This window comes from Pagrus major, chromosome 8 (assembly GCF_040436345.1).
Source record: "Pagrus major chromosome 8, Pma_NU_1.0".
Lineage (NCBI taxonomy): Eukaryota > Metazoa > Chordata > Actinopteri > Spariformes > Sparidae > Pagrus > Pagrus major.
The window spans coordinates 14,062,432-14,298,273 of record NC_133222.1 but is presented as its reverse complement, the minus strand read 5'-3'; the positions used below and the strand labels follow the sequence as shown (position 1 = coordinate 14,298,273).

At 42.6% G+C, this 235,842-nt stretch overlaps 5 protein-coding genes and 1 pseudogene across 6 annotated transcripts; 4 read left to right on the top strand and 2 right to left on the bottom strand.

Annotated features, from left to right (window-relative positions):
- The first annotated feature begins 21,107 nt into the window (after positions 1–21,107).
- LOC141001038 (1-phosphatidylinositol 4,5-bisphosphate phosphodiesterase zeta-1-like) lies at positions 21,108–39,192 on the top strand. The gene is made up of 12 exons (XM_073471968.1): positions 21,108–21,185; positions 21,547–21,742; positions 23,507–23,708; positions 26,151–26,295; positions 26,611–26,763; positions 28,890–29,057; positions 29,249–29,381; positions 30,902–31,018; positions 33,142–33,314; positions 35,769–35,895; positions 38,730–38,879; positions 39,110–39,192. Exons 2-12 carry the CDS (start codon positions 21,553–21,555, stop codon positions 39,190–39,192), a joined length of 1,641 nt encoding a protein of 546 aa, XP_073328069.1. The 5' UTR covers positions 21,108–21,185; positions 21,547–21,552.
- A 139-nt stretch (positions 39,193–39,331) lies between these two features.
- Positions 39,332–56,005, bottom strand: pik3c2g (phosphatidylinositol-4-phosphate 3-kinase catalytic subunit type 2 gamma). 2 transcript variants are annotated; one of them, XM_073471967.1, is made up of 33 exons: positions 55,925–56,005; positions 52,705–53,192; positions 52,524–52,603; positions 52,038–52,195; positions 51,373–51,487; positions 51,153–51,264; positions 50,737–50,807; positions 50,481–50,544; positions 50,217–50,342; positions 49,999–50,029; positions 48,859–49,042; positions 48,599–48,721; positions 48,213–48,341; positions 47,243–47,357; positions 47,015–47,148; positions 46,736–46,924; positions 46,102–46,195; positions 45,899–45,993; positions 45,544–45,724; positions 45,311–45,418; positions 44,672–44,764; positions 44,340–44,469; positions 44,105–44,241; positions 43,840–44,009; positions 43,533–43,689; positions 43,341–43,450; positions 43,063–43,231; positions 42,479–42,597; positions 42,303–42,399; positions 42,157–42,217; positions 41,925–42,004; positions 41,657–41,782; positions 39,332–40,921 (listed from the first exon to the last, which is right to left on the bottom strand). In XM_073471967.1, exons 2-33 carry the CDS (start codon positions 53,131–53,133, stop codon positions 40,772–40,774), a joined length of 4,137 nt encoding a protein of 1,378 aa, XP_073328068.1. In that variant the 5' UTR covers positions 53,134–53,192; positions 55,925–56,005; the 3' UTR covers positions 39,332–40,771. The 2 variants fall into 2 exon arrangements, with proteins under 2 accessions (XP_073328068.1, XP_073328066.1); XM_073471965.1 differs by lacking the exon at positions 55,925–56,005 and adding an exon at positions 54,086–54,175.
- Positions 56,006–58,381: 2,376 nt separating this feature from the next.
- Positions 58,382–58,771, top strand: bncr (bouncer). The gene has a single exon (XM_073471828.1). The coding sequence runs from the start codon at positions 58,382–58,384 to the stop codon at positions 58,769–58,771; it is 390 nt and encodes a 129-aa protein (XP_073327929.1).
- Positions 58,772–60,325: 1,554 nt separating this feature from the next.
- reln (reelin) lies at positions 60,326–154,883 on the bottom strand. Its single transcript, XM_073472238.1, has 64 exons — positions 154,397–154,883; positions 132,325–132,432; positions 116,165–116,303; positions 103,826–103,896; positions 96,720–96,752; positions 96,501–96,579; positions 96,284–96,380; positions 94,584–94,635; positions 93,339–93,447; positions 92,658–92,898; positions 92,184–92,329; positions 89,848–89,999; positions 89,647–89,762; positions 88,740–88,948; positions 88,135–88,263; positions 87,930–88,039; positions 87,711–87,777; positions 87,175–87,408; positions 85,991–86,152; positions 85,108–85,344; positions 84,593–84,785; positions 83,715–83,827; positions 81,950–82,087; positions 81,605–81,791; positions 80,579–80,784; positions 80,275–80,446; positions 79,819–80,025; positions 79,480–79,715; positions 79,225–79,382; positions 78,922–79,129; positions 78,762–78,838; positions 78,127–78,285; positions 77,808–78,002; positions 76,225–76,498; positions 75,975–76,115; positions 75,704–75,881; positions 75,493–75,577; positions 75,213–75,395; positions 74,927–75,095; positions 74,692–74,797; positions 74,347–74,573; positions 74,002–74,225; positions 73,439–73,589; positions 73,064–73,322; positions 72,628–72,877; positions 72,094–72,262; positions 71,747–71,887; positions 71,417–71,594; positions 70,192–70,385; positions 69,846–70,096; positions 69,595–69,749; positions 69,290–69,504; positions 68,939–69,116; positions 68,681–68,856; positions 68,483–68,589; positions 68,121–68,363; positions 67,845–68,020; positions 67,684–67,757; positions 67,321–67,482; positions 67,021–67,178; positions 66,549–66,774; positions 66,195–66,392; positions 65,616–65,714; positions 60,326–61,768 (listed from the first exon to the last, which is right to left on the bottom strand). Exons 1-64 carry the CDS (start codon positions 154,647–154,649, stop codon positions 61,672–61,674), a joined length of 10,437 nt encoding a protein of 3,478 aa, XP_073328339.1. The 5' UTR covers positions 154,650–154,883; the 3' UTR covers positions 60,326–61,671.
- A 30,183-nt stretch (positions 154,884–185,066) lies between these two features.
- Positions 185,067–207,669, top strand: LOC141000941 (LHFPL tetraspan subfamily member 3 protein-like; annotated as a pseudogene).
- Positions 207,670–215,342: 7,673 nt separating this feature from the next.
- Positions 215,343–221,840, top strand: LOC141000995 (tripartite motif-containing protein 14). Its single transcript, XM_073471907.1, has 7 exons — positions 215,343–215,621; positions 216,936–217,882; positions 218,006–218,101; positions 218,859–219,107; positions 219,224–219,246; positions 219,886–220,040; positions 220,212–221,840. Exons 1-7 carry the CDS (start codon positions 215,369–215,371, stop codon positions 220,754–220,756), a joined length of 2,268 nt encoding a protein of 755 aa, XP_073328008.1. The 5' UTR covers positions 215,343–215,368; the 3' UTR covers positions 220,757–221,840.
- Positions 221,841–235,842: the final 14,002 nt, after the last annotated feature.

The window sequence follows — 235,842 nt, the reverse complement described above, 5'->3', positions numbered from 1 at the left end:
ATTGTGTTGCATTGTGTTCTGGACACATGGTAAGCCACTGCTTTTGAGGCAGCTAGTGGTGGTGGTGGTGGTGGTGGTGGTGGTGATGGTGGTGGGAAGAGGACATATCTGCCAACTGCCAGGTCATCCACTTTGGAGAATAGCACTAGAGAGAGGGGAAACAGTTAGGCAGTTAGGCACTGTTGCCTCTCCCAGACAGATGTCAAACACAGAGTCCTTTGTTTTACTCACCTGGGGAAAAAGCAGCACAGTGTTGTAGTTATATGGCGTACAAAAGAACTGCTTGTTTTTCCCCAGGTAGTCAAGACAATGGTCCATGAGATGAAAGAACATAATATTAAAAAAAGCTGAGCGTCATGACTGAGTGAGTGCAGTGGCTTTTTTGCATAACGCACAGCTAAATGCATTCCATCCTCTAAATTTTTTATCTAATCCGTATAGATTTGATTCTGACGTTCAGACTTTTTTGCACAGTTTAAGTATTCTTTCAAGGAGATACCTTACTTGCCCAATTCCCACCTTCTCCATCTCTGTTGAATCTCTTTCAGAATATCTATGAATAAGATCCATTAGGTGGAAATAATTGGATTAGAGCCTGATACCTGCCTGCATGTGCTGGTATACTCGTGGGACCTGAAAGTGAGGTAGTGTCTGAAAGCCTGAGTTCCTGCATCTCGGTTTTCCAGTGGGCAAATCTTCTCTAAGTCCTGCCGTTTTTAGCATTCAGTAAGGAGAAATGAAACATGATGCAAGCACTAGCTCCTTTTCCTGACTCTCTAAATTATAGGCTAACCTGATGACACACAAAGCTTAGCATCAGTAGGCATATTAGTCACAAGTATTACTATGAAAGTATTTCTCGAGAAAGCTAAGAAACTTATTTAAAATTCAGTTTCATTTAAATCTGCTTTTCTTCACAGGTGCCGTGGTCAGTATGCAAGTTTCCATGGACTTGTATTTCCAAGGTCTGACAGTACTGACATAACAGAAAGTCCAGCACCGCAGGTCAGCTCATGTAATTCTTCTTTTGGCAGGAGTAGACATTTCTCAACTCTAGCCCACAGTTGCCAGGGTGAATGATAAATGCTTCTCTGCACTGTAGCTTATCATCAGCACTCAAGCAATCCAATACCATTTAGTTTAAGTGGGAGCCTAAATGAGAGTGACAAAGTATGTTTGTCTTCCTGCAAAAAGGTAGGGCTTGAAGTGCAGGACATGCATATGGGGGCTGTGTGTAAACCTTTCTCAACAGCGCAGAGTTGAGTAATAGAAAATGGAATTATACGAAGAACAAGCCAAACAGATCTGCAGCCATTAAGTCCTTGACCTCCGTGGATTTGCTTATTCATTTTGTCATGCACTGATTTCTCTGGGATCCACTAAATGTCACATTATACTTAACTGAGCCTCCGGTCATAATGTGATGCAAATCCAAAATTGACTCCGCAGAGAATTTCGAAGATCAGAAAGAAAAAAAACTTTCCTGTTGCTCGCATACACAAGGCTACTTTGCAGCCTTGTTTTAGACCGAATAAAGGAAACAAACTTAGCTGAATAAAACAATACCTCCATCTTCTCAAAGACTCAATTCAGCTCCAAAATATTAATTCATGTCCTGAAGGAGACTGCGGGTCTGAATACATAAATGCAAGAGAGTCATTGTTAAGCACATACAGTGTTGTGTCTGGTTAACATTGTGCAACGTATTCTTACATAATCCCTCCATGCTCTGCAAGGCGAGGGGTTCTCTGCTCAGCGACACGGGCCAGGCTGGAGGCATCAGAATGTAATTAATGGTTGCACATTATCAAGCAGCTGTTGGAGGGCTTTGTTCTGGTGCCAGCTCAGCAGTAGCCTCGTGCCTGTCTGTGCTAGGTAAGAGGGAGGACTCTCCTCTTTAGACTGGAGCCACTCGGCATCTGTGCAGACCTCTCATCTGCTGGCATCAAAAGCCTTTACAGATAGAGCCATCTTTCAGCCTGAATACAGCACTTTGAAATGAGTGGAATGGAAATGAAGGACATTTTATTGCATTGCCACTTAACTGCTACTAAGAGAAAACTGCTCAGTCTTTGATTAGATGAAAATAACAGTTCCTAATATAGCCCCAGGAGGTAATATTCAGCCCAGAAGTACAGTGTACATTTAACTGACTGGGCACAATAACTTCCTATGGAACTGTATTTAGATATTGCTCAATGATGTGAACATGATGTCATCTTTGCTGCTCTGATTGCAACACACGGTATCATTTGACTGGCATGCATAACCCACAAACCAGTACAGTTACGCCCGCCAGTCAAGTCAGCAGCAGAGGATAATAGGAAACACTGGAAAAGTGGTAAAGCACTTAATTCCGTTGTAGATGCAGGGTTATGCAGTAGTAGCAATAGTATGAATATGGGTCACTAGGCTTTGGAAGTTTGTGGAAAAAAGAAGGTGTAGTTCTCACAACTGAATCATTAAACACGCTTCCCTGAATCACGGTTAGTCACAGCCCGACAAACTCCCATCCCACAAACAGCTCTATGTTCACCACAGTGATGACCTCACTCGATCTATAGCCTCTTTGGATGCAGTCCAAATGTTTTTCTTTCCAGGTTTTATGAGATTTCCACTCGTGATATGTGTCATTAAGACTGAATCAGTGGGTACTCTATTTTGTAATTAGAGGATGCTGTAAGTGGTCGGAGTGGGTTTTAACTGTGAGAGGAAATGCTTTGCAGCTCTGCCGTGGCAAAAACAAATTCGAGAAAAGTTATTTTCCCCCATTCCTACTGGGTTCTATTTTGCTATGTAAAGTTAAAACAGAGCTGGACTTGTGTCCGATTTGATAGTTTATTCATGCTCAAGTAGTGAAAAGGTTGATTGTGTTACTTCCTGCAGAGATCCAGACTGAGATTAGGAGTCCTGGCCATAAAGTAGGGCTGCTTCAAACAATTATTTTCATTGTCTGTTAATCTGTTGATGATTTTCTCAATAAATGGATTCACTGTTAGGCCTTTAAAATGTCAGAAAACAGTGAAAAATGTCGACCAAAGCCCAAGATGACATCCTCAAATGTCTTGTTTTGTCCACAACCCAAAGATATTCACTTTACTGTCATAGAGGAGTGAAGAAACCAGAAAATATTCACATTTTAGAAGCTGAAATCTTGACTATCTTTTTCTTGAAAAATTCGTCAAACCAATTAATCGATTATCAAAATTAGAGCCTGACCAATGCTGAAATGGCCGAAAGATATATCGGTCAGGCTCTAATCAAAATTGTTGCAGATTAATTTAATATTTGACAACTAATCAATAATCATTGCAGCTCTACCATACAGTAAAACAGGCAGCAGAACCAGACAGGACTAAAGTATCATATATCTTGTATGAATGGGCCAGGGCTCAACCTCTTAAGATTAATGTGTCTGTTAAATATCTAAACAAACATAATGATCATAACCTGCATGTTGTCTTTAGGGATCATTTAGACAAGGCCCTCTGTGTAAACATAATGAAATCAACCTGCCTTCCTCTATCTCTCTCTGCATCATGAAATGCTATCTATTAATTGCTATCTGTGCTTAGTAAGCACCACAAAATGCACAGGACTTTAAATCATCCACATACAGTAACATCAGAGGGTTCCCTATTGATTGCAGCTGGCACCATTAGTCAGAAGATCCCACTGTGTCATTTAAGTAATGGAGTAGATTATTAATTAAGATGAAGGACTACTTAACATTGATCAGGGTCTTAAGCTCCACTTTAATATAATGCATAAATAACCTGACAGGGGTGTGATTCCCCAATATACAGTGCTCATTAATGCTCAACACACGTGCTGACATCACAAATCCTGACACACAGAGCCTCCTGGTTTCATCTTCATGAGTGCAAGACTGTGACTTCACCCTGCAGCGTATTTATGCTTAAGTAGCAGATTGTAGATCAGTTCTTAGAGCATTAATTCAGGCCTAGTGCTGTGTGATGTGAAAGTGCTGTTTCAAAGGCAGGATTATGTGGTGGGAGGGGACGAGGCCACATTCCACTGCAGACATCTTAAATGTCTGAGGTGATGTACGGTGTTCATTAATGTGTGGATGTGAACCCAACCAAGAAACTTAATCTTTAAAAGAAAAAGGAAAAAAAGGCAATAGACACGTTTCTGCCTCAATTTATAATTCTGAATTAAAAACTGTTTGCACAGTGTAATGGCTGTGAAAAAAGGGCACCATGAGCGCAAGGATTGGTTCTCTATAAGCTTTGTTTTCGGCCATTCGGCCAGCGCACCGGGCTCGGTTTTACCCACAAAAATGTAGGTTGCATTATGGCACAAATGAAGCACTACTGCCATTTTGTAACCAAAACAGGAAGAGGCAGGGAGAGTAGGCCTGGGCAATATGGCTGAAAAGTCTGTCACGATAGTGAAGTTTCATATTGGTTGGTATCGATAGGTGGTGAAAAAAGGTTGAATTTACCATCATTTTAATTTAACTAATTTATTAAGGGACAATGAAATTTTGTTAACACAGAAATAAAAAAAACACAAATAAATAGAAATACATAAAGATAAAGGAATGATCTCACCTTGATAAACTTTAAATAAAGACAGCAAGTAAAACCAACTTTCACCAACTAGCAAAACTTCTCCGCAAAAAGTTTTGCCATTTTTAAAACTTCCTCTTGTCCTGTGGTTGTGTCTCACTTGAACTGTTGGCTACACTGCATGAATGCAGAGTACCGACAGAACGTATCTGAAATTGAGCATAAATTAGCCTTTACAAATGTTTTTTTGCTTTGGGCAGTAGCCATGTTGCTAACGCTGTCTTTGCGAAAGTCGCACTAACAGTAATACCACAGGGGAACGCTAGGAGGTGGTTTCAAAAGTTTCAAAAGTTGTCTGTTTCTGCTTGAACAAAAAACTGATGACATGGACTGTATAACAGTGCAACCACAACATCTGTTTGGCTCTGCAATATTCAGAATGTCTCAGCATGCAGTCCTCCCATGTTGACACACATATCCTGTATCGGATGGGAAAGCAGAGCAGTGTGACAAACAGGTCATGAGCATCTTCTCAGGGCAGCGAGGGTCATGTGAGCGACAGTGAGAGAGGCTCCAGTCCGGGAATAATTCTTTCAGGCGGATGGCAAGAAATCCTAAAGGACAGCACTGATATTCCCAAATGATTTAAAAGTTTGAGACAATAAACTAAACTTTTTTGATTATGAGCATCCCTTCCATGCTATCCACTGTCAAATTCAAAGAGAGCCGTCTTATACAGTAATAATGTTCGCTAATGAATGAAATAAAACAATTTCATTTTAATGGGGTGCACTCACTGCAGTACAGCTTTTTCATGGCTGAGAAAAAAAGCCCTGTATACAGAATATTTTGTTCACATGTGGAAGAAAAAAACATATGGCACACAAAGTAGTTTTTCATGTTGAATCAGCAGAAAGAACAAACGCTTACCAGAACCGTTACTTCTCTGTCAACTAGTGGCCTTGAGAGAATATACAAACAAAGCCCAGTATATACCCACTGTCCAGATGAAGCCGAGTAACCTCCAAAGTAATTAATTATGCAAAAAGGTTCAAATTAGATCTTCCATAAAAAGAAGGGAAACATATGACCCGGTCTTTGACATCACAGTTCACATATTTATGTATGAACAGCTGCTCTGCTTGAGGCTATTTTGAGCCTGGAGTTTTTCAAATTCAAGGTCATGCAAAACTGCGTGATCTGCACAACATTTTGCATGATCAAAGTATAGTTACTGCTTTAGTCACTTCTTTATTGACATTACGTGAGCAGTTGTTTAGTTGCGCCCCTTTTGCCTTGAGGGGGATGTGTCTATTTTGGCATTGTTTTTAGGGCCTACAACTCAGACACAGGAAGTTATTGTGAAATCCTGGTTTCTCAATAAATGACTCCAGACTATATTCATGAGAATTAGTCTGTGTGCTTAATCATGATCTTCAGAAGCTGTGTACAGTCAGTTCAAAACTGAAAGAAAATGAGACACTACTAAAACAAAATCTGTCAAGGAAGTGTCTGTTTTCTCCTAAATTATTGTTTTCTTCACAACCTGACCCACATCCTTCAGCGCTGAGTGAGTGAGCTCTCTAATAAAAATACAGAGAGACAACTGAGGGGAAGATGCCTTGCCTTATTTATTTGTTTATACAATGATGCCGCACATTGTAGTAACGTCCTCAAAGATAGATGGATCTGCCTGTGATTGATGAAGTATGCAGTTAGAAGCCACACAGCTTTATACTGCCACAACTTCTACTTCACCCTGTCATGTTATGTAGACGTGGTGCACAAAAATGTAATGTTCTGCCACAAATGATCTCTCCTTAGAGACCTCATAAGGCAGGTTACAGCATGTTAATAAAACAACCCAAGAAAAACAGTGACTTTCAGTCATTCGGCATTGGAAGCCACCCATGAAACTCCTACACAGCGTGTTAATTTCCTGGAATACAAAAATAAATGCATAACAGGATCAGATGGGGAAATCCAAGAATTTGAAATAGTAGGATGTGTCATCATTGAGGAAATGTTTTCCTGTCATTGCAGCCACAGTTCTACTCAAACAGATAAAACGTCAGACATGAGACTCAAGTCAAGTAGTCTCAAGTCCGAAGTCACCTTTCTTGAGCAAATCAAGTCAAGTCACAGGTCGTGTCGAGTCCTTAGTTAAGGTAATTCAATTCAAGTTCAAGTCAGTCCCCATCTCAAGAAACTTCATAAATCTTTTATCTAACCTGTTTAGAAAGTATGACTTTTGAATTGAAGTTGTTTACTGAGATTCAGTGAAATAAATGTGTTTAAACAAAAAACTTTATAAAAGCTTTTTTTAATTTAAAGTGGAGTCCAAGTCACAATGATTTGAATCCATATCTCTGGTCATCTCTGTTTTATTTTTTAATGATGTTAATTTTACATTAACACAGAACCAGACAGCACAGATGTTGCCAAATTACAAATGACTAATCAACGCACAAATGAAGACAAGAGGCAGGCGTTCTTTCTGCGATAGATCAACAAGATCAATGGGAAGACAATCAAGGAGGGGCTGCCAAATATTATTGCCTACGTTCCATCGGAAAAACCTTAAATATTTCTCTGTACCATTGTGTAATTGATGGAGACTTCTACTGAATCCACTGGAACAGAATACACGGCCTCGCTAGAAGCAGAAGTTTGGTTAATGTTTTTTTATAAATAGTTTTAATGAAACCCAAGAACATCCTGTGTCCCTGTTATTTGTCACTTTTAATGATATGTGTGAAACAAGCACGTTTCCTCTTTCTGGATCTCATGTCAGACGAAGCTATCAATAGACGAAGAATAAGAACAAGAATAAAATTAAAGTCTTTTTGAGCATCTTTCTCTTCCTGACGCACATGATGACCGTTCTTTATTTATTCTGCTTATGCAGCAGATTGCAAGTTGTGCTGAGTCATTGACTCAGCTTTTGGTATTTTTTACCTCCCTTACACATGACCAGGTGTAGGGAGTTAATGCTTCCCGTGGAATATCACATAAAGAGCTCCTAACTACACCACAAACTGAAAAGAAAGATGTACACATACAGATGAGCTGTGTGGCAAGATGACCCGTGTCAGCATCAGTAAAAAGGCTGCAATGTCAGTAAATTGGCTCTGAATCGACCAGTGGGAGTGAAGGGTTGTGGGAAATCTCAGTTCATTTCCTCCCCTGTCGAGGTCCAGTAAGCATAAGGTTAGTACAGTACATCAACATCCAGGCATTTACTGCACATCACACAGATGATTCACAGGCACTCACAGTGATTAAAATCTTTTCTGAGGAGGGAAAATAGTAAAAATACAAATTATCATCTCAATCAGACACCCTTAGATTAAACTGCATTTCATAATAATCCTCACAAGATTTCATTTTTCCTTGACATCTCTTTCTGTGTGTCTCAGTATGTGTGTGTCTAAATTTGTCAGTCTGTTGGAGAGGCAGTAGGACACAGCTGAGTCCTGTGGAGAGGTTGTGTCTGGGCCACTAAACATGTCCCGTGTGCTGAGCACCGTTGGGTAAGCAGGGCCATCTGCTTTCTATACCTGAGCCAGAGCAGGCGTGGTAAGGGAACAGTCTCTTGTGGTAGCTCCCCTAATCAATAAGTATCGATTCCTCACTTATCTCAGGTACAGCCTGGCTGATGAGATGTCACACATGTGACCTCCTGCAGGGAGAGGAGAGCGCGGGTGGCAGCGTCAGCGCTGTGCTGCGGAACAAAGACACAGCATCACATGTACACAAGCAAAGAAAGCTTTCATACCTGTGGTTTAGAGGGAGCGTATAGGCAAACACTGACTGACAGAAAGACAGATATACACGAGGAAAGGTATGCACAGATTTGGATTTGCGTAATAGAAATGTATACACACACAATAGGAGGCACACAATGATACTCCTTTTTCACGTTTGACTTGTCAAAGCTTGCATGGACCAGTTATCCTACTGCTATCCTCTTTACCGTCCATCCTCTAAACCTCTTCCCTCTGCTGCTGTCACTCTCTCTTGTTGCAGGCAGACAATTAATCAGTGCTTTGTCGGCTGGATGGCTCACGTTCACTGCAGTCGCTGTGCTCAGCAGAAAGGTAAAATAAATAAAGAGCAAGCAAGCCCTCTAAACTGACTGTCACATGGATCGGCAGATGGATGGACAGGCTGCGATATGACAGAGGTGACTTTTAAGACAATATCCATTATAAAGCTTTCTTTTTATATCACACTGTTACGACGCCTCCCCTTCTGCCTGCGTTAGGAATGCATTAGAGGCTGAAGTTGAACAATCTTTTTTGCATAGGAAGGTGACCTAACAAAGAACTGGTGAAATTCTCTTGATGCTAAGGGAAGGTGCGTCAATGCTTCAATAACAAAGAAAGGAGCTAATGCTGTCTCACAAATCCTTGCACCCTTAAGCGTAAGCACAGTCGGATTCTCAAAGCACAGCGGTTGTCTTTTCTTATATCCTTACGAATTCTGAAAGAAATGGGATGTAGTTTTTTGATTATTCGACTGCAGCCTAACCTGTCCTCTCCTGCAGGAGAGGTGGGGAAGGATCATTACCCTAATTTGGTGGCATATATTTAGGCCTCCACCAAGGCTGTAGGATCCACAACTCCAGGTTTTGGTTTAGTTCAACATTAGTTCAGCTTCATATACTGTACACTGATAATATATGTCCAATAAGTATGTGCAAGTTGAAGTCTGGCTACTTTATGCAAATCAGGGATGTCCAGCGCGATGAGCCACCTCTGTAAACTCCTGAAAAACTACTAAAACCAACCATTTTAAAGTTAAAATGAAGACGGATTTAGCAACTGAGACTGTAAGGAAGGGTTAAAGGTGCAGTAGGCAATTTTGGAGAGAGATGGTTGATTGCTGAGTCTCATTCCCAGTTCACCTGATACAGATGCTTTTGGATGGTGTTCAGACCGAACACTAAAGCGTCTGTATTTGACGACCTGGTTCTTCAGAATCGCCAACTGCACCTTTAATGTAACACAGGAGACAGGATAGTATCACTGATGAAAGCATGATAAACTTCTCTGACAAGTGACAATAAAGGAGAGGTTACAGGAGGCACAGAGAAACATGCAAATGTGTATACAGATCAAAGCACTCGCTGAAAAGAAACTTTACAGGGCACAGGAAGGTGGTGGAGTTGTACCAAAGAAAACTTCCTGAATGTGCCTTTGTGCTGTGAATGTTAAACATTTAGCAATATTTCACCTGGCTGTCCCCTCTCCTTAGCTCACATTTACATATGCATTAAATCATAACTCCTTGGACTGAAAACGTCTTTTGATTCTCTGTCTAATCCTTTCTATATGGAGAGTTGGATAGTGAAGGCACACAAAGGGATGCCATAAACAGTGGATTCCAGAGGAAAGCTGGGACCACACTGAGCAGTCACGATGAAGAAATGTGTATTTGAATTCATTTGGGCAGACATGTTTTGGCTGTCCTTGTCCTCAACTATACTCTATAATAATGAAGTGTTCATGAACAATACAACCGAAGGTGTCCACAGTATTGTTTTTACACCATATACATTTTGTCCCTTGTAAATTTTTTTCTGAAATAAAACCTGGCACCTGTAGGACTTTCTCACTGTGAAAAAATCCACTTTTAAAGATCAGACACCGTCAGGTTTCACAGGAATGTCACTATTTTGGCTTGTGGAGTGTTGGACATCCCCATTTTTTAGGAATCCTCAACATCTCTGTGCATGACAGGACAGAAACGATTTTCTCTGCAGTGGGGGAAATGCCCAAACTCAAAATAAGACTGCCTCCACAGTATGGCATATAAGTTTTTCCTGGAGTCACAAGATGTTATCAGCCTCTGATAGCAAGAAAAAATAGGAACAGAACTATTTTCAGTAGCTGCTCAATGAGTAGTGCTAGTAAATATTTATTAAATGACACTGTTATTCTCCTTATGAATGTAAGGAATGAACTGTGGGTGGTGTGAAAATAAATAAAACACCTTTTTAGATGTATAGCACATTGAGGAATTTACAGAAGAAGAGCAAAAACTGGCAAAGAATCAGAGCAGCAAGGGTTGGAATAATTGCATTTGTGACTACCATGCAATTACAGTAGCGTACACAAAATGAGCTCCTTGATTCCTAATTTGCAGATCATGACTGCTGTGAAATGCAATTAATGGATTCCTGATTTATTTAGTGAGCAGTGATGAACGAGTTCCTCTGTGCTCACTGAGGCAGATCGTAGCGTACAATGCTCCATCCTGGCTAAGCATAAACGAGGATGTAAAAGGAGACAGAAAAAAAGGAAGGCGCTTTCAAAGAAATGTAAATTTAGAAGTAAGTGAGAGAATAAAATGCCCTAAATTTACTGCTAACATCTAGTTTAATATAAAAGCAGGAAACAAAAAAAAGGGATCACCTGACAGATCAACAATGTGTCGCTCTGAGGTCTCTATTAGGTGACAGGGGGTGTCAAAACAGCAACCTCTTGTTTGGAGTCAGGTTGAGTGCCATGCAGAGGGCACATACAATCTTTCTGTTTTCCAAACAGACAGATGCCAGGGGAACTGTCTGCAAAATGTGAGACAACACGATTCCCTGGATGACTGCCACGTCCCTGCAGGTACACGCAAAGTACTTGAACATTTTTTGGGGGGGGAAACAGGACACGGCTTGGAAATAATTGGAGTTACCCTCTGGAAATCTCTGCTTTGTTGTTTAGCTTTGTTTGAATATGATGCGAGGGATTAATGAGAATGCGAGGGAACCATTTATGAAGCCACAAAGCTTTTATTTATCTTAGCTGTGCTAGCGTAAATGTTTTGCATGCTTTTGATTTAACCACGGTGTGATCAGATGAAGTGATGCCAGTGAAAAAAATTAAAAATAAGACTTGAGTTGAAAACATCCTCAAGGCTATTGTGTTCGTTTACAATAGAAACTCAATCGGCTGCTCAAATCCAGAGCAAGGGAGGCCTAAATATGTAAATGTCCCTGTCACACTCCATTCTGCTGCCAGATATTTACACAGTGTGAGAGGGCCTGATTGGCTGCACAATAACTCAACTTGCACCCAGTCCTGTCTCAGCATAACAGGTGTTTAGACTGTTTGCCATAAATTATATCCCGACCAGATGTTGCCAAGCAACTGATTAATTAGGCGAGCCTCCAGAGTGGGCAACATGGACCAAAGGGACAGCTCGTTTCACTCCCAGTGGTCCGATGAGTCCACCAGCTCTCACACTTTGGTTTAAGAGAGACACAGAGAAAACATTTGTGTATCTATAAGAAAAATTAGATATCACAGAATGTTCACCGCAACCTAAAGCAACAATAGACAGCAGCAGATGAAAGCACCTCCATCCCCGTAAACACTTGTCAACCTCGTGTTAGGGAAATGTTTTTACTTTTACAATTAAAATAATCAGTTCTTTTCCAAAACTTCAAACCCCATGTGAACATAGCAGATGCTCACAATTTCATCCTTTTTCAATGATCGATCGCTCTATCTGTGGGTGGGACAGCACAGGTGGTCGGAAATGTTCTGTTTACTGGTTGATTGATGGCAACAGGACGATAGAGTCATGGGGAATTTAAGATTCATGTAAATAGATTCTGCCTGAGGACTGTGTATGGTCAGTAGTTTCTTCTAAGTAATCAATTTAAGTGTTAGTGAGAAAGGAATTTTAAAGAAAGTAATCTCTACAAAACATTGTAATGGGTCTAACAGTAGCATTTTAATGGACTACAATTAACACAGACAATAGTATAATTAACAGGGTTACAGAGTACAGCTAACGCAGAACATATAACGCGCAATGTCATCTTAACCTTCATTTTCCTGTTTTGTGTCATACATACAGATAATCTCGCTCATGTGTACTCAAATGCAAATGCGCCTATAACAGCGTGAATTTTGCCCAGCTATCTATCAATTCACTGGCAGAGAGGCACGTCTTGTTTCCTCCTATTATGGAGTTTTCTGACAGCCTGTCAGAAAGCATAAATGCAAAGTGTCTGCGTGTGACACCTTTTCACTCTGGTGTCAACACATTTTTCTTTTTTTTATGAGAGCTCCAATGATGTCAGGCCAAGCTTAACAAAACTAAGGGCACAGTATCTGTGAACAGAGATGAGATGATAACTGATTTAATCGTATATCATGATGAATAATTCAATTGGCTGTGGAATAGCCCTTATAAAAACACAAGTAGTAGTAAGAGTAATGCAATTTAAATAATGATTTAAATTATATTATATGAAATTAGATTTTCACACTATGAAATTGGTATGTAGCCTTGTGCCTTTGAAATGATGCTCTGACTGATTAACTTTCAAGTGGGGGTTATGATTCTCAGTTGGATCAGCAGTACTAGCTAAAAAAACCTTCTTACATCACATTAAATACATACTGTGCTATGCCTCTGTCAACTGAAGTGGCAAAACCCAAGCTATGTTGTGTTGACTCATTAATAGTTGGGCTGTGGATGGCACAAATCATAGTAATAAACACCAAAATTGTGGTTTTCCACTGGACTGCCAGATCCCTGCTGTGCTTGTCCTGGAATAGAATAAATATACTAAAACATACCAAACTGCAGCGTGAAGGACAGACATGATTGTGCCTCAAGAAACTGTCATTTCATAAACCCATGCATTGCAAGGTGTCCTTGCACAAAAATACAGCGTGTCCTCACCACTATATTTACCTTTCCTTTTGTTGCAACCTCTAGTGACTGATGTAATTGATAAGGGAGCAAAGGAGGAATTGAGGTGAGGTGGTGTGAAGAACACCAAAGCTCAAAAATATGGTGGATGTGGGGTAGATGGATGGGTCAAACAGATGGACATATAATGAGACCTGGATACAGTAATGAAGGCAGAGCCCCGTTTATTCCTATAAAAGCTGCTCAGTAGAGTTCCCGGGTATGAAAATAAGTGAATCTTCTGTGTAGTGTTGCCCATAGAGCGTGGGTTTTAGAGACTTCCACTAACCGAGCTGGCTATCTTCCAGTTTAGCACCCAGCTAACTTGAATAGGGATTAAATGATTTAATCGTGCGGCTCTTCTAGACTCTGCAAATTGTATTGGACTGAATGGATAAAATTATGACATTTATGTCATTTCGCGGTGGTTGTGATGCTCAAAAAAGTGTATCCATGGTTTTACAGCTGCTTCTTTCACAATGTAAGCTCATGGGAAAAGTCTTTTGGGCCGCAGTACATCACATAACGATGCATTTACACAGTTCGGCCACTACAAAAAAGGGCTTCAAAGCCTGGTGCTCTTCCTTGGGGCTTGGTCAAACACACCCAAAACTTTTGGGCCACAAGACCACTGTACATGTTCCCTGCAAAAACTAGAAGTCAATGTTGAGTTATTTTAACTTTGGTCACATACATAAGGTAACTCAAGCTGCTTAATGTACTTAATTTCACCCAAACTATGATCTTTTTCTCAACCTAACCTTGTAGTTTTGGTGCCTAATCCCAACAAACTGCAATTGTTTCACAAAGTTAACCACATGGCAACTAAAGTCCTGCAGCTGGTACTGTCCAATGGTCATATACAGTAGGCTATGTCATTTTGGGAGTCAGTGGTAATCTACACATTCAGTTGTTTACATATAAGCATGTGTTGCATGCAAATATCCAGCCTGTGACTCAAAACTCCCCATTACTGTCCCCTTGAGGCTGTGCACAACTTTACAGTTATTCATGCCAAAGCTGCACTTTCAGAGCTTAGGCAGTTTGTTGCCACTGTGAGAGGTTGAGGAAGCTCTCCGTCTTTTTATAATATCATGATGGCTGGCTTGCCTGGTAAACGGTGTCCAGTTCTTTTCTTTGCCAGAAATGGCCTGCATCCACAGGGCAGTGGACCATAAACACACACCAACCCACCCACACACACACATAAACAGATGCTTAATTAACTTAACCCCAGACACTATCAGTTCTTCCATCCTGTACTGGAGTCCAAGCATAGAGAATGGAAGTGCCATTTTGATGCCTAACTCTATTTAGGTTAATATCAGTGTATGAATTAGTCGGGAGGATGGAGAAGCCTTGTGAACCATGAGAGAAAGCTAAATGGTTCAATTTTCCCTGTCAGGTGGTACGCACTACCCTCACATCACTCTTGGCAGTCAGTGAGGCTTAAAGACACCAATTAATCTCCCATGGCTATTATGGGGCAGGATGGTACAGAAAATGGATGGGCAAAGCACAGCGAGACAGAAAGAGGATATGTAATTTGCTGGGGACTGCCGCGCATTGGCTGGAGCCAGCTATAATTAAAACAGCAGTCAGCAAAAGTTTGACAATTATACTATAATTTGTAAAACGGTAATTAAATTAGCACTCTTCATAGTAGTGCTTTCTAATTATAGTTAAACTCTGTATAAGCCGTACAAAGTGTCAGCCCATTCATTTTATCAGCTCAATTTGGGCGGCTTAAGAGTCTTTTGACAAATTGTAACGTGACATGATGAGAGAAAAGCATGACAGCTACTCAGAAAGTTTGCTAGCTTTAAAACATTTCTCCACGTCTCTCTGCCAGAAGATGTTTAAAGTGATAGGAACAGGCATAAATGAGAGACTGGTAGCGTTTCTTGAGATGTACAGTAATAATGCCCCGGCAATCTGTCTCCATTGTATCCACAGAACTCAAGATTTCTGTTATTTATGTCAAACTCTGTACGTGGAACATTTGTCTTTACGGGTGAGCAGGATGTGGAGGACCTGTCACAACATGTAGGCTCTTGCACACAGCGTGCCGTGCATGTATCATCAGTGTTACACATTCCTTACGATGGATCGAGATCTGAATCATTGTCTCCATCCTGAGCTGAATAACAAATGAACACCTCTGCCTGCTGCTTTGACTCACTGATTTCCCTTGGCTTGGATCTCTGCTAATAACCAACTGCCTGCCTGTCTCTCTCTCCACACACCGGCACTGTCAGAGAACATGACTCTGATGCCTCGACAACATGCATGCTGCTGGATGGTGTTTTTCTCCAACAGATGGCCGCTTGCTCAGGGCTGTAGCAATATCTCTGTAATGGAACAGCAAGAATATTAAGCAGCCATGAACTTAGATTCATCCTCTGTAAACAGCAGATTTCATAGCTGTCTAATTTATTACCCATATTTTTAAATTCAAGACAGTTGGACATCTTTTTTCCCCTTTTCCCTGGTTTTGTTTTCAGCAGTTTCCCCAAACTGTTTGGGATTTCCTGATGACAAAGTTGAGCTAGAACCCTGAGGAAGAGTGAAGTGGAGGCATCCAAACAAAACAATTGTTCATAATAATGAGCCCATCAGTATTATCTTACTCAACCAGCTGGCAGCAAACTCTGCCAGCATGCAGTTTCTCTGTGTGTGACAGAGAAATGCTGGTGACAGTGTGCGTTTCTGTGGTGTTTGTGTGGGTTATACGGGAATAAATGAAACTTTATGGCAACCACACTACTTTAAACATGACTATGTTAAAGGTGATTTTGGATTGCCCATACCAGCATACAATACAATAACACGGGAAACTCTCATTAAAAACATTTGTAAAATAGAGTAAGGATTTTATTATCAATGTTAAAAAGTTACATTTTCTAAGAAACTAAATGCGCCGTGGGCCTTGTTATAAATAGAATCAGAACATTGGTCCCAGGAGGGTTTGTGAGGAGTACATGTTGCCTTATTAATATTTAACCAGAAGCACAATCTTTTACTCATCGTAAGTGTTTTAGTTGCTTAAACAACAAATTGGAAACAGAATGTCTCAGGTTTCAAAGTGCAGTGATTTAGATGTGTGTAACTACAGCTCTGTCAAAGTATAGTCACCAGTAAATTAATATATTTTGTAGGACACAGGATTGCTAGATGATATGCTACAAGTGCATAAAGTATGTGCACATACTGTATGCCAGAGCTCACAGCTCCTCACCTCTCTAGTTATCCCCTGACATCAGGCATTACCACTGGCACTCTGCTGTCTGACTCAAAGCTCCAACGGGCCAATGAATACCAAATGAGCCGGTGGAAATCCAGCTGGGAATACATTGTCAAAAGGAAACATGGTCTGCCCCACACCCTCCTTTTTCAAGTGCAGAGTCACATTTCAAAAAGGTGCATAAGTCTCAGCTCTTCTCATCTTAAGCATGGGGACAGGTGGGGTCTTGACTTTGCCTCGCCACAGTATTAAACTTGAGCCCTGGGTTAAGATAAAACCATCATCTCTGCACATCAAAATGTGATACAAAGCAAAGTGATGTGATTTTCCCACACTGAGCAGCACGGACGGTGCCCCAGCCTGCGGGTGCATCTGAGCTCCACATGTGTTACGCTGCATTCTCACACACACTCACAAACACACGTACAGATCTTTTATTCACCATCGACCCCCAATATGCACAGATACACACGAGCTCAGAAGCAAAAACTAACAGCTCCGTACACAACAACACTGCTCGCTCCCAAATGAATCCACCTAACCGACCGTGGAGAGGGAGGTGCAGTGAGGCAGAGACAGGGGCCATATACAGGGCCTCATGTTCACTGCCTGGGAATTATCACATCAAACTTGTGTGCTCAATGGTTCTGACAGGCCCAAGGCCGAGCCATTACAGCCTGGTGTAGACAGGAATGACTCTGCTGGACTATGACTAGGCAATGACTATTGTTGTGCACCAGTGATTCACACCACACCAATAACATTCAGATTTACACAGACAACCAGGGAGGAAGTTCTTGTCAAACTTGCTAAAACAACCAACACAGAATCAGTGGAGATGTTCTCTGAGCTTCACTGCCTATTGCATAGATGCATTTTCATGATGTTGTGACACTTTCATCCACTGAGGCTTTGACATTTTTGAGGATATGGACTTTATTCCATGAAATTATTATCACTAAAGTCAATCTCCACTGCTCCATGGACTATCAGCATTTATTTGCATGATGTATTCAGACAGCATTGCACCCTGTAGCACACATCCGGGATGCCAGGGCTTCAATTTAACATGCTGTTGCAGGAATTCACAAGCAATGAGTCATTTTGAACCGGATCAATTGATGAAATACAGAGCACTCAAAGAGTACACGCTGTGCATCTAGATTGATTATTATAATATTTTTTAAAAAAGTTTGTATCTGCATGTGGAGCTACAGCCAATTTAGTCATAGTGATGCTGATTGGAGAAAACCTTCATCCTGTTCTGAAATATTTAGGACAAAGATGCCTTATGTCATATTTTCATGTGACTTGACACATCTCGTCTACAGCCCGCAGTCTCAGTCCATTCTGGGCTACTGTAGAAACATGGTGGTGCAACATTGTGGATTCTGTGGAAGAGGCCTAACCCTCTGTAGATGTAATGAATGAAATAAAAACAACAATTCTGATACAATTCTGCAAGTTGAAATGGTTCCTGTGCCTCTGAGCAGGACACATACTCTATTCTGTCTGTCTCTGTTCTGACCGTCCTCTACCGACAAGTCTTAGTTATTGATTGGACTCTGCAGCGGATCAGACTGACCTGACACATCACAACATCGCTGCCGTTTCATACCTGAGACAGATAACAGATTAAACTCTCCCATCAAGTTTTATATTTTGTTTGTTTTATGATTCACCACTGAGTTCCCCTACAATCCGGCAGAACGAAAGAACCACAAACAACTTTCTTCATTTATTGGAAACATTTCCAATACCTTGTGAGGCAGCTGGATTCACAAGATCATGTGGTCATGTCATCTTGTAGATCCATCATGTCAGGCTTCAAGCTATATCCGCCTCTGGCTGAGCACAACAGCGTCGAACCAGTCAGCATCTTTTGAGGAACTACTGGCACCACCAGCGAGAGAAGCGTCTGGAAGCGACAAATGGCTGCTCCTCAAGAGTTTGGTGAAGATGCTGCTGACATCAGTTATGTCTGGAGAGTTTATTTCGTTGTGAGAAAAAAGCAGAGAACAATGAACAATTTCTCTTGATAGAGAGATGTTTTTGATTTAACAACAAGTGTGTCTACAACCACCAAAATAACAGAAATATTCTGTGTGATCTGAATATTATATGTACTAAGTTTGGTAAAGATAAGATAATTGGACGTCAGGGGTACACTATGTAGTTTTGGAAAAACAATTCAGACAATCAGAAAGTCATATTTACAATACTGACAAGGTAATGTAAATATGTTTTTTCAGTCATTAAAACAAAGAGAGTTGAGTATGAAAATCAGTCAAAGAAGATTTTTCTCTTCTGATTAAAATGTCTTCCCCAAAACTACATAGTGCACCTTTAAAACACAAAAAACTGTTTCCTAAAAAATTCAAAATATCTTCCAAATTCATAATTTTGCTTTTGTGCATTGCAGTACTCAGCCCTGGGATCAGGATGTCAGCTGGAATTGGCTACAGCCTCTGCAGCCCTGCAAATGATAAGGGGTTACAGATAATGAATGAAAGTTCAGGAGGTATGAGGCACATGTGGAAATGAATAAAGATAAAAGGAAATCCTGATCTCTGTGAAGTCCAAACATGACTGAAAACACAACCTCGATGGTGAAAACGACCAGTGTATGTTGACTTAGCTCGGCCTAAACTGTGTATATTTCATCACTGTGTTGTGATGTAGGTGTGAGATACAGTAACTTTGTCAAAAAAATATGAAAGGGAAAGACTTTTCACTCACCCCAGACAGTTTTTCACCAGGCAGAAACATGAAGGCAGACTTTCTTTCTTCACATACTCTGTTCTGTCTGTCTCTGTTCTGACTGTCTTCTAACAGAAAGTCCACCAGTCATGTCTGAAAAGAGGAGACAGACACGGGCTGAGTTTTAATCTTCCTCTGCTATACCTCAGTGAGAGCTGAATGCAACGCACTCGTGATCCTCAGTGTTTTTCTAACACAACATGTGCATAGAATCAGAATGTTTTGTCACCATGGCAACAACTTCCTGTACTTCCCCAGAAACCTTCAGAGAAAGACAGATTATTTTTGAGCACTTTTATACCCTGCTGATTTCCTGTTTACTAAATATCTACAATACCAAGGCTCAAAGAACGCCAACATCTAAGGTAGGCTGTTGTTTACGTGATGTTTTATTGAGTACACTGAACATTTCAGCCCACTAGAGTTGCATCCAGCTAACTTTCTCCACAGGAACAGTGGGTAACTGTTTGTAATACTAGCAAGTATTAAAGTGAGAAAAAGCTTGATCCACATCTTACAAGATCAGTAACTTTTCTTGGGTCAATGAGTTGTTAGCTATTTTACACACAATTAACCACCTCAGGGTTGTTCCTTTTTCAAGAAAGAGTCAGGATTCAAGAGATTTTGTCTGTCACATATACATACAAGTAAATATAGTGGACAAGATGTTGTGTCAAACTCACAGGCAGAGCATGATGCAAGTACAAGACATTATTAAAGCTAAGTTATAAATAAAATACAAGATAAAAATATATCAGAACAAGCTAAATATGCAAAAAAACTTTGCAAAATAATAAACAACAAACCACCAAATAGTAAAAAGTTAGAGAAGTTAAAAGAGCAACTCAAAATTAAGGTGAATGAAGTGTGAGCAGTAGAAAAAGGAGATGACTGCTTGCTCTGTGGATTACAATGTAGATAAAAATTGTGATAGGTGCTTTTGAACAATGGGAAAAAGAGTCTGAGGCAAACCTGAGGCAATCCTGGCGCTCCAAATATAAGAGAGTGTATCAAACAAAGGAGCCTTTATTATGGTGGCTAAATCATTAATGTATGATTTGACGTGAAACATCATGTAACAAAAGGTTACATGATGTCAACTTTTATGTCATCTCTGTCATGGTTTTTGGTGTAGTCGTTATTTCCTGTTTTATTTTGTAAGGTTCACCCTCATGTGTCATGTTGTGTTGCTTCCTGCCCTGTGTCTTGTTTTCCCTCCCCTGTGATCGTCCTGATTAGTTCCACCTGTCCCTGATTAGCCTCCTGTGTATTTAGTCCATGTGTTTTCCTCCTATCTGCCTGTTTTTCCACCGTTTCCCTGTTGGCTTTTCTAATGACTAGCGTTTGATTTTATAATGATAATGAATTTTAATAATGAATTAGAATGATAATTTAGCAATATTTTCCTCTTTGTTTGATACATTTTCTTATATTTGGAGTGCCTGGATTGTCTCTGTATAGTGTACAGTATAACATATATGTACTGGTACATGTTCTGGTTGAGATGTAGTTGCTGCAACTTCATAAAAGGTTAATGAGGATGATAAGAGAGCTGGTGGTGTTGCTCATGCTGAAGCGACAGATGCAGCGGGAGGCCGGCCCACTGTAGGGTACCCAGTGACAGCACTGGCTTAGGCATACGTCTCAACTGTCAAGGGCTGCAGAACAGAGAGATGAAAGGTACGGAGGGCGAGAGACACTCATAAAGGCAGGGAAAGTCACAGGCGCTTTTGTCACACTGACGGAGAGAACAACAAGGAGAGTAGAGGGACTAAAATGAGAGTCACACAGACGTTGCCTTAGTATTTGATGGAAGTAAAAGGCGCAGAGTGGAGAGGGAGGGTGGGAGAAGAAGGGAGAACCTTGTGCAGAGTGAAGACCCTGACTTCTCTCGGATTCTCTCTAATGCTGAGTTTGAAGAAGATCAGCAGTGAGCTCAGGTAAAAGCTGGGATGCATCTCCGAGTTGACATTTCTACTCACTATTTCCTGTGTATTTTTAGAAAACAAATGAAGTGCTGTGTCTTTGAAATACTTACGAGTGTTTAAAATATCTACAAGATGGCACTGTAAAGGAAAAAATCTAGAGTACTGTTCTTTAAATGGACCTACATTCAACATTCTCTTCTGTCTAACGCTATCATGACCGATATTCAGTGTTGCAGAACAGCACGAGCCTTAACTAAATTAGTAGTAGGCACATACTGTTCTCAGATATGCATTTTGATTTCATGTACATTGGAAATAATAACTTAATGGAATTGACGACAGGGGATTAAGAGGCTGTAATGATTGTTTGCAGGGCAAGATGAGGAAAAGCAAGGCTCCCTCCTCCAGGAGAGCTGAAATCCAACATCTGTACCAATGCTACGCCTCAGGCCAGACGACTTTGCCCGCCTGCGCCCTCCTCAGGTTCCTCCACAAGGAGCAGATGGAGCTCACAGCAAATGAGGAGACGGCAGAGAGTCTGATTGATAGATATGAGATTGAAGAGACAGGTAGGTGAAGGTGAAGTGTGAGCTGTCTACCATGTCAGGCTGCTTGCTGCTCATTACTATGGGTAAAAAAAAAAAAAGTCTGTTCTTTGAGGACTGTCACGTAATGATGCTAATTTAGTTATAACAGAAGTTAGGGCCCGAGCTCCAGTGGTGCCTGGCTGACAGAGTGATTGCTGTAAGTCCAGAGGCAGTGGGTTGAATTGACAGAAGGAAAATGGAAGAGTCAGGCACATCAATGAACTAGTAGACCAGATGTTGTCTAGGGCTCAGTGTACTGCTGGCTAACTCACAGCATCAGAAAGAGGAAAAACAACACAATTAAGGCCCAACATTTTTTGTAGCTCTTCTGGCACGTGTACCATAATTACACTGCATGCTGTATATTTGTTTCAGCAAATCTATTACTTGTATATAGAGGAGGTGTGGAATATAAATGCAGGTCCACCGGGTGCAATATTTAGGTTTAGCCAACAAAACAAACCTTTTTCACCGCAGACATTAGGGACTTGTAATAGTAGAAAATGCTTAAAGTAATTTTTGTTAACGATAGCTCCGTTCCATCAAGTGCCCCATAAGCATGCATGAGACCCTGGAACTAGTTCACCTACATGGGACGTAGTTGTTTCTAATGTTATCAGTTACTCTTGTGCTAAAATGTCTGCTGTGAAAATGGTCAATTTGTAGTTGGATGTTTCTTTACAGTGTACGTTGGGAGTTGTAATTGACTGGCCTCTTCTAGTTTGTACAGTGTAAGTTCCAGACTGAAATATCTCATCATTTATTGGATGGCTTGCCATGAAATTCTTTTACAGGTCAGTCATGGTGCCCAAAGGATTAAATTAGATAACTTTAGATCATGATCCAAACCCTGAGAAACTAACTAGCTTCAACTGTGCTTTGTGTTTAGAAGATATTAGCGTGCTAACTAGAGAACATCTTGCTTTGGGATCACATCAGTCGTGACACCCGTCAACATGTTCACCTTCTGACCAGTGTTCCCGGACTGGATTGATGCTTTCCAGCCCAATTCTTGCTCAACATTTGCCCAAACTGATAGAAACCCTCTCAAACATGATCTGTAATAAACAATGCAAATTAATTCATAAACAATGGCAACAGTGTTGTGGTTCATCACAGTTCAACATGACATGTTTAAACAACAATTCAGTTCACACATGCACTTGAACGCAGAGAAGGCTACATCATGGCTACAATACAGCTATGAAAATATTGCATATGTTTATTTTACTACATTATAACATTAGTACTCGATAAAGTATTATGCTGCCAGACCATGCCGTCGTCATGACTATATATTTCACGGTTGCAAAAAACTACATTTTGCTATAATGACACACACACAGACCCACAAGGTGAATACATTACCAGCCGACACTGTGATGGCTGGTAACAAGATAAACTAAGATAGTATTATGCCTGCAGTTGTGCTTGCTAAACACAGTATGTCAGTGTTGTAATTGTGTGACATTTAGCATAGTCGGCTACAGCATGGCTTCATGCACCACTGGGCAACTTTCATAGGAACGGACTTGGCCCTGCCTCTGACGCTGTATCCAATTTGTCCTTAATACATCCATGGCTACAACTTCCCAGAGTCACTTTCATGCCTGTGACCTCTTATATGTTATTATTTTTGATTCGTTTAAAATTTTAAACACTAGAGACTGAAAGTTTGCTTGAGCCATCTAGTGTAGTCCTCTTTCTTTTTGTGCGCTGACAGTCTTACTCTGCTCCTTCCTCCAGCCAGAGAAAGCAAGTCCATGACGTTTGAAGGCTTCCTCAGGTACATGGAGTCCAAAGACTGCTGCGTGTTTGACCAGGCCCACACGTCAGTGTACCAAGACATGGACCAGCCTCTCACCAGTTACTTCATCTCCTCATCACACAACACCTACCTGACTGGAGATCAGCTAGTGGGAAAGAGCCACCTGGATGCCTATGTGTGGTAGGGAAGTACAGAATACAGTACAGCTCGTGTCTTTCCAAAATTCTGTTTTAACATCTGTAAACCTGTATTTGAAATATACAGCATGTAAAAATGTGGGTTACATATATGCAAAAAAAAAAGTTAATTCTACCTGGAATTAGCCAACATCAACTAATCGTAGTTTAAAACAAGTGATAAGGCCAATTTAAACCCCATTTTGATCTGATACAGATCTAAAACGCCTCTTAATACACTCTTGTCTTCTCTCTGAAGTATCTCCTTCAGACCTACATGTGTTTTATCTGGGTATTCTCTTTTCCTCTCATTTCATTGACCCACTCATGTGCTGAGGCAGACGGTAAAATTGCTGTGGGCCCTTTATGAGGTAATGGAGGTGATTACAAAAGGGGCTGATGGCAGCAGAAGTGCTGTATTTATGGTCCCTGTGAAAGTGCTGAGTGCCTGGGCCGTCTGGTGGAGTGGAACCCTCCAAACCAGTGGCCTGGAAGCTCTGGTTTACTTAGATAATGAAATAATCATCGAGAGAGGAGAGCAGGGTGGCACGAGTAGAAGGTGGCTTTTCAGATACCCACAGGTGGGTGAGTGAAGACATACAAGAGTATCAAGAGCCTGTAAATTGTGAAACAAGGAAATGGCAGAGGAGGCTTTTAGTTGTATATGCTCAAAATGTTTTGGTTTTGAAAATACTTACAGGGAATTTAACTGTGTCTTTTTTGGAAATAATGAACAGCTCCAACATTTCACACTTGTAGTGCCCACTTGAGTGCTGGTGGCATAGAGGCGGTAAAGGAATAGTTAAGATAAGATTTTGGCAAAAATTGTCATGGTTTGGGTTTTTGGTCAGTTATTTCCTGCTTTATTTTGTCGTTATATCCTCTTGTGTTCCTCAGTGTTCTGTTTCCCTCCTGTGTTCCTGTGCAGGCTTGTTTCCTTTTCAATCTGCCTGCCTCCGTATCTGCATTCGGGTCCTCACCACTTTGCTAATGTGACAGTTACACTCATTTGCTTTTTATTATTTTATCAAGAGCTGGATGAAAAAGATCAATACTACTCTCACGTCTGTGGATAAAGCTGGAGTCAGGCCATTGTCAGCATAAAGACTAGAAGTAGCTGGAGATGGATAGCCTAGTTCTGTCAGAAATATAAAAAAAATACACATACAGCACATTTAATGGTCATAAAACACATTACATATGCGTTTAAACCGCATACAAAAAGTACACCCACGAAAAGTCTTTCTGCTAAACAAAGCTCATCGCTTCCAAGCTCTAGTTCTGTCCTTGAATTATGTTTATTTTCTATGTTGTGACAATGCTGTGCTTATGATCTGGTTTCAGCACAAAAAACACTTAGGATTAAGGAAAAGATCATGCTCAGGCTAAAAATACCTGTTTTTCGTTGCCACAAACACAGCAGGAGATGTCCCAACTTCTCCTCAAATGCTGGAAATCATCCCAAGGTCTCCGTAAGAATATCCAGTGGTGTCACGCTTACGAAAAACATGTAATGCGAACGGGATATGACACGTTTTGTAAAAAAAAACAAAAAACATTCTATCCTGTTGACTGGGCTGTGTCATTAAACACAAAAATATAATAATAAAGAAGGAGAAAAGATAACAGCACAGCCAAAATACAAAAATGAGAAGAAAAACCAGATGAAAATGTGTGTTCCAGTTGAAGTGCTGTCCAGTTATCCATTCTCTAAAATGCAGGAGGCAGTTACAGTCTGAGTTGCAAGATGATACTACACTTCTCAGAATTGCAGTGGGGTTACAAAGCAACTCGGCAATGCACAACTTTAAAGCTAGACAATCATGGCATTTCTGTGACCGTAAAGAGATACACAGCTGAGGAATGAAGTGAAAGAACAAAATACATGGACTCCAGTTAACTGCTAGAAATGTCTGATTTCCAAAAAAGCAGAACCACTCCAGAGTCACACTGTGTGGAGAAAAAGGGTGATATCACTTTGCATCAGGGTTGCAAGAAAATGTATCATTGCCACAGTGATTTTTTGCAACACACTCCTGCTGTGAAAGTGATGTCATTTTTCTCCACTACCAACAGAAAACAATATATTATATAAAGAAGACACATTCTGTCCTGTGTAAACCATAGTTTTGTTATAGAGACAGCACAGAAATGGAAACGTAACATCAGCCTTTTCTGGTAGAGGAAGCTGTTGTGATAAATGATTTGATTGCATTGTTTGCCACACATTACAGCACACATATACGTGACATGTATGTTGGCTTGACTTGTGAGAACTTGTGCTTTGTGAGGAAATACCTCAGTTTGTGCCTCAACTCTTCTTCTAACGTCTGACACGGTACATTATAAGTGCTTATCATAGCCTTGCCACAGCTTAATGTGTGTACATGTGTCTCCATGTGTATTCATGCGCTTGTGTGTGTGTGTGTGTTTGTGTGTGGGACAGTGCTCTGAGGAAAGGCTGCCGCTGTCTGGAGATTGACTGCTGGGATGGGCCAGATATGGAGCCTGTAGTCTACCATGGCTACACCCTGACCACCAAGATACTCTTTAAGGATGTCATCACCACTGTGGAGCAACACGCCTTTGAGGTGTGCAGTATGTTACATGACATGTATATCCTGGAGTCGTGCCCCAGGCATCTAACTCAGCGTTCACAGCTGCCTCTGAAGGCCCCAGGAGCCCCTGCTCAGCTGCATTTGCTCTAATTAATAGCATCTCTGATAGCAACGCTTTGCTTGCGAGTTGTCTTTGATTCAGGCGGTTCAGACCATTCTCTGTGATGTATCTGGAGTATTTAGAGCCTGCAGAGAGAGCTGCAGATCTAGGCTGATGCTAATTGTTAAAAATGAGGGTTGAATCATGATTTTTGTGTGTGTGTGTGTTATGTGATTATCTCTTGACAGGTGTCTGCTTACCCCGTGATCCTGTCATTGGAAAACCATTGCTCCCAGGAGCAGCAGGAGGTCATGGCCCACTACCTCGTCTCTGTCCTCGGGGACAAGCTGCTGAGGACTCCCTTGGCTCACTCAACCACTGGAGACCTCCCAAGCCCGAATGTAAGACTCAGAGCGCTCGACCATCTGAGCTGCAAATCGGAAGCAGAATCTGTTTTTAATGTCAGAGCTGCTGGTGCAGGCAGAGGGATGATTTGATGAGGAGCATTTGTATGGCTAAATCCTCATCGTCTGTCATAGCAAAGCAAAACAAGGAGAAAATGAGACCCTTTCGTCGTCACAGAGGGCCTCATTAGTCTCTTTCCAAGGCTTCCTTCGCCTCTCTCCTCCACAGGGACCAGACGGGTAGATGGACGTCTGCATTTGCAAGCCTCTTTAATCTCCAGGGTTCACGAAATCTAATGTGATTTGGTTGATCCTGAGAAGTGTCCATCATTTTAAGCATGCTGACGCACTTGAGCCGATTGTTCATTTAGATTACCCCGTCTGAGTTGCAACTTCTCCACTGGAAGCGTCTGCCTGAACCCATGACTGAGAGGCTGGCCTGGTGCAGTCACTCCAGTCTATTGAATATGACAAGAAGGATGAAGGGGTTTTCTCTCAGGGTGGATGAATGCACGCTGTCTCGCCGGAGCTTCTTTGCTGCCTCCGACTTCTGCTGCTTCAGAATTGACTGCAAAAAAAATGAGTTTTTATAAGATTTTCTTCCTTTTATTGTTTTTTTTTTTTATCTTTATGACTCGGGAAGTGGAGGCTTACAGAGGAGCATGTGCGGTTTCATCTTGACTTTTAACCCCCAGCAACTTGAACACTGAATCTGGGTTCTTGTGTCACACTCATGCAACTTCACACATCCAATTACGAAGTCGGTTATACTCAGAACCGTTCATTATCTTATACGCCACTCTGGCTACTTAAAATGAGAGGTTTTAAATCTGTTTACCAAATTGTCAAAGACACACGAATGACGGAATTTTATTTTCTTTATGTTTCCATTACACCTTGTTATTGTATGATTATATATAAGCTATAGTTAATTAACAAGTTATTACTCTACTTTATTGTATTTTAACCATAAACATGGGCATAATTCTCCACAAGAACCCCCATATAATATCCTCAATTACATCAACATAAGCAAAGCCTCCGTTGCAGCTCTCCAGACTGTATCATTTTGTGCAGCAGCAATGAAAAATGAAAGAGTGCCGTGCCAGAGGAAGCTTATAATTTTCATACTATATGGACTCTTACAGGTTGTTAATGTTGGCAGATCTGTAATTATTTTGGCATATTTTGCCTGTGCAAACAGTATGTGAAGCTGAGAGGCTGACTTCCTGTCGTGTGGCTTACCGCAGAGCTGCTTCCAAGTCCAGACCGTAATGTTTGTTACTTTTAGCATATTGCTTGCTCATCTGCATAAAGAGCCCTATAGAGTGATGACAGATTTGGAGACAGGATGGTGAGATGCAGCAGCAGATGTGTGATTGAGTGATTCGGTACACCTGCTTCTTTATCCTAAACATACTGTTGTTATGCGTCGATGTGGCCACCGAGTGACTCTTTGGGGAATTGCATGTTTTTTTGCATTTAAAAAAAAAAAAAAAAAAAAAAGACTATAAAAGTAAATAGTAACCCTCTGAAGGACATTTCTGTATTAATATAATTCTAGACTATTAATCTTCAAAGTAGAATCAGTAGGATTTGTCCGAGCTGTTCGTAAACACACCAGAAAGATAGTTGATTGTTGAGTCTCATTATCAGGACGTCAAATACCAACTTTTTGGGTTATTAAGTGTCCCAAGCACAGCAACAAACTGAGAAAATAAGAAAATACGGGCAGAGGGTGCAGGGTCTCTGCAGATTCAAAACACTAACACACCTCTGCTCCCCACTCGAGTCTCCCTCTATGTCTGTTTCCGTCTTTTACTTCCTTTTGTCTCGCTACATCTGCTGTGATGTACACTGATGGATTGAAATCAAATCAAATGGCATTAAAACTAAAGTAACGAGCCTGTTTTGAAAATGTAAGGAGAAGAAAGTACAGAAATTTGTGTTAAAATTTAGGAAGTAAAAGTAAAAAGTAGTCTAAAAAATAATAAATACTAAGTAAATAAGTACAGATATCTTAAAAATCTACTTAAGTACAGTCACGAAGTATTTGTACTTCCCACTTTTGCATTTGTTCATGTGTGAATTCATACTGCCTGTGCTTTTCGTGGGGGTGCCAGGACCTGAAGTATAAGATCCTCATCAAGAATAAAAAGCTAAAGCCAAAGACAGAGGCAGAGGAGAGTGTAGATGAGGGCGAGGATGAGGAGGAGGACGATGAGGAGGAAGAAGATCAGCAACCTAAAGCAAAGTTCTGGTCTCCAAGAAAGGCAGGGTCAAAGATGAAAGTAAGTTAGATTCAAGAAGAGAAACAGAGAGACAGATATAGACTGTTTGTACAGGAGATACAGTACAGATAGTTAGATGATAAGACGATCTTTAATGATTCGTTGCAATTTGGTGAAGACTCTCTTTGGTTTGTCTTTCTCTCTGCCCTAAATCTAACGAGTAGAAGGAGAAGAAAGTGGTGGTGGCCGAGGCTTTATCTGACCTGGTCGCATACACCAGGTCCGTCAAGTTCGTCAGCTTCAGTCATTCTAAGGACAATCAGAACTTCAATGAAAACACATCTATGGCAGAGAAGAAAGCTCGGAAGCTGGCCAAAGCCTCAGGTACAATGTTATTTAAGGAGTATAAGGAGATTTCAACCTGTCCTTCTTCCTGGTAATGTATGTAAAATGATCTTAAAATGCCTATGCCAGTCTAGCCCAAAGTAAAGTCAAAGCTGTTGTTGAACCATTTAGAGTACAGGCATCGTTTTGAAAGGTTATGAGCTGAATTCTTTACCCAAGCTGTCAGAGGCACTCTGTAAGCGCTTCTAGCATTAATCTACAGGAATTTGAACACAGTGAATCATTTATTTTTCTCACCTACATTTTTTAAAAGCAAAAAATAAGCCTGTAACTAAGAGGTGCAAAAACTCATCATAATTCTTTGTCTTTATTTACACTTTATGCATATAAAATAGTCAAAAACAAGTGCTTTGGTGAAAAGAAGGCCTATTCAAAGAGCATAAAACTACATAAACTTGCATCATTTCCAAGTTTATGGCTTTAAAAACTGATATAAACTATATATTACTGGATTTGAAATCTCATTGGCAACATGATGCATCAATCATCCGGAGACTGGAGTGTAAGTGGCTCAGGATGAGAGGAGAAAGAAGCTCATCTCATTTTTGAGAGATGAAGCATTACTTGCAGTTTTTTGCCATTCGTCACCATTTAATCCCGGAATAATGTGTTTTGGATTACATATATTGATGAAATGGAGCTAGTGGAAACAAGAGAAGACGGAGTTTGATCCGATACTGAAACAGTGAGTTGGCAAAACTTTGTACGTGATAGTTTGTAAGCTTGTTTGTTTGTTTGTTGATTGTACCTTGCTGATGTGGTTTTATCTCGAAATGCTTTGCATGAATAGAATCACAATAATATAAGGTTTCTAATGATGTTTGTAAAGTTAAGCGAACCATACCTGACATATACAACAAAGGGAAGCACTTTATAGGGAGTAAAGCACAACAGCAAAAGCCCAGAAATGTGGAAAGAGCCCACAGAGGTTCGAAACAACTGATAATCAGTTTAACTGTCATTGTGCTGCTGTGCTGCAGTCTATTAGAGAAACAGGGTGATGTGGAGAGATGAAATCTGCTCCTGCTGAGGAGGAATGACACTTTCCAAACAAACAGCTACATTATGAGACTGTTGGCTTGGTTGGCAGCGACCATGAAGAGTCTGTAAAAACTTTGTGGTCTCCGCGGGGAATCTACACAGCAATCGCACGCCGACTGAAGCCGTGTGCCAGTTTCTTTTTAGTCGATCCAGAATGGGGATAATTATACAGGCATCAAAGCCCCATCAGGACAAACGGTTTCCATCTTTTTCACATATTCTCTGAAAGTTTCCATTCGACATGAAGTACAACAACAATTAAATTGGTGTAATGAAGAATTAAATAGGAGCCTATTCCAACCAGTGACCATGTGACTGTAGGTAAACCTGCTTTCCCGTATCGGATAGTTTGACTGAAATGTACTGCACAGGATCATAAGGATGACATGTGAAGTTGCGTCATTCATGAGGACACATTTGACCTTTGAGTGTGGGGGCCCTCTCTCTCTGTCTCTCAGGTGCAGATTTTGTTCTGCATAACCAGAGGTTCCTCAGCAGGATTTACCCAGCAGGCTCGAGGACGTCTTCATCCAACTACAACCCTCAGGAGTTTTGGAACGTCGGCTCACAGCTTGGTGAGTCCGAGAGAGAGTGAATGTAAGCCTGTCTAAAATAGGAGCAGAATCACGGTATAAGGTATACAGTAAAAGGTCACATGCATTTATACACATATGCATTTATTTAGGTGCATGAATCTGGAATGAACTATTCAAACAGTGCTGACTTTCCCACATTTTGTTGAACATTTTCCAAACTTAAAGGCACAGTTCACTCTAAAACCTAAATGCATATGTTTCCTCTTACCTGTACTGCTATTTATCCATCTAGTTTGTTTTGGTGTGAGCTGCCAAGTTTTGGAGATATGGTCGTGCTCGTGACAGCACGGTAAATATTTTTTGTTATTCTCCTCGGCTTAGCAGTAACATCAGCTAGCTAAATTAGCTTAGTAAGCTAGCCTCTCGTCCATGATACGGTTGGTGGGTGTGGTTCGGTAGAAAGAAAATACCTTGAGTTAGCAGATATATTTATTTTTGGGCCACAAGACGAGTGCCCTCTGGATCCATTATATTCAAGAGAAGGCAGACTTCTCTTTTGCCGATATCTCCAAAATTCTGGTGCTCATGCCAGAATAATCTAGATGGATTAATAGCAACAGGGACTTAAGTCTAATTGATCAATACATACACGAAGCAATGAAACGTTTTACAAGCTAATAAATTAACCCATCAGGGAATTGATTAAGTTACTTAGTTCTTCTTATTTATTTGTATTTAGATTGGAAGATATGTTAGTCGATAATGAATATGTCAAAGTATAAAGTGGAAATGAAATGTCCCTGAAGTTATTCGCACTTTGATGTCAACTCTGTTTCTGTTTTGGTTGAAATATCCATTCAAAACGGATACGAAAAGAGAATTTCTTCAATTCCTTTGAGTCAGCAGTTTGAACAGGAATAAAAAAACTTCTCGACACAAACGGAACAAAAACCAATCCATTTTTTACCTTTCCTTTCTTTCTTTCTTTCTTTCTTTTTTTTTTTTTATACAAATGGAGATAACTACTTTTGTCAAACTTCAAAGGGAACAACGTGGCCAAGTGTCCTCTCGATTAGCAAAAACCTAGAGAAAAGAACATTTCTCTCCAGTCCACAGCCTGACACCTTCATTTGTGTTTTTCCCCAGAGCATGTCCTCTCCTGGCCCTTATCACACCTTTCTGCTTATTTTCGTTCACTTATCATTTCTATAGTATCAAGCACCACATACCTGTACTCCTGATAGTAACTCTGCTTCTCAAAATAAGTGACATACATTACATCATCTAGGCTTTTTGCGATGCGTGATTACTCATGCACTTAAAGTCACAACCCTGATTTGTCTGGCAGTGTCTTGGCGAGTGTTCCTGTCACCTCACCTGTCTTCACACATCCTCCTCATCTGTCTCAATCACTCAATCAGGCAGCCACATATTCTGACACGCAGCCCCGCTGATCGCTGAGCGGACTGTCAACGTGCTTCGTTGGCAGCTGTGCAGATGGTGATCGGCACCTTTCACAGTTGCAGGAGACTGCGGTACAAAGCAGCAGCCTGGGTGGATCAATTACAGTTGGATGAGCAGGGACCCTGTGACACACACACACAGGAAAAGATGGATGAAAATGTGTTGGTTAGGACAAAATTAAAGGTGTTTTTTTTCTCCATATTTCTCATAAATGTATCACGTATTTATCTTTGTTTTTGTAAACAAAAAAGTGTTTACAATCCAACCCTGCAGAGACCAAGCTCAAACCTGTCAGCAGGATTACATCTGCTGCTTTCTTTATCTCACAGCCTATTCACATGGAGACACAGTGTATGCAGCACACACGCCAACACAGAGCTTTGCCGTGCAGAAAAACCCACCACAGATGCACTTATCAGACAGTTGGTTGATTGTGAAAGTGTCCCTGATGCAATGTACGCTATTGTTACGGAAACATTTCAAGTCATTGTATAATTTAGCTCCCTCCTGCAGAATGAGAACAAGAGCCTTAAAAAAAAAAAAAAGAAGCACAAGGTGTGCAGGAGATCATCTCAAGCTGCTCATTTTATTTCAGCAAGCTTTAGGCATTCTCGATTTTTGTTCCCATAATTGTCTCTGCCGCTGCTCTGTGGCTGCTCGTTTTCATTGTTCTGAGATTGTCCCGTGGTGTTTTGCAGTGGCTCTCAATTTCCAGTCCCTTGGCTTTCCTATGGACCTTAATGATGGCCGTTTCCAGGACAACGGGGGCTGTGGATACGTCCTGAAGCCGGCGGTGCTCATGTCCGGTCAGAGGAGCTTTGATCCCACCTGCAGCCAGCGTGGTCTCAGACCCACACACCTGCTGCTCAAGGTACAGCTACGGAGAGTTGAGTGCTGAATAATCCACTAGGGAGGCTTTATGGATTAAGGTGTAATGTTACAGGACCGTGTGTGTGTGTGTGCTTTACTTGCATCTACAGTATGTGTGTCTATACCTCACAATCTCGGGATTGTGTGGCATCTTGCTCTTTGCCTCCAGATAAATACTTTCCTGCCGGATGCTGGCAACCAACAATGATGTAAAACTCCCTGAGAGTGCCTTCGTTTAATTAGATTATCTCCCTCTGCAAATAAAGGGAAGGAGAGAGGGGTGATGTAACGCAATTAGACCCGGGGTCCAATTAATAAATCATCCTTTTTCCATTATTTTAAGCATCTTAGGGGACACTAATAGCAGCACTTGTAATGTTCTGTATCCAAGCCACATGACAAAGAGGAAATGAAGCAGTGGAGAACAGTCACATCAAGTCGCATCTCTTTAGAGTGCCATGAGGACAATGTTCACACAATAACTCTTCTAAGTCCAATTAGACAGATGCAACAGTTTGTTACAGAACCTAATGGTGCGACTCAGAGACATACGAGGCTTTGTACTGTAAAGGAAATATGTGGAACTGACTGGAATCACATGGGACGTAGTGCAGGAGACTTAGAGGAGGGTGTGCTGGGACCAGTCTTATAAACAGCATGAATCATCCCTCTGAAAGCTTGTGTATTTTAAGAGCATGTTTGTTGTATTTGTTGAAATTCTCTTTACATCCCGGCAGCAATCAATAGATAGATAGTCAATAGATATGGTATGTGAGCCATAGCCATATTTGTTTTTTTTGTTCATTAAGATAATGTTAGATGTTTTCTTACATGTGAATGAGACATAAGTTAGCAACGACAATGATGCGATGCACTCATCTTGGGTCGGTGGCACTGGAGGGAGGCCTAATGTGAGGGGGTGGGATTGTCTCTGTTAAGAGTCTTTCAGTGTTTAGCTTACTTTTGATACTCTCGCCAATGTTACCGACCGCAACTTTAAAGGATCTGTTCACCTAAATTACAATAGAGTTGTGGAGAGTGAATTTGCCGTTCATTCACTCCACTGACATTTCATAAAATACTAATATGAAAAGTTTTAAGCCTGGAAGGAGCAACCGCAAGATGAAGAGCGAATATAAAATGTTTGATTCAGAGTCGAGAAAGAAAAATTGGAAAATGGAAAAAATATCCCATAAACCTTTGCGAATGATTCCTTTCCAATGACTTCCAACTCACAAACACTTGTACATTGCCTGGCGCGTTGGACATTTTTCCTGGCGAGGTAGATATGTGGACTTGTGGCTTCTATGGGAGCGTATGCCATAGTTTCACAATCTCATGACTCGTGGTATGTCTACTTTGGATGGTTACAAGATTATGACTAACAATCAACATACATGATACAGAATATAAATGGGATTTTCACTTCTGAAGACTCATTGTTGAACTCAATAACTGAGTGAGTTCAGTTGAGAAAAACTGTAAACGCAGACTCATTTGCACTCAGTCAGTGTAGTAGCTGTTCTAAATGTAACCAGATAAAGAATTCACGTCATGCAATCTGTTGCTTTGAAGTCCTAAATCATACAGTACTTCTCCTTATGTTTTTGGTTTTGCTGTTGTCTGATGAAGAGACTAAATCTTGATCAGACAACACATGTCAAACAAAAGCACGTCAGACATCGTCCTCTAATGGAGTATGCACACAAACACATTGTACATCTTCCCCAGCACAGTGCATGAAATATAAATGTGGTGTGCTCTGTTTGGATGCCCCTGGGGAAAACCTCACCTTTATTTATTCACATCACCACTCTGTATTATTTGATCACTTGAGGGAAAACCCTGCAATCTTGACTCAGCGCTAAACTCAGAGGGAATCGGAGGCATGAGCCACATTCAGCGTTGAAACTTAGGTAGGGTCGAGCTTTCAAGCTTTAAACAGTGAATTATTCATCTGTTCAGGAAAACAATATTTCCCCTTGAGCTTCCTGAGACTATTTAGCATAAAACTGTCAACTATAAGCAGTGGTCTGTTTTTCAATTCAAACCTTCATGGAAAGATGACTCCGAGCTGATATCTATACACTCAAAGGAATGGACCATTGTGACTGTGAATGAGCACAATGCAGGGTGCTGTGTAGCATGACTTCAGCAGAGGAAAAGCACTGTAATTTTAGGCCGGACACTGTAAAGCTCCATCAGTGCCAAGCGGGGCATGTCGTGATAAGTACATGCAGGTTTGTCTTTGATCAGAGTCTGGGAAGAGAAGGCTCAGTGTGAGAGGACTGCAGATAAGCCTGCCTCTCTCCAGACTGGTATAATTACAGCCCTCTCCCCGCCGCTTCTTTTCTCTTCTCTTAGTGGCCCCCTGTTTTCTCTTTAGAATTTCTGTTTAGCCCTGATTTCATACTCCCCCTGTGTGATCATCCATACTGCGTCTGTGTATCCACAGGTGATCAGCGGGTCCAACCTACCTGTCCCCAGGAGTGGCAAAGCACTGGACCCCTTCGTCAGAGTGGAGCTTCATGGGATTCAATCTGACTCGTGCCGAAAAAACACACATACAGTCAAAAACAACTGTAAGTACAATGAGACGAACTGTACACGGCCTGTACTGACACAGTTTGATGTGAGATCTCTAGGAAACTTTTTGCTTTAAGTTTAATTCTGAAGTAAATACTGATTGCGCAGTGAAGGGCTGTAGATTGGCTACAGTATAAACCTCATGTTTACTTTGCTGTGGATTTTTTGTGGAAAAACGGGGGTTGCATTACGGCACAAAGGAATCTCGTCTGCCAGTAACCATAAAAGGAAGAGGGAATGTTTCGGTCACCCTTCCCAGGTAACGGTGGAACAACTGGAATAACTGGAAACTCTGCACTGCAAAAGAAAAAAACACTGCTGATGTTGGCTGTTTCTGCTTTTACTTTCAGTTTTTTTTCTAGAAATTTAGAATGATGGAAAAGATTAATTCTTTCTGAAGTTGGACATTTTGACTTTGAAAATTGCTAATTTAAATTGTTGCTCTACAGCGGGAACATAATAAGTGCAAGAATCTGTCAGACGGAAATACATTTTTCGGACTATTCCGACACCACGTGAACGCACTATTAAACAGGTATAATGTTTACCAGGTTAACCATCTTAGTTTAGCATGTTAGTATACAGCTTATGATGATGGTAATGTCATTAGATTGGCAGGTATTCCTCACAAACAAAATATTGGATGAATTAAAAAAAATAATAATCTCACTGTTGTTGAGACACTGCACTCAAAACCACAAACTTCAAGGTACAAGAAGCATGACCATCCACCCTTTAGGTGAAACCTCCTAAACTGGATTCTAGGGAGTTTTCAATGACATCAGCCTTTCTTTTGGTTTCTGTTGGCATTTTTGATCTTCCTTTTAAATCTATTTTCCCAGAAATCTGCTGTTGGGCTTCTGAAGATAAATGTGCTGAATAGTTTCTTTAAAATGTACAAGTGGATTTCCTTTGAAGAGAAGTCTGTCGTACACTGTCACTATGACAAGAAACATGGAGCTGACAGTCACTACACAAAGGATTATGTGCTACAGTCTCAGCTGGAGATTCAGAAGTATGACAGTACCATATCACTTACATACATAATAACTAGGCCTAGTTTATTACTGTTTATAATGATGAATATGAAGATGAGTGTTTTGGTCTTACATACTGCTTGTAACTGTCATCAGACTCTCAGGTGTGGAAGTTAATCCTTCAGCCGTCGAGGTTTCTGACGGACTACTTTTCTTTCCCCATAGAACAAACAGCACGTCACATTTGATTTGGAGCTTTCATTTTTAAAAAAAGATGGCAACATGAAAATTAACTTAATATCCAAACATGATATTGATGAGAAACAACACTGTTGGTGCTGCTGAGACGAGACAGAGAGGGAGGGAGAGAGGGCTTGGTAGAGACAGTTAAGAGTCCTGGAGGGCGCAGAGCACTTATGCATGGGCATAAATCATAAAATCGTTTCACACTATGAAACAGATAAGGTCACTGGTGAATACAAATGAATGTGGATTGAGATTAAAACTGAGGAGGGGTTACAGAGGAAAATTGTTTTAAATCAGAAATGGATTCAGAACTGCAGCAGAGATGACTCATTAGTTATCTATGTGTGCTCTGCTCATTTGTCACTGTAACATTGCACCAAATAACACTTGTCATATATCGCCACACTGTGGGTCTGTTAATTTTTTATTTGCTCTATAGAAGTCAATGTCAGTATGACCGTGAGCATTTTGTTTTATTTTTGTATGACCATATTTAGACGAGAGGGTGGAAACGAGTTGGATATCCTGATTGGATCTGATTGAGAACCCGAGGACACGCTGTGGTACTTGTTACAGACTTGTCAATCACAAGCTATCAAGAGTCTATTTGAATCTAAAGGGCACCATAATCTACAAAATGAACATTATGCTGTATTGAAGAAGACTTGAAACTAGCAATTGAGACCATAAACTCATTACTGTTAACTGTTTGAGTTAATAAATAAGATCAGAAGTGGGTTCATTTTCTCATAAGCTTACGTAGAATCTGACTTCTTTTTGAAACCAGTGGAGGTTTAAGGACCTTCCAGATTGGCTTCACTTTGCAGACTGGAAAGCTCTGCCTATATTTTATCAAGTCAATAGTCCAGACCAAATATCTCATCTGTGAGGGTCCTTTAGCTTCAGACCACTGTGAATAAACAAGACCTAATCTTGAACATCACTTGTCAAAACAAGTTCTTCCAGAAAGGCTTTCATTCAAAGTGCTTCTACAGTTTTGGCTTTATAATAATGTAACTTTGTATAATATTTTAAACGTGCAATAAAATATTTGGCCACTTGGGGGCAGCAGAAACAAGCTGCAAAAATAAAACTAACATATTATCGCCATACAAATAGTCTAAATAACTGGATGTTTAAATTGTGTAAATTGCTACATGAAACAACAACCTCCGAAATAGCAGACTTCACGCTGAGACTGGCAAGTTACTCTGACACTAACCTGTTCGCTAATGGCACAAACATAATCAAGCTAGCAGCTGTTACCTTTTATAGGGACTTAGCCATTTTCCCCCGATGTTATTTTGCAGGGGCACCATTGCTGCATCCTGGGTTAAACACTGCCCAAGACGATTGTGATTGGTTTAAAGACATGCAAACAAGCCAGAGAGTCCATTGTTTAGCAGCTAAATGCTCCACTATGTTCATTAGCTAGTTGCTAATTTATCTTTGGAGCTGAGCTGGTAGCGTAGAGTGCCCTCAGTGGCCAAAAACGACGCTATGAGAGCTGTGAGTGAATCAAAACGGTGAAGTTGTGGTCTGCTTTAAGTAAACCTACTAATGCTTATTGATTCTAATGAACTGGTTCACTCTGATTACCATTACAGCTCTGAGTCCTCACTGGGACGCTGACATGAACTTCAACATCAGCGTCCCCGAGCTCTGCCTAATCCGCTTCTGTGCGCGAGACCAGACCGGCCTTCTGAGCAGTGAATTTGTGGGCCAGTACACCCTGCCCTTCACCAGCCTGAAGAGAGGTGAGCTGCACAGGCAGAAAGAGCAAGAGGGGGTAGTGGGGGTTGGGAGTCGGATGAAGAGCTAAATTACATCAGGTGACATTGTGTGACCATCATTGTATTTCATTTCGTTCGCAGTGTCAGCATTATTGAAGGTTGCTCTCTGGAGTTTTTTTAGAAATGCTTCCACAGACTGTATCTATGTGATGCATACATTTCTTTTCATGTCCCCCTTCCTCCGCCACCTCCAGGCTACCGCTGGGTTCCTCTGCGGTCCCGAGACGGATGCAGCCTGGATCCAGCCTCCCTCTTCGTCTTTGTTTGGTATTCCTAAAAACAGCTCTCCATATCAGACTGACACACACACTCACAGTCACGCACAGACACACGCACACACCTCGCCAACAGATAGAAAAGCGTGGCTGATGCAGCAACAACAACAACAAAAATATATAAATAAATCAAAAGCACCATTTCCTCAGATATAAATACCGGTTTTATTGTCAGAAAATAGACGTGCCTTTTCTCTGCTGCCTGCACTCTGTGCTGCAGAGGAAAAGACCAGAAGGTTCCAGTAGGGCTGCAAAGACAGAATAACTCTCTGCTGGAGGAATCCCTGGAGTGGGATATTAGATTCTTATCATAGGATTAATATTTGATGCAAGTGCAATTATTGTGGTAGAGCTAACACACATAAGAAGATCTCACCCGACCACGAGACACAGTGTTGTTTTTGGATTAATCATCTATTCCAAAACAATAGATGCCCCCCCCCATTAGGTCTGAAACTGGTGAGTGATGCCAGGATATATTAATACTCCATGAATACTACTATGAAAGAGTAGCAGCCAGCATTTTCTTCCAAGCCTACATCACTGTGATCCCAGCAGGGAATAATATAAATAGCATTCACAGAGGTATACATTATTGAACCAAATCCGGTGCAGGGAGGTCTATTTCTATCCTCCTTCATCACTAAATCCTATGAATGAGGCAGAGGAGAGTTACGGGTCAGCAGGCCTGTCAGGAGGAGGATGGCATTAAGATAACATAAAGACCTGCCTTAGCCTAGAAAGTGTGTGTGTGTGTGTGTGTGAGTGTGTGAGTGAGGAGGTGGTTTTTCAGGGGTATATGTGTGGGCATGTGAGCGTCTGCCATTGCTTGTTTGTGCATGCATGTGCATAACTGTGTTTGAATGCCACTGATGGATGAGACAAAGGATGGAGCGAGGTGGAGAGTTTTAACTCGGCCCCCCTCAGGCCAGAGAGGCTTGAGAGAGAGAGTTGTCATCCTGCTCACACACTCGCCTCACCCCTCTCCCCCTGCCTCCCGCCTCCGATTCTACTGGTCAAGGACATCCACTTGACACAGCCCAAAGGGTATAAACACACTCAGCCTGGGCAGGTATCAACAGCGCTGCATCACCTGCTCTTTAATCTGTCACATGGACGCTCACGACCACACACATTTACAAGGACGGTTCTGACTCGCGGAGAAGTTAAAGTTAAAGTATAAACAAAAGTGCAAGTCTGATAATAAAAGTTATCGTTTCTTCCTGTCAGCCATCGTCAAGGCCACATCCAGGAATCAAAATAATTAACAAATATCCTTCACTTGATCAACATTTAAAAATAAACGTATCAGGGGAAGTGTTGCTTCACACAGTAAACAGTCTTCTTGTCTGAGTTTTACTCAGCCTTGTAACATCCTCCACATACATCCTCCACTGCCGGCAAAATTCAGCTCTGGAGTGATGTTACATCCGATAAATAGGTATAAATGAGAGCGCACAGTTCCTTCGCTCAGGTGCATTTGTCTCACTCATGCAATCAGAAATCTTTGGATTGATTCTTTCCCTCGGTGTGGCTACACCCCCTGCTGGCAGCAGGCCCACAGCGCAGCTCTCTATCAAGTCAGATTGCACAGTTCCCGAGAGGAAACCACGTCTCCTTGTCAAGCAGCTCCTCCTCAAGTTTAATGTTGGTTGCAGCCACAAACGTCTTCTTGCTCTTCACTGTCACTTCCAGCACCATCCCATACAGCAACACATTATTGTACTCCAGCTGTGAAGAAGGGACAGATATTTTAGTTATCAAACAGCTCTTCATTCAGAACACACAGTAATTTGAGGGTATGTCTTTTATACAGTTTGGCTTTTATCTGAAATTTCTGTCAGAAGTGTAGAACAGGGGCTTTATTCTTTTATTTCCTTCCGTGCGGCTTTGTCAAGGCGTAACGGTTTGCAACATAAAAGGTGGTAAGAGGCTGTTAAGTGTGTGGGAAGCTGCTGGTCAGAGTCTGCAGGGTTCAACAATCAAAGATCACATCAGACTCACAGTGAAGAGAGCGGCGCCGCATGCAGAGCATACATTAGAAAGTAATATTAAACACAGTTAGATAAATGTTCAAAGCTCTGAGTGACAGCAATTAATCTCAAGAGGGACTGGATGTACACACTGGAAAAAAAAAAATCTTTACCCAGATTTACGAGCTGGACGTGGTATTTTATCTGCCTCAGACAATCCCTATTGTATAGCCCTGATTACTTTACCCCACTTATTTTTCCACAGCATACAATGTTTCTCATTAAATTGACTAAATGCTTCAGTTTGTAACTTACTGTTTGTGCTTAACAGCTTACCTGGAAGGTACACGGACTTACAGTATTAAGCACCGGCCCTTCATCAAAGGATTAACGCATTACTTTCTTAAACCTGCCCAGTAATCTCATGAAAAACCAAAGGATGCTGAGACTGTGCTAATTCATTAATAAAAGATGGATAGGATGAAAGTTGTACCAGTTCATTGAAGGTGGGGTTGTCATTATTGCGGACCACCTTTGTCTTCTTCTTTGAGCGCTGCTGAGGGTCCGGTCTGAGGCGCGTGACCACATAGGCATCAGGGTTAGAGCCGTTTGCCTGCTTCTGTCGAAAAGGGAAAAAAACCATGCTCTTGAGTATACAGTACACCACAAAGTATTTCTAAGAGAAAACACATTCACTATGTGTGTTTTTCCTCTTGTTAAATGCTACAAACAATGCAATAATAAGAACGAAGGAAACTTACAATGTTCTTCAGGTGTTTTACTAAGACTGAGAGCTTAGAGTCAGAGTAAGAAATGTAGAGCTGGATCTGAGGTTTGGATCCTGCAACAGATCAACACATCAGTGCCAGTAAATCACAGCAAAAAACCTCCTATACTGTATAAGGTCTATCAACTAAATTTCCTCAAGACAGAATTAGTCCTCACATTCTAAATGTTAACTTTAGCATGATGTTTTTCCCTTTAAAATCTTACCGGTCACACTTTCTTGGACTATGTTGGGGCCATCCAGGAACAAGCTGCACACAATTTCATTCTGCAGAGCGAGGCAGGTTACAAGTTAGAGCAAGAAACAACAAGACAACACTGAGAGAAACCAACCAGGGACAAGAGGAACTTACTCCCTTGCATGGTCCCTCAAAAAGCTGTTTTAGGTACTTATTCAGCAGAGACATCCTCTTGCTTGGGCTGAATGACATCTTATACCAGCTAGGAAACCTTTATGAGAGAAGGAGTGAAGAGTTAAGATCAAATTATGTCTTTACTGTGAAAGAAAAAGCCTCTTTTTTTCACTCACTGAGGCAGCCTAGACTCAATGAAGTGTTTCTGCAGCTGCTTATGGATCAGCTCAAACTGCCCGTATGTCTTCTCACTGTTCAGAAAACCATCATCAATGCTCACTCTCAGGTCATAGATCTGCAAATCAGACAAAATACAGTTTTCCATAAGGCTGCAAGCTGAGAAAATGAGGAGAGACCGTAGAAAAGTCACGTACGTTAAGTAACTTCTTTAACAAAGTAAGTGACAGCAGACCCAACCGGGCAGAGCCTGTGGTTAATCCTCCCAGAATGTATGTGTGAACCTGCAAGAGGCCGACCAATACTGGATTTTTAAGGGCCGATGCCAATAGTGATGCGACAACGATGTACTTAAACAGTAAACTTCACAGGGAATTTAATAAATATAATCTACCAAGGCCAATATCAGTCAATAATATCGGCTGACTGATGTATCAAGCTCTAGAACCTGCTGTCAGTTCCAGACGTAAGATGTAGGATTGTAGGATTATTAGGATGTAATAACACAAATCTCTGTGATGCATCAGGCAAAGTTTCGCAGCGACTAAATTACCACAGCATAAAGAGCAACATGCAGCCTCACCACATCTTTTGACCTGACGGTGTATCCCTGGATGACAGCTTCTTGGATGTTGTTGCTGGGAGCTGGGCTGCCGTTCCGGGTTTGTGAATCCTGTTTCTTCACTTGAGCCAAGCTGTGCGTCAGGAAGTTAAACTTAACTGCAAAACAGCCCATGCTTTCCTTGATCTTCCTGCATCAGGAGGGATACAAACTGTCACTTTCAGAAACAGATTTATACATGAATAAAATATGGGTTACTTTAAAGACTGCGTGTATTCATGTGCTGTGGATTAAGCTACTTTGTGAAGTAGGATGTGGCCTCCAGGTCTGTGTCATGAGGTCTGAGGTTGTTCTGGACGTACTGCAGGTCATTAGTGTCCTTCAGTTCAGGCATTCCTGCATGTAGCATCTAGAAACCACATGCACACCACGAATGAAACAGTGTTTCATGTAATATTAGTTATTCTCAGATATCGCTATTAAGATCTTACCAGCTCCAGCAGGCTGAGTATCAGTGCAGAGCGCTGCCTGATTATGTTGTAAGCTTCACAGCACAGCTCCACAAAGCGATGCAAGCGCTGAGGCTTCAGCCCCCCGCCTGTGATGAAGTGCTGCATCTCAGATGAAAAGATGAATGGTGATCGGTCCCTACCATGACAAAAAAAGAGTGGGGGAAGATTCTTGTGAATTCACATCGTTGTCTTTGACTTGATCCTCTTCTGAGTTTTTTTTTGCCGTTTAAACAAAAACACCACTCTTTTCACTTCCAAACTGCTGCTCGTATTTTCATCGACTTGCCTTTTAAAGCTTCCAAACTTCTGTGCGTTGCCCATAATTTTGCCAAAGTCGATGTGAAACATGTGTCCACTGTGTTTCAACATGATGTTGTCATTGTGGCGGTCACAGATCCCGAGGATGAAGGTGGCCACGCACCACCCTGCACACGAGTGGATGAAGTTCATCACAGCCTGCACATAGATACACAGCAGGAGCAAAAGTGAACACTCAAGTTTAAAATCAAGCATAATGGTAAAGTTATCACAGAGTTTGTGTTGGTCTTCACCCTCTCATAGTCCTCCTTAGTTTTGTTCCAATTGTTGAACCATTTCTCTAGTGTGTCTTCTCGTAGGGAGCCACCCAGACCCCACTCCTGGTGAATCTTCCCCAGGGTCACCGCCTCTGGAACCACTTCCACCAGGCCTGACAACCACATAATATATAAAGAAAAACATGACTTCACAACCACAGAGAAATAAGACGAGGGAAAAATTCATGTGCATTCAAAAACACAAACTGACCCTGAGCTCTGCCCGTAGAAAGACATCTGAAGGTGATCATTCGCAGGTCGAGTCCCTCCTGAAGCCAAACCCTGTCCATCACACGGACTATCTGAAGTACCAGCATGTCCTGACGCAGGTTATCTCCTGTCTGAAACAATATTTAACCGAGTTATGACGACATTTGGAAAAAGGTTGCTTTTTGACTCGACGAGTGCCATTTCACAGGTATTTGTGTTGAAATGAGCAGACTATGAGCGTTAATTTCCCTTTGAAGGAGGCAAGAATAAAGGCAATGGGCCAATATTAAAATTTTCATGAGGAGATCAATAAAATAACATATTATTACCAACCTTGCAGATGACACTGATGTTCTTAGCCAGAGGGTCAGAGCAGATGAATGAGATCCCCAGAGGAGCAGCATTGGAGTTGTAGAACTTACAGGCCTGTAGGCGACACATCGACGGAAACAAGTAAACACTCCTGCTATAGAGCTGTGTTAGACGTGTTAGACTTTAGTATTGTTATATAAATGGTGTAATGTGCTGTGTGACATTCCTTTCCTTTTAAAAATGTATGTAATGCAGGCAAAATTGACAAATACCTGAATATAATGACACACAATACGTATAGCCTCACAAAAGGACAGCTGGACTTTACAAAACTGAAAAATCTCCTTGACAGCTGTAGAGCATATTTCATTTTTATATACTCCTACTCTTTACTAGAGCCCATTTTTTTAATCGTGTTGTGTTACTTTGTAAAGGTTTGTAGTAATTATCTTTCCAAAAGAAATTGGATTTGCAATAGATTTTTTTTTAAAAAAAACAAAAACAAGCCATATTGAAATTGGTTCTGGATCTTGCCTTAAATATAAATGATGTACCAAACAGAATAATTGTAAATTAATATCTGGGGAAGGCCTCCGCTATGTAAAATGAAATTAGAAATTGTTTTATGCATCTTTTCTGGTATCTGTGTGACGTTCTTACTTCAACGTCCAATGCTTTTACACGAACAGCAGGATCCAGTGCCAGACAACAGCTGATCCCACCTTTGAAGAAGTCAGTAATCTTAGCTTTCTCTTTCTTCAAAACATTCTGCAGAGAAATGCACAAAAATCAAACAACTAAGTTAGTCAAGTTAATTAGTCATCATAACAATGATGGATTACGTTGCTGTGACTGAGTAAATTAATAAATGAGAAGATGAGAGAGCTGGATACCTTACGGCGAGCCTTGTCAGCAGCTCGAACCTTCTCCGCCACCTGTACGAGCACAGACACGAGGCGGCTTTCACGCTCCAGCTCCTCCCTCAGTGCCTGGCCGCAGCAGTGCCGCAGGGCAGCCTGAACCTTACTGAACCAGCTCTGGTAGTAGGGTTCACTGTTGGCGTCCTCCAGCAGCCTGCCAGCATGTAAAACTTTAATAAAACTTTTGTGCTGCAGAGAAAATTACTGAGCATGAAAACACTCAAAACACATTTTTCCTAGAGCAGTTTTAACTTTCACTCTGTCATTTTGCTACATTACTAATCCAAATTTACGTTCCCTCAGTCTGATGTCTAACTCTTTGGCTCACCAGTAGAGTTGCTGGGCAATCTGTATGCTCTTCAATGATCTCTCCAGCAGCAGCATCACCAGAGGTCCATCTAACTCCCACTCACTCTTCAGAGCCTGCAGGACAGGATGACTGATGAAACCAACATCAAACTGATGAGGAAAATACAGAGTGTGCAGTCACCTTATCTCATAGGTGTGTTGAACACTTGTTTGTGTGCTTACCTGGACCAACTGTGGCAGAAACAACTCCAGCTCTCCATCTGGTATCTGCTCAAAGTAGTGAACTGCAGCCCTTCGCACAGTCTGATCATGAAAACTGAAAAATATGTTCGACATCACCAAACAGACTAATGCAAACCCGAATCATGGTTGTGATCGTAGCTTTTGGGTTACTAGTCTGCTTGTCTACAAAACTATATTCCATCACAAGCCAGAAAAGCACCACTGATTCAGACATATTGGAGACAACATCACACAGTGTTTAAATTATTTGAGAACTGTTTTCAACATCTAGCTAACGTGGTGTCTGAACAGAGAAAGACTACACCTTCTTTTCAGTGAGCTTGGTTATTGTTAATGTTTTTAGCCTTTTTTCAACAGCCTTACGAGTACTATTTTTAGTGCTTTAAGTATATTTTGATGCTAATACTTATGTACTTTTACATAAATGATACTCTAAATGCAGGACTTTTACTTGTAACGGAGCATTTTTCATTACTTCTTTTCCACGACAGGACATACTGTAGCTATGAACCAAAACACTTTCTCAAACAAGCAACAACAAACAAACTTGGTCTTTGCAGCGCTGCATAGGGACTGTGTCCATATTTCTGTATGTGAAACAAATGTAACCCACTTCTCACTGAGCAGGAAGAGGGCCTCCTCAGGTAGATGAATCGGCCAGTTCTCTACAACAGTATAGATTTCTGTCAAGTCTTCAGACTGCCACCGGGGGGCCCCACCCAGCAGCAGGTGGAGGAAAGTGCTTCCTTTGTCACTACAGTAACGTTTACTCCAGAGGAAGGCTTTCTCATTTTCTGTCAGACTGAGGGGGGGAGAGAACATTTCAAGGATTTGTTAAGGGAAAGGGAGGGATTACAAATCTCTATAATGTGTGTCGTTTTCTTCTACTCACAAGCAGAGGCAGTGCTTCTTAGAGGCGTTCAACATTTTCTTTTGCAGTGCCTCACAAGGCTGAGTAAACAGGGCTGAACCTGGGAGTGCGATGGGCCTCTGATACTTCCACTCAAAATGATCTTGAAACTCGAGCTGGAGGATTATGGGGAGATGAATGATTGAGCAGGTAATGTGGTGTAGTTTGTGTTTAGGTCAACAGGGGGCAGAGTTGTCCAGTGATACTGACCTGCAGTATGACCCCGACGGCTTGTCTGTGGCTGTCAAACAGGGCGGGAGAGGGAGAAGCTGGAGGCTCAGCCAGCGTGGACATACTGAGCAGAACGGTCCCCATCACCAGAGTCCTAGACACACACAGAGTACAAATACTATGTCAGTGTCGGTAAAGAGCTCAGGAATGAGTTTATAAAATGTACATCAAGCACTGTATGATAGTAGAAATATTTGGTAACGCTTTTGAAGTGTTAATTATAGCATTATAAACACATTTACTGTCAGATAATGCACTGGTAACAGTTTAAAGGTGCAGTATGTATGAATTTTAGTTCAATCGTTCAAAAATTAACTAACATTATAAACAGACTGTGAAAAAAAATGTATTAAATGTTTGACTATTATATCAAAAATGTCTATATATTGTGTTGCACTGATATCTTTTGGGAATTGGAATGCCAACAGCTAGCTCCCAGCCACTTTGTACCTCACGAGATGATAGTCCGATAGTAAACAACACCAACGCTCCGAGTGCTCCGAGCTCCCAGTCCAGGCAGAGTCTGCATGGTTAACTGAGCTTTCTCGCTAACAGCAGCTACAGTTAGCAGCAGTTAATTGTTACTATGGTGATTTGATATATTGCCACCTATTTGTATAGAGTTGGCCTATGAATTCAACAGTTTTAAATAAACTCTCTTCCATTGAACCTCACTTTTCATAAAGAGGCATTCCGCTGATTTTACAAACTGATCTTCGCGGTAGTTTCAACAGGCACGGGAGTCATTTTATATTCACGTGTTTGTTTCATACACCCTTCAATTATTTATGTCGACGACCTTTCTCTTAAAACAGAAAGTCCATAAAAACATCTGCTGCTCATTAAACTGTGAGCTCACGTGAACTCCCTCCACCTTCCCAGCCTCCTCCTGTGTTAGCATTCAGTCAAAACCTTTATGAGGTGGTGTGAACGTTGTGTAAACACCTACCTGTCGCTGTAAAGAGGTAGTACAGCCCAGCCTAAAAGCTCAGGGTTCTTGCCTCGCTTGGAGCCCTTGAGGCGAAATGTCAACATGCACTCATACGGCAGCTGAATGACTGGAACAGGGAACACCATCCTGAAAACCAACAACATGCACATGCAGTCAAAAAAACATGTTTATTTCTTCTCCATCTATTTATTCTAGCTCATAAATATTTTTCCTTGTTTTTTCTTAACTAGAATTTGAGGATCAGTGTATTAAAATGAGCTATAGATAATTTCTCTCATAAACTCTGTTATATCAACTTTCACTTCCTCATCAGTGGCGAAGGAATTCTTATGAGAATAAGGAGGAAGTAGAATATGATAGTGTGTACACTAAGAGGCTCTTACATGCGGTTACACTGGATCTTGTTTCCGTATGACAAGGCAGTGCTGATATTTTCAGAAATGCCTGTGTCACAGATCTTTGTTGCTCCGTAGGTCAAATCACAGGAAACAGAGAAGCACTCATAACTGAAAACAAAGGAGAGGAAAGAGAAAGCAAAACAAACCCTGGTCAGGATGCGGTTCATTCGTATGTGTTCGCTTGCATTTCTGCACATGCATCATAACGTGTGCATGTCTGCGTGTGACTATAAATGCACACATACTTGATCATCCAGGCGGGTTGTAGTTGGTAGAGAGCAGCGATGTTGAATTGTAAGATTTCAGCGTTGTTCTCCACGTCAAGTATTTGCAGTTTGTTGGTGAACTCCTGACCTCTGAAGTCTGAATGGAAGTTGTCAAAAAAGACCTGCAGCACTTTATGCAGCTCCTTGTGAAGCATGATCATGGCTGGAAAACGGAGTCATAACATTAGTTTTGACAGGAAACACATAAGCCCCCCCATTATGTATTTATAAACAATATGAAAACAATTGATACTTTGTTTATAAAACACTACAATGTAGTTATAAGCAGATATGTGAATATTTATTTATATGTGTTAATGTGCAGTAACATATTTTACTACAACTGTGCTTTTCTGTATTATCATTGAGCCTCAACCAATTAGTGCCCACAAATACATCAGTGAACACGTATATCTGTTTACAACTACATCATGGTGTTTAATAAACTATTTATTGAATCCTCCATGTGTAGATACAAGCTTCCTTCTGCACGGTGATGGTGAAGGAAAACTGTTCCTACATGAAACTGCTCACAACAAGGTCAGTGGATTATCTTGAGTAGGTCGTGATTTCTGGAAAGAAACTTTGCTGCTGACTTATTCAGATGTAATGTTTTTGCACTTTGAGAACCACAAGCTGAGTGCCATCTAGTCACATTATACCTCCAGCCGATATCTCCAAAACTCAACAACTGACTTTAAACCATCTAGATGGACAAATTGCACTTCAGGCAAGAGGAAAAATATGTGTTTTTGAATTTGGGGACGAATTGTCCCTTTGAAAATAAAAACCTTGGCTACGTTCAAAACCTCTTCTTCATTCACCGCTCCCTGTACAATAGACATTAAATTGCACTTAATTGAGATTTTGGACAATTTTAAATTTTAAGGTGATAGACGAGATAATATTGCTAAGAATGGTCTTATAGCACTTTCATGCCTGCTGTGTCTTGCAGAATTGCATATATTTAGACTGTCAAAACAGTGTGACACAACTAAAAGGAAGTTAATATGGTGATCAGGGGTTTTCTAGTGGTTAAGAGTCATACCATAAAACCTTAACATACTAACACACCCACGCGCACAACAATGGCTTTACTGTTGAGTAACAGATACCCACCTGTTTCACACTCAACCATCTCCTCATGACTCTAAAAAAGAAAAAAAACAAAGCTTTGTATTGTTGATTGGAGGAATGAGGAGGTATTTTACATTTCTTTGGTGCACTGCAGTGTCACAATACTTTGGCAGATATGAAAGGTGAAAGGATTACACTGCTTGAATGAGGAGCCCTTCACCACAGGAAAAGATTCACAAATGAACGTTGTGATATTATACCAGGGGTATGGGGTTGATTCGGTTGAGCCTGCCTATAGTCTCCTCGAGCTCCTGACAGGAGAGCCCACACAGAAGATTGCTGATGGTGCGAACACAGTCCACGATCACATTAACGTTCATCCCAGACTGCAGACACAAAGAGAAACATCAGGAAGTCAACTTTTCATGCATGACTCCCACAGATATATCTGAATTACCCTTAGATGATAATGAGGGCTTCAAACACTGTGTGAGTTAAATAAATATTACCCTCTCTTTACTAACCTTAAATCTCATCAGCTGTGTCACCTCTCTGTTGTAGCTATTGAGCACTTCCTGCAGACTCAACCTGACAGACGAGGAAAGGTTAAACACACACACAGGTGTCACAGTGGTAGGAAACCACAAAGCAATGCTCCCTTTCCTAATGTTTTCTACAAACAGACGCCGGTTGACACATGACCCACTGAACACCTGTCATTGTTATTGAAACCATTTCATAAAAACGGATTAGGGATGCAGGACCATCTAGAGATCTTACTTGCAGGCGTTGAAGACAGAGACAGGACGCAGGACCTCGCACAGCTTGAATGAGGTTACGTCGTCCTCAACCTCAGAGGAGAAACATAGGTTAACATCCATCTATATATAGAATTTTAATCAAGCATTTGGGATCATTAAATGGCATTAATTGGCTTTTTGTGGCTATAACTCTAACTCCACATTAGCTTCACCTTTATTCCATTTCATTCTTCCTGCTAAATGCCACCCGCTGTGACGTGATGTGTAAACAGAACAAGTCGAGAAGTCAGGGTGGAGGCTTTTACAGCCCTGATGATAACACGCTGGCTAGGGGCCAGACACAAACAGCATTTCAAGACTGAAGACAGGCCGGCCTCTCTTAGTAAATGATCAACACTGTGGGTGGGAACACTGAAGGAGTTTGAACTGACTTACATCCCTGGTCAGACGGTGTTTGAGGTTGTTCATGTTGAGCAGTCGGAGGGGCACTTCTTGCTCAGACTTGTAGTAAATCTGAATAGTCTCGTGCAGTCCCAGCAGCTCTTCACTAGGGAGAGATATGAAAGATTGCATTTGGTGCATGAAGTTAAACACACCATGTTTGAAGAGAGCATCATATACTTACTAGTTAATCGTTTCTGGATTTGTGACTTACTTTCGGAGGTACTCGTCAGAGTTGCACAGTTTTAAAACATAATGCCCATCTGTGCTGCGAGGGAGGTCCAGCAGCTGGAAGACTTCATCGATCAGACTCTTCACTGTCCTGTTCACTGGATAAAAGATTAGAGTTAATATTGTGTTTTCAGTTCCACTACATTTATCTAGCAGCTGCAATTATGATTATCATAGAATAAAGGCCCTACACACCCACGCAGGCATTAACACTTACAGTCTGTGGTTGATTAAACATGCTCAGGTTGGATTTTCACAAAACCTTTGATGGGATTTACATGAAGTGACCATGTACGAATAAAATGTACCCACACATTTTACAGGGTAGCTCCTCAAGTCCCAAAAAATTATATGTTTTTATGTGTTATGTGTTACGATCTGTTTCTTCATCTTTGTGCACACAAGATTAGGGAAAACCTCAGGAACCATTTGTTCAAATAAGCACTTTTACTTTTTGATGCTTTTGACTACTTTGTGATCAAGCAGAATTTTGAATGCAAGATCTTTTAAGTCAGTTAAAGTATTTTATGAGTATCAAGCTACATGGCATCATGGGAGTTTTGTCTTAATTGTTAAACAAGCCACCATTTCTGATGAAAATCTATCTTCCTAAATGAGTGACTGTGGTTCTCTGATGGTTGATCTTACCTGTGGTGGGGAGGGGGACCTGGTTATCATCCCACTCAGTGGCCACACTGACAGTCACCTCCACCTGCTGCAGCAGTGCAGGGTGGATATGTAACATGCGACCCCACACCACACCTGAGTTATGAACGCTGTCTGCGTGCTTGTAGTGTGACATAAGACTGCCAGAGACAGAAAAGAAAAACAGGTTGCCAGTATGAAACTGAAAGAATGATGGCAAACATGTTCCACGCTTCAACTTCATAACATGATTCAACAGCATGATTCATATCTGCTCACTAAAGGTTCAAAACAAGGCTGAGCTGAAAGACCAAAAAGCAGATATAGACAATCTGTCAACAATGAAAGTTTTTTGTTTGTTTTATCCCAACAGAGCACTTCAAATTCATTTTAATACAGTACGATACATTTATCTCATTCACATTACAAAATAGATTATGTTGAAAAATTAAATTGTATAAAGATGTAGGAACTAATTCTCTCTCCTACTTTGAAGTTGCAGCACAAAAAGAAACCAGACTCTTGGTGCTGCCCTGTGGGGTGTCTATCAGACTGATGGTGAACGGGTCCTGATGTGTGGGGGAAAAAAATGATTAATTTGGGTTGTTGTATTGAATCATAAAAGGAGCTCTTTGTCTTTGCTGAGGGAGAAACTACAAGAGATACTCACATGTCTGGCTATTTCTGTCCTGGAACGGTTCAGTTTGTGAGCGGGCTCAGGGAGGTCACAGGAAAACTGCTTTTTGCTCATGCTGAGGGATACTCGCGTCCTGGGGGGAACAGGCGGGGGTGCATTGCCTTGTCCTTCTGGCAAACGTGCACTAGGAAGTCTGTTTCTGGGTGGGGGTGGAGGGGGACGAACAGGCTTAGGCCTATTCGTGCTTTCTGTATTCCCTGGAGGTTTGGGTTGGGGTTCAGCTGGGGCAATGAGCCCAGACAAGGTGGTCTCATATATATGTGCGTCATTATCTTCAGGAAAGTTTTCAAGGTGCTCATAAATGTGTGCTCCATATTGATCCTCATTTAGGGGCATGGGGAGGTCAGAGTTGCTTGCATCTTGCCTCTGGATTGACCCATTTCGCCTCTGAGGAGGATCCATCACATGTTAGGAAGATGTGCAAGCGCTCCCGGGTGATGCTTTATCTCAGCACGTGCTCACTTCATTTCATGGCAGAATTACGTGGTAAAGAAAAAAAAACAAAAAACAGAATTAGGCATTAATTACAATGGAGACTAGGGGGAGACTACACTCAGAGATGGGCACAAATACATCAAATAAATATATTTTCTTATCAAATATATCAAAATAAAAGACAAAAAGACATCCTATATAAACTGACATTGTTAGCCTACATTTATCCATTTAATAGCCTCAAGATGGGATGGATTTTGTTGGGCTGGTTCATCATTTTGTGTTATTTAGTTTATCATTCAAGTAACCCGTTGTTTACTTTACTTGCTCTTTTAACTTCTAATGTAACCTACTCGGATTTTGCATCAAACATAGATCATGTCAGTGGTTAAAACTGTTTTCAAATAGGAAAAAAAAAGTCCAAAACATTCCATATATTATAAATGATTAATCGATAATCGATTTTAAAGGCAGCCGACTAACAGTTAAAGAAATTGCTTAAAACTTCTAATCCCTTATGCAGACTTACTGTCAGGTCAAGAAAGGTGTTTTATGGCTCGAGTCTAGCTCAACCTGAGGATTAACGTTGGTCTAATCATTAACAAGCTTTCAAATCTTAACAGGAAATCCACCGGTGCATGCCTCTTCATCTAAGGAACACTTGTGTAAAGTGAAACAAGTCTTCACCACTACTACAATTACTTTATACATCGAAACTTTCACTTCACATGCTGAACATGACTTAACTGAAATGACAAATTCAGTCAAAACTGTAATCCATGCAAACAGACTGATATGTTTCAGTTAAGTCAGCATACTCACAGTTAGATAAGCTTCAAATACAGTACAGTACAGTACAAATACCTAACTTTAATCTCAATACAAGTATTTTTGAACTTATATTTTGTGTGTAACTTACCCTCAAAGCTCTCACCCTGTCTCGACCAAATGAATGCCTGACATGAAGCCATGCTCGGCGAGTTAGACCTGTAAAAGGTTTAGGGACCTTCCCATCTGTGTTTCCTCAGCCCTGTCTGCTGCCTCTGTCCCTCCCCTCCTCTCCCTCCTGCAGCCCACAACAACTCTCCCTCTGCTGGAGGAAAGAGAACATTTCATGTGTGTAATATATAATAACTCCATTTAAATAGCAGCTTTAAAACAGATATTATGAAGTGGTTTGACGGACGAAGCAGAGGGACAGTATAACAGCAGACAACCAAACAGCAAGACCAGATTTAGGAAAAGTTAAAGCCAGAAGACAAAAAAACCCAAAACGCATTACCTTTAATGCTTTAACCATTTCAATGTGTTTCCGATAAATGTAAAGGTGCGAACTTCCTTTTCATGTAACAAACACATCTATCCAGTTGAACCATACTGACCGACTACATCACATCCACTCCTCACTCAGGAATGTCATTGAGCAGGTTAAGGTTTGGGAGCAGTGAGCTTCTCCTAGGAAGTGAAATTAAAGCAGCAGAGAGAAATGTTTATCCACACACTCAACGCATGACACATAAGGTAAGACTGAATCACTCAAGGGTTTTCTTTAAGCTGAGGAACGTTTTGGACGTTACAGGAAGCTTCCTTTGTACGATCATCAACTTCCTGGTCAGTTTCTTTGAAAGCCTTTTTTAAATTCTTCTTCTCTCTACAGCAATACTCATGAGTCCTCCTGTGGTTGAGAAACGTGGCCTCTCAGTGGGAATGACAGCAGCGGCGCTCCACTGAATGTGTCACAAAGGTGTCAGCTGAGGTGCATGGAGCAGAGGGGCGTATGATGGAGGAGATTGGGACTAAAGAAATGCGCTCCAACCTCACAACTCCACACATTTTCCCCACAAAACCCAAACCTGGATTTGCTGGTTACTATTTACTCATCCCCCTTGTACTGCTCACACTGATTGGAAGTGTAGTGGCAGCGGTAAGATACGTTCTGCATAGTTAACTTTACGTGACTGCATTACACTGTAGTGTTATCTTCAAGTTTTTATTGTTGTGCTTCTCTTAGGTTCTTTATATCAGGAGGAGAGCAAGGTAAGGTGGTCTCTGCAAAGCATCTCTTTTAAATCAAATTGTTCAAGTTGTTGTTCTTGTATTCAGTCCTAATTTGGTTTCTCTTGTATGTTTTGCTTCAGATTGGACGAGCTGCGCCACAGGCTGATCCCTCTGTACAACTACGACCCCACAGAGGAGCAAGAAGACTGGGGGGATGCAGGCAAGGAGGAAGAAGAGGAGCTGACTGTAAGCAAACCACCAAAACTTTACTAATGATATAAAATAATCCTCCATTCTCTATCACATATTCAGGGTTGTGGTTAACTTAGTTTGTTTTTCTTTACAGGAACCTTTGTACAAAGAGGGGAAGCTCGCCTTCTCATCTGCCTATGGAACATGAAAATCAAAAAAGAAAAGGAGGAATATGTCCTCTTTTTAGATTTTGTATTGCTGGTGCTATACAAAAAAACAGACAGGCCTTCTTCATGAGGTTTTAAAACATCAAAATCATTTATTTTCTTCCCTCATGACAACTCCCATTTGGCACACCTGACAGCAGATGGCACCGTAATCCTGTCTTTTGCCTCAGTTGAGAACTATCCTTTTTTAAAGACTGTATACTAAATGTTTTCAAGGATAAAGGTGTTATTTTTGGGCAATAAACTGAAAGATAAACTCCAATTTCAAAGCTCTTTGTTTTGTGTATGTGTCACTGTAAAATTATTCACAAATTAAGCTCAAAAGGGACTTAAGGACACACCTGTTTCTGCTTGGCAATCAGAGGGTTTGCTGGTGTTTGGACGTTCCTCAGGTTGATACATCTTCACATGTTCAGGGGGCTTTACAGGAAGATGGGATCACAAAGAAAGAGCAGGTGAACTGATGAACTGGACTAATTATATGAACGTATGTTTTCAGTCTGCATCATTCCTACTTAACTGTGTGTGTGTGGATCTACTTAGTCTGGGATCACGCTGTTTCCTGACCTCCATCCTGCTGACCACAGCTGCTCTGCTCCTCCCTGCTCTGAGCCTGGACAGCTTGCTCTGTTACTACTGTCCCCTGCAGCACAAAGGCAAGTCCTGCCCCAACATCACGAGCCAGTGTCTGCCTCATCAGCACTGTTCCAGCTCCAGGGGCCGCTACGGCCCAATCCACATCCTGTCTGCTCAGGGCTGCGTGGACTCTGAACTCTGTGGCTCCCATGAAATCCTCTCTCATCGTGGGGTCAAGTACAATGTCAGCCACACCTGCTGCTGCAAAGACAAATGTAACGTCTCGCCAAAGTCTGACACCAACCTGAAGATGCTACTCAGGATGATCGCAGGCAGAATAGATCACACTGGCATCACTAATGTTACTTACGAGGAGCTTTGGGGTTCATGTGCAAATTACACATCATCAAGGAACTCAACATTGCCTGTCACCGCATCATAAAGGTGCTTATAGAAGGCTGAGGAGAGGCCTGTTAGCCATCAGTACTCACTCAAGTCTCTACACGGTCACTAACATTTGGTAAAATGGCCAAATGTTTTGTGATTAGTATTTTTGCTAAATTATTTTTTATTCCAGAGAGAAAAAGGTGGACTTGTCAGCCATCCTCCAGGTATACTTGAGTAATTGTTGACATTATACATGTGTGAAATGATGAATACAGCAAATAAAAGCACTGTGATTAAGCTCCCACTTGTAGTTAGTCTGTGTAGATTTATATTTTACAAGCAGGTGTGTTGTGGGAGGAGTGGCCTGTGCAAGGAGATCTGGAGTCAGTGGTGAAACTTGAGTTCATCAGGAGAAGCTCTGAAAAGTTGTATCTGTTTGATTGGAGTTGTAATCTTTAAAATGAGCAGGTGAGTCCTCATGATAATTTTTATATTAAACTGCACACTGAAATTGTTTCAGCCATCAATTTGTCCGCTTTGAGCCCTTTAATTGTGACAATCAGTACAGATCATTGGCACCTGTATGTAAGAATCAAAGCATTTGTCAGTTTTCTGAATATCTTTGGTTCACTGAAGTACGTATAAAGAAGAAAAACAAACGGAAAAAGACAAGCGATAAAAGAAGACTGATTTTACTTGCCAAAGTCAATATATTAGAGTTAATGAAAACTGAAGCTGAATTACATTTTTTGTGACTCTGGAGGAGTTTTGTGAAGTCAGAGATAATTACTCAAGTGATGTGACTTCATCTCTGAGAGCACAAACGTTTAACAGAACGTCTGTGTTGCAAACTGTGGAAGTGGAATTTGAGAAGTGGGATATTTTGATGTTTGAATATGGGCATTTCCAAGACAGAGTCTCTAGATACCATTAAGTTGCATTATGGGAAGTGTAGGATGCAATGTTTTTGGAACTGGACCCATACTGGTTTATTTAAATCTCTCTCAAGTGCTCTAAATTTATGGAAGTGCAGCACCAACCCAAATGCCAGAATAAATGTTAGCATTGTATGTCTATGCAAACCATGTTCATTCTACAACTGCCGTACCGCACAAAAAGACTTTGTCATGGTTTGTAAAAGATCATGTTTTGTCTTAAAATACCTGGTTGTGTTGCCAAAAACACAGCTAGAAAGTGTCACAGCTTTTTGTTAAAATAACAGTTTTGTTGGTCGACTCGGCAGCTGTCTTGCCTGGCTGTCACTCCACCATTCATATACAGGTAATCTGACGGCAAACAAGTTGTAATCGAGTAAAAGTAAGTAAAGATATCGTGTTAAAATATTACTTTCATAAAGGTAAAAGTCTCCCATACAAATAATATTTGAGTAAAAGTCTTAAAGTATCTGATATTAAATGTACTCAAGTATCAAAAATAAAATTAAAAGTAAATTAAAAATGTATATGTATATACTGTACACTGTGGGTAGGCCAATTATTGGATTTGATATTCAGCTTTTTTCTGATTACAATTTAAAAATGCTCTACTTTGGCTCTGATGCAGCATGCAATCTGCAAAGTAACCTGTAACTTACGTTATCAAATAAATGTAGTTGAGTAAAAAATACATTATTTGCTTAGTAAAGTATCTCAAATTTGGACTTCAGTGGAGTACTTCTGCTTACTTACATTCCATCACTGCAGTTATATGATACATACTGTAGAAATGTTTATTGTACATATAAAACATACATATTTAACATTTGCAGAAAAGTAGAATGACAACATTTCATTCTGGTGACTGGACTGATGAGGTCTCTCTCTTCGACTTGCAGGATGAACATGTTGCAGCTGCTGCGTGTTGCTGTGCTGTTGGTTTACCTTCTCCTCCCCTCACTGCTCTGTGACAACCTGCTTTGCTACTACAGCCCCATCCTGGAGCATGAGATTACGTTCGAGCTCATTGTGACAGAATGCCCTCCTGACGAGCTGTGCTTCAAAGCAGATGGTCGCTATGGGAACCACAGCGCCCTGTCGGCCAGGGGCTGCGTGCCGAAGAAGGTCTGCGGCCAGGTGAAGAGCCTCAGACTCAAAGGAACCGTCTACACCATGACCTTCAACTGCTGTGATTCGCCGTACTGTAACTCCTGCCCAGGCCTCGACGCCAAATCCCTCCTCATCACTGTAACACTTGTGACTGTATCTGTGATGACTGGCAGCTTGTGACTAAAGGCTCCTGTTGTGCTAGTTTATGAGCATCTTTAGGGGTTCATGTCAAGGGGGAAGGGTTGGGTCAACACCAAGTGAACAGTGCTCTGCATGGAGTAATGCAGAGAGCCTGCAGAAGTGTGTGGTGAATGCCCAGTCTAAAGACACTGAGGTGTGCACCAAGGTGATGGCACAGGCTTCAACATTTAAAAAAAATGTTTTTTACAATATTTTAGTATTTAGTACAATATTTAGTGAACGTTTTTATGTTTTAATGTCTACAAATAAAAAAATTATTAAGAAATTACATTATGTGCTCTTTTGAATATTTTCAGGCATTTTTCTTTGACACACACACACACACACACACACACACACACACACACACACACACACACACACACACACACACACACCAGACAGGGCTGGTGATATTCATAATTTTTCTTAATATTGACAAATCCCACGAAAAGACCAAAGACCCCTCAAAGCTCCATTGTTGTCAGAAAACAACAAATACAAAAAAATGAATGAGCCACACCATTGAACATGGTGACATGTTTCTTCATCACAATGACTACTTTATTATGAGTTGATCCAACGTGCACCATCCTGTTTCTGTAAATACTTGGAGAAGCATTAAATGTGTTTTAAATAATAGTTCCCAACAAATGCAGTTTATTTTGTACATTTAAACCTGCAGTGCTTTTGACTCCCCCTCCTAGCAGTGAGAGTAATTGGATGAGTAATTACAAACACTGTCGAGACATGCTTATGACGTATGCTCTTCCCCATCTCTCAAACCCCAGGAGCACTTTCTTCTAATCTGCCTCTGAAAAGCTACAAGAATTTCCATCAGTTAATTTGAATAGCTCTGTTCAGAGAAGAGTCAATCATTAGACTGAGTGACTGGGGTGATTTTGTAGAGTGCATTTTATCAAACAACCAAAGTAGGTCCTGCTTTGTTTGAAAAACTGATCAAGAGTGATTGAGATTGGTGCCACTCACAATCCACAGACGTCCATGTATTCAAGAACCCTTAAATTGGATAGAATTAGTCAGACCTCTCTTGTAGATTAGTCATGGAGAATGAGCACCTTGCAAGTTTTGCTTTGTATCAAGCAGCAAAAAAGTTGTAAGTTAGCCTTGCTTGACACACACACATTGTAATGTTGATGCTGAAACTACATATTGTGCAGCCCTGCTCTGAATGCAGAGTTTCTTTTTTTTATCTTGAGCATCAGAAACTTTGAAAAGTTTCATATTCCATACTCCTGTAGCCTGCAGTGTCACTGCGGTCGCTTGCCCCTTAAGCTCTGGCAAACGTTCATCGCCACTAAAAACTCCAATATATTGCAAAACACATAGATTTTCCCTGGCAGCGGGGTTAACCATTATTGTGTGAACTCATTTGGTGTGCAACAGACGGGAGGGAGTCAGAAAGCATTGAGAGGTGACGGAAGGACAAACACATCGTTGAGATTAGTTGACATTAAGAAAAGTGTAAACAAATGAAAGGCTAAACAAGTCTTGAGAGAATGAAAAAGAGCAGCTCAAGCAAAGTGTACAGTATGAGGTTTGGACAGTTCTTTATTTCCCTTTTATAAGGCTGCTGGGTCTCCCCATAGTGGATATACATATATATACAGGAGATTGCTATACTGGAGTTACACTGAGGGCAGAGGGTCCATATTACACAGACTTCAAAAAACAACACTAATAGAGCCTCACCTCCAGGTTTCAGAAATCAGCAGAGAGAGAGAGGGAGAGGGAGAGAGAGAGAGAGAGAGAGAGAAGGGGGGAGAGAGATGGGAAGATGGGAAACAGCACAAGAGAAGAGGGAAGAGAAGGAAGAGGGGAGATGATGCAGTCTGAGAGCCTGACTCGACTGCCTAATAACTTAACACTAGAAAATAACATACAGATTCCACGCACAGTGCATCTTAAATAGGTTACGTGAAGAACCATTTACCATAAATATCTGTATTTTCGGGAACCAACATATATAAAAAAAATGATTAAAAAAAAAACAAAATTATTCAGTCTTTAATTTTTTTTCTTATTTTCTCCTTTTCCCGTCGTGCAAATCGTTCTTTTCGTTCCTTCTTCCCGTGGCGGCCGGGCTCTTCCCGCCCTGCACAGATCCGTCCCGGATAAACGAGGAAAAAGGAAACAGAACCCAGCAACCCCCTCCCCTCCCCCCCTTAAAAGCATATGAATTAGTAGAAAACGAACAAACAAATGAACAGAACACCACAGTCAACTCATCACAAAAAGAATCCACAGACACACAGAACAGCAAGAACACAGTACTCTTTTTTTTTTTTTCTTTTTTGAGCTTCTTCATCACCGTTATTCCTCCTTATGGTCAGTATCATCGTCGTGGTCTTTCTCCTGGCGTACTGGTTGGCGGCAGTGGAGTGGTCCTCCCCCCCGGCGGCTCAGTGGAACTGGGAGGCAGCTCTCCAATCGGCTGGTCAGTTCAGCAGTGATATATTATCTCTCAATTTCACAGTGTGGTAGGAAAAAGGAGGATGAGGAGAGGGAAGGGGGAGGTAAACCAGAGGGAGGGGTTATCGGAGGAGGGAGCAGGAATCAGAGGAACCACAGCAACGATTAGAAAACAACTAGAAACCCCAACCGTCCATGATAAAAAGTAAACAAAATGGCCGCTTCACTCCTTTCTTCTAAGTTTCATTCCCGCCGACCCGTGTGGTTGGGAAGGCCTTGATTGGCTGGCGTAAACTGATTGGATGTGGCAGAGGGTAGGGAGAGGTGGGTGAGGGAAGTCTAAGGCTGACTGGAATCCACTGGTGGACGGGACTCGACTGGGCGATATGTCGTCAGGAGGAAAAGGATAAGCGTGGCGGGTCGATGTGTGATTGGCAGGTCAGAGGGCGAATCCCTTCTCGGTTGGTTCAGGCACGCTGTCGCAGTGCCCGCCTCTTGCGGCTGTAGTAGTGACGCGCGCCGGTCTGTCTGGCAAAGTTCATCATGTAGTTTTGTTTACGGGTGCTGCAGGGATACAAAGACAGTGAAGGAGGGAGGGAAAGAGGAGGATTGTGAACATTAATGACCGCGTAAAGGGTGCTTCAAATCCACACATCCCCATGCACGCACTCTCATCCATGCACGCAAACACACGAATGGGTGAATGCAGCTTTCGCGCTCACTCACACCCTGGTTCATGCTGGCATTTTTAATCATGTTTCAGCCGTAACCTCAAACACTCAACAGCAGTATGGATCTCATGGCTCGGACAATGGGTGGCACTACTCTACGCGACTGGATTCGTTTACGTTCTGCACAAAAATGAGCAGCTACAAGGTGAACATGGCGGTAGAACTAGCTATATGTATCCAAGACCAAATGTCACAAGACAAGACATGGGACACAGAGTCTACAAACATACTACCACAGAATACTACAGGGGATCTCTGACTCTGAGTGTTTGAGGTCAGAGTCGACAGCCATCACTGGGAAGAAATGAAAAATAACTAAACCAAGGTCATAAAAAAGTGCAGGGACTGGGGTGGTTTGTGAAACTAAGAGACACGGAGAAAAGCTGCGGAGGATCGCTTTTGCTTAGCCTGTTCATTGCCTCTTCCATCCAGCAGGGCGGTGCCAGTGAGCCAGGAGTGCAGCCAGGGCAGGCAGGGGCCTCTGCGAAGCGGGGTGGGGGGTCAGGAGGGGTGGGGAAGGGTGGAGGATGGTGCGTGTGTGTGTGCGTGTGATGGGTGATGCTGTGGAGGTGTCAGATGGGAGGGATGGCTGGTGAACTGCATGTTTCTGAGTGCGTGTGTGAGTTTCTGATTTTTTAAACAAAAACCAGACGGTAGTGAGGAGGGAGCTCCTGGTTCATCCTGGAGTCATGTTGTTGTTGTCCGCAGACAGACAGACAGCCATGAGTGAGAAAAGGGTGATGGAGAGCTGTTGCAACAGTCGATCCGTAAAGCCATGCAAGGAGCTGGATGGAGGAGGTTAGTCGGATGAAACTCTCCTGCCAAATGGGCCTTCACTTGAAATTAATGATGCAAGATGCCCTGTTATGTCGTCATATGAATGAAAAAAGACTTTGGGTGCTTGGGCTGGAGTGAGATAAATTCTGGATCCACAAGAAGGATCACTGAACTGGGCGTGTTAGCTTAGTAAATTAGCCGCTAGGTCAAAAACACTTTTCAGTCGAGGTAGTAGCAAGAACAAAACAAACAGATATAGGTATAGTGATGGATTACATCACACATATACACACAAACACAGTACCATTGACATTTTAATATGTAAAATATTACATTAAAAATGCCTCAAGGAAACATTCAAAATCACGGCCATTTAACAGGAATTTGTTTTCATCTGGTGACATTATGTTGAACCCTTGTTGGGGATGTAATGTTATTTTCAAAAATGTAAAATTTGCCCTTTTATATCTGTATTTGTTGTTGTGAATATTGTTTTGCTTTTCTGTGCTGAGAGCTGTCTCGTCAGATCTGTCTGTTGGATCATTTTGTCAGCAAGCCTCCACCTGGACGCTGTGAGCATCTGGCCCGCTTGTCGACCTGCCTGGGGCTCGTGTTAAAGCGAGGGCATGAATATGACCGTGGTGATAATGAGGAGGGCCGGGTGTGTCGGTGAATGTGACGGAGGGTGTGCACAGCGTAACGTGGGGGGAGAGAAGAAAAGGGTCGGGAGGAGGGTGAGGGAGGGGGCTGCATTCAGGAAGAGGCGGAGAACTTACCTGACACTACAGCCATGCCACAGGGAGCAGAATACAGAAGAGAGCAGAGGTTAGAGCGCGAGAGGGGAGAAGCAGAAGGAGGGGACTGCTGTCTCGCAGAAAAGTCTGGGGGGGTAGGAGCCCCGGCCTGGGGAGGCAGGGGGTCCAAAGCGGGGGAGAAGGGAGGAGAGAGGAGAGGCATAAAGATAGTCAGAGGTTCAAAGAAGAAGAAGTGGTAGTGAGCCGGACAGACAGAGAGAATGAGGAAGAAAGAATATGAAGGAAGAATGTGAAAGAGATCGAGTGAGGAGCAGAGAAATGTAACAAAGACGAGGAGAGAAAGTGAGAGACAACAACAGGTAGAGGTGGAGACAGAGAGCAAGATATACAGAAGTAATCCATCCGTTGTATGCAAGAATGGGAAGAGAAAAAGAGAAAAGGGGAAAGAGCGAGTTTTGAGGAAGGAGAGAAGGAAGAGGAGAAGGAGGAGGAGGAGGAGGAGGAGGAGGAGGAGGAGGAGGAAGGTGAAGTAAGGTTGGATACGATGCGGCACGAGCAGAGGAGTGAGCATGACCACATGATCAAACACGTTTTAAGCAGCAGGGAGGAAAGGCGTGTGGAGCAAAAGAAAAGATTGAGCAAGGAGTAGGAGTGAGAGGAAGGATGTGTGAAGGAGTGGAGGAGTGGCGAACAGAGAGAAATAAACAACAGAGCAAAGTGTGAGGATCACGGTCACTCTTTTCAGCAGACACTGTTGAAAACCGTGCGAGTGCGAGGGAGGGAGTGGGACAGGTCACGACCACTTAGACCAGGGACAGCTCAGGTTAGGCATAAGTGTGTGTGTGTGTGTGTGTGTGTGTGTGTGTGTGTGTGTGTGTGTTTGTGTGCATGTACAACTCTCTCTCTCAACTGTACATGAGAGCCTTATGTGACTGTGGTATGCAGCATTTGAAATGCATTGGGTACACATCTGAATGACCAATCAGCACCCAGGTCAGAGGGAACATTGCTCCGATACCCACAGCAACATGCAGAAAATGCATTCAAAATGCTTCATGATACTGCCATGTTAACAATATGCTCGCTGAAAAGACCATGTTCATGATATCTTCAGTGCCCTGCAGAATCTCCAGTCTGCCAGTTTTATTTGAAAAGAATTTTCCTGCATGTAGGGAAAATGTTTACTGGTGCTGGTAACAATATACATACATGTAAAGAGAGAAACAAAGAAAGAGAGTGTAAGTTGGGTGTCTGATCAAATCAAATTTAAGGATTTGTTAGATTTCTTTTAATCCAAGTAGAATTAAATACCATCTGTGCACATGAAATGAATGTGAAAATGAAAACAAAAAGTCAGATTATGGGCCAGTAAGACAATACTGACTTCACAGCAGGACAAAGACTCACTCTCATTGCACACAGTGGGATCTTGGTTCAGCATTTTGTTTCACGCCTTACATCTGCCACTAGGGGGCAGATGGGCTAACTGTTAATACGGATGCAGGATACCTACCATGGGACATTTACAATATCGGTTATTTATCTATAAAATTGCAGCCTGATATGGATGGCGGTATGCACCTTTAAAGTTGGTTTGTGATCTGCCAATAAACAAGAAGCATAAAAAAAAATGCATATTGTGCATCCCAAACTGTAAATAAGTGAATCCTGTAAGTAATGAACGGATATGTGAATAGGTCTGCGACCTTTCAAGGTTTGGAAGACTTCCTTGACATTTCAGTGGAAAAACTTCTTGACAAGTTGTTGCTCTGGGAGATGCATGGCTTCTAAAGGACACTGAAAATATTTTGATCCGACAGCAGGAGTTGATCTGTCGTACACAGAACAGCCATCCACAAACAGCAAAGCACACTGCAGTCATTTTTCTACTCTGCTTGCCTGACACCAGAAGCCGTGATGAGCATTTCAAACAACTGCTGAGAGGTTGCTTGTATGTGGTAAGCAGCACAAGTGCAGATATTACATTATATATGTGTGTAGACTGTATCCCTGTGTTTGTGTGGAGCAGAGGGGACCGTTTCTACAGGTGAGGCTGAGGCAGAGGCAGAGGTAGAGACAGGGGCAGATCGGGGCTCTTTTGGGGGCCAGTCTGGGGGGCCGTGGGCCAGCTGGGAATTGGGTACTCACAGAACTACTTCCACATGGTCCAACGCCCACTGGTCGTGTCCTGCACCATCGTGGCGTGGCTGCCACCATCGCAGCATCACCCCTTTAACCCTCGCCTCTCTGGAGAGACCATGGGAAACATCGTACGGTCAGTGAGGGTTATAGTAGCTTCAAACCAGCCTGATGAAGTTTACCACACTTGTGTACTTAGTACTACTGTCTAATAAGGCACCATTATAGGTTTAAAAGTGGCAACTAATGGATGTATTAATGATTAATAATTAATGATTCGCAAATGATTTATAGATCAGTTATAAACTATTACAAAGATTTCCTGGTGATAAATCTCTTTATCAGGAAGGCTCCTGCTCTTATCTTCTGGAAAACAGCTGCAGACCATCTGGACCAAAATTGGTTCAAGTTTATCTGCAGATTACATACTGGCTGACAGGGGTTTTTTTTTCTTTAAAAAAAGACTTGCCAACATGTCTGAAGCTTAAGATTGATTATCATCAATACAGCCATTAGTTACATCTCCGAAAATCTTTATAAATGCTGCCTTATTAGAAAATGTTAAGATTTACACTGATGGTCACTCACAATGGGATGTTGTAGGAGACTCTCTGGGCCTTTATGAAGTCTTTGGGCTGGTGCTGGGCGATTACGTGCCAGCTGACGCCATTGTTGACGCTGTATTGCAGCAGCACGGCCCGGTCGACTGTGTCGGCCTGATCCAGAGCTATGTTACAGCTTTCTGTCTGTGCCACGCTGCCGATCTGCAGCACAAACATGATCTTACTGTGTGGAGACAGAGAAGGAAGGAAAAAGGGAGAAAGAGACATTACAGATTGATAATACAGATCCTACTGAGGAGAATCAGTAATCAGTTGTAGTTGTGAGGCAGGTAGGTGTGATTAGTATAATTAGTTGATGTACAGTATGTTTTGATAGTACCTGTACCTAGCTCTAGTGAGGTCCAGCGGTTTGGTAACTGCCTGCCTCATCTTACAGCCATTGAAGTAGAGTGAGTCTCCGTGTGCATGTGGTGAGAGCTGCCCACAGCCGCTGCCCACTCCACCACCCTGGATCAGCTGCCAGCTCTCCTCAGACACAGTGCCGGACTCAAAGTTGTCCTTGATGGAGCTGGGCAGGTCACTGCTGGATAAGGAGCAGTCGTCACCTGGTGAGGTAAGAGGAACCAGAGGGGGAGGGATGAAATTGGCAGAATAAAGGGTTGAAAAACGTAAACAATGCAAGGCCAGATTTTCAGCGAGCGTGACGCAATACTGTGTTCAAGATGTTTCTTCAGAAAAGTTTGCTCAGTCTTGCTGCAAATGTTTACTTTTCTCCTAACAGTAAAAATGAGAAACAACTGCGTGTTTATCTACTGTAGTAGTCTGAACATAATAAGCTGTTTGTGGCCCACCATGGTGTCCCTCATCACAGATGCAGACCACTCCACTTGTACAGTAGCCGTGGCCGCTGCACATCCCCGGGCAGGCCTCGCCGATATAAACATGGTCCACTCCCCAGCTCTGCCGGTCTCCTGTCCCCTCCTTTTGAATCCAGCGGAACTGGGTAGCCCTGGAAATATACAACAAATCACAGAAAGCTTACATGACTGCAGCAGAGATAATTATTGTCTCTAATTATGCTTATAAGTATAAAAATATGACTTGTCAAAACAAGGCTAAAGTCAGTAAATAAAATATTTGTGAGCTCCTACCCTGACGAGACGTGATCTGGCAGCTGGACAGTGACCCTGGTCCATGTCGAGCTGTTGACTGGACTGTAGATCGTGGACTCGTGGAACTGGAAGGGTGAGCAGCCTACGTTGTTGACCGAGGAGGGGAGGCACTCTGACTGTACCAGCTGCCACGAGTCAGACCTACAGGGAGCGCGTGAGAGCTGACAGTTAACAGTTTATAAAAACAATTACTGTATAGTAGTTGCACATGTCTGTCAAAAATATCAATTAAATAAGGAATAGGAAAGCACCATCAAATAATAAAATGAGTCCCAACGAGCAGTGTTGTATAACTTTATGACTATATTTCACTTTTAGGGGTGCAGTTCTTGTCTTTCTTACCTTGCATCCTTCCTGTACTGCAGCAGGACAGAATGATGGTCTTCACAGGTGTCTGCCTCACAGCCAACAACAATCTGCATCAACAACAGAGATGTACAGTTAAGGACTAAAGGCTCCATGTTTTAACACAGCAGGTTTGTGGCTCTCTGGCAGTACTCTACCTTAAACTGTAGAATATATCCAGGCTGCACTATGAGTTCCCGGGTGGCCAGGATGTTGTGTGTCCTGTCTTGGTTCTTGTTTGGCCAGTACAGGTGGAATGAGGGGTTTCCACAGAAGCCAGCTGTGCGTACAGCATTAGGGTAGAAACTCCAGCTCTCCTCATGAGAAACACCCTCTGGTGAAAGGTAAAGAGATGAGGTGGAAGAGTCAAGGTGATTTCCAAACCATTTTTTGTGGTGGTAAAGATACGGCTACATTACCTCAAACAAACTCACCATCATCAAAAGTGTCAAGCAGAGTAGATGGGTTGATGTCTGACCCCCCCACCAAGATGTTGTCTATGGCCCACTGGGCTCTCTCCAGGCTGGGGGTGGCAAGTCCTGAGGAAATGGTAAATGGTTGCCACCAGCGCAGACGAGTAGCATTGGTCAGAGATCCCTCTGGGAGGACGATATAATCTCTCCTCACTGACACATACTTCAGATAGTCCATCTCATGGAGCAGTGTCCAGGACACACCTGAGGAACAGATGTGGACATAGAAAGAAAAAAGATAGGAAGAGAGGAAAAAATTAAGTGATGATGATGCAGAAGGAAAAATACACATTGCGTTGTATGCACGTATGGTATTAGTGCACCTCCGTCAGTAGAGTAGTCCAGCAGTACTCCCTCTTTACGACAAGTTGGACGGTGGCACATGGTCATGTTATCTTCACTTCCAATCCTGGCCCAGTACTCCACAAACCTATCCACAAAACCACGGTTCAAAATGCGCTTACAGAAGAACAATAATTAAAGATAAACAGAAAACACCTGAGGATCACTTGAGTACTAACTTTGCTCCGCGGAGGTCCAGATCAGAAGTCACAGCCTGTCTGGCATCAGCCCCTCCAAAGTACAGGGCTGTTCCCTCTACCAACACACCGCAGTCTGTACATGGCCGTCCACCTTCAAGCACCTGCCACTGAGGGCCTGCAGCCCCATCCCAGTCAAAACGCTCCTTCAGCGATGCCTACAGACAAAAGACACACATCTAAATGACGGACGAGTTCTACTTGTCTATTTCTCATCTGTGAATGAGAGCCACACTCCACCTTTAGAGCCGTGCTGGCGTAGCAGTTTGGTCCGGTGAATCCTGGGTCACAGAGGCAGCGCTGATCCAGGCAATCTCCGTGTCCTCCACAGTGGCCATCACACGCTGGCCCAATGTAAAAGTTCTCCACACCCCACTGAATGTCTGAGTGCTGCTGGTAAAACCTGAACCGCACCGCGCTGAGGAAAAGACAGGATAGGTTATTCAAACAACATGCATACCATCTTCATGATTTATATGACAATGGTTTTAATCATTTATATGAGTACAATAATTGGATCTATCAATAATTTAGATAAAGCATGCCATGATGGTGCCATTAAATATGAAGCAGAAGTGTATGATGACTCACGTGTCAGCCAGGCTGTCAGGGAGGGGATAGACTGCCCTCTTCCAGCCATCAGCAGGGAAGAAGACAGAAGGCTGCGAGACCTGGCCTCCACAGCGGGGGTCAGCTGGCAGGCACTGGGGCACCAGGTACTTCCAGGTCACTCCAAAGTCCACTGAATACTGAACGTGAATTTGTCTATCTGCATGACGCTCTAGCACATTGCAGCCTACTGCGATCTAAATCAACACACAGGGATTATTAGCAACACCACAAATCAGAAATAAATGTTTCTGTTGGCTGTGTGCCACTTAAGGCTCGTTAGTTACCTTGAACTGCATGACCCAGCCCTTGCCAGGAACAATATCATGTGTGACAGCATACACCTCCCTCCCATCAGCATTGCCACACACCATAACTCCATCAGGAGAGCTGCAGAAACGCTGCACTGAGCAGTCCTCGGAAAACAGCCAATGATCGCTCACTGAGACCAAAAAAAGAAGCAAAAATTAGATACTTGATATAAGACCAAAAAGCTTTTTTTAGTGATAAAATCAATTGGGCACTGATTCAGAAATACCAATGGGTGTTTCCTCCTGCTCGCTCGGTTGCCCTATCCTCCCTGTGGTCCCATCAGCAGGAGCTCTCTCATGATTGGGCAGCGCCACCCCTCCGAATGTGTCGGATATCTGCGCTCGTGGGTCTGAGCCTGCGATGAGGACGTTATCCAGAGCCCAGTCGCTGTGGTCTGCTCCCTCGTGCTGTGGCTGCCACCACCGTACACGCACTCCTTCCTGACGGGCAGCAGGGGGCAGCAGCACATTCACAAACCTAGGTGCCAGACAAAAAAGAAAAAAAGTCACAGACATCCTTCTTCACTCTTCACTCAGTTGTTACATCTGTGTGTCGTTGGTGAAAAAACCCACCCGGGCTTGGTGTACAGATCATAGAAGATCTCTGTGAGTAGGTGCCAGTTGATTCCTCCGTTCAGACTGTACTCAAGAAGAACACCCTGGTTGCGGTTGCTTGGTGGGATCATGCAGCCGTACATGAAGTAGAACTGGATGAACTCTGCATTGGTCAGGTTCAGGTCAACTGTCACCAGCTGACGGCTACAACTCTGAGCAAAGACACAGAGAAATACAGTCAGTCAGGGCCTGTGATGGATGGATGCCTGTCTGTCTCTCCATTATCCTCCTAAAAACATATGCAAAGGTCTCAAACATGATCTGTCATGTTGTCTTTACTGCAGGGGACATTACCCAAACATAAACAGAATAATAAAACTGACTTAGGAATAAATGTATTGGGTGAACCAGAGTAGTAATTTATCTTCATACAGCTTAATGCGAGACATTAACGGCCGCTCTTAAGAGGTTTCTCTGGCAGTGTGTCTGTCCAAGATCAGCCTGTCAATAGGTATCCATTTACAAGACTGCGGTAAGTGCCTCGGGAAAACTACATAAAAGCTGACAGCTACTTACTTTGTGGTCGTTTATTCAACAGATTAATATGTGATGGAGCATCTTTCCGATAATGTTAAATGTCTCTCTTTTCTAACTCTCTCTGTATCGTCTGTTTGCCCTATTGAATCAGCATATTTGTCAGATTTTTGTCCTTTCAGTCCCCAGCTTGAATGAGTGGAAGGTGGGTGAACGCATACCTCCTGTTTACAAAAAGATATCAGGATTCAGTGGAGAACAAAATGACTGGAGAACCTCAACAGTCCCCAAAAGTAAACCACTTGTCAAAGCCAGAAACTGTAAAATCAGGAATTATGGGTGGATTTAGAATTTTCCGTCAGTCCTTCAACTAACCTTGTAATATAAACGCCTCCGTTTACGTAACCAAATCTACGCTCAAAACAGTGCGTCAACACTTAATAAAAATGTTACAGGAGCAGAAAACGCCAGGAAACTGCTTCCGAGAAGAGGGGGAAACTGGATTGGAGATTTCAATCTGTACACATCTGTGAATATACTGCATGCCCCAGATGACATGTGAAAACTTATTTCAAAATATGAAGGCTACAAATTGCATTTTTCCTCCGGCAAACCACTGGTTGGATAGAATTTCATGATAGAAAATGTTATAAGAAACGGAAAGAAGTATGAAAAAAGACTCAAACAATGAGGGTAGATGTATATTTACCCCACTGAAGTGCAGAGCAGCTCCAGAGGCCACAGCTCCACACACAGTGCTGAGCTTCCCACCGGTGAGTATGTGCCAGTGGCTGAGTGATGGAGCTCGACTGAAGCTGTCCTTCAGCTGGGAGGGCAGAGGTACCACAGGCTCGTCACAGTACTCTCCACCCCACTCTGGGTCACACCTGGGGGACGACAGTGTAGTCGGATACAAGTAATCAGAGTCTAAAGTCTTCACTTCACTTTCACACCTTATTGCTCATTACTAGCTGCTGACATTCCAGACGAAAACAGTAAAATCTTTGGTGTATGCTTGCATGAGGCTGCCATTACTTACACACAGGAGCTCTGTTGGCAGCGTCCATGTCCAGAGCACATATCTGGGCAGCCATCTCCAATGTAGAGATTATCCAGAGCCCAAGTCTGCTGTTTGTCAAACGGTGCCTGCTGGAACCAACGGAACCTTGTGGCTGGAGACCTAAAGACATAAATCAAAGTCACAGACACAGTAAAGTTAAAATAAATGACATAGCAAGGAATTAAACTGTAAATCCTGGCATGGCACTGTATGATTTGCGTCAGACTGTAACTGTTTTTGCAAAGGGGCATACTTCAGTGTCAGGATATGTTATAAGCTACACAAGTTTGTCCATGTGTCTGAGCGGAGCTGAAGGCAGTGCTGACCTGGCATATGACGGGATAGGCAGGGTGACACGGCCCCACTTGTTGTAAGTGTCAGAAACCAGCAGCCTCTGCAGGGTGTACGAGGAGCAGTCGGGGCTTGTAGGCAGACAGTCTCTGACCACGGGCTGCCAGCTCAGACCCAGATCCAGAGAGTACTCCAACTCTACGGCTGCAGAGAAAGAAGAGAAACACAACTGTCAGGATGAGTTTGTTAGTTTTAATTTTATCTACTGGCATGATTCTTTTTTGGGGTTGTATCTTCATGGTTGAATGCAATTGTAATGTCACTTTTGATGAAAGAATCAGTTAAATGAACGTAATGTAATGTGATGCAAATTAATGCTCATTAATCAATGCATTACTGGTGTATCGCATTTCTTTTCAATGCAGACAAAGCTGCAATGATTAATTGATCTGTTGACAATAAGGCAAATATTTTAATAATGTATTAATAATTTAAATATGGCTCCAGCTTCTCAAATGTGAGACTTTCATTGTCATATATAAAAGTAAGTGAGTATGTTGTATGCTTACAGTAGCAGGAGTTGGTGACAGAGCAGGATGCAGAAAAGTCAAACTGGATGAAGGCATCTGGACCCAAACTGATGTCAGTGGTAACAGCGTAGCGAGTGTTGGATTTCTCTATGAATGCGAAAGCAGGCCCATCAGAGCCACAAACAGGCATTCGGGTTCCTCCAGGGTGGAGGAGCCATGAGCGCCCGTCGATTGAGGAGAAATCATCTTCCAAAGGTCCCCAGCCACTGGCACTGCCACCTACTACCACCTAGGGAAAGATACATGCATCGTTAATGTGAAAGAAAGTGTAACTAAATTTACATGAGATATATCAGAGGGATGAAAAAAAATAGTTTGGATGGATAACAGCCATGATGTTTGAATGTTTGAATAAAAAAAATATTAAAAGACTTATAGATGGATGGATGGTTGGATGGATCCTCACTTACTGTACCTGGTCAATGACCCATGGGCTGTAAAAGTGTCCGTTCTCAGAGGGCTGCCACCAGCGGAGGCGAGTGGATTGCGTGCGGGCACGCAGCGGGATCTCCAGGGCCACAAGGCGAGCCTGATTACTGCTGTTGCTGAAGAGAAATTCCTGGAGGAGGCCCCAAGTGAGACCTCCGTCCACAGAGAACTGCAGCAGAACTGGCTGGGAGCGAGGGTCTGGAGCTGCCTTACCACAGCCGAGACGGAGGAAGAACTGAACAAACCTGCAGAGTACAGCCATTGATTCATGAGACTGTTACTGAATAATAATGACAAAAACATTCTGATGTGTGTGTTGGTAAGTGCTTTTCTTGTTATGTTTGTGTGGCTGCAGCTTTACCTGGCGTTTGACAGGTCCATGTCGTTGGTGACCAACATGCGCAAGCCGTCCTCACTGAAAAACAGGTGGTTCCCGCTTGACATGATACCACACTTCCTGGATGGTTTACCGCCGCTCAGTAGTCTGAACCGTTCTGCATCCACAGATCCTCCTGGAGACACACATACGTACACAAACACAAATATAGTAAGCACACAGGCATAAATCCATCATAGACTGTATTAAAAAAACAGAAAAACTGGAGCCCTAATAGGACCACTTATCAAAATAATGTTTAAAAATGCTTCAAAAGTACAAATAAAAACATAAGCATTAAATTAAGAACAACAGTTTGCCCTGAAGGAGTTCCTTGTCTTAATTCTTGCAAAATACCAAACAACAAAGATAGTTCAAGGGCATAATACATAAGTAAAAATCTAGCCTGAAACTGCAAGCCTGCATCACATTTAATTTCAGTAAAAATAAGCTGAATCGAAGTTATTGTAAATTTGCGGTGACCACAGGAACAGGAGCAATATCTGATATCCTGAGGGAGTACTGTGTGTATTTGTATGTTGGTGTACCTTCAAAGTCCTCCTTGAGGAAGTCAGGGTTGGGGGTGTCGGGCACAGAGCAGTCAGATCCAGAGTAGCCGGGGTCACACACACAGTGCGTTCCACCCACACAAGCCCCGTGACCATTACACATGTCCTGACACTGTGGGCCAATGTAGATGTTGTCCAACGCCCATGTTGGAGGAGCAGAACCAGTTGAAAAGAAACCCTGATACCAACGGAACCTCACCGAACTGTAGAGAGGTCACAATTCAAGGATTAGAGAGAAATAGAGACACACATGAACAGTTTCCCAAAATGGTTGCCCTTGCGCTCTTTTCTGCCTATGCTGTACATGATGTATCCAGTCCTTACCCACAGAGGCGAAGCTTGCCAAAATGAATGACTTCCCTCCTCCAGCCCTGAGTTGTACCAGGGAAATAGATGCTGGCAGGGTGCAGCTCTGTGGAGCACAGTGAGGAGGGCTGGGGTGCACCGGCACACAGGGGCACCAACAGGTGCCACGTGGCACCGAAGTCCCGTGAGAACTCGAGTCGCACTGGGTTGGCAGAGGAGCTCTCAGCTGTGCAGCCAACATTAATCTGAAGATACATAAATAAACACAACATCAGCGAAGATGATGAAAGATTTAAGTCATGAATGAGTAAGTATTATGATTGTTGCTGTGGAAAAGAAGTCATCAAGGCGGTGTTTTTGTACCTCGAACTGGATGATAGTGTTCTCATTTACGTCAATGTCCCTGGTGGTAATGGAGTGCTCACCAAGCTCGCTGGAGACAAACACCATGGCTGACTCATCCTCCTCCCTGCACCAATCCCACACGCAATAACAAAGATTAGTCAAGGTTGAAAACATCTTTTTGTAAGTTTCATCAAAACAAGGACACTGTGAAGATGTCGTAATTGTCAACATTCAAAACTAATTTTTCTCTTACAGTCCGGTCTTCTGATAGGGGCAGTAGAGGCCAGTGTTTCCACCAGGGAAGAACAGCCAGTTGGACTCATTAGGGCCCTCCTCAAAGCTGTCTACTACCACGGGTGGGTTGTGTAAGGAGCTGCCATCAATGATGAGATCATCTATTACCCACACCTCCTCCTTCTTACCTGTGGAGATTATTACACATGGATATTTTACAGGTTCAGGAGGCACGAAGAAAGTGAATGTGAAGAAAAAAGATTTAATTTTATTTTAGTGTGCAACCACACAATGTGTCCACGCACCACCGTTGTACGGCTGCCAGAGTCTGAAGCGGGTGGCGTTGGTCTGAGCACTGGCTGGCAGCGGCAGGTGGAGGAACAGAGTGTCAGTGGAAGCTGGGAAGTAAAACTCATCCAGCATCAACCAGCTGATTCCTCCGTTCACAGAGTACTGCAGCAGCACTGAATGAGAGCGCTCTGGAACACCTGGGAAAACCCATAAGATAGAGTATTATCACTACATCCTGACTAAAGTTGAATCAAAATACAGCTACAACGAGAGGATCACTGAGTTATGTTCGACCTTTAGTGATGAATTTGAAGGAGAACTGGATGTAGAGAGTGTTGGTGCAGTCCAGATCCCGTGATACTATCATTCGCATACCATCCTGCAAACAAACAGACAAGGATGGTCTTGTTGGTAAATGATTTAAAGATATCAACTGTGTATTTGTGATTTAACTATATTATTATTGCTCTGGATTTTCACTGCTTTGGTGTTTGGGACCCCCTACCCCTTTGAAGATGAGGGCAGCGCCAGATTTAAGAGGCTCGCCGCTTAGAGTTCCCCTCTCGGCGCCGTACACCTCAGGCCATGTCTCCTGCTGCAGGTTCTCATTAAAGTCCTCTCTGAGTACAGATGGAAGGGGAGCCAAAGGTACACAATGTGCCCCTCCATAACCCTTGTCACACCTGTGAAAAGCAAAGGTAAGTAATGTGTTCATGTAGGCAGAAAACAAGTGTAAAAATGACTAAATATTAAGTTCATCAGCCAGTTTTACTTACACACAGCGTCCGTTGTCACACAGACCATGACCAGAGCACATCCAGGGGCATCCAGGGGCAAGTAACACGTTATCTAGAGCCCATCCTTCTGCCCCTGGGGTAAAGTGAGTCTGGATCCAACGGAACCGAGTTCTGGGGGAACTGAGGGATTCAAAAGCAAGTTTTAAAGAAGAGTAGCCTCAGGAGTTCATGTACTTTCAGAAAAAATACTGTAGACTAATTTTGGGGATAAAAGTAGGAAAACACGTACTTAGCAGCACTTGGCAGGTAGACAGTGATTCTCCTCCAGTGTTTGTACTGGGTCGAGGTATAGACGGAGCTCTGAGTATAACCAGCGCAGCCGATGGCGGGAGGTACGCACTCTGGGGTGATGAGAGCCCAGTGATGGCCGCAGTCTGTGGAGTACTCCAGTCGCACACCATGGGAGAAGGAAGTGGACTTACTACAGCCCATACTCAGCTCAAACTGCAGGAATGATGAGCCTGAAACCTCAAAGTCCCAGCTCTCTGCATATCTTGGCTTCTCTGTAGACACAGTGCAAAAGTAGCGTCGCAATTTTTGGTATTTACTTTACCCTGATTCTTTTATTTAGCCTGGTCACAGTGATTTAACATTACTTTCTTCACACAAATGTTTACAAATCAACATGATCCAGCTGTTGGGAATCACAACTTTATACTACATGGAACAGGTTGACATACTGTTTTTAAAATAGAAGAAAGAATTAGCTTATATGTATCTGCTTGGACCTGGACTTGGACTTTTTTAGGCTGTATTCTCTGGCACCTCCTTAACCATGACAAAACAGGCAAGACTCCGAGGACTATCACTTACTTATGTTGACCCTGAAAGACCCCCTCCTTTTGAAAATATGAATTTGAGGGTGTAGTTACCCTTTAAGCTAAACAGCAACATTTGACGTTACAAAACAGTTTCCTAACAAACATGAGGTCAAGCAGGGACCAGCCTTAAGTGCAGTGTGTCTGCCCAGGCAAAGCCCTTCACCCTCCAAATTTCCCTGTCAATGCCACATGAAATGTGTCCACCCAAAACACAAAGTCAATACAAGTCCAAATGCAAATGCGACAATAGCCTTGAAAATAATAGGTACTGCTAAGTTATGTCTCAAATGTGTGCATGTTTCACATGAGAACAGCCATGGAGTCTGGAAATCAGTGCTTTATGTGTCCACACAGTGAAGTTTTATGTTTATAGATGTGTTGCCAAATTGCTCTTGCTGTGCATGCTTAATGAATGGGCCCAGTTGTAATGTGATATTTGCACAAAGTAAATCCGCTCACAGCTTGATGCAAGCATAAATAACAAGCAGGATGTTCATTCAGGTTTGCTCACATTAATAATTCAGGACCCGCGGCGCCACAGTAAATGGCTGATTCAATTTCAGCCCGTTGTGTGGGTAATACTGTGATGTCACCATACTGCCATGTATGTGGTTTGTTGTGGATGCTTGTATATGAATATTTGTGTCAGTGGAGGTTCAAATGCACGTATGTGTACATTGTTTTGTCTTTTACTTTTTTTTTAGATGCAAAGTTAGCCGAGTGGTCCAGCTGTTTTGCCGTAACTTCCTGCTTTACATTCATTCACTTCGACACATTCACACCGGGCTGCTCACTCCAAACACGTCGGCTTAACTGAAGCAGTTCAAAGTCAAGTGTCTTACTCGGGAGCCACTTGACAGTGATTGTTGAGGGAACAGTAAGTTACTCCTTCCCTTTCCGTGCACACAATTACAGCTGACAAGCCTGTAGTCATAAGCCCTCTTCTGTAAATGTATGTGCTCATGAAGATTAATGTGTTTGTGTGACTCACTGTCGATGGCCTCAGAGTTGAACGTAAGTGCTGTGTCCAGAGACAAACAGTCCACAGTCACCTCCCCACCCTGGATGCGGTACCAGTTGTGCCTCAGAGGGGTCGTGCCGTCAAACTTGTCATGGAAACCTGTTCTGGAGCTGTCGTTCATACCGATCAAGACATCATCCAAAGCCCACTGGGCAGAGTGTTTCCCTACAAGGATGAAGAGAAGGAAGTTAAAATGAAAGCTGTGATAAATAAAAGATATTTTAACGCAGTAGCTTTATTATTTTTATGTACTTTTCTGTAGTGTTGTGCACCCTAATCATGCACTAACCTTGCTGCGGTTGCCACCACCGGAATACAGTGTAGGGAGTTTTGGCTGCAGGCGGCAGCTCGATGGTCACCACTTGGGGCTCCAGGAAAGAACTAAAGTCCAGCTCTCTGAGGAACTGCCACTGGACACCATTGTTGGTAGAAAACTGCACAATGACACCTAGAATCACAGGAAAAACAACAGAGTGGATATCACTTTTAGATGGCAAATAATTTAAAAAGAAATAAACATAAACAATAGAACAAAATGCAATATAATGTAGAAACAGTCCAGAGGGCCTGATTATTACGGACACGCTGTTTAGGAGGCTGGCAGTGTTTTATCTGATGCTGCGGAAATGATCGGACTGAGCCTTCAGCACTGCTGCAGGCTAGAGATCTACGATCTGCTGACCGACGAACAGAACAGAACAAAACAACAACTGACAACAGAATTAGATCCTGCATTAGAAAAAATACTGGACCAGATCTGTACCCAAGCGGCCTCGGCTGGATTGAAAGGTTGATAGTAGATAAATAGTGAGAGGGGGCAGATGGAGACTAGCCAGTGGTGATCAGATCAGAGGTGGAGCTGCACTGTTAAGGAACAGCCACATGAATGCAGCAGAGGGCCTCAATACAGGATGTGATGATTACCTTCGTTGCGGGAGCGAGGCCTGGTACAAGTGGGCCCCAAACTCTTGCTGCCAATTCGGATGTAGAATTGGACCAACCTGTATGTAAACAGTAATATTTACATTTCAGTTCACAGTAAAAACAAACACACGAGAGATTTACAGGTGTGAATTAAACTCACCGTGTGTTGGTGGTATCTAGGGGCACTGTGCGTGCTTCTCTCCTCCCAGGGCTGCTGAAGTAAAGAGCTTTGCCCTCACCAATGATGCCACAACCGCCTCCGATTTGTCCCCCACTTAGGCTCTGCCAGAGAGGGCTCAGCTTCCCCTCAAAGCCCTCAGTCAGCTCAGGTGGACTGGCTACAGCTGGGACACAACTATCCTGCTCCACTATGGGGAAAAAACAGGCAATTATACAGTTTAAAACCTAAATATACAAGACCAATATGATCTTTACCTTCTTTTATTTCAGTTCAGGTTCTTACCTGTGTATCCCATATCACAGAAGCAGACTCCAGAGATGCAATCTCCATGTCCGCCACAGTGGTTTGGACAGGGCTCAGAGATGTAGACCCCATCCAGGGCGAAAGGTGGAGCATCTCTGTAAATGCTGCTTTCCTGGAACCAACGGAACCTGGTTTTACTGGGAAAATGAGGGGAGAGGGAGTTAAGTAGACATTTAAACTACGCTAGTCAACTGTGTCTCGCAAATCCAACTGCATGCCTGTTAGCACACCTACCTGGCTGCAACATTGCGTGGCGTTACCACAGTGACCCTGGTCCACTGTTCATAGTCTCCAGTGTTGTAGACAGTGGGCTCTCTAAGCTCACGACCACTTCCCTCACAGATACCTGCCCCAGGGGTTCCTGGGTAACAGCCCTCTCTCACCAGGGCCCAGGTACGACCTGCATCATGGGAGTACTGCAGCAGGACTGGGGCTGACGCGCTGAACTCTGACTCACAGCCTATGTTCAACTGGTAGAGGAAATAGTAAATGGTTGATTAAAGAACAGTTCAAGCAATATTGTGTGTCTGTGTCTTCTGTTATTTTTAGTTTTTACCCATTCAATGTGGGTACCTTAAACTGAAGTGTGTAGCCATTGCGCAGGGCCAGGTCCCTCGTGACGGCCACTCTATCTCCATCGGAGCGCCCAAACACCATGGCAGAGGGCGTCGGAGCACAGAAGCTGTTGTTACTTTCCCTCTCCATGCCTTCATTTCCTAGCATCAGCCACACACTCATTTGGTTCAGAGGGTAGTCAAACGCTGGCTTCTCGTAAAAGTTCTGTGGAGACAGAAGAGAGCTTAGAGTTTATTGTAGTGTTTTGTGTTAACAGGTACCAGTGTCTGCAGCAGTACATATTTCTCACAAGATAAATGGATACACTCCCGGAAAGATTCAAGATTTTATGGCTGTTTTATCTCAGTGTGGCTGACACTTTCCATTACAACAAAAGAAGCAGTATCTCAAGATGAAGAGGAAGCTGCTGTACGAGGTCAGAGCACAAAAGATTTTCTCAGGCTGATTCCTCACCTGTGGTAGAGTTGGATTGGCCATAGGGATGATGTGCTTCTCCCTCTCGGACAGAATTATCACATCATCAATTGCCCACTGGTCGTAACCCTCCCCAGAATGAAGAGGTTGCCACCAGCGAAACCGTGTGGAGGGTGTTTTAGAGGCCAAGGGAAGCTCATAGTGGACAAAGCTGAGAATGGAAGAAGAGGCGGGTTATTGACATTTCTCTTCCTAAATAAACAATCATCACAACCACACCTGAAACTGTTTTCCCAAATCAGTCTTATTCACTGGTAAAAATTAGACATATTAACTTTCTCACCGAGGCTTGGTGAAGTCGGTGAAGTACATCTCAGCGATGAGGCCCCAGCTGATGCCACCATCGTTGCTGTACTGCAGCAGCACCCCCTCCTCCCTGCTGTCTGCCTGGTTACACTCCGCCCAGTCTCCGCCCACCCGCAGGTAGAACTGCACAAACTCCGCCCATTCAGTGTCCAGGTCCCAGCTCACCAGCTGTCTCAGCCCAGCCTAGCAACAACACACACGTAGAGTATATTTTTACTTATTAAGGAAGGGGAAATCAACTAAGACCTGCACAACAAACTGCAAAGGTTATTTTTTAAATGCATGGATAAGGAAAGATGTCTCAGTTACACTGTATCTTAACCACTTTCCAGTAATCAAGTTCTGAATATTGGTTGTTTTGCCAATAAAAAGAGAAGCTTTATCCTGGGAACAGCTGCAACAATTAGATTTCCATCTATAAGTACTAATTTAGAAAAGCAATGAGGTTGTTCCAATACGTAAGAGGTGTGCAGCTGACTGAAAATTGTACACACCCTCCATCCAATCAGAATTAAGTATTCTACAGAGCCATGGTATGATTTTAAAAAAGAAGTCCATTTTCAGAGTAATTCAGAGGTCAAAGGTCAGCAGCTTTGGCAGTCAAAACTAGAAAGTAATCAGAGATTGCATACTGTAACTCTGCCAAGTTAGAACAATCCTTTTAAATTAGTTATTTTAATAACTCAAAATATTTTTACATTCCAGATTTGGATCTGGATTTACACCAAAACAAACATGGATAATGATGATTTTCATCATCCATGTGGCTTTCCATTTCTGTCTTAGAAGAAAGTGCCGTACTTTACGTAAAAATGGGAAAATGATGAAAAATGCTGTTGAGAAAATTGTTTTCAAAGTTCCTGTATCTGCACCTGGATCTTCACCCAAACATTAAGCATTTATTTCCATCAAAACTTTACTTAATCTTACTTTACCTGATCCTGATAACTGATGCAAAAACCAATAACATTACATTCTTGAGGCAATTTCATAGTTGTTTTACCTTGCTGAAGTACAAGGATGATCCAGAAGAGACCACCCCACAGCCCATGTCAGGGGTGACCACCTCTCCACCAATCACCTCCTGCCATGTGGCCAGCAGTGCATCCTGGGACTCAAAGTCAGAGAGCACACTGGAGGAGAGCGGGGAGGAAGGCTGGCAGTCGGTTCCAGTGAAACCATCATCACACCTACGAGAGAAGACATCGACTGAACATCTTGATTTTGCTCTGGCTTCATGTTATGAATCCTTCCAAAAAATATCTAAGGGCCTCCATGTTGAGTTAAAAAGTATTAAAGAACAACCTTGAGAAGTTTAATGTGTGTTTCTGTGTGTGTGAGAGCTGACCTGCAGTGTCCGTGGTCACACCAGCCATGTCCGTGGCACATGTTTGGACACTGCTGTCCGATGTAGATGTCATCCAGGGCCCACTCATCCTGCTCGCCATAATAGTTCTGTATCCAGCGGAACCTTGTGGCACTGGACCTGAACACAGAAGGTACACACACACCCAGAAAGTTGAACTAGATTCAGACTATAGAGGCTCAACAAACTGTACATAAATTGACTAAAAACTGCAATATGGTAACTGAATGTAAAGGTAAAAACACATTACATGACCTCAGACATCACCAGTTATCGCTGCATGTTCACCACGTTGTTATGTTAAACTCACTAATCTACTTTTCTACCAGTGATAGAGATTTGTGGGTTTAGTGTTCTGGCAGGTAAAGATTAACCTTATCACATGTGTGCATGTCTATTTTCATGTGTGTGTGGATTCTGCTGCTGTGTGAAATGAATGTCAGAGAGAGGGCAATATCAACATCACACCGCCTTCGCTAAAGGCAGGCTGTGCTGTGAATGTGTGTGCAGTGTGGGAACATGTCTGTGCTGTTGGGTGCATGCACAGCAATGACAAATGGCTGTAAAAGCGTAGATAGTCAGGTATATTGGGGATTATAAAGCAGGGAGGTTTCTTGGTCCGCTGCTTCGGTGACCCATATCAACTCAGACCACCTCCTGATCATGCAGAGCTAGCCACGACTGTTTTATTATCATTTACTGTCGTGACCCTGTGACCTCTCATCACACCCTGCAGGAGATTAGACAGCCGTTATTTAGGAGCCGGCTCGTAGAATGAAATGGAGGTGGAGGTGGGCAGTGAGGAAGGTTTATGTGATTATTCCAGTTGATATATGTGTGAGCTAAATCTGTTAACAGCACATGTATTCCTCAAGAACTGGTCAGTACAGGAAGGCTGGTTCAGCATGGGCCTTGTTTCAGTTCTCCAGAGCTGGAGGAATGTCCCATATTGTTTGGATTACATGTTTAAGGGAGCCATGTTTTTAATACAAATCCTATATACCTATATATATCCAGGCTGTCTGTTGAGCTGATGTTATATCCAGGCTGTCTGCTGGCGCTCCATTGTGTATGTGGGTGCAGTTTGCTGACTTCTGTGTATTGCTATGTACAGTATATACTGCTTTTTTTTATTTTATGTTTTTATTGTATTTTTGTATAGAATCTCTGGTATTTGTGTGCTATGGGCCTTTTGTGTGTCCATAATAAAGTCATCTTATCTTAGTTTGTTTTTAATTATATCATATTCTTATAGATTTTTCCAGACAAGGATTAGTGAACCACACAAAACGTGTGTGCACCTCATTTCTGCTGGAATCATTCAATTTCCCAAACCTTTCTCTTCACAACATGAGTGTTTATGATTAAGAATATTTCACAATAATCAGTTTATTGAAAATGTCTTTTTTTTTTCAAATGTGCACAGTTTTGTAAATGAGCTGGAACCGTCGTTTGTGTTCTTTTTAGATGACCAGATTATCCAGATATAGAAAGCCAAAGAGTCATTTTCTTTTAGTATTGATGTTTATTCAAAATAGAGGGAAATGCTATCTCTTGTTTTTCAATCTGAACCAAAACATACCAAACCAAGACTCCGAAACTATAAATATTTGAGAGGATATCTGTGTGGATATTTGTGCGTGTGTGTGTTGGGGGGGGGCTTCTACAAAACTGTAGAACATATCATCCCAGTGGGCACTATGTGACTCTTTTCTTTCTGTCTATTGTACAGATTGGTGTTATTTACCATGTCTTCTGAGGCAGAGACAGAGTAATGCGTCTCCAGTCTTTGAACTCTGATGGGTGGTAGACACTGGGAGCTGTAAACTCAGAGCAGCTTGGCATGCCGGGCAGACAGGCCTAGGTGAAAGACACAATTGGATTAATTACAATACACTATTAATTAGATGCTCATTGGTTTTGCTTAATGTTGAAGATGCAGAATTCATATGCATTGTTTTTCATTCATCATTGTGGATTTTCTTTAGTAGCATGACATACTGCAGACACGCCCAAACTGCATCAGCCCCACAGTATACGCTCATAAAAGGCTAACGTAGGATTAAAGTATCTCTGACCTTGAACACTGGAAGACAGGCAAGGATTAACAGTACAGGACATTCAGTGAGATACATTCTGCACTTGCCAGATGACTGCATTTTCATGCACATGGGAGAATTAGAGAAAATTCACTGATGGAGGACTCATTACGCCCTATTCAATTCCAAAGGCAATAAAAATCTTGGCAGATACTTTGCTTCCTTATGAATATTTATGAGCCAGTTGTGATCACAGAAAATCTTTGTTGAATCATGGGAAGATAATCTGCTTGCTGATTCAAGTATTGCCATGTATTTGCTAATAGTAGGATGATAAAAAAGTAATTACGATAATTTCTCATCTGAAACAAAGTGCCAAATTTAAAGACTCTCATTATTTACACATTATTACGGAGGCTGTAATGAGTAAATCAATATTCATGATCATGAATAAATGATATGTTTCCTCGTCTCTCTCCAGGATGACTTCTACAAGTTTTAGTTGTAAACAAAGGCGTGAGTCAGGCTGTGCAAACAAAGGGGATCGGGTAGGGAAGGAAAGTTGAACACGTTTCAGGCTTCTTACCTCTTTGACCAGGTGCCAGGTGAGGCCGTGATTGGTGGAGAACTCCAAGCGGACCTGAGTGTCAATGTGAGGGGAGGGCTCTCGGCCGCAGCCCATGACCAAAGAGAACTGCAGACTGTAGGAGGCTCCGATCTGCATTGACTGAGTTTCCACGTAACGGATACTGGAGCCAGGGCTTGGCTCCCCTGAGAAACTAGAGTACAAGATGAAGGAAAAGATAATATATGTCATATGGCTGTGGGATATGATCTTTAAGCCACTTTGTGTCAAACCTTTATGTGGTTGTAGCACCTTTCAAATTAGTCTGATGGAGTCATTTATTCTTTGGAGAAACAAAGACAATCCCGGTGAAATAAGGTGGAGTCTACGTGTAGCTCTTATTACATGGACTGTGGGTTTTAAATAAAACTGGAAGGCACCACACTTGGAAGTTTTCAATATGTGTATGAGTTGCAAATTCAAATGCCATTGCTGTATAATGACCAACATTTGCATCAGAGCATCAAGCCTCCTACCTGAGGGTCCAGTCATGCTGGCAGTAGGGCTGAACGTGGCCGAGATAGAAACCGAGACTCTGGGTGACGTCAAGCACGTTGCTGAAGTCGAGACTGATGGTGTTGAACAGCACAGATGTCATGCTGATTTCATCCAGCGCCCACACGTCGTGACCACGGCCTGAGTGGTACGGCTGCCACCAGCGGAACTGCACGCCAAACTTACGAGCGCCGGACGGGAGTTCAACTGACACAATCCTTGTTAGGGAGAGGGAGAGATTATTGAACTAATCTTTGGAAAGTTTGCTTGACATAAATATTGCACGCGCCACAGTCCTAAATGTAAGAATAATGAGATGGTCATGGAATTAATCACACAAGCTGACTCACACTCTGACTTGGACCTAAAGCCCACATAATCACAGTCTGCTGTTTGTAAATAATGTACACTTGGACAGTCTTCAATAGATTCTGACATAATGCAGATGGTCAATATAACCAAGCATTATGAATACAGCATCTTATGTCGCTTTTATGTTTGTTATATCCCACTCTTTGCCTTTTTCTCTTCATCATGTTGTTTTGTACACAACTTGCACTTGCCCCTGCAGGTCAGATTGTTGTGTAGCTTGTCCCTGACTCACTGGCCCCCGCTGACCTCTCTAGTGCTGATGAAGAGCTCTGAGACCCGGCCTGAGCAGCTGGAACCCAGCCCACTTTATCTTCATTACACACATAGATGGCACTAACTGACTCAATGGGTCCCAGTGGCTTACACCTCCAGCATGCCATTAGCGGGCACAAATGTGTGTGTTAATGGAGTTATAGTGTCTCTGTGGAATTAAACGCTACAAGGGTGTGCAGGCGGACACACATCGCATCCACACACACTCTCTGAACATACCTTGGCTCGTGGAAGCCTTGGTAAGCGTAGTGCTGCAGCAGTGTCCAGGTGATGCCGTTGTCTGAGGAGTAATGCAGCAGTACACCCTCACCTGGCTGGTCTGGGGCAGGGCATGAGCTCAGGGTGCTACGGCTGCCCAGACGAAGAGTAAACTGAAGGTACCTGTAAGGAATGAAAGCGAGAAGGGGGAAACGAAGTGTAAAAAGAGGATATGACACAGAAAGAGAAAAAAAAAGGACAGGTTGATAAATGGGAAGAACAAAAAGTAAGGTGGCCAACAGTGTGTTCAGGAGGGAGTGGTGAGAGAGAGGGGGGTAAAGAGGTAGATAAACAGACAGTCATGCAGAGCAGAGAGGTGGGAGGGAGGTGGCAGGATGATGGATGAGATGATTAAATGAATGAGGACAAAATTAGATGAGAGAAGGTGGAGGGAAAGAGAGTAAGACAGAGTCAGAGTTCATATCCATGTACCCAGGTTAACTTTCCATTGTTCTATTGTAGCATTCGTTTTTGTCCTCTTATGTGTTCATCTTTATTTTGGCGGACATTATTATCATCTGTACTAATGTAATATTCATTCAAATTTCCATCATCTGTCTCTGGCTGCCAGTCCCCCTCCCTCCCCAGCTCTCTCCGTCCTTGGCTGAGCTGTGTTTTCAATAGCGCTGCAGTTTCCCCTTTCAGGCAGCTGTTCACTCAATCAGCCAGGAAACTGGCATTAAATATGGCCATCAGGTGGCACACAGAGAGGCGCAACAGGCATAATCAATCTAACACAGATGCCATATCTAACTTCATCGCTCCCTCTCTATCTTTCTCTCTCACATTTTCATTCCCCCCCTTTCATCTCTCCCCTCATCTGCAGTCCTCCCCATGATCACAATCCATCTCCCAGCATAGGAGCACAAAGTATGAGGGAAAGAGGGATTGACAAAGTAGGAGAGTGGATAGCTGACTGGCTGGAACATTTGGAGTATAAATCAGAAGTAAAGACGCCTGATGAAGACAAGACACCGTTTTACAAAGTAATCTGCTGTTGGCAAAATCAGCAGAATCTTAATCTGCTTGTGTGCATGCTGATGTGCACGTAAACGTTTGTACAAGAAAAATCCCTAATGTTTGAAAAATAAGTTCCTTTTTGTTTTTACATTCATGATCCTGTTCTGTATCAGCAGTTTCATTACCTGGCCTGGGAACTGTCAAGCGGAGCGGTGACCAAGTGTCTCCTGCTGTCCCTGTTGAATACCAAGGCCTTGCCGCTGGCCAGCACCCCACAGCCAAAGCTGACTTCAGCCCCACGAAGTGAGGAGAAGCTGTGGTAGGAGGAAAGGCGTGGGCTGGAGAAACCCTCTGACAGGAAGGCCGGGAAGGTCTGCGAGGCAAGCTCACAGGCTGGACCACTGAAGCCTGGGTCACATCTGATAGATGGAGAGGAGAGGAGGAGAGGAGAGGAGAGGAGAGGAGAGGAGAGGAGAGGAGAGGAGAGGAGAGGAGGGAAACACAGGGAGGGGAAGGCATGAGACAATAAAAAGAGTGAAGGATATGAACGAGAAAAAAAAGACAAAGATAATGAAAATCCATTAATAAATCATAACCATAATACAATTGGATTAATTTTGAATGGTGATTGGTGCTGTGAGGCATTAGGTGGATAATGAGCAGACTCATTTTGAAGGAGAGACATTGGATTTATTTGGTTTAATAAAACGCTGATCCTTACTTGCAGCCGGTGCGAGAACAATGTCCTCTCCCAGAGCAGAATCGAAGGCAGGCAGGACCAATATACACTACGGCAAAACACAGGCAGGAAATTAAATTTTCTTTTACTGCAAAAGGAATCTTTTTTTTGTATATTTATCTGTATTTTATCGGTTGAAACCTGAGACCTAACATTTCATGAGACTGAGTGTAAGATATGACCTGTATATATAACACTAACCATTATCTATGGCCCACATGTTCCCCACTCCAGTGCCGGACTGTTTCCAGCGGAACCGTGTCGTCTCTGTCAGAGCAGAGTTGGGCAGAGGGATCGAGATTCTGGTCCACCTGGAGACATGAAATACAATGTAAATGTACTGTACAATGTATAAGATACACACAAGGACAGTCGCACACGTACAGAAGTGTAGACTCATTCATACCCGCTGTAGTTGTCAGAGGAGTAGATGGTGCTGTGAGGTAGATGGGGTCCGGCACAGAGCTCCGGCAGACACTCAGTGTGGAGCAGAGACCAGGAGCGACCGTGGTTGGTGGAAAACTCCAAAGTCACGCTAAAGAAAGAACATTTTCATTTTCAACCTAACATGTTGTACAATGACTGAATCGCTTTGAGCTTACATTAGGTGAAAATGAGAAAATGCTGATGATCATTTACCCCCTCTACCTTAATTAAAACTGCACTTTGCAATCGAATACCTTCGCAGCTTCAAATGACAGCACCAGTTTGAACTTTGAGGATTTAAATGCCCGGAAGAAATGTAACATGATCTGAACAAACTCCTTGAACTCACATTTCTTATTCGTAGAGGCTAAGTGAGTTCAGCTTTCTCTAGATGCTGCTGTTTAGAAGCATTATGACATTATGCACTTACGTTTCCTCAGTACAGCAGTTACCATTACCTGACCAAAATAACTTGGAGTGTTGAGGGTTTCTTTGTTGCAGCCCAATTTCATGATTTTGACCACAAAAGTGGTCAAATTAAAAACATAAAAGCACTGTCGAACCTAGTTTAAAAATGTGTCACACCTGTTGGCTGGCTGGTAGGAGCCACAGCCGAGGTTGATGGAGAACTGAGCGACATGCGTGTGAGTGCCAGGCAGCACGGGGAGCAGCTGCATGAAGTCCACGGCCCAAACATGGCGGCTGGCACCTCCGTGTGAGCGCTGCTCCAGGCAGAACTGAGTGACTGGTGTTTGTAGCTCAGTGGGCAGTGCCAGAGATACCACTGCAGGAGTCTGAGATAGGAGAAATGAATAGATCAGACCAGAGGGATTGTACTAATTAGAAAATAGTGAAAAGTCATCAATTCTTTACAATCACAGTTTGCCCTAAAGCTCAAGATTATGACCGCAAATTGCTTGATTTGTTTTCCAAAGATATTCAGTTTACTATCACATAAGACAAAGGAAAGCCGCAAATCCTCACAGATGAAAGCGGGAACAAGTAAACATTCTGCATTTCTGCTTGAAGAATTACTAAAATGATCAATCGGTTATGAAAATACCTGCCGATTATCTATTTGTCTGTTGACAAACTTATAGTTTCAGCCGTCATACAACTGTATCAAATCAAATCAAATCAAGTCTGGGAATGGGAATAAGCATGTCTCTCTCAGAAACAGAATGATGGAGGGATGGTTCAAAGGTTCAAACATACTTTACACATACGTTCAAAGCTATTCCAAAGTTTTCATTTATACTTATTATTTAAGTCTGAACAACATGTTTTGATCAAGAGCATGCGATCAAAAAACAGGACTTTAAAGTCAAACACCAGTAATACTGATAACATGCTGCCACTTCACTGAAAGTTTGAAAAATGTTGGTGGTGGGACAGGGAATTAAACATAACTGCGATGTAATAATAAGAAATGAAATATAATCAATTATGAGGTTGTGATGGAGTACATATATTTTTTGTCAATATGTCTCACCCTGTAAGAAAAGTATGGAAGAGTGTCGAGCACCACGCGCTCCCTCCTGCCCTCGGACCTTCCAAACACAATCACATCGTTCTCATGGGACTCTCCTGGATTGCAGTCGCCACCACCTAAACACAAACATACCTCACCGTGACGATGTGTTAAGTAGTGACGATGTACTGTTCAAGTATGATGGACGGAGGATTTTCATACCCATTGTGAAGTGGAAGCGAAGGTTTCCATAAGACGTGGTGTCGAGGTAGGGGGTGCACACTCTCCTCCGGCCCTCCCTGTCAAACACGAGAGCTGAGCCCGACTCGATCTCTCCACACTGGGTGCCGTAGACAGCTCCTTCTATGTCCCAGCTGAGTGGAAAAAAACACAGACAGGGACGTGAACTTCAACTGGTACGTGGAATTTGAGAGGCAATATTCCAACAACATGAATAACACAAGCGAAAACAAAACAAGCAATTCAAGCAAGCATGCCACATGATAAATTCCTCTTACAAAACTCTCTTTTGTAACTCAGTGTTAGCCAGATGGTTGATGGCTTGGTTCTGGTTTAAAAGTAACAACAAATTAAATCTTGAGAGTGATTTACAGTCAAGAAAAGGAAACCTTTAAACACTTCGCCCAGGTATTAACCCCTAATGTGACTTTACTAACATAACAGCACAGACACAGACAGATAAATTATAGGATGCAAACACTTGTGTTTATAGATTGCCTCTTTTACACACCATCTCTCTCTGGAGCATTACTGAAGTCAGTAAACAGTTGCCATAATTCACACCTCGCCAGTTAACAAACACACAATGCCAGCATAAATCACCTGGAAGAGGATTTACACATACAGGAGACGCACACACACACACACACGTGCAGACACATATTTCTGCACAGTGGAGAGAGGATCCTCATTAGCACTGACAGAAGTTAACTCAGTGTGTCAGCCCTCTCCTGTGTTCCTCTATCCTCCCCTTCCTTTCCCCCCTGTTCCTCTCTATTTTCTGCCATGCGGTCTGTACGCTGGTGTGTCTCTGTCACAGCCGGCATTGGGTTAAATGACACTTCCTGGATTGTAGCATAAAAAAAACCTCTCCCTTCCTACCTCACACATGTGTCAACCCATGATGCCTGATGGGTGAGAGCTAGCATGCAGTGCAGCATGTTGGCACGCTGCAGGAAGGTGTGAGGGTGTGGGGCGGCCGTAGAAACACACTCCTGTTTGAGGTCCTTCTCATTAATGGAAAAATGTCCTGACAGAGCTGGTGCATGAGGCCTGTTAATTACTCTCTGGCAGTAACACTATCTATCATCTCTCCTCTTTTATCTCTCTACCTCTTGCGGTGTCTCTGACAGTGTTTCCTTGCTGTCTGCTGTCCGGTGTGTGTCTGCGTGCATGTGTTTATGTGTATGTGTCCCACTCTGAACAGATGGACTGCTGTCTCTGTAGCAGTGAGAGGCATGGCATTCACCTGTGTCAGCCCCTAAGCCTGACTTAAACTTGTGCAATACGCTGCATGTTGCATCACTTGACATATGACAAGTGACAGGTGTCAAAGCACGTCCATGTATACACACACAGAGAAATGCCAAAATCCTCCCCCTCTATTAACCATCTCCTTCCTGGTGCTGAAGTCAAATTTATCATCCAGGACTGATCCTACCTTCATTAAGTAATGTTTTCTTGGGTCATTTTGTTTTTTAAACAAAACCTTAATATATTTTGATCTTTTAAAACCCTAAGTTTTAAAGACTATCGCCTTAGGTCTGACCATCAAATTTCTTACACTATATTAGCTTCATTGCTGTGAACCCAAGTCCCCCTCACAAATGCAAAATGGGAAAATAGGTTGTTGACTACCGTCCCATTGACAGTAGACAAGTTTCTTGTCTTTTTATTCCTGGTTTGTCAACTTTCACATCACGAACATGCCAGAAAACAGGCGACAGTAGAAAGCATCATGGTAGTTACTTTATTATTTATCTAACTTCAGTCTCTCTTTCTATCTGAACACAGACTGAACAGTGTTCGAGTACTGCTTCAAATGAGATGGTCGGAAAACTATCTGCACGCTGGGACGGGGGCGAAGATTAGCGTGTCCACCCGGTTGTCATGTCTCCATCACTGCCACTCAGACGTGGAGCCATTAGATACACGTGAAGACTGCAGAGTCCTTTGACCTGGGAATGAATGCCAATCGTACTCCTTTTCACTGCAGACAGATGTTAGTGGTTGTGGAAAGGGTATCAGCATCAGGTCAGCTGAGTCAGTGCCACATTTTAAAAAGCTTTTAAAAACCTGTAAACCTGTAATGATTGACATTTTAATGATGTATTACTCCAGTGCTAGTTTTAATTGTTTACTTGGACTTTTTTGTTGTATTTTATGGTTCTTATGTGCACCTGTGAGGCATTTTTTAACTGTGGGTTTGAGAGGTGTAATAGAAAGAAGGATTACTTACTGACTTATTTAGGTTACATTTAGATAAAATGATCCAGTAAAGCAGATGGGGAAGAAATGAGACAAGTGTCTTGACTTACTTTGCGGGTGAACTTTCAAAGTCTTCCTCCCAGTAGCTCCTTCCCTCCTCACGATGCAGGTCGACGTCTCTGGTGGACGTAAAGCTCTGGCCAACCCCCTCACCACCGTGGAAATACAGGGCGTTGCCCTCGGACTGACAGGCGTGCTGGCCAAGTGGAACACAGGTGTTAAAACATGCAATCAGTAACCACTGTTGCAAAGCAGCGTCTTTGGAAATTGTAACAAATTTCATGTGGAAAGTGTTTCTTCCCCTTCTCTAAGGTTGAAATTAACTCTTGATTATGGTAATTATTTGCAACGGAGGATAAAATATAATTTGGTCTCTTTCTAGTTACACTGAGTTTCTTTATTAATTTGAATGTTCATTAGGCTTTCTCAGATAACCACATAACCAGAGGGCTTTGACCATTTGTGAATAAAATCCACGTGTAAAGTAGGGATCTATGTAAATGTCCAATGGTTTATCAGTGTACCTTGACTGTAGCTCCAGGGAAAAAGAGCCAGTTTGCAGTGTCTGGAGGGTCCAAGTTGTCCTCCATGAGTGGGGCTCTGTGGGCGGCATTGACCAGCAGCATGTTGTCCAGACCCCAGCAGGACTCATAACCTTCAGGGCCTTGGGGGGCCTCCTGAGTCCATCGGAGACGAACGGCTTCAGCCTTGGAGTGATGTGGCAGGGGGAGCAGGTGGATGACGGTGCTGCTGTTGGTCGGGGCTCTGGAGGGGAGGAAAACATACAGCTCAGTGAGGGTCTTGGTGACTGTGTGTGTGGTGGTATTTATCTATGTTACATGTTTATGCATTAAAATAAGGCTGAAATAGTCAGATATGGAGAGACACTGCATGCCCCTATGCTGTAGTGAAGCTGAATGATTAGTGGTTGATCTATGAGTTGGTGTCTGTGTCGACAACAAAGCGTCACATGCACTAAGACAGTCTCATTACATTATCCCTGTTTGAGAGCTGACTAAACAGGGGGAGGCAGGGATAGAGGGATGAAAAACAGGGGGATCAAAAAAAAAAAAACAGGAGAGGAATGACAAATTGAGAGGGGGAGGTGTGAATGAGGGAAAAAAGAGAGGGCGGTTGTTCATAACAGATGGAAGGACTGTGGGATGGATGAGGAAGAAGGAAGAAGAGGAGAGAGAGAGAGAGACCTGATCTTCTCCAGTGTGATCCAGTCATCTGAGGTGTTGGCGTTACCACTTAGGCTGTATGACACAGTGATGCTGGGGTCTGAGTAACTGAAGCGACAGGAGCCTGAGCCTGGGGAATACAAACACACACAGAGGACACACATATACGACCGTTAACTCCTGTTGAAGGGAACAGCTGAGGAAAGTGTTAGCCAGTTTCCTTTTTTCAACAATTGAATTTTATCAGCAGGGCAATGATCCTTTGTATGCCCTGAGGGGCAGCCAGGCACGGCGGGGTGGCCTCTTCTGACTGATTGCTCCCACATTCTCCCTCTCAGCCAAGTGGAAAATTATGTCTAAATGGTGTCATGGTGGAACTAAGTGATCAGCAGCTTAACAGGGCTGAGAGAAGTTAGGAGGCGGTATGAAGGGGTTGGACAGAGGTGATCGGAGGAGAAGTGCTGATGTAGGACCGAAGACTCTTGTGCATTTCTATTTGAAGATTTTGTGTGGGATCCGACTATTTTTCAGCTTTAAAACGCAGGTTTGTGATGGTGCTGTGGGAGCTGGCAGGGAGGGTCAAAGGTTGCTAATGGAGGAAGCGGGCTAAACTTAAACCCCACCTTTCCTCTCCCCCACCCATGCTCTCCCCCTCCTCCCACACTGTCTGATGGTGTGCAGCGTCCATGTTAGGTCAGTGTCCTGCCGTGCCACTCCATCCCCACTGAACACAGATGTGCATTAACCTGCCAGCACTTCATTGCCACTGCATCACACACTCATATTAATGACCTGCAAACGAGAGCGCAGCCAGACAGAAGGAAAGATGGGCATAAAGAGAGAGAAATACAGGAGAGGAGGTGAGGGTGAGACGGGGTTGTGGCTACGGTGTGTACTCTTATTTCCTCCCAGTTACGCTCCCATGAGAACTGGTGGATGCATGTAATGGACATGAAAAATACAACACCTCTAAAACCTCTGCCATGGCCTTCTGGGTGTCTTTCCAGAATACTGTAAATCATTCATTATTGTGATAGGAGAGGCAGAGCAGAGAGAGAGAGACACACGGAAATACAGCGTGTACCACTACTGACATGTAACAGGGCTATTTCTTGAGGATGACAAAGACATCTATTGTCCTGGATGGAAAAGACTGTTGCACGCAGGGTAAAGATATTTGAACAGGGTTAAAAAGGTCTCATACAAAAGCCTGTTTCACAAAATCTGCCTTAATGTTTGTGATGCGTGTGCTGGGTTATTACTCACCCAGGGCAAACTGCAGGACCGAGGCTGTGCTCGTGTTGAGGGGTACAGTGGTCTGGGGAAGACACACAAGGCAGTTCAGAATATCACCCATAAATAATCAAATAAAATAATATCTAACTATTTTCATTTCCAATATGATTTGTTGCACTAAAGTAGGAAAGTGTTTTTAAATTTACACCTCGCTAAAAAATCTTAGTTTCACTGATGTATTTTGGGGTTCTCAGTATGAAGCCTGTTGCGGCCGAAACCACATTTAACAAGTGTTTTAAGCCCTTTCCGAAGACATTCGAAGACACCGCAGAGAAGTGACACTGGAGGTGAGAAAAACAACATCGCATGGCGTGAAATTATTCTTTAGATGGCAAGTTGGTCGAGCATTTTTCTCGACGTGAACATGAATGTATGTTCCCATTGTTGATGATGTTGTATTTGTGACTATCCGTGTGTAAATGTGTCAGTATTTCTGGATGTGCACGCTTGTTGCACTTGATAGAAGAGCTGCCAGGCAGCGGCATCAAACATTTGGAACAGTGACAGACAAAGCAAATGCTTATCAGAGAAGTACATAGAAGCATGAGGCACTAAACACTTCGCTGCTGCTGACTGGCTTTCATCTCTTACAGCAGAACAAACAGTCGCAAATCAACTTCATAAAGATAGAAAGAGGGCATGAAAAGGTTTGATAAGCAATTATGAGAGGATGTGTTTGTGTTTTGGCATGATGTGTGTGTGTGTGTGTGTGTGTGTGTGTGCCACGTTGCATGTCAGGCAGTACACTGATACTACTGTACTTTACTGTATAATATGAATTGTATAATATTCAGTCCTTTGTCCTCCTTCTAGCCTCATTTTTATTTTCAAATTCTTAAACTTCTGTGCTACAGTTGTACAGGAAGTTAGTTTTGTCAAAAACATATCTGAAGCAAGAACTCAATGATGCTAAACAGGTGCAGCAACGTTTTCAGTTAAAGTTGGCAGATGACTAAAGAAAGCTGTCCGGCACAAGTTACATAAAAAAAATGTAACCTGTCCACACAAAGAATGAAAATAGAACAAACACATCACAAGATGCATAAAGCGACTCGTGTAAATGTGCAAGAAGCGATATCTGCTCTGCTATTTCAACACATCTTGAGTCAGACAACGTTAGCTTTTTGTTTTTACCACGAACATGGGGCAAGTATTAAACTGTTTCGTGATACTGGCGCCATGTTTACTTTTATTTGTTTTTGGTTTGAGGCAGGCCAGATATATTTGGGCATGCTTAGTCATGCCAAGCCTAACACATGCAAACAGAGTAAACGCATGTCTGATTTTGTTTAATTTAAGCTGGCTTTTGCTGACTAGATGCGCATAAATGTTTTAGCTCCCACTATAAATAGAACACTTGATAGTAAACTGCAAAATGTTTTATCGTTTTTTTGCTAAATGCAAGTTTTTATTTTCATTCCCATCCAGGCAAATGTCCAGCTCTTTACATCAGACATTATCAGACATGCCTTCTTTGTTAGAGTGGCACAATAATGTACAAGTTTCTGCAGAGATGCAGATGTTTAAACATGAGAACCTAATGTGGTAACAGCTTGTACGCTGTAATGTACTGCAGTTGTGGTTGTGGCTACAGAGTGGCTGGTTCGAATGTATGGTCAATGGGCCGTAAAGTGTACGGCGGTCGCAGTGTGGTCAAACATGGCAGTTACCAGCTCTCGCTCTCCGAAGGGCTCACAGAAAGTCACCGCTCTGCCATGCATCAGTACACCACACTGCTCTCCCACTTCACAGTTACTGCACTCAGACCTGCGAGGAGAGGAGAGTGGAATGAGTTATAACAAAAGCAAAAGGTATCACGGGAGAGCACCGAAGATGTAGTGATTTCGCCCTATGATTACAAGAGGAGTCGTGAACCTTTTCACCTACCAGATGCTCGGGTCCAGCTCTCCTTGGAGGTTGGAGTCAAAATCGTCACGCAGCACAGCGTGTTTGCCGTGGAGTTCCACTACACAAGCACATACACCATATGCTCACAGTTAGACACAATCTGTACATCACCTTGTCTTCTCATGTTGTAATTACCTGTGTGATGATAATATCAAATGAAAAAGAAAAAAAACAGCACATATTGAAATGCAGACTCACCAAGACTGGGTCTCAATGGGGACTCGGTTGGAGCTGAAACAGACGGAGAAGAGGAGAGTAAATATTTTGAATTGAACATAGCAACATCTTGAATGTACAGTCTTGGGCCTAAGTAGCAGGCAGTTGGTTTTCGTGGGCAGATTGAGATCCGGAGAAGTAGCTGTATTGTATCTGTGCACTTTTGCACTGGATGAAGTGCGTATTCGTCAGCATGCAGGGAAATGGGCCCGTTCTTACATCATCTTTGAGTGAAACAAACTTTCTCTGTGTCCTGGCCGGCCACGGCTGCAGTCTCCTGGCTGCTGCTGTTGCTAATTCCTTTCAGTAATGAAAGGCCGGGCGGCCATGATTAACGGTTCAATGCCAATTAACCGCCATCCTCCCCAGAGGCGCCTGTGTGCTGTAATCTGTGGCCACTGCCGAGCTAACACACTCTACCATCAATCTCTCCCAGGGGATGCACAGCTCTGAGAGGAGGAGGGAGGTGAATGGAGTGTTAAGACTTAATGAATCAAACATGGGTTTTTAAAAAGCACACGGCCTCTAACTCAATTAATACAGTCCACTTTTTATCAACATATCATAAGGTTGCAGAGCATGGGGTTGACCTTTGGCTAGAAAAGATGGAGGAAGTACTGCATAGTGAGTTTTTGATAGATTAGATTGGTAGAAAAGTGAAAAAAAAGTGGTAGAAAGTGTTTCATTAGCCGGTGCACATAGAAAAAAGTGACAGGAAAAGTATGACAAATAACACAGTCTGGTGGATGCAAATCAGACTTGCACAAAAAAAGGGTGCACCAGCTGATAATCGAGCTCAAAAACTTTCCTGTTGTACATTTACGACTCAGCCGTTGAGAAAATGAAGTAAAACTCAATTAACACACATTTGTTTCATCTTGTCAAGCAAATATCCAGAGTTTATGCTGCATGCCCGTATTAAAGAATTTGAGTTTAACCTTGTTTCATGATCAGTCACTGTTGAGCGGCACAGTGGTTTTAACCTCAGTGAACATGTCACCCTTCAATCCCTTTGAGCTTCTTTACTCTCCTCTGGTATTTTCTTAAGGCTGCCTTACTCCAGACTGAAGAGAAGGATAATCTCTCTCCTGTTCTCCATCCAGGATGAGCCTGCCCACCTGATAAAAAGCACTGAGATAACACAGTGAGGACTCACTCCAAAGTTTAATTTCAAGTTACTTAAGACTTTCTTTCAAACCTTACTACAGTTCTAAAATGTCCTCTAATAGATGGGCTTACATTTGAGAAAGCCCACCTAAAACCCCTCATAAACAACAGAACCTGAACCAAAAGAGGAGGGATTATCAAAAAAAAAAAAAAAAAAGTTTCTTGCTATCGTAATGGCTCTGCAAATGTCTTTACTTTGAGCTCAAGCCTCTCTTTCGTTAGCTGCCCTCATTTCTCCCAATTGGATCCAAATGCCGGACGCTTAGAAATGGATTTGCTATTCACAGAGCGCTGCTGAAGTTTCATGCTGACTGTAGAAGTTGGAGTCTTAGTGGCCTGTGTGACAGAGCTGGGCGCTTCACTGGCTGCGATTGCTGCTGCTGCTGCTGCTGCTCTGGTGGGCCCTGACGCTCAGCTCTGTGGCTGGAGCTCGCCTCGACGATGAAGCCCATTAAAAGCAGATCAAAGGGCCTTCTTCCTCCCTCTCCGTCTCTCCCTTCCTCACCCCTCTAATCCTCCGATGTCTGCTGATTCAAAACATGTTTAGAGGAGCTATCAATCCCAGCATGTGCAACTCCCTCATTAACATTTTTGCTCAACTACAATAACAGTGAAATACGCAGCTGTGTGCTCAGTTTACATGAGCATATATTCATCTTACAAACTGAACCTGAAAAGAGCATGTACTAAAACCCAATTCCTGGTAATCCACCCTCTTAAACTGACATACTGTAATAAATGCTTGGTTGGTATTCTGCTCTCTACAGTCTCCCGTCTCTTAAACAAACTCTTCTAAATCGCTCTCAGTCTTTCTAGTGAGGCCATTTGGCTGGAGAAAGGCCCAAAGATTTTTTTTTTCCTTTTTTTTGGGTGGATAATCCCTTCAAGCTTCCAAAAAGGCCTCATTTACAGTTTTCTTTCTCCATGCTTCATCACGCTCTCCTGCTGTCTCTCTCACTTGCCTTCTATCACAATCTCTCCCTCCTGCCCACCCCTCCATCCGCACCCATTCTGTCTCTCTCTGCCTAACCCTCTGCGCGTCGGGAGCAGACAGTGGCGCTCATTTCACTTGGATTAATCCCCTCTCACTTTCTTAAAGACTTCAATTACTGCCTCCTCTATTTGCGGCTCATCTCTGCTAATGCCTGTATCTCCCTGGCCAGGGCTTATACTCACAAGCACGCAGAGGGGCGCGCACACACACACACACACACACACACACACACACACACACACATAACACACACACGTCTTTGCCTTCCACAGCTGACCCAACTCTCTGCTATTTTGCACATGCACACATATCTGCACATATAAACAGGAGGAGGTTCTCAATAAACTGCATCGGGACTAAAATCGCATGGGTGCTGATGAACAGGGTTGGGGTGATACTAGGGGGGACTAAATGAGCATAAGCTTTGGCAGACTCAGACATCTCGGCACAAAGAGCGCAGGGCACAAGTCATGTTAAATCTTCTCCCCCTCTTCTCTCCATCTACCAGCTCTAATCTCCTCCCTCTCTCTCTCTCTCACTCTCCTCTTTTTCTCCCCACCCTGAAAACTGCACCCACTCTTCCCAATCTCCGTTGTTCTCTTCTCGTTTGCTCTTTTCCCCCTTCGTCTGGCTCACATCCTCGACGACGTGAACCGCGTTTGAAGTCGAGCCGCTCCCCTCTAACTGGCGGTTGCAATTACTGACTCACCAGGACGCAGGATGCTGTTGTTTTCCTTCTACAATGACTAGAAAGAATCAGTTCTCCGAGGTCAGACCGCAGCCACTTCACTCCACTCAACGAAAGCCAGGGCCTTTGTGTGGGCTTCAATTGGCATCATTACAATAATCATAGGTGAGTGGAGAGGAGAGCAAAGAAGTTAGACTCACTACTATTTTCCAATTTCCAAATTACCTTTTCTAGCCATGCTTTTAAGTAAAGGTGGAAAAAGTAAAGGTAAAAGTGAGACATATTTTTCTTCACAATAGTGAGAATTAAGCAGTTTGGCCGTGTTTCAAAACATGAGGACGGGCTTCTTTAGCATGCAATTTTGGGCTTTTTATGTTTATCTCTTGGCAAACATCTCCTGGCTGTCAATGTGTTAGAGATGGAGGGGAAATAACAAAGAACATTCTTACACATATCATCCCACCTTTCTTGTGGGAGTTGAGTAATTCAGGTAGTTCCAACGAAAATTGCACAAAAAGTGGCAAAAGAGGAACTATCTTAATGGCAGAAGAACACAAAAGAGAAAATGAAAAACAGGACAAAAGAGGGCTCGAGGAGACAGTCAGGATGCAAGAGGGGAATATAGACGAGATAGCGAGGTCTCAAGGTTTCTCGCTGGTGAGCGATGAGGGATGGCAGGCGCGCCGGCGTTCAGCCAGGCAAGCAGGCTGGCTGGCAGACTGGGTGGGTGGCGAGGAGGTGGGAGAGTGGAGGCCACCCGTCCCTCCTCTGTTGCGCTGTGATCAGGCGTCCCTCAGGGAGCAGTGGCCCCGTTGAGTTATATGTCCCTTTAATAATCCATCTGGGGTGCAGTGCACTCGGCCAGGCCCATAAAGACCTGATTTATTCCCTCGCTGGAAATGAGAGGACCTGGCGACGCTGGGCAGGAGGCAGGGACCGCTGGCCCTGCTGTCAGGAGATAGAGCTGATGGACGGCCTGCAGCACCATTCAACACCCACAACCACTCCACCCTTACCTTGCCCAGCCCTGCCTCTCCTCATCTCCCGCCTTGGCTCTTCTCATCTAGGCTTAATAAGTCTTTTTATGGTCTCTCAGTAGGAGCAGAAATGTACTTTTGTTTCATCCTCCTGCCTGTCTGTTCGTATACTTGCAGTCGTTTAAAACGGTGGCGGTAATTTGCATTTTGCCGCGTCATGCTCGAAAGAATCTCTAGGAGCCTGTCCAAACAATTTGGCAATGTGCTGATTGGTGCCAAGAACTACTCCGTTGTGCTCTGCATTTCATTTGGTTGCAGCAGTATCTGTCATACTTCTATTAGTTTTGTCTTCTGAATCCATGAATAAAAACAAAAATATGGGCATTTTTTTCTGTGCTGGTTGTTGAGTACAGTAATGGGGTGTAGATCAAAGCAAACCAGAAGGGAAGTCAGAGGGATGGATTGGACGTTGAATGAAGGAATGGGGTGAAGAATGGTGCTGGCACAGCAGAAAGGAGCTCTGTGAGCCCAGGAGAGAGCAGTGTGTCTGGGACCAGGCATCCCCCTACACTGCTAGACGGATTATCTTACACACATGTACACACACACACACACACACAAATCCATCCTTTGCTTATGTCTCTCTAGGCGTTTCGGTGCACCGGAGTGGAAACATTAACACAAACACCTGTCTCCGTGAACTTTCAGGGAGGCTTTCTGTTACTGGGAAGCGAAGTGCTGCATGTCAGACGTTCCACAGCGAGTTAAAGGCTTATACCTCTCCACTTCTTTCTTTATCCTTAAATCTCTTATTTACACTAGAGTTTATTCCTCCATCTCTTTATCACGGCAAGCTCAAATTCACACTCCAAAGTAACCTTCTTTTTCCAGCTCCCTGGCTAATCTGCTCATTTGTTCTTAAAGTCCTCACCCCGGCTGATCACCCCTGATTGCCTTCTTATTCGAGCAGCCTGCCCTTAGATTCTCTCCCTGCCTCCATCCCTTCCTTTCTCTCACTCTCCCTCCTTCCCTCTCTCTCCTCCATGGATCATAACCCTGCTTTAGATAGCTTTCATTTCTCCAGCTCTTCAAAGCTTGAGTCTTAAGCATATGAACTTCTGAAGTGGCTTGAGCTGGCCCCGTATCTTTTATTCCACTTTGAATGCTAATGCCTAGATTTGAAGTAACTTTGCTCACAGCGGTCTGCACTCTCTTTGCCACTCTGCAGCTGAATTTGGGACGGTAGCCTATTTGATCCCGCTGGAAGGGAAACGTCTACAGGCCTCTGCTTCACCTACCAGCTTGAGTCTGACTTTGCCGAGGGAACGAAGACAATAAACATAAATTATGCATAGTTTTTCACTTTAGCTGTTTAATCTGTGTCCTGCACACTTCTCTGCTACACAGTAATACAGTTTTGGCTGCACCACAGATCAGTTTGTTTAATGTCAAGGAAGTTCTTGAGTTTCATTTTTATGAAAGGGCCTTGCACATTCCAGTTTTTTTTTAATCTGCGCAGCTCTTTTGAAGTCGCAGGTTTTGGTTTGGAAAAAGGAAGAGGAACTGACTACGGTGAGTTAGATCAGTGGAGCGGAGAAAAATGATGCTTGTCTCTATTTGGGCAATCCACAAGAGACCAAAAAATGATCAGACCCATTTCTGTTTCTGTTTCCTCCTCTCTCTCATCTCTCCTCTGTCTCCTTTTGCCCTCTGTTGCCTACGGCATGTTCCTTTCTCATTTGTAATTCAGATTTTCTGGCGTAGTTTGGCGACAGAAAGAGCGATGCAGTATTGGCCATCAAGGGAATTAGCCTACAACAAGGTCATCCACCCGCTCACATCTACTCTTTCCCCACTTTTCTTTTGTTAATAATGTTAAATCACCGCGCCAGCTCCAACAAACACTCAAATCACCTGTAATTTATGACCTTCATCATTCTCATTACTACTATCTCTTCATCCCGCCATCTTTGTCCTTATGTCCTCCCGTCTCTCGTTTACCAATTAGACAGACTGTCATTACTGACACAAGTAATTCATAGCTTGACAACCTTCAGCTCCTGTGTACCCCTTATCACTCTCACCACCTCACATCCCTCTGTGCCTCTCATACCTGTACATGTTCTCTCTCTTTTTAAATACCTCACTGCTACTTTCTCTCCCTCTGTTCCCATTCACAACTTTGCCTCCTCCAAGGCCTTGTAAGGTCTAAATCTCTTATTTCCAGCTTGTCTGCTGCGACTAGCTGTGTGTTAGTGTGATACTGCAGGGCCTTGGCACTAAACAACTAAGTGACTGTTGTTGGCTGCAGATATATTATTTGCAGAGGGGGGAAGACTGGGGCAGTGTGTCAGCGGTGGTGAGCGGATGAGCTCTCGGGCAAGGAGACAGAGGAGAAGAGCCTCGCCACTTTCTCTCTGTCACTCTTCCAGGCCTGACTGAGGGCTCTGCTGTGCCACATCTTTTCCAAGTGGGCATGGTGCCATGAAGTTGAGCACTCTCTTCCTGGCATGTGCTACAATCATCAGTAGTTTCTCCAATGACCTGCTGAGGGCCACACTTGTCTTGAAGAGTCCTCAGAGACTCGCCACAGAGATGATCTTTTTCCAATGAAGACTCGATATATGTTTTAAAGCTGAAATTGAGTTGTTTTCTTCCCCGAAACAGTTAGCAAAAAAAACCCAGCAGCAGTTAGTGTACTTCACTTTAAGCATTTAAGTCAAATTTGATCTACAAGGAGGAGTTCTTGACTGAGGAGGAGGCTTCTTTCCTGTAAACAAGCAATTATACACACTCAGCATGCAGAGTGGGACTGCACTGTCTGTCAATAGCTACTTAAGACTGTCACAGAAAGTGGATGTAAGAAGTGTCGGCCATAAAGCGTAAATCTCCGGCTGAGAGAGAGAGAGAGGGGGGAAAAGAAGCTGAGTTTAGCATAAGCTGAAATTAAGCTGGCAATATAGGACATCCAAATATCTCTGGCTCCGGCTGCATCATTAGGCAGAAAGAGAGCCAGGAAGTGCTGCAATGCCACTGTCATGAAGAAGCAGCATATCAACCATATTGTGTCATCTATATTCTGACAATCTGTGCATGTGATTGACAGTAATGGGAAGTGAGGAAGGGGGTATGGTATGGTATGGTATGTATATGTGTCGGTGCACATGTGTGCTTCAACATAGGTGTCTCTTCATGTATGAATATATATATGCTTCTTGTCATAGAGGGTGATATTTGTCTTGTCCCTGCTACTGCTACTCACCTCCCTGCTCACAGAGCTGCTGGGCCAGAGCATCCTTGAAAAGGATCTGTCCTCGGTGTGTTGCTGTGGCTCTGAGAGAAAGAAGAGAGAGAGAGAGAGTTAACCACACTGTCCTTTTTATATGATGATCAATCGTGCACAGATGGCATCATTTCCCTCTCAAACAAAGTGAGTTACATAAAGGGGGACATTTTTCTGAAGTTCATTACAATGTGAGTTTGAGGTAAAAACGACAACAAAAGCTTTACTGAGGCTAAATTTACACATAATAGTAGGATAAAAATGACTAAATACATAGCTTTAAGTAAGTCAGTTAACGGTGAGCAAAGTTGGAGTTCTTGTTACTGTAGCCTCCTTTCACACATGCATTGCTTCACTGAAACTGTCTCCACATTGCCCCGAGGAGCTGCATGTGTAAACGCAAATGTCCAAATCACTTGGCACAGACATTAAATGGACCTTACACTGCCAGCTACCCACTACAACTTCTATGTAATATTGATTGAGCCCATGTGTGAACAGAGCATGTCCAGAGAATTCACAGCAAGCGAGTGGGCGTGTTGATGACGTTGTGTGCAGACACATCCGAACACATGAAGTATTGACATAAACACAAAAGCAGTCATTATTACAGGTGGGACGGGCTCTGAATAACCAGTAGCCCTCGCCCAAACCAATTTTCCAATCCCTTGTTGTACACTACATGTGTGAAGGGGCGACCCTGGATTATATCTAGATCTGATTCTCTGGACATTGTCCAGAGTATGTATGTGAAAACTGCATATGACTGCATATCCTCTGACTATCCTCTGACCAGGAGGAAATTTGTCCAGGGTGAGGATTCACATTATTGTATAATGCAACTTGTCTGTGCCTGTACAGTATGAAATAGAGTGTGTGTTATCAAATATCTACCAATATCCTCTGCACTACTCTACTGCACTACTCGCGTGGCAGTGTAAAACTACCTATATGTTGCGTGCTATATGTACCGAATCTAATATGAATTTCCTTCCGGTGACCATGAAATGCATTATTCATTTGAAAATGGAGAGAGCTTTAAAAAGGGTGAAATGGCTCATGGTGCGGTGGGATCTTTTACACAGACACTGAGACATGTAGAGAGAGATCCACTCCCGTTCTCAATAGCAGAGTGATGATAGATACTGCCGAGTACAGAACTGTCATCTCTCCGATGAAAAAACCCCCCACCACAATACTACTATGAATAATATTAATAACAATAATAATAATACTACAGTTGTTAGATGATAGTAATACAATAAATAGTGAACGACAGAAATATAAAAGCCCATAACTGGGACAAAAAGGTGGAGAGAGTGTGAATGAAGCTGCAATTTTCAGAGTCCTTGAAATTAGTCATTGGAAAAAGATTGTAAAGTTTTGAGACCTCGAGCATTTTGTAGCTCATTCTAGTCAGCTGCAGCAGCAAACTGGGATCTACTGTATAGTGGCCCAATGAAGGAAAGTCCTGTGCAAGCGGAGACAGCTGCTCATTTTTAAATGGCTAGTAAAAGCTGTATTACACCACTTCGACCTGCGTTTTCCCCACATAATACACAGGGGAGAAATAGCTGGAATGGTATTGAGGTCAAAAACATAAAGAGGATAAATATCACAGCCGTGACGTGTTTCCTAACACTGCTTGTCCATCAAGGAGAGCAGGGCAGATGAAGTCTCATCTGTCTGGCACTTATGTCTCATGTTGTTATTTGGCTTTGCTGTTAATCATACACATCATTTGTGTTACAAACCACAAATGATCTGAGCAAACCACTAAAACACACACTTACATAGAACTATGTGAGCCGCCCACATACAGTGAGAAAGTCCCTTCAAGGAGCCACTTGTGGAAATAAGAGGTCTCTTTTGTTGGTCTGTGCCATGTAAGGACACACTGTTGTCTCTGTGTTCAGGATATTCCCACGATCCAGAGACATTACACAACATTTCTTTTATCTTAGTCAAACTAATAAAGTGGGGCTCTGAGTAACCTCGCTGTGATTTCAAAATCACTATACGTCAAACTCTATGGAAGCAGTCCAGACAGTTGTGTGTGTTTGTGTGTGTGTGTGTGTGTGTGTGTGTGTGTGTGCTCTGTGCCACACCCCGGTCAGCAGTAGACACACTGTCCATTACGGTGCAGACTAAAAGGAGGACGAGAGGATTAAAAATCAGCGATACTTTATGGGGTGTGCACAATATGGCGGGCGGCTGAGTCAGTGAGCCCCACATCCATTTTTCAGACTCTCTCCTTCCCCTGCTTCATTCGTCTTTCCCTCTCTACAGTCCCGTGTGGATTTTGCCTTGCACCTCCCAAACTCTCCCCCAGCCCGGCCCACTGTGCAGACTCAGGCCTTTTATGGGTGCCAAGGCATTTACTCGTTCATCTCAGCTCATGAATAATGAACCGGCCCCTCATTAATTAGTAAAGAGCTCCTGTGCCCGCGCAGAGCTGTGGAGAAAACATACTTAATTACACTCATATTTCAGAATTGGGTGAAAACTAATTTGAGTTTGGTATTTATGAATAAAAGATGGCGCGTAACGAACAGCGGGTGGGGATGTAGGAACAAGGCCCTTAAATATTTACTAAACACAGCCTCAGCTCAAGTTCACTAAACAGATTCTGTTAAGTGCCACGGGACGTTGGGCTCCATCAAAGGGCACATTTGACCTCACACACATCTTTTACACTCACTGAACACATTTGTGACTGTAACCCTTACCAAGCCAGGTAGAAGAAAAATGCACGGCAAAGCTGACAGCAGTGAATCAGTCTATGGAATCTGCAGTGGATCACGGATTGGTTACGTCAGTGCGATATCCTACAAGTGAACTATGTCAGTATCAGCACCTCTACCGATATTGGATTGGGTCGGTCCTGGCTCTGACAACAATGTAAAAAATACTCCACAGTAAAAAGTCCTGAATTCAAGTGCAAAAGTATGACAAAATGTACTATATCAAAAGTAAAAGTAGTTATTATGCAACAGAATGGCCCCTGTCAAAGTAGTGTCATTATATATTTATATATTGAGGTCACATACCGGATTCATAAGTATGTAAGAAGCATAGTTATGCTTTTAACAATTTTATATACTGTTGGATGTTTATCTATAACAATGCATCAATATTGTAAAACCGTCTTAATCTGTAAATCAACTGTCTGATAAATGCAGTGGCATAGAAGGTAAAGCAGAGTATAAACTATAAAGTAACTCAAAAATGTGTAAAGTAAAGTCATTTTGAAGGAAAGCTCATTAAAATGCAATTATGCAGAGGAGAGGAGTGTTTGAAAAGTCCAGACGCACTTGTCTGTTTCTAATGACGTTGTTGTCTTTCCCTCCGATAAATACAAAAGCATCTATCAAGCAGAGGCGGAAAAGATATTCAGCGGGAAAGAGTGTGTGTTCCTTTGAAAGTGTGTGAAGGCTGTGTTCTGGTGGTCCAACTATGTGTGACTTAATAACGTGTCATGTCATTAAAACAGTAGCCAGGAGAGGGCATTTAGTCTGAGCCGGGGAGTGTGTGATCGGCGCAGCGCGACGCCAGCGTCTGTCCTGCCGTCACACTCCAGCGGCTCCTCAGCGTGTGTCTCTCATTACCGCCTCCACTCTGGGAGACACACACACACATACATGCACACACAGAGAACAGCACTGATACACACAAAACATTTATTGAACATCTAAATGTTAATTTGACTTTCTTCGGGGGGGGGGGGGAGGGGGGGGAAGGCAATTAAGGTCCTAAACGTGTTGCTGTGTTTTTTCCTCCTCCGATTCAAACGAGGGATCGTTCATCTTGTGAAAATAAGTGTCACCTTTTCCCCTCTCATTAGTCAAGAGGAGCAAATCTGAGAGATGGGAAACAGAAAGAGGGATTGAGTAAAAAGGTTGAGTGAGAGAAATGGAAAAATGTAGGAGGAAGGGAGAGGATGGGGGGATGTGGTCAGAGGAAATAGTGATGGGAGTTAGATGGCCTTGTCTTTCAAAGTCCACAATCTGCTGTCAAATAGCGAGGCATGTGAGTAAGGGCAGAGATCCAGTCCACACACACACACACACACACACGTACACACACTCCAAGCCACATATGAGCTTTAACATGTATGCAGATGGACAGGCTGTCACTCAAAGAGCTCCCAAAAGGGCCTGGAGTGGGTAATTACCAAGCATGTCTTCCATGTTAGATTACATGTTGCTGTCGGCCATAAGTATCCCCCAGGAGCCAGCTTGACAGCTCCCTGCTAACCACACTTACACACACACTACCACACACACATACAGCGGGGAGCACAGCGGCTGATTTACCCTAAAGCCATATACATGCAGTTAAATATAGCTGCTGCTACCTTAAAGAAAGGAATATGCACTGAAACTGACCACACAAACAAACTTTTGAAACGTTTTTTACGCTCCACCAGTGAGAAAATGATTTTCTCTTTCCACAATAACTATCACATCTTCGGGGTGGAGAACACACGCGTTGCCTCGTTAGACTCTTCCATCCCGTTCTCCTGAAAATCCCAATTAAAAGCTCATTTTCTCTCCCAGCTCACTAGGCCTGTTGGTAATCATGATTAATACGAAGAGTTTCGGTGGGGTGCAGCTCCAGTCGCCAGCACTGATTTGGTGCATTTGGACCAAGCCCTTAAAATAATACACCCTAATTGGTTGATTTATCTTCCACGTTGAGGACCAGCTGCGGTTATGGCACCACAATCAGGGACAACGAGTAAAAGACGGGAGAGGAAGGAGGATGGAAAAGCAAAGACAGGACAATGAGAGACGCAGACTAAAAGGAAAACAAGAATCTCCAGAAAACCACAGATGAAGCTTTGTTTCTTTGTTTCTTTATTTTATTTATTTCAACCGAGCCTTGATATTGTCATACCCGTCAGGGCCTGAGAAGTTGTAACTGGCTTCGAAGAATCACATTACTCCCCCACGCTCCATTCCCTCCACGCCTAAATTAATTAATTGAAAAAGGCTCTCGGAGAACATGCAAATTTAATGAAGCTCCACAGAGGAGGGATTTGGGAGTTGTTTGGCAAATTACCTGCTTGTTAGCACAGGGTCACAGAGAGTTATGACTCCAAATACAGCCAGAAGACGCACAGTTACTGCTCAGTATACAGCCAGGAGAAGAGCAATTGACCTTGACTACTGTTAGCGAGTAATAATTAGGGGAGATTAGGAAAACAACAGCGGTAAGGAGTAAATATGTGAGGAGAAAAGAAAGAGTTGAGTCTAAAAAGACTGCTTATTTTCTGTTGTTGATTTCATCTTAAAAAATCTGCCTTTTAAAAACCTTTGTCTCCCTTCCTTGCTTCCTCGGTGAGGGTCAGACTAGGACAAGATGGGGAGAAAGAGAAGAATCTACAGTACTGACCCAGAGTCAACGACCCAAAGATGAATCCCCACAACAAGTCATGTCTGTAATTCATCTTGTCAGTCACATTTGCAGGAACAGACAGCACAGAATGTGAAGCAATCATTTCTCACAAAATGTGAGTGGACCCGTCTCCCCTGAGCATGGTTCATTCTGCTGCATTTAAAATCATGTTTTATCTTTTTTTTTTTCAGTCTCCACGCTGTATTTCATCTAGAATTTATAAGGAGGTCAGCGTCCCAGCAGGTGGGACGGTGACCTGCTGATGAGAGTGTGTGATGTTGGTGCAACACAGATGTGATGTGGACAATTTGTGACAGTATCGATCAGTGCACTATGCATGTATCTGTGTGCACATGTGTGTCTCTGTGTACACGGGTGTATGTATATAATTTCAGGGGTCGTGGCCCATCCCTTGGGAAATAAGACCACATCATGGATGCAGAGACCTTTAGGGTAAACAGCAACAGGAGTCCAGGCTTTGATCTGTTGAGGAGCACGGGAATGACTCTGCCTCTAAAAGTTGAAGATGTAGTGCCAAATTCTGAAAAACTGGCACGTCTTAAAAGTTTAAGAAAGGTTAAACACATGAATATGAGAGATATAAGAGTTGCTGTCTTGTATGTGAATGTGTGATATATGAAAATTGGAATTATATGGGTAGACTCTGTCAGATTTGCAGCTCTGGTCGGCCTGTGGAGGAAAAAGTGGTTCAGATTTATGTGCTCTGTCATGCTTCACATTTCTACCCCGTATTTCTAAATCTACAATGCCAGAATGGGATTACCTTGAACCAATCTTTCATTTTCACTGGCCCAATGTCTACAGTGAATCTGTCACACAGCCACAGGCTTCTATGGAGCTTTAGTGATGAGAGGAGCTCATTAACCAGTGATTTTATGTTAAACTGACTGAAAGATTGACTTGAATAACAGGAAATCAATAGAGAAGACTAATACCAGGAGAAATTAGGTGCTGGGTGAGATAGATCAGCTGCCAGCCTGATGTCTGAACTCTGACCTTTGACCTCTGATTAATACAACAAGCTGTCAATCACCAGACTGGATGAGCTCAAGGACACATTCTTGTAATAAACTGGAAAAAGGTCAACCCAAATTTTTAGCACCACGCGTGAAAGCAGAAATAAATCTACTGTATGTTACCGGTCTAAAATTACGTCTACCTGCTGCAGCTGTTGTTAGCGCTCAGATGGGCTTTATCACACCTGTTCTGCTGACTGGCTCTTGCTACATGTTCAACAAGCTCGGACTGAACTTGGAAAGACTGCTTTTAATTTCAGTGCACCTGACTCCTGGAACAAAATACACCACCTGCTTTAAGTCAACACACGTATACCTTTTGGCCATTTCAGAAAAATTGTCTCAAATCTTTTTGTATATAATTGTCTTATATTGTTATTTTACCTTATAATTATCTTAATCTAGATGTTTTTAATGGCTTTTTATCAGCCAATTGTGGACCTACCTTCTCGTCAGTATATCTCTTTCTTATTGTTTTTATCATCCCAACTAGAATGGCACTCAGTAGAATGCACACCTCCGCCAAGGCCCTTAAGCCCCCTTTTTTACCTACTAATAGATACCAGCCACCAAAATATGCCTGATTTTATTCATTAAGATCCACAAATTATTTCCTGAGAAATATACAAAAAAATTGAAAAAAGCCCCGTCTCGCAATGTAACAGAAAGTGAGAAAACAATCTCTGGATCTGTCCCTTTATCCAGATCTGCAACAAACGTTAATGAGGTCCATTCTGGGCCGAGACTCATCCTCCATCGAAGTTTCATGGAATTCCATTCAGTCGTTTTTGTGTGATCCTGCTGACAAAACGGACACGGCTGAAAACATAACCTCCTTAGCAAAGGTAATTAGGGTCGCCCCTTAATGATGTCTTGAATACTGATAGTGGATGAATGAAATGAAGGCACAAAGACTTTTCTTCAACAAAAGCAGCCAAACGAGGCTGTTTTCACATGCACCAGTGGACTGTAGTCTGCACCGACATACGATGCAACACCTTGTTTCACAAACTTCGTCCTCACACAGGCCTGCCTGCTTTGAACAGATGGCAGTATCAACAACACAACAACACCCGGAATAATTACAACACAGGAACCGCTCCTTTTCAATTACAGATAACAAGACAAGAGAGCGTTTAAGCGCCCACCTGCCCTATTTCTATTTCTCCTCCTAATTGCTCCTACAAGTGGCTTCAATCAGTCTCCACAGAGGAACCGCAGGTAGCAGAGAAGTAGAAAAAGAGCAAACATGCAAGTGTTTGCAAATAAATACATATAAACACATGTATACACAGCGTGCCGTGACATAGAGATCCGGTGTGCCATTAGATCTGCAGACATCCGTCTCCTCGGGGAAACACTTTGGGATGAAGGCTCACGTGCAGTAATTAAAGCAATCTCTAGCCAGGCAGCTGTCTGAGACCCACAGGGAGACAGTACACAACACTGCAGCTCAAACACATACATACACACACTACCAACTACCAACACACAAGGAACTGTCAGTGTGGGGCTGCATGTGTGCATACAGCACTCAGATACGGCCACATGAGCAAGAAAGAGTAACAAAGTTAGGAGTTACGTTTGAATATGTTTCTCTGAACGTAGCTGTTGTTACATTTAAAACCCCCATGCACACACACACACACACTAACACACACACACACACATACACATAGCACTGACTGCCTGGAGGCTGTAAGTGAAGCAGAATAAAGGAAAAGAAAGGAAGAGACACAGCAGTGCATCTTTGCATTCACCAGAGGAGGCTTTTAACCATTCTCACCTCTGTTAAGTGCAGCAAAGCATTCAGTACATTATGTCGCGGTGTGGACTGTCATGTCTGAGCAAGAAGAATAAAAAGTGGGGCACAACTGTGTTTTCTGCAATCATTAAAGCGTGAGTTGGTTTGCATTTTGTGTGTAAGAAAAGGTTTGCTCCCGGCCTACAGTGTAGCTTCACTATAATATTTGCAGGAATAATTGCAGAGAGTGAGTTCATATAAGGGCAGCAGCTAATGATCACTTTAATTACACATGAATCTATTATTTATTCTTTTAATGAATTAATTGAAAGTTATGTCTGTTAAATGCCTGAAAATATAAAAAACAATTTCCCAGATCCAAAGGCAACATATTCATATTAAGGATACAAAGAGATTTGATCACATTGCTCCAGTTTTAGCCTCACTTACTGGTTACATTTATAATTGATCTTAACATTTTATTGTAAACTTGTACAGCTTTTCATGGTCTGGCACCTTGCTACCTCACTGAGTTTCTATTCCCATACAGCATGTGCCAAGTTGTAACCTAAGGGTCCTTTAATACAGCTCTACTGGTTGTCCCCAAGTCTGAGTTGGTGACTGGACCGGGCCTTCGCTGTAAATGTCCCTAGATTCTGGAACAGCCTATGTGAGGGATTCAGGTTGGTTAACCCAGTAACCACTTTTAAATTTGCTTTTAAAGACTCACTCTTATAAGAAGGCATTTTTAAGTTCTAAAGGCAGCAGGTTGGTCGGGGTAAATTTCTGGATTTTGTTTTAGGCTTATTGCTTGTTTGTAAATGTTTTCTCTCATTGTTTTGACCTGGTTTTATCTATTTGTTATCTATTTGTTTGTTTGTTGTTGTGTACTTGCATTATGACATTTGAAAAGCCCTTTTACTTATCTTTAGAGTATTTTATTTTATTTCACTGTCCACTGTCCAACTTGTTAAGAAATGTGCTACAAAGATTATTATTGTCATTAAATTATTTAATTTACAGTGATATTAAACAGAAAAACAGACACCAGCAAATGTTTGTTGGCATTTTGGCTAAAATGTTCAATTGAATTAAATTCAATGTCATTACACCAATGAAGTTTAACAACAAGTCATGTATGCCAGTCTCTGTGGTGCAACATAAAAACAACCTAGTGCAGACACTAAAACAGTTAGAGACATCAATACAGATTTAGACACAAAAAGACAAAAACAAAGTCAAATAAGAATAAGGATAAGAATAGAAAGAGTAAAAACATAAAGCTATGTTGATGATATTGTGCTAAAATATGTACTTTTGTGCTCTGATTATTGAAATGAGAGTTTTTTTTACACAATTGGGGAGAAAATAAATGAATTTAAAAATGTAATCTGCAAAGAAACTTGCAACCGAAGTTATTCAATATATCTAGTGGAGTAAAAGTACAATATTTGCCTCCAAAAAGTATTGGAGAGAAATACTTGTGTCAAGTACAAGTACCTCAAAACTGTACTTCAGTACAGTACTTGAGTAAAGGTACTTAGTTACATTTCATCACTGTGGACGTGTGTGTGTGTGTGTGTGTGTGTGTGTGTGTGTGTGTGTGTGTGTGTGTCTCCTCTCCTCTCTTATTCCTCTCCAAGGCCTCTCCTTCTCTTTAGATGGCAATTTACAGCCACCCAGAAAATGAGTTCTTCTGAATGCCCACCGTCACTGCACTCTATCACACTCCTGCTAGTGATGTGTTACCAGGAACACTCCCACAATATTGCCCATAAAACTGCTCACAGGCCTCATATTGATGCAGCAGCGGACCTGCTCCAGCCCAGTGAAGGACGTCGGATGTCTGTGCCTTTAATTTAAACACTCATGGACACTGCCTGTGGAAAATGGACCTTGTATCAATCAGGGCAGGAGCGCTATGGACAAGGGCAGGAAATTGCATTATCTACATTTTGTATGGCCAAGACAAACATCTCTTAACCCATATTTTATTACTTTGTTTGACTTTCAAATTGATTGGAAGATTTGACATTAATCTGCACTTCCTGAGTGAGTTCATTTCTAAAATCCAACGCTAGAAGAGAATATGACAAAAGTGACAGTCGTCTGATCACATCTAAAAGGAAGGGCGACCTAAAGGAAAAATGTCAGGTAACCCACCAAGGTAACTCTAGATTATGGTCACAAGGGCCTCGCCTGTTGAATTTCTCCCAGAGTCACGTCACTGAACCCAGGGAGGGCAGCTCTGGAGGTGAGGATACACTCGTGGAGATGGGGGCTGTGAACTGGAACAGGGTGTGTGTGTGTGTGTGTGTGTGTGTGTGTGTGTGTGTGTGTGTGTGTGTGTGTGTGTGTGTGTGTGTGTAAGGAGCAGTCTCCAGCCAGCTGGAGTGTGACTGGCTGACTTTGATAAGGTCAGCCGCAGGGGCCCCTATTGTCATACAGTCGTGGACCCCTGCCAGCCCCACTGTCATCAGCACTGGCACACTGCTGCTCCATGGTTTACACTCAGACGCAAACACACAGCGCACGCATGGGCACCCACTACACACACGCAAACGCTGAGGAAACACACAATCCTCGTAAGCTGACACACGCTCAACAGTAAATGTGTTTGCTGGCAGACAAAAAAGCCAGTAAATCTGTTTGGCTCTGTGGATATTGTCTAAATGGCAGCTCCACTTCAGCAAATTCCCCAACTGAATCCTTTTTCTGTCAGTCTGTCCATAAAAGTCTGACAGTCTATCGTGTCCCTCCAGGAATTCATTGAGGGATTTTTGTGAGTACTGCCAAAATGTTTAATTTAGTTGTGTTTTTTTCTTTTTTTTATGAAGCACTGATGTGCAATTCGCAGTGTCTTTCAAGTCTGGAGAGAGGATGACTGGTAATAAAAAAGGAAAAAAAAAATTAGAGATTAGTTGGCAGTTTGATTTGACTATACAAGGATTAAAATCATGTGATGATAATGATGTTTTCTTTTTGAGATTTAATTTTAAAAAACACGCTGTTCTTGATGTAGAAATGTGAGAGCGACTCTAGTCAAATGTGTCAATATTACAATATTGTATGGGTTAATTTCTAATAGATCTTTGAAGTGTGGTGCCGTGCTGCTGTGACTTTGCATGGGGCAGAGTTACTGGAGTCCTCCCTTTTCCTCTATGCTTCTCCAGTAACAGCTGCTAATTGCATTTTGACTGATTATCAGCATGAGGCTGTAAATCACCAGCCAAGAGAACTACAGGGAAAGAGAGTTAGAGGATGTTTCCAACAGACAGAGATGGAGAAAATGATGAAGAGCAAGAGCAGACAGAGGGGGAAGGGGGGGGGGGGGGGGGGATGAAAATGAGAAAAAGGAAAAAAGACCATGGCTTTTCTCTGGCGTATTAAGATAGATCTTGTTCGTCTTGAGCCAATCAAACAACATGTAAGCTTCAGGGAAACACAGTCAGTAACATGTACACAAACAGACCTGTGCACAATCCCCACAGATTGTTGCAAATGGGCTGAAAATCCAAATTGAGCCTCTAATTTGTACTAGTACGGCTGGATAACTGCTCCTTATTAATGCTCTTATGTAACGTCAGTTTTTCTATCTCAAAAAGTGTTTTGTGAATGTCTGTTTCACACCCATCCTCTGGGAATGGGTGTATCTGTTCAGCCTCTCAGACATTTTCCAATGGGAAGAGGGACCAAGGCCGCTGAATGAGAGGATAGGAATTCATATTTCCGCTTATTCTCAGCAGGGCAAACACACATTCAAACCTGTTAATGCACAGGCCCTGTCAAGCAAGGTATTGAGGATGTAACCACACAGACACACACGCTATCTGTGTCCTTAATATAACCTCTTTCCAGTCATCATGAATGCTCTCTCTGACAGGATGGCCTTTAAACATCCTTTCTCTGAAAATGAAAATAAAAACACAGCCTATGATGTCAGCTGATAATCCTCACTCAGGCTCACTGGGTCAATATGCAGCCACAAAACATTAACGGATATTATTGTTAAGAGTTTTACGACTTCCGTGTCTGGGGTTGGACGCGTGGCAGCTGTAAAGGTCATCTGCAGTGTCTCTGTTTGGTCCTCTTTTAGTGGCTCTCTTTTACACACACAGACGCTCAGGCGTGACTTACAGGAAGTTGACACAGCCAGTGCCAGGCGGCGGGGCGATCCAGACGAAGCTGAAGCTGGAGGAGGGCTGGTGGCTGACGTGGGAAGCGACCACACTGCAAACGAACTGGGTTCCACCAAACTGCCGCTCTGGCATCACACCTGGAGGAGAAGAGAGAAGAGTATGAGTGAGAGGCCAAAGAGGACAGTTCACAGTGTTTTGTGTCATCCCATCATTTGATTATTACAAAACATTTTCCAAAGCTGACCTTAGTCCTTTAGATGTTTTCCCTGACTTGTAGGTAGCAGCTGGTTTTCATTCATTTTACTATGGTATTAAAGTCAACTTTGCCTTTATTGTATGTTGTTATTGTTAACGTTACATTACCATTGTGGTAAGTCCTTTTTTACGATACGGATTTTTATAGTCTGCCGGTAGAAGTGTTGTTAAAAGTACCCAAAAGTCATGCTTGAGTAAAACTAAAGATATTGTGTTAAAATAAACTAAATGCTTGAATAAACTCACGTTTTGTCCTGTGTTGTCGTTATTTTTGACTCTGAGGACAACAGTCTAGTTGTCTTTACAACAGCAGCATCAACAATGATACCATTTGGAAATGCTGGGGGGGGGGGGGGGTTGTCTGTTGCCACTTTAACAGTTCTATATATGAGATTATGAACATGAATATAGCAGCAAACAGCTACTGTATTTGCTATATAAATATATAGTGGAGTAATGGCATCCTGACCAGAGAATAAAGTCACACGTTGCATGTGTGTGTTGTGATTCAAGCTTCTTTGTTCTTTGTTTCAGTAGCTCCAAATCGACTAGGAGCTGTTTTTCTTTCCGAATTTCAACGTGTAAGTAACTTAATGCGTACATAACTTTACAGGCTAGAGTAGATGTGATAGTTAATTATATTAATTAATTTGTTTTGTAAATGTCGGAATCACTAGATGCTGCTGAATTTTGTATAAAGCACCTTTAAGTACAAATACCTCAAGATTGTTTCATTCTGTCAGTGGCCAGTGGTGTGCGTTCATAGGCCTCCTGATCATTATTGCCTTTATAAAGAGTCATAAAATCAACACCCAAAGACAAACAATTACTAAAACATACTGTAGTTGTGGTGTAAAGCTTTATATTTAAGTTATGGTCTCTTTTTGGTCACCACCTCCTCTCACCAGTTTCCACACAGCATTCTTAATTAATCCACATCCTCATAGAGTCACTTTCACACAAAAAAACACACACAAATAATGATATTCACTGTGATGGATTACCAACTGCATTTTCAAACACAGTAATGAAATGGAAATCACATTAAAATAAAAAATGGTATTGTGCATTTGCAGCAAAGTCAAACAGAAAGACTTCAGTTCAAATGCTGCAGTGATATTTGGTAAGAGAATAAAACTAACTTCTTAACTTATTACTTTAAAAACAAATCAGCATAAGTCTGAAACAGATGCATAAAGAGTACTGACATCTACAGTACCTTGTCTCTAAGTTTGCACATACACACAATACACCTTATCCCCTCCTTCCCTCTTTTCATTTGCTTTTTATTACTCCTCTCTGATCTCATGCCATACTACTGTTATTATTTCCATCCACTGGCATCCCACAGTTTCCTTTTTCTTCTTCATTGCTTCCTGCCTCACATCCACTCCTCATACACCTTCTCTCCTTTCATCATTATTTTTTTATCCCGACCCTCTCCTTCTTTTCTCCGTCCCTGTGAGCTGACACTACATAACGGTGCTCTTATTAATGAGGGTCTGTGTCCGGCTATGATTGCACCGATGGGATGACATCATGTCACACAATCTTTCCTTCACATCGCAGAGGGCAAGGGCAGGACGCCGCCTGACTCATCAATCACTGTGCAGACATACAGAAGAGTTCAATAATTTACTGCAACTACACGGCTTTGTAGCGGAGAGACGCGCAAACTCAACTAGAGTATGGTGTGCGCAGGCAGATAATCTGGGAGTTTGTCATAATTCTGCAACACTAAGTCAACATAGCTTGGTCCAGTGCACACAGAGCAAACACATTCAGGCGGTTTAAAAATGTATGTGATGTCCCATCTGCGTATGAAAATGTGCAGCGGTGTGGTGGCTGCCCTCTGCTCTGTACAACCTGCAAACACAATCCGCTCCTCCATCATAACTCAGCTCACTGAAAACATAATCAGCAATGATTAATAACATCAGAGCTTTAATATCCCCTGAATCAATGTGCAAATCAATATGCAAAGATTGTGTGTGCGTGTGTGTGTCTGTGTGTGTGTGGTGCAAAACTAATTATTTGAAGAGAAATAATTCCGCCCATTTCTGACAGTAATAAATTTGACCTCACAGATTGCACCCATAAATACACGCAATGTCGACAGCTCCATAAATGTTTTCGGCCAGCTGTGTGTGCGTGCGTGAGTTCATTTGTATCGTTGCGTGAAATTTATGTTGGTGTGCGCGCGCGTGTGTGTGTGGGCCGTGGTACAAACAAACCCAGTTATCATTGCTGTCGGATGAAAAACTAAGAAAAACAAGCTTGTTTTTTAATTGAGCACCGTGCATGTATTTGTTTAGCCTGTGGGGTCTGCATAGTGCATTTTCTCATCAAGGAGAGAAACATCGAACTCCTTACTTAACTGGAGTTCAATCTGAATAATCATCAAAGCTGCATGATTTAAGAGCTCTCACATGACAACAGCATATTGTGTCATTATGTGTGAGTGCAAGCAGCGTGTGGCCCTAGTGTGTCAGATTTACGAGTTGTCGAGCAACGCAGCCTTTTACATTGCGAAGGAGCTGCTGGTGTGTAATAACAGACTGAGATGTAATCACCCACTAATAGTACTGCTGTTCTCTAATCACCTCAGCTACAACCTCCCCGCGTAATGGCCACGATTTACTCCTTAGCAAACACATACACTCGTACAGAGATACACACATAAACACACATTACTGTCTAGGGTTATTGCGATTTGTTTTGTTTGTCTGGGCGAGACCTCGTCAGCAGCCTATCTTTACCGCCAACATACGGTACTGAAGAAAATAGCATGCAATGACATACCCATACATCTTTCTCTCTTTTTAACCCCCTCTGACACAAAAGAGTGTCATTTCCAGAACAATTTCCTTGCTGTTACGTGTCACGTATTTACCGTCGCAACCAAGGCAGTCAGGACAACAGTTTTGGCCCTGATTGTCCAATTTTGTGGCAACAGAAGAGAGGGAGAAGTGCTGTGAATCTTTTCTCGCCACATTGCCATGGCGCAATGTGAGAATCCCTGCAGATGTGCATAATACAAGCTTAGCTCTTGTGGTGGCAATGGAAACACTAGCTGGAAAGCTGCAAAGACAAACAGAAAGAGAGAAGTGTGGTGTTGGAGTTGAGGAGCAGACTGAGCAGAGGAGATAGCAGAAGGAGAAAGTAGACGGGCTGTGGCCAGTGGGGACAGACGGACAGAAACATTGAATCACTCATTGAAAGGAGTATTCTCATTTACACTGCTGTCACTCATCATTGAGGAAAACAAAGAGGAGGGCACTGTCAATAAGAGCGCCTCTTTCATTTGGAGTGATGACAAACTCCTGCAATACAACCCTGATTCCTTTACCAAAGGCTACTGTAACTCTTGCTTTAATAGGAAAATGAGTTAATATTGGATGAAGTGAAAACAAGCACAGAATTCAGTGCTTGAAACAAAAATTGAGCATGACATTGTGATAAAACAAAGACGACAGCGGCAGACAGAGAGATGCACAGAGAGGGAGGAACTGTTGGTGTGGCTAAAGAAAAGCAGAGAGCAGTTAGAGCAGGGTGAAGATGAAAAGGCAGACTGATGCACTCCAGGACACAGCAGCGCTGGGACTCGACACTGCTCACAGAATTTCTATTCCCACTTGAAAAATACACTCAGGCGTAAAAATGCAAATAACGAAACTAGTCCCTTTCATGTCCGGGTGTAGAGAGAGTGAGTGAGAGAGAGAAAAAAATCACTATTATTCAATGAGATCCAAATCCCAAAGGTTCCAGTAAAGCAACAAGCTGTAGTGAACCTGGACAGAAAAAAAGCAAAGCTCTGGTATTCCTGTTTATTTCTGTGGAGATGAGCAGAAAAATAGAAATAGAAAGAAATGTGAAATGAAAATATACAACAAAGCCTCTCCTGTGTCCTCATATGTGGGGTCACACCAACCGCAAAGACTGTTAATTAATTTACTCTCCCCTCAGTTGGCCTCTGAGCTCTGATTTTACCTTATCTGGTACCTGCGGATGTGATAGATGTTAACTTTGCTTCCCGTGCTTTTTTTCTGTCATCAGTATTTTGGTCTTTCATCCTCTCCCCATTCTCACTGTTGAGAAAGGGGAGATTCCAATTCTCCTCCTCTAATGAAAGCACTTGATGCAGTTGTGTTTATCAAAACCGACAGTTATTGAACTCGTCGCTAAAATGAAGGAAACATTTTATGCTCCATCAGCTGTGACTGTTTGTTCTCCACTGGTTATTACAGCCACATGCAGCCCTCATGGACAATGACACAAGTTGTAGCTGCAGCGCAAATGCCACTGGTGCATGTCAGACAAGTATCAGCAGAGGCCACGTCTAATTAAATAAGCAGCCACGGGGGGGATCTTGGAGGACTGTTGCAACCACACAGCCACAGTCAAATGCACACATGCAAATTCGCGCACGCTCGCGCACACACATGCACTTCTTTCACATGCAGATTGGGCACTTATAAGCTGTCTGCAGTGATTAATGGCAAAGGAAGATGACCTGCTAACTCCCACGGTATGACTGGGCAGAGCGTGTTTCATAAATATAAACCCACACACACATATATACACGCACACACAAATGCCTATACATGCACCCTCGGGCATGCCCACACACAAACTCGCTCAGATACACAGAAACACAGGAAATGGGTGTGTCAGGATTTTAAGGGTCATATGTTGGTTGTAGGAGTGTCACCCTGACATCAATCTCTGCTGGTAATTGTGGTGAATTTTCTAAGCGCCCCACAAAAAGGAAGTGGGAAGTTGAGCGCCTCATATGTATTCATATTCAATCCGCCCATGTCTACAATAACAAAGACTTATCCACAGTTTTTCCTTCCGTCTGGTCTTGCTTCTTTTAAATATGTAAACACTTTCATTCACATCTGTCTGTGTCCTCTTAACATCTCTGTGTTTGGAGACAGCATTTTTTATCTGTCTTTATATCTCACTTTGCAAAGCTAATGAGCTTTTCCACAGCCAAGCTCAAAACAAGTCAAATAGATGGAGTGAGAATTCTCCCCGATGGAGCAGATGGGCAATCGGTGGCTCAGCCTGGCAGCGACTTCACACTGTAGGACCAGCAGGAGCCGGTCTAACTGGCACTAGAACTGATAGTTAGGCTTTGTGGCAGAGTGGCGAGAATTCGAGAGGCACCATTCAAATTGATGTGCACATTTACCAGAATCATTCGGACTTTATACACACCATTTGACATCTGGCCGGTACCAAATAGCTGCTGGATTTTGCACTCATTTCACAAGTGTCCTTCAGCAATGTCTGGCGTGTGGAGCAACAGAAAGCTATTAGTTTGAGTGATGTGTCTGTGTTTGATTTGACTGTATCCAGTCCTGATTAAACGGTTGCTGAGATGATATCAACATGTTTTTCCTGCTATATTTCTGATTGACAGGAAGGCGGTGGGAAAATGCACTCGAGTCCGAAAGGTGAGAGGAATCTGGATGCTTGTTGTTTCCTCTCCTCCAACAGTATATCGACTAGTCAGGTTGGACTTTCTCTTTACTAGAGCAATTGTTTTCAATAAATTCAGGGACACCTTTTAATTTTAGAGCACACACACACACACACACACACACACACACACACACACACACACACACCATTCACAATCATAACACGCACTTTCCTCACCCTGGATGCCTGCACATGCACATATAACAGCAACCACAGACAGAATATTAAAATGCATGTGTATGCGCGGCAGTTTGCTCGGAGCGTTAATGAAAGCGCTATGAAGTAGCTTAATGTGCTGTAAGCAGATTAGCTTATTTGATTTTTGTCTTAGGAATTCATTTTTGTCACCACTCACTACATGCTTTATGATTAAACACAGAAAAGTGGGTCTCATTTAAAAAGCACAGATTAATGTTTACGATGCACATCTTTTGTCCTCCAGGCCTGTGTGTGTGTGTGTGTGTGTGTGTGTGTGTGTGTGTGTGTGTGTGTGTGTGTGTGTGTGTGTGTGTGTGTGTGTGTGTGCGAGCACTCAGACTGATAACAAGTGGTGATCATTCTCCCTCTTGCTCAGACTTAGAAATTCAATGTATACCACCCCAGATCATTTGGAGAGCGGGCCCATTAAAGGTCCATATTTCATGTGGTAATTCTTAAAACCTGTCATAAGCCTATTGGAGCATTAACATGTGTTATTAAAAGCCTGTGAATGTATGGGAATCTGTCAAAAGCCAGAATAATGCCTCTGTCAACATGTTTAAAGAGAAGGCCACACAATGGCGACATAAATGATACATCACAACGGTACTGACAGCCTGAGTAGGGACCCCATACGCTTTGTGCTGCTGAATGATCCATTGCTATGTGCGTCGGTGTGTGTTTGTGCGCGCCTGTTGCGTCGCATTCACCCCTTATTCCAAACGCCATCCTCAGCTGGTCAGCCAGACCACTGCAAGGTCGGCGCATGACAACCCAGCTCTTATCTGCCATTGGATGAAACGGGCATCCATCTCAGCATCTGCCAATCACACTACCATGGAGACGGGTTGGCAGCGCTGAGGTGATGGCAGGGGTCCGGCACAGCGTTGCCAGGAGGAAGCTGTGTGTTAATATGGGTGGTGAAAGATGCCAGTGGCCAGGGGGAGAGGGGGTAAGAGACTCTGTGGGAAAATGTGAGGGGGAGACGTTGGCCACATGAATGAAAGAGAGTTTAACTGGCAGTAAAGGACACCTGGAGGTCTGCAGAGCTGTATGTGTGTGTAGGTGAGCATGCACACGAGACTGTGCATGTGTATATGTTTACATTATTATGTTTTTCCATGTGTGCACAGTCATTCAGTTGAATGCTCTGTGAAAGAACCCATTTGTGTGTGTAGATAAAATGTATGTTTTCATGGACGGGCTCTAAGCACCAAACCAATTTTTGCCCATATGCCTGCATTCACAGAACAATTGCTCTTTCATTTAGGCCTCCATTGTATCTCACAGCATCCATCATCCATAAACTCCTGAAGGCAAGGCCACACACACCCACACACACACACAAACATACACAGCGAGGGCTTATTGTAGGAGCTGCCAGTATGGCTCTAACCAGCTGAAAGTACACAATCGCATATGGTCACACATGAACAATTATTTACTACAAATACTCTGCTAATTAAATAAGCGCTTATTCTTCTGTAACATGCACCACATATACAAAATATGAAGAAAATAAACATTTAGCTCATTGCTTGAGGCTGGGTACTGCTCCCATTCAATGATCAGGAGCTACAAGCCATACAAGCATGAATGATAAATGGAATACAGGAACACTACGGGAGCATTAATATACCCCCCTGAACTAATGTGTCATAATTGAAATGAATGTTGTTCTGAATCAAACAAGTGTTGTGTGTTTCGGAGCCCCACCCTGCATGATAGATGAGACTTCTACATCTCTGCACAGCCCTGCAATCCATCTAAAAGGCACACACTCACACACTTGCAAACACACATAATGCAAGTATGCATGTTGCTTATATAGCTGAACATATTGTAGTAGTGAAATGAAACTCCAGTTTGTTACAAATTGGGTCTCATTTTCATTGTTTTAGCCATCATGGATGAAATGGTACAATTTTATACAATGAAGTAACCGCTGAGAATAACACAACATCACTTCGACGAAGTTGGGCAAGAAACAGTCAAGGATCAGCCAGACAGTCACACATGTTGAGAACAAGCCAACAGTATGTAAGCCGATTTATTTGGAGGTAGAACCAAAAAGGAGCACACCCCCAAAAAAACCCTCATTGCACAGGAAAACTAACCCAGAGACAGTCTCCAAACTGTGATGGATGTTTACAACAGATGATTTGGCCAATAACTTTACCATTCCACCTTCATTTTCTCTTCAAAAGTGAGTCCAAAAACTCTTTGATCTTCAGGCTTTTCATGCTTTTGAGTGACATTGCCACGTTTTCAGATCCTTGCCGAGCACAATGTTATTATTACTGAGTGGAAGGATGGCCAAAACTTTGAAAATGAGTACTGTATTAAAAGGGAATTTCCCTTTCCCGGTTTCCCTGTTTTTGATGGACTCAAGCTGCAGTACAGGGGCCTGTTTAAATCTGGGTTCAGTCCCAGGCTCAAGATGTGTGTGCATTATGTAAACCATCAGGGTGAAATGTTGCTGAAAGGCCTGTTTGGAGTGACATAGCTGAGACTACTGAGTGCTAGTGTGAGGCCTGTGGAGCAGCACCCAGTGGAGGACAGCCAGCTCCGTGCCCCAGGAGAGGCTTACCACACTGGGTGGCAAAGTCACTAAACTCCCCTTCCCCCGCCCCTCTAGTCCTTGAGCACCCATTTCTTCTTCCACCCTTCCATCCCATCCATCCATCCATACGTCCATCCATCAGTGAAGCCCATGAGCGGCTGCCTTCTGTGGGTGTGTGTCATTGTAGCTTGGCAGGCACACACCACAGCTTCAGCGGCAGGCGCCAGGGCTAATTTGATTTTTAATTCAACACGACTCCTCGGCTAATAGTTTGAGCTGGGGATTAATTAATCTGATTTGACTTGTGCTAATTTCTTGCACCCACGTCCCTGCTCCCCACCCGTCAATGCAGCAAACAAACAAACTGGTGAGGCCGTGGTGGTCTCGCAGGCTCTGTCCTGACACACATGTTGAGTGTGAGGGATAGGGACCTGGGGCGACAGGTGAGGAGCCAATGGAAAGCCTAGGGAAAGCAAGGCATGGTGCCTGTGCTGCATTTGCATGTGTGTGTATACAGTATGTGTGTGTACCTAAATGTGTTTATGGCGAGCAGGGGCTGGAGCTGAGCCTGGTCTGACAGAGGAGTGCTGGGAGGCAGTGAACTAATCACGGCAACAGCCCGGCTCTTGTAAGGAGGGCGAAACACAGAGAAGGTCACCAACTATTTTTGCTGCCAAAATATGGGTCAGATTGGATCTGGGTGAGTTGCTCACACATAACACACATGCTCTCACACATAACATAACTAACATAAAAAAATGGGCCAGGCAACGGAGCATTCCCGTTCTTCTCTGAGGCTTTTAGAGGGAGGAGAGCCAGATCAAGTCAGGGTCCTAAAGGGAGAGACCAGGAGAACCACTAAGCTTCCTCTTCTCACAGAGCCACACAGAGCACTTCCACTTCTTCTAATACTCTCTGCAAGGGAACTTTAAAAATGAATAGACCTCAGAGTGCAGCCCGGATGGCATGCACTTTGTGGAGAAGACTTTGTGAAATCACATTCTCTCAGTTTGCACACCAAACCCACAGATGCCCACACACTTGCAAGGTGCATATGGAGGTATAGAGGATAAGTTTTACATCACAACACAACAAAGATGCATTTCAAAGTCAGCTTGCCGCTTTGCTGAAATGATGCAAACCCACTAGTGTTCACAGAAATGTGTCAAACTGAGCAGTCTTTGAGTCAAAGCTCTCTCTGTCTTTATTCTATCTTTATTTCTCTCTCATTCTCTCTGGCATGTAACCAACCTCTCTGCATGGCAGAAAATAACATTGCTCCGCTCAAGAGAGACCACACATGGGAGAAACAGCCTACGCCTGCTGCTCTCTCCTGCAGGATACAAAAAATAAAAATAACAAAAAACCGGCCAACATCTAACGCACCACTTTGAAATCTCTATCACAGTCAGTCCAGCTCCTGCTCTCCCCTATTTCTGCTTTCCCAGTCACCCTGGACCTTTTTTACCATACATTTGGATGCAAAAAATACAGTGAGGGAAGGAAAAAGCACTCAAATGCTCAGCATGTGCACACAAATACATGTGTGCTCTCTGAAAAAAAAGTGAATATAAACACACACGCATCCACAGCCTCACTCACATATGCATGAACATAAGACATGCTGTAAACCGCATACACATAGAGAAGTAAGCACACCTAGTGAAGCCGTGGGAGTTCAAAGAAGGGACCATGTTTTCCAAGAGAGCTAGTGTACACTAAGTAAAACAGCAAATTCCCAGCTGCAGTGCTCCAGCAGTTCTACTGTACCATCACACCTGAGAGGCCAGACCTATGCTGCTGGGATGTATGGCCAACACTAATGGACTAGTCCAGAGTCTGCTGTGCCTGAACCTTAAATTAATAATGGATTATGTTATATTCTGTTTGAATTCTTTGAAGGTGGGTTTGCTCTTTGCTTCTAAGGAGGCTTTGCACATAGAAAGCAGCTACAGCTACATGACTTGTGATGCATAATCACCCGAGCATTCCTCTGGACTCTGAGAGCACCCAAATGTTTAGCCACCTGTTAGCAGCTTCCAGGCATTGTGAGATTGGTGGGGGAGGACGTGCTGGGCGACGGGAGGGACAGAAGAGAGGCTCATTCTGGGCACGAAGGGTTGGGAAAGTCCTGTGCCAGCAAAGCAGGCAGATTTACAGCGAGCCGACCCAGCCGATCTCGAGTCTGATCTAACACTTTGCCGCAGAGAACACAAATCACCTCCCATACATAACCCTGCCCCTGACAACTCATTTCATCTTCCGCACTAATGAATTCATCATCAGGAGGGATCTGCCTTCGGGTGCCTCAGCCCTGAGCAGAGAAGGAGTAATGGCTCAGATAAGTCATCATCGTCATTATCATCAGCAACACCAGCACCACCTCGCCTCATAGTTCAGGAGCAACAGTTTGGGACTGTGTGGTGTCCTTGACAGAGTTGCAACAGGGGTACTTCAGCAGTATTCAAGGTTATGATAAGGATGGATGTCAGAGCAAATGTGTCACAGATGCGCATCCTAAGTGTGAGAATCAGCATGAGTGTGCGTATGTCAATGGAATTTGAATGTGTTGTGGTATGAGTGGATAAATCACAGAGTGGGAGAGCTCTTATGGTAGCAAGCAAGAGTGTGTGTGTGTGTGTGTGTGTGTGTGTGTGTGTGTGTGTGTGTGTGTGTGAAGGAGTCTAAGCGGCGCAGTCAGGGAGCTGTCAGCAGAGAGCCAGGGAGCAGGCTGATCACAGGGCTGCAGTGCGTTTGAAGTCTCCCAGGGACTGACAGCTTCTCTCCCCATGGGAACCCCCTTCCCTCGCCCCTTCTCTCCTCCCTGCACCACCCTTTCTCTATATCATTCCTCTTTATCCTCCATCTCTCCCTACACAGTATCTCCATCCCTGTTTGTCTCCTCATCCCATTGATGGAGGGGGTATGCAGAAGCACACTTGTGCTCCCCTGGGACTGTTAGCACTTTCCAAACAAGGCTTTGTTCAGTGGGAAACACACCTGCGAGTGTGTCTCTGTAAATACTGACATGATGAGCTGCCATCTCTCATAGTCTGACATTCTGGCTGACATTCAATCTGGCTTGGTGGCGAGAGGGCACAGACAGCCGACCTTCAGCCTCGAGATGGATGAGTGTGTAGACGTCAGGATTTGAATGCATAATTGTGCATAATAAGAAGCATAGACCATTCATTATTGTGTAATTCCATATGTTTTTATTTCAGCATTAAAATTAGTCTGTGGCATGATTACACTTTTGGCTGCACACCCCCTCCGGCCCCTCCTCCACAGGTCAAGGTGCAGCAGGATTTCATCTCTGATCGCGCTGTGTGTTAGCATGAGCCCATCCGTCATGGGGACAGAGTGTCGGCTGGATGTCCCTGTCACTAAGCTGTCCATTTTGTCAGACAGCCAGATTCATCATATTGAGATGGGGACTGATCCTTGCTAGCAGAAGCCAACCGCCCCGCAAATACATACAAATATGCAAATTAACGACAAAATAAACATCACCCTGCAAACGAGCCATCCATCAATGACCGGTTTCTCAGCAGCTCAGCATTGGCACGGCAACACCAATCAGCCACTCCGTCAGAGGGAGTGATGGAACGCCCATCCTCTCATCTTCACCCCCCTCCTTATATCATTCACATACTGTCTTCCCTTCATTGGTCCCTCTTTGCCATTTTTCATGCACACTTTCTCCAATTTTCTCCTCTCACACTCATTCCCTTAATCTCAAACACTTTGTCAGCCCCATGTTGGCATTTTCGCCTATCCATTTCCTCCTCCTGTCTATTTTCAAAGCTCTCTCCTCCATTTCAAGTGCCTTTTGTTCGTCATCGTAATTATAAATCTGGAGACGTTTAGAATGAATACTTGTACTGTCTTTGTGTTTGAGTGGATAATGATGTGATGGGAAAAATCCTGCCATTAGGGGAGCAATGCAAATCAGACCACATGTGACATTTTATTTCCATCCAGGCCCTGGCCTGTAGGGTCCAATAAGTCACCTCATCACTGCTGTGAGACACTGTTCTTATGTTAACCCGAATGAAATAAATAGGAATGTACATAAGTTATTGTTTTCGTCGTTTAATCTATGGCGAAGCCAACTTGAAAGCTGTGTGAGTTCCTTTCAGAAAGCCAAGAGGCTGGAATGGAAAGAAAGAGCTCTTAATGGAATAAAAGTCAAAGGAGGGAAAAACACGGAGCTGTTGGAATTCTCCAGCAGCTGAGTCAGTCCAGACTCATGTTGCTTTTCTGGCAGTGTGTGTAGACATCCCCTCCGCGCATGTTACACACACACACACACACACATTCACACACACACACACACACATTCACACACACACAGCATCTAAAAGTTTTACTGTAAAACATGCTGCAAAGGTCTCTAATGTGCAATTAGCTTGTCAAACTATACTACGCAATATAATGAAATGAATCACTTTACACACTACCTCGTCCATTAACTGGATATTGTGACTAAATTAATCCCTCACTGACACCTTGAGTCTTTCCTGCCAGCCCTGCGTACCTTTAAATAGAAACATAGCTGCGGCTGTGCCTCAGCCAGACTAGTTTATCAGGCCCCTGATGGGCACATTTAAAAAAACCACAGTCGATTTAAACTCCTCTATCAACATTGTTTTTAGCTCGAGTTTGTATGATTCTGCACCAGCCATAGCAAAGCAATTACAGCATCATAAAGGTTTGTGGTTAGCCACCCAGCGGCTAGTGGGGGGGATCTCCTGCCTTGAGGCAGTGGAGGAACGAGCCGCAGCTCAGCCCAGAAGGCATTCCTCAGACTGCCCTGATTGCCACCCCAATTGCTCCATCACATTTGGGCTAATTTGACAATGAGGGGGTGTTAAGTTCTGACGACGCAGTAAAAAGTCAGTCCCTTAAAGCTTCATTACAAATGTAGCGTGAAGTGTATTGTTATTCAGAGGGAGTGGAAGCTCATAAAACGTCCTTGTCTCTGTGTCCACGTCCCGGTGTCTGTGTGTGTACAGTAATCCACGTGGTAACCCCCCCCCCCCAAAAAAAAGAGAAAAACACTGAGAAAGAGGACTGGTGATAGAGCTTTCGTATTTCCATGCAGTGTGGTCATGCATATATACATGCAGTGGTTTTATGAGCTCTCCGTAAAAAGCAGCGGAGGGTGACACGGAAGGGGAATTCTCTCTGTCGAGGCCGGCGTGCAGTCATCCTGTCTACTCGCTGCAACAGCTCTGACCACACAAACCACGAGACATCCCCACACAGAAAACACTAACCACTCTGTCTCCACAGATCACTGCCTTTATCTGTTTATTCCGGCTATCTCTGTCTTGTTTTTGCTTACCGTCTTTCTCTCCACTGACTCCTACCAAGAGAAACTAAAAGACCGACTACCCTAATAGTCTTCGTCTCCCTTCTTACTGAGCATGATCTTATGATTTCCAATCTCAAACACATTCAGCGATCTTAATTTACCACTGATCTTCACTCCCTGTGTGTGCCATCCTGTGGTGGCCGTTCATTGAGGTTTCATTCTTCCCATGCTGAGGTTCAAGTTGGTTCCAGCACTGATACATCTGTCAGCCACATGTTCCCCCAGCCAGCCGCGGCGTTAACAGCTGTACACAGCTGGAGTGTGTATGTGCCTTTGAGTGAGAGTGGGTGGTTATTTCTTTATTGAATTCTATGCGTGTGTGTGTACATGTTGCTGTCCATGTGTCTCTGTGTCCCCTACATGCCTCCAATGGGATTAGAGCCGCACCCTGTCTTAGACGCTCTACACTCAACACCAGGCTCGTAAAACTCCCTTGTGGAGTTGTGTGACCCTTTCGTCCTCACAGATCCCTTTATATTTGTCACAACAACAATGAACATCAAGTGCTGTCTCATTCGGTTATTGTTCCACTGCATTATCTTCAAAGCATTTTGCGCAAACACTGGCTCTCTTATGCACAGCGATGTCACCGGGTTTTTATGAGCTCATTGATGAAGCTCTCCTTCTCTCTCTGGGAGCATCTCTTTTCAGCCCTCCCAAGGCTGAAGAGCTGTCGCTCCACAGATGTGACACCCTCTCTGTAGACCAGCCAGGCCGCTGCCACTTAGGGTATGGAGGGTGTCTCATAAAATTCCCATTTACTAAATAATTGTGCAGACAAATGGAGTAAAGGAAAAATGTGCCTGTAGACAGCAGTGCCACCATGGGAACCAAAAAGAGGACTATGGTCGCACTAATAAATCAAGCCTCTATTTCGCCTTTATGAAGGCTCCATTGAGTCCAGAAGTCTACACTGAGAGGATGCAGGAGAATCAGCGGTGCAGAGATCCTATCTGCTGAGGACAGATTCAGTGACTGGCGCTGTGAAACCTGTATGGCATCACTGCTTAGCATTTTACACATACTGTAACGGAAAGCTTTACAGACTTATTTAAACACACACCATGCAGAAACTCACAGTCCCACAAGCTGCTGCCTATCAGTCTGTGCAGCCCTTTCTTAAAACTTTTTCAAATTAATGAGAGTGAAGCAAAGGTGACGCAATCCTTGCTTGGATGCCTCCCCAGTAAACAGTGCTGCCAAGAGCGAAGAGCTGCCCTGGCCGGGGTGAAGTCAGCGTCTGAAGAACAGTGGAGTTAGTCAGGATAAGTGAGCCCGCTGGGCAGCAATTCTGGGCCAGTAGCCCTGTTCTCTAAGGAGTTCTTTATGGCCAGTCCATCACCCCGAGAGAGCCCCCACCCCTGCACACAGGGGCTCCATCCGCACACACTTCATCTGAGTCTAAAAATCCTCATTGTGTGTCCAGAAATGGGTCACACTTAACTTTATTTTCAGTTGCCTCTTTACTGTGTAATTAGACTGCACTTGTCAAAACAACTGTGAGTCTAATTTTAACTTCATGTTTTGCAGTATTTGGAATAAAAACAAAGCACATTGTAAATTCAGAGACAGGAGTAAATTTAGATACAACACACAGATACACATGTTGAAAACGAAAAACAAAATAATTCTGATGACAACTTAAGACAGAGGAGTTGGCAGTTTTTACAGCAACCCAACAACAAAATGAAGTAGTGCCCATTTCCTAAACTGTTTTCCAAAACCCTTAACCACTTCTTAGTGTAATGATCAATATGACCTTGTATTTTAATGAACCAAATGCAATTCATTCAGACAGCTGCACCTTTTCTCCGACTCAACATTTGTCCAGCTGACCTGATGACCATTATTCTTCTTTCATACTCGAAGTTTGGTTTTGTCTCTCAGAGGCCTCATTTGTTTTCTGCTTCATTCCTCAATTTCCTTTCCTCATCTCATATTCAGTTTTCTGTTTTTCTTCTCTCGAGCATCAATGAAAACGCATCTGGCCGAACCCGATGGTCACATCATTCATCACGGGCCTGTCACAACCGGAGTGGGGAAGTGGTCTTATGCTCTCTCTGGGAACGGATGTGGATCACTGAGCTGGGTCGTGCTCGCTGTGATACTCCATAGTTCCAGGACTGACACACAATCTAAAGTATCTGAGAGTCTGTTTGTGTTAAAAGGCGAAGCTAAGTTGAGCATTTGATGAGAGGCTTGTACTGGCATGAGGAGCATGGCTCAAGAAGCCTCTCTAAACAGATTACAGTGGTATCTTATGAGAACTTACCAAAGCCGAAGGCGGCTGGAGCAGGGATGGGCGCCGACTGGACTGGTGTGGAGGTGTAGAGGCCTGTCACCAGCAGACCATCAAAGGATACACTGGTGGAGATGGTTACTGAAGAGACAGAAAAAGGAAGATGGTGAATGTTACTGCAGTTCTACATTCAGCTGGTTATTATGTCACAAAGCACCAAAGCAAAACAGGACTTAGTTAAGAAATGTAAGTTATGAAATAAAGTACATTCTTCTCTAATGTTTTAGCGACCCTTTATTGTTAACTCACTGGAAGATAAACTGTAAATTAACCACTGATAAGGTGTCAGAGATCACAAGTACTAAGATGTGCTCAAGCTTTGTTTGCAAGCTACACTGATAATTAGCCTGGGTGATGTACACGCATGTGGACAGGAAGTCTGGAAGCGTATACACACAACAGCGCCCCAACATCGTGCTGCTAATGAGCACCGAGCTCAGGTGTTAACAAATGTTAATGTAAAGTGACCATTAGCTGTGAGGCAGATGAGACCGAACGCCCTGCAGGAGGTGAGGAGAGCACACAGATGTGCAAGCAGGTGTTATTTATTTTATTTATATATTAATTTTTTCTATTCAACCCTTGTGCCCACAATGCAGGTATTGTGATTTAAATTAGTGTAATAATAGGGTGCTTAAGGCAAATATGTTAAATATGGCACCTGTGTTTATGTGTATGATAGTGAAGAAAAAAGCTAATAAACTATTTATTGAACAATAAATAAATAAATATGGATGTACGGATACGGATATACAAAGAAACACACACAGGAGCCTGCTAAATGGCGGTTCGAGTCACTTTTAAAGTAGTTGAACAAAAGAACAACACGGTATCATCACCTCACAGCAAACAGCTCAAGAGTGTAATCTAACTCACCCTGAACAAATCACTGTGTTTTAATCAAAGCCTGTTGCTATTGACAACCATATTAGAAGAGACTGATGAGCTAATTGGCTGTAACCCTGATAGCCTAGCTAAGCCCCTATTCATCACAGGTCACCACAAACAGTGGTGCAGAGCAAAAAACTGCCAGAGGTCTGTTATCCAGCTGTACAGATCTACAGCTTAGTGTACCCAGCAGCAAGTTAACTATCGATCCACCCGGTAAACAAAGGCCCTGAGTGACGGGACCACAGAGCCGGCTACATCACTGGAGGGAAAGAGCTCAGCCACTGGACTGCTTCCAGCCAGACAGATCAGAGCACAGGGGAACAGTCTGCGGCTCAAAGGAGCCGACGCAACCAAAATATACACTTTTTACACACTGAGGAATAAAACCCTTTGCAGTTGGGAAAGATTGAGGCATTGTTATTTCCTGACCCTGGAATCCCCCTGCTTTTGGGGGAAACGTGAATGGGAAAAGGAGGAGACACCCGCGGCGTCGGCGTAGAAAGAATAGAAACATGTCAGTTTGGTCTCGGGGGCGTTTATTCTTCTGGGCTTGGTGTGTTTTCGATGTGGGAATCTGGGCAGACTCCTGTGTGGCCCAGTCTCCTTGCCTGTCTGTCTGGGTGACTGCATTAACACGTCCTCACACAAGGCGCCCAGCAATTGTGTGTGTGTCTGAATGTGTGTGTTCTGCATGTGTATGTGTATGCTGGATGTGCTACACCCTGTCTTAAGAGCACAGTTCAGCCCATCTCTTCCCTCCATATCAAAGCCTCAATAATTCATCCTACAACTCTCTTTTATTATATCCAGACATTTCCTCCTCTCATCTCCTGTCGCGGTTTTTACACACAAATACAGCTACAGTATTAATGCTGTATTTAAGATGCTCTCTGCTCTACTATACAGTATACAGCAGTAAATTACATACTTGTTAAGGCTGCTGGGCCTAAGTTTCTAAATCTCACTCGCAAATTTTAAAAGTGCCCATTCAAGCGGTTTAACACAAGCATATAGCTGACACTTGCTGCAACTATGTAGTCTACGTTTATTGTTTTAATCCTCTGCTGAAAACTTGCAAACGTCCAAAACTATTAATGAAAGTCCTTTTCCAAATATGTGAGGATTCACATTTCCATTACAACACGGCTTCTTTCGCACTGTTTACGACTGCACTGTGCAACGGCTGTTGGTAGCCAGCTCCTTGTCATCATGCAGTTTCAGGCTGTTTCGGTTTTTTTGGCAGTTACCGCCTATTTCTTGAAAAACGGAGATGGGATGACAAAATGGATCTGAAAGAGGAAGAGGAAGCTATCGATCATCCCCGACTGAGCTGCAACAACTAGTCAAAGTCGAAAGAAAATCAATCGCCAACTATTTTGATAACTGATTCATCGTTTCAGTCATTTATCAAGCAACGACGTCACACATTTGTTGGATCCAGCTCCTTAAATGTGAGGATTTGCTGCTTCTCTCTGTCATTTATGTTGGTAAATGAAGAATCTTTGGTTTTTGGACTGTCGGTTGGACAGAAGAGGCTCTGGCTTACTTTAGACTCTGGGAAATTGTGATGGACATTTTAAAGACTTATTGAGTAATTGTGAGAAAAGAAAACTGGCAGAATAATCAATATTGAAGTAACTGCTAGTTGCACCCTTACACCATGCCGAGCTTTGACCTGACTCCAAAGATAGTCCATTACCGGGACAACTCAGCCTGTTTAAACTGGTGTTTAAAACACAAATCAATGCAGCATGGTTCAACTCAGAGCAGCCAAAAGTGCCAATGGAGAAGCACTAATGGCAACATGCATCAAATACAGTACATGCTTGGCACACTAACATTAGTCAAAGATGGCGTCACCCTAACTGACTAACAAACATAAGTTCTGAATATTTCTCTGCTGTATGAATGGCTCCAATAACACTGTGCGAGCCACAAGTAATATCTCTGTATTCCTTCTTCTTGTCAGCTGTGCGAGCACTGCCAAATTATATCAGCATGTACAGCGTGTACAAGAAGCCGTATTGTGAGAAAGGCAGATATTTTGCTTGGCAACAGAAGAATTATCATATTCAATCCATGTTGCTCAGTGCACCTCTAACACTGCAGTATCAACAGAATGCAGGGAAAAGGCCGCCTCATTCAAGCAAGCAATTATCATGTTCATGCTGAGCATACATGTGCTCCTCTTTTATGCTATTTTTGCTCCCAAAGAATACATTACCTATTCAACAAATCCATTCCAGAGTGTGGTGAGACAGGTTATGAGTGTTTACATTATGTTGTATTGATCCAAGGCCGTGGCATGATGCAGTATTTAATGGAGTAATGGACTGGGTTTAAAGCACTGACTGGGCTTCATCAGCCTCCGTTCACACAATATGCTCATTTCTGCTTTTCCACTGACCTGCATCACCAAGGTTACACATACTCCATTACTCTCCACAGACACTTGCATATGGGCTACACACACACACAGAAAAGATTTTTTCTGCCTCCGCCATGCTATTTCTTTCTTTATCCACCGCTTACACCTTTCTTCCAGCCTCTCTCCCTCAGCCTCGCTCCTATTTGAGGAATCATGGTAAAAAAAAAAAAAAAAAACGCTCTCTCTTGCACTTTCCCCATCTACTCCCTTCTCATGCATTTTCTGCTCCCTCGCAGCAGTGTGCCTGCTCTACGTTTGATGTGGAGGTTGGGGGGGGGAGAAAGAGCGGAGGGGAGGCAAAGCTGGGGGCACAAGGTTACAATCGAAAAACAAGAGCAGGGGCGAAGAGGGATGGAGAGGATAGGTAGTAGTGGAGTGGCCCACGGAGAGCAGCGCTACCTGATCAATACAAATGCAAGATCTAAATTATTTAGACGGGCCTCTAACACTCGACTCTCACTCGCCTGTGGAACGCTACAGACGGATGAGCCAATCAGATGAGATGAGATGAGATGAGATCCAATCACCTGTGGGGGTACTTTACACACACACTCTCTCTCTCTGTCTCTGTCTCTCTCTCTCTCACACACACACACACACATACACACACACACAGATCTAAAGGAGGAGGCTGGCGGCCTTTGATGGTAGCCTTTAAAATTCTTGTCCATACTTCATTTCTGAGTACTGTTCACTTGGCCGAGGGGGATGAGAAGCCATGAGGCGGGAATGGGGGTGAACTTTATTAGCACTCTCGTCTAACACATAAGAAGGTTCTGTTTGTGTGTGAGGATGTGTGTGTGCATATTTGTGCTCTTGTGTGGATTTTGATAACGTGTAAACAAAGCAGGTGTTTGGCTGGCACAGTTTATCCAAACATCTGGACTGAATTCTAGGTAGGGATGCACAATAGTATTGGCACTTTGTCAGTATTGGCTGTTGAGGCTTTCAATAAAATGTCGCTGACTGAGTAGTTTCCTTATTTTTCCCAGTGACTGTGTTCATTTTGAAAAGCATTATTTGCCAGTGGGCCATCACAATAAAAATAGGCATAAATATAAGTTAATTTCACTACAAATAATATGTCTTTAAATAATATGTCTATATATCAGCCAACATGAGTTAGGAAATATCAGCATATCGGATACTGGCAAAAAGCTCATTTCATGCAACCCTAATTTTTGGCTAAAGGCTAAAGAGAGAGACTAAAGGCTTCACTATGAAACATGTAATGTAGGGTGGAAACAGATTTTCAATAAAGACATACATAAAGCTGCATTAAAGGCCATTTTAAATCACAGGAGGCTTTTTTAATACAATCTGAAATATAAACTTTAATACTAAGAGAAAATATAGTACTTCTTTGTCAGCTCTGAATGCCTGGTTATTATTCAGGGTTGGGTTTGGTGTTGGCAGAGTAACATGTGGATGTTACAGCTGTTCCCTCTCTGTAGCAGTCAGGTGCACCTTGGCTCCTGACCTACAGGCGCCCTTTGCTCCTGATCCCTCCCTCCCACTTGAACTCCACATCGGGACTTCTAAACGGTCACAAACAAGTCTGGAGTCGGCAGTTGCAAGTGCACCTGACATAGGTCTTACAAAACACTCATCACACTGTATGCATAGCACTCGCATCAACATGCACACACTCATACTTTATACTTGAACACACCACAGAGCACATCCCTTGGCCCTAAGCCAGCATGTAATATTGATGATGCGATGTGGTATGCCTCATTACAGACACACACAACCGTGCTCCTACTCAACTATTGATGGGCCCGGGGCTTTCCTCACCTCTCTGGATCCACCAGGAGTAATGTTAAGGCACAAAGTACCAGCACACACACAAATTCACAAGCACAATACTGGCTTTGCTGACAAGTCCCTCAGAGCTCATACACACAGTGACGACTAATCTGTAATGGAAAATTAATCTCTGCAAAACTCCATTCAGCCAAAATAAGATCACAAATAATTGCCAGTAAATCTAAAACCCTATTTTCCATCTAGGTTCATCCATGTGCAGAACATTATAGTACTTGTTTCATCTCACCGATTCTTGGTTTAAAATTGTTTGATTAATTCATCAGCTAGGATTTTACCTTGCGATCAAGAACACCAGGACTGCATTTACTCCTGGTATTACCTGGCTGCGTCATCTTAACCTTAATGCTGTAAAAAAAATCCCCAACGTGGGACAGACAAGGTACTGGAAGAGGACAGTGAACAGATGTTTAAAATGTGATAAGATACTAGAGTACGGTTTTACACCAGTCCCAAAGCAGTGTGTGGTTGCCTTTGGAAACGAATGCATCTGAGGCGGACAGAGAATCAATTTTTCTGGTTGTTTCTTTATTTATAGTACAAGCAGTGAGGGGGCAGCCATGATTGATATGTGGTTTTGGTCGATTCCTTGAACAAGACGCAGGTCTGTTAAATAGTGGAAAACCAAGACCAAAGTGCAGCTCACTGTATGCTGGGTCAGCAATCATAGGGACATGAAAAATCAGGCCCAGTGGCACCCTTAAAGCAATAGTAAAGTCTCCTTTAGGTGAAGAAAAGCATGGACGGCACTGTTGTTGGCAACAATTGGTGGCATGAGCTCATTCTTAGAAAACAGCATGGTGAGGGATTAGGTCGGACCTGGACAAAAGTCTAGGAGCTCCAAGAGAAGACAAGATTTATGTCGCTGCCTGGTCCACTTGTACTAAAGTCCCCGTGTGTTGGCATGGACTGAACAGCTCCTTTCTGCTCTTTGTGTACAAACACACCCACCACCCGACACCACACCTACATACCTAACCTTTACTTTACTTAAACAAGTCTTGGAAAAAATAATGAGAAATGACCCAAGACTGAAAAGGCACAGCTACACGATGTGGTTTTATGATTTGATTTGGTAAAACCAACCTACACCACAGACAGAAAATATTATAGTCTGTACTGTTGCATGATTATATCATAAGGTAGTAAATGCCACATAGCGAGGCAAGTAATTTGAAACGCAAAACACTACAAATGAGAGGCTGCAGCAAGAAGTATCATCAATGAAATCCCCAATTTTTTTTGTTTTTTCCAAGTGAACCAGGAGGACGCCCTTTTTGTTTCCAAATGGATGGAGGTTTTCCTGGCAACAATCTGGATAAAGATAGGCGACCATCTGACCCATATCCCACTGGCAGACACACACGTGCCCCAGAGAGGACCAGGAAATGGAGGCCAGACCATGGGGAAGCTATAGTTCCATCTGTTTCCATGGCCATGCCAATGTCGGGGTGCCACTTCACTCTGAGCTTCCTGAAATGGTTCAAACTGTCAGTCACCTGAACGTGACACCATGAAGGATATATCGCTATTTCCTCTGACAAGGAAGGAAAAGTGTGGTCCTTTCAACTGACCACAAGTTCAAGAATGCAGACAAACTAAATCTTGTAAGTATGAACGTCTGTACAGTTTGAGAAAATTGTGTGGGAAGTGTGTTTCTGCACATATATGTGTCATGCGGTGTTCTAGTCAGGTCTTAGAGGCATCATTCCATTGCGTAACCTTCTGGCACCATCCTGGCCTGCCGGCACTGCCATCTGCCGCTGTGAAGCGCTAGATCAGACACAACCTATCAGCCACTGAGCTTCTACAGGTCTGTTTAACCACAACATCCCCGACATGTTTTGCAAAAGGCTGAATGAAAGCAATTAATCTCTTGGGTCCAGTTTACAGGTCCTTTCATGATCAGATTATATCACACAGACTACTCTTGTTCTCGGTCCAAATCGCTCTGTCGAGGTTCTACTCTGTTTACCAAGGAGGGGAGTTGAAGCCTTCCTGCCTGCTCAACTTGGCTTCACCCCTGCAACAGCCGTGGAGAAAAACAGGAGTGAAGAGGCAGTTCTGTCACACACATCCTGTTCCTCACACATAATCTGCTTCAGAATCACACTTCATTGTGCTGCTCTCATACGATGCGATGTATGCGTGTGTCTGTTTACATTCATATGAGCCTGTGTGTCACATGCTTGAACACGAGCAAGCACAGGTGCACAGGTGCGCAAGTTATTCAACACAAAAAGGAGGATCATTTCATTCTCTTCCTAAGAATTTTCCTTTTAAGAAGTCTCCAGAGTATAAGAATTGAGTTTTTATGCTCCTTACTTCTTTTATGAATTCTGGGGTAGCAGTATTTACATATAATCTACAAGTCATATTATTCTGCAAACAATGTACAATGCTTTTCATTCTTAGTGATGTGTGAAAGGGTTGACATTTGACTTACAAGGAAGATACAGCCCCACTGGGAAGGCATGTCCATGGATCAACACGGCCAGATCAGTTATGACACAACTTTTCTTCTTAGTTTCTAACTGAACACTGCATGTTCAGAAGGAGCACATCACATTGTGACAACTCAAAGGCTATTCTCTTTACCTGAGACTGGCTTTGACAGCGAATCATCTCTCTGGGCTTTGGACATTATTCATTGCTTCATCGTACAGAGGCCTCAAACAGCACACAGATCTCATCTCAGTACCGATCTCTGCTATGAGACTCTTAATGGGTTTTGATAAGCTACAGTTCTGTTATGTGGATCTGGTCTTTATCAATCTTGATGAAATCTTGATAGAATGAGAAGAGAATGGACAAAGCAGCATTGTAAGTGTAAGAACAAGATACAACTGGATGAGAAAACATCAGAAAATCCTAACCCTGAAGCAATGAGCAACAACAGTCTGCATAATTACTCATCTTAAAAAGCAAGACATTTACTAAAGATTCAGTACAAAGGGAATGTCATTCAGAATGAGATGCATAATCGGTGGTTGCTGTAAAGGGTTATATTGTAATCAGGTTCAGGAACACCATGATTCTTTCCCTCTGTCACTTAGTGACTGCCAGGACTGGAGAGCGAGCTGTCCTTATGATCAACACCATGTGTTCTGCAGACAGAGAAAAGGCTTCAGCCATCCAGTCCTGACAAGCAAAGCATCCTCCTTTACCTACCAGAGTCATACTGAACACGCTAACACACAACTAAAAGCCAAGGTGTTTAACATGGGAACCATGAAACAGAAAATATAAACATTTTCGATGTAAACAAACGCAGGTTACAGAGGAAAGTTGCCACTGCACACAGCTTAGCCTTCCCCAGAGAATATCCCAGGAATGTGGGAGAACATTCAAAGCCCAGTCAGCCTTAAAAGACTGGGGTAAAACCCAAACCACAACTCCTTACCCAAACACGCAGTGTAACGTTAAATATATATATATATATATATGTATATATATATATATATATATATATATATATATATATATATATATATATATATATATATATATATATATATATATATATAAAAGTCTACAGCAGGCTCAACACATCCACTAAACACATCCATCAGTACGTGTCAAGAGACATCTCATCATCACACGCTAACCTCTTTGCAAAGAAACCTACAAACACTCAACAAAACACAGACAAACACTCAGAAACAACCATCAAGCCAGCTGTGAAAGTACACACAGACAAAATGCAGACGTTGGACAAAGACCAACACTGTTACATAACTCCCTTTCCATCTCACCTGCTCCATCAGGAGCTGCCCTGATAGGAAACAGGAAGGAGGTAATGAGGGCCAAGCTGTCAACCACAGCCAATAACCTCATTGCCTGCCATGTCCCTCTGAGGGACACCAGGCTACTTAGCCTAAGTGACCTCCGTCCCCTTCCCACAGCTAGTCTGTCCCCCACCTCACAGAATCCCCAACAGACCATCACAAACTGCTTCACAACTAAGCGAGCCATGACCGGAAGGTGTCTGTCAAAACAAGACCTTGAGACAAAGACGAGCAAGGATTTACACAGACATTTAGGGACAGAAGCTCATGTCAATAATAGTGACATCCTTTCAGTCCAGTTTGACTGATCTAACCACATAAGTCATGTCATTTGAGCAACCACTCCATACCCAGATCATTCTGAACTGAAGAAAGGAGTTCTTTATCATGACAAGCAGAAAGACACAACTGCAAAACAGTGCTCTTATCCGGAAACACACCACTTAATTGGCCAATGTCAGCAATAAGCTGATCGCTAGGGGTCTGGAGAACAATGACCAAGGCACAGAGAATTTAAAATCTCTCTGCACTGACGTTTCAGAAATTTGTCCCACAGGCCATCATATCCAATATCTCATATGAGAGTGAACACTGAATCACCTCTGTTATTAGACCTCTGTTCTGTTGGGTGTGCATGCTAATACAGCAATAAAAGAGGCAATGTGATAGATCCAAGGTAGGAAGAGAGAACTTTTGGTAATTCAAAGTTGCTCTTCATCATTTAATGGCCATAAAAGACTATTTCAAATCAGAAGCACAACCAAATCTGGCTGGCTTTAATCAATTCCTGTGTAAAAGAGCCCTGAAAGTCTCATGAAGACACATTAAAGGTGTCTTCTTCAGTGTGTCTTTTCTACCACTCTCTACAATTCTCCTAAAAACAGATTCTATTAGAATTAGCTAACCATCCCATCAAATGGTATTCATTTTAGCATAGTGCTAATTGGCTTTTTAACAGAATTTAGCCATGTGTTATATGCAGGAATCTAATACATACCATTTATACAAATATGCTGCATCTAACAGCAGACACCTCATGATCAAAACAGACCATCCTCACTAGAAAAATGGCCGTAGAGGTCATTCGTTCAAGCAGTAGTACGACCCACATTTAGGTTTATTGTTAGCTGGCAACCTCTAGTGGCTGCAGTAATTATGACGGAGGCAAAGGAGGAGATCAGGTGACATAGTATAAGAGCAACAAAGTCCCCAGAGGGCGGTGAATGGGACAAACAAGTACAGGACTTTCACTCAGGCGACTGCTGTTCATGTCCCATGCGAAACAAGCCATCGGTGAGTTCTTTTAACTTACGTAACATACTAAAACAAAAACTCATATACATATCATATCTTTTACATTGCTGATGCAGTTTAGTCATTTTAACCCAAGAACTTTTCCAAAAACCTAATCAAGTAGTTTTTTGCCTAAACCTAACCAAACTGAGACCACTTCACAACGTTAACCATGAGACGATATATGTCCCGTTCGCCTGTCTCTGGTACTCTCCAACATCATCTGTCATAGTTTTTATGTTGTGGTTGGAACAGTCATATATGTTGGGTCAAAACCAGAGATACATTTGCAGCAACGGCAGAGATGGTAATAAACAGCCTGAAACCCTGCCCACATGCACTGTAGGCAAACTATAGAGAACTATAGCTTCTCGTCCATCATTGTGTTAGCTGAGAGATGTGCTGTTTTTGTGACACACAACGTACACCTCTCCTCACATACAAGGAGACAAGCAGACCAAACTTATTAAATGTCAATGTCTTGGAGCCACTGAGTCATGTTTTATTAAAATGACTCACGGTGCTTGCATTGAATATTTTCCAAGATGAAATAGCCTTAAAAGTAAATGCTTTATTTTCATATCATACTTAAAAATATTTCGAAAAAAACAGTCCTGCCTGTTTGTGATTTATGCTGAAGTTCCACCCCTATATTTTCAACATTGCATATTCCAGGCTCATGAAGGCTTATATGATGAAAGAGAATAAGTAAGTGAGTTAGCACCAGGTGAACCTGCCCTCTTCTTAGCCATCCTCATGGGCTGACTTCAAACTGCAGTTTTTATCACAGTATCAACCTGGACTTTTGAACTGTTTGAGCTTCATGAAAAGTAAAAGAGATGGTGCTCATTTTATGCTGGACAGCAACGTTGTGTTTTGCAGCGTTCGAAAAACAAGTAGTCTTACATACAGTAGTGTGTGAGTTTTTAGGGAACACAGACTTCAAGGGGCCGCACTTGACAGAAGAGAAGCAACAATGAAGTGGTAGTGTTGTTGTTTCATTCGATGCCATTATCACAAAAGGAAAGGAAATAAAATATCAACATGTTTTTAAGCTGACACACAAAATCTGTCTGTCCACAAATGAGTCCGTCTTCTTGTAACATCTGTTCCAAGTTTTGAATACCAACTGCCCAGAAACATCTGGACACATCTCCCTTTTGCAAAACCAGACAGCTGCTCGGCCTATTAGCACCAACTACTCCATGCACATGCATGCATATGTGAGCACATACATACACAGAGCTCTCAGCACAAGCTCGAGCTGCCTGCAGGTCCTGCTATCACAGATATAATAGCTCTAATATGAATAATGGAAGTGTCACTTTACACAGAGTTCACTTTACATCCCCACTCTGTCAGTCCTATTAAGCATCTCCTCGACACCCTTTCCCCTTCGCCTGCATGCTTACACAATATTTTCTTCATTGCAGCACTTGTTTTTATAAACCACAATGTGACCCATCATAAGAAAACTGGTGCAATTTAGAACGAAACAGTGTTTTTACAGACGTGGCTTCTTTCTCTCTGCACAGTGATACTTCACAAAATCATACAGTATAATGTGTATCGATAGAAGGACTTAACCAAATGATTTAGGGAGGGATTCGAAGCAATTCTTCTGATGTAACGAGGGATAAATGAGACACAGACTGTGCTATTTGGTCTCATTTCGTTTTCCACAGAATTTATCAGCAGGTCCCTCATAGATCCTAAAAATACACAATTGCACACAGATGTAGCAGAAGGACAACATGATAATAGTTATTCAACTCGTCAATTTGAATTCAGTTCTCAATCCTGAAGCAATCCTGAAGTTTGGCAGTTCTTTTAAGACCTCAAAGACGTCCTGGGAGCTTGGAAAGGAAGCCAGGATATTGTGCCTCACTATTTTGCTCTCCGCTCCCTGCTCTTTCTTGGCGTGAAAATTACAGATTATGGCCAACTAAGTGAAAAAGCACTGACATTAGTCAAAGCCTGACATGTCTCCATAGCTTTTGGGTATGAATGTTTGGGTGGAAGGAGAGTGGCACAGTGGTGTGGGGGGGGCGGGGTTCATAGAGCAGGGGAAAGATTGATTTCTAATTAACAAGCTGGTTGCAGTAATGAAAGACTAGATGGTCTGTACTGGCAGTGGATCAATGGGGAGCGTTTCCCTTGACATCCAGTCTTAATCACACCGGCTCAGCTTGGTAAGAATGCACTCATTGCTGTAATTAACGCTGTCACGCTCCCTCCATCTCCCCTCTCTCATCCCCACCTCTTTTCTGTCTTAACCTCTACCTCAGACCTCTGCTTGCACTCGATAGCAGGGATCACTCAATTACTCTCCAGTATCCTCTGCTGTCGGGACACAGTGACGTGTGCACATAGACAAATGTGTTGAGTCACTGACAAAGACAATGTGATGCTTTTGTACTGCACTAAACTCACGTTCACCACAACACTTACATCTGTGGTTCAGTAGTCGACTACTTTAAACTTCAGCCAGGCCTCATTCACAGAGTCTGCAGTTGTCCCTGAAATTCCTCTGTAAGTATGCTAGTCTTAGGGTTTCTTAATTACTTTTAGTTATGTCTGAGTCATGTCTGCTGCAATTGTGACTCCAAACCAGTTTCATCTAAATTAAAGGTTGAGAATACAGGTATTCTCCTGATATTTACTCCATCCAGCCATCCCTTGTCTGCAACCACTTATCCTTTACAGGGTCACGGCGGGACTGGAGCTGATCTCAACCGACAGTGGGCAAGCGGCGGGGTACACCCTGGACCAGTCGCCAGCTCATCACCGGGCTGATATTTACTCGCAGGATCAAAAAGCATTAAATAAATAAACATTTGTCATTATTGACTGCCATCTCCAGAAGGGGCTGTGTGTGATTAAGAGTTGGTCTCATTTCATATTCTTGCTTCCGACAGACAGTTAGCACTGAGCGCTGGGTGACAGACACATGTTCCCAGCTCCAACAGAAGAAATCAGCCAAAGAGAGAAGTATACTGTCCTTTAGGTCGACTGGACAAAAAAATGACAACTTCCACATAAGGAAAAGGTTGTAGTGGATGAATGGGTCAAACACGACTTCAGCACAGGGGAATGGAGTTGGTGTCCTGTCTGGAACTAATTTTTGCCTTATTAAATTCAGTTTGTTTGTTTTTTTTAAATTTTCACTCTTCTCTCACAGTTTGGTGAGGTTTAGGCAGCAGAGCAACTATGTTAGGTTTGGAAAAAGATCATGGTTTGTGTTGAAATAAATCTTTTCAAAATGTCAACCACATGTTAGAAATACTTCTCCCATGCAAATGTGTTTATGGTCATTTTCCCAAGTTGCAAAGCTACAACATCACAAAGACGTGATTGGTCAGTCTCACGGGTGGTCCTGGAGCAACATTAATTATGATATTGTAGGAACAACACCAACCCAGTTATATCAGGTTGTCCGGATGGCATCAGACTCCCTAGAGTACTGTGAGACAAGACAGTGAGATTGCTCTGAATTTCAGTTGCCAATCACAGACGAGACAAAATCAAACACCTGATCCACTGAGGTGTAAGACATGCTGCTCCTTTGGGTACTCCTTGGTAGAGAGAGATATTTCTTATCTAAAAGAGAATGAATCATTGATAGCCTGTTTCTACAAGCTTGTTATCTTTGAGGACTGATTTTGAAGAGATTTTTTTTCAATGATCGCTGACTACATTACACAAATACTTTTAATAAAATATGGAAGGCAAAGGTTAGCATGCATTTCAGAAATCTTCCTGAGAAACCCCTACAGCAATAGAAATGTATGAATCTTTATTGTCTTCTACTGGGAGCATCTCTGTGGATGTTCTAATCCTGAGTCAGAGCTCACTGATGACACATAGACCTGTGGGGGCTGGTGGGTATGAGGTTTGATATGTGGGATTTCACAACAGAGCATTAGGGGAATGAAGTATTTTCAGGGGCCCTGTAAACACTAACCCCCTCACCCATGCTGTCACTTTCAGCTGGAGTGTGTGTGAGCTTGTGCATGTGCGCAGATGTGTAATCTGCCTCGGCCAGCCTGCCGTGTCTCTGTGGGCAGAGAGGGCCTGCTTGTTTGAAGGAGGCTGGCGCTGAATGGGGGGTAGCGCCGGGGCTAATCCGCCTGTGCCACGCGCCATGTGCCCAGCACCCAGCCAGTTGCACCACGCCGCCTCCTCTGTAGTGGGTCCATTGGAGCGCTACAAGGCCCTCTGAATGCTATCAGCACAGACGACACACTGCCCCCCAAGCAGGGATTACAGCTCTCACTCAATGAAGCCGCCAGGAGGAGGATCCAGAGCAAGAGGAGGAGAAGAAGGAGGAGGAGGTACACAATCCTCCAACAGGAGCTCCATTCTCTAAAAGGAAGAGGCCATCGGCAAAGCTGACACGCTAATCAACAGCGGCTGGGAAACCACCCCATGAGAAAAAGGCGTCCAGCACGAAGGACGGGGAGGAGGGAAGAAAGGTTTAAAAGGATCCATCACTTTTTAAAATCCGGCTTAGGGCCACTTGGTACTCCTTAAGGAGAATGAACACTGGTCCATTGTTGTGAGGTAGATTGGGATGGGGACATTAGCATGAGTTTGCATAGACGCACAGAGCTCTTAATGTCATAGGCAGACCGGTATTTAGGCTTTCTGAATGAAAAAAAATACCCTATAATTATGTTTACAACCTGTCTGTAAGTTGAAAGTAAACATCAAAGAGGCAGAAGCAAGGGGGGGAACTGTAATGTGCCAATAAAAAATAATTTAAATAGACTGTAGAGGGGTGCGTCCCCTGTGTTTTCAATTGGAAAACTTAAAAAACTTAAATACAGTGTGGTTGAGATTCATCCTCACACCCTCAGGGTCCAGAGGATGTTGTGTGGGCTCTGTGAGCCTATGTTCTGTTTCTCACTAAGGGTTTACCATAGGGAATGATGTATATACAATGACTGAAATTCAGCATTCCTCGTCAAAGTTAATCTCCAGCAACAACAGGAATGTGAGTAAGCAACGAACGGGAATCCTACCAAATGCTTCAGGCGTGGAAAAACTCATAATGTCACCATATTTTGGGTTGTTCCAGGAGTGGAATCTCTGTTGCTTCTTCTGCCGCCTGAAACTTAAACCTCCAGACACCAGAAAGAGACTCAAGCGAAACACAACGAGCAAGTACACACTGGGACAGCGGGAGCCGAGCATCTGCACACCCCAGCTTGTATTATCAACAGAGAGGCACTCCAAAATCAGGCAAACCCCCAAAAGGCAAGCACACACTCCAACATCCTGAAAATACTTACGCCCACTCGTCTGCCCACTCGTTAAAGTTATCGAAAACACAACTCGCATTTGCTTGTTAAGAGCTTTCTTGTTTTGGCTGGAAAATGAATCCGTTGAGGAAATTGAAAATAAAAAATGGAAGAGCTCCTCGCCGCTTGCCCAGATAAGACTGGCGCAGGCACACACCTCTGCCTGGCAGGGATCCACTCACTACCTTCAGTTTTAGCTCTCTCTACCACACCTGGCACCATGCTGGCATCATTCTGCCACCAGCCTGGCAAAGGCTAACAATGTCACTGTTATCTGAGGCGATTCTCCGTGCTCTGATGCAGTAAATCAATTTTCCAGAAATGTAGCATATAGGTGGCATCTGGGCCGTCTCAAATTCTCCAGAGCTGCTGCAGCTCACTGCCTCCTTATGAGAAAATACAAAGCAGAGGCAGAGCAAGTTTGCACTGTCATAGGATTGTACAGTATATTCTAATAGCTAGAGCATGTTCCTGTGAAAACAACTTGACACAGCCATTTAGCACCTGACAGGAGGAAAATAGTAACCTCCTGTTCATATTATCATGTTGTGTCCTGTTGTAATGTCCGCACAAAGAATTGTAATAGCCCGCTGATCAGGACGTTTGTGTTTAGCAAGTGGAACATCTGACCTGTCTCTATGTCATGATGGATCACCCACTAAGAGCTGAGTGCTGCGTGCACGGCCAAGCGTGCACGTGTGACAAAGGGAAGATTCCCAATGAATATCCATTCTCATTTCTCGCCCATCTGCTCCTTCATATAAAGGAAACTGGCATATCTCAGTGAATACAATGCTCTTTAAATGGATCATCATTCAATGTCCTCAAAGACAGAACACCCAAACACACCCAGCAAGCCTGGACAAACAGTAATACACTTGACACACTTCTCTCTACTCAGTGAAGTGACCTATTCAGACAAAGCAGCAGGAGGCAGAGAGGCTGAAGAGCCGGGGAGCTAATGAATGCACGGGTTTGGACCACTTGAAAGTGCGAGTGCTATCTGCATGTTGCTTTTGCTTTGCTCACAAGAGAGCCCTATTAAACCATTACCCCCCTTTTCCTCCATCGTATACCTTCTTTTTCAGCATCCCTGTTCCTCTGCATGAAAACTAGGCCAGCCTTTTGATGGTTCACTGACCAATGCTTGATGCACCGTAGGAAATACTTAAGTGTTTTCCCGGTCTTTTAAATAGATAAACAGAAAATGTTACAGTTAAGATGAACAGAGACATAAGGAGGGAGAGCAGGGACACCAGCCAAATCTAATCACGCTGCAGGAACAGAGCTCCAAGCAATGCAGCACTGACAAGAAGTGGTCAGAGGTCAGAAAACAGGCCCTTAACAGTCGCCTCAGAGGTTAAGAGCTGTAGAAGGCGATGATGACATCCGACGGGCGGCTGACGTCACTGCAAATTGATGCCATTTCGGTGAAAAGCCTCAAACATGGGCCCTGTGTTTCCATGATGTCCAGCTGTGGCTTTACTGATACGACCTGGTATATGGTAAGATAGTATCTGCTTTTCTAGAGCCTTGCCGGTGCCTGTGACCTTCATTTCAACACGACTGACTTGTTGTTCAACAGACATCAGTCACGGAAAAAACTCCCCCAACCACGACGAGTAATCAACTTTGCAGATAGATAATGGCCTCCTTCCCATTGCAAAACCCACTGAGTTGTTTCTGCTGGTTGGCAGGAGAGCTGCTGAAGTAATTCACAATGTCTAATCTGATAGGTTATCATGGGAAGAGCTGATGGCATTTTGTGGGGATGAATTTATCTCCAAGTTCCCATTAAGAATGTCATTTAGTGGCAACATCCAAATCTCCTTGAAATGTTGATTGTTTCTCGGGCCTCTTCAATCATTTGCACATGAAAAGCTCTGTGGACCAGGGACTTCTGTAGAGACCATTGACAGATTAGCAATGGCCATTTCAGCCTGTACTGTCAACTAGTTCTCTAAGCAGCCTCTCTTGTTTTGCCCTCTGTCACTCTCCCTCGCACCACTGCTTCTCCTCCTGTTTTTCTATTGTGGCACTGTGCTAGAGACAGCCCTGCCGAATCCCATTGAATATTGTTTGGCTTTCAATAGTGTGTAGGAACAATGAATATAGTGAGAGGGAGAGCCACACTGCCTACCTGAACACGCATGCCTCACCAGGGGCTCGTATGAGTGGCTCATTCAGTGCTCTACACTGACTTCAACAGCCCTGCATATAGAAACACACACAAAAACTCTACACTGTATATGCAAATACACGTACAGGGATACAAGCACTCACTTAAAGGGACAGTTCACCCAAAAATACAAAAATACACATTACTTCTCTCAACTGCTATTTATCCGTCTAGATTGTTTTGGTGTGAGTTGCAAAGTTTGGCAGATTTCAGCCGCCTCCTCTCGAATATAATAGAAGTAGATGGCACTCTAGTGATAAACTCAACTGCAAAGTCTCTTTTCAGAAATTGTGACCCAGTTACTCAAGATAATCTTGTTGTGAGCATTTTCATGTCGGAACTTTTTTCTCTCTATCGAGCTACAGAACACCCGCCAACCGAATCACCACGCAGAAGGAAACGTGCATCTACTCATGGTTGAGAGGCAAGCTAAATATGCTAACTTAGCTAGCCACTGTTACAGCTTAGCCAGAGGAGGACGTCAATAATGTTCACAACCTGTGCTGTCAAGAGCACGAGCCTCTCGTCCATGAGAGATGCATGCTACCTTCTGTGCAGTGATTGGTTGTGCGATAGGAGGTTTGCAGGTGTAGCTCGGCAGAGGGGCAAAAGTTCCGACACAACAAAGTCGGTGAGTATTCTTGAGTCACCAGGTCATGATTTGTTGGAGGAGGTTTTCAGATTTGTTTTGGGCGCTTTGAGAAGCACAAGGCACGTGCCATCTAGTTCCACTGAAGGCAGACGTCTCTTCGTCGACTCGCACCAGATTGATAACACTAGAGGTAAGAGGAAAATATGTAAGCCATGAAATTGACAGACTATTTGACACCAGACATAACAGTGTATTCTTGACAAACAAACATGCACTGTGCTTCAAACCACTGGCATGATAAACACAACTGTAGCTTTAACCACAAGTGCACACGCATCCATTACTAACTAGAATGAAATCAACAGAGAAATGGTACAAATTCCTCGACACACAAAGGCACTCAATCAATCTCACTGGCCCCGTTTCTGCTCATGCACCTCCATTTTTCCAGCTATTCTCTACTGACTTGCAGAGGACACCGCATTGCCACATAATTCCCTCACCAATCTTTTCCATTGTGCTTTCTAATCACACTGCGTAACACAGTAGAATCATGTCCCCTCTACTCATGATTTGAATCCAATGTGCTTTACTGGAAAGGTTATGTTTTCTGATACTAAAACAGTCTGTTTGGAGGAATTTTGCCTCTTCCTGTTCTCCCTCCGCTCTGTCACCATCCCTTCTTGTTGTTCATCTGTGAAAGTGAACATGTAACGTTTCCAGAGCAGGCGGGCAAGAACCAACAAGAATGAAAAACAGCACTCTCTGATTGTGTTTAGAAACAGGGTTCTGGGTTTCGTATTGTGATGTTGCTTCCTATAAACATGCGGTTGCTGAACGAAGAACATCTCGCATTCCCACAGCAGTGTTAAAGAAGGTCAGAGACAACATTTTCAAAAGATGCTTGAGAGAAATAAAGATTTGCTTCCTGAGTGTTACTTTAAAAGTGGTTCAAAAGGGTCGTTTGATTATTTAGAGGACGGGCTCAAATCCCAGCGTGACCTTACTTTTCTTTGCTTCATTCTCTGTTCTGAAAGATAAGGCTATATGTGGGCAGTATGAGAGTGTGTGTGTGAGTGACACTCTGTCTCCATTTGTCTTGTACAAGGATTGACCCGAGAGTCTGAATGCAGGCACATAAATCTCCACACATCTTTTCATTTCTCCTCCTTCTGTTTCCCAGCAGTTCAGAGTGTCTCTACAGTATTTCTGTTTTCATTCTGTCCACTATGACCCTGCCAATACACCCACCCTCTCAAACATTTCACACAGAGAGTAACGCAACCTCTCTTGGTCATTTCATTCTGATAGCTAAACACAGTAATCTCGTCTACAACGCACACACACACTGAGTACACTGCCCACACATGGTCTTATCACTCGAAAGCAACAGAGAGGCAGAAGGTCAGAAACCCAATTACTGTACGATAAATCGGCCACACAGAATCTTCCTATTGCTCGCCGCAGAATACAGAGGTGGTGCTTTGAGACACTCACCTCCTGTCTCTTTTCATAGGGGGTCATCCGTCTCTTTTCTTTTTCTAACTTTCTCTCCCTCCACTGACAACCTCTCTCCTTTGCGCTCTTTCTTCAGCTTTCTTTTCTCCAGCCCTTCAACAACCACACGGCCAGCATTTCTAATGCCTTCCGCCCACCATTTCCACACGCAGCTCTCTCAGTGGTTAGATCACACGTTGCTTTTAGAAGATTAAACCAAATGTAATCCAAAACTAAAGCCCAGAGAGCGCATAAAAAGCAGTGACAGAAAACAATCGAAAACAAATAAAAGAAGCATGCTGAAACACCCATTCTCTGAAAAGAGCAAAGAATGGTACCAACACTTCTCTTTACCAGAAGATGTGATTACTCTTATTCCCTTTCTTTCCATTTCTCTCATTCTGCATTCCGCATCGCCTGCCCTCCATCCAACACCTGTATATTTAGCACTCAAACCACCTGATTCCTGCCAGTGACTGTGGTAAGAACATCTATGGATCAAGGTTTGCAAAGATGAGAGCCAGATGAGAGAGAGAGAGACACAGAGACAGGGATTGCTCCTGATTGCACAACTAAGCACACAGCCAGCCACGTTGCACTTGCTCACTTGCCATTTATCCTTCCCTTCCCCATGCAAACTGAGTCAAAACCCCAGAAATGTAACAATGAGCTGCCATCATGTGCCAAAACATGGGACGGAGAAAGAAAAGTGAGCAGCTTGGAACCCTGTCATTTTTTTCCGTGCAAGCCCCGCCGCTGGTATCTTATCTGCTCAATCCTCTCATCGTCATTTAAATCTCCCCCTACTCCATCCGATCCCAGCCGTGGCCCTATTTAAATCTCTCCCTCCTCCCAGTCCACCACATTTCTAATGCTAATTATTTAAACCTCTCCGTGCGCTCTATCCCTCCCATCCACCAGCTAGTTATTCAAATCTCTCCCCACCCGCTCTCCCCTACATGCCCGGCCCCAGTTAAAAGGTGCTTGACTGAAGGGTTGATCCGGGCTGTTATTTTCAGACAGAGGATAATACAGCTTCTTCCAGACTCCTCTCCCTTCCTGCTCTGTTTTCATATCCTTTTCTTTCTGTATACAATTACACAAACTCGGCGGCACATATCCTTTTTGAAATGAAGAGGTTTATTTGCCATGATAATGGAACGCATCTGTTAACAGCACAAGAACAGTGTAATGAATCCGCTGTTTGCCATATCAAATTTGGCGGAAGACAACAAAGACAGGGTTAGGAAAAGATATGGGTACGTAAATGTACACAAAATGTGTGTGTAGTCAGGAAGTTAGATATGATCAGTCATATACATAAAATGTGTATACATCCAACTCTTAGAGAAGAGGATATCTGCATGGGAATGTGACCTTAGTCGGTCCATGGTGGCCTGTGCGGGTCACTGTCCCCAGTGTTAGGAGAGTGGTGAGAGTGAGTGACTGAGCAATGATGAGACAGTTTGGGAGGTCAAAGAGAATCTTTTTTCCAGAACCAGGTGCCAGCACATCAGTGTGGGAAAGGGGTCGTTAATCTCCGTCTCCTCATGCACTGTACGCCTGGTTTACCAATTTCCAAATCTTTATTTCTATCAGTCACAGCATCTCTTTCTGTGCTGCTCCGTTTGTCCATTCTCACTCGCAGTTTTTTCCACTCTCTCCCTCTCTCTCTCTCATTCAGTTGGAGGTTTCTCGCTGTTAGTCCTGTGGAGAAGCCACCTACACATGGAGCATCAGGATCACAGCTCAGTAAAACACCAAAGCTGCTCACGGCACTGAACAGGAGTCCCACTCAGCATCACTACTTATTACAGTTACATAAATGCCGGTTTCCAACAGCAGCCACCCCACACAAACTGCACACTCCCATATGCACACGCCACAGCAGAACCTCATGTTTGAAGCGAAAACATCTGCAAGAAAATGTGTTCGCTGCACACACGTGCGTGCAGATTTCTTGACCATGAAGTTGTTTTTTAATATCTTTAATGTAAATTGGCTCTTGTGCATTTTGCAACAATTTTAGCACAATTCAGGAATGAAACCTCCACAATTTCAAAGTGACAGTCTTTCCCAAGAGGAAACTATCTGAAAATAATACAAAACGCATTTATTTTGCACAACAACTGAAATTTACAATCAGATCAATTCAGCGCATTTCTTTTTTATGTGATTCAATACTCTTAACGATAAAATCATGCAGCAAAAAAAAAAGAACGCGGACACCGTAGGGGGTGTGCTCACCTTGGTACTCCTGTCCAGGGGTGTAGGCGGTGGGGTTGCCCGTAATTTGGAGGGTGAGTAGCACCTCTCCCCCACCCTCTGTCACCCCGGCTCCCTCCAGCTCCCCGTGGTGGGTGCACAGGAAGAAGAAGGGGTTGAAACGGGGGTAGAAGCTTGCAGGGGGTGCCCCGAAATCCATGCTGCTGCTCCCCAAGACTAGGGCCAGCAGGGCACAGCCTAAGGCACCCCCGAGAGAGGCCCGCGCCATGGCCATCTGCCCTCACCAAGCGAGGGGCTGTGAGGTTGCAGGTGGGTGGAGAGGTGAGGAGAGTGATGAGTGAGAGAGCGAGGAAGGCACAGGTAGAGTTCCAGAGGACCGCTTTTGGAGTCCACAGATGAGCCGAAAGTCCAAAAGTGGGTGCGTGAGAGTGAGTGTGTGTGTTTGTATGTGCAGTATTTATGTCTGTGAGTGTGTGGGCTTGGCCGTCAGGAAAACTGTAAAGCTCTGTTCTCCTGCTTCCTCTCCCTGTCCTACCTTCACTCTCTGGGAGTTCAGAGCTTCGCTTGTGCTGTCCTGCTCCGGCGTTTAAATACCTCACCCCCTCCCTCTGTTTCCCTCTCTCCTCCCACCCTCCCTCCCTCCCTCGCTCTGTCTCTCTTTCGCTCTAACACCAGCTTCACGCGTGCTGTATGCGCTCTACGAGACGGCCTCCCTCCTCTCTCTCATCCAGCTCTTCTCTCCTCCCTCTTCTCTGCCAGTCTATCACTCTGCCTTTTTCCTTAATCTCTTCCTTCCCCCCTCTCTTCTCTCCTTCTCTTTACCTCTCACTAACCCACTGTGTTACTCCACATTGCTCTCTTGTATCCCCCTCCTGAGACCTTGACTGTCTTATCTTCATGCATCTGTTAGTTTCTTCATCCCTAACCAGCCCACTGTCATATCCTTTTCACTCTCCTCTCTTTCCTTTGTCTTTTTGCCCATCCACCAGACTGTCTCCTCCTCTCCCACCCACTATCACACCTCCTTTCTCCCTCCCTCTTCCGCTCTCTTCACCTCCCTCTCCTTCCCTGTGTCTCTCTGCTGCTCTCCCACTTAGTCCCCCTCCCCTCTTTCGATCTCCCTCTTTTTCCAACCCCGTACCTCTCTGTCTCTCCTCTCGTCCTCGGCAGCGCTCAAATTTGTTTTTCTTCTTCTCTGCCGTTGCTTTTTTCATGGGTTTTCCATCAGAATCTCCTTTTCCACAGGATTCTCCAACTTTTTTCTCCCTGTCAGAGCAGCGTGCGCCGCCTCTCTGCTCCAGATTAACCCACCACTACCGTGCAGGCACAAGCCATAATGCTGCTTTCTCTCCTGCTCCACCTCACCAAATGATGGATAAGTATATCTCCAACACCCTGTACACACCCCTCATCTCACACTCTCTTTTTTCATACAAAAGATAAATGCAAACGACATGAATCTGCACCTCTTACACTTTTCATCCATGCACTCCCTCCATGTCTCTCACTGTCTGCTCATCCATCTCTTGCTTTATGTGTAAGTGATACACTATTCCTCCCCCCTTTCTCCCACATTAAACAAATTATCACAAAGGAGGAAACTTAAAGAACTTGCTGTTAACACCGCTGAGCGTCTCCTCTGGCGTTTCTCTTTAGCTGCCTGCTGGGTTTGTGTGGTTAAGTGCCTATTACAGACATAAACACTCCTGAGCCAGCGAGCTGCACACACACTCAGAGCCGCTTCATGTCCAAACAGCCTGACTGACCCACAGCAGGAGCACACAGCCAGGCCGGCATGGCCAGATGCTTTCACAGTCTAAACCCTCGATCTCATACGCACACACACGCACACAAACACACACACAGATATCCCTGCACACATCCATATACACAATCATGGACACAAAGCACACATGCATGTGTACCATACTGTATATCTGCCGATTTCTTGTTTCTCTGCTTTGGTACTTAGAAAGAATACATTTTTGCTCGGATGAAGTAATTCACCTGCCAGGCCAGCTGCTGCACCCAGGCCTGCTCCAGTCAGCATGTTTATCCACATACCAGTCCAGACTTCCAAGAAGGCTGGACATAAAGGCAAATATTATGCAACATTAAGGGGGAGCTTAACTCACTTTTTGGAATTCTATTACAGTGACCAGTCTGATTAACTTACAAGTAACTGTCAAAAATACCATAAAGTAGAGAAAAACGACACTGCCTATAAATGCTTCAAATACATTCTCCATTATGTCACATCTGAAACAACAAAAAGCACATTATTCTCCATTAAAATGCCTGCTCAGTGCTCTCTTCGTCACAGACTTTTGCAATGTATTCCCCCCAGAGTACACTTTATGCCCGATGAGGTCATGTGTTGGAGTTTGAGTTATTTTTTTGCTTTTTTCATCCATGGACGTTACACGCAGCAATATCTCTTTCCTAAAACTTTAAATACCTTAAAGAGCAAAGTCATCACAGTTGCTCAAAAGAGAAAGCAATTATTTGTTCTCAGAGTGGGTGTTAATACTGTGACCAAACCCATGCCAGTGCTGTTGCCCATGGGACAACACAACATCAGAAGGCTAAATAAAGTGATGTGGAAAGCGTGACAGCAGCTTCACAAGGGCCAGGTGTGTTGTAGTGTTCGTTTAATATGCCAATTGAAGATAATGTAAAGCGTGTAAGCTGTAACACTGTGAGAACACCAATAGAAAAGAAAGTACAGTAAGAAACAGTCTGGTCCAACTAAAGGCTTTAACTTTTCAGACACAGTGTGTGTCCTCCCCAGTGGCTCCACGAGGTCGGCTAGGTGGACCACTCTGCTGAGACTGGAGAGTGGGGTCGGAGGTTATCTCACTCCTCTGCTGTTCCTCTCAACCAGTCCACAGCCACCCTCCAGCTCCTCATTGCCTTAATTAAGCACTTTTAATTAATCTAACTGCATTAACTCACCAGTGAGACTTCTTAAAGAGCTTAAGTCCTTAAGACCAGGACGTGCAGCTTCGATAGCCTTCCTCACGGTAAATGTTGCTATACTGTAGTCACAGCCTTGAGCCCGCACTGAAGAAATACCTCTCGTCTTTCAAGTTATGACTTGGATTCAGCATTAAAGTTGTGTTTTTTTACAACAAGTGAACAAGAACTTCCCTTTGGGTCCAACAAAAGCCATACAGCCTCAAGAGACATTTACATTTTTATCCAAAGCGAGTAACATTGTGTGCGTTCAACCATGAAAATACAACCCAAAAACTGCAAGAATCATGCAAGCACATCAAACTTCATCAAAAATGCTGAACTGCTCCAAGTGCTGCATTTAGAAACAGAGGCAGAGAAAGAGTTTGTATTTTTGTGGCAGAGGTGTAGTCCGAACAGATGAGCAGAGTAGATATGTAGAGTTTCTGCTGTCCTGATGTCAACGGAGAGCTTGTTCCACCATTGTGGAGCCAGGACAGCAAACAGTCAGGATTTTGTTTAGCAGCAGCTGGGCCCCACTCGTAGAGACTGACTGGCAAGTCGATTGGCAGTGGCAGAGTGTAGCTGATGGGCTGGAAGTAGTTCTGGGGGTAGGATGGACCAGAGCCATTCACATCACGGTAGGCAAGCATCATTGTTTTCAGTGGGATTCGAGCATCCACCGGTGGGTAGTACAGGGTGCAGAAGAGCTGTGTAGTGTAGGAGACCTTGGGTAGGTTGAAGACCAGCCAGGCTGCTGCATTCTGGATGAGCTGCCAAGGTTGGATAGACACGTGTAGGCACACCGGCCAGGAGTGAGCTGCAGTGGTCTAGGCGTGAGATGACAAGAGCCTGAACCAGAACCCATGCCACCTCTTGGGCAAGGAAAAGACATATCCTCCTGATGTTGTGGAGAATTGGCCGGAGCGGGATGTCGTGGCAATGTTGGCACCAAAGGACAGCTGGTCATCCAGTGTCACACCTAGTTGCCTTGCAGTCCAAGCTGACGACACCAAAGAGTTCTCAATGGTAACAGAATCTGTTTCTACTGCACTTTTTCATATTTGCTTTCATTGATAAACCAACATTTACACCTCAGCCAAGAATACACATTTTTGGGGGATATTTTTCTTTTGTCTTTGTTTGTTTTTTCTCGAATTTTCTGCGTTTCCACTCAGGGTTTTTTTATGCACAATTTCAAAATGCACATAAAAACAGTTGAGAAACTGTTTCTCAACTGCTGTTGAGAAACAGTTCTGTCATTCTATGACATGTTTAAGAGGAGAAAGTGAGGCTGAGAAATGTGATACCCCAATAATCAGAGCCACTGTTGTAGAAACCACAATCCATTTCAGTCAGTCAGTGGCAAAACTGACGGGGCGTGGCACCCAAAACAGTCCAACAATGTTTTAACATTGTTCAGCTTTCAACATTTCAAGGTGACACTCCGCTTGAGGGCCCTTTCAACAGAAAGTTTTCCTCAAGTCCAGCCCACCGAAGGTGTGTCAGTCAGATGTTTGTTAGTGTTCCTTCTGCTGTCTGACAATATCCTGACTTGAGGTCAGCAGTTCTCCATTGATAACAATTAGGTCCAACAGTTCAGCTTCAGCTCCCTGCTGAGCTCAACTCTGTTGGAGTTTTGCCCTGAGAGAGAGGCCTGCCTTTACAAGACTGCGTGGGAGTCCTGTGAGGATTTGTCCCACGGGGAGGTTGGGAACATGGAATCTGCGTTCAAAGCCTTTGCTTCTATGAAGGCTACTCAGAGCAGTGACCAGGAGGCCTTTTGGTGGCTGTCAGAGTGTCAACTGAAGAACCTGCTGGGAAACATCAGCAGTTGACGAAGAAAAAGGCTTTTCAGGCTTTGATCGCCCAGAGACCTCCCTCATCAGCAGAAAGGTATCACCAAGCTGGAAAGACTGAGAAAGACTGAGATTGCAAAAACAAAAAATTGATTCAAAGGAGCCAAGAAAAAGCACTTTTGTTTGGCTCAAAAGAGGTTTTGGTAATTCATCGATGGGGTAAAAAGGGGAGCAGGCCTCACCCAAAAAACTAAGTATCACTGGAAACTGTCTGAAATCTGACAACACTTTTCAATAACATGTACACACAACCCAGTCTAATTTTTGCCTGTAATATACCAATTGAACTAGCAAAGTCCAAAGTTCACCAAATATAACTTCTTTAGTTCATATAAAACACGTTTCTGTCCTGGATTGACAATGTAACACAAATAAACATGTGGATAGCCGCTATTTGCACAGGATAGTTTACATTGCTGATACACTGACAACCCACGCAACTCATTATTTTTAATTATCCCCACTTATTTAGAAAAAAGTGCTGTGACAAAGCTTCCTCATTCATTTTACTGAAAACACTGGATTGACACAACAGGTTTGCAGATTAATAGAACTCGGCCAAGAACTCAGGGTTTCTGGCAAGAAGTCGATCCTGGCCCCGGGGCAAACACATATTTCAGAATACCTTGTGACATGTTTTTTTGGGGGGGTTTTCTACTAAGGGATATTGTCAATTGAACATAGCATTAGCCTTTATGCAACACATCAACAGCAGCACTACTAATAGAATTTTAGGCTACCACTATCACACCAGAGGCCTACATCTGAACACAGCCATGAGGAGTAAACAGACTAGTAAGATTGTAAGTCTTATGATGGCAAGAACTCTGTTATCTATAGGTCACCAAATAAGGTAATTGTGTCACAGGTCATCGATATAAAATGTGTGTGTGTGTCCATATGAGCATGCACATATGAGTGTTTGTGTGTGACCTTCTGCAGCCTTCTCTGACCGGAGCTGCTAGCAGAGATCGGTCACAGCACAGTGTTCACCGTCTGTTCCACACACCCCTGCTGAATACACGTGCTCTCAGTGCTCAAACACACACACACACACACACACACACACACACACACACACAAAAAAAACAATCACCCAAAATGGGGAACCATGACAAGATCCCAGCACTGTAATACTGAACGAAAATCAGCACAAGTGTTTCTGATGCAAGAGAGGCAGTAAGAGAGAGGAGCAGCGTGTGCCAGAGAGCCATCTGTTTTACCTGTAGCAGTCTTTATTAACAGCAACACACAGCCCTGTACCTGATGGCCTCTGTGTTTTCTTCATGTAGGTCCTGTCCTACATCTATCCCTACTACACCACGGTCATTCTGCAGCCCCTTCCCCTATGTGCACACACACAGACAGTAATACACACTTAAACACACACACATAGTGTGAGACTTGGGGCTATCGTTCTCCATTATGAAAACTAGGTCGGGGAGGCGTGGGCGAGGGGAGTGGGGCAGTAATTATTTTTATCATTATTAATTTCCACCTCAAGGTTGCGCCAGGGCTTTTTTGTCCGCTTCAATCTTCATTTCAGACCCCCTGCATCCACACACACACACACACACTCACCACCATCACTACCACTGTCTTTGAAAAGGCTTCGTGCCAAACAAGGAAGAACAGAGGGTGGGGGCACAAAAGAGGAAAGAGCTCAAAGGGATGGAAAGAGTGTGACGGCAAGGGAGAGAAGGGAAAGCAGAGGCAGGGGAGGCAGGAGGGGTTGCATGTGTCGCTTCATCACTCACTGGACCCTAATTTACACTAACAGGTTGTTTACTCGATATGGCAAATGATAATAAAAGGCTGGGTGTTGGAGGAGGGGAGAAGGCAAGAAAAGAGAAGGAGAGAAAGAGAGGCCCTGCGGGAGCACTTCAGCTATGATGGCTTGCACACTCCAATTAGTCCCATGAAAAGCTTGTCCCCCCTGAGAGGAGTAAAAGGAGGGGTGCATTGGTCGATGTGTAAATAAAACCAGCCAGGATCACCCCAAAAACTCAATGCCCTATCACAGAGGGAGGGCCGCAGCCGCAAACATCTAGGCTCTCGCTGGGCCAGTACACAAGGAACAAACTCTGCTGATAGTCGGGTCTCAGCAGAGGGCACATGCAGTGAAAACACAAAGACACTTGAGTGTCTTGAGACCATCAGTGACACAAGCATGTGTTATATTGTGCTGGTTTAGTTACTGACAATGAATGCATTTCTTTTTACAGTACAGATTACAAACAGTACTAACCCACAAGTTTTTACAAAACTTTCTTCACACAATATAAGATTTGACTGTGCACAGCAGGACCCACGAGAAGTAAGATATAGTTATTATGACTGATTTTGCTGACACACATATCCGCGTCTGTGTTTTTCCATTGTAACCTAGCCCAAGTTTAAGTCACTACACATAGGAGAGCTCTTTTTCCATGTGCACTGCTGCCACAGAAAAAAAAGAAGAGAAAAAAAGGCAGTATTCCAGAAGACAAACACTTGATTTTGTCTACTGAAATACAGAAACAGAGTGGGTATTTAATATGCTGAATGGCAAGTTATCTGTCTGTTACCAGATTGTCCCAATAATGATTTCAAGTTAAATACAGTGAAGATAAACGACTCCATCACAAGTTTTCTACAGGGATTTACACAAATGCAAATTTTAATCCACTTGTGCTTTATACATTAAAAAACTGTTAATCTTAGCCTGTTTTTTACCATTGTGCTAAACTCGTTCTGGACCATGACTTCTGTTACACCCTTGAACGATGATTATTTCTTATACGGATAGATTCGTCCTCATTTTGTCCGGTTACAGTAGAAGATGTGGACCTGTGATGAAGTCCTGCCCAAACCACCTGATGTTTTGAAAGTGTTCCACTTCATTTTGCATTCAGGCTTGTTTGTCGTTGGTGCAACTGCTGAAATAATTACAACAGTTAATCATGTGATGTATTATAATTGCTCAGTAACTGAGTGACTGATTTATGATTGCAGTTTGAACAAGCCGCCTAATTAAACATACCAGTTCCTACAAATAGAGAAATGTTTACATGACAAAGTGATCACAGAACAGTGTTGTACTGTGCTGTTTGTTGTACTCTCTCAGTCGGCAGCAGGTCAATTCTGCGAGTTTTGAGTTTCAACTCCTTGCCTCTTGAAATACAGAGCTGCTAAACGTGAGTCCCCCCCTGGGTGATAAGAGGCCCCTGTCCTGCCTCTCATACCTTGAGGATTAAGCCGAGAGCCTCTGGAAGTGGCTCCACTGACACTTTGACAAATGAAGCTGTCGTGTAGACCAAGTGGAGTATCATCTTTTGAAAAACAGTAGGATCAACATTCCTCCTCTCTCACATAAACCACTGACCACCAAATCCAAATCTGTTATTTGGACAAGGCAATATAAACTGTCTGAGTGCTAAATTGATGGGCTGTAACTTGTCTTAGTGCAACCGTCGCTTCTGGAAATCTTGGCAGACATAATTAGATAACAATCAAACAACATGTTGTACGGTCTGACTGTGTGTCTGAGAATTTAGCCACACAGAATTAACCTTGATAAGTCAGTTGTTTTTGCTTTCCAGTTTAAGGCTACATTAAACTCCTGACCACCTTTGAAAAGCTGCAGATGTTATCTAAATGTAAACCAAGCAAAGCCCTGTTAAAGAAAACCAAAATAGTTACGATGTTATGTCATTTCTCAGCATAGAAACTGTAATTTCTTTCAAAAAACTGAAAACATGTTAACAACGTTAAAATTTAAAAAAAAATTTAAAAATTCAGGATAAGCAAACTACTACATGTGTTTCCCCTTATAATAATGTCTTCAAATAAATATTTCGGATTGAATTGACACCAGTCTAGAATATTGTTTAGCTATCAGCCTAGCCAGTAAGACTGCTTCGTGCCAGCTGCTTGGCACGGAGCATATCTCTTTTCTTTGCATGACCAAAAAGATGTTGATAAAACACACAGACATTGTTTTGAAGTAGAGGAACATGTGCTGGCTAATGGTCCTGTCTCTAACATGCCGTTCAGCACCTTTACTACCCAAGACTTTGAGGGAACAACACACCTGTCATGGCCATTCAGAATTGACCACTGACCTCAGGAACCCCTAGCCCACCTTTCGGTTTAGGCTTGGTATTATTTTATAATTATAAGAATTATAACACTCACTTTTTTAAAACCTTCATTTATTCAGGAAGGGTTCACTGAGAAAAATGCTACCTTTTTCAGGAACACCCTGATCACATTCACACCTGCTCAGTACAACCACAGTCTGATCTGCTGGCAGCCCCTGAGCAGCACCTTGGTTTTGGCACCTCCACCAGTAGTCTGCCAATCAGATATCCGGCCTGTCCTCTCTCTTTAGCCCAGAGACACTCCGGCAGTAGAAAGCAGCTCTGGAAGAATAGTATAACTCAAGAAGAGCAGCAGCTGGTCATTCAGGAGGGATTGCAACAGCCGAAGAGGTTGGTGTGTTTACTGGGGAAACTACAGGTCACAAACCCCCGTATTAGTGACGCAGTAGAAGCTGGAAACCACAATGCTACCAAGTGGACCAATCACAGTCTTAGTGGACTATGTTGCTGTGATGTGCAGTTATGTTTCTGGGAAAGTTCACAGCTTAGCCTACGCAGTGCCTAAGATGTAGGTACAGCATAGATTCAACACAAAAGCATAACTCAAGCTCTACTTTAGTGCAATATTTTTTCCTCTTTCAAAAATGACAAGATACAGTGATATCATTACTGGTTCACTGTATCTCAGGTTCGCTAGGAGGAGGATTAGTTGGCGCATGTCTTTGATAATTTCCTAGCAGTAAAAATAGTGAAATACACCAATTTCTGTTCTGAACTGGGACACAGCTACAGTGTGTTATGTATACTACACACGTTAATAGTTAATAAACAAAGATCGCTCCCCTGCTGTCTTCCTTGTCAGACAGAGGTAAGTGCAGCAGCATACACTGCAGGGGCCCCACACACAAAAAAAAGTAGAGGTTAAACTAGTGCAGGTGCACATTTGTTGTCCTTGTGGACTAGTTTTAGCTCTGACACTTTATTCAACAATAGTGAACCTATTTTTTTTTTCTTTAGAAATACACTAAGCAGTGAAATACTTGGGTTCAGACATCATTGCCTGCGCTGGCTACAGCAGATGTGTGTCTGTATCTGCAAGTTTAAATGGTGGAGGCACATGGCCTGGCACAATTTAAGTGTGATACATTTTTCAATAGCTGTGAGTCATAGTAGTTCTTTCTGAGTTCTTTTCAGCATGGCAAAGTGCGTCGCTCAGGGCTGTCTGCGTCCGCAGACTGCTGGCCTCATACTTCTTTTGCATTTGCTAGACATGAAATCTGTTCTCCAAACTCCACGTTTTCGGTTCAGCTCCCAGTTCACCGTCATCTCAGCGAACCCCCCCTCCCATCCTGCAGTCATGGTAACAGAGCTGTGAAAGAACAAGCTGAGGAATATGAGACATGGGAGATGACAGACACATGGCCACATTGTGACAGAGACAGACGGAGTGGGTGCTGAGTGGTTTGACACCACAGACAGCCATTTCCCCATCCAAACATCCAGCACGCAAGCAATTAGAAAGGACAGGAGGCAGAAGTTATGTGGGACACAGAAGGGTCAAAAACAGGAACAGCAACAGGAATGCTGGTGTTTGGGTGGCATTCAGGAGCAGAGTGAGTGGAGGTAATCACTGAAAAAGTGTTATAGTTTAGAGGTACATCCATGTGTTTTTGGTATCATTCATCAGCTGACACAAGAAAACAAAAGAGATCAATGAGCTGACCTCCTGACATGAACTTTTCAATATTCTTGCACAAAATCCCTTTTGTTACCATTTTGGCATCCGAGAGAATATAAGCTATGAGTGTGGCTGAAAATCAATGAGATAAATGATAGAGAAATGTTCTAACATCTGAAATCCTACACGCACACGCACAAAAAGACCTCCTGCTATCACAAAAACTCTTATAGCCTAATAGATACAATATTGATTTTAGTGTGGTTGATGCAAATGTCCATAAACTTGTAAAAAAAAAAAAAAAAAAAAGTAAGACAAAACAGCTCTTGTTCTCACTCTGCTGTGTCCTGCATAATCCGAGCTGTTTTCAGGCATTGTGCTCAGCAACAGCCTGGGAGAGGTTGCTTTTTTGTGTGTGTGTGCAATAGATGCACAGCATGTCTGGCACACACATAATAAAACAGATTTATCCCAAAAGATACCATTCATCCCCAGACACCAGCTCAGGCTCTCACTTCATACAAGATAGAAGGTGCATAAACACACATGTAGTGATAGCGGTGATAAAAATGCTCATAAACACTGTTAACATACACGCATACAAGTCTCACTCACACAGTGCTAACACATAGACACACTCGTAAAAACGCGCGCAGTAGTGGTAGAGGTGTAAATGAGCATGCACACACACACATATTTGCACTTGCAGATACACTTGCATTACAAACACAGAGGGGGGAGGGAGGAGGGGGAAGGGGGCACTGAGGCCACAGAACATACAACAAAAAGCAAGCAGACAGCCTTGAGCTATGAGCTCAGCTAAATAAATAAATAAGTGAAAATCTCATTTTAAACCAGTAGCTTCACACCCCCTCTTGGAGCCCGCTCCTCCTCCCTGCTCTCCTCCTCCTCCTCCCCATATCCCTGATCAAGGTTTCATTCTGGAGAAGCACAAAGACTGGCTACCCAGCATCCATCTCTTCAACTCCATCCATCCCACCTATCGTGGGCCTCCAGAGACCCATACGAGGAGCATTGCACTGGCTGTGTTTTCTGCTTTCTTTTATTCCCACGGTGAATTCCAGTTGTATCAGACCGCAGCAGAATATGACACCTGACAATCAACCTGCAGAGGGGGCAGGGTCCACATTGTATGTGCTTGAATCTACTGTAACAAATTCAATTGGCTCCATTTCATATTCCATGTTTTATTATATTGAAGTTTGCGGCTGGTAGGATGATGCCAATTAGAGAAACACATGGATGTCATGGGAGCTTATAAATTCCAGACCAAAGACCCCAGTCGGCACACTACCGTCTTATTTACCATCTAGGTTTAGTCCGCTGTAGCTCCACAGGCTAAACGCTGAGTTCCACCACCTCATTTAAGCTGAGCCGTAGCCGAATCCATATTGTGCTGCATTGTGTAAACAAGTAGAGATAAGTAGTGGCTGTAGGCATGTGGATTCTGTGGGTGTGGATGCTGGTGAAACCAACGGATCACGGCTGTTTTGGCATGTAAACCCCTCACAGATGGATGAACATCCTGCCCTGACTGATTAGGATTTGGTTAGACATGACATGATATCGCCTAAACAGAGCAAACACTCGAACCCGGAAAAAAACACAAACAATCTGACAGTTTCATAACTAAAATCTACTTTTCAGGCAAATCGTAGAGATCACGGTAGGCTTGACACGGTAGTCGGTGTTAATGGTGTTGCACGCTGTTTGTGCAAACACCAATGACATTACCTACCCACTACCCCCACCGTCGGTTTACCTTTATTTAACTGGACGAAGGACTTTACAATTGTAAACTGAAGGTGTCTGCTCCGTGCAGCAGTAGCGCCAGCAGCAGAGTCATAGCAGCAGAGTAGCAGGAGTCAATTTTCACTTATCACCTGACGAGAGTAAGAAGAGTTGACTGACAGGATGATGGCGGAAAAGCACCTCTTTGGCAAAATCTTGAATTTCAACCCAATGCTAACAGGGAATCTGATAACGTCCTTAGGGAAAAGGAGTTGGTTACCTCACTGAGAAGTTGGAGGTGTGCAGCCTGTCACCTGCAGTGCCTCAACTAACAGCTCCTTCTTGTTCCATTACTCCCACAGACTGTATAAAAAACACTCCCTGAAATATTTCAAGCTGATCTGCTGTCAAAAAAACTTTATATAACCTCATCGATTAGTGGATCTGCACTACTTGAACAAACTAAAAGAGTGATACAGCCAGCTACATGACTCTGCTGATTGGACAAATACCTTCACAAGGCTCTTCCTTTGGTGACATATTGTAAATAATGTAATATGAGTTATAGCTACTAGCATGGCGGATGAGAAACCTGTGCCAAATAAGAACTATTTTTAATGCAATATTGTGTTTTAATGGTGCAAAGAATAGGCTATTTCTACAGGGCATTTCAAAATTGAGAATTGTGGATTGTGATCAAAATTAAATAGATCATGATATTAGTTTTTTGGCCAGATCGCCCACTTTAACCACCAACAACAGAGGAAGAAGAGGTACAGACAAGGAATGGGGGGGCTTCATTGGGGACCAAGTGAGACAGATGATACAAATGATAATGTGCCCTTCATCTTTGTGGATACGAATAGAAGGATAGAGGCCTTTGCCCTTAATTATATGGGTCAGTGGACCAGGAGCTGGTGGTCCCACATGGAGGGGATCAACAAGTCAAACAAATGCAAAGACACACACAGACAGCTAGTTGATTTCAGGGGAGTCAATCAATGATGAGGCCCTGCTTAATGAAGTCAAACCTACCAAAATGAAAAGCACACAGAGGCATATTCAGTGATATAATTTTATCAGTCAGACACGAAAAGGAGATCATGACAGAGTAAAAGAGAACATCTCTGTGGAATTTGTTTCCTGACTTTATATTCAGTCATCAATGAAAAGGACGCTGTGCACTTGTTCAATCATAAAAACCAAGGACAATAGCTGTTCCACTACAGTGTACCAATGACAAAGAGAACAGAGCCTCATGCACACCTGCTCCACCATCATCATGATGGCTAGAGACTGTAATTAACAGCGAGGTGCAGATACACATCACGGCGAACACATGCAACACAGCCACACCTTTACACAAAATAAAATTAATCCTCCACTGTAGGTCCTTCAGCACGGTGCTCCACACACTCACTGATCCAATTACAGGTCAGAGGTCACAAGACAGTCCCATCCTACCACAATATACAATAGGACCTCCCCCCACTCACTTCTCCCCATCCTCCCAGCATTTCCCTCATTCATTCATTCATCGTCCTCTCTTCACACCCTTTCTGCTCAGCTGTCATCTCTCACTTCGTCTCCTCTAAATGGCTATTGACTGTGCTCACACAGCATTCGCTCTTTGTCCGTCTCTATCACAAATGTGTCTGCCAATCACAGGCTTATGTTCTTTGTATGTTCACCTCTCTGTTCTTACCAACCCTATATCTAAGACAAAAAGCCAAGTGATGCTTTTTGAATCTTTTTTTATCATTTATTAAAGTCTAAAACCGCCTCCCATTAATTTCGTCTACTCTTCAGGCATTCCATACGGTTCCAAGTGTTGTTGCTGCGGATTCTCGACTAATCTATTTTCTCTGTGGTTGCCCTTTTCTCAATCATTGCCCTCTCTCCAAGCCCTCTCTCCTACGCTCATCCACTGTTACTCACTCAGTCTCTCTCCTACTCTCTCCCTTATTCTTCCCTTATTCCCTCTCCCCTTCACATGGTGAGTCTCTTGCCCTGAGGGAAGCTCTCTCTTTCAACTTGCTGGACCTGGAGAGAAGAAAAATCTCTTTCTCTCCCTCTGTGTCACGGCACTGTGTTTGTTTCTGGTTAACTAGCCGGGGAAGTCGATCCTGTGTGTGGCAGTCACTGTGTTACTGTGTCACTGTGTCAACATATGGCTGCCTTCGTAATGCAGAGCACGGTAACATTACTGATCTTCACTCGAGTATTTGTTGGTCATTCGCTGGTGTTTTGTTTATAATGGTATGAGGCCAAGTATTTAGTATACTTGAGCTCACACGAAATCTTTTCTACTACATACATAAAACGGAACTGGTAGAGTGACCACAGAGACAGGAAGGAGGGGAGACATGGGTGCCAAAGGAAGGATACATGTACATATATATACCCCCCATACAGACAACCACACACCCCGCACAGACAAGGCCATGCCTCATTAATCTATCACTCCAACATGCAGCCCCCCCACACCCTCAATCCTGTCCTCCACTATGCATTTGCTACTTGTCCTGCACGAGCGCCCCCAGATTTACTACCTCTCTGCTCACCGGCAGAGGTTAGGTTGATATACAGTGAGCAGTGAAAGAGAGAAAAAAAGAAAAAGAAAAAGAGGTAGAGATGAGAGCTGAGAATTTAGCACTCTGTGCCCTCAGCACCTCTGCTGATGAGTTTTGCTCTCCTGGCATCAGTCTGGCATCTACTCGAAGAGCGCGGAAACTCATCACCTCTCTGGGCAACAGCAAAGGTAATTATGACTAATGAAGTGCAGACTTTTATGGCAAAACATGGGCCTAACTGCATTTGGTGCTCATAATGGCATACAGAGAGAGACACACTCTGCTGCACTGCATAAACATTACCCAGACGCAGAATCAAGGTCACCTCAGCAGATTAGCACAGCCTGTAAATGAGTTCAATTAAACAAGTTGCTAATGACTGCCAGCTAATGACCAAGTCCTACACTGGCAGCTCGGTGACAGCTCATACAGAGCAAAGCCTTTGTATAACCTATACTGTGTGACAATCAGACCATCTACAGGTACATCTATGGATTGTTAGTATTGCTAAAAATAAATGATAAATGACTATCTGCGCCTAGATTTTATCCTTTAAAATATATTGAACTAATCATTTAGTTGACATGCTTTGCAGTGCTCAACTAGTCCTCGGGGATTAATGAGAAGATTTTTGTAAAAGAAAATAATATTCAGCTAAAGTGAAATCAATCATTGAACTGGTAAAGCACACAATGGAGTAATTCCACTCCACACAATGAAAAGAAGAGGACACATTTTGATCAGCTAAAAATCTAGTTGCAATAATTAAACATGAGTAATGAGCTCCTCCATAATTAACCTGCTCCCCAAGCTACGCTCTTCTCTATTAGAGAGAAGATCAAGAGAGAGCGCCACAGACAGAGAGATAAGGGTGGGATATGAAATGTTCACACAACAGTGAGTGAGATCAAACCCATTTGCTTGGACCATGGTGGAAACTTTCCATGCAATTAAATGGCAATTCCAATCATGAATTGGGAGAGGGGATCTCATCATCAGCAGAAGCTGATGGATTATGGTCATGAGCCTGAGCCGTTCTGTCACAGGGCCAGGCTAGGCTCATTCACCCCCACCACCCCTCTGCTCGCCATAATTTACGCCAAGCTATTTAGCAAGCCATTATGCCATCTCATTACATTTGACGTCACAGTAGGATGTTTGACCTGGAGCAGCACATGGGCAGTGAGGTCAGGGGGAGCCCAGCAGCAATTAAAGAATCGCCATCATCTTCGGCCTCTGAAGCAAAACACAAACAGATTATAAAAGCACTCAAGGAGAGAGAGTATTTTGTTTAAGGAAAGATAAGAAAGTAAGAATATGTTCACATATTAATCAGCCAGGCCCTCCACAACCAGAAATAAAACCTCACATAGGAAACAACCTTATAATGAGGAGCTAAAGGTCAATCCAGACCCTAAAACAGAGGAGGGCAAATCACAGCTTGTGGGCCAAATCTGCTCCTCTGCCAGGAGTATTTGGCCCCAAAATGAAATCTAATTTTTTCCCTTGATGGGCCACATTAAAAATGTTAGGCATGTTTAAAAAATCCTCTCTCGAAATTACAAAATACATACTTAGTAAAGAGCTAACCTGACGAGCCAGATGGTTTATTACACAGAACCATCTGGGAAGTCGTCCTTGGAAAATGCTTCTTATGTGATTGGACGAACCATTTGTTCATCACCATCTACAACAGGCTAACTTCAACCAATCAGAACAACAGTAGGAGAGCGCTACCAGAGGAGCCCGTTGTTAAATTAAACTCTTGCTGAAGCCAGTGAAGATGACCGAAAACAACTGCAACCAACAACCAACTGTAGCTGCCATTAGTTCCTCATAGGATGCTGATTGGTCCATACCACTGCAGTTCAGACACAAGTGCATAATCCATCTGCGTTGCAAGGTAAGTAAAAACCTAAAGTCTCAATGAATTGAAGGGACTGCAGGCCCGAGCTCAGCTAATGCACGGACTTCAAACAGAAGAATTCAAACCCAGACATTTAGTTTCCAAACTAATTTCAAAAGCATTAGTAAATAATCTAATAATTCAAGACACAGACGCCTGCTTCTTGACAACACCTGCGTTGGCCCCCCAATGAACAGAGCCAAAAAATAAATAAAAAAAGAGGCTCTTTGCCAAATCTACAGCACCTGCTGACCCTTGTCCTAGAAAATCATGGTGGTGCTTGGCAACTTTTCCTCCTAGTCAATGCATCGTGGTAGACAGCAGACAAATTTATCCACACAGTTTAGGTTTCATGACTGTGGTGGTGCCAGGTTTCAATAATATACCCCTTCAGGGAGATAAAAAGTAGTCCAGTGGCTCAGTGAGGAGGCTCTATCTGTGGACTTCTGGGTCTGAGCCAACACGATACCACTACTGGAGGTCTTAACACTAAGCTATCCTCCTTCCCTCAGCAGACAAACCACCAACATCTCAAAATGTTAAGTGGTAATATGAATGAAGACCACAAGTCCAACGTATTGTATCTGTTTTAGACATTTAAATAGTGTTATAGCTGCTAGATGCAGAGACGATGAAAATAGGTACAGTTTTTTAAGTGAACTTTCAAAATGGACTGCACTTGGAGGAACAGGAAGAGTCACCCTGTGCTCTTGTCCTCTATGTTTCCTTCCTTGGTTGCTTATTGAGGCCAAGGCTGTTTTGCTGTACACTGGCTCAGCGGCGAGCCTCTCTGAAGGAGCAGTAAAACTAACCACCAGTGGGAGGTTAAACTACTCCAGTGTCACTCTGACAACCCACAGTGATGCCGACACACTTCCTTTGCCAAGTTTGGCGGCTGGATCCTGACAAGGACAAAAATGTTTCCCAACTCATCCACTGGGGTCCGAGTCTCACGCCATGGATGAACAAGCTGAATAAATCATACAAGTATGACTGAGAGTGAAGAGCCAGAAAGCCTGAAGGAACAACAGAGTGGATTCTGAGCTTCTTTCATATTAGCAGACTGCCCGCCGCATGGCTGGGGGAAGCTGAGCCCTTCGAAGCGCAGGCTGTTGTGAGAGAAACACTGAATTATGCATCTGAGAAGGGAGGGGAGATTGGCTGCTGGCTCCAATAGCACCCCCTCCTCCTTTACCTCCTTTCCTATTCACTGACAGATAGATGAGGGCATCTAGATGAAGTTTCACAGGAGGTCAGCGCTGCAGACTCACGATTGATAGACACTGTGGGGCGTGTCCCTCTTTCTCCTGTTTTCTGCACCATTTCACAGAATTGGGGGAAATGCCACTCTCCGCCCTCTCATCCGACAGAGGGGGGGCAGGTGGGGGTGCGTCCTGTCGCCTCTGGCGAAGACGTATGCTCGATGACACATTGATGACACATTTGGGCCTCTGAAATCGGCCGAGGGTGGTTATGAGGACTGGTGCATCGATTCTCAGAGATGAGGACCATCTCCTGCCACACCTACAATGAGCAATGGGGTCAGAAGGTCACTCCTCTAACCGCCTTCCCTCTCCCTAAAAAAATCAATTCCTTATTAGAACTTCATCGCCATCAGACAAGGAATGGAACGGCGTTAAAATGAAGACAGAAGACATTCACCTTTGTCATATATGATTATAGATGTTCTCTGGTTTCCCTCCTGTTGTTATGGAGGAATTTCAGTGGTTGAGTCCGTCTTTCATTAGCCGGGCCCGTACAGTTCCTCCTCCTCATTTGAACCTCTTGCTCCTTGTCTCTTGACAGTTCATTGCCAGGCTGTTGGTTCTATTTCTGTCCATTGCCGCAGGCTATACATTCTGCATATTGTGCATGTACAGATGAAACCTACATATGAAACACCTGCTTGTAACACACTGTAAAATATTACATTCAGCATGAGGGCTTTTTCCACAGCAGGTTACTATGTGGTTTCATGGCAATGCAAAGAAGAAATCCCCTCTAAAGCCTTGTGAATTATTGAGAGGGTAAAATAACCCACTGGTGTAGCTCAAAGAAATCAGTGATTGCTTATTCTGTCTTAATTCATCATTGTTTATCCACCGAGATGCCTTGTGAACCACAATGTAAACCACACTCCTGCTGTCCTTCAAAGCTGCTGCTGTTAGTGAGAACAGTACCTCTGGCTAAATGGGGTTCACCGAGAGACGGTGTTATAGATGAGGGCAGGTCCCTTAATGGATCCTCCTGACTGTCATAACCAGCCAAGGCCTGTGGCAGAAACATCCTCCTGCCGTCAATTTGAAACTGGAGCAGTGGGCCCCTCCCTGTCCCTGTCCTCCAGACTACCTCGCTCCCCCCTGACGGATGACTGGCGGTCTGCGATAAGCTTTCCAAGGCTACTAGAGACTGTAAACATGCAATAAAAGCAACCACATTAATAACATAAGTATAATCAACTCCAACCAATATATTTTCCGGACATATAAAAATTATGAAAAGATGCACAAATCAAGGCAGTTTACACTTTTATCAAGACAATTCCCGATTCCCTCCTACTGTATTAAAATGCATATCAATATGGAAATAGTGACTGATTACACATTTATTCATTCCTACACTGATCCCTCCATTCGTCCATTTGTATATGTGTATGTAGGCATTAACCTCCCATTTGAGATTATGCAAGTCAAAGGAGGGGCATCAGGGTACCATATATTACATCAATTTGTCCACAGAGTATTTATGAGCTACTACAAGCTGTGGCCAATCTGCAGACACAAACAACTAAATGAGCGCATAAATATAGATGACATGCTCCAGGCTTATGGCAGAAATATACGACCCCCTCAGGCTATAGGTCCGTTTCTGCTTCTTCCCCCCACCTTGAGCTCTGAGATGCGTGTATGTATGGAACAGAGGTGGAGGGGAAAGGCACTGAAGCTTCTTCTTTCAGAGTCAGATTTATGATCTGGATAACTAGATAAGGGCATATCAGCCTGTCGCGTCCACAGTGGTACGGTATATTTTTCTGCAAAGCTTACTGCACTATAGCCGTAAAATGCATTACCTGGATTCTACCTTCCTTGCCTCATGTAGCTCGTTTCTTGTCTGACGTGCAATAGCGCCAGCTGATGCATGGCATGCAGTCATCACGAAAATATGCTCCATAATTTTCCACATCTTTCTGGGGCATAAATCATCTCCTATAGCTGCTGGCATGAAGCATGAAGAAAAGATGTAAAAGAAGAACATGATAACATACAAAGCCTCTACTTTTCCCTCTTTTTCCTGCTCACTGCATTCTCACTCTCCAACTGCTTTATCCTGTCCCCCCTTCACAGTACATGTCTTGCTGGTTGCTGTAGCCCTGATAAATCCCATCATATGTGGGGATATATGGTCCAGACATGTGTGGCAGCGAGTCTTTACCATTTCACAAAACTGACCTTGACCTGGCTGCTGTTTGAAGAGCTGTGGAGCACGCTCTGTGGCTCAGGTGAGAGGGGAGGGGAGAGTGGGTGGTGGGTTACATGACTTGAGGGGGTTCTAACAGGTTTTTCTGATGCATAACAAACTCCCAGAAGGATAGAGACTGTAGAGTAAAACCTCTGGGATTTAAATCGTTCCAGGTATTCACTGAATATGATTTTCTCCTCTCCAGTAAACATCTGTATCAACCTGACTCGCTCAGTCTGTCCACCTTCTTTGTGCTCTTTTATTTCTATTCAGGTTTTGTCAAAGGTATGGATGCATGTTTTTTCCTGTCGCCTTTCAATATTGTATTTCTACATCTCCTTTTCGTCCTCCACCCATGCCTTTCTCCACCTCCCCATATCAGACGCCACGGGGCTTCTCTCCCCTTTTCCACTCCTTGTCTCGCATCATCTCGTGACTTGGGGTGTTGTGTCCTGCTAAAAGTTTACCAGTTCGTATCGCTGAGAAATGACTGATGCTACATTTTTCATGCGGGGCATTAAAAATTCAAAAGATCCGTTCCCCTTCTTCATTCTGAGACTCAAGGAAAAAAAACAAGTCTCAATAATGGATGAGAGAAAGGTTTGCTAAGAAAAGAGAGCCGGTGTGTTGCGATTGAGCTGAGGGGAGACAGAGAGGGAGAGAGAAAAAGGGGGATTGGAGGGGGTGATGTATGGATGGACAGAAAGATGGAGACGGATTGAGGGAAAAAGCAGTTGCTGACCGGTGCTCTTGATAGACTGGGAGAGGAATAAGGAGAGTCTATGTATGTTGAAGGTGATCTGACCTGGTGTGGTGAAACATTTCTCTTCCACGTGCAGCCTTTGTCCATGGGTATACACAGCTGGCTGCTCCTGGTGCTCTGCTCTTAGTCAGTCACGCACAGCAAACGCTGCCTGTTCTGTCTCACAATGCCAAACATTCAATACACACATTTGTACACACACACACACACACAGAAACACACAGCTCTCGTCACCTCATTGCCATGGGGCGTATATTTGTCACTATAAAAGAACATTCACTGCTCGAGAGCTTGTTTGTCCCAGAAAAATGTTAAATTAGTTGGAAATTCCTTCATTTTTAGGATTCCTGAAGGCTCAAAGCAGCTATTGTGAGAGCCCTGTTGGACAGTAGTAACAAGGCGAGGATGGAGACACGTGAGTACACACAATGTGAAGGACTGACAGACTACAAAAGTTGTTTCACAGGATTTCATTTCTGTGGAGGCACAGATTATCACAGGCAATAACATTTCTCGTTAAATAAAATATAAAACATCTACTGTAAATGTTTCAAATGTCATCTCCAATTCTCTCTCAGAAAGTCACATGCGGGCTTCATTGGCCGGCATTTGAACAGCCATAGTCTGTACAAAACACATTCCTAGACGTTATCATGGTTGCATCTACGGCAAAAGAATAATTCCCAATTGTTCTGTGTATCAACAGGCAAAAAATGCTGCACAGCTGCAGAAGAAAAGAGATACAATATTAGAGTCATATGTTAAACTGTCACAAAAAAGGCCTAAAGTGCATCAAATTTATTGGGACACTTTTAAGCACAAATAAAATGAATGCCAATGAGGATTAGCATTATTTCTTAATGCCCCTCTTGTGCTCAGAAAACAAAACAATGCCGCTGGGGTGACAAGGCCTCTCTCAGGATGCCATCTAGTGGTACGTCACAACACATACACATTTTGCACTTTGTGATTCATAAATACATTCGGAGAATTGCACTATCCAAGATATTAAACAAGGTTCAATGAACGGAAAGTGTGTTAAAAACAGAAGGTATTTAGATTCCGGCAACAACGTACACTCATAGAGGACGGAAGCTGTCACATTAGCTGATTTTCTGCACCACTTGAAGCCTCTCACCCTGTGATAAATGACATCAAAGTCCTGAGGGTAGAGCAATTAAAAACCAGGTCAGTGTGCATACTCTAATGTATGTCCTATACAAAGACGTGTCCTTGTGTAAGAATGGATTCATAATGATCACCTAGGACCAGCAAAGACATTCTCCCTTTTTCAACACATAAAAAGGCATGTTTTAAATCACTGTCAGCACACACACACACACAGAGATGTTACAGACTCATTAGTCCAGTGCAGGGCTTTATCGGTCTAATGAGAGCAATGTAAACATGTCGATCAGAGGGAGACAGAAGAGCGTCAGAATTGGGAATGCAGAGACAGAACGGACTTCTAATCCTGCCAAAAGAATCCCAGAAGACAGTGTAGAAGATTGCAGACCCATCAACACATTGCGCATTGCTACGTGCCATGATATGAACATAGTGGATCTACTAAAGGGCCATATACTAGATATTTCTTATTGCTGACAAATCCCATGTGAAGACCGAAACCAACAATGTGTTAGTTTGTCTCTCAGACTAACTTCTTCGACTGGTTGCACTCATTTTTCCAATTTAGAGCACCAGCATAAAATTTAGGCGCACCCAATAATACATTTTAACTTAATTTCTTACAGAAATAGGAACAAAGGTGCAAATACAAGATTTTCTTCATTTAAAGGTCATATTTGTGAGAAATGTTGCGTCAGTATTTGACAAGTTGGAAATGAGACTCAAAGATTTTCATAATTTTCTTACAATCAGGACTTTTAAATATAAGAAACAAGAAATGGCGATAGCCTCAATTGTCTAAAAAAAAAAATTAAACTGCTAAGTTGTTGGTGCACTTGACAGATTTTTGGGTGCATGGGCAGCCAAAATAGTGGCACCCTGGAGCCCTGTCTGGGACTACTTTCAGTGTCGGATTTGGGGCGCTAGTGTGCATTAATGCCAGCAGGTTGATGTGTGGGATCGATTCAAAATAAACCGCATTGCCTGCATTGATCAATTCATCGTTGGATTTGGTCTTTAAGTGGAATTTCTTGACAATAAGAACAATATAGAATTCCACACGCTTCACATACTATTACAATGATATCTATTGTTTTAAACATTTTTGAGTCAACTCCACTGGTTTATTCACTTTCCCGAACAAATGCCAAGAATTTACCAGGAGCTATTTTTCTAAAAGCGATGCTAACTAGACTATTTGTTGATGCAGGCTTTCAAAACGTTGCAGATAATTCCACTAAACCGTAGATGGCCTAAACACACAGAGACATTGAGAAACACATTCCCCCTCTATAATCAACAAATTCCGACACCAGCCAGCATCAGGCAACACACACACTCCCGTCACTATTCAACAACCCCTCTCATTGTGTTGATTTTGCTCCCTCTCCAGCTTTCATTTGGGTGTTTTATCTTTTGTTTACTGGTGGGTTTTATTCTCAGTGGCTCGGGGAAGCAAAGTGTTGGCAGTAGCTCAGTTTGATCTGCGGTCGTGGATGAAAAGCGCCAGTGGGGGAAAACAAGGGCATTTTGGAAATATAAAAACACTGCCATGTAATTACAATGAAAATACATAAATATGAGTCCTCCTGACAGCGAGGGAAAGTGCCAGTGTCAGCATTGTGATGGTAAACAGTCTGCGAGGGAGTGTTTGTGTGACTCAGTGGGGGTCACCTCTACAATAGACAAGCGTGAGTTTCAACTGGGAAATAAAAAGTCCGGAAACTTCCTCACGATCCAACCAGCCCTTTCAGGCGTCGAGGCAGCGAGTCGGCACACAGCAGGCTGGTGGTGATTTAGCATCAACAACACCACAAGACCATTTTGATGTTGAGGGGTAAAAAGACAGACAAAGCACAGACGACAAGGATTTGCCAAAGAATATCAATGAATGGTTTTACTATGAATAGAGCAGATAAAAGCAAGGCTGATTTGTTTACTGTAAGCATACACGTTGTATGTTTGCCAGATTTGACAATTTTTTGTCTTTGGCTCTTTAAGTCACAAATGATGATGAATGAACACTTAATTTTGAATTAGAGCCTGATGATAAATATTAATTTGTCTCAATAACAATGAATGTAGGGATATGTTTTTATGTTATTTTGATTGGGAGCTGACTGGTTGGATGTTTAGCACATCGTCAAATAATGATTAGTCAGTCGACAGAAAATTAACTATGGTAATTGATTCAATGTTTCAGTAATTTAATCAAGTAAAAATGTCATAAATATGCCGGTAATAGAAGACAGTGGAGTGGAAGTGCTGTTGGGTCTTTATTGTGATCACATAAAGGTGCTCTTTGGATACTTTAGGTGTCTCATCTTGCAAAGCACTCATTGCAAGGGGTGGATTACAGTCTTGATTAAAGAAATTTACTCTACTTCAAAAACAATCCAATGCACACAGTAGGATTTGTGCAAAATTACATTTCTTGTCACGATTATCCTGAGCAACACAACTGCAATTTACGATATCATCCCCGTATTCATCAAAATATGCTTAAAAATTGCACAGGGCTGATAATATTGTCAACAAACAGGGCAGGTCAGACGGATTTCCAATGATACGATTGCTATCGCACCGCGAACAGGATCCTTTCTTGCACAAAGTCGCAGAATGAACAATGTGTCGATTAAAAAAATCAGTCGTTAACCTCTCTGAAGTGTGTCCTTTCATTTTCTGGAGGCGTGTCTTACTGTAGATATGTTGGGTTTTAGTGTGTTTATCCATGCATCTCCCATTCACTTCAATACAGCTGTCAGCAGTCTAGCCCCAAAGCAAGAATCGGTGATGTAATGACCCTTCTCTCCTTTTTAAGTTCCTTGTCCATAACAAGAAAGTGATATCTTAGCCATGTAACGTAAAGGCATTTCAATTTTGCACAAACCCTACACTGTGTGACTGCTTTTGAATGAGACTTGCATTTTATATTTTTCATCAAGACTATATCTCACCCGTGCAATGAGCTCTTCACAAGAAAGAATATGCTGGTAATCGCTTCTTAAATATGATGATTTGCTGCATTTTTGTCTTTCATAGGATTTAAATTTGAAAATGTTTAGGTTTTGGTCATCTGAAGACGTCACCTTATGTTCTTAGATCAGGCATTTTTCAGATACTGCACAATTACCAGAAACACAAACAATTAATAATTGATAATAGAAATATGGGTGGCGCTAATGGGATGGACTTCTGGTTTAATGTGTGTTGTTTTAACTGTTCCCAGATGAATTACTGTACATGAGATTTCAACAATTTATTGAACATTTTGGTATAGGTAAATTAGGTTGCCGATTAAAAAAGATTGAATGTCTGTCCAGATACTAAAATTCTGGACAACAACATAGCAAAGTAGATTTGATGTCCTCCTTGTGAATTAAATACAAATCAACAGATGGTCAAACCCACATAGTTCTGCCATCCACCATCCCAGAACACAAATTTAGTCACTGCACGGAGATTATGCGGTGGTGTGAACCTCTGAGTAGTGATTGCATGGCAGCAAGACATCATAAACAGGCGCCATTCCCAGCATGAAGAAGATAAGAGACACTTTGGCCACATTAAAAAAAAGTAACGAGCAAACAACAGCGGAGAAAGTTGGAAACACGTAATCGCTCAATTCTGACAGAAAAAAAGAGCATCTGGGAAAAAGAGAAAGAGTAGCAGACTGAGGGAGAGAGAGGGGAGGGGAGATGCTTATCGAGAGTGGCGCCATTTAAGGACAACATTTTAAACAAACTACATGCAGCCCCCAAAATCACTAGTCAACAACTAGTCACAACCGCTATGTGCACACATAAAGACAATCATTTACGCAAGCACAGACACGTACACACCACAGTGTGCCCAGAAAACAACAACCTCACAACGACCCATGCTTATCTCAACACACCCAGGCTTTCTCGCTTTGGCATTCACTCCCTCTCTCCCTCTTAAACATACAAACATGCACACAGGGAGACACACACACTACACACACACAAGCCTATCTTTCATCCCAAAATTCATGGAGGCAAATCTCTCTCATCCTCTACCAACCATTCTTTTTCTTCAACTCTCGCAGGCACAGTTCCCGCTTCTGTCCCAGCATTGCCTCTGAAATCTCCCTGTTTTTCTGGCAAATATTGACCAATTCACTGCCACACACACACACACACACACACACACACGCTCCATGCTTTCTTTTCTCTGGCCTCGTCACAGTCCAAGAAAGCTTTCTTTTCCACCTTGTTCAACTGAGGAAGCCCCAAGAAAGTGTGGCAATACTTTCCTACTTGCAAAAACCAGGCGAGTCTAATTTAGTAGGCATCCTGTGTCACAGGTATGGAGGTTACCAAAGGACCAAAAACATAGTGACTCAGTAACAACTGGAAGTTTTTACACTGTCACTATCTGCCCTGTGTCACTGGTCATCGTAATGCAATACAAGAGAAAAGCTAAAGCTGGTTCCCAAATAATTTCTTTATTCTGTTCTGATATCGCTGTGCACAGCACCAGGCTTAGTGAGGGTTATGGTCCAGAGGGCACAGAGCGTGAGAGGCATGGCCTTTATATCTGGGCCTTGATTCTCACAGGGATCAGACAACAGATTACAAGAGATTAGTGACATCATAAATCATCTTCCAGAGCCTTTTTTTGTACAACAACGAGCCAGAATTAAATGCATTATAACTTAATATGACACAGTCGTACATTTCTTTTACAATAAATGTATCAAGATAAGTCAAATGATGTCAGACGAGTGTTGTGAGTTATCTCTGGTGCAGTGCTACACATTTCATGGAGGAGAGTGAGTCATCCTGAGATCCTCTCCTCGAGCCTGCCTGTACCCCAGTCTAATGCTAGGCTATACTGACCCTTGGTGGTCAGATGAGGTACTACAGATTTGGTAAGTCAAGCTGGGTTGTTTGTGTAAAACATGAAGGGTCTTTGGCAGTGTTTACGAGAAAAGCCAGATTGAAAGAATAACTCAAAATGTTAAATGCGTAAATAAAAAAATCACCAAAAAATTCTAAATTCTGAAAATTTAAGTTGCCACCACCACAAGAAGTAGAAGTAGATCTGGATATGGATTTTTGATATTGATGCTGATAACCAATAATTGTCTGGTCCTTGTGGCTGAAACAGAGAAGATAACTGATCATTTCACATGTTTGTATTGTAAAATATGTTTATAACCTGTACTTTATGCACAGCTGAGAGTAAGAAAGGCTAATAATGTAATATTCCATAGCTCTGATAAGATTTGATGCATTAAAATTTGGCTTTGTATTATCATCTTTATCAATCAACCAGAATTTCACAGATGCTGATAAATAGACAATAAAATGTTCTCCCAATATCAGGCCGATAATTTATATCGTGTATCTCTAGAAATCACAAATAATTTTGGGCCATAGAATGAAAGGAAAACTTACACATATTTGGTGCCAATTAGTCATTAGACATGTATTATGGCTATTTATTAACAGATGTTTATTAAAAATAGTTGTTGCATGCTATTTTAGAGGTTACCTGGCTGGATCCAACCCAGATTCACCTTGAAATTGTCATGTCAGAATTATTACTATACTATTTAATATACTATATTAATATTATATCATACTAATTTTGCTGCATTTTATCTCAAACATTGATACAGGGTAACATAATCTCTCATGTGCTATTTATTTTACTATTAAATCTGATATTTGCTAAAACATCTCTCCATCAAAATGATTAAATTGTTATTAAATGACTCCACACATCCACAAAAAGATCTGGATTAAGCTCATACATCTGTGTGGTGCGACTGATGGATAAAAGCATGTTGATTGTTCATTGTTCACCTGATTTCACCTCCATGTTCAGCAGTTTAACAAGTAAACCAACTTCTGAGACTATCAATTATTCAATTGCAGTGTCGACACTGACGTCACGAATCTCCTGCCTCGTCTCTCTCTGACGAAAAGACTCAAATCCATCCGTGTTTTAAACAATCTGCATTGAACTCTTACAGTAAATCCTCCGAGCACTAATCCACGAGCAACTGCCATCGTGCAGAGTAGCCATCAAGGGAGCAAAATAAGGACAGACCAAAATAAGGGCACAGAAATAAGCCCATAGAATGATTTAAAGTGCATCATGCATTGGTCTTAGCTGGGAGCAGTCATGTTACACCAGTAATCTGGTGGGAAATAATAAGGATTACATACATTTAACCCAGGATAAGTCAGTAAAGTCCACTGATGTAAGTAACCAAATGTCATACTTGAGTAAAATTAAAGACATCCTGTTAAACTATTACTTAGAGAAATATTTATTCTTCCATACCTGAATAAACAAGCTGTTCTCAGAGGAAAATAAGGCCCCCAGAACACTGTTTGAAGCTAGAAAGGTGGCAGGGTCCGCCAAATATAAGCAAAGTAAAACAGTATGAAATGATGTTGTCCTTTAAGGTCAGTTTGTTTATTCAGTTTATTCAGTCAAGAGAAAAAAATAAAGTTTGTTTATTGAGTTTGTTTAGGCATGAAACAATAATCTGTCCGCAGACATATAAACACCAGGCAAAATACTCTAAATCTCAATAGATGTCACCAGGAACGCATTTTGCGATGATGACACGCTGTTGTGGCTGGTGTTAAATGTTTTTATGTATCAGAAGAAATGTTCAGGCAGAAAATGTATTCAAGTATCAAAAATACTGGTAAAAAACATTTATTTACTTGGATGTATAAACTGTATACTATGGGTGGACCAATCATCTGCCTGACAGATTATTGGATCTGATAATTAGCATTTTTCTGATTATCAGAATCATGTTTTCTAAAAATGTGCTACTTTGGCTCTGGTGCAGCATGCAATAAGCAAAGCAACTAGTAACTATATTATGTTGGAAATACAACATAATATAGTTCAGATCACAACATATTTATGCCAAACTCAGGACTCTGACACTCTCACTCACATCGTACTGCACTATGCCACTATTATGAAGATTAATGTTTCATATCATACCATACATACTGCACCATGACAATATCTGCTGCTACCAATCACACCATGACACTTTATATCATCACTTGTCACTTTAACTTGCCATTTACGGCATATAACGTCTTCAATTGTCCTGCAGAGACACTTTACTCTTCATTTAACAATTGGAGTTACCTCCTATTTCAATCTTTATTTGCGTTTGTTTATTTGTCTTTGTGCTCCTGCAACACTTGAATTTCCCCTCTGGAGATCAATAACGGATTATCTTGTGCCTTATCACTGTGATGTTCCTAACACACTGGTAATAGAGACAGGTAAGAGGAGGACAGGCTGTGATTTAGCTGAGCCCAAATGAAGCCCAGTTCATGTGTTCTGCTCATTATACGATGAGTAGAATGGGATATTTTGGACTGAAATATTCATAATCTCTGCTGGTTTCTTCTGTCCTCTCTGCGTAACGCTAACATTTGTATTTTTAGTTGCCTTTTTTGTGTCTGAACGTAATTGTAGAGCTTGGGAACAGAGACAGTGTTTTACGTAAGAACTTGCTTCACCACTCCAACAATAGCTGGTGTCTTTCACCCGAGTGTGACACAAACACACAACAAAAAGCCACTACAGCTAGGAAGGTGGGAGGAGATCATGATCTTTTGTGATCATTGAGTGATCGTCTTTGAGTGATCATCACTCAGCTGAAACCTGGGGTGTAGAAAGGGCCTGAGCGCACACAGTATGTCTTTTTGGTTGTTTTCAGGCTGCATGTGCAGTCTCATGAAGTGTTACATAACATGGTGGCAGCAGAGCAGCGCCTGATGAGAGCCGAGCAGAGCTGGCTGCGTCTTAAAATGAACGCAGGCGCGGACTGTTGATTTAACAGCATCCTGAGAGCTGATATTTCAGTGGATGTTGACGCAGCGTTGTCCAGAAGGTGTTTTGCGCGTATCGCCTGTGCCCCTCCCTCCCTCCCTGCCTCCTCCGACTCCCAGCATCACTGGCAGCTCCGGTGATGCTGTCATAAACCGGAGAATAAATTCACGGTTAACGATCTGGCAGGGGGCGTCGTGTTTTCTGAATGGTTTATCACGGTTAGGCTGCGCTCATCTGTAAGTACAGGCCCGTAACGCGTCGCAGACATAAGACAAGCTGCTTCTCGTGGGCTGCTGCTATTTAGATAAATAGGTGCGTTATCATATGCTGTGATAATACATTTCCTTCGTGTTTTTCGAGGCTTTCCAAGGGCATCAGTGAGCGCCACAGTGCGGCAGCGGCGGCGGCGATGAGCACGTCTGATGGCTGCGCCGAGCAAGTGGGAGGGAACCTGTTTCTGCTACTGTAGTCAGTGAGTTTTCAGAGTTATCGGCCATATCCAGGGTTCAAGCACTCCTCACGCTGTAGCTCCTCGCTCGGTTCACCGCTTGGCTTTAGGATGCGACGTCATGACTTGATCGCGCCTGGCAGATGTTGCTGCGCTGCAGACGCACGGGTATAGACAGATCCTCCGCCCGTTCTCGTCGCTCCGGGGATGCTTCTGTGAAAAAAACGCTTCGTGTGATAGATGTTCAGTCCTCGCTGTGCGCTCGGGCAGATCGCGACATTCATTTAGTCTTCGGGATTGCGTAAAATGATACCTGGATCTGCCGCATCAATGCTACCGTCTGCAGAAGCTGCGAAATTGTACCAGACCAATTACGTCCGCAACTCCCGTGTCATCGGACTTTTATGGGCCATCTTCACTATCCTGTTCGGTATCGTTAACGTGACCATCTTCTCACAGCCCTATTGGATCGGGGATGGCGTGGATACGCCGCAGGCCGGCTACTTCGGCCTTTTTCACTATTGCGTCGGAGACGGACTCTCCAGAGAGCTGGCCTGCCAGGGCAGCTTCACCGAGTTCGCCGCTATCCCCTCCGGTGCGTTCAAGGCCGCCTCCTTCTTCATTGGAATGTCCATGATGCTGGTTGTCACCTGCATCGGCTGCTTCAGTCTCTTCTTCCTGCTGAGCACCTCAACCGTGTACAAGATCTGTGGCTGGATGCAAGCAGCATCAGGTAAGTGCCTGTTAGTGGCTCCTGATGTGGGGCGCGGGGGGCTGGAAGGGACCTTGAAAGGGGGCTTAGATGATATGTGTTCACAAAATGCAAGCAGGGCAACTTTGATGATCCTCCCAGCTTCTCTAAACACAGTTACAGTTTACATAAATGTCTCTGTAAATGAAAAAAATACATGACGGATTTGATCCAGTGTCTCTGAGGTCTAATGTCTCTCTGATTGGGGTCCTTGGCCCTGACACTTAATCTCCTAAACACTGGGATGGACTTGATTTTGATTGATCAGTTGATTAGATAAATTAATCGTCAGTGGGAGAGGCCAAAGTGAAGTAAAGCAGACAGTGTGCAAGACCTGTCCATGGTGCTGAAGTGTTGCTGAGGATATAATGGACCGCAATATTTAATTCACAGTCAACTACTATATTTTTGACTGTTTAAACTACAGGTGCAGCCACATGTGAGGCATTTCTCAGCTTATCATATTGTGTTTCAAAATATCTGGAAAAAATATTATGGATATAAACAAACAATCAGCAACCATCCTTCCTTTCAGAAAACCTGTCAATCAGTTTAGGAGTGAAAGGCTCCAATTAGGGATGCACCCATCTGATACGATGGTTATTGGCCTAGTACTGAGCCTAATAAGCCGCTCAGGTGTAGGCCATGAAGTGACCAAACCAACACCAGTGCCATTATTGAATTCAAATTGATTCCTCTGTCATTTTCACAGTTTTCAGTGACCACACAACCCCTGGTCTGTTGTCATTAAAATGATCCCATGTGAGTTCCACACAGCGAGGTGTTGGAGAGCACTGATATTTGATTCTTGGCAGACACCCTGGGTTGAGGCATTTCTAGTTCCAGTCATTTTGAATGTTGGTGGGTAGCAGCACATTTGTTTTTAACACGAGGACCTGGTTTTGTACTTTAAATATCGCAATTAAAGGAAAAACAACTTGTCTGTCAATATGCTAGAAGCAAGAGCGAGAAAGCACAGCCTGCACCAGCGCATCAATACTGCAGAAAATGAGTATTGAAACTCTTTTGAATATTCAGAATCAATATGTATTGATACATCGATACTTTTCACAACACTATTAGGAACATGATATTGTGCCTTTGGAATTAAACCAGTCTTTGCTTTAGAGACATCAGCGCCTTGGTGTTCATGTTCGTCATCATAATGCATCACCACAACCTGGGTGCACATGCATGTAACTTCAATTAATGAAAAGCACATATTTCTGCTTATTGCTGGTCAAAAATGATGGTCCATAAAAATACAATGCAGGAGCCTCATTTATAACATGTAATAAATTTTTTATCTAAAGTATGATTAAAGCAGGAAACCGTGTTTAAGTAGTTATTAATAAAACCTTACTGTGACGTGGAAAGGATCTTATCGCGAAGCAAAGTGTAGACTTTTGAATTTCCTGCTGGCCATGTAGAGGTATTGCAGTTTGGGAAACATGCGTCCAAGCCTGTGGTCAACTTTGCATGAGCTTCATGAACAATGTGCAGCAGCGTCTCACTCCCACGCGGCTTGTTGGGCTTTGTTGGTCGACCCAGTATTTAGTCCACTGAATAATACTTCAATCTCCTCTACCATCGCTGTGATCTCATCTTCCAAAAAGGTAGATTGTGTCTTTCAGTCCATCATTATTCCTGACTAAACACTCATTTGTGCAGGAATCATATAAGTGTAAAGTACAAGGCAGGTGTCAAATCAAAGTTGATTTGAGTTTTATAGATCACAGGTGCGTGTATTATAAATGGGAATCTTAGAAAACTGTTTTTTATGCTCAGCAGTGTTTATGAATCGAATGTAAGCACGCCGTCAGACATGATCTGAAGACTAAGTTTGATGTATAAATGGAGACACATTTTTATAAATGAGCTCTATAGTAATACTTTTATATTTATATCAAAAGCCTGATTCAGACCAGTAACAGATGATCAGTTTACAAATGCAACTTTTTTTCTCAGAGACTGAGACCACATGAACTATGTTCTTCATTTCATGAAAATGCTGGTGTAACAGCACCTAAAACATATCGCTACAATGCAGCCAAATATACAGCGATCTGCAGACAACTGGTTTGTGTGTGTGTGTGTTTGTGTGGTAGAGTGGGTGTTAAAATGTTATAGAGGTCAGTGGTTCAGCTGCTGACAGCATTTGTCACTGTAACTGTGTGCTTATGTCATCTAGTGTGAGCGGAGGCCTCCGTCCTCTGAAAGGAGTCCAAGCGTTGCCAAACACAGGTCCGCTCAGCTGCACCAGTGGTCGAAGCAGCCGGCTCCCTGTACGCAAACAAACACGAATGATGGGGGTTATTTGGACCAGCTCCAGCGCTGTGTGTTACATTCGGGCTGAATTAATGCAATAGGCCTGTCTAATGAGGAGACCGCCGGGCTTTGTGCTTCTGCAGCTAAGAGATGAAAGAGAAAGCCAAGAGGAGAGACCCTGACCATGGCAAGCTGGCACAGGGATGCCTAATGAGCAAGCCCGGCTGCTTAGCACTGTCAAACTTCATTACACTTAGCTGAAGGTTAAACTCACGCTGCCTTCACTTGCTAGCCCTGCGGAGGACAGGTGGCACACTGGCATCTGTAATGGGTCCCTTACTGTCTGCTGATGTTTTGATAGGGAGTAAACCCTCAATATAATGGTGATAAATGACGGGAAAGAAAGTGTGTAGGTGTTTGTGTGTGTGTGTGCGTGTGCATGTGTGTGTGTGTGTGTGTGTGTGTGTGTGTGTGTGTGTGTGTGTGTGTGTGTTTGTGTGTGTATGTGTGTGTGTCTTTAGCTGCTGTTTTCCTCCTTCAAACATGTTGGTTGCACAAATGTACGCCACATTTCATGCCAATTACGCAAACTGAAATTAAAATCGACACAGTTGGTCAGCCTGAGCTTCAGTCTGTTATATTTTCTCATTGTAAGGCTCTCCATTTGGTGCAGATTTATATATTTATATATGGTACTAGTGCGGTGCTTGTTCAAAACATGCTGTGCTAAAATATAACATATGATGCACTACTTTCCATCAAACTATTCGGCATTACATCAGAATTGAAGCTCCACCTTGAACAAATATTTGCCAGGGGCCAACACTTCAACAACCCAGGCCTGGGAGCACCCAAAGCAGTCGTCTGGTCATAAACATTCTGTTTTTACATCTTGAAAGTAGACTCAAATATCAATCAAAAACATTTGAAGAGACAAATGCAGCATAGCGAGGCTTTGCAGTAACAAAATCTTGATTCATATTCGATCAGCATTGCTGAAGTTAGTTTTTTCCTCTCATGTGCCGACCAATTTCTGCAAGAACACCAGCGTTTTTCTCGACTTTGATAGTATAAAGACAGTCCTCGAGCACACCACTACCTCTTTTTAACAAGTTTGTCGTATATTTAACCATAATTAATCATCTGTAGTTTTGTTGAAGTCGACTGCATACAGTTAGCAAAGTTATTCATTTCAAAATAGCTGTATAGTCGTCTGCCTTGACGTAACCACCATGGATTTAGTAGAGCATGGATTTAACATTATTAGTGTTATAAGATAGTGTTGCAAATGTACATCATTTCAGTTCCAATGGCTCTGTTCCTGTAGGCTGTCCAATTGTTGCTGTTCATCAGATTATCTAGTAATGTGAGGGGTTTACAGATCCAGTCTTAAGCCTCCTGAACTGCTCACAGACTCATGGGGCCTGCTCCAATTATATCAAACAATTTAAAATCTGGATGATTACATCAGCACTTCCGCTGTTTATTCAAAAGTTTTATTAATATTAAATGTGTCTGGTGTCCACATTCGACACTGCACTTCCTTGGGTCCTCGGCAACAAACCTGCCAAGTGTGAAGTAGATCGGATGAAAGATTCTCAAGATATGCCACTAACGTACGAGGTTTCTTGCTTTATAGTTAGTAACAACAGCATATAACTGAGTAGGAGGGCTATTTAGGTACACTTCTCAATATCAAGGTCATACTACGATTGTCAGCCACGTATGGTTTGACACTATAAGACACTCTTGCAGCCGCTTTCACAGTTCCCCCTGGGCAAAGGTTAGAAGGTTGTGGATAAACACTTAACAACATATAACAAATTCCCGCCACCACACAAAGCTCCTCTCAGTCTGTGAGAGCACGCACACATCTCCGGCCATCTCCAGGAGGAGAGCTTTCTGTGAAGCCCAGGTAAAAAAGGCTGAATGTTTGATGAGAAAGCAAACCACCAGGACACATTAGATCTCTCAAAATGTCTACCTCAGCCAAACACAGTTGAGTGCAGAAATGCTCCTGCGTCCATCCTGCCCTAGATGGACTTCCATCCCTCTCTTACTTTCCTCACCAGAGCTATTTCCGTGCGTGCATCTGCTCAAGTCCATGGCATGCAGATGTAAGCGTGTGTTTTTTCCGCTGAGCTGAGCACAGCGAGGTACATGATGCACAGGCTCCTTTACCTTATCTCTTTCTGCTACCTTCACACAATTTCACCCTTCTGTGCATCTCGACTCGTTTCACTTGCTCATTCTGACCTCGCCGTATCTCACTTTCCCCTCTCTTTTCATACCTTCTCTTTTCTTTAACCCCACTCTTCTATTTCCCCATCTCTTCTCCTCATAAACTTGCTTCAGTGAGCACAGTATACGTGCTGTCCGTTTCTCTCTTTCTGTCCTGTGACTGCAGTTCTTCAGGGGTCTGCATGCCAATTAACTAAGAGGACTTTGAGGTCAATGGTAATTACTTCACCGTTTTATACCCTGTCGACTTTCTCTGTTATTTCAGCTGCCAGACTTTTCTCTATATTTGATGGGATTGTTTCTTCTCAAAAACATATGAGTCATACGCTTACAGTCGTAAGCTTTAAGAGAAAGTCAGCAGAACAATTGTGCAGACTGAGGGTGGCCTATTTGGAAAGATACAGACTGGACTGTTTTCAAAGGACTGTATTTACTTACAGCTCAGCTTTCTGTTTTTCCCTTTTTTTTTGCTTATTTTATTATTTGGTCTGTTGTGTTTGTGCGGGCTTGGTGGTTGTTTTTCCTGAACTAATTAAGAGAGAAAATATTTGCCTTAGAATTCATAGCAAAAATGACAAAATTGCATCCTGGAACATCCTCTGCTTCGTCTTTGAAGTCTTTGGTGGTTAATACTTTGGGGATGATACTTCAGATTGTGCGCAAGCCTGTGCTTTCTGCAGCACTTGCATGGCTTCCTCTGATGATAAGTGGAAGTATAGTTTAATATTATAAACTTGTATCTAATGAGCTGCTGTATTTCAGATGGCTTTTTAATTTAAAACGTTCTGCGCTGATGTCGCACACACACAGAGTTGTAAAATAGACATACTTCTGTGATTGTTTAATGGTGTGAGGGATTCACTCTTTAGTTCATTTTATGATGATATAAGCGTCATTAGGTTGGTTGAGGATGGCATGCTTCATATTGAGGTAACCATAATCTTTGAGAGGACTAGCTAAACTTCTGATGAACAAGCCTTGGAGCCACTGTTATTGTTAATAGTAACACCTGAGCTTTGTCCTACTATGACAAGACTAAAAATCCTCTGTGAAAATACTATTAGTGACTCATGGATGACATTTTCTTCTGGAGGCAGTTTGAAGACATAAAAACCTTCAAGATTAGTTCAATTTAGCTCACGGACTGAATGCAAGCATGCCGGGTTTATTACATTGTAATTTTTTAGCCAGTTGTGAACAGTTTTGTCAGTTCAAAACCCAAACATATTCTGTCACCAATCACATAAGACAATGTCAAGAAAAAATCAAATCCTCACAATTAAAAATCTGTAACCAGCAACACCTCATAGGTGAACAACTGAATAGACCGATTGCCAGTGATTCCCTTAACTACACAGGGCTACATGCAGTGTTTGAGTAAAGGTAAAGATTAAAGTATCTGATGGTAAATGTACTTCCTGGTAATAAATATACTTGAGTATCCACAGTACAAGTAAAAGTACTAATACATATATTTAGTCGGTCGACCAATTATTGGCCTATCCAGATCCAATATTCAGCATTTTTCAGATTATCAGAATCAGTGGGGTTTTGATCAAATGAATTACTTTGGCTCTGATGCGGCATGAAATCTGCACTGTAACTAGTGACTTAAGTTGTCAAATACATGTAGTGGAGTAAAAAGTACAATATTAGCCCCCAAAATGTAGTGGAGTAGAAGTATAGAGTAGCAGAAAATGGAAATACATAAAATACTAGTACAGTACTTGAGTAAATGTACTTAGATAAAGGAGTAACTTCAGGTAAGTAATGTACGTAACCTTCACTTAACTATGTTAGTAAGTTTAAAATAACTCACTGTGGACACGAACAGCAGTCTCCTTGGTCAGTGTCCTGGTTTTGTTTTTTTTATCTGACCATCCGTCCCTGACCTCTTCATACTACTTCGTCTGACTTCCCCATTTGCTGCCGTAATACACTGACACTGAATGTATAGGCAGAAAAGTAAGGAGGGCTCTTGTGGCTGAAATCAGTCAAAATTTGGTTTTAGATAATGATAGATCAACACTTTGAAACCTTAAACCTGTACTGCCCGACAATGGTGAGAAAGGAAAGTGAGAAGATCAAGAGAAGACAATAAAGAGACAAAATAACTGTTTGAGAGAGAAGCATGAGGGCCGCGAGACAGAGAAGACAGAGAGACGAGACAGAAAGCAAATCAGATAACACATCTCAGGGAAGACGTAACAGATCCTTTGGGTCTTCTAGTTCTCTCTCTCTGTGTATCATTATCTGTGTTTCTTTGTGACTGACTCTCACTCCCATGGTCCATTAGCTCCATTGAGAGGTTTGTTCTGAAAGGAGAATTGAGGTCCAGTTTAATGCAGAGGTGGAAAGCGGTGGATTTCGGCCTGAGAGCAGCTGTCATAGAGCTACGCTTTTCGCTGCAGCGGGACCAGACTTGTGTGCTCCAGTTCTCCAGAGTTAATGCGGTTAATGAGCACTTTTGTCTGAATATCAGGCCTTTAAAAGCAGATCAGAGCTCGACTGAGGAAAAGGCTGATTCTGTTACCTTGGACTTCCTGTGTTTGTGTGTGTACGTGTCACGTTGCTTCACAGCAACATTTGTTGTTCATACGGCAGTCACAACAGTCCATCCCTGCCCAGGGCTTAATTAACTTTTTTGTCCACATGCACCTTTGTTGAAAAGCAACTTGAGCTGCCAATCCCAAACAACTTAATGCCATAGCAAAAATTAGCATATAAATTAACAACATTTCTATTAAAATGCACGAAAACAGTTGCCTTGAATTTGATGAAGTGCTGTTAAGCTTTGTCCATAATTGCCTTCATCCCAAAGTTGTAAACAAAACAAACAAGCACATTAGAAGTTTGTCATGTTTGACTGACTTTTGCAGCTTTTCTTTTTCTTTTTTTTTTTATCGCACATCCTTGAATGACCTTTTGGATCTTAACTGAATGTCGCACTGAGCGAATGAACCTGACCAATTTCACACAGCTCTGTGTTTACCCTAAAGATTTAAGTTAATATACCGCTCTATCAATGCCAGTGAATTATTATTTATCCATAGTTCAGTTAACTTCAATTTCGTTTGACTTTGACTGAAGTTCTTTGAAAGACAAAGTTAATGCCGTGAAGGAAAGTTCTTGTCTTTCGAGTTTTTAGAAAACGCAGACACAGCTCCTTTTACTTACACCGGCAATAGATTTGCTTTAACTTAAGATAAGAAGTAAATACTGACTTCACAGTGTAGAAAACTGACATGTCTACTTATTTTACAACCCGCTGTTTTACCCTGCCTTTTCATAACACTGAGATCGCATTTTCTAGGTCAAATTGGGATTCTTACGGTAGTTTTTTGCTCCGGCCAGCTAGCAGTGGCTAAGTTGCTAACGCTGTCTGTGCTACAGTGGCACAGTGCGACCACAGTGAAAGGGGAGAAGTTGAGAAGGTCATCTTCAAAGCTGCTGAATGAACCTTTTTTCAATGAACAATCAATCCCTGACCATTATCTGACTCTGCATTTCCTCTCAGCGCAAAGGAGTTTTATTGTTGTTTTAGCTCACTGTTTTGAGTTTTTGCGTCGCACAGCTTTATTGTTGTGTATTATTTTTATATCAAGAAACCTTTTCTTGAATAGGTCTTTGTAACACCTTTCTGTTTGATTGAATGATTGATGCACACGGTCAAATGGAATGATCTATTTTTCTCTGAATTTACTCTTTCAGGGCCTACGAATACCCCGATTACACCCCTGATCCGATCAATAACTAACCTGTGGCATGTTATTACTGTAACTGTGCACCTCCTGCTCCTCCTCTGTCCAGTCTTCGCAGTGTGAATCTGGGAGATTATATGAATGTGAAGTAAACTAACCTGAAACCATCATAAATGCTACACTGGAACATCTAAGCTGCAGCCTGTGACGAAGGTTAATCTTACTTTGGACCTTTTTGTTATTTTACAGCCATCTGTGACAGTTTGGGGCTGCCGGTTATCATCATCATGTTAGAAACAGTCTGATGTGTCCAGTCAGTCGTGCTGCGGCAGCAGCGTACAGAGCAAGGAGTAATGTCTCTCCACAGCACATCAAGTCGGGTACCCAGTGGGGCAGATTTGGTTTAACAAAGATAGAGAAACAACATGGGAGTGGACTGTCTGCTTCTGCATTTGTGCTTTTAACTATGAAACACTAGTAGAAAGTGGGCTCATATTGATGTTAACATAACAAACAAGACCGACCCGAGAGATTTTGCAGCATCAGAAATATTAATCCTCTTCAGAGTTGCTCTCAAATCCTAAATACGCTCCAGAAATGTTTTGGCTCAAATCCACAACAGTTGTCTGGGGTGCATGACAGTGGCAGTCAGGTGGTAAAGAGAAGTGATGACAGGCTGGTTCCGGATAATTGCAGAGCCGATCTGTATTCTCACTCAGTCTTTTTCAGAGCAGCGCTGAAACTAAATGTGCTGACCCGCAACCTTTTTGGAATCAAATCAACTGGCTGCACAGCACTGCCTTGTGCACTATCCACACATGGCACCTTCGCAGCAGGTGGCTCAACATTTAAAGGTGAGATGGGGGTGATCTCTAGAGAACAGACAGATCATTTCGGTGTGTTTGTCTTCTAACCTGTCTCTCCTATTTCCCCTCTTTTCATATGCAATCAGACAAACAATCTTGGTTGTTTTTTTTACCCATTTTCCCCCACGACTGCACAGGTAATCTGTTTTCAAATCAACACCCTTCCACTCCTGCGTGCATTTTTGTAATTAAGAAACACATACAGCCAGTTGAACCACCTAATTATAGCCAGCGGGAGGCTTTGGGGAACCATCATCCATGCAGCTCACACTCCTGCTGATCGTGGACAGCAGGAGAGGATGAATGGTGGACAACTACACACACACCATCACACATATTGCACACACACACACGCATAATTTACATGCAGATACTGTATCTTCTGTCCGTAATTAAATACCGTCCTTCCAGCGCAGTAAGAGATCTGCAGGAATGTCCGTGTGCTGCTATTTTTGTAATGCATATTTGCTATCATTGAAGAACATCTCATGTTTTTTTTACTTTAAATCAAACATATCAATGCTGATTAATTAGCCCACACCTTGTGAGTTTGCGTGTAGAGCTGTGGAATACAAACTCTAAATGCCAGCCAAGTCATCAGCATGACTCCCCCTGTGTTTTGTGTCCCTGCAGCCCTGCACGGTGTGGACTATAGATTTGCCTGAGTTAATCCCTGTGATCTCAGATGTGGCCTGGCTCGGGCTGGAGCTCAGGCTGCTGATTTATTCCACGGAGGGAGGGATGAGGTGGGACAGCAAGGACACTGTGACCCATGACAAAACTTTCCATGCTGTTGTGACAATAATGGTCGGAGTGCACGTGTCCCTTTATGACAGTGCTAGAAAGTAACTAAGTACATTTTCTCAAGTGCTGTCTTCAGGTCAGCTATGATGTACTTTAATATTTCCATTTTATGCTAATTATATTTCTACTTAGTTCAGGGGGCAACGTACAGTAGGCCTACTGTTTGCATGTTAATACATCAGTAACTGGAACAGCACTCCACCAAGGCCAAACAGTCCCTTTTAACTTAAAGCCTGATCCATTATCAAACTCGACTCTAAATTTTAAACCATCCGCAACTGCTTAACCATAATTTAAGCTCACCATATTTTTATAACATACTGCATCAAATTGTAGTCACTCATAGATACCAGCCAACTAAATACACCTGAGAAAAAAAAACAATAAAGAAAGGTGAGAAAAACTTGCCGGATCCATCCCTTTAACCCGATCCACACTAAAGTTAATGGGGTCAATTCCTGGTCGAGACCCATCGTCCATCCAAGTTTTGTGGAAATCTGTCCAGTAGTTTTTGTGTAATCCTGCTGATAAACCAACCAACCAACAAACAAACAAACAAACATGTAAATATGTCAGTGACGGGGGCCATTCTGCATGATAAGCACCGACTTTTACTGAAATAATTGCATACTTCTTCCAACACTACATATGCAAAAAATACTGAAATACAATAAAATGAATTTCTTTCAGCTGCAGTAGCCTGAATCAATCTAGTCCTGGAGCACTATTGCTCGAAAGTGGTGGCTGGAGGGTGCATTTATGCAATCTTGTACTTTTAATTTCATTTCATTTTTAACTTTGCTACTTCCACATAAAATGCCGTTGTAACTCTCAGTCTGTCCTGTTGAAAATGTTAACTGTTGACTTGGAGAGCACATTCCAACCAAAGCCGTGGCTTTTTGCCTTCCTCACTCCTGAACTGGTGGTCTCGTCAGTATTTTTCGCAGAGAATTCAGGTCTCTTTTGATCAGCCTTGCCCTTGCCAATCTTTATCCTCTGTGGAGGTACAGGCTGCATCTGAACCTGTTACATAAGCCCTCCACCCCAGCCTGACTCCCTCCTGCTTTGCTCACTGCGGTTTACGCTGCACTCATCCCTCAACTCCTCTCCCCCTCCCTCCAGCCTCCAGCTCCGCATCCCCACTTCTGCTTTAACCTGAAGTGCTACATTTATTATAGAGGCACATGTCTCACCCCTGTGTCAACCTTCACTTGAGTGTAGTCACTCGATAATTTCACCGTGAGTACACCGTGTCCCTCTCTCATGTCCAGCTTCATCTGTAGGCGGCCTGCTCTCCTTTGTAATACCAACTTCAATCAATGTGTAATAATGAGGCGCCGTCTCACCGGATGGTTTGTGTGGAAATTAGGAGTCAGAGCACACACGCCACCTGAATATACAGCAACTGGCCAAAGTTGGAAGGATTAAAGAAAAGCTTTGAAAGATGAGAAGTCACTGATCATTAACTCCAAGGAGACAATGAGATAGATAGATAGATAGATAGATAGATAGATAGATAGATAGATAGATAGATAGATAGATAGATTAATAGATTAATAGATAGATAGATAGATAGATAGATAGATAGATAGATAGATAGATAGATAGATAGATAGATAGATAGATATTTTTGGGAGGTTAAAGGCTACTGCTGCTAATGCTATAGCCACGTCCTGTTTACACCATTGATTACTTTCACCTGCAACCTGTAGTAGGCTAAATCACTAGTTTGAAACTAGTTACTAAGAAATTAGGAAGAACTTTACACAGAAACTTAGGCCAACGGATTGACAAAGAGCTGGTGCAACCCACTCGAGTTTCTTGTTTAACTGATTAACTGTGTGGGTGGTGATTGAGACATTTCATCCTTTTCATCCTCTCCTGTTGGATACAGAAGTGTCTTTTTCAGTCTCTTTTGGGTTCGTACATCAGGTTTGTTCTGATGCTGTACTCGAAATGATACTTAGATCTCCTTCTAGTTGAGTTTTATTCCCTGTTGTAAAAGTCAGAGCGCTTCCTGCAGCCTACAGGTGCACTATAATATGCAATACACACATGTGGGAAGCTTATTTGCAGCATAGCAAGGCAGTTAAAAAGTTTTTTTAAGTCTTGTACCGGCACAGAACAGAGATGATTTGATGAAATAAGCCATTTCTTCCTCCTTCTAATCTTTTGAATTGAATCGGTAGGTAAGCTTTGGGCATTATGTGCTCATTGTGCAGAAAATTGCTGAAGATGTTGACGGAGCGGGATCCAGAGGATGCCTGCAGCTCCTTGCTCACCCTCTAGCAACCAGCGAGTTTTGCCAGCAACTCAAGCAGAAATAGATTTGGACTGTAGACAGCTCATCTCAAGAAGCATGTTCCTCATCTTCCAGGGGAGATAGCTGGAGTCAGTTTTCAAAAGTTTGTCTTGCTCCACTTTCCACTGTATCGTTGAAACTTTGGAAGTATTTCTTTTGGAGAACTGTTTAAAATGTGTGTCCAGCCAGCTGTCAAAACAAATGTTCATCTCCTGTCCATGCTGTGTGAAACTATGAAACTCTAACTTCTATAGGCTTTTTTTCTCAATCTTTTTTCTCTAACACAATAAACAGTTTCAATCATAGCATCTCCGCATTCATAACTCTCTATCTCCACTCCATAAACCTGGACCATGAAGCGGACTTAAGTGGTGACACATTTTCACACTCCATTAAGTCCCACTATATAGATCATGCACCCTTAATATAATGGCCCATTGCTCTGGATGCAATTATGGCATATCATTGTCATAGTCCTAGGCTATCTTGTTTCGGTAGTCATTCACTCATCTTTGGAGCCAGAGAGAATTCCTGAAGAGGGGGTTGATGCTGCCCACAATCTGTTAAGAGTCTGGAATGGCCTTCGGAAAGATTAGATTAATCAGTCTTATTGTACACCCTCATCATTTGACTACATAATGCTCACAGAAAGCCTTGTAGCTAATGAGGGAACCATATTTTGCTTAGTATTGAGTTATGAGAGTTATATGAGGAAGACTAATCACAGGAATCTGGAAAGTAAATTGGACAAATGCAGTCAGGAACCATGGATTAAACCCTGCAAAATGCAAATGGAAGAATACCCGCAAAAAACCTGGGAGCTTATAGAGGGAAGCATGTGGAGTAGAGCATCAAACGGACAGCATCCCTTGGTGGCAGAGTTAGATGAAAGAATTCAGACTTTCACAGGCTCAAAATGTGAACTGAAATCCTTTTGGATTGTGGCAGACATTACTTATTCAGTCCCAGAAAATACTGCATATAATATCTAAGCCGACAGTATACCAGAGAGCAGCCTTTCAAGGAAAAGCAACACATAACTAACCTTTAAATACAGGGTAGAGCTCCACCACCACCAGAATTCAAAACACACATATAGAACAAGCAATCACTCCTAAATGGATTAGAGTCAAACCAATACTGGATTTTCGGGCCTGATGCTGATATGATATTAGGGACTATAGAAATTCCGGTATCAATATATTGGTTGATGCTCTTATAAATACTGAATACATACATAAACACACCTCGCTCAAATGTAGCTACCAAACGGTTGTGACAGAGATATGTACGTAATGGATACAGGTTATTTTATTAACTTATATTATATTATTGTCCAAAATGGCGTCAGTGCGCCAAAATAGTAAACCTAACCCAGAATTTGATAATTAATATTCATCTCCAGCATCTTTTTTCTGCTAAATGTATTGTAAAAAAAGAGAAAAAATCTCATACCTGCTATGAAACACAAAAGCAAAACTAGTGATTTTGAATTAAGCACAAAAAAATCTGATTTTACATCTTTGAAAGGGAGAATTTTTAACTTAATACGGTGTGTGAATACTCCCGCATAAGATCAAACAATCCCAACAGTGGCTTGTCGGAGCATTACAGGAGAAATATCACTATCAATATCAAAATAACAACAACAACAATCTCTCAGGACAAATACTGAGCAGCTTGCTAGAGAGACTTGACTTCAACAGAGCTCTTCAACAGAAGCTGTTTACAGATTAAGTTAAGGAGGATTTTCTCTTCCTCTTAGATAAAAATGAATACTGGTCTCCTCCGAAGTTAAGACTGCTTCCATTCTTAGGCTGACTTTCCATTAAACCATAAGTTCACCCAAAAGTGAAGATTAAGTCAAAATCTACTCACCGTCAAGCACATGGATAGTCCACAAAAAAATATCGGCATGATGGCTACTAGATAATGACTGAATTTTCATTTCATTTCAACTCATGCCACAATCAACCTGTAGAGAGAATAAAAAGGTAGACTGCTTTATTTTTACCCCCAGTCATTGTATGATCCTACAATCAAATCACGAGCAGGCATTGTTTTGGCAATATCTTATTTGTTGGTGCATTTAAGTGCTAACAGGAAACAGGAAGTTATAAAAAAAAAGGCCTGCGGAAATGTAAAACACATGCAGTCTGACGTCAAACCATTACAACATGCAGAAGTAACCATTTGGTCCTTGAAACTTTAGGCTATTGCTACCGCTCCCACCTCTCTCCCACAACGTGGTGTTTGGGCTGCTTGTCTCCAGTCTCAGCAGCGTGAGTCATTCGAGCACCGAGCCACACTGTCACGCTGTGCCTCAGCACTGGCAGGAATCTCACTCTGCCTGAGGCTTAATTCTGAGAACGGTTACACAGACAACAGCATCAGGGATGAGCAATGCTTTTTAGGGGTTGTAGATCACATTACTGGCCAATGAATAACAATCACAAGCTGTTATTTTGTTCTTTTTGGATGTGAGTAATAACGTTACTGTCTTTTCGTATCTCCTCCTGTGGAGCTTCCTGTCCGCTGCTTTCTGCAAGAACGAGCACAAAAGAAGGAACCCTTTGAACTAGTGAGATTTTGTCCACATTCAGGTCACCGTTTCACCCGTGGGAGTGTAACATGAACTGTAACATTGAAGCAAACCCACCTATGCATATTCATGGGGAGCCCCACTGGGATAAACACTCAGAGCTGTTTCTCAGAGCGGCTGTGCCGCTTTTTGACTTTTAGTCTTTACCTTAAATGCCACTTTGCCAGCCACTGGCTCATTCACCAGTTCAGTAAACACACACTCTCTTATTCATCAGCACCGAGATGTGTCACTGTGAGAAGAAGCGACAAAATGATCTTCAGCGCTGAGCCACTGTGTACAATTTACAGAGAGAGTGAGCAATGTAAAGGTTCACTTATGTTCAACACTAGATACGGATAAGGACAGAGCCTTTTGTCTATGCTGTGTTCATTTTTCTCTGTATTTCTGCACGTTCTCTGAAAGCTTACAGATACGGACCAACGAAGCAGTACCTCTGGTAGTTGTGGGGGGCAGTGTAGCAAATAATTAACAAGACACAACCACAGGACAAGAGGAAGAAGTTTTAAAAATGGCTGAACTTTTTGAGGAGAGGTTATGCGAGTTGGTGAGAAGTTTTAAACATTTGCATGCTGTTATGAACAGCTAGAAGGAGATTGGACTTCGTTGAAGGAAAAGTAGAGGTCCGTGTGAGACCGATTTGACTCTGAGCAGCGCCCTCTAGTGGTTGCAGTACACAGTATGTGTGTGTGTGGAAGAACTGGATCCATATGAAGTGTGAGATAGAGCAGGTCGGGATGTGTGTGTGCATAATTTAGTTTGTCACAGCTATTTAAATGAGGTGAGGAGAAAAAAGACTGTGGGAGTTAAAAAATGTGAATCGCGTTTCATGGCTGCTTAGATGTGCTGCAGATGTGTAAATGATGTTGATTTAGAGAGAGCAGGAATTACAAATCACTGTGTATTCCCATCTGCCACGCGGTGCAATCGATGACACGCCGAAACACTGAAAACATGAGTCAGATTAAACCCTATAGTCTTTCGAAGGCAGTCGACAGTATAAGTGCTTTATTTTTTTCTTTGTCTGCAAACCAGGAACAAAAATCCAATCAAGCTGCTGCCTTGGAGGTCACATAGGACCTCCAGTCACCTACACTGCTCGCAAGTGACACACAGAGATTATATGAGGCAATGGGATTCTTTCAGTATCGATGGGATTTAGTCGTCTTTTTGGCGGAAGATGAGCCAGCGTGCTTCTGACAAATCTACCGCCATCATACCGTTCTGCACCGACTGCTCACACCTAATCTGCCCTACCTACAGTCTCTTACATAAGCAGCCAACAACCATTTCTTAGTCCAGTTTTTCCACTCTGCATGATCCCGCTGTTCCCAGGGAGAGAAAAGAGACAAACACAGAGAGGTGTACGTGTGAGGTGGAGACAAAAAGGAGTAAACGCTGAGAATAGCTGCGCCGAGGGGGGCTCCAGCATATGGTAGCCAGTGCTCATGACGTTGGCGTGGTGCTGGGTACTTGCTGGCGGCCACACACGGGGCACCCTACACGGGCTCTGTCTCTCACCACCTCTGTTTTTTTTCTCCCCGCCTCGCCCTACCTCATAATCCGTCTCTCCCTCTCTGCGCCTGTCTGCCGCTCCTCTCCTCCCGCCGTCTCTGGAGAGCACGGAGAAGGGCAAAGCTGAAAGGAGAAGGATAATGGCGTCGGTTAATATCTCGTCTCCACTCTGACTGACAGCTGTGTTCTGTCAGGTGTGCTGTTATTTCTGTTGCCAGGGTTTGAAGCACGCCGCTTATTACCGCAGCAGGAAGTTCTGCTCCAATGTAGAGCGAGCGGGTGAAGCCAACAGATACCAGACGATAATTAGATCATGTTTTTTGGACTTTACTTTTAGTTACCCTACAGTATGATAGTTGTAAGTAGCTATAAATCTTTAACTTCTCATTTGAAGATATATTTTGTTATTACAGCTGTTTTGTACAACAGCTTTCACTTATTATCGCCCACAGGAGGAGTTTTTATTCGTTAACAAGTACATTAATAAACACATATTTGCATACATCTACATTATGACGTGTTATAAACCAGTTGTTAAGCGTTTATACACTGATTATACACAACACACTGTTTTGCCGCGAAGCTCCAGGAACATGGGGGTGAGGAGATAATGGCTGAATTTTCATTTTCGGGTGAACTTATCCTTTAATAATAAGCCTGAGGACTGCCACTAACAATTTCTTTCATTATCAATTCTTTGTTGGTTAATTTTGTTGTTTTCCTATAATTCAAGTCAGTCCGATTATAATGGGGAATTATATTTTCTGGAACAGAGGAACTAAATAAATATAAAAAACATGATGTCTGGTTGTGGTTTTTTTTGTTGTTGTTGTTGCTGTTTAACTCAAATTTAATTTAAAATTGACATGATGATGCTTTGTTATGTTCTGCCTGTTATCTGTGGTAAAAAAAAAAAAAAACAGAAAAAAAAAACACAATGCAAAAAAATTGGCCGTCAGTGCTGCTAACAATAGTCTCTCTCATCAATCTCGATATCTCTAACTCTATTTAGTATTGATTTGGATATTGCATCTGTGTTACTTTGTCTCAATACATCCCTAATGGCATTTGAATTAATGCACCGTATCACATTTAACATATTTATTTAAAATCACTTCCTTCGGTAATATTAAAATGAGTGCACTGTAAGGTATTTTATCTTTCCTCTGTGAATTTTGATTAAGCTCCTCATTATGTAAGTGGTGTTATGGATTAGTTGACTCCAGGCTTACTGTTACAGTGTATGGAGGGGACATGTGCTCCTCCTATAACCACAAGCTGTTTCTGGGAACAGGAGCGGCATATGTGGCACCCTCTGTTGGTATGATCCTCGCCAGTGCATCCCTCAGAGATGTTCATCTGCAGAGGCAGGCTTTGGAGGAGATATTTTACAGTGTTAAGTAGCGACCGTGACAGATATTTTACTGCTCGTGTATCGCTTGTTCTCTTCTCCCTCCCCTGATGCTATCAGTATTTGTCAGTGTACTCCTCTTTTGTTCGTCTTCTTCCTGGACCCTCTTTCTCTCTCACCTGCTCCACAGCTCTGTGCGCCTCTTCTCTCCCTCCTGAGACTCAATGTAATATTTATGACGGCGCTGAATCGAGCCAAATGTGTGCAGGAGACACCCAGAAGGATCTAGAAAAGCTTTTGTTACCTTTGTAGTAAATGCATCATGAGGTGGAGAGAGAATAGTGATGTGTATCGACTCGTAGAATTTCAAATGGTTTTTGATCCTCCGTGGCACGCCTTCTGTTAAGTGAAACCTGTTAAATAAACCCCCATGATATACATAGCAGTCATGCAGTTCATTCACTCATATCAATGCACCACAGTTTTGTGATCGCCCTTTCTCCAAACCACAAATGGAGGAGCACCCAGAGAATGTGTAGACAGCTTTCCCCTCACTGTTGCCACATGACAGCTGACTGATGAGTTCAGCTTTCCAGCATCGTCTCAGGATGGACAGCTCCCTTCAACGGAGCAAATGTGATGTTATATTTGTAGTAGCCTTTACATTTTTTTACTTCAGTTCAAGTCATACTATTTCTCTTTTTCATGTTTTATAAGCAGCATGAATAAATAAAGCAATAAGCCCTTCTCACCACAACAAGTCTGAACATGCAAGTGTGTCTTGCTGTAAAAGAAAGCCCACAAAGCCCTGCGCAAAACACACCAACCCTACGGACAACATGAACAATTATTTTTCAAGATGGCCTCAAGATATTAAACAAAAGGCTACACTGACACTCTGGGTTGGTAGCTCGGCCGGCCACCAACCCACAATACGTGACGACCTGGGAAAAGGACTCAAGAATGAATTATCTAACAAACTGCACCTCTAAAAGAAAAACTACATTATTGCAAACTAGACACACAATTAACTGATCTTCCAAGCTACTATTTGTTTTTGGGTTTGGGCTGTAAACACACAGAGTCTGACATACAGAATACATTTTGTATCTCCATCAAGGACATACAGAGGCAGCGTTTTCTCCTTTCTTCTGCACTGACTGCATCAAACTCCTCTGGGGTATCTGCAGAGGAGTGCAACTATCGTTATAGTGTTAACTGTTTCTTCAAACAGCTTATAGTACTGGACAAACCAGAAAGTTAGACACCGAGGAAAACATTCTGTGTTTTTCATGTACTGGTGTTGGAGATGTTCTTGTTTCAGCCAATTTAAAGAAAGAATGAAAGGTGCTTTCAGGGACATTGGAGACTTGTTAGGAAGTGGTAGACAGGCAGACAGATGTGATGCAGGTGGAAGTGAACCTGTTCACTGTCTGCTCTAGCTGGTCACAATGTACGTCAAGGAGCTGAATCATGTCAGCTCTAGACGACATTTGACAGACTGTGACGCTATACTGTATTCAGCCTTCACGTGGGCTGAGCGGCATACGTCCTAGCGATGCCCTATCACAACCTATCACGGTCACGTTAAGTCTTCCTTGAGTGTGAAGGGTCCGTCTCTTGATTCAATGGCTAATCATTCATAAAACCAGAGCTGTTAATCACATGTTGTTTGCTCAGCGATGTAAAGGAATATTTTCTGTGCCACAAAAATGTAATGAAAATGAAATAAAATAATTCACTGCAGTTCCCCTCTATCTGTCTGAGTAAGTACCTGAGTACTTGCTCTGTGAATCTCTGTGTGCATAGGAATTTGTTATGACAGTTAGAGCCCTGGGGGGAGGTGGTGGAGGAGACGAGGGTACGCAGTTTGTCTGCCTCGTACTCACTTGCTCTCTCCGAAACATCTCAACACCCCCTGATGTCTTTCAGCACTATGAAAGACCGCAGCACTACTGTAACAAACTGCAGTGTGTGTGCACTTTAACGCGTGTGTGTGGGCAGCTTGTGTATACATACAAGAAGAGAGCATATTGTTCTCATTTTAGTTTGTAAGAAAAGACATTGAAACTTAAGTTATGTACGCATACATTTATGTTAAAAGGTCTGCAAATAAAGCAGCGTGCAGGTCCTTAGAAATGCAGATTACATGGTTAGCAAACTCAAATAATGTTCAAAAGCCTCAACCTTAAAACACAAACAAGCAGCAGTCAGGGAGGAGGCACTGCAAGAAAGTGTTTTGGGGTTAAAGAAGTGGGGTGTATGTTTTATTATTAATGTGCAATGCACTCCGGATAATTGTGCAGTCAGCTTCTTTTTCCAGGCCTAATGCTGTGCTGCTGCAACACCGCCTCAGAGGAGAGCCTCATCCAAATTGAAGATGAGAGAGATTTTTTACCCCATGGGCAAAAGATGAGAATGAGGAGTGCTTAGTTAAAATCCAAAGAGGAAGAAAAAAAAAAAAAAAAGCTGCAAGACAGTGCACGGGCTTTGGTTTTTCTTGTGCCGTTCTGCCGCAGCATCACCTCAGAGAAGAAGCTCTTTCAAACCGAAGATGAGAGAGAGCCAAATTGAAGATGAGAGAGATCTTTACCCTTCGGGCAACAACTGAGAATGAGGAGCAGCCAGTTAAAATAATAACTGAATAATATTACCACTATTTAAAATCCGAGAGGGAGAGAAAGAGAGGTGTTGAAGTTGTGTAACAAAAAAAAGTGAAGTACGTGAATGTGAGGAAATACATTTCACATTATCAGAGGCGTTACTACACTCCAAATCTCTCGCTGCAATTGTGTCCGGCTATGACTGTTGCTGTGTTTGTTTACTGCTGTTTTAACTGCTCCTCCACTGGCACTCATTGTGTCTAGACACTTATTCCCCGCCTCAGGGAGGGAATGAAAATCAATGTGATAAATGTAATAGAGCCACGGCAAAATCTCCAGAGAGGAGAATGTAAGGGTTCAGATTTTTAAAGCACTTGAAATGATTCTTTATCATTTCCCCACAAAACCTCATTATCCCTGGCCTCATTTATTACACTGCACTTTTGCCTCGAACTCGTTTTTTGTTCTGCTTATATCTTTTGTTCCATTCTTCCCCTCTCTGCCCCTCGCTAGGAGTCTGTCTGGTGCTCGGTTGTATGATCTATCCTGATGGCTGGGACAGTGATGAGGTCCGGCGGATGTGCGGAGAACAGACGGACAAATACAGCCTGGGGGCCTGCTCAGTGCGTTGGGCATACATCTTGGCTATCATGGGCATCCTGGACGCTCTCATCCTCTCCTTCCTGGCCTTCGTCCTGGGGAACCGGCAGGATGGACTCATGACAGAAGAGTTGCTGGCTGAGAGCAAGGGTGAGAATCTACAAATCTATAAATGTGATATTTTATTGATATCCTTTGGGAAATTCAATCTTTGCTTGCACATAGCACTGGAAGTCATGTCATGTTCTAACCCAATCACCAGAATAAATGTTACTGTCAGTTTCTGCAAAACCACATTAAGTTAAACCGATAAGCTCACCCTTTCCGTTTGTTTAGGTGTCATTTTCTATTTCTCTTTGGTTACAATGCTGCGTACAAAATATATATTTTTATTTTTGGAGTTAATTCATTGAATTGTTAAACATTTCTCTACAATTATCACATGTACAGCAAATGCATCAAAGAATAGGAAACCAATTTCCCTAAATTTCCATTTATTTTAAACCCCAAATTGAGAAATCTCATTTTGTTTTGGCCAAGTGGAACCAGACAAATTGCTCTAAAAGTGCGCTCGCAATGCAATTTGTGCTATAGTGGTCTGGCAAAGCATGCACTTAAAATAAATGAGAATACTTTAAATTTCGCTTTAAGAATAGACTCCTCATTAATCACAAACCATGTGACTTTCCACCCGGACTGAAAATAGAAAGTGTGCACTCATTAGGGTTGTGATAAAACACACGCGAGTCTGGCAAACAGATTACATGAGCTGAATTCAAAAAAAAGGATCACATTCGGTACGCTCTTGTATCTAAAGCCAAAGTTTTGATGTAATGAGCCTTTGAGGCAGCCTCTATAAAAACAAGACTAAATTTAGGAAGCTATAAATGAATTTGAACATAACCATAAGAGCTGCATGAGCCTGCTTTTGGGTTTAATACGCTAAAAAATAGCAACCATGTGCAACCATTTTGCCCTTTTTTGTCCACACTTCCTGCTCTTGACCCATTTTGAGTATAGTCATGATTGTGTTCTCTTCTGAAAGGGAACTATATAAACCAAGTGATAATGATCAGTCAGTGATCAATATAATAACAGAATGACAATGTATATTTTGTCAACATTGAGTAAGGAGTCAGCTGGGTACCATCTCAAAAAATATGACAAACCTACTTCCTGGTCTTCTGCCTATTAAGGAGTGTTAAAAGCGACATGTAATGCTCATTTTCAGGTTACTAGGATAGGTCTACATGCTTTAATGCTCAAAAAACCCATCAGTTTTCTGATACTGTCCAGTGCTGCAGCACTGTATTGTTTTAGCTCCTGTCTCTTTAAGGCTCCCCTCCCAAATATCCAGTCTCCTCTGATTGGTCAGCTCACACATGCCTGACCCAGTACCGCTAACAAACACACAGCAGCCTTGCTAAATTATGCAAATGTATACTATGGTGACGTGAGATGTCACAAAGTGACAGAATGAAAGGCGAGACTACTGACGAGTTGTTTCAGGAGCAGTGTTTTCTGAGGGAGAGAGGAGCTTCTGTTGGTGTGGACGTTGAACTTTCAAGATCTTTTACATGCACAGGAACCTATATTAACCACTGAAGGGAAAAAAATATTTAAAGCACAGTAGGTCTCCTTTAATATTCTGCTCCTTATTAAATATACAACACAATGATTCAAAGACAGTAGGAGTATCTGTCCTTACCAACATCAAACCTCACTTTCCCTCCAAAGATATATAAGGGATGCAATGATTTAGTCATGGAAATGGCCTGGCCTATTGACTGGTGTCCATGCATATGTAATTCTGTATCACAGGTCTACACAGTGATTTACTGTGAAAAGGCCTGGGTGCAGGTATGTCTCCCAGTGGGAAATGGGATTAGCATGTCCTTGACCCGTAGTTTGCAATGGAACCAGACAGGCATGGGCATCCAATAACCCATTAAACAGAAGTGGGGAGAAAGAATGAGCGTGGAAGAGAGTCATGTAGATGATATTTAGTCTCTAAGCTCAAACTTCAGTGACCTTCAAATTACAAATAGACATTAATGAAACATCCATCTCTCAACAATGTCATCGAGGAGGAAACTTGAATGGGATTATCAGTAACGTCGCCGGTCACTGAGCAGCCTCGCTCTGCAGCCTGATTATGTACCATTCCTTAGTATCCAATTATGAATAATTCATAACAGCTCACTAGTCTTTTTTCCATTTAGCTCATCCCTGCTGCCATCTACTGGTGTTTGTGTGTAATACACACACATGCTGAAGGATGCATGGATTTGACAAAGTGTGAACATGAGAGTCTATTAATAGCATGACCTTGAGAACCATGTTGTACCATTTCTTTATTTTTCTATGTGTTTCTGTGTTTGCAGAGGGAGGCAACGCCTAACCAAATCTTTAGGTAAGAACAAAATATACATACATCTTGAAATATATACACGTCATAAACAATTATTACTGTATCTAAGCATGCATGTGATGTGTTTGTTCTTTAATCATTTATAGCCATGAAATGTCATCTTGTCCTCGTGTGCTGTACAACAGTTTGTTGTAGAGATATAGATTTTTTAGAGCATGAACACTCTTCCTCAATCTTTGCCTCCTGTAGATCCTTAAATTAAGTAAAAGTAGCAATAATACATAGTAACAGAAATAAAATCTTCATTCATGAAGTCTCTAGTACCTATAACTATCAAGTAAATGCAGTGGAGAAAAAGTTGTCTTTCACTGTAAAATGTAGCATAAAAAACTGTGAGAATAAAAAGTACCTCAATATCAGTGGTCAAAGAAGTACTCTGATTCTGACTCTGAAGTAATAGCACTAATCCAAATATGTATTACAATCTAAAGTAAAAGTATGACCCATATTAGCAAAAGCATTTTACTGTTTAAGCGTTTTAAGTTTAGAGTCCAGTCCGCTCTAAAGGGTCACAGGATAAATCTGAGAGACATTTAATGGGATAGCAAAGGGGATTTGTGATATGTTGAATACTTTTACCCCTTTACAATTTGAGAAGTTTATAGAGGAAATCAGTCCTTGGTAGACCTGCTAACAACTAATGGACATCAGGAACATGCAAGGAGCCCCAACTAGACACGTTTCAAAAAGTACGGACACCAAGAACAGCCGTATTTTTAAAAAAATGTAAGCGCTGTTATCTATAGATTACAGTTAATTTATTTTCGTGAAAAAACAAAGCTCATTTTCTCATGATAACAGATTAATTTATCTCATTATTTTGATAAAAAGATATATAAACCTTATCCATTTGTTGAACTAATGAATGAGTGAATGAACATACAGTGGCCAACTTAAAGCAGATGTCTTACTGTCCAGTAGGCTACAACCAAAATAATTTTTGTTGACATGGCTGATCTCAAAAAGAAACTACCCAGATTTGTGTGTTTAATTGGTATAATAAAGTATGTATATAATTATGTACAGTCTTATCTTTTGATCAATAATGGGTATTCTCTTGGTTTGACATTTTCAGGTTAAATCAATTGCCACAGTTGTCAAGATGCCATCTGTGCAGGCTAGCAAGTAATAAAATGAAACGATCTTTTGTTTTTCTCGTGACAACTGGTTGATTATCTCGGAATCTCAAAATAATGAAGCTCCTTTTTTTTACTTGAGATAAGGAAGTAATGATCTTGTCATGTAGGAATAACGACATTGATTGGCAAATAACTGCAAGCACCGCCATTCTTTGCTTCCACAAAAAGGTTGTGAATCACTGGTTTAATCTTTAACAATGCATGTATTTCCCATGGTCATGTGTTTTTAACTATAGCTGTCAAATAAAAGTAGTGGTAGTGTAGTAAAAAGTGTCAAATTTGCTTTTTGAGTACAAATTTAAAGTAGCATAAAATGAAAATACACGAAAAATACAATACTTGCTGACTTAGTTACTTTCCACCACTGTCTTCAGCTCTTACAAAAACAGTTTCTTTGGTTTTCTTTTTTTCAGATTCCTGAATTTCCATGTGTCTGTTTTCATGAAGTCCCTCAACATCATCTTAAGGGAGGGAGACAAATTAATGTCTCTGAAGGAGAGGAACACGATGGATCCAGCCAGCCTGCCTGTTACATCTACCTGCCAAAAGCCCAGTGTAACCTACCCTTGAAGTCCATCCATCTTGCTTGCAGTCCCTAAACCACCATCCCCAGCACTTAGATGGAGCCCAACGCACTTTCATCCCAGTGTGTCTACAGAGCTAACCCTCGCACAACATCGCATAGACCACGACAGGGGCAGAGACTGTTATCCTATTAAGACGTATATGGACTACCCACTACCTACCTGAGAAGGCACAGGGTTGACATTGAACACCTGCAGTACGAGCACAGACACAAACACACATACACACGCACATGCACAAACACAACTCTGTAACACATGCACACACAGTACATACATCGACAAACTCTGTAATTACAAGTATTATACTATGTTAACACTTAGCCGTGTGTACCACCGTCAGAATGTGTGTGTCATGTTTTATTTGTGAAAAGAGAAAACGGCTCATTTTCAGATAATTGATGTAAATCTATTGTGTTTCATATTGTAAGGTTTGACAATGAAATGAAAGTTTTAGTTTCTTCTTCTCTGCTCATATGCCCCCTTTGTTCCTCTTCATTTACTAGAAAAAGACATTTAAGACTGTTTTATAAGAATATTATCATCCAAAAGAGAAAAAACTTGTATTACAAAGTATGTACAGTGAATATTAAAGATGTTCTAAGAATTTTACCTAAATCCACTCAAATCCAGCCCTGCTAGCTAACTTTGCACAGCGCTTCAGTTTGAGAAGAAATCTAATATTTTATAGTCTGTGGTATCTACACTGTGATGGGGGCTACTAGGACTGTGTGCTGCAGGACTCATAGCTGTTGTGTGAATGTGTGTGTGTGCAGGGAAGTCTGTGAGTGTGAGTGCATGCACATATGTGAGCGTGTGTGCAAGTGTGTTGTTGGGCTGGTGAACCAATATGCCAGCCTCACACACACTTGTCCTGTTGTGTAGCTAAATCTGTCTCTGTCTTTGTCTCCAGCTCTCTCTTTCTGTTTCTGACTCCCTTACTGGCTTTGTTTTGTTGGGACATACAGGGTAACATGATGGAGTATTGTGTACAGTGACTGGTGTGCCTGAGGAGTGAACTGCAGTGGTAATGGATTAGGAAGGCCTGTCCCAGCCTCACCTGTCGATATTGTGTAAATAGATATTCTATAGATACCAAACAATTAGCAAATATGGAGGAGATTAACTTAGATCAATTTAAGAGATTCCTTTAAGAATATATGAACACTTAATAAAGGTTTTCACTGTAAAACTCTGTTGTGATTTTTTTTGGATGGATCTTCAACATAGCTTCCACATCGTGTGCGAGTTTGCACACTTGAGACTTCAAGTCGAGCAGCTAACTTCTGGTTAAATCCTCTGCTAACTTTAATGGGCATAAAATCATTTAATCACACAGCTCTGCTAGACGTACCAAATCTGACTGAATGGCGTTAAAAAATGTATCCAGCATTTTCCAGTGGGAAAAGTCTTTTTGGGTCAGTATGCAAATACGTTGTAATTACACGGTTTGGCCACTATGTGCTGTTCCTGGGTGCTTGGAAGGGAGCTCTGAGAAAATTAAAGCTAGAGGGTTTAAAAAGAGATTGAGCTGCACTATGGGAAATGTAGGATCTTGTGGTTTCAATATACTATAGGCACTAAATGTCAACCTGTTTCTCTGTCTCTTACAAGTTCTCTCACTTTATGGAGGTGCTTTACAAAATTGCTGGAGTGCCCCTTTAAAAGGCCAAACATGGTCATTGGGTAGGACATTTGACAGTTATTGGGGACATAAATGATGATGATGTAAAAATGCGAACATTTACAGGCTTACTCTTTCTGCTATAGACGGTTTATACCAGGAATTAAACAGGTCACTTGGAGCAATTGGTCACAATACACAAAACAGCTTTATATTTACTATAATTATGAATACTGAGTTTAAAAGGACTATATATTAATGAAGAACGTTTTCTGAAGAGTTTGTTTTTCTTTCATGCAACTCAAGGTTTACTTTTAATCACAGCAATCAATTGTATCATATTCATCATCAATGGATGGAGTTTGCTCAGACAGATCTGTTGCAAGCTCATTTATCTGCTGGCGAAGACCACATTATACAGTTAAAAGCTCCACAAAGGCTAGTATGAGGACATTGAGTTGGAATATTTTCAGGAATAAATAAACTTCCATGCCTAACAACGGTAAGGTCTGAGTAAATGGATGTATTTGTTGATTAGAACATTCTCAGCGTGACTGTTTGTTAAAATGTATGTACCCTTAATGGGTTACAGAGAGATTACATAAGAAATTGGTGCACAACACTCAAAATGTGTTTGAGGGCAAAAAAGAAGAAGAAAGAAGCAGAAGACAGCCAGCACACTTTATTGCTTGATGTGCGCCTCTATTATGCAAGAACTGGATGTTGCCACAGCCTGAAAGCTTTAAAAGAGCCGATTGCGGCTTTGAGAGGAAGAATGGAGTCTGCTCTTCAGCTTTAAAGGGTTTTTAAAATAAGACGCAATTCTTTAATTTACCTTTTATTTTAATGCTTACCTTCACCTTCTACGATGACATTGAAAAATCAGAGCATTAACTTTTAGAAGGGCTTACATTTAGCCACCATTCTCATCTATAAGTGCCAGGCATCACAAGTAAGAGAGCACAGTTTCTTTGAGACAAGATTTGGTCTTTGAGATTATGAAAGATTAACATCTCACAATAGACTTTTTTTAGTCACATGTCTCGACCACCATAAAGAAAAGAATGCTGTGGGGGAGAGAACCATGAGGGGGGGAAAGAAAACACCACATTTAGCAGTTTTCGTCTGCAGCTGATGCTTGAAGGCAAAACAGCAGCAACCCATTTCTTGACGCTCAGATGGGTTTGTCATCAGGAACAGAAAAAGGATAGTTAGAAGCTATGTGTGGTTCATGGTCCTCACGGGAGTCCTTTAGGGTATCCAGGGGGTCATACGAGGAAAAACTTCATTTTGAACAGCATTTCATTGCAGCACAATGAGCAAGTGCATGAAATCACAGCAGTATTTAGACTTGAGATTTGAATTTGTAGTGTCTTAGTTAAAGCTGCTTTCATGGTAGAAACTGTAATGTTGTAATAATAACTGTAACTGTAATTCTGTTTTAAATCACAGTGAGTAAATGTAAAATAGGGCCCCATAGGACAAACTCACCACACAATCATGAGTCTTGATACAAACGGGTACCTGGGAAAAGTAATATTCTGGCTCTAAACGCTGTTTTCCCACGCTGCTTCTCTGATATCCCGACATTTTCACACCTAATGCGGTGAATTAAGGGTTTGCTGTGACCAAAGCTGTTGATTATTGGATAAGTGGAAAGACAAAGTGTTTTTTGGGGAATTTAATTTGGTTTTCACATTGAGCTTGAATGAAGCATGCGTTACGACAATCAAATGAATGATTCTGCAAATGGAGTCTGGGGGCTTTAGCGAGAGCGGGAAAGTCTGTTTCTAGTTGAACACAAAGGATCTAATTCTTTAACAAGGAGGTTTATCGCTCTGGGAAACCTTTCCATAATGTTGTCAGACACTTAGAATAACAGTATGAGCGTGTCAGTGGCAAAAACAAGCACTTTAAGTGGACGAACTTTAACGGTGTATATTCACACAACAACTAGCGTTAGCATTCCACCACTTCACCTAACAGATAGAGTTACAAGGTGCGATTGGAAACATATGAATTCATTTCGAAAATATCAACACACATCTTGGACACATTTATTAAAGCCTTGAGGTGAAATGCACTGGATGTAATCAAACGTTAATGTTAGCTAGGATGTGGTTGAATGCTAATGTTAGCTATTGTCTAACAGTACCTAATGGGTTATCAAATATGTTGTTTTACCTTGAAATATGGCCAGATGTCCCTCCTAATTTCCAGTATCCATTGTCTTTGCAGTAGCCGTTCAATCAGGAAGCTGTGAAATGATAACAATCTGTTAGATTCCCTTCGTTTATACGACTTTCAACCTGGAACAAGGCAGTACAAGATTGCGAGCTTCCCACCCTGAGCATGACATCAGAGGAAAATGACCGTGTGAATATGGTCTATTAATCACTTAGACACACACACAAAAAAAAAGGTAATAGAGTGGTGTAGCGATGACGTATTTTTGTAGGCTAACCCGGAAGTTAGCATCGCCCTGGTTCCCTCGACAAAAAGCCTATGAGATATCTGAATTGGATTTTTTGGATTGGAAAATAAGCTTTGTGACAAACAAAAGTTTATGGTACTTACACGTTTTGTTCAGCAAGATAATCTTCACAGGTGAACACCACTAGTCCTAAAAATGGACTAGTGAGTAGATGAGTCTCTGCGCTCGGTGTCCGTGACGACGTCTGTTGTCTCATTTAGCCACCTGTCTCATTTAGCCGTCGTTTTTTACAACACGTAAGCGCTTTATTATTCAACTGTGGGACATTTGATGCTGTATTTTAGAACAAAACACTTAAAAATCTTAAGCCCGTGACCTTATCTCAGGCTTTTAACCGAAGACCAATTTAAAAAAACTCATTGACTTTGAGACGAGGGAACCAGAAGTGCAAAAATGCTAACGGATTTCTGGGTTTTAGGACAACAAACTAAACCGCTCTACGGTCCCCATTAGTCACACACACAAAAAATTATCCAGCTTGAAAAATAGCGAACTTAACCTTTAAATTCTTCCTCTACCACTTCCTGTTCCTCTCTATAAACCCATGGACTGTACCTTTAAGACGTGCACCGCGGGGGGGGGGGAGGAGCGGGATTCAAACCGTCTAGCCCCGCCTCAACCGCTTGTCATCGCGGAAACAGAAACTTAAACATCAGCCAAAACAAAATGGGGGCATCGCTGGACACCCCGGCGACGTGTCCTCTGTGCAACGAGCTGACAGGGACCCCCGTCACCCTGAAGTGCAACCACCGCTTCTGCCGACGATGCATCGGGGACTTGTGGAGCGTTACCCCAAACGGGCCGTACCACTGTCCGGAGTGGAGGTGTAAGACGGTGTACGACACTCTGCCGTTTGACAGCGGCGTGATACGGCCGCAGCACAGCAACAGTCGGCGTGCTCAGCCGCGGAGCACTGCAGGTAAATAAAAACTACACTCTGTTAGCGTTGGACTGAAAAGTGGCCGAATACACGAAGGTGTAGCTAACTTAGCTAGTTAACGCTCGTGTGTTCACTCTCACATTTATACGATATTAAAACTGTCCCGGGCTAACTTAGTGCTTCATATTTAAGGTTGGTGCTAATGCTAGCTTACGTTATTCTGTAGGTGTTTGGTTATTTGTGATTCTGGCATCCTGACAAAACAAACGCTAGACTGAACTTTCAGACCTGAAAATGCCCTTCCTTCCACGTCCTTAACGCTTTAAGCCAAGTACGTATCATTACATTCACATATTTAAATGTTTCTTTTTTTTTTTAAGGCAGCTCTAAATGTAATTTTAAGCCCAAAGTTTGTGGTTTCCAATAATCAGTAAGGGCAAAGGTCGACCACTTTATGGCATGTGTTCATGTAGTTTGGCATAAATCATCAACCACTTTCCACATTATATTATTTGTATTTCACAGCTTGTGATGTCCACGATCAGTATCTATGTTCATAATGGCTGTATGATTCATTGCTCAATGTCACAGAGCACAAAGCAATGTCTTCTAATTTAGTGATGCACGATATACTACATACTGGACCAATAAAAAATGGCTATTTATTGGTACCTGTGAAATTTTAGCCAATAATATGAAGCCAAATTGCTTTCAGTTGCTTAAAAAGTGGATCATCTACACACTGAGATACCACCGATATACACTGAAGGAGAAAAGGAACAAGCGCAGATAGCTTTTGTCATGCTCTTGACGGCATGCAGTATAGATTAGAGAGATAAACATGTTATCGCCAGTATTGGTGGACATCTTATCCTTTATTACACTCAAATGTGCAGAAGTGTCCAAATAGGTTATTGGTATCAGCTGAAGAAAATCCATATTGTGCATCCATATTCAAATTTCTTCTTTTGTTCAACCAATAGTCCAAAACCTCACTCACAAAATGACTCTTCATTTACTATCATAACTGACAAGAAAAAGCAGCACATCCTCACATTCAGCAAATATTAGAAATGATTGCTCAAAAAATGCTTTAAAGGAATGATTATTTATCAAAATAGTTGGCACATTAATTTCCTTTCATCGACTAATCGATTAATTGTCTCATTGTTGTAGCTTTGGCTTACAAGACATCATAAAAGTGAAACTGCTCTGTGGGCAGTAAAAGTTGAGTATAGAGGTGATAAGCAAAAGGCACCTGGCAAGTGTTTCTTTTTAAATTATTATTATAGAAGTGCTAAGTCAACATTCCCTCTCACCAGTTTTCCTTTTTTGTGTTCTATATTATAAAAGGTGCATCCAGTAACAATGAAGGAGACACATTGGATCCAGCATTGAGGAGGCCCTCACTCACCAGCCGACTTCTCGGGAAGAGAAAGGCCAGCACACCCGCAGCAGAGCAACCTGACACAAAGCGATCAACTGTGGAAGTTCCCCGTGAGCGGTACAATGACCCCGAGACCCCAACCACTTCATTCTCAAACTCCATCTCAGATAAACCCGCACAGTCAACTACTGTGGAGACATCGAAGGAGACAGTGAACCCAGAATCTGCTCATTCTCAGCGTGGTAATGCCACATACTCCAGCAACAACTCCGACAGCAAAGCGGCCCCTGCAGGTGCAGTGCCACATGACGTCTCAATCCAGCAGAACAAGCAGAAATCCCAAGACGTCGTCACATTGGATGATTCTGACAGCTCTGATGAAGTAGATCTATGTGATGCACCTCCTCCTGCAACCCCCAAGAAAGATGTACAAATGACAAGAAACAATGCATCGCCAAAGACACATGACTTACCTGGCAGGTCCTTTCCTGGGACCTCAACTCCAGGTAAAGATAAGTCTCCTACGATGTCCACCAAACATCCTGCAGCTGCTTCAGGATCCCCAACACGTTTTGGCGTCTTCCACCGGTCAGAGAGCAAAAGTACCAGCCCTGTACCCTGCCATTACTGCCCTAAAGTTGGGTATCAGACCGCTGTGAAGACTTGTCTGGTTTGCGGAGCTTCTATGTGTAAAGAGCACCTGCGTCCACACCTGGAATCCCCTGTCTTTCAGAATCACACACTGGTCCCTCCGATGGAGGACATTTCTACCTGGAGGTGTCAGGAGCACCAGGAGATAAACCGAATCTACTGCCGACAATGTGGAGTGTGTGTGTGCACAGTGTGTACTGTCATCGGCTCACACCGAGACCATGTCTGCATCAGCATCAGGGAGGCAGAGAAAGAGCTCAGGGTAAGTGGTGACTTTGCAGCACCATATATACTGTAGATATACAGTAATTTATGTTGGAAGTTTAGATAGATGTTAACACACCCTTTGCAATAAATAATTGATTTTTAAATTCTTTTTCCACAGGGGAACCTAAAAGAAGAGATCAAACAACTTCAGGAGACTGAAGAGCAAATGAAGAACAGAGTGACTGATCTCACACAGAAGAAAGAGACCTTCAAAGTAAGAGAGTTAACTCTGTAGTTCCCACTAAGACATGCATGTTTTTAGGTTAATTGCTTAGCATTAGGGCTGCAACTAGAGATTATTTTCATTAGCTAGTAATCTGCAGATTATTTCATCATTAAATTTTTATTCTATACAATGTCAAAACATTGTAAAAAAAATGCTCCCCACAGTTTTCCATGTCCAAAGTGATGTCTTTGAATTGCTTCTCTTGTCCAACCAACAGTCCAAAGTCCAAAGAACTCAAATAAATGAACCTTGAACCATATCATTTTACAACAACAGGGTTGCAAAATGAAACTGAGTTGAAGTTCCTTTATGCTACATCAAAGAAAAACTAAACAAACTATTTCATAGAGTGGAGTGTTGATGATGAATTGAGTAGTCTCACAGCCTGAGGAATGAAGCTGCTCCGTAGTCTTGTGGTACAGCAGCAGACACTTCTGTATCTTTTGTCGGATGGTAGCAGAGTGAACAGGCTGTGGCTGGGTGGGTGTTGTCTTTTAGCATCCCTTTGGCTCTGTGCAGGTATATCATTCATTTATTATCATAAAGGATAAAGAAAAGAAGTAAAAAGTAAAGTGATCTCCACTGTACATCTTGAGTTAAAATTCAGATTTTCACCTTTCTGTAATGTTGGTTGCGTGGTAGACCAATTACTGAACTTGAGAGTCTTTTAACTGCCATCAGAACAGACTTTTAGGAATCGATACCATTGCATCACATGACATTGATTTACACTGTGTCCATCCAGGTGGTTTTAAGTGATGCCCGAGCGGGGGTGCAGCAGCAGTACGGAGCCATCAGAGAGGCCCTGGAGCAGGAGGAGCAATCCGCTCTTCAGTGTGTGACAAAGGAGGAGAACAGGGTTCTGGGGGGACTAGAGGAGAAACTCGGCCACCTCAAGAGCTCCCTGCAGTCCATCCAGCAGGGCCTCCACACACTGGAGGGGCTGGCTGATGCCAAGGGAGACAAACTCATTCAGGACCAGGCTTTCATTATGGTGTGTACGCTGTTAGGAGACGGACATGTTGGTTGATTTTGAAAAAAAGATTTACTGTTAGATTATAAAACATTAACACAAGGAAATTTCTTTTTTGTCTTTTTTTCCCATGACAGGAATACAGCAAGACTGCCCAACTGTAAGTCATCTCTGAACTTCTACGAGTTGCATGTAAAGTGGTTATTAGTTTTAAATGTCGATACCTAAATTAGTCACCAACAAAGCAGTGCTTCAGTAGACAGCCTGTAAAGTCTGTAAGGGTCAGTTCGCACTTATTACAAATAAACTTATTTTCTCACCTACTCGCAGTGGTGTTAAGCCATGCAGATAGTTTAAGCTTTTATTTATAAAGATTATGAGACATCTAAATCGGTGCCTCTGTTTCTCTCGATAATCCACAGACCTCGCTGTAAAGATTTTTTCCTTGAACTACTTTCTTCTGTATTTTTTTCTAGATGAGTGAAGTTACCATAGTGCTGTGCGATTTGACGATACAGGAAAAATAATACACACAAATAAAACAAAAAAATATATATTACAGCCCACAAACAAAACTACATTCAACTTTTATGTGTTTGGGTTGATGCACAAATCTCAGAGAATGAATCAAACTATCTACATGGATAGATACCACAAGAGGTTAGAGAAAAATGGGTTATTGTCATTTTGGTGAACCAGCCCTTTACTAGTTTTGTCTCCATATGAAACTACTCACATACATGTAAGTTTATCAAGTACTTCTCTCTGCTCTATTACTCACTCCTCTCTTCTTCACCAGGGCTAGTAACATGGGGAACTGCCTGGACCAGTTTGAGGCTCCAGAGGAAGTGGATCAAGCCCGGCTGAGATGTCTGCAAAGTTGGACTGAGAAACGGTTGGACACAGTCGTCATCACTGTGCCAGGAAAAGACAGAGACCTCTACAGACTGCTCTGTGAGTCGAGTGTTTTATTTATACCTACACCTGTTTATTTTCCACTCACGGATGAATGACAGCTAATTAAACCAAATAACTAAATGCATCCTGTAGGCCCAAATGTGGCACAATCGATAAGTCTTAATGCTCTCATCTAAATTCTCCTTTAATGTCCTTTCCTGTGTTCAGATGGTAGCGTCCCCTTCTTGGATGCAGATACAGCCCATCCCAAGCTGCAGCTGTCTGATAACAACAGGAAGGTGACCTACAGCGAAGTCCAGCAGGCCTACACAAACCACGAGGCTCGCTTCAGCTCCTTCCCACAGGTCCTGGCCTCCTGCGCCCTGGAGGGGGGGCGCTGGTACTGGGAAGTGGACGTGGCTGTGGATGAGGGCCGCTGGAAGGTGGGGCTGTGTGAGGGTCAGATCGAGAGGAAAGGCCAGAAGGACAGCTCTCGTCTGGGATTCAACTCCATTTCCTGGTGTTTGGCCTGTGACAGAAAGAAGGTGGAAGCTCTGCATAACAAGGAGGTGACTCCTGTGGATGCAGACAGGCCGCAGAAGGTCGGAGTGTTCCTCGACTTCGAAGAGGGTATTTTATCATTCTTTAATGTGACACCAGGGGGCAGTCTAGCTTTAATGCATTCCTTCAAGCACAGGTTTACTGACCCTCTTTACCCAGCCTTGTCTGTGTCTAAAACACACCTGGCCATCTGTGATCTGTTCCAGTCATAAACCATAAAATACTGGCATGTCAGTTCTGCTGAATATTACAGAATACATGAAAGCGCTGTGCCTTTTTATAACCCAGATTCCAAAAAAGTTGGGATGCTGTGTAAGACGTAAATAAAAGGAGGCTGCAATCATTTGCAAACAGAATGTCAGAATCAGCATATATTGAAGTTCAAGTTGATGGAGTAAAACATTAATCATATTGTTTTTTTACTGTTTTCAAAGAGTTTATTTCAAAAATAGATTTGCAAATGTCAGATCAGCAATGTTTTCCAGAGAAAGATTTTTCAGCTTTACTTGGCATGTCAGTGCAGCAGGGATTTGCATTTCCATTTCAACAGGGCAATCTCATGAAGGTGTGCCTCTAACTAATGACCCGCTTGTCTTGTGTAATGGTCCAAGGAGCAGCTGCAAATACTCCTTCTTCTGCAGTACTACCAAAAAATTGCTGCTAAGAAAATCCACTAATCTGGTGGCAATCACCTTTTTAATTTCCTTTAAATTTTTCTCATAAAAGTCCTTTTGTTATTTAGCTATTTAAAAGCTTTAAACAGGAAGCAGCAAAATCAGGAAATGTGGGTTTTCATCTCATTTGTCCTGACTCTAGAGAGGGTCCATCCTGGGCGTTGAACGGCCCAACTCAAAAAACCCCAACCGTGTCCCTACTTTTTTGGAATCACAGTTATATATGTGAATATCATATCATCAGCATCTTTTGAAATGAGCCGATTTGTAAACTTCTCTGGGATTATACTTCTGTCATGCACTGTACATGATGCTATACTTAAATGTGATTTTTTATATGATAGAACTGGAATTGTACCATGCCAGAAATGCTGATCATTGTAAACTTTCCATGCTGCAGCATTTTGAACAGTGTTCGCATATATTTGGTATCAGGATTTTAATTTTTAGAGGTTTTTAAAAGTTAAAAAAAAGTTTTTAAGGCAAGCTATCAGCACAGATCAATAAAAAGTAGATTTGTATCATGTTTCCATTTTGATATTGTGTTAAAATGTGCTTTATATCCCCTTTGACACCTGTTGCTCTCATAATAAAATGTTAAAGATTCAAAAGCAAAGGAAAACCGGCGTTACGTCTTTCCTTTATACTTCCTGTTTGTTTAAACAAGAAACACAGGTGTGTGAATGGGTAGTGTGTTTCCACTCAGGAAAAACAGGTAACAGTTGCTACCTTTGAACTGTCACTGCCCCCACAGCATGAGAGCTTTACCAACAACAAACACTGCCTTTGGCACAAACTCCTTACAGCACCACAGGTCGCTACTGTTGTTAAATTACCCAACTCCGTGTGAGCTCTGAGGCTCATTTATTCTGACGAGCGGTCTGTGTGGTTGACGTCACTGAGAAGGATCAAAGTGGCTTTTGACATAAACTCCTGGATGACTGGTAGAGCACCTGCATACCGGAGGTTAAGAGACAGCTGGCCGTATATATTGTATAGTGTATATTGTAGTTGTGAGCAAACTGAGCATATGAAGATACTCCAAGAGATGACATCACAATAAGCAAAAATACCTGTGCAATACTGTTTCTGTTGCAGATGGAACTATCAAAACGCCTCTGTACACTGCTCTTAAAAATGAGCATATCTCAAACACTGAAATATGTATGTAGTTCAAATAAAATGTTGAGTGTTGAGAAATATTTTGTTCATGATTCTACATTAAGACATTTTTGGGATCAATATGTTTTGATTTTTAATTCAGTAAAATTTGATGAAAAATGTCAATTGAAAATTAGTTTTATATTCTACTTGTTTATTACATAATTGTAACACTTTTATTGTTTATTGACTTAAATAATCTTTTAGGAGTCTTAAAAAAATAGTTTGTTCATGTTTCTACATTTAGAAATCTGTTGGATTGATATTTGTGTTTTTATTCAATAAAGATTTGATGCCATTTTTTGATTTTGATTTTTTTTTAGTTATGACATAATTTCAATACTTTAATAATTTATAATTGTTTATTGACTTAAATATCCTTTAAGCTAAGGTTGTACAGGTTTCATGGATATGAAGCATTTGGAGATACTCAAGGAAATAACATCACAATAAGCAAAATTACAAATGTAGAAGACTGGCAGAGTTCAAAGGGTCCAAATCTGCAGGAATGATGGTAATAAATGTACTTGAAGTACTTTTGAACGGGACTGAATAAAAGTCTTAATTGCGCTTGTACACAAGAGCTTTTTAAGGTCCATTCAACACCTGCAATTATTTTTTCATAGTTCAAACTAATAACACCAAAATGTCTGCCTCCTTTCTGACAGGCTTTCATTTGGCAGCATTTCAGACAAACTTGCAGGTGCACCAGTCAACCATGGCAACAGTTTCACACTTGCAGCCACAGGACAGTCAAGATAGGTAGTCAGAAATCCTCTGTGGGTTGTCCTTTCTTTCTCCCTTCACGAAGGCGGGATACTAGACATGTCTTTGACGATGGGAGCTTTAAGACTCAGGATAATTAAATCCCCCCCTCCCTGTCCGTCCAGTACTCTCTCTCAAAGTCAGATAGGCTCCTACAAGCTTTTCCAGACTTGTTACCATCAAATTAAATGAGCTAATGACTTATAGTATGTTGGCAGGGAACAATTTGTCACATAGTTATTAAGGAATAAAATTTACGTGATGAAGTACGGCGCTCTAGACAGCTACTGTACATCGGCTGCTAATGGGGCGTCCCTAAATAAAGGTGCAGGGTCTTCATTAGTGATCCCATGAGTCCCCGAAGGTATCTACTTGTCAAAATGTCCTCACATAATCAGATACCCCTACGGACTTCTTGTGGCTGCTGTGGTGAGATGCACTGTGTCTCAGAGGGATATGCAAAGAGTCAAATCCCTAAATTACCATGTCAGGGGCATGGCAGTGTACAGTGATGAATCACTCGGAGGATGCGGCCTCGCCTTTTAGCTGAGAAGCCTTCGAGTTACAGCGACAGTAAGCTTCTGGGGAAAATAACACAGGTTGATTTACGGTAATATATTGTTCCATTCCCATGGTGCTCTCAAAGACAAATAAACAGGCAGATTAGGAGGAGAGGGCCAGGCAATAGAGGGTGCTATTTGCTTTTAAAATCAATATTTAATTAAGGAGAATCTAAACTCATCCAACTATAAAGACTAGGCTTACATTCATCTCATTTGTTCGTGCCTTTCTTCTCAAAGCAGCGCAGTAAGTAGGGCAAGTGGGTCTCATTTGCTTTACTAGGCAGCACTCTCCTTTAGATTGCGTGCTTTTATCTCTCATCATTGTTGTCAGGATGGAAAGTGGAATGACATAAACTCACAGAGGTCAGAGACGTTCGAGCAGATGGTTGGCAGCAAGCCTCCCACTCAGGCTTCTGTCTCCTTAATGCCACAAAATGTCACTCTTCTTAACTTGGAGCTTTTTCGATTTGTCGTTGACCTTGTGTTAGGTTTAGCGATTTCATGTTTACTTTGAGATTTTGATATACTGCACCATTTAATGCAGGCCGCTGAACATCAAAGCCTCTTTTTCTGTATTTTTTTGGGAGGTAATGGTGACCGTGCAGCACAGACTGCAGTTGCTCCCGGGCTGGGAACAGGCGCCAATTCAATCCTCATTCTTCCATGTGAAAATCTGGCCCGAGCCAACCTTTACCTCCTGGCTCGAGATCAGCCAAACGCGCTGATTTGAGCCCATTCAGCTTGTGAAATGTTGTATTTATAGTAAGCCAACAAGACCTAATCAGTTGATGTTTTAGCTCAAAATCTTAGCTGATAACTCTTACATTCTAAAAATGGTTAAATGGGGTGCTTTATGTTATTCAAATTTAACAGCTTATCGACGTTTGGGGACCTGTGAAGTTAGATGTCACTAAAAATCTGCCTTTTCATCCATCACATGCCCCTAATCTGTAGTTTTGAAAGGTAAAACACACTGTTCAAACCACACACTCAAAAGAATATGTCACCCGTACAACATGACGGCTCTTTTAGGTGTTTTTAATCATTTTTGGACAACAAAGACGTGCTGCACAAACAAAACTTCTCTGTGGGATAAAATCATTGCTGGTGTTTTGGTCTGTCGGATTTGCTGATAATACGAAAGGATAAATGACTCGTATTACTTTTGTCTGGATATAATAAACCTGGAACACACAGAGGACCTCCTGTGCTCTGCTGCTAGGATACTAATAGATATCCAATTCTCATTTTCAAGAGGTTTGTAGAAAATCCCCATGTGTAAACCTAAGTACTTAAGTATCAATACATTGTTCATAAAAAAGGATGGCAACTGCTCTACCTCTCAAAGCACATAGTTGCCGTTAACACGATTGTTATGCATGAGCAGGAACCTCTCTGCTGCCTGCTGGCAAGCTGGTGAAGTGGACTGCGAGGTGATTTCTGCCCTCTCTGGAGGAAGATGTCGTCCTGTCATACTGTTAATGAGTATATGCCTTCTAATGAGCACAGGCCCAAATTAGAGTACAGCCAATTACTTCATAGCTCAAGTTCCAGACTGTGTTCGACAACAAGCATGTTGTGGGAGCATTAATGGAAGTAAATGCTTGAACTCAACTATGTTGTGCTCTCTTGGTGTTGCTAGAGAATTAAGGAACCCGTCTTTCTGGATAATTAGGTAAGAATTTGGGGTAATGTCATCTTTTTATGAAGGCCGTAGTCCTAGTTTTGCACCACATTTCATCAAAATTCTCCAAGTTTGTAAAACCATCTTGATTAGAAAAACATTTTCAAACTTTTTCCTCTTCAGAACAAATATGAAAGCCAAAGAACGACCCGTGTCCTTTCTCAGCCTGCACATGAACCAGAATTTAAAATTGTAATTATGAGTTACACAGGGTGTCTGCACGCCCTCAAAAAGTCTTGATTTGATTTTCGAAATATTAGGCATTAAAGAGGCTCTGTGTAGCCTCTGTGTTAGCGGAGCGGAGAGAGGCATTGAGACGAAACACTGGAGAACCTGCATATGGTCACATCCTTTGGACTGTCATGGAAAATCCAGCCCGAGTCCTCCACAAAGAAACAGTCCAGCAGCATTAAACAACTTTAAAAAATCGCCCACAGGCTTGTATAGGCAACTAAGAGAGGGCAGGGAAGGTCTCATTTGTCATGCCACTTTACAATCTGCTCACATGTGGCCAAGAAAAGGTGATTAATACATGTAAATTGCTGCAAACTGTCACACAGAGCCCCTTTAAAAGTCATTCAATAGTCTTAAATTTTGTGCTCATAATAATCTCACAAGTACGAGCCCAGTCACCAGGATAAAATGTTGGCATTAATGTTTCTTGTAAACCACACATATGTTCAAATTTGTATGTGTCAGAGACTACTTACTGTAGTGACATGTCGACAAAATGTGTCATATAATGTTCAAATTAAATGTTCGTTACCTGACTTTCCCCTTTGGATGTGGACGACAAAGCTGCCAAGCCAGCAGTCACAGTTAAAGTCTGCGTTTCAAGATTTGTAAGTGTGACGTACAGTGTGACCACTGGATATTCTTAAGGAGACCTTGGGACAAATTCAAGCCGTGTTTGTGACAACAAAAAACAGACAGGAGGTCAGGACACCTGCAGCCGTGTTTGTGGCGACAAAACGAGGTGTTTCTGACGAGACCTCGGAACGTCTACAGTCGCGTTTTTGGCGAACAAAACAGCTATTTTAAGCCGAAATATGTTTTCCTAAAGCTAACCAAGTGGTTTTCGTGTCTAAACCTAAACAGAGCACAAGCACAGCCTTGTGACAAGAGAAAAAATGAAAATTGAACCTAAAGAAACCTAAAGTTGCAACATAAATAAACGTAAAGCTTTAACTTATCTGTGTTTTTGCAGAAAAGTAATTTACCAACATTTATTCTGGTGATTGGGTTGCAAATACACACCCTCTAAAATAAGATAATCTCTTATCAGTCCAACAGCTACAGCAACAATGGGGATCGCACAATAGTAAGAAACATCAGTACAAAAGCAAGAAATAATAGATGAGTACAGGCATTGTTGCACAGTTTAGTACACACTGATGTTGCACATGAGTGAACTGAGTCGCTTTGGTGTGTGGTCTTTGCTCTGACAGCAGCAGGAAGAGAGGAAGGAATGCTATGCAAGTATTACCAGGTGTTGGCACAATCTATACACACACCGACATCCGTCCCCCCTGTAGGCATGGCAACAGTTGGCGAGCTCAGGTGAACTGGGAGAGAGTCTCACGTGTCTGACCCAGTCACCTGCCAGGCCTGGAACAGTCCGTGGAAATCCGAGAAAGAAGAAGTGACGGCCTCTTGTTGAGTGACATGCCTATTCTTTTCCTTCACCTTTCCCCAGGCAATTCAATTTACTCCCGACTGCACCACAGAAAAACACCTCATGACTTTTCATGAAGCAGGTCTATCTCTGGTTCCATCCGTCAGCCAGCGCTGAATTGATACATTCCAACGTGATAAAGAAAGAAAGCGTACATGTGTTTCTGTGACTGTTCTGTCTCATGTGATTACAGTATGTAGTGGAAATGTACAGTTTCTAAATGCATGAAAAGAAAATAAAGCATGCTGATTGTGTGATTGAATAGCAAAGTTATATTCTATATTAGTGTCTAACTGTCTGTCCCTGGCTGTTATTTAGTGGCGTTGCCCTTTTGTCAATCTAACACATCAGCACATTAAGATGAGGCTAAAATTGCAGCAGCATCTATTTCAAGCACTCTCTATTGTCAGCTGTATGGTGCCTGTCTGTCTCCGCCTCCTCCTCCTCCATCCCACATACTGCCCCCCTCACCAACACCAGCACCCCCTCCGTCCTTTCTGTCGTCTCTCCGAATGTCTGCAGTGTCTTTAGCATTATTTATTTATTTGTCCGCCCTCCTGCTCTTTTCACTTGGCCCCTCCGCAGGCAGGTCAGAGTGCAGGGTCAGTGGGAGACAGAGCCTCAGGAAGTGGCTGGGATTCAGTGTCTTGGTCAAGGACATGTTCGCTGAGGGGATTCTTGCTCTCATGAGAGAGCAAGTCTTACACAAACGACAAAACATTATCTTAACCCGTCAGTGGATGAAAGGTTGAATCACACTTTTAGTACAATTCTGAACACATTCAGTCTCGTTTTATAACTATTTTATAACACAGCAGACTAAAATCTCTTCCATCTTTTAATATTTATGGGTAATCCTAACTCATATCAAAATCAATCTACCGTTTACCTAAAGACATACATCCTTTAACTAAATAATATATTGTTATAATAAGATTCCGGATATCATCCAGAGGATTTGAACAAAAATCTCCTGAACCTCAGAAATTCAAATCACAAATTCATCTCCCCCTCTGTTTTTCAAACCTTATATTCTTTAAAGTATAAGTTCACCCAGAAATAAAAAAATTCACATTAAAAATGAACTGATAAAAAAATATTTATCAGTTCCATGCAGCTCGTCCGGCGTAATCCAAGTGTCCGGAAGCCCCCGAGATCCCGACTTGATTTAAAAAGACATTATTTACACCCTTTTTAAAGCTGAAATCGTCATTGCAGCTGCTAAGATATAGCGTTAGCATGCACCATGTCTGAAGTGGGTGAAGCTCCAGAAGATGTTTTGTGGAATTCAAAGCTTCACCTGACTTTCCATTGAAATCGGGGTGGATAGATAATGACTGAACTTTCATTTTTGGGTGACCTTATCCTTTAGGGGAAGGGACTGGATCTATACTATAGGTCACATGATCTGCAGAACCAAACTCAAAGATGAGGGAATGCAACAAACATGAGTACAGCCTCAGTCAGGGAAAATACCAGCCTCCGGATTCAACGTTTTTCTTTTAAAATTGAGAAGAAAAATGTAAGCTGCATGTAACAGAAAAGTGATATATTAGCTAGAATATGGGTTTCAAGCTTTCATAGTGCCGCCTCCACTACCAGAGAAATAGATCTTTGTAGCAATGCAGCAACACAATCTAGTTTTTTAATCACCTCCTGTGATTCCATTTATTCTTCCTGTCGCTTCAGTGACGAGATTCTGAAGAAGATAATTGTCTTTGTTTGGAGTCCCAAATGTGTGATTTATTCCACGAGGGTAGTTCAGATAGACGTAATTGAAATGTCAGTCAATGAAGAGACTACTGGATTTTCTTCATTTCTAAACTTTTTGGTTCCCTTTAGTTGTCTTTTGGTAGTCCTTTATGACCTTTGCAGGCATGAAATGGTATTTGCAGAGATGAACTGAAGCCGTTCTCAGCTCTGATCATCCTGCGCCTTCATTTCCCAGACAGACACAGTTGGAGCTTTCTTCATCTTTCTGCTTTCACCTCTGAGGTTTTGTCTTTTTCTGGCCAAAGTTTACAGGTTGCTCATCACACCAACAATCACCAGAAAGACAGAGCTATCTTGTGTTTTTAATCATCCCTCGTCTCAAAGTTTCACATCGTCTGACAGTTCGTTATTTCTGTCAAATCCAGGGACTCCTGTGACCCGTTTCAGAGATTCTCCCACACAAACACATACAGTACTCAGACCATGGTAGGACACTCACTGTATATTTACAGGTCCAGTGTGTAGGATTAAGAGCACCTTTTGGCAGAAACGGAATACAATATTCATAATTATATTTTCATGAGTGTATAATCACCTGAAATGAAGAATCATGTTTTTGTTACCTTTAAATGAGCTTTAATATCTACAGAGGGAGCAGGTTGTCGTCTACAGAGTGAGTCCGCCATGTTGCACAGCCATGTTTCTTCAGTAACCCAGAATTAACAAGCCAAACGCTGCCTCTACGCCTCTTCGTGCTTCGTCCACACTGCTTGATGCCACTAAATCCGACACACTGGACCTTTAAAGGAATAGTTTGACATTATATAAAATACGCTTATTCGCTTTCATGCTTAGGGCTAGATGAGAAGGTTGACGCGCCTCTTGTATTTGCTAAATATGAAACTACCACCAGCAGGGTTCGGAGAAAATTGTTGGAGTTTCAGAAGCTGTTCAACCATATGACAAGCTATACTGATCAATTATACCGGCCCCTTTAAACTAACCAATTAATGTTCTATCTTGTTTCTTTAATCCATATGTGCAGGACTATTTCTTCATATATGAAACAAACACTATTATGTTTCAAATTTTAAATTGCAGTTTTGACACTTCTACAAAACATAGTGTGTTTATCTGTGAGCTGTAGAGGTGCCTGTAAGTGGAGTTTGTTGCTTTCAGGCAGAACCAAGATAGCTATTCCTATTGAGCAGACAGATTAGAGTCATATCGATCTTTTCAACCAGCTCTAGCAAGAAAGAAAATAAGCGTATCTCCCCATATCCCCCCATGAAAGCTGAAAATTTAAGTTAAAATTGCAGTGAAAGTACTAAAATCATACATGATAATGGGTGAAAATGAAATAGAGTGGAGCCATCTCCCATGAGAATCAACAAGCCAACATTTCTGTAGGAGACGAATGACTGCAGTCAGACAGCAGACCTTGGAGGTACAGATTTCTACAGTCTGATATGTGTAGTCAATCATAGGTTATTTTGCATTTGGTTTAATGATATTTCAGAGTGCCGCGGGGAAAAACATGCAGAGTTATGATCCATTTAGCGAGATCAGTTCAACAATCTGCCCCTCTGTGTTGATTTCTTTATAGCTGGTGGCTATCAATGAAACAATCAAGACAGTTAACCATAATTTATTAAACAACATAAGTCTTAATGGTGAATCTGGGAGCTGTGTTTTCAAATTACCCCTACACCATCAAAATGTCAGGCAGGAAGGCTTCTGACCCTGAACGGATACACAGGCGCTGAACTATTGTGTGCAAGAAAACGTTTGGCATTTCCACACAAGGTGGCTTTGTGACCACAAGATGAAGGAAGCAGGCCTGAGACCATCAGTTCTGCCTACTGCAATCAGGCCTTTTTGGTGCAAAAGTATTGCATCCTTATTGTTACCATTCAGCATTTTCATTTCCCCTGCTTCCTCCTGGGCCCACTTTCAGCTGCCTGGAAGGTTTTTCTATTGCTGATGGAGACTGGGGGGCTTCACGGTGTTCAAGGTAATTGGGATGTTTCTGTTTACACCTGTGGATGGATATATATTCGATATGAATCATGATGTTATTTCTGTTTTTATGAACACTAATGATATCGGTCCACATATTGCGGTCAGGGCATCTTGTCTCAAAAGCCACAAATCATTATTCTATGGGGTGCTTTCATTGTCTTTGTAATGAGCGGGTCGTTACTTGTAGCAGATGTTTCTTCTGTCTGAGAAAAACCTTGAAATGCTCTCTGTGCTATTTTCTGACGAGTCCTCAAATCCCCCTAATGAAGCGTGCTCATTAAAATGAAATATTCACTCTTCTCGCTATTTTTCTGCTTTTTACTTGAACTTTCTTTGGCCCGTTACGAATTCCCACAGTTTATTCTCTCTATCTTCTCGCACTGTCATTTGTCTCCTCCTCCTCGAGCTTTTGCTGACATGATTTATTCACATCTCAAATTCAGTCTCATGGCGAAATGTGAATAACGTCTGTGTCCCTGGGGCAGCCAGCACCTGAATACATTTCTCTTCTTGCCTGACGATCTATTTAATCCTTATTTTACTTGAGCATAATTAAAACTTACCTCACTAATGCTCCTGTATTCCAATCATGTTAGTTCTACAGACATATCAAAAAGTTTTTGCTTCAACCCACTTTGTTGGAAGGTAGGTGTGTAGGTGGTGTGTGCCTCAATGGTCCTTTGAAGCACCATGAGTGCCTTAACAATGCATTAGGCAGGATATTATATGTAGAAATAATAAACCCCACATAGGACTTACCAAACAAAACACTCATAAAACAAAGCTGTAATAGAGAAGTAATAGAGATGTGCTGCATGTTGGATACCCAAATAAAATTCAGCAGACTTAGATAAAAACTCAGTCTTAAACATTAGCAAGCAGATATTTTGTCAAAAGGTTTGACTCCACACCACATTGTCCTTTCAGTATATTTCAGTGTAAAACATAACAACAGCCATGCTAGGTTAGCTAAATGCTAACATACCCACAATGACAACGCTAACATGCTGGTGCTCAGCAGGTAGCCCAGGTATTTTTTGGTCATAAAGCAAATAGGACACATTCAAATTGTGACCTGATGATGGCGCTGTATGAAATGTTGTGGGTCAATCAACAATAGACTGTATTTACATGGTGGCCATTTTCCTGTGACGTCACGCTCAGGGTGGGAAGCTCCAGTGTCACACTGCTGTGTTCCAGGCTGCAAGCTGTATAGAAAACAATATACACAATATTATCATTCCACTGCTTCCTGACTCATCAGCAACAGAAAGATATAGTGAAATCCATAGGGACATCAGGCCACAGTTCAAAGTAAAACAACATATTCTAATCACCCTGAGGGGAACATGAATGCCAGATAGGTCTCAGACACAGACAGCACACTTAAAAAGTAATTTCCTGTCTCTGTGTCATGTGTATTTCTGCCACTGCCTGCTCCTTTAGGAGACTGGCGGCACATCCATCAGTTTATTCACCGCAAACAGAGAAAAGATTGTGACATTATCACCGATTCTTTGGCCCCAAAGTCACCAAAGTAAATATTGGACCAGTTTTTCACAAGCTACATATCCTTCAGAAAAGAAGACCTGCCTATCATGATGCTAATCTGGAGATCTGGAGCTAGCATATTTAGCTGGCAGATAAAAACCAGCGGCAAAATAAGAATTAGTGCTGTATTTAGTGTTGTATAGACCGAATCACCATGAAGTAATAGTAGACAACTGGCAGTTGATTCTGCAAACTGTTTTTTCTTTCTGTTGTCATTTTTAGCTGTAACTGTCTGATGTTTCTGCTGTGCTTATTGTATGCACTGTGTTGCATTGAGTAGATATCAACGATGCTATAGCATTGCTGATATCTACTCAACAAGGACATCTCAGACTAACTTCTAGTTTGGGGTAAACACAAGCCTTAATTTTCTTTAGTCTGTGGCCCAACAAGTAAATTAGCTCTCCAGACTAACATTAGTGAATTAGTTCTCAACTGAGGCATGAAAACATCCAACATGTAATTTTAACGAATATATACACTTGAAATAACATGAAAAAAGACAATTAAATTGTACGTAAGCAAACATCGTGATTGGTTCTTTTGTTTTGACATGGACAAGCCAACAGTCCATCAGTAATGCCTTAGTGTATACCATCTCTTTGACTAAATGTTTGACCTCACGTTGGCACCTGAGGAAAGATTAGGAGATCAAGGAAGATTGTAGGATCCATCCTCTGGGGAACATGAATATGTGCACGATATCTCAGCAATAGTTGTCGAGATGATTTAGTCTGCACCAAACTGACTATCGATTTAGCAAAAGCCAAAATACTGGTAAACATCAGTATGTGCATTTCACCACATGCTGTGTTATTGTTATTGTGGCATTGACCGTATGTCCCACTGCCGCTAAAGTTCAGACAGTCACAGAAAAAAGTACTTGAAAATCAATTTAACACACTTTTACTGAAACGCTGTAAGGGTTTATACAAACTCAGAATGATTTCCTAAAATGCTTTGAGCCAGTGACGTTGAAGACATCGCTGGCCTGAAATAGCATTTTGAAGGAGCCGATCATATTGACTTTGCCTTTAGCTTTCACTGTGCTCCAAAGTAGAACACATCCTGATTGATAGATAAAGCACTGCAGGGAAGTGTAAGAGAAGTCGGCTGCCCTTCTGTATCCCCAGAGAGCAAGGGCGAAATCTTCAGTCAGGCGTATGTTATGCCACACTGGAATCAGCAGGTCAGCTTGGTTCCTTAAATCCTGTCAGTCTGGCTCCTGTTTGTGTCCGAAGGCACACACACCTGAAACAAAGTCAGTAGAAGGGCTTGTTTTGTAATAACAACCAAGTACGCTGTGTATTTCTCTTTAACCAGCAGCTCATGATGGATGTTCAGTAAAACAAAGAACAAACTAGTCAAGGAAATTAGGATCACTGGAGGTGACAAATTTCCATATTTCATCTAATGGAGCGGACCCTGTCCCCCTCGGCAATTACATGAATGTTGGTGAGCCACTGTATTCTCACCAGGCAGAGCAGAGACTTCAACAGTGTCAGCCGTGTCTAATTTCATCTTCTGTTGGAGTGGAAAGAAAGATACAGTACCCTCAGTTCTCTCAGTGACCCGCCTGTCAGCAGGATACAGAACAAATCAATGTGTGCCTTTACATGAGAATGTCTTTGATGAGCTGAGGTCGTCTAAATCGCTCTTAGCAAGATATCAAGGCATGAGATCGGCCTGATGCAGACTCTGAAGTTAATTCTTCTTCACCTGCCCTTAAATAACCAGATTTTCAGTTTAAAGGTCAGGAAGGCGAAATTCGAACCCAAAGCATCAGTATTTGAAGACCTGGGCATGAGAAACAACAATTAACTACCTTCCCTACCTAAATCTGCGCATTTTAAACTCCTTCATTCTTGTATTTTTCTTCCTCCTGTTTTTCCTGCGCCTGTGGGCTTCGGGGTGGGGTGTTTGCTGATGTGTGAACCTTGACAAAGACAACCCTGTTCACTCTCTTCCAGCCTCAGCTCTAATCTCTCAGCTTGCCGGAGATTCAGACCAAGAACTCTAAGTCTTCCTCCTTTATCATTGGCACCAAGCTGGACTCCTTTTAATCTGTTTTTCACATTCTGCTGCACACTTACAGTGTGGTCTACTCCCCAGACCACAGTTCAAGATGTTTCCCCCAACGAATGAATCATATATATTTTTACCCAGTGTCGAAAGTGTTACAAGAAGTAAATATCACAATATATGTTATATGTTATATGTTATATATATTGGACTAAACATAGTACAACCTACATGGAGCAAAGCAACTGCAGTTGGAAGAGGAGATTCAGAGGCAGAAAGAAGCTGCTAGATGTGCAAGAGCAGTCTCTGAGGCAAAGCAGGGTCAGTGGGAAAGCATAGAAAAGAAGTAACCTAGCTAGAGGGAAATGTGAGGCATGGAAGTAGGCAGGATTAGATTAATGCTTTATGATGTGCTTCCATCTCCCCAGTATCTTGGTAATTGAACAGGCAAAGGCCCAACACGTCCTTTTTACTCAGGTATCTCACCAGGAGAAATAACCAAGTGCTGCATCCATTACTGAAGTAAATTCACTGGATGCAAAAAGGAAACAGGGTGGGATTTTGTTTATTCATGTGGGTGAAAAAAGTCAGACAGCCGCCAGTTTAAACAGGCATGTTGTACGGCAGTTGAAGGCGGGGAGGGGCTGCAAAATGAGAAGATGTAAGAAAACAGCTCACAGTCCCTCGGGAGATCCCCCACCACTAATCTAAGAACAGATCTTGTGTTGTGGTCAGAAACACAGTGTACAGTATTTTGTGGAGCTGGCAGTACCATGGGGAGGGAGCAGTGGAAATGGTATAAGTACAAGTACAGAGTTAGCAACAGAGGCAAACCTCAGATCCATCCATTGGAGGATAGCTGTTGGTTTTGTTGGCAAATCAGTTTCATCATGTTGTTGGTGTGACACTGGGGATCAGTTTTTCCTTCCTTCCATGCACCCATTTTCTCTCTCAGCTCTTTTTCATGTCAACAACCTTTTAGCCGATAAATAGCCGTTTGATATTGAAATTACGTATTCATGTTGTGCCTACTTGACTGTGTGTTAACAGGAATGAGTCTTCAGCTGTGCTGGCGCCTCAGTATAAAGGACAAGTGTGCTGTGTATCTGCTCTTTGATTGGGTGACAGTAGGAGTTAGAGACAGCTTAAAGGTACGTTGAGTTAGGGCTGGAGAAGGTTGCTAACATCAGGATGCTAACATGCTAAAATTCTTGGCTACTAGTAGACACAGATGGCATATTGTGGGTACATGCTGTTATCTAAGAAGTCGAGGTAATTTCTGCTACCACACATTATAAATATCTCATCAAACACTCCAGGACTATGTTGTACTGGCAAAACAAAAGTTCCTCTATAAAATATTTAAGCTGTGTTCAGTTTTTGTGCATGCTGCAGCGTGTTAGATTGTTTATCTGCGAGGCTCACAGATGGAGAGGAGAAGCTAGCCTGCATCAGCTATGAAATTATT

Bases quoted from the DNA above. Each gene is read 5' to 3' on its own strand.
- LOC141001038 (XM_073471968.1), top strand. From the start codon at position 21,553: ATGAGGAAAAGCAAGGCTCCCTCCTCCAGGAGAGCTGAAATCCAACAT. The intron at 26,764-28,889 runs GTAAGACTCAGA...TGGGGGTGCCAG, and splicing joins GAGACCTCCCAAGCCCGAAT to GACCTGAAGTATAAGATCCT. The intron at 33,315-35,768 runs GTACAGCTACGG...GTGTATCCACAG, and splicing joins CCACACACCTGCTGCTCAAG to GTGATCAGCGGGTCCAACCT.
- pik3c2g (XM_073471967.1), bottom strand. From the start codon at position 53,133: ATGGATCCTCCTCAGAGGCGAAATGGGTCAATCCAGAGGCAAGATGCA. The intron at 50,343-50,480 runs GTTAGTAAAGAG...TTGTGTCTGCAG, and splicing joins CACAGCTGATGAGATTTAAG to TCTGGGATGAACGTTAATGT. The intron at 45,725-45,898 runs GTGAGCCAAAGA...ACATGCTGGCAG, and splicing joins ATTGCCCAGCAACTCTACTG to GCTGCTGGAGGACGCCAACA.
- bncr (XM_073471828.1), top strand. From the start codon at position 58,382: ATGAACATGTTGCAGCTGCTGCGTGTTGCTGTGCTGTTGGTTTACCTT.
- reln (XM_073472238.1), bottom strand. From the start codon at position 154,649: ATGGCCATGGCGCGGGCCTCTCTCGGGGGTGCCTTAGGCTGTGCCCTG. The intron at 83,828-84,592 runs GTAAGAAGCCTG...TCTTTCACCTAG, and splicing joins CCTGGCACCTGGTCAAAGAG to GCCTGTCTGCCCGGCATGCC. The intron at 69,117-69,289 runs GTGAGTCATCAT...TCTTTTCCTCAG, and splicing joins CCTGACAGCCTGGCTGACAC to CGCGGTGCGGTTCAGGTTTT.
- LOC141000995 (XM_073471907.1), top strand. From the start codon at position 215,369: ATGGGGGCATCGCTGGACACCCCGGCGACGTGTCCTCTGTGCAACGAG. The intron at 215,622-216,935 runs GTAAATAAAAAC...ATATTATAAAAG, and splicing joins TCAGCCGCGGAGCACTGCAG to GTGCATCCAGTAACAATGAA. The intron at 219,247-219,885 runs GTAAGTCATCTC...CTTCTTCACCAG, and splicing joins TACAGCAAGACTGCCCAACT to GGCTAGTAACATGGGGAACT.